Here is a 248626-nt window from a genome sequence, read left to right on the forward strand (position 1 = left end):
GCATAAACACCCAGGGAGACATCCACACATTCTGAGAATTCTTTTTAAGTGATCATGGTGATGAGTGAGGTGCACTTTTTCCTGTTACTAAGAGACAGGCTAAGAGTGCTGAGAAGGTCTCTCCTAGCAGGGTGGTAGTGGGGGCTGGAAATTGGATGGCAAGGGTCAGCCTGGGCTCTCCTCATTACCTTGGTGAGTAGAGCCAACTGGACTGAGTTCCTTCTGTTGTCCCTCGAGCCAAAGAAGGCTGTCTGTCATGTTTTGAATGAGAATGAACTCTGACTGACATAAATGAGGTTTCCGCACATAGGAGCCACATGGACTGGAGGCTTCCCTGCCTTTTCCTCTTTCCCATTCTGTGAAATACTTACCAACAAGCTCTGCTGACTATTCCATAATTTCAGGGAAATCTCTGCCTAACTTTGTCATCAAAGGCAACCTCCCTGGAAAAACTACAGTCTAAGAATGATGACTTCATAAATATTTATAGTGTAGGCAGGCATCACTCCAGCCCTGTTGGAGAATGGGCCCATTCAGCCTTCTGTAAGACGTGACACTTGGGTGAGTGACATCTGTCATCTAGATCAGCCCTGCACTCCGTCCCTCTAAAGCATGTTTATGGAGTGATTATGCCTTGACTATATTTAAGTCTGCTCCTCTCCTCTCAGCCCTCCTAAATCCCCAAAGAAGTGAAAAGCCAAGTTACTGATGTAGGGTAGACTTGAACCGAAATGACAAGGCACAGTCCCTTGAATGTGTACCACAGGAAGCATCTGAAGAACCGAGAGAGAATTAAAATGGAAACACTAGCTGCTAGTAGAGTATTCTTCCGTTAAGGTGGTTTGTTGGGTCTGCTGTCACAGGCGAGGGCTCTCTGCTGGGCCTAGAGGACAGGTGAGTGGCAAAAGCAGGTAAGTGCATAGAGAATTGTCTCCTCTCAGGCGCTGCCCCACACCAATTGAGCAGGCCTGCTTTCAGTTTCAGAGCTCTGAGGGCAGGTTTGGTGAGGACTTTGTGACCTTATTTGAGACAAAACCTCTAGTATAATTGGAGCCTTCTCTCAGTCCCACCTGGCCCTGGATTGGGGCTAGTGGCCGCCCACCACCCAGGTGGAGATATGGCCCCTAATCTACAGCTACAAATGCTCCGGTCTAAACATCTCCTGCCAGACACAGGCCTACTTTAGGGCCAGTATGTGCCTCCTGTCGGCTTGGTCATCTATTGTTTATCCTGGGTAGGACCAGGTCTTGGCACAGGGGGTGGGAAGCAGTGCCAGTTTTATTTTTAGAGACAGGAAAATGTCTGCTTTTTGGCAGCTGTTCTCTCTGGCACGCATGAGGGATGGTGTAAAAGGCTCAAGCGAGAGATTCCAGGCCTTAAATTCATGGCATATGACATAGGCATTTGCACTGTGAGTTTCTCAGCAGAAACCTGGTGCAGCCTGAGGTCTTCCACAGATAGCTCCGATCAGGGCAGAGCCGAAGCCCTGATGTCACACCTGGGCAGGGGGAAGGGGGACAGTCCTCAGGACCAACCCACAGACATCCACACCTGGGCAGGGGGACAGTCCTCAGGACCGACCCCATAAACATCCACAGTCTCTCTCGAGCATATCAGATGGTCTGAAAAAAATTCTTTTTGATTCTTATTTTTACCTTTGCCAATCAATCCAGAATCTAGTCCAAGTTGTTGGGAGAAGAAACACTCTGATACGCTGCAGCTGGCTTTCCCCAGACTCACTGACATTGTCACGATGGCTGTTAAAAGGCAGATAATTTCCACCAAGAAGCATATGGTCAGAATCAGAGACTGCATTTCTAAGTCTTAACGGGGAAAATTTTCCCAAATATGGCTCCCCCTTAGAACACATTTTTTGTGGGTTCTGTCATACCAGCTACTGACAATCTATCTGAAAGCATTTTATAAGCAGTGATGACATATTGTGCAAAGCAAAACCGGAAAGAAATAAAAGAAGAAAATTCAATTATATTTTCTTACCTTCTTTTCTCCCCAACCTCTGGGAAAAGGTTGTTCTCTAATTATAAAAATAAAATAAAGCCATGATCCCTCCCTGCTCTTACAGCACTGCATTCACTCCTCTTGCTGGAGTAGGTTCTCACTCCCTTCTCCGTAGCACAGTGGAGAGAAGACAATTCATTTGGATTTATTTTTTCTGAGTATTTCTATCCCATGTCTGGTGGTTTTCTGGAAGCTTCTGTGGTTAATAGTCATTTGCTGATTAGAATCCCATCATTGTAAAGAATCCTGCTATACCTTGAAGGACTGTGTGTATCTCTTGGTGTTCTGGAGTCTCATGAGAATGATGTGTGCCTGTTAATTTTGGAAGTTCATTTCCCTCATGACGAACAGCTTCTTTAAGTTGAGGGTTTGGGCTTTGTCTTGGAGTGGATGTTGGATGAGGAGGACGGAACCAGGAAGTTACATTGATCTGTGTTGTGAGGAACTGGCTGATCTAGGTCATAAGGCACTGAGCAGAGCAGCGAATGTGGACCTGGATGTAGGAAAGCTTTTTAAGTAGTTGTAGAGAAAAGGAGAAACCATAAGTCTTGGGAAGGATTTTTGTTAGTTTAGTTAAAAAAAGCTAAGGAAGATTTAAAATTCTTTACACATATACATGAATGTCTGAGTGTTTGCACACAGCGTTCAGGAGGGACTCAGAAGATGTCAAATTCTTTGGCACTGGAGTTACAGGGAGTTGTGGGCCACCATGATGTGGGTGCTGGGAACCGAATTCTAGTCCTTTGCATCCCCAGCTCCGAAAAAAAGGAAAAAAAAAAAAAGAAATCCACATCTCTAGTCATTTGCAAGAACACCAAGTGTTCTTAACCACTGAGCTCTCTCCAGGCCTCTGCCAATTTAAAACAAAAAGTCTCTGAATGCGCATTAAAATCCCCTCTTCCCTTTGGTGTTTCATGGAGGACAAAGACTTGAATTAGTTTATGAGGTAACCACGTATGGTGGATGTACATGTCTCTGTGAGACGGTTGTCTTGTGGTTTAATGTTGAGACTGACCTCCAAGGTGCTTTGGGTTAATGTGAATTGTACAGACAATAGTTACTTGTTTTACTTGTAAGCAAATCTCTCATTTTAGTGTACAGGCTGCTTTCTTTTGAGTCTTACTCTGTAGCCTAGGATGTCCTGAAGCTCTTGATCCTTCTCCACAGTCTTCTGAGTACTGGGGTGAGAGGTCTACACCAGTATTTTTTTAGTACAATGAGGACATGAATGGAAGTGGGTGTTCTAAGGTCTCACTGTAGCCTGGTTAGTATTTAGTGCCATTTAGTGTGGTCCTGCCTGGATGACTTTCTATACAGTGGTAAAACTTGTGTGTTTGTGTGTGTGCGTGTGCGTGTGTGTGTGTGTGTGTGTGTGTGAGTGTGTGTGTGCATGTGTGTGTGTGTGTGTGAGTGTGTGTGTGTGTGTGTGTGTGTGCGTGTGCCTGTGTCTGTGTGTTCTAGTCTTTGTAGGCCAAAGCAGAAATAAAATCTTAAGGACTGAACAGGCTGTCAATCAAGGTCAGACTTTGTTGACCTCTCTAGATGCCTACTCTTCTACAATGAGGAGTTCGTTCAACAGATCTTCTAGGTCCATGTTGCCATTTTTTTTTAATTATTTTACTGGGTTCCTATATCTACCTCCTATCCAGCCCCTATTGTACCCTAATCTCATCTGACTCCCCCAACACTAGGTAGAAGAAGAGAAGGTTAGAGTGGAAAGGGAGTATAGACCTCTTTAGGCTACTTCTGCTGATTAGGGGCATTGAGTACCCAGGGACAAGTCCAAACTTCAGCAGTCTAGCAATCCTGCAAGCCAGCCGATGCAACAGCAAATGCATTGGCAGGAACCAGCAGGAACCGGCAGGAACCGGCAGGAACTGGCAGGAACTAGCAGGAATCAACAGCAAGGGGAGCAGCAGCCACCACAGGCCCTCTGGCACTTATATCCTCTCCAGAGTCCCCAGAATTAAACTATCTGCAGTTGGCAAAGAACACACCTCTGCTAGTGCTCGAGGCAATCACAGTTGTGTGAAGCAGCCTCTTACACCGCACCAGGGAATAAAACAAAAACATATCCACATAACTGGGTTTTTAAAGGAACCAAATTCTTACTGCAGGCCCCTCCATTGCAAAGAGTGTGTGGGTGTGACACCATGACTCGGGTCAGGTCGGGCGGTCCTGTGGAAAAGTGAAATGTCTACCTGGTGTTCAGTCAATGACAGATCTCTGGGCCAATGGAACCAAAAGCTTCAAATAAGGAAGCTCAGTAGTCCACGAACACTGTTGGGGTAGCAAGAACATGGATGGCTTGGCTCTTACGGGGCTGAAGTCACCACATCAAACCTCTCTCTGCGTCGCCTTTCTGGAATATAAGATTCTTCCCCTCGTACTGGGAGAAATGTGTTCCAACTCGTTGCTTGTTTCTGAAAAAAAATATGACAGTGAGATTTTTCATATTTTTAGATTTTTAATTGTGTGTGGGTGATTATGCGGGAACCGTAGTGCTTGTGTGGGGGTCGGAGGACAACTTGTGAGAGTCGTTAGGGAAACTCTATCACATGAGGTTCTGGAATTGAGCTAAGGTGGTCATGCATGGTAACACGATTTTTACTTTGCTGAGCCGTCTCTCTGGCTTAAGGATGAGGGTTGGGTTTTCTTTTAACTTTTTATTGATTCTTTGGGACTTTCACATCATGCACCCAATCCTACTCATATCTGCCCTTTTCTCCATATCTGCCTTGACCCTTGCAACCCCCCCCCACACACACACATACAAGAGAAAATATAAACAAACAAACCACCTTACTGTGGACGCTGCCGTGTGTCAGTGTGTCCCATGGTCTACCCTTTTGTCCAAACAGCTTCTCTTGCAAATGTTCCTTGCAATGAGTGACTCACTGGTCTGGTTCAAGGCCTTTGGCTTCTGCTGCACTATCAATACTGAGTCCTTACCAGCGCTCCTCTCAGACATCCTGTTGTTACCCTGTGTCATGGAAATTCTATAACTTTGGATCTGCAGGACCAGCCCTTTACATGCTCAAGCAGTTCATAGATGGGGTAGGTGTTGGGGTGGCCAACACAAGGCCTGGATCTGGGCCTGGGTTGTAGCTGAGTTGGTCAGCCCTTCAGCTCTTCACAGCTCCTGTTACTGGGGCAAGCTCTCTAACACTGCCCCAGTGAGGAGAGGGGATAGCTCACCTGAGTGCCCAACCAGAGGGGAAGGGGCCCACTTTCCTGTCCTCACATCCTTGGGGCTAGCTCTAATGTGCTTCCCAGGCAAACTGTGGGGCCACTCTCCAAGTGCTGTAGCCAGCAAGTGACAAGGGTTGCAGCCAGCTCCTCTCCCTGCCTCAGGGGCAGCAGGGGGTGGGGCCATCTCTTCTACTGCCTTGCCACTGCATGGCCAGCCAGCTCTCCCATGCTCATGCCCTCAGGGGCAGCTCTCTCCTGACAGTCTTCACCATCCCCTCACCAGGGCCAGTTCTATTGTGCTGCCCATGTGAGGAATGGGATCAGCTCTCCTGAGTGCCTTAGCTGGTCAGGCATGCAAGGCCCAGGCAGTAGCAGTGTCAGGGATTGACTACCTCTGGGGTTAGGTGCCCAAAGAAATGGTGGTGGTGGTGGTGGTTGTCATTGTGTCTCCTCCTCCTCCTCCTCCTCCTCTTCCTCCTCCTCCTCCTCCTCTTCCTCCTCTTCCTCCTCTTCCTCCTCCTCTTCCTCCTCTTCCTCCTCCTCTTCCTCTTCTTCTTCCTCTTCCTCCTCCTCCTCTTCCTCCTCCTCCTCTCTTCTTCTTCTTCTTCTTCTTCTTCTTCTTCTTCTTCTTCTTCTTCTTCTTCTTCTTCTTCTTCTTCTTCTTCTTCTTCTTTCTTCTTCTTCTTCTTTCTTCTTCTTCTTCTTCTTCTCCCTCTCCTTCTCCCTCTCCTTCTTCCTCTCTCTCTCCCTCTCCCTCTTCCTCCTCATTGAGAGGTAGATTTCTGAAACAGTAAACCCCCCCCCTTGTTAAAAATTTAAGTTTTCATAAAATAGCATTTAGAAAAGCAGTTTTACCCCTAGAATACTGGTGACAAGGATCTCTCCAATATCATTACTGTGAAGTATTTCCTTCAGGCTCCTGAAAGTGTGACTTGCTCTGAATTCGATACTTTAAGGTGACACACATACGCTCAGCTTCTCAAAGCATGGTCTTCGAGGCACTGCCAGATGGTCCCTTCAGAATAAATGTGTTCCACATGATAATGTTTATATTTGTGTTTCTGGCATGAATTAATACCCTTCTTGTAATAGTTAATAAAAACCAGATTATTTCATTTCTGTCTCACGAAACACAGCACCTTCCCATTCTGTCTGGCGAAGGTTATTTTTCTCCTGTTGGTGAAGTGGCAGTCAGTGCAGGCTGTCTGGAGGATGAAGCTCTTTCTCTTCAGCCAGAGTGGCATGTAGCCAAGAATGATTTAAGATTCATTTCTCTCCATGAAGGCTGCCTTAGCTGCAGCAAGTGTGGCAAGAGGCCAGGGAGCCAACATGGACGTCTTTTAACTCTAAGACTTTTCTTCTACCTAATATTCTGGACACAGAGGCCATGTCCAGACTCTGGCTCTATTCATTCTGTTTGCAGAAAACAAGCACATTCCCAGAGAAGCCTCCACGTTTCCAGCCTGGAATTCTTATAATTGTAGCCATGGCAGGAGCGACTTCCTCTCCTTTGATCTATGTTTTGTCTTTCTCTGGACTGTAGCATGTAGGAGGAATGGTTCTGAGCTGCAGTTGTGCAGCCCTGCTCTGTTTCTTGAGATGTCTTTGGCTGATGAACACTGGTCCTGGTAAACAGTAAGTGTAGGGTTGGTTCAGAAAAGGCTTCCTTCCCTTCAAAAATGAGTTTAGCCCAAAGAGATGTGAAAATTTGGTGTAGGGTGTGGCTGGAGATTCTAAAGCCAGTAGGTGACTTTTTCCTCTGGGAAGGAATTCAAGGTAGGAAATAGGAAAAGGTTAGAAGGGGAGGAGAAAGTGGGGATTTGAGGCAAGGCTGGATATGCATGAGGCGGGGTTCTCTCACCATCAAACTTAATGCAAACAGTTTTCTCCTTAACAATCTCGGGTTGGGGATTTAGCTCAGTGGTAGAGCGCTTGCCTAGGAAGCGCAAGGCCCTGGGTTCAGTCCCCAGCTCCGAAAAAAAAAAAAAGAAAAGAAAAAGGAAAAAAACAAAACAAAACAAAAAAAACAATGCCTTCTCACCTCCAGCTTATTCTTTAAATGAACAGAGCCTGGCATGTTCCCGATCCGTCTCTGAAATGATGCCCCTGTAGGTCACCCAGGTGTAGCGTCATTGTAAAGAGCACGTGACTCAACTTCCCAGTTGTCATCCCTCTGCAAAGTGGCCCAGAATTCACTCTGTCCAGGGTCTCTGTGCATGAGTATGACTTTTATGGTTGTTTCTTCTAGTTCTCTAGAGTTGCTGCTTACCTGGAGTTGGAATCTTCCAAGGCCCCACCTTAGAGTCCTTTGTTGTCATGGCAACCGCTACAGGAGTGTTATCAATTATACTGTCTTCAGATATCATCTTTGAATCTACAGGCCTGATTGTGAACTTATTTATAAGCACTGGAGTAATTTTTTTTCCTAGAATGTCCCATAGAGAGAAGAATCTATTAGACATACTTAGTGAGGATGCAGAGGACCTCTAGGATGCCAAGAGTAAAAAGGCTTGCCTGGAGCAATAGCTTGGTAGTTAAGAGCACTGGCTCTTTTTCAGAGGACTCAGGTTCATTTCCCAGCACTCACATGACATCTCACAATCATCTATAACTCCAGTTCTAGAGAGTCAGCCCTTTCTTCTGACCTCCACAGGAACCAGGCATACATGTGGGACTTATACATACATGCAGACAAAAACCTCGTGCACATAAAATAAAATGCATCTAAAAAACAACCTTAGAAAGAGCGGGGAAGACTTGGATAAAGCTAAGTAGATGGCAAGTAAAATAATTAGGTCTCGGTAATGGATTTTCTAGAGAGAATATCTTATTTATTGTATGAATGCAACACCTGTCAATTAAAAATACCTGTGGCCTATATGGAAGGGTAGAGTAGAAGGTGGGATATCCAGGAGGCAGAAAGAATTCTGGGATAGAGCCAGGCACATGTGGGAGATTTGCCCAGGAAGATGTGTGAGCACAGGTAATCAGCCACGTGGCAGAATGTAGATTAGAATAAATGAGACAATTTAAGTTTTGATCTAGTCAGAAGAGCCTAGTAGCATGGCAAAGGTATCTATAAATATATTTTGAGTTGGGGACTTATTTCTGGGAGGATGGGGCTGGGAAAAGGACCAGACATAAGTTCTACAGACTTGCTGTCCAAAGAGAGGGAGGAAGGAAAGTGGAGGGGATATATGGCGGGGGTAAAGGAACTCAAGCTTTGGGCCTTGCCTGCCTTGGAAGATGAGTAGATCCTTGTGAGAGTTAAGGAATCCATGCTCAGTACCAGTATTATCAGCGCTTTTATCAACGCTGACTAGAGAGGTTTCAGTAGAAAGGGAGTAGAGTTCATTCCCCTTAACGCAGGACCCGAAGCCCTCACAAGCTGGCTTTGTTTGGTCCCATTGTAGCTTTCCCAGTACACAGACTCCACAAGGCAGTTTTCGCTTTGCCTTGGCTCAAGCTGTTCTTTCAATCTGGAACATTCTTCCCTCATTTCCTGCTCAGGAAAGCTCTCTTTATTCTTCAGTTTGCACTTTACTCGATCCTTAAAGAGCCTGTTCTCTCCCATGAACACGCACACTTCTGTGTTATAGGGATTCCATGTCAGGATGAGACCCAGCACTACCCAGAATTCATTGTCTTCATCATTACTCTCCCCTGATCTTCTCAGTCAAAGTTCCTGTCCTGGCCCTTTAGAATGTATAATACAGACTCACACATGTACATAGGTAAGAATTAATTGCTATCCAATATTCTCTCAGCATCTTTTGTGTCTTTTCCTTGGTGTTAGAATGCCGTTTTTCAGATACGCGCATCTTTTATTGGTTGGCAAGTCTTTAAGGCAGGAAATATATCTTCATGACCTCCATTTCTTCCTGGGTTGCCAGCACACAACTTTACACGTTTGTTGTTCATGAAATAACGAATGAAGAGTAGAGGAAGGAACAGGAGAGAAGTGGTGGTTAGGGTAGATTTGGCCTCACTTTGGAATATGGTCAACTGGGATGGAAACTTTGAATTCTATACATAGAATTCTCTAACACAAATCACGAATGTGCATATTTAGCCTCTTATGTACAGGCAGACAAGCCAAACTGTTAAGTCCTTCATCAGCAGGAAATTAGCATTCTGCTCATTGAAGACACACAGCCTCCTCGTGTAACAGACTCCTGCATATTTAGCCGTGCTACAGTATACCTATTGTCTGCTGCCCATAAAGAGATGGGGCCTTGACCGATAGCACAGCGGTGACCGACTGCTGTGCCAGTCTGTTTCATTGTAGGGAGGACAGAAAGGGGGTGGGGGTGTCTTGTGATTAATGAGATTTCTTTGACCCTTAATTATTCTTTTCATACGTTAGTCTCTTTCATCAACCTGCTTTTATTTTCAGCAGCACAGGGGACAAATGGAAAAAAAGAAACCCACTACCGTCTTCTCAGATGAGGCCTGGAAGAGCAGACTTGCTTACCTTCCTTCTGAATGCTCGCTCACAGACGCGCTAATTTATGTTTCTACCTAATGCTATGCATGTCCTCTGTGTACCCTTTGTATACATGCTCCAGGATACTGACCATCCCTCAGTCCATGTTTCTCCGATTCTCCTATGGTAAGAGGATTGCTAATTGTATCTCGAGTATTTGAAGTTTTAATCAGCTGTTTTCTGTGAACGTAGAGAGTGTCTGCTCAACCCAGATTTTTAGGGAATTATATGCTCAGAGAAAACAACTTGTGAGGATAATATTTTCATTCCAAACTGGGGTTTTACCTCCCGATTGCATTGTGTAACTCCCTTCAGAGTATGCTGGGACCTGTGAGAGCCACCACAAGCCTCTGCTTGAGTGTAAGACTAGACCTAGGCAACTGTGACCGTCTTCCTCTGAGCCATTGTCAGGCCTCTCTGAGGCCATCCAAGCAAGAAGCAGATTATATCCTTGACAAATCGTTTTTCTAAAGGAATTCTCTAGGACATTCTCATCTATGGAGCAAATGAAAAATAGACCCCAGAATAGGAATCCTAGATCAGTGGTAGCACTTGCCTACCTCTTGGGAGGCCATGAATTCCCCTCCCAAGACAGACAGACAGACAAACAAACCAAAAATCAAGCGAGTAAACAAACAAAATCCCAGATGAAAAGAGAGTCTAGAGCCCCCCCCCACGCCCACATGAACAGAGGGCTTTCCCATCCTTAGCATCACGACCCCACGCTGCCCTTGACTGACAGCTCCATCATGAGTGGGGTGAAAGAGGGAGGAACTTTAGGTTAACACAGCCAGTTGGGTGAGGAGCCAACATTTGTCTAGACCTAAAGTAACTGAAAGCACTTGGGACAAAAACAACGATTCCGTTGGCCATCTCTCATTCTCTGCTCTACAATCTCACCTATTGCAGGCTTTACTGTAGCAAGCAGAGGTAGCCAGGCATAGCTCGCCGTGCCTCACCTTGACTCAATAGCTGCTCTTAGAGGCCCACTCAGCCATCCCTTACTATAGGCAAGCCCATAAGCAAAAGGAGCGAGCACACTCTGTTGTTACCACAGACCCGTTTCCCTTCTATCCTTTGGGCTGGCAACTCTTACAAACCTTATGAGAGACGCCAGAAGGCTTATACTCCAGGTGTCTACAGGAACGATTGGCTACATGGACCCTTTGAGATTGGAAGCTTTCTCTAAGAGCTCTTTTAAAAAAAAAAATCAGAATCCAGAAAATATAGCTGTACAAAGCTAGATTACAGATGGGTAGTAGAGACAGATCAACAGTTGGGGAGCCTTAGAGAAAGGATAATAAACTTATCTAGATCAATAGATAATGGAGATGTAGGTAGATAAGTAGATCTAGAGAGAAGACAGCTATAGCAGGCTAATAAGTAAACAGGAGGATAACAGAGCGATCTGCTGGGCATGCATGAAGAGCATAAGCAGACATTCTGCTTTGAAGTGAGGTGTAAGGAGATGAATGGCTTCCTGGTCGTCTATAGCACGCATTGCAATAGTGATGGATCTTTAAGATTTGCAGTTGGGGGGTTGGGGATTTGGCTCAGTGGTAGAGCGCTTGCCTAGGAGGCGCAAGGTCCTGGGTTCGGTCCCCAGCCCCAGAAAAAAAAATGGGTCTCCTGTAACCCAGGCTGGCCTTAAATGTAAAAAAATGAAAAAGATTTGCAGTTGGAATAACATAGTTGAAGATGGAAGCCAGACGACGGCTGATTTTTTTTTCCTTTGGCTCTGAAAAAAACGCATCTTTCTGGGAGGGTTTGGAAAGAGCCTAAGAGACTTGACCCTAATATATGCATACATTCTGGTCTCACCTTCCCGTGAACACATGGGATGTGCCTGGGAACTAGTTTTCCTAATGTACCTGCGGTTCGTGGACTGAGAGTCTTGGGCAAGTGGGCAGGTCATAATATTTTCATCAAGCTGAAATTAAAATACCTTCAGGACGCCTGCTAGACATTCTTTTGTAGAAAGCATGAGAGCGCTCTTGGTAGGGAGTTCAGCTGTCCCACGAGTCACCAGAAGGAGCTAGAGCAGCAGGGTGGTGGGAAGTGAACGGGAACAGAGTTAGAGGGAAGAAGGTGGGAAGGGCGGGGTCTTGGTGTCCGCATATCTTGCTTCTAACTTCTTCAGCCAGATGAAGTAGGTACAGGTTGGTTGAGCTGTCTAAGCCATCCCCATGGTGACTCCAGCCGTCAAAGCATGATCCAAAGAGAACAATATCAGGCACCTCAATTGGGTAAGAAAATATTTTTAGCCCCCCTTTTTCATCCCTGAGTCCACAATAGCTTGAAAAAACAGAGGTGCTTTTTATTCCCTGGTTGTCTTGCAAGAATTCTGTCTTGCAATGGCCTTTTCTTGTTTTGAAAGAGTCAGAACTATGTGTTCTATGCAATCTTAGAGAACAACTATGGTTGGGGAGGAGTCTTAGAGAACAGTTAAGCAACTACTTCAACCTCTTCTGCATTGGGGGAGGAGTGTGTCATCAGAGGACCACCGAGGGCACTGGGTTCTGTTTTGGGATAAGGTCTCTCATTCATTGCCAATCTAGCTAGCGCCCTGAGCTTCTGGGCTATCCTGTATCCACCTTCTGTGGGAGCTCAGAGATCACAGACATGTATTACCACATCCACTTTATGTTCAGGGAATTGAAACCCAGCTTCTCACACTTGTCTGTCAAACACTTTAGCCAAGAACCATAGCCACAGCGTTCACCTCTTTTTCTAAGATGGTTGGTAAGTAATAATTGCATGAGTAATAAATGCATGTTTTTGGCCGAGCCAGGCTTCTGTCCCCTAGCTGTGTCTCCAGGTTGGAAGGCATGAATAACCAGACAGTTCCTGCTAACCAGGGTGGAAACCCATCTGACCTCAAGAGGTTCATTTTGAAATGTGAATTAAAGTAGAACCTCTACTCACATCCCATTGAAAACTGAGAACTAGTCCATCCGTAATCGTTTTAAACAAGGAATCCTAGGGAACAGGGCCATCGGCATTCCTCCTCCTGTACTTTCTGTCTACGTGAACATTGGATGTGTTGTTCAGTTTGCAAATCCAACTCTCTCAGGGTTAGGAATGGAAGACCTACCTCTTCAAAAAGAAGTAGCTGAGGTCTTGGTGGATAATGTGTGATCATTCGGGCTGTGAACAGGGGAAGCATGGGCTTCCTTAGGTGGCAGGTCACATGTCCCTAGACCCAGGCCATTTGCCTCCTTGGCTAATTGTGATGCTTCACAAAATGAAGTGCGTTTTTGAGGTCTCTTCCATTCTGAGGGAACTTAATGCAGTTGTGAACAAGTATCTGAAATGTTTGTAACGGTGTTTGAGGGGAGCCTGGGCCTCCGTGGGTACTGCTCCTTTACTTTGGGGTTTCACTCGCAGGTTCTGAGCAGTCCTTGGGAAAAGCACTGACAGTCTCTGCCTGCTGGAAGCGTCACTGGGTTCCTCAGTAGCCACCCTCTTCTGTGCACCTCCTCTTGGACGTCCCGTCCTTCCTCCCCATGGACTGAGAGCACTGAGGAGCCCGACAAAGTGTTCCTTTCCCTTCAAACTGGTCACACTATCCACCTACGCTCAGAACTGTGGTAGAAACCCCATCAAGCCGAAGCATCCTCACACGACCGTGCCCCAACCCGTGCCCCAGTAACCAGGGCCTCTGATTAAGGGTCAGGCATACTTTGGTGGTGGGCATGAAGCAAGCCACCAGACACAGATATGTCACAGAACTCATGGCCATGCGGTCAGGGTCACTTATTTTACAACATACTCAGAAGAGTGGCCGGCTTGGAGGTGGCCAGTCAGTGAAGGACACTATTCTCAGACCATTCCTTAAATTCACTGGAAGCCCATTTCCTTGGAAACGATTTCCAAACTGATGTTTTCTCTACATTGCAGGGTGTTCTCAATCACAGGGAAGATATACGGCAACTATTGTGTATAGGGAAAACAGAGCAAAACAAAACAACAACAACAAAAAAAAGGTGCAAGAAATGGGAAGGCACTTGTGCTGGGGATGCTAAGGATGGGGTGTGTTTACTCTAATATTTTCCAGAAAGGCTTAGCCCCCCCTTAACAAACCTGATACATGGGTCACTAAAAGGATGTCTGCACCCGTAAATAGTCATTGAGTAATAGTGAAGACGGAAATAGTGATTGGTTAATGATTTGTTTACACAATGGCTTCTTCTCTGGAATTACAATGAAAGACTATATCGGATCACTTTAAATGTTAGACTGAAAGTGGCTCCAATTTTTTTGAAATAAGAAAAGGACATTATATTTATAAGCATGCAAATTGTGAGTGAGCCAGACCAATTCTCATCTGCTGTTTTATATGTTTTTATCAATTGCCCTGGATTCCCAGGAAGGTCTGTCTCAGAGATGGAACTTCAAGATGAATTTAAAACATATTTTTAGTAGTATGGTTTTCACTTCCCACTCTGGGTCTCAGGTAATTTCTCGGGTACCTTCCCTTGATTGACAAACCGTGACTCCTTGCACTTGTACAGACTATATTTAGCTTGCAGAGTATACTATACTATTCCCCCTCATTAAAACCTCTTACTTGCTGAACTTCATTATGACAAATGAATTCATCTGTATTTCCACTCCCTTTGGCTATGAGGTCAATACAATGATGTCAGGCAGGAGAGGGTAAGGATGCAAAACACGGAAACATTCCTAAATAAACTCAGAAGGCAGCAGCCAGCTGCCAGGGTCCTGCAAGGTGCCTTATGCTTTTGGCTTTAATAGACATTAGCGACTTGCATGGTAGCCGTGGTAATAGCCTCGGCTGTTCAAGACTCCCACCCTGCAATGGTTATTGCTGGCACAGGACCCTTTACCGAACCTGGGACACAGTGGAAAGACAACAACAGAACAAAGGAAGATGAATGAAACGCTGAGCCTTCCCTAGGCAAGGATGGCAACCAAGAAAGAAAAAGAAGCCAGAGTATAGCCAACCTTTTGTCTTTTAATTAGAGTATATTATACTTCCAAACTCGATACACTAGAAATTGGCAATGCAACGTAAGATGCAGAGGAAAATACCAGTTACTGTCAAAATGACCCTGTACAGCCTTGTAATGCAAAAGCTTCTTACAATACAAATTTTCAGTAATGTACACAAACCTTGACGGTATGCTCATCTGAACTAATATGAGGAGTTAAAAAGAAAGAAAAGAAAGGATAGGATAGGAAAGTGCGCAGACCCCTACCTGCATCACTAAATGGAAAAGCCAAGCCAGCTCTCCTGGGGGAACGCATGGTGAGAACCCAAAGCTGCCAGGCGACTCTCGAAGGTGTCAGTGTTCTCGGGAAGGAGATCTACAGAACACATCCTTCCCTGGGCATCAACCGCAAACCAGATTTGGGGGCACATTTTATCTAGGTGGACTCTGAGAAAATGCTGTAGATTTTCTTCTTTATTAATAACAACAACAATAATATAAAAAGTCAAACAAACTGCAAACACACGTTTTCTCACTCAGAAAACCTTTTATAATTTACCAGAAAGATTGATGACTCTTTCCAAAGTGCTAAAAAAGTTGCCCAATTACATTAAGCATCACTAAGTCATTCAGATACAGGTTCAGTGGCAAGCGGTGCAATGCGTGGCATCTGAGTAGTAAACGTCTCCATCCGCCTCCCTCACTCGCTCATGTTCCCACCCGAAGACCTCTTATTGCACAAGTGGCATGCTGTAAAACCCAGGGTCCTCGTGACCAGGCACCCACTCAGGTTCCTAACCTGCTAGTGCATCTGAGGGTCACCTTTCTGCCAACCTCTGGGGTGGGGTGGGGAGACCACTGGGATCCCTTGTCTCTTATCACTGAACCTGCAGTTTTGAAAACACATTATTAGCCAAGTGGCACATTCTCCATTAAATGGGGATAAAGACATGAATTTAAAACAAAAACCAAAAGCAAATAAAACACAACAAACCCACCCATAAACCCAGTGACCTTGGGGCATATTGTCCAGAAGTGTCTATAGTGTCTTTTACTGAGATATTACGGGCTGAGTTGAACAGCGTGTTAAACAAGGCGGAGAGCAAAGTCTCTGCTGGAGAAGGACTGAGGCTCTGGGGCCTTTTTGGCCTAGCTGGTTGGTCTCCCTGCTTTGTGACATCTCTGTAGTGTAAACGGATTTGCCAGGGCTCTAACCAGGCTCCTCACCCTTGGCTGGATGACAGGTGGGGAGAGAAGCAGAGACCAGCTAGGCATGGGAGAGAGGAGCTGAGAGGGGAAGGGGAGCTGATGGTGTGGACTGTGCAGTCTCTGGCTTCCTGTCTGACTGCATTCACTTCAGGGAAGCGATCCTGACAAAAGGAAGAACATGGGGATGCTTTTATATCCGCCTGGTTAAAGTAACGAAAAGAAAGGTGGGTATTAGGGAGGAGAATGCAGTGTGGGAGAACAGCATCCCCCCTGACACCAGTTCTTCCGTTGATAAATAATAAGGAAACTTTCATATCGCACACTTCCCATTTTTATACAAAACACATTCCTTCCCCCTCTTTCAGCCTGTTGCATACTGGAAATTCTGCTGTTTTACAAATTCAAGCAGTGAACATATTCATTCGAAGATTTCTTTTCCTTTTTAAACCATCCATTCCTTTTTAAGATGAGCTAAGGGCTACTCGACTGAATCGCACCTTTTCTTTGCGCAATAAAGTGCTGCACAGAAACTGCCATTTTAATGACCATAAAATAAGCTTTAAATAAGTATAAAGTCAGCCTCCTAGCAGGTTCCATCTGCTAGGCGTTAACAAAATGGAATACAGGGTTACTAATACACGGAGGGCACACTCTAGCCAGAGGCTCTGCACACAGTGGGGCACCCTGGGGCATCAGCTGAGGCACAGGACCAAACAGCACCTTTTGTTCTGTCCTTCCTTGTACGACAAAGAGGTCACAGCTAAAATGTCAAACATACAGTCTACTCTTTCCATAAAAAGGTACATTTCCTTCTTTCTCTTTTACCTATTCCTTTTCCCCCAATGAGAAACAAAACTAGTGCAAGGCCAGCGCACTGTGCAAAGCTGCCGTTTCTTTTTAGTCTGAGCATTTACACCCAGAATCGATCCAAACCCCTTTAATCTCCTTGGCTGCATTTATCAACCATAAACATTTCCACGCATACAATTTTTTCCTACAAACGATAACTGAATAAACATATCACGCACACACATATGTTCTGCCCTTTAAAAAGGATGCACTCGTGTGTGTGTGTGTGTGTGTGTGTGTGTGTCTTCACGCGCGTGCTCCACCTGTGCACACACACAACACCCAGGTTTTGTGATGTCAGCTTCGAGGGAGCTTTGAGGCATTTCTTAAGAGATCTGTCGCCTGACTCTATCCATCTTCCTAAGTGGAGATCTGAACGCCAGGCTTTGCGCACTCTACTGGAATATTCTGGCACCATGTATCTCCTCCTCCACTGAGCACCAGCCCCTACCATTCTGTAGTCATCATATAGAGAAGGAAAGGCAGAGGTGGGGAGAAAGTAGTGCGTGAACAATCCAGATGGGCAGTCAGGACTGTTCATCACTGTCAAAGAGGCCAGTATAAAAAGAATGTGCAATAGAAATGTCATGGCGTATCACACCCACACCCCCCACACCCACAGACACACGCATGCACCCACACTCACAGATACACACACCTGCACACACACACACACACACACACACACACACACACACACCAAATGCATACGGACTTTTTCTTTCCCAGTCCACAAATGCCCACAAGACCCCACTCACCCAACAGAAAACCCAATGTACCAGTAGAGAAGCTTCCAAGTGCTCACTGCTATTAAGGACACTCTCTTTAGGGTTTAACATGACAAAATTCCTTTCAGAGAGAAGCACGGAGGAGGGCTGAGGTGGGAGTGATGGCTGGGGAGGCATGCCTCTGAAGGTAGACATAGGCAGCAGATCACCTCTCTGAAGACTGGATAAGCAGCTTTTAGGTCAATGCAATAGGTTTACATACAGAGCCAATTTTCTATTCCTTACTAAAGATATACAGTACACATGGTCCAGACCCCTGGGGCCTGAAGGCTTTGCAGCACATACACCTGCTGGGGTTGTGTTTTAAGTTTTGTGGGTTTTTGTCTTTTCCTGTCTCTGTCTCTTGGTTTTTGGTACAGAACGCGGCTGTCCTCAGACAGTCTCAGCTCTTTCTCTTAGTCCAAGATAGGCAAGGAAGGAGTGTTTGGGCGAGGGGATGCTGGGAGGCGCAGTCTGAGGTCGGGGAGGGTGGAATGTGAGATCCAGGTGGTTTCTGGGATACAACATTGTTAAGGGAATGAGATGGGCAACATCTGAGTTCCGGTATTTGTCAAGATGCAGCGGGGAGCCACTGAAGGCCAAGGCCTTGAGTGCCAGGTTGGGCTCTGAGCTGCTGCCGTGGGCTGCTGACAAGGCCACGGTCTGTAGAGCCTGAGAGGCAGACATGACTGACAGCGGGGACAAGAGACTCCGGCCACCCCCCACAACCAGGAGTGGGGCTCCAGGGCCAGCTGGCTCTCTGGAGGCTGGGCTCAGGCCTTTCCTGTCCTCCTCAGGGCCTTCTCCACTCTGGTGCTTCTTCACATGGCGGCTGAAGACGAAAGGGTGTGTGGTCTTGAACAGGCACTCTCCGCAGCTGAAGGTCTGGCGGGGGGCGTGCTTCAGCTTCTTGTGCAGGTTGAGATTGTCCTTGCGCTTGCAGCTATAGCTGCACTGGTCACAGTGGAAGGGCCGCTCCCCGGTATGCACGCGCACGTGCTCGATGAGCTTGTTGGCCGTCTTAGACAGGTAGCCGCACTGGTCACACTTGTAGTGGTTGCCCAGGCGATGCTCGCGGGTGTGCGTCTCCAGCTCCAGCTGGTTGGCCTTCACTGTCTGGCAGATCCGGCACTTGTACTCCATCTTGTAGTGGGTCTTGAGGTGGCACTCCATGGCAGCAGGGCGGTTGGTGGAATAAATGCAGAATGGGCACCTGCCAGGGGAAGCAACGGAGGGGAAGTTTAGCAAGGAGGGTCCACTGGGAACCCTGTGTCTCCCCTCCTCGCCAGCCTGCCCTGGGTCAGCCCTGCCACCTCTCAGATGGCCCTGCTTGGTTTCACTCTGGACAGTGCAGTCCAGGTTAACAGGGAGCTCTGGGCGGTCCCCTTAGCTGGTTTGGGGGCTCCAGGCTGCGACAGCCGAGGCCAGTCCTCTCAGAGGAACAGAGAGGATGTGGGGAGCAGGTAAAGCTGGTACTCCCGTCCTGCCCCCACCCAGCCCCTGGGGCCCTCTCCACCCCCTCCCCACTGGACATGGCAGAAGTCTGGGCTTCCTGACCTCCCCTCTAGATGGGAGCAACACAAAGAAGTGACTTTTCATGCACCACACCAAGCACACGCAGAGAGGCTGAGAGGTTTTAAAGAACAGCTTATAGGGAGAACTACCTCCAGCAAACAGACAGTCACAGGAGTCAGAGTCGTGCTTATCAAAGGGGTGTTAGGATGAAAAGACCTGTGCGTGTCCCTCTGTGTGCCAACAGTGTGCGTGAGTGCGTGTGTATATGTGTGTGCGCGTGCGCGCCAACCTCATGTGGACTCTCAGAATGTTATCTCCTTAAGTACCGGTTCTTCTTCATCAGGAGTGGGAGGTGAGGACCATGGGGGGGAGGGCCTGGGAGAAGGACGCCCATACAATGGCCCCTCTGCTCATGAGGAATGAGGAGGAAAGGGCCTGTCCTCCGGAGCCTGAAGACGTTCTTAGGACATAGTCATGTCATAGAAATACCAGTGATCCAAGTGGAACACGAATTCTCCAAGGGTAGGGCTTTCTGACATTGAGATTTCTTCTGCATTCTCTACTGTGCTCAAAAGAGCACTCTGGAAATACCGAGTCATGATCTGATCATCTTTACGGGTAACTGAGGTGGATTCAAAATGGTAGGCTGGCTCCCAGCTCTGGCGCCTGACTGGGCTCTGGGTGTTTCCTCTAGCACAAGGTCTGGGTATCTCTGGCTTGGGCTCTCCATTCTTTCCATCATGGATCACATACGCTGCCCCCAGCCCTGCCGCTGTCTGAGAGGCTGTGGAGAGTGGGGTGGGAGTGTTTACAGAAGCTGCCTGGCTTCACTTTTGGAAGCTGCAGGTTTGAGTTCGTGGCTGATAGGATAACTGTAGCATGTGTGCTCTTTCCAAAAAGAATGCAGATGCCTGAGTGGCTGCCTTAGCTCGGACTCAGCTCCTGCAAGGCAGGGCTGGCTCAGAAGGGGACTGTCCTCAGAGGGTGGAGAGATGTTCAGCAGAGCCCAACACAGTCAGGGGCGCCGTGCACTGGCTCCTCAGCACCAAGCTCGCCGTTAGCCTTGAACCTCAGCTCACAAGAGTGCACAGAGATAAAAGCCCATACCCAGGTCAAGTGCACACACAACCCCTACGCCAAGCTGGGCCTTACCTAGAGGAGTCTGACACTCACCACTGTCCTGAGCTACGGCAAAAGAAAAATAATAGTATAATCTTATTTGATCTGCATTATGAACAGGATATAGAGTACAAGCAGTCCCATCACAGAAAAGCACTTAGACATCGGCGGTCGGTCTGCCTCCCGCTAAGGGTGTTTCTGTGACCCTCAGCTCAATCTGTTACTGCACGGCTCGTCAAAGCACTGGGGCTTTTCTATGCTCCCGTTTTTATCTCAAAGACACTTTCTCAGGAAAACTGATTCTCTGATATTGCAAAAGAAACAAACGAAACTCACTGTATAGCCACAAGGCATTATCAGTAATTTTTTTTCAAAGTGTTCTTCTACTTGGTCATCCTAGGACAAACTTCACACAGGGGACATATGGTTAGCACCGCCAGGCGGTGTCTGACCCAGGGACAGCACTGAGGTTATCCTGTGGTCTCCCCGGTGCATCAGAGGCTCAGGCCTGCTTAGGGTTCCAAAGGGTGAGTGGCAAGGCCGCACGTGGCGTGGCTGTGACTGACCTACCACAAGGCAATGACACTGCTCCATCCACAGGGGGCGGGGCTCTTCTTTTTATAAAGAATACACACTTTTCCATAAGGAGGTGGAGGGACTTAAAATCAAAGTCCCTGATAAGCTTCTGCTAGGCATTTCCTATCTATTGGGTGAATGAATTATAAAGTCACCCTCTTGCCTGTGACCCACCCGCCAAGGGTACACCCAAGGGTAGATCCACATGAGATGGGATCAGCAGTCCTGCCATCCCCCAACTCTTCCCGTCTATTGTTTTTTTTTTTTCCCCCAGAGGATGCCCTGACCAGCCAACCCCGACTCCACCCCCAATATTTCTGTTCCAGATCCCTCTGGGCTCTCCGACTCTTACCCATTCAGGAGGCATTGTGAGTTTCAAGGGTAAAAATGTTTTAAAATGAAAGACCCATCCCCCACTTATATTAATAAAATAAAAAGGTGTCCCTTGATTCTTTTAACTACATGGCGATTTTAGATAAAATACCTTGACGATTGTATCTTTCTGTACCCAACTGTTTTATGCTTCTGCTTCTTTTACTAGATCCAAAATGTCTTGTGACAGGGATTCTGCCTCCAGAATCACCGTAAGATTAAATTCTGGTAGTTCTGGGACATACATTTATAAGGTGGAAATGCTATTTTATTCTTCACGAGTCCTTCAGCACCTATGTCAGGCTAGTGGCACAGTTTGCTTCGTAATAACTGATGGGTCTCACTTGAGGCCAGGGACCTTGTTGCAAATACTGCTAGAGGATGACGCTCCCTGTCTAGCTCTTTTGGGAAGGCGTCAGCATGTCTGCAGGAGACGAGAAACACGTGATGTTGCATGAACACCCTGGCCTCTTGTCTGATCAAACCACCAAGGTCCTACTTGGGGGCTGGGTGCCTCTAGTACTTAAGAGCTAAATATATGTCAGGCCATCTAAAAAATAAATGCAGTGACTTGCAGTGACAACTGTGAAATGCTACACACATGGGGATGCTAGTCTGGCTTCCATTACATTCAGATCCACTGCAGTAGAAGCCTGCTTTCTGCTGGCCAGACACTCTGTGCTCTTGCTTGCTGGGAGCCTGGAGCACTTGTGGAGTGGCTTTCCCTGCTAATAATGTCTGTTGACTCCCTTGAGGACAGCTAGGGTCCCAGCCAGCCAGAGGCAGCAGATCTTTCTGACTAACTGCCCTCATACTAAGCTCCCGCATTCCCCAAAACCTTCATGGGGGTCGGGGAGGGAGGGGAAGGGGTGCTTAATAACAACTCAATGAGTAACAACTCAGTGAATAACAACTCAGTAAGAGACGCTGTACTTGCTTTCCTTACTTGAGCCCACCGGTGGGGACAGTGTGGCATTTCTTATGCTCCAGCAGCTGTTCGGGGGTCTTCATGAACTTGTGGCACACATCACACTCAAACATCCGGGTGATGAGGTGGATTTGCAGATGGCGCTCAAACATATTCTTCGTCTTGCAGACAAAGTTGCAAAAAACACATTCGAACCCTGAAAGGACCGAAGCTGGGTGTAGGAGTGTGTGGGGAAGGACAGCAGGCAGCAGGTGGGGGCTGAGCTCCCCTTCCTTCCGACCCTGCACCTCTGCTGTCTAGGCACCATCCCTAATCGTCCACTAAACAGCTGAGCATTCAGCTTCAGAGTCCACGCCCCGCCCACTTCCCAGCCCAAATTGGATCAAGCCACGACCAAGGGCTTCTTTTCAGTAGTGAGCACCGTACTGCAGTTTGTTTTCCTCACCAAGGTTTATTCTCCAGACTAATTCACCTGGAGTGGTCAAGGTGAGCAGGCCACACCCAGCCCTCTCACCTTTCTCTGGCTTTTCTTCGTTGTTCAGTGAGGGCTGGCTCCCGGGTACCACAGAGATGACCAGCAAGTTGTTCCCACCCTTGTTTTTCTGGGAGCTGTCTGAGTCATCTTTGCCATTGGCTGAATCACTCAGAGTTGACAGTGAGGATGAGGAGGGGCTGTTTGATTCACTGGGGGTCTTCCTATCATCCCCTGGAAAACAAAAACACGCCAGGTCTGTTATCTGGGGAGAGCCCCTAGAATGATGGCAGGTGAGGAAGGCTGCCAGCAGCACCTGGAGCTTTAGCACTTCCTGCACACACACACCCCAAACATGCTGGGAAGCTGACTCTAGTGTAGCCCTGGGGAGGGCATGTGTGGCATGTTGAGCTCAGATCTCTGTGAACCTTTATTAAGGTCTTGGGCAGATCACACTCGTCCCTGAGCCCCATCCAGGGTCTGTGCAATGCTTTAGATGCGCGTCTCATAGTTGTTCTCCCAGACGTCTTAGGTCTGAGGCTGTAGGTCAGGATCCGAGGGACTTAGCATGTGTGGGGGTCTGGGTTCAGTCCACGGTGTGTGTACAACAAACACACCTCACAGGCACTATTGTCATTCCTACTCCACAGAGGGGCAAACTTGGCCCAGATGGTGTAACCTTTGAACCAAGTCTCAGTTGAGTCTGCTCATAAGCAGACACTGGACTCTCCTTCAGAGCCAGGCATAAAGAAGTTAACAAGTCATTCAACCTAGTGTCATGAGACTTTAGCATCTACGAAAGCCCCGGGTATCAGGGATTAGATCTAATATTGACACTGTGACAGCTACCGAACCAGAATGTATCAAAACAACAGTTTTACAACACTGGACATGAGGCAATGAAGACACTGGTCTCTGAGAGACAGGACAAAGGAGGGCCCCCCCAATGGTGTAGCTCTATGCTAAGATATGTCTTAGGAAGCAGGACAGGAAAAGGGACATAAGAAGAGCCTGATGTACTCTCCTCAGGAAGAGAAGCAGCCAAGGGTCTGCGGAGGTCACAATGGACAGACACTGCAGAACACAGGGCCAATGAAGGACAGGTACACAGAGAACAATACCCAGTCCTGCAGAGGTCAGGAGGACATGGGTCAGAGCAGGGTGTGAGCAGCTACTCACGCCCGGAGGGGGAAAGGCTACCTGAGAACACTGAGGCCAGTCCCACAGGGCTGGCACTGCAGAGGTCTGGTGTCAGTGCTGTTCCCAACAGCAAGGTCAGAACAACATACCATCCATAGGCATTAGGTAGGACACTGAGAAAGGACTTTGAAAAGGGAGCAATAGATAAATACCTAGCAATCCACAACTGCCTACCAAATCATAGGAGATGCCGAAATGTCAAGGCTTCCAAGTCCTATGTCCTAAATAAAGGTCACCAATACTAACAGGAAGAAAAGATACATAATTGAACAGCCAGCATAGTAACAACACAAAGATTATCAGATATGCAAAGAAACAAGAAAAACCAGCTCAAAGCAGGGCGGAGAATCAACCAATCAAAGCCAACCCAGAACAGGCAGAGTTTTATAGTTAGTAGTAGAGAACGTTGCAATTATAATTCAGATGTCCAAAAAGTTAGGCAAACACATGGAAGATATGGAGAGGGATCTAAATTACAAGTCTACAGATGGAAACACACAATGAGGCCCTCACGAGAGGGTTACAAAGCAGAAAGTTCTGGATGGTTTCATGTCAATTGACACAAGGTAAAGTCATCTGAGAGGAGGGAACTTCAACTAAGAAAATGTGTCTATGAAGTCGGGCTGCAGGCAAGCCTGAAGGGCATTTTCATAATTCGTGATTGATGGGGGAGGGTCCAGGCCATTATGGGTGGGGCCGTCCCTGGGCTGGTGGTTCCTGGGTGCTATAAGAAAGCAGGTTGAGCAAGCCACCAGGAACAAGCACCCTGCTTACTGCCTCAGCTCCTGCCTCCAGGTTCCTGCCCTGCTTGAGTTCCTGTCGTGACTTCCTTCTATGATGAACAGTGATGTGGAAGTGTAAGCCAAATAAATTCCTTCTTCCCCAACATGCTTTATGGTCATGGTATTTTTTGTTGCAGCAACAGAAACCATAACTAAGATCATGAATAAACCTCAAGTAAAAGCTACAGGAAAGGTCTGGAATAGAGCAGAACAGAGAACCGTCAAAGAGCCTCTGTGAGCTGAGAGCTGCTCCGGTGAGGTGCTCTAGGCAGCTTTATTTTTTTTTTAATTTTTTTATCTTTATTAACTTGAGTATTTCTTATTTACATTTTGATTGTTATTCCCTTTCCCAGTTTCCGGGCCAACATCCCCCTTCCACTTCCCCTCCCCTTCTCTACGGGTGTTCCCCTCCCCATCCTCCCCCCATTACCACCCTCCCCCAACAATCACGTTCACTGCAGGTTCAGTCTTGGCAGGACCAAGGGCTTCCCCTTCCACTGGTGCCCTTACTAGGCTATTCATTGCTACCTATGAGGTCAGAGTCCAGGGACAGTCCATGTATAGTCTTTAGGTAGTGGCTTAGTCCCTGGAAGCTCTGGTTGGTTGGAATTGTTGTTCATATGAGGTCTCGAGCCCCTTCAAGCTCTTCCAGTTCTTTCTCTGATTCCTTCAACGGGGGTCCCGTTCTCAGTTCAGTGGTTTGCTGCTGGCATTCGCCTCTGTATTTGCTGTATTCTGGCTGTGTCTCTCGGGAGAGATCTACATCCGGTTCCTGTGGCCTGCGCTTCTTTGCTTCATCCATCTTATCTAGTTTGAGGGCTGTATATGTATGGGCCACATGTAGGGCAGGCTCTGAATGGGTGTTCCTTCTGCTTCTGTTCTAAACTTCGTCCAGGCAGCTTTATATGAGACTGACTTGAGGTCCTGATTAGTTGGCCAAGGCGTAACTTCCTTTGCTGGTTTCCTTGAGACAGGGTCTGTGTATGTGACCCTGCCTGCCTGTTTTGGACTCATTCTGTACCTCAGGCTTGTCTTGAACAGAGCTCTGCCTGCTTCTGCATCCAGAGTACTAAGATAAGGCATTGCCACCAGGCCTAGCTATTAACAATATTTTCCTCTTCGTTTTTCAATATACAGTTTCTCAGTGTAGCTCTGGCTATTCTGGGACTTGCTCTGTAGACCAGGCTGGCCTTGAACTCAGAGATCTGCCTCCCTCTGCCTCCCTAGTGCTGCATCACCACCTGGCTGGCAGTATTTTTTAGATAATCAAGATGTTTCTAATTTGTGGGATACCATAAAACCCAGAATCTGAGACACTCAGTGAATGTCAAGCCCAAGAAACATGGAGAGTGAAGAATGAATAGCCATCACCCCACCACTCAGAAACAGAGGCAGGACTGTGAACTCAGTGTCACTTTGGGCTAGATAGTGAGACCCTGTCTAAAAAGAAGACACCCATGTCAAGAGACACAGGGACATCATCATTAAATTGCTTAAAACAGGCAAAGAAAGAAACAAAACAAACCCCCCAAAATGTAGAGCCTAGTGTGATGTCATGGTTATATCCCAGAACTCAGGAGGACAGAGAGACGGAGCTTGACCACCACAGTGGTTTACTCTCTAAAATAAAGTGAAATAGAAGAAAGAAGGAAAAGAGAAAAGAGAAAATTCCCAGGAGCATCCATAAACAGAGGCTTCCCACAGGAATGAGCCGTAGGAAAGACACCATCAATATCTTCAAAGAAATGGAAGACTGTCAGATTTCAGACCTGGTGAAAAGACACCATAAAAAGGAAGGATAAACAAGCAAAGCTGACACTGAACGTGATGGAGGAAACCATCACCTCCAGACTTGAACCTAAGACAAAGTAAAGAAGTCTGGATATGAGGAAAAGAGTGGCCGATGCCAGCAGGAGCCAGCGCGTCAGGTGGTGCTGGAAACCGTGAGTGAGCACAAGGGAAAGTCACGTCTTTGGAAGATGTTATGAAATAATCCAAGCATTGGTGCTTACCAATAAATGTTTAGAGCCCATCTGTGAGAGGAAGTCCCCCAAACCACCGTAAAGGCTAGGAGGGGAAGCCATTGTGGGCTTCTGCTGGGGAGTAATATGCTCACGAGGCTAGATGCTGGACTGCGTCAGTATGAAGCATGGAGATAGGCTTAAACACCTTCGTAGTAACTGAACTTATTAGTGCACAGATTTAGGTTAGGAGAACTGCAGCCAAAGTCAGACCTCTAAAAGCAGTAGCACACAGGAACCTCTCAGGGTCAAACTACTAACTTCTAACAGGGGTCAGCAAATGATAGCCCATGGACTCCTGCTAGCTTCCTGCTTTTGTCAGTCAGTTTTACTGAAACATGACTGTTTGCCTGTCCAGTGCCCAGGACTGTCAGTTCAGTGGATGGCCGAGCTGTGTCAAAGCTGTGTCCTGACACCGAGGTAGGTGGGTAGGGAAGGCAGAAGGTAGATCTGGAAGGATTTGGCAGGGTGAATATGTTCAAATCACACTGTATAAAGTTCTCTAAGAATTCATTAAGCATAATAAGAAGAACAGAAATCGCAAGGCCTGAAGCATTTATCACCTGGATGTATGGAAACTCTGGCCCACAGCAGCGAGACTTAAAAACAACATTATCTTTCCAACAGCAGCTGCTGGCTGAGATGCCTCTATTATATCAGATGGAAACTTCTTTAAGTGTGTCACTTGTGGCTTCTGCCTGCCCAGCTAGTCTGGGAGCTCTGTCAGCTCAGAGGGAACACGGTCTACCTTGTGCATCCGGTGGTACTTAGGAGGTGTGTCTGCTTTGCTTAATTGCAAACGTGAAGTTTCCATCGAGGACAGGTGAGGCCAAGCTACTGTGAGGGGTGGGGAGGACTGTGGGGGTGGTGGAGAGACATTCAGGGACACACTGGGGTGAAGGAGGTTTCATGAGTCAGTGTTTAACAGACAGGACAAAAGAAAGAGTACAGCAAAGCCACGTGGGAACCGGAGAGAGGCTGGCCCTTCCTTCCATTAGCCATTCCAGAAATACCGAATTTAATTTGTCTTCCACATGGGCCTCCCAGCTCACCTACTTCCCACAGTGCTGATGTGGTTACAGTCAGACAACCGACTGTAAAAATGGCACCTTCTCACTCTGCATAATGACTCTCTGTGGACCTCCAAGTCATAGCTGCTCAACTTACTGACAAAAGCGAACTTTTATTGCTGCTGGCACCAGCGAGCCACAGTGGTCAGAGAAGCAGGGCTCCTTCTTGGCCATGCACATTATCAGCACGGCTGTCAATGAGTCCCCTTCCTGGAGCCTTCCAGAGCCAGCGATGTCTGGGCTGACCCCATGCCCAGGACTGGCAGTAAGCAACATGAGCTCTTAGTTTGTAAGCACCACAAATGGGAGAGAGGAAGGGCAGTCACTCACAGTGTCCCTTAATGACTCTATGCTGGTGTCACTCCTACCATCCCTTCTGAGGGTGTAATTACTGGAGAAGTCAAAGTGTTATCATTATTAAATGGAAGAAGTGAACCAGAGCAGCAAGAGGCTTTAAATGAAAGGCAGGCACTTGCCAAACCTCAAGTTTCAGGAGAAGAGGGTAGTCTGACCAGACATACCATGTGTGTCATTGTGGAGCGCCCAAGAACCTTCAGAATTAGGGGGACAGTGCCCTGGTACAGCAAAACAGAAAGGGCCAAGGCCATACCAAGTGTCCTGCAGGCCTGTCAGAACAGCACGGAGAGAGACAGCAGGAGGTAGAGCAAGACCGGTTCTGGGTGGAGGGTCTGAATCCACATCCTATTCACTGACAGTGGAACACCCATCTCTCCGCTTCTCGCTGCCTTGTGATCACATTAGGGGTTACTGCTAGCTGAGAAGAGCGGGCAAAGCACAAGCCTGGGGCAGGAGAGCTTAGTGACTATTAAGTGTGGTGACGGCAGCTAGGACCAGGTGAGGAGCACGTGTGCAGCTCGCCGTGTCCAGCAGTATCTACGCTCTGCAGCAAGGTCTAGGTAGCCATGATCATGCCCAAGTGCATGCATGCCACTGTGGGGTGCAGGCAATGGGAAAGGACAGGACGGTTACCTGTGTGCTTGGTGCCAATGTGACTCTTCATCTCTGCTTCCTCCATGGTGACAAAGTCACAGGCCGTGCAGCAGATGGAAAACATCCACTGCTCCTTGTCCACATGGAGAGACATGTGGCTCACAAACTGAACATTGAGCTCCGTCTCAAATCCACACACGTGGCAACTAGAGCAAGGAAGAAAGGGCGAGAGAAGAGTGAGACAGGCCTCTCAATCTGTGCTGCTGGGCTACTCGGTGTGCGTGCCACAGAGTGTCCTGTGTGTTTCTCCATCAAAAGGAAAATTTCTGCCTGCTGGGATGCCTCCAGAGTAGTCACGGTGCCAAACAGATTAGGTGCCAGCACAATATAACAATCCCATACATGCTATAATGATGCTAAATAATCATAAAGTTAATTAAAAACTACAGATTCCAGATGCCGCACATGGCCTAACAGACTCCTTTGGGCTGAGACTCAGCAGTGTTGCCAGTCTTCGTGGTTGTCTGCCGACAGATCAGGCGGTGCTGCACAGCTCGGCCTCCCCAGGTTCCAGGACCCCTTGGGTGCGGTGAGGAGGCACACACTGTTTTGTGGCACTCTGAGCAAGAGGCAGGCACATCTGTGACACCTTCTAGGAGAAGCCACTCAGCCACCTAGATGTCTGGCAAGGGCAACTTGCCACCCATATCACTCAGGCATGATCTGACAGGATTTCCTACAGACTGTGGACAGACTACAGAGCAGAATGGAGTGTGTCACAATGGGCAAGCCAGGGACAGCACACAGGGCCTTCTGAGCAACCCATCTCAGATCATCTTTCTTGCCCTCTGCCTCTGACTCTTAGATCACAAGGTCCTCACCACAGAGCTGAGCATCTCAACAGTCAACCATCCACAGGGCCCTTTTCTGCAGCCCGCACTGCAGAACACCTCCCAACCGTTTCCCTTTCAGTTAACTCTGTAAGGGCTGCCTGAACTGGGCAGGAATCTGTGCCAAGTCGGGGTTCAGTGTACGCCAAGAGCATATTAAAACGAAGGTAGCACAAGGCTGAGGGGAGGGCCTGGCACTCAGGCAGGCAGCGTGGGAGCGTCAAGGGAAGGGGTCTGAGAAACTTGGGTGAGCTGCTGCAAGCCTGACTCACCTGTAGTAATAAGGGTGTTTCTTCCCATCACTGCCTTCCGAGGTGACAGCACTGACTATGTCCTCAGTGTCTGTACTCACGAGCTTCACAGAGTGCACGGTCAGGTGCTGGTTCAGGTTTGCACGGCACTTAGCAGCATAGGGGCACAAGTGGCATTTGTATTTTCTTTCCTCTGGGGGAGAAACCAAAACTGCTCTCAAAAAAGAAGAAAACAAATTCAAGAGCTCACTTAAAGGAATCAATGAAGGTCGGTCCAAATCTCCCTTCATGTGGGGGGGCAAAGGTCATGCCTTGAAATTGTACCTAGCATATCCCTAGCAGCCTGCCCCTGTATCAATGCTCAACTCAGAGATTTAAAAAAAAAAACAAAAACAAAACCTTCTCTAGGCAGGGGACAAAATCTCAAGGCTGAAGTGTGGGTTTCATGGTGTCCAAACCAAATCTGATTCAAGGTAGGGTCTGGAAGCCCAAAGCCGCATTACAGCAGAGACTGCGTGGCAGCCTGACCCAGGCTAGAGGGCCGCTCTCTGAGCGGTTTCCTTGGAGGTCTCTGTTTTTCCCTTGGATGCCTCACCCTTCATCCCTCATCACGACAAGGTGAGGTCCACGGGGCTAAAAGGACACTATGTGAGTGTACACGTGGAGTGCAAACGAGTGCACCTCCATGGCCACACTGCATCCTTCAAGGCAAGATGAATTTGCTGTGTGAGTGTGCACATGAGTGTGACCTTTGCCGTTCTTGGGTAGGTGCTGACCTGGAGAGAGCTGAGGAAATAAACACTGATAAAACTGGAGCCTAAGAGGTTCCATCATTTTCCCTCAGCTCCAGGCTTGGGCCGGCCAAGGAAGAAAAATTAATGAAATTAAAGGGGGAAAATGACTTGTATAAAATAATTTAATTGGAAATTTTCATTTTACATAAATAAAATTTAAAAATCTCAATTAATTTGTAATGGGAGCTGGCACACAGCTGACTGAGGTTTTAGGAGCACTTCCGGAGTGGCTCTGAATCCATGACTCATCAGACAGTAAGGAGCAGCCCTGCTTCCTACAGAGGCAGCAGCAGAAGCAGCTCAGCTCGCCCATGAGCTCTGGCCTTGCTTTGAAGACAGCATCGCACTCTCTTCACCAGGGGTAAGGAGTTCCCATCACAACACTGAGACACCAGGTTATTTTATGGCGCCCCTGCCCACCTGACAGCTGCAGGTCCAAGGCTGGGCCTCAAGTGTGGGGAGCGTGCTTTAGAATTCTTGCCTCTGCATTGAGAGAAAGGATCTGGGTTTCAGCACCAAGGCTCCACCTCCTCGAATAGAGTGTGGCTCCTCTCTCTACTCCATGAATAGAGAGTGGCCCCTCTCTCTACTCCATGAATGGGAGTGGCCCCTCTCTCTACTCCATGAATGGGAGTGGCCCCTCTCTCTACTCCATGAATGAGAGTGGCCCCTCTCTCTACTCCATGAATGGGAGTGGCCCCTCTCTCTACTCCATGAATGGGAGTGGCCCCTCTCTCTACTCCATGAACGGGAGTGGCCCCTCTCTATTCCATGAATGGAGAGTGTCATCTGTGAAGTTCCAGTAAGTCTGGGATTTCCTCTTCTCAGAAGGTAAGAACTTATCTGGGAGAAACTGCCCAATACCTTTATTAACAATATTTCCTTCATCAGTTTCCCAAATTGTCCTTTGTAATGAATTTTTCCATGTAATTTCCATGTAATTTCCATGTAATTTCCATGTAATTTTTCACTGGTAATTTTGCTTAGTTATCTATCAGCTAACTCTGCCAAAGAAAAATCATGCGTCCTTTTTTCTCCAAAAATTCCCTCCCTCTTTCTGAAACAGGGTCTCACTATATATAGCCCCAGCTGTCCTTACACCCAGGGATTCCCCTGCCTCTGCCTCCCAAGAACTGGGATTGAAGGCACCACCATGACTGCCTCCAATAGTTCTCCAGAGTCACCTGGGATTAGCTCTGCTGTTCTTTTCCTCAGAGTCTCAGCCCCCCCCCCGCCCCCCCCCCCCCCCGGAGCTGAGGACCGAACCCAGGGCCTTGCGCTTCCTAGGCAAGCGCTCTACCACTGAGCTAAATCCCCAACCCCTCAGCTTCCCTTTCTTAATCCAGAGGCAGGTGCTCTTCACTGACTCCTTGAGGTGACACACACACGCGCGTGCACACACATACACACACACATGCACACATACACAGTCACACATACACACTCACAGTCACATACCACACACACACGTACAGTCACACAGACACACACACACACACACCACACACACACACAGTCACACATACAGTCTCACACACACACACACCACACACACAGTCACACATACACACTCACACATACCCACACACACACACAGTCACACATACATATACCCACACACGCACACACACACACACACAGTCACACATACATATACCCACACACACACACACACACACACACACATACACATACACACACCACACACAGGCACAAACATACACACACACACACACACACACACACACACACCCCTTTACTTTTGTCTACTCCTTTTGTGCTGACTCGAGCTGTAGCTGTCTTAATTGTAGGAAAAAAAGTTCTCATTCCTTTAGATATCCGATACTTGTCTTTTCCTCTTCTTCCCTTTTTAAATTGATCCTAATTAAGTAGGGAATTTTATTCATCCTCCATTACTTGGTTACTTGAAATGTATTTAAGTATGCTTAAAAAATAAGGCCTTAAAATCCTCACTTCTTAAAAACGTTACCTATCTAATATATGATGAAAATTTGAATTTAGTGGATTTAAAAAGATAAAAAGGTCAAAATTAATCTTCCCCTATTAACACTCTGTCTCTGTGCTTTTATTTTTGCATAATTATAAAAAAAACCTTAACTTTGAACTTTCATATTTTTCCTTTTTTGGACCACGGTGTCCCTATGCACTCCATGCTGTGCTCAAATTAGTGATCTTCCTGCCTCAGTCTCCCAAATGCTGATATTACATGCATGTTTCAGTATACCTGACTTATATTGGTATACTTCCAATGTTAGACTTTCCAAACAGTTGGCTGTATTTTCTTTGTGGCTGGAGAATTAACCCTGGCCTCACATGGGCTCTCCCCCTGAGCCACACTCCAACTGTGTCTGCTGTCACCTGGGTCTGCGGCTTCCCGCTCCTACACACGCACAGGATGAAACCAGAGGAGCCTCTCTTAAGATCTTCCTGCAGCTTGGCTGTTGTTTACCCAAGCCTATCTCACACTTAGCATTCACACTGAAATCTAAATTAAATTCTTTCCTTAATGAAAAAGAAGTTGATACTAAGAAGGTGTGGTGCAGCCCCAGCGTCTGAGCCTTTCAAAGGATAGGAAACCATTCCTTACAGAGAAAGTTCGGGAGCTGACCTGGAGGTATTAAGAGCCGACCGGTCTCATTGGCCCCTCCCAGAACTCAATGAGGCTTTTCAATATAGAAAAGCTTTTCCACGGTCTCAGTGACCTGTGCCAGGCAGTGAGGCCTATAAAGGTCAGAATCACTTAAGTTCCCACTACTTCCTGTCACAATCTTTTAGAGAGACTCAACTTCTTGCTAGTTGAGAGGTCTGGAGGGGCTTATGGAAGGATGGGAGCTACGTCCATCCCCTACTTACCTGTGTGCAAGGAGAGGTGCCGAGACAATGTCTGCTGTCGGCCGAACACCTTCCCACACACGTCACAAGGGAAGAGCTGGTCACTGAACTTCCAGGACGGCAGTCCGTTTCCTGCCTCAAGGACGATCTTATCTGTCTCTGGGTCAAGAGAACAAGGTGCTGTGAGGGATACAGGGCAACAGGAATCCATGGCGTTTTAGTCAACCGAAGGTCTCATCAGAGGCATTCCCTCCCCGCAATGGGGCTAGGAACTGCCAACAAGAACCAGTGGCCATCCTCATGCTCATGTCCATGGCTGGAGTACTGGTGGGCCATACGGCACAGGGAGCCCAACAGCCGCTGGGTCTTCAGTGGTTCTCACTGCTGAAGGCTAGTGAGTGTGTGCACACGCATGCATGTGCATTTACACACACAGATAGACAGATAGATGATAGACAGACAGGCAGACAGACAGAGTACTCTGCTCATTAACTTTCTGGAAATGTAAACGCCTGCCTCAAAACAGCAGACAGAGCCCTGGAAACCGCAGATTCCACTGAGAATAAATGGTCTGAAAGAAAATATCCACTGCTCTTCATGAAGGAACGCTTTGCTCCTGAATTCTGGGTTGTTCAAGTGGTGCCCACCACACACTGCTCCTTGCACAAGAGTACGGATTGTGTTCTACACTCTTGTTTCATTTGGGAAAATGGGCGCTCCTCAAGCAATCCACACACATCCGTGGATGGGGTAAGCACACTTCCCTCCCTAACCCTAACCCTTTGTAGCTTAGAAAACTTTCATTTCTCATAGTCGTCTATAGAATTTCCTTTTATTTTCTGACCCCTGCCTCTTCTCAATGAACCTCAATGGACTACATAAATATCTCTTCTGCAGCCATTTAAGAAGACAGGTGACAGAGGGGACACCCAGAAGAGGGAAATGGACACTTCTAAGGGACAGATTGTTTGGGCCTCATTCTGAAGAATAAGACACTACAGTCAGTCAGTATTTTTCCTTGACCTGACTGAGGGGCTGTGAGTCTTCCTGAAGCTCAGTGCTACATTACACAATAGAGTTTCATTTGGGAAAAATTAAATATCACCAGGAACTCTTTATAAGATCCATGCAGAAGACAGTGCTCTGAGCGCAGGTCGCAGAACCCCTGCAGAACAAAGTGATTGATTTCCCACAATTAGGCCAAAACCATTTTCCAGATAGGAGCTTCCGCCTGTACTTGGACAAGTCAGCTGATCAATGCATAGCATATCTGAATGAGGATCTGTTGCCCAGCAATGTAGTCTGAGGGAAGAGACAAATAACGCAGACCTGGAACAGAGCAGGGGAGCCAGGAGGACAGAGATGATGGTTGCTGTGCCTCGCTTGCCAGCAATCCCAACACCCACGAACATACTGATCCATTGATCTGTGTTTGTTAAAATATATCTCTTGAGGCCTCAGGGAGAAGAAACTAAATGGCTGACTAAGTCTTTCTATAAAGCAAAGGGGTGGAACTTTGGGGAAGAAAAGGCGGGATGGTGAGGAGGGAAGTTCAGGTCAGGTGACATCTGAAGACAAGGACCACTCTTGGGTGACTGTCCTCAAGTCCGAGTGTGGTATTTTAAGTAGTTTCTTCTGAGTGTGCAATCAAACAGCACTTTCAGGAGAATAGCAGGTGGAGGTCAGGATGGTGCCCAATCTTCTAATACAGTCCCAATAAATGAATTAACTGTGTCACAGACCCAGCACAGAGGTGCAATTAAAAATGAAGATGTCTCTTAATAATTCTTTTGAGTATTAGTCATGTACTTGAGAGGCTGAAGCATCATAAAGAATTCAGCTTTGGAAAGCTTATGGAAGCACAGCCTTAGAAGGTCATGGCAGCTTTGAGGACTGGACAACTATGCAGAGAAAGCACGCGCAGGCACATGAGGCACCCAATATGCAGGAGCCCAGCCCTGAGACCTCGCTGTCTGCATGTATGGTACAGCTTTGTCTTCCTTTCCCACAGGGAAGCGAGGCGATGGGAACCTTAACCCAGAGCAGGACATGGCAGTGCCTCAGGGAACCTTAACCCAGAGCAGGACATGGCAGTGCCTCAGGCTGAGGCTGGGAAGGGGAAGGGGAAGGGGAAGGGGAGGGGGAGGGGGAGAGGAAGGGGAAGGGAAGGGGGAAGGGGAAGGAGAGGGGAAGAGAAAGAAATCCCTGAGCCTCTGTTTGCAAATCAGAGATGCAGCTCTCCAGAGGCCACACATTCTTCCGTGTGTCTTGCTACCACTGTCACTCGAATGCCACAAGAGACCTCAATTTCTGGTGTCCTCCCCACTCCACCTGTTAACACATCAGCCAATCTTACTTTAAAGATCTTTATGGAACCCTACTTAATATCTTAACCAAGTGATCGGATTTCCCTAAGATTCTTGCAAAACTTTTCACAAGCCCTCCAGTCCCTGCGTCTTTCCTGTCCATGTGTCTGTGTAACCTCAGCATTCACACGGCACCCACAGTGAGGGAATCAGAGATGACAGTGAGACAGGGATTAATGTATTGATTAGCACAATTAACTCAACAGCATAGCCATTAAGGTCAACTGGCAATCTAGAGTGAAAGAAAGGCCAGTGTCTGCTAAGTGTGTGTCTGGAAGGCTAATCTTAGTTGTCAATTGGACACACCAGGAAAGGGGCTGGGCTCAATGGAAGAGCTGGCTACATCACATTGGCTGGTCACCATGTCTGTGGGGCGTTTTCTTGATTACTGGTTGACAGGAGGGCCTAGCCCACTCCAAGTGGCACAATCCCTGGGTATATGGGCTTGGACTATACAAGAGAGCTAGCTGAACACTGAGAGCAAGCCAGTTAGCAATGCCCGGCTTCTGCCTCAAGCTCCTTTCTTCAATTTCTTGCTTTTGCTCCCCTTGATGATGGATTGTAACCTGTAAACCAAATAAACACTCCAACTCCCCAGGTTGTTTTTGGTCATGGTGTTTATCACAGCAATACAAAACAAATTAGAACAATGTTTTAACTCAACTTAAGAGATGTGCTTGTATGATTCTCTTAGGAGAAATGCTTGCAGTCCTAAATCAGACTTCAAAGATTTTATAATCTCCAACAGCACCAAATAAAATACCAGGTGGATTCTGGCTGAGGTGATTTCTCTAGCAGACATGGGTTACTGTTAACCTAACAGTCACCCACCCGCCAACCCCCATGGAGACAACTGCCGTAGGTCTTAGGTTAAAAAGGCATGGCCAGTGAAAAGGCTTTTGTTTTCCTGATGAAACAAAAGATACACCTGAGTGTTGCTTTCTATCTTTTCATGCCTTGCTAACCCTGGTGGTGGCAGTTATTTTGAACATGAAGACGAAGACTCAAGCCAAATTTCAAAGCAGGGAGGAATGGATGATGGGAAAAATCAGGGTCTGTGGGCATTGCTCTGTGGCCATGTGAATGCCAGGAGTCATCCACCATTGGATTTCTTTTTGGGTGAAGAAAATAAGATACTGGCTCTCCTCCTCCTCCTCTCTCTCCTCCCCCTTCCCCTCTCCCTGCACTCCCCCTCCTCCTCCTTTTATTACTCATGCCACTCTTAACTGAGACGCTCTCCCATGCTCACTGCCCGTCTGTAGCATCCCTGACGACCACTCTATCGTCACTCTCGACAGTGGCAAGTGTGAAGGTGGGTGATCACATTCCCATCTTAATTAACTTTGGTTCTGCTTAAAAAACCTCACAAACCTATTTTTTATAAGATTAGAAAGGAATTTGCTTTAATTTTTTTTCTGAGGCATAATATACACCCCAAATGGAAAAGTACACATACCAGTAACTGCATCTCAATTAGTTTTAAAGTCTCCAGATAGTTGAAATTATGGGTATTATTTAAAAACCTCTGGTTTCCTTCTTTATTCCCATATCCCCTGGTGCTTGCTTCACTATCTTAAGTGGCCACAGTTACTGCATAGTTACCATCTCCTTCCTTCCTTTTACAGCACAGCTCCAGCCTAATGGCACATTCGTTCTGACCCAGCAAAACATTTTATATACCCCAGATTGCTGCAGACTCCTGGTACACTGGAGTCGGAGTCTCTCTTCCTTAACTGCCCACCTATAGTTTTGCCTCGAACATTAATGAGGGCTTTTCTGTGTCTTTAATTAAGGTTTCTGCTTCGTTTGTGTGGAACTGAAGATGGAGCGCCAGCCCTCACACATGCCAAGCACATGTCAGGTAAGTACTTTTGTCCCTGTGGTGTGGCTGTGCAGTGTCAGTGAGGCACCCCCACCTCTTCCTACAGTGACTTGAAGCCTCATATTCATGATGATGAGGCCTCACTATGCCAGATGCAGTACAGCAGACTGCTCCTTAGACCCACTGACCCAAAGAGAGATGTCTGATTTGATGCAAAGGCATGGGATGATCAAAACTTAACTACCGTGTCTCCAAAACTGTCCAAGAGATAACTCACATAGTAGACAGGGTTGCAGAATATGGATCAAGCAGAGGACCCACAGAGCCTCAAACCCAACTCCTTCATTTACAAGAGAACCAAAGAATCCATTTAAGAAGGAACCTGAATTTTCATCTTGTTTAAGACTCTTAGAACAAAGAAAGCCACGGAGTGAGGCCACCTCATCAGTGGCTGAAGAGAACTAGACTCCCCCATATCTTATCCATGCTCCTCCGACGCACAAGAAACCAACATCAAATTCTGCAACAAAGGGATTTTCTCTTTCCTGTTCCTTGGTTGTGCATTTAATATTCCTGGTTATAAAAGGACAGATCCCAAATTGGCAACAGTTTAAATACTAGGGTTTCTTCTACCTCCTTTCTTGAAAGGGCTAGTCTAGGATATTCCAGGCACAAAGGTTGGAGGCCACAGTAAGTCCAAAATCAGTACCAAGGAGGGTCAACAAGACAGTCAGATGGGTGTATCCTAAAAGTCAAGCCTTCTCTTTGATGTCAAATATGCCATACCAAAGACTCCCTTAGGCCTTATGTTGCTATGTAGGGAGACTGATAATAAACACCAACATATTTAAGACATCACTCTTAAATATAAGTGAATGATGAGGGCTGGAGTTTGCCTCATCAAGTTCCTTGGCCTTCTGTCTGGGACATATCACATTTGTTGGTGTTTTCCCTGGGGGAGAGACACTATGTTCTCTGATGGACATATCCTCCCCAGCAACCATCACTCCACCTGCTTTCAGCAGGAGAAGTGCAGAGAGGAGGCTTCATTTGGACAAAGCTGGATAACATGAGTTTGATACATAAATAACTGCTCACACCAACCCCAGCCAGACTGGCGGCTCAGCACTGGAGAACAGACAGGGTCTGGGCCACCTGTGTTTTACATCCTGACACACGAAGTCTTGACTGGTTCTCCGTGTCCTCACGATGGCTTAACAGTTCTGAGTTATAACTCAAAAGTGGAATTGTGGGCTTCTTTGGATCCCTAGGTAGATGGAAACAGACCAGTCAGGCTGCCTTCTGGGAAGGCCATGTCACTTCTGCCTTACCCACCTGGCTCGCCCCTTTGGCCTCTGCTTAAATTGAGCTCCCACCTCTGCCAGGGATGTACCACTGTTCTGGTTTGCACCTCTTGGGGCTGATCATCATCAAGCAAGCCCCGGAAGCCTTGTGTGCTGGGAGATAATCGGACAGTGTCTTCATCTGAGAGCAAACGGCATCCATTCCTTCAGCTTGGAGGACTCATCTTGGAGCCTAGGACAGAGGCCATGATTCAAGGGTCTGGCTGGTGTCCATAGCATGTGCCTCCATGTCGTGAAACACTAATGTCTCTGAGCAAGACCTCATAGCTATTGCTCTTGCTGTCTCTACTGACCTATTCGGCTCCCTATGGCTGACCTCACTGTGGAGTCCACATGACCAAATTCTCCTGTAGAATCATTTCAAATACTCTGTCAAAAGTAGTATTTATGTATCTATCTGGTGATCAACACATCCATTCAACAAGCAACTAGGACAGCAGAGTTTAGCAATGGTTTGTCAACCTGTGGCCAACTGAACACATTGGGCGGTGATCCTAAAGCACGGCAGAGTTTCCTGCCTTGGTCTACTTTGGGCCTTTGGGGAAAACCAAGTGCTTAACAAACTTTTAATTTTGCTTAACTCCTTCTGGCATGTATGGTTTCTAGAAAGGTTGAAACCCAGCAGACAAGTCTCCAAAGATATCCAGGACACTTAACCATGGGGTAGAACTGGGGAGGGAGTGCTGTTTAACTCCACTAAATATTAGGATGCAGAGGGGCTGTCTGCCTTCATATCTGGCCTTTTCATTTGTATGGGTGCAATGGACCATGGACTCCGAGACCCCTCCCACCCGAGTGTACCTAGTATAGTACATGTGGTTAAGGAGGGCTCAACAGTCCTTAAACATCTTGGTTCAAACCTTGGTTCAAGCAGGAATCTTTCCACCTGAGAGAGCTCAGATGACTGGTGAGAGTCATCTGACAAGGGCTTGGAGTACAGAGAGCTCCCTGAACTGTGGTCAAGCTCCTGCACACTGCATGAAGCTAATATCAACGTCTCCTTAGAACAAGGGTTAGAACAATTGAGACTCAGCCAACAGCTACCCTTGAAGGATCAACCCAGGAAAGCTGGACGGGGTGGTTTGTCTTTCCTTGTTTAGTTTTTGAGATTGGGTCTCATCTGTTGGCCAGGCTGACTGGCACTCACTATGTAGTGGACACTGACCTCAAACGGCTCAGCTTCCTAAGTGCTGGGATTACAAACATGAACCACCACACCTCGTTAGGATGGATTGGTTGCTTAGTGCTGGGCTAACAGTTTCAATAAATACTGATTGGCTATAATCCATTAAACTGGGGAAGAACTTTGTGTTTTCCACACATGGTCCTCGATACAAGTCACTTCAAAGCAATGAAAGAATGCTCAAGCTTGATTCTCCGGCTAGCAGAAAATATCTGTGACCAAAAACTCCTAATTCCAAGGAAGCTTAGTGACATGGAGTTTGACCACTATGTGGGACAACTTCTCTAATGTCTAGACCGAGTCACCGCCTGTTGCTTTTATGTACCTTAATCATAAAGAAAGAAGTTCAAGAATGACAATGCTGATATAGACTCAGTAAGTGTTCACGGAATAAACAGGCCGGCCTCGTCGCTCCCCTCAGGCCTGTGGTGTTAAGTAGAAACCTAACTGTACACTAGCGCAGCAGCAAGCAACCGCTGGGTCAGTTCTCACGGAAAGTCGACAGGACTTCGGGTACTGTCGTTCTTCCTACGAATGGTACCAGGACTTAAATTCCTAGTAAATGCTCTCAGAGTGTCCCAACAATGAGGACATTTAAATCTTGGACAGGAAATCACCAAATCTGTGTCATTCCTTTCTTTTTTTGAAGGGAGTGGGAAGTTCACTCATCACTGAGTAGAATTTATTTATTTATTTACTTATTTATTTTTAGGGTGGCAGCATTATTCCTAGTTATAAACGCATACCTTCCTTCCCGACCAGGAAGTTAATGTGAGAAGTTAATGTGGAACCCAGTTCTGGTTGAGCCAGGCTGCTGGTGCAGGCCTGAAGATTCATCTAGGCTGATCACCTTAGTTCAACCTGATGCCACATGCTTAATTTTCCCCTTTCCTGGGTGGCAAGTGCCACTGTATTTCATGGCCTTGGCTCAAAATACAAGGGGGAGTCTTGAACTTTGTAGAGCGGATGTAGTCTTGAACCTATTGAGGGATGGAGTGCAGTCACAACAGGAAGCTCGGGGGTAAATATAGCTGTATTCTAAACGCATACCTTATTAGCAAGGAGTTCTAGGGGAGCTTAGAAATGATTGTCAGGGCCCTGCCATGATCAATACAAGTGAATGAAAAAAATCAGGGCCATTTCTTTTTAATCATCTTGGGATTGGGCAAGAGTGAGAAGTAGATTTTTGGCTCATGTGCCAGAGATGTAAATACCCAACAGCCTGGGATATTTTTAAGTAACACATAATCTACGTACGGTTCGAGTCCAAAGCTGCTAAGCAAAATGGGAAGTGCATATCTTTTTTGAAAAAATATCATCTTCCAATTTTAATTTTCAAATTGAAAAGGAAACCAAATAAAAATCACAAAAAGTCTTTGATGCAGTTGAATGTGGTGACCAACGCCTAGAACAAGAGTGGGTATGGCAGCTGCCTGCAGGCCTTGCACTGAGGAGGCTGAGACATGGGGATCCCTGGGACAAGCTAGCCAGAGTCAGGGTGCTCCGTCCTCATCAAGAGACCTCAGTAAACAAAGTAGGAAGTGACTTAAGAAGATGCTCAGTGCCAACCTTTGACCTCCAGACATATGCAAATACACAGGTGTGTGCATTTCCACAGACCTGGGGCTGGAGTAATGTAAGTTCAACGCCAGTCTGGGCTACTCTATACACAAAAATTCCAGTGCAACCAGTAGTTTGTTTACCAAACAAGACACTAGAAAAATCAAATAATCAATTGGAAATATGGATGATTTCTCTGGAGGAGGAAAATGCACTGTCTTATTTTTCACAGGGTTTCATGTAGTCCATCATGTTCTTAAATCTGCTATCAAACAGTTGAGGACGCCCCTGAGCTTCCGACCCTCCTGCCTCCTACGTACTGGGTTAAAGGTGCACATCATTGCACCTGGTTTCTGGGTTAAAGGTGCACATCATTACACCTGGTCTGTGGTGCTGGGGGTCCAGATCAGGCTTTCTGCGTGCTTGCAAGCACCTTCAGTCAACTGGGCTGCACCTCGCCACCCCCAGATGTAATGCACTCTGGTTAGGCACTCTGCCTGCATTATTCTTACATATCTTAACTACTTTTTGTCTCTATCCTTTTTCCTTTTATATAGATCTTAGAGGACAATAAACACTAGTGATTTGACAAAATTTCTCTAGGTGCAGGCAAGAGAGAAAGACTCATTGATGCATGGTATGTAAATTAATGTCAATAATTTTTCTACAGATGAGCTGATGAGTGGCTAACTTTCTGCACAGTAAGAGAAGCGCTTTACCTTGGGTAACAAAGGTTCAGCATCCTCTGGGGACTTCATCTCAATAGAATCTGTCTCATCTTCTATGCTAGGGAGCACTTGGAAAAAACATTATTCTCTAGTCACAGACAATTTATGGGATGTAAAAGCTAACTTCCTGACTGAAGTCTCGTGGTGAAACCCAGCTTATTTGGAACCTCCCATCTCCAACCCGTTTCTCAAGAGGCTGAAGTTCAGATTAATCACACCACATAGCAAGACAAAACATATTCAAAAGCAAAACACATTGGTATAACAAATTAGTCTTCAAACTGTTCACTGTACTCAGGATCATCGACTAGCTGGGGCAGGTATCACTATGGGCATCTTAGTTTCTGGTTGGGCATGTGCACATTTGTAACCTTAGTGGCGCCTGAACAAAGATTTTTGCATCTAATATTAATACAGAAACTCACAAATCCTTCTGGAGTTGGATCACTGCCATGTTCTTATTTCAGTGGGAATGTGTGGCTGCTTTGGCAACAGATGCATTTGTTTCTAGGTCCTGTTGGTGTCTCCTGGGTTGACAATGTGATCACATTCTAATCTTTACAGGAGATGATGTCAAGTCAAATTCCTACAGATAGCCCATCTTGTTTCCTATTTTAAAAAGCAACTGTCTAGCCAACTCCTGTGAAGGCCAGGAGAAGTACTTTCCTGTCAGCAAAGGGATCTGTGTGTTCAAAAGTGTACGTTCTTGTATGTGGGGTGTATATGTGTTCATGTGGATGTGTGTGCATGCATGGGTGTAGGTCGGAAGTTGATGTCTTATTTTAAATAGTTCTTATTAATCCCTTGAGTATTTCATTCTATTATGCTCACCCTCCTCCACATCTTATTTTTTGAGACGATGGAATCTCTCTCTGGACTGCATGGCTCACCTGTCTCTGTTCTGGGGATCTGAACCTGGGTCCTCACGCTGGCACAGTAGGCACTTTACCAATAGAGCCCTCTCCCCAGCCCCCAGTGCATGGAGCTGTTAAAGCAATCACATGCACAACAGAATAGAACACTGAATGATGTCATATCCCAAACACTAGCCTGGTTCTGGCAAGAAGCCAAGTAACCACGGGTTACACAGCAAGTTTGCAGAGGTGACTTTTTCCAAAGTGCAGGTTTAACTGAAAAGGCAAGAGATGTGATTCAGACTAGGTCTGCTAACCATGTGTGCTGCCCAAGGAGGGTGACCTTGCAGTCAGCTGCCCACGGAGAGTGACCAGGCTGTTTCTTCCCTCCTCCTACTGACTTCTATAAACACTGCTCTACCCCTCAGGCACCAGGATACAGACAGAAAGGTCCTTGTAAGCCACTGTCTGTTGTCCAAGGGACCAGGTCCTTAATCCTACCTGTTCTTTCTATGCCTGTGTCTTTCCTGCATCATTAGCTCAAAAAGACATCGATAAGGATGGAATTTTTCTTCTGCTTGGAGGAAGTGAAACTGTGACGTCTCTAATTTGTTAGGACTCTCACCTTGTCACAAAATGCTCACCATCTGAGCGAGTCTAGCAAGGATTCTGATCCAAGTCTATCCATGTAACAGCCACAGTAATGTCTGCAGAGGCAGTGGGATCTCTGAGTTTGAGGCTGGCCTGGTCTACAGATCAAGTTACAGGACAGCCAGCCAAGAGAAACCCTGTCCTGAAAAACCTAAATAAATAAAGAAAAGGAAAGGGAACCAGCAGGGACCACTATAATAGGTCACCATGGTTCTTCCTCATTGATTTTGAGGTTAAATGGATACAGATTCATCCTACTAAAGTTTATGTTGTGAATACAAATAAGGAAATTGTGGAGAAGGCGGGATAAGATTTTAAGACCTAACAATGATTGGGGGTGGCGGGGGGGTGGGGGGCTGACAACCTCTCTCAGGTTAATTTAGAGAATACTGCATTAGTTTTGGACCTGCTTGAGGAACTTTTTGAGAAGAAACCCAAGACAAAGTTTGTAGATTGAAGGACGGCCCTCATAAAACTCCGATCTACCACACAGCACGCTCATCTATCTCCAGAAAATCTACCCATCCTGCCTCTGCTATCCTGTGTGTTTTCACAGCAGTGAAAAGTAAGAACAGAACACATTTCAGGAGGTAAACCATCTTGCATCATCAATAAGGGTTTCCTCTGCACAGTATGTATGGGGTTTCCTCTGCACAGTATGTATGTATGGGGTTTCCTCTGCACAGTATGTATGTATGGGGTTTCCTCTGCACAGTATGTATGTATGGGGTTTCCTCTGCACAGTATGTATGTATGGGGTTTCCTCTGCACAGTATGTATGTATGGGGTTTCCTCTGCACAGTATGTATGTATGGGGTTTCCTCTGCACAGTATGTATGGGGTTTCCTCTGCACAGTATGTATGTATGGGGTTTCCTCTGCACAGTATGTATGTATGGGGTTTCCTCTGCACAGTATGTATGGGGTTTCCTCTGCACAGTATGTATGTATGGGGTTTCCTCTGCACAGTATGTATGGGGTTTTCTCTGCACAGTATGTATGGGGTTGCCACTTTAAAGACCCTGCTACATCTAACCCATTGCTATGAGAACTGAGGAGGCCAGGTTCTTGGCAGGGCAGGTGTGTGGTACATTCTGCTTAAGTCTCAGATACCAATGCTGCTTTTCTGTTGCTGTGAGAGACCACCATGGCCAAGGCAAGCTATAAAAGCAAGAGTTTACTTGGGTTTGTGGATAAGAGTCATTCATGGTGAGCAGGCACGGCAGCAGGCACAGGCGTGGCACTGGGAAGAGGACTGGGAGAGCTCAAGACAGAAAACAAGATGGGGGTGGCACAAGGATGAGGCTTTAATGTCAAAGCCCACCCCTAGTGACATACTCCTTCTAGTGACACTGCACCTCTAAACCTCCCTAAACACTGCCACCAACTGGAAACCTCTACTGGCCGATGGGGGACATTCTCATCAAAGCTACAGTACACCAAGAGAACGATTCTCACTGCCATTTGTACATCTTCAAAATAGCATTTTTTTCTTCTAGGAATTTTTCAATGTTTTCATTAAGCAGTGAAGAGAGAATGTCCTTGGCTGGTGAGATAGGTCAGGGAGTAATGGTGCTTGCTGTCGGGCCTGACAATCTGAGTTTGAACCCTGGGACCCACAAGAAAGAACTGAGTCTCGCAATGCCCTTGACCTCCACATGCATGCTGTGGCATGTGTGTACTGTCCCCCAAAATAAAGAAGTAGCTCTAGAGAGAGGTATCAATTATGAGTCTAAAGAACACTGCTAGATCAGGCCAGAAATTGCTGACATTTGGTCAGAAACAGACAAACACGAGGCCAGCCATTTGAAGTTGTCAAAGCAGCTGTTACCATTTGCAGGGAGTCTCCTCATGTCTACACGTGTGGTTCTGAGGGAAGAAGCTGGCATTCACAGGGTGGGACACCAGCACAAGTCCCCAGTCAGTACAATTCAGCATTAGCTTCAGTAGAATCAGATCTCCCTTTGGGTACTTTATTGGGAGCTGGACTGGTAGTAGCAGCCACCACATAAAAGTAATCCAAAGCAACCACACATATTTGAGACTCAAAAACCAAATGAAATTAATATGCATTTGTGTGCCTAGTAAGTTAAGGCTGAGCTGAGCTGATAGAAAATGCAAGCAGGAGACATGAGTCACCCCACAATAGACTGGCGGTGCTTGGTACAGCTAGCTCACTATGGGGGGCACTGCTTGAGCACATCCTGAGTTATCTCACTAATGCTCACAATCCCAGCTTCATCATTAGTAGAAATGTGCACACTCGAGGGTCCAGTCAGGGTCTGCTGCTCAGGTTAACCCAAACAGTGAAATAACAAGCCAGTGTAGACACTGTCACAGCCTGTGAACTCTCCCCTGGCCAAAGGCCAGCTGGAATTATTAATCAGGCTTTGAGTTCCTGACCTTGAATTAATCCAAACAAGCTCCTTCCCCGAAGCAAAGCTAGAGGCCCTCTCCCTCCCGGCTTTTCTAGTAAAGGAGCCCTTGAGTTTCAGCTTAGCCCATGGCTGTGACCACGGCCTGTCGGCATCTCTGAAGAGCCAGTCATGGCCAAGTGACCGAGTTCTAGGCAACCAGACTGCCAGAAGTTTTATGTGCACTGTCTAGGTCAAAGCCTCTTAAGCTGGGTCATGCCCTATGTGGGATAGGGACGCTGAATGATGGGGGCTGCAAAAGATATGGCAACAAGAAAAGGTTTCTGGACACATAACAAAGCAAAAATCCATTCAAATTCAAACCCATACCAAATGGTGACTCTGAGGTTTCCTTGCAGCAGCCCCTCCTGCTGGGCCACACAACTTCAGACATCATACCATGAAATGACACCTGCCTGCAACACCTCCACACACACTCCAGACAGACGGGCGGGTGGGTTTGTTTCCCCCATGCCCACTTTCCTGTTCTTACAGAAGCATGATAGTTTAATTCCACAAAAACAAAGATTTTTTTACTGTTCCCCTGGATTGCTCCTTAGTATGTAAATACGACATAATAACTACTGTATTACACGCATTAAACAGAGCGCACACCTCAGGAGTAAGCACTTTTGCTCACTTCCTTCAATGTTAAAAGTGTATGTGTGCCAGCGAATTGCTTCGTTATGGTTCTCCACGATTATTATCGGTGAGCACTTGATTTACTGTGCACTCATATACTACAGGTCATGTAAAAATTCCTTAGGCAAAAGGTATCACAAGTGGAAAAATGTACAAGGCCCTGCTTCAAATCACGTCCTTAAAAGGAAGGTTATTCCCTCAGCTTCTTCTTTTCCTTTTTTGTGTTTAGGATGTGCCTGTGTCGGGGGTGGGGGGAGCTGGAGCAGCCGCACCACACCATGAAGTGCAGATCAAAGATGGTGGAGTAACAGGAGGAGCTGGGGGATCCGGGAACGACTGCATCGGCCTGGGACTCTGTGCTGGCTGTACTTTATCTAAGCTATTGTTTCGGCATTTTTAATAGCCACTGAATCTTCGCTATGGCTCACACGGTCAGCATTTTAACCCTTTAAAGTTAGGTAGTTTCCCTGGAGCAGGATGCTCTGTGCTGAGACAAGCAGTCTCTGCTTCTTGAGATTCCATTGTGAGTTCATGAGCAAGACTTTGTCCTAGTCTATGGTGTTTAGGTCACAAACACACTAAATAGTATCACAATTGCCTGATTCTTTTATTTGTTCATTCATCTATCCACCCATCTACCTGTCTGTCTACCCAACTGCTGGTTTGTCAGTCTGAGATGGTTTTCTCTAGACCAGACTGGTCTTGAACTTGATACAATAGCTGAGGGTGACTTTGAACTTTTGAACTTCCTGCTTTTATGTTGCAGATACTGAGATTACAGACATGTGCCAACATACCTGGTTTATGTCATGCTGGAAATTACACACAGGACTTCCTACATACTAGGCAATCACTCTACCAAGCTGCAGCCATAGGCCCTGCCCAGCTGTTTTAAACAAAGTAGAGAATTGTGAGCAGAGCTCTCCATAGGTTAGAAGTGTAAGAATTTTCCAAAAGTACATACTTATATAGTAAGAGCCAGGTATGGGGCACCTACAACATGAGCCGCACCTAATTAGTAGTGTTTCTATCTTGTTGTGAGTTTTGGTTTTCAGTGTTCTCTGTATGCATATCTACCAGGGTTTAATGCAAATCCTCTCAACGCCATCACTACTGTAGTTTAGATTCTAAGAGCCCCTTGGATCTGCCTATCCCTGTCCCCCAATACTGAGGTTACAGGCACACATGGCCACGTCTTGCTCTCCTACCAAATGCTCTTATCCACGGAACCCTCTCCACCTCTTGCTTCTACGCCCCCTTATGTTCAGCAAGCACCCCACCTCTGAGCCACACCCCCGCCCCTTTGATACTTTGTTTTGAGGTAGTCTCTTGCTGTGGAAGTTCACACTGACAACAAACTTTGGATCATGCTGCCTCACCTGGAGTAGTTAGTGTTGTGGCTACCGGATGCCTGGGGCTAATCCTGGCTTCTACCTACAAGAGGCCAGTAATGCCTGCTCTGCAGTGGAGATGACCAAAAATGACCCCAGTCACCAAACATCCCATGAGGGCAAACTCATTCCCAGAAGCAGGCTGTCCATGGAGTGTCTGATAGGCTGTGGAGTTTGAGAAGGTAGACACAGTGACTGCTGAAATGCCAATGACTTCAATGGAGGTGGACAGGTGGGTCCTTAGTGCACTTTCAAAGACAGTGCTGCCCTGCGACCAGAAGCAAGGAGCTGGGGCAGATTCTCATTTTTTAAATTAAGGAGTTCACTGAGCTTTTCCTAAGGAAATTCACAGGGTGGCAAAGAAGTCACAGGTATAATTCTAAGCACATTCAGCCATTAGTCCAACTTCTTCTAGCCAAGGTTAAGATGGAGATAATTGCATGAATTAAAAAAAAAAAAGACCATAGGAACATAGGAACAGGATTCTTCTACAGAATCTGCACTGACAGTGAGAATTCGGCCCTTTCAATATTGAGACCTTTTTCTTACCCAATGCCCTTTTGCGTTTATGTGCTGCTATTAACAGCACGGCGTCCGTCTGCAGGTGGTTAGGTATTATAAATGAATCATAACCTCATTTGCAGATATTTAAATAGGTTAAGCTTTTAAGGCCACCAGTCAGGGTCTTGTAGCTTGACAATCCCGGAAGACTTAGCCTCGAATCTGTTTTAATGAATGGGAACCTGTCCACATTCCAGGAGATCAGCTAATTCAAGGCCAATGGTATCCTGAAAATCTGTTTCCTGTTAGAGAGCTGGAAGACGCATCCTGAAAAAGAACCAATCAAGCCCTGTCACCTGTCCTGAGATGAGACTCCTGAGCTAATGGGGGTAGGGGGGACTGTCAACCTGAATGCCTTTCAAGTCACTCCCCTTACCCCAGCCCCTCTGCCATAACAAATGACTGCCAATCAATGTGATGCTAATTCTATCCACATACTGAAGCAATGCTCTGGGGGCAGGATGGAATCCTCCTGTTTTAAGTGAGAAAACTCCTGAATCCAAATCTGTTGTCTCCTCTCTCTCAACTCACAAGCTTTAGAAGGCTTAGCAATCGCTACAGCCCATACTGCCAGTCAGCCCCAACTTTACTGTGTCAGCCCAAGCATCCTGCCACCCACAGGAAGGAGGGAGAGTACAGAGGAGACCTGTATTCATAGGAAGAGGAGGTCACCTGTGGCTTACCTAATGTGCTGATAAGAATGGATTGCGTACTACCACAGTCACCCATGCCCAAGGAGGGCTCAGCCAAAGACAAGCTCCAGGCATTGAGAATTCTGAGCGTTGTGAATGGGTAAATAAAACACACACACACACACACACACACACACACACACACACACACACACACACACACGAGAAACACTTCCTCTCCCCTGACCCCATAAGTTCATGTTATCATTACTTAAGATTTGAAAAGCAATTCTGAGACACTGACTGCTCTTCAGTGAAATTCCTTAGGATGTGAAACTCCATTATTTCCCCAATTGCCCTAAAGGCAAGAAGCAGAATTCTCAAGGGGCTACATCTGGGAAAGGGTCTCATTCCTTTTGTTTAGCCTGTGTTTGCTATAGTCAAGCTGGGAATTGCTGGTTCAGGACCCATTCAAACATGTCAGTGGGATGAAGTGGGAAGCCAGCAGTGTGTGCTAGCCCGGCCTGCTCAGATCGGCTAACTCTGACTCCTGGATGGGAACTGACAGGTGGAGACTTCAGGCTTCCTTACTGGTCCTTCCAGTGATGTTCAGTTACCTGGAGCTGACCCACTGGCACATCAGGAAACAAATGTACTGGGGCTCACAGATAAAGAGGAAATAAGAGAGCCCAGTGACGCTGTGTCGCATGGAACCCATCATCGGCCATGTAAACCAACACAAATCATGGAGCAGTGCTGTCCAGAGGGATTCAGAGTGCTATGGTTTCATCCTGAGAGTCGCAGAGCTCGTCACTGTTTGAGGAACATCAGTCACTTGCTCCAACCAGGCAATACCTTCTCTGCCTCCATTCTAACCAAATAGGAGTTTTTCTGCTTGAAAAGACTCCAGAATCAGTGTGTCTGAGGCCCAGGAATCCAAGAACTGAAAAGAGCGAGCAGTGATGTCATCTGATTTGAGCCGGTGAGGATTTCCAAAAGTCTGCTGGCAATCTTGTCTTGATTCCAAATCAAACAAAATGACTTAAATGTATTCAGTGTGTGGCACATACCAACATCGAGGTTGCCGCTTAGCCACATACACAAACAATCGGTTTGTCAGAGTGAATGCCTTCTTCCTCCACTTCATTTCTCTTCATGTTTGTGTAACTCTGAAGACCGGCCATCTTCCCTGCTAGAAATCTGCTCACTTTAGTTAAGAACTCTATTTCTTTCTCTCTTTCTTCCTCTTTATCTCTCTCTCTTTCTTCCTTCCTTTCTTTTTTTTTTTTAGACTTAAAGTATCTTAAATAGGAAATTTTATGTGATACATCTATTTTTTATGGTGATGACAGTAGTGTGTATGTGTGTGTCTGTGTGTGTTTCCATGTGGCAGTTGGAAGACAAGTTGTGGACTTGGTTCTCTTCATCCAACTTTACATAGGTCCCTTGACACAGGTTCCAAGGATCAGACTCAAATTGCCAGGCACACATCACAGGCACCTTTACCCACTGAGTCATCTTGCTGGCCCAGCAAATTCTATCTAAACTAGCAAAGCTTTCTTAGAGATTCTGACCAGTGTGTTAGAGGAAGTGGTGCACACACATGGATAGTGAAAATGGACCTGTTTTTCCTCTCTTCACCGTCTGCCTCTGTCTGGGAACTGTGAATTTTGCATCACCCTGGGAGGAAACTAATTCACACACTACCCAAGGGTTGAGACACCAGCCCCATAGCAAGTCAGCATGGAGGAACTGGCTGTGGCATCACGGAAACTTACTCTTGCTCTCCAATGCGTCCCGGCAAACCGCCTTTGAGTGCCGGGCTGAAGAATGGATCAGAGACGGGTCTAGTCTAGCCAGTTACCTGCTCTGCCCTGTTGGCTGAAGCACATTTAAACCACTTAATGAAATTATGCATTAAGCAAGTCTTGAAAAGCCTATGAAGAACTCACTTCTCAGCCACTATAAACATCACAACATTTTAATGTAGTTTTGACACAGGCTCTTGTGCGACTCAAGTTGGCCTTAACTCCAAATATCACTGATGATGACTCTGACTTTCTGGTCCCCTGCTTCCTCCTTCTAGAGCTGGGGAAACAGGTATGTACCACCACATCTGCTTATGCAGTGGTGGGGCTTCAATGCATGGCCTCTTGTGTGCTAGGCAAGCAAAAAGCCTCCTATGTCCCCAGATGCAAGATTTAAAGGGAGACTGAAATCTGAGGATCATGAAGGAAGGTGAGGGAAGAGCACAGTTAGCTGGGAAGCATCCTGAACCGAGCCCTTCACAGCAAGGGCTTCATGGTATAGTTTACTACAGTACTCATAGTAAACATTCTCACAGGCCAGGGTGTTAGTGGTTTGGTTCTTGGTAGTTTTCTAAGCTTGACAAACAAAACAACTTATCACTAAGCACTTCTCCCATGAACCAGGCACAGCTAAGCCCCTCACTATAGAAGATGCACACTCATGCAGCCCAACAGGGAGCTGCAACAGGTAGACAACAAACACTAGGGAAACTCCACTGCAAATACCCAGATGTTGTCTTGCCCGTTATAATTTGGTGTAACATCTAGGAAAGGACACCATTAGGGGTTTGGGTATGGTAGATCACCCCTTCTGTGGCAGTTCTGGATAAACACATACACACAAATGACTCCAGGCATGTTCGTAAAGCACTAGTTAACAGAGATTCACATTTTATTGGCCAAGTCAGACCTCTGTAGAGATAATCCAATGAATTCTATGAAGCCAAGTTCCTTTCTGATGAAGGCATTGACTTTTCTAAAAGCAATTCTAAACAATGGCTTTGTCTTCTCCTGAAATCTAATTGTTATAATTTTCTGAGCCCTCTAATGTTAACGGAATGATCTATGCATGCCTTTCTTAAACAGATTAAAGGGGGAAACATTCAAACTTCAACCAGCCTTAATAAAATGGAAAACCCTTTATAATTTAGTAATAAAGTTGAATAACATAAATATTGGGCAGTATTCTTTATCTGTAATTAGCTGATTACTAAAGTGCTGGTTGATTGTGTGTCAACTTGACACAAGCTACAGCCATCGGAGAGGAAGGAGCCTCAGTTGAGGAAATGCCTCCATGAGATCCACAATTAGTGATCAAGGGGGAGACCTCGCCCACTGTGGGTGGGGCCACTCCTGGGCTGATGGTCCTGAGTTCTATAAGGAAGCAGGGAGCAGGGGAGTGAGCAGCACCCTCCACAGCTTCTGCATCAGCTCCTGCCTCCAGGTTCCTGGCCTGACTTCCCTTGGTGATGAACAGCAATGTTGAAGTGTAAGCTGAAGAAACCCTTTCCTCCTCAACTTCATTTGTGGTCATGGCATTTCAATAGAAACTGTAACTAAGAAAAGGATTCCATCTATTACCAGAAAATGGCTCAGCCCACCTCCACTGCCTCTGTACAGGCAGGCCTCTATTCTTTTAGGGAACTTTATTTAGGCTTTAAAGATTAAACAAAGTCAGAAAAAAAAAAGAAAAGTGAGATCAAGCCAGTCTATTGCTGAAACGTTCCAACTGGCTCTGCACACCCGGGCAGAAGGCTGAGTCTCTGCACACCTGGGCAGAAGGCTGCGTCTCTGCACACCCGGGCAGAAGGCTATCTCTCTGCACACCCGGGCAGAAGGCTATCTCTCTGCACACCCGGGCAGAAGGCTATCTCTCTGCACACCTGGGCAGAAGGCTATCTCTCTGCACACCTGGGCAGAAGGCTATCTCTCTGCACACCTGGGCAGAAGGCTATCTCTCTGCACATCTGGGCAGAAGGCTGAGTCTCTGCACACCTGGGCAGAAGGCTATCTCTCTGCACACCTGGGCAGAAGGCTGAGTCTCTGCACACCTGGGCAGAAGGCTATCTCTCTGCACACCTGGGCAGAAGGCTATCTCTCTGCACACCTGGGCAGAAGGCTGAGTCTCTGCACACCTGGGCAGAAGGCTGAGTCTCTGCACACCTGGGCAGAAGGCTATCTCTCTGCACACCTGGGCAGAAGGCTGAGTCTCTGCACACCTGGGCAGAAGGCTATCTCTCTGCACACCTGGGCAGAAGGCTATCTCTCTGCACACCTGGGCAAAAAGCTGTCTCTGCACACCTGGGCAGAAGGCTGTCTCCCATTCCTCCCTCCAGTCTCACCTCCCAGTGTCTGACAGACTTTTTTTACTGTAACACTCTCCCACAAAGCAGATCCGAGCTTCACCTGGCTGCTGGAATGACACCTGCTTAAGGAATACCTACCCCCTTCCTTCTTCCTTCTTTCGCTTTGAAGACATCTGCCAGGATTTGGATAGGTCTCTCCAATTCACGTGCTGGTATTTGGAGGTGGGTCTCTGGGGGCGGGGGCTAATTAGGGTTAGGCTAAGGCCCTGTAGAGAGGGCAAACTTGTGCCTACATGGATCCTTTACCCCTATATTCTAGTCTCTTTAGTGCAAGAAGGTACTGTGCAGACCACGGAAAGAGAAACACGGACACCAACCCATTCACAAAACCTCTGACCTACAATCTGTCCTGCCTGCAAGATGTGCTGGGGCAGTGGTGGAGCAGAACTTGTGGAAGTGGTCAAACAACATCTGGTTTAACCTGAGGCCCATACCAAGAGAGGGAGCCCAGGCCTAGCACTGACTGGATGGCCAGCAGGAACCAGAGACCCAGGGTAGAACCAAACACAATGGGCAAAAGAAAAGACAATATCCAAAAACCAATGAGGTGATTCCTAATGATACTCTCTATACTCACAGCCACACACAGCCAGACAGTATGCAGAGAGTCTATACTGGAGGTCTCCATTGGGGCCCTCTCCTCAGAGCTTGGGAAGGAAGGAAGGAAAGGCTGCAGAATTCAGAGGGGGTGGAGGGCACTAGGAGAACATGGCCTATTGAATCCATTAAGCAGGGCTCACACAGGCTCACAGAGACTGGAACAGCAAGCATGAGACCTGCGGGGGTCTGCACCAGGTCCTGCATGTGTGTTGTGGTGTATATGTAGAAGGAGTGAATGAACTTTCTTCTCGTCCCAGTGTACACACATCTCAAAAGCTTCTCACAGTGCTCGTTAAATCTTCAAGGACGCTCAGATCCTTTTGTATTGAATTCATTTTATAGCATCTCATTATCTCCTGTCCCTGATGGAATGAAAACAGTCTGAGGAGCAGTCTATGGGCCCGGTCTGCAGCCACTGAGATCTTTTTTCTAAGTGACTTCTTGGATAGGAAATTAAACAGATGCAGAGAGATCTGAACGCTCACGGCACTTCTTTCTGTGACTACTGAAAACACTCTCCATCTGCAGCCCGCCTTTAATTAAACCTGAGTCAATGGTACTTAGGAGACCAACGGGGCAGTGTAAGAACACCACAGACGGACGCACTGAACATACTATTTTTGACAAGCAAGTTAGTGAAGATTGAGGTTCTTGTATAATAGCTGGTACCCTGAAGTAAATTTAATTAATCCATCTTGGAAGGTTAAACTTGTAAGGTTAAAAATAAGTACCCACCCTCGAATTGGCATCTTTCCTTGGGTGAGCTTGGTAAATCTCCAATCTGGTCCATGTGATTTTTGTCAGAGTTGTAGTTCATGAGTACTTCACAGCTCTTTTTAAATAACTTACGGGATGAGATGATGTCTAAAAAGCTTTACCAAAACTTGCTCATTGCTATACAAGGCATTTAGAGGCCTCTAGGAGAGACCCGCCCTGTCTGCGGCCAAAATCACTGTTACTCTCACAGCCTAGAATTCAGGGCAACACGAATCTTATCTTTCTTCTTCAACCTCTTATTCCCAGTAATATATTTACTTTTCTTTATAAACATGTTTTATAATCATAGAATTTCAAGGGCAAGTGGAGTAGGGTGAGGGGGCCACAGAAGTCACAGCTGCTGCTATCACCACCCAGAGACCAACTGCAACAGACATTCTGGTGTACCTCAGGCCCAATGGCTTTTCTTAAAAAAAAAAAAAAAATGTAATTACTATGAAGGGATGGAACCAAAGGCGAGTTAACGCACACAGGAGTGGTATTTTTAAAATACCACATTCTCCAGTGATAGAAAGTAACAGTTGGAAGATGGACTGTCGTACTTTAAAAATTAACATTTTTCAAAGAAATGAAAACCAATTTGACCAAAAATAGTGTCAAAAATAACCATCACATACTGAATATATTCCTACACATTAAAAGCATTCGTAAGAGTTATATTTCTTTACTTTTTAAAGTACACTTCTTCACTTTTCTCTTGGCAACTGCCCACATAGTATATGCAAAACTAATGACTGGTGTGAGTCATCTTGCTTCTTAAAGTCACCTTACTTCAAAATGGTCACTTAAACCACAGTGCCAACTGTTCCCTCTGCTGTACTCCAGCAAAGACTTGCAGCCAAGAACTGGATTTATCTTTTTCTTCAAACTTGCCCTCCGCAGACTGCTGCTGCTCTCTCCTTACACTGTTTTCTGGCTCCTTCTCTTTCTCTAAGCGACAGTTGCCCTGATAACGGGCATGAGGTGCCAGTCACCAGTCCTGAATTGCATGTCCGTAAGCTACTGAAGCACTGGCTGCTCTGGGTGAGGCAGTCCTGGGTACTAAGGGGGACCTCTCTGAAGCTGGATGAGCCATTCTGACCAGAAAGCCCCAAGGGCAAGCATGGAAAAGGTAAGTACCCAGAGACCGAGGAGCTCTGGAGAGGGCAGTGAGACCAACCAACATAGAACTCGGACTAAAATACTTCTTAGTCTAAAGTATTTTAACACCAGATGGATGTATTCTGTGATCATAATATCCCCTATGCACTATTAAAAAACAAACAAAATAAAATAATATTTTCATCCTGTCTAGCTCTAAACAGCTAACTAAATTGTGTTATCTTGGAACTATTTTTCTCCTGGGGTCAGGCATAATCTTTTGACAGAGACTTCCAGGTTTGGTGGCGTGCACCCAGTATGACAACATTTAAGACAAATATCCCTTTGCCCAAGAAGAAAACACTGTACTGAGATTTTTCTGGCCATGAGACTAATATATATTTATCATAAAAATGTAAGCCAGAAATGTAAAAGGTTCTTGCATTTCAACTCCACTGAGGCAAAGCCAGCATTTCCAATTCACCCTGCTTGGTGTCTTTATGTGTGTGCGAGTTTTCACAGAAGACGACGTCAGGTGACCCTGGAGTGTGTGCTGCACGTTTGCAGTCGCACTGCACGTGTGTCCAACTCTACATTGTCCTTTGCTTATTTTTTGAGACAGGATCTGTCACTGAACCTAGACGCCTTGCTTGGCTAGACAGCCTGTCCAGGGCAGCGCTCCTCTCGTGATGAGATAATAGGGACACAGCATTAAGCTTCTAAGTGGGTCCTGGGGATCCAAACTCAAGTCCTTGTGTGAGAGCAGCAAGCACTTGACCCGATGCGCCATCTCCCCAGCCCTGCTGTATGTTCCTGACCGACAGAAAACAATCTCATTTGACTCTGACCTCTAGTAACAGCTGAGGAGCTCACTGTGGAAAAACCTGCCCAGAATTATGGTTTTATTAAATGTTAGTAATTCATTTAATCTTGGGTTATTCACTATCACATATGTAAAAGCCAATTATCAAACAAACAAATCTCCCAAGAAGAGGAAGAGTGAACATACACTAAACAAGAACACTTCTCACTCAAGAGCCTCATCTTTGTGGTCTCTGATCAGTTTTCCTGTCTGTGGAGACATCACCTACGCACATACAAACAGATGGGCGCACACGGGGTACTGTTAAAAAACAAAAACAATATCAATAACAACCAAAGCCGAGTAGAACATGCTGCCTGCGGCCAGTTCTTATTTTCTTTGAAATCTAACAATACATGTTTTGAAATAAATTCCCTTAGCTGCTCATTCTCTTGAAATGGCTTGGCGTTTTCCTTTAGCTCCCTGCTTTGGTGCCCAGTCCCCAGCCTTCAGACACCCAGGTTGTTTCTGCCCTTCGTCCTGCCCACCTTCGGGTCTCACACATCCAAGTTACTTGCTTCAGCCTATCTGTAGCTTGACATCACAGAGTACAATGCTGGCCCCTAAGTTCACGAGCTTACACGGAGTACCTCATCTGCCACGTAGAAGTCACCTTTACCTCTCATTTCAAACCAGTGTGTCTCATTCAAACCTCGCCTCCCCTAAGTTCCACAGTGGGTCCAGACAGGAAAAGGGAAGGTAAAAAGCTAGGTAAGTCAGCATGCAGAAGCACACAGCCGTGCAGAAGTGGCCCAGTCCATGTGAACATATCTGACTTCAGTAACACCTGTCCCTGGAGGGGACAGAGAAGGGAAGAGAGACCATAAGCCCGGGAGACAGAACCTGGCAGCTTCAGGAGACTCACTCTCTTCAGGAGGAACAGACAACTGGGGAAAATGTTAGATGCGCCATGGGAAATATTTCCAAAGCAAGAAGAAAATGTCACAAACAATTTTTTAATAACTTAAAAGAAAAAAAAAGAAATTACCATTTCATGGGTTGTCCAAATTTTATAGAAATTCACCCTGAATTCAAATCTGTCTCACACACTTCTCTGTAAGTGTTTCTGAGAGGTTCTTCTATGATTGGCTGCTGTTCACACAAGAGCTGTTCTTCAATAAAGTGTTTTACATTAAAAATCTCACGGAATAAAAAAGTTAAAAAAAAAAACACTGTTAGCTTAAAGATGAGAACTTGAATTATTTATTTGAAACAATTCTAAACTTTTTAATATGGGACTTGATGACATAGTTTTATGACCGGAAAATTATAATCACAAAAAATAATAAACTTGGGGCATATCAAAATCTGTATTAGGGTTTCAAATTGTTTTTAGACAAATTCTCAGTATGTTGCCCAGGCTAGTCTAGAATTCTTAGGTTTAAGCAATGATGCTGCCTCAGCCTCTTGAGCTGCTGAAGCAGACCACCACACCTGGCTGCACTACTTCAAACCTCAGGCTTCTGTGCTGAGGTCTTACACTTCCGTCTCCCTGCCTGCCCCAGAGGTGCCCTCCAGCCTCACTACTGGAACTGGCTCTGCACCTCTGGTGAGAAAATGCACACAGAAGCCAGGGAACCCTACACTCCCATGATCTCGTCATCACCCTTAGATGGGGATCAACTACAGGGACAGAGGGCTTTCTCACATACCTATCTTTAAAGGGATCTATTTTAACCTGTGAAAAACAAAGAAACAAAAGCCAAAAAGCAAAGTGGATCTGTACCAAGTAAGGAGAGGTTTATTGAGAACTCTCTCTTAAATATTTGATACTACTGCTGCTGTACAATAATAATTAGTTTTTTCTTTTCTTTCTTTTTAGGGGGTGTAGTGGTGCTGGAAACAGAACCCAGACTCTCCCAGACTCCCTGGTTTAAGGGACAGGGTCTTACTATGCTGCCCTGAACTTGAGAAACCTTCCCGCTACCTCAGGCTCCTGAGTTTTTGAGTTGCCACACCGCCAATGACACTATTTCCCCAGCACTGTCCTCTCCCCCAGAGAGCTCTTGAGCGGCTACAATGGGCACTAGTATCTGGTGAGACAATGTCTACTCTAGTCTACTTTATGTCTAACAAGGAGCTTCTAAAGAAGCTTCCATGTGTGCTTTTAGATGTTTGCAATTCCTTCGTGTCTCCTCAGCCTTTCCAGCTGACTTTTCACACCCAGCCCCTCCATATGGTTCCCAAGGCCTTTCTGAGTCTACTGACACTTGTTTAGCCTACTGATGTGTTAGCTCAGGGAGTGGGGAAATAATGTTCTGAGAACACTTCCAACTGATAAGCCCCTGAGAAGACCCCCAGCTCACATATGTCCGGTAGAAGACTCTGATGTGCATCTGTCCACATGGCTTCCTAGTTTCCTAGCCAACTTTCTGTCTCTGTGACAAAATAGCTGAGACAGTCAACTTACAAGGAAAAGTTTGTTCTGACCTCAGAAGTTCTGTCCAGGGGGACGTGACCATTGAATCTGTACAAAGGCAGTTCACCACAGTGAGTGCGTACAGCAGAGGGAGCCACTCAACTAAAGGTGGCTAGAAGTGAAGAGACAGACACAGGATGTGATTTCCTGGAAGCCAGTAACCTCTACTAGCTCATGTCCCCAATGATCTAACCTCCTTCCACTAGTCCTGCCTCCTAATAGCACCAGAGGGCAGGGACCAAGCCTTTAACACACAGACTCTTGGGGAGGCATCTCAGATACCAACCATAAGAACAGGGACATTAATCTCTCGGGTCCACATCGGCAAGTTGTCTTGTAAAGCTGGTGTTATTGACTCTGCATCCTTATACTCCTAACAGAGTTTCCTGGTCTTTCTTCTAAAATATGAAAATAAATATACTCAAGTATTTGCCCAAAATCTGCTTCTAAGGGAAAGCCAAACTAAGGGTTTCTAAACCCAGGGTGCATTTGTGTGAGTAGTGACAATGTTGCTGCTAAGACTGGAGATATGTAAGGCCCCTTCCCTTTTCCTCTTCCACTTCTCTAGAAATGAGGTCTGGAGAAAGTACAGGGTGGGAGAAATTGTGTGCTTATTTAGCACCTCATCCATTTAAAGAGCCCCAGGGACCTTTATCAGGGATGTCCCAACTAATTACCTAGGGATGTTGTGTGGACCTAAAGTTAAAAGCAAAGGAGGGCCACCCTCTGCACGCAGGGTTAACACCTTTCTTTTCTGGATAACTGAGAACAGAAATTTTAACTAGCTTGATAAGTGAAGCAGGAAACGAGAGAGAGAGAGAGAGAGAGAGAGAGAGAGAGAGAGAGAGAGAGAGAGAGAATATGAATCAGTGTGTGGAGGGGGGAAGACCCATTGATGGCTCTATCTAGAGAAGGGCCAGGCTGTGGTGGGGGTTGCCTTTCCAACAGTGAGGCGGTCATTCGTCCTACAAATGGAAAACAGAATGGGTTTGTTTGACTGAAAAGAGATGATCTAGTTTGTGAAGAGACTGTCCCCCTTCTTTATTTTCAGCCCTGGGTACTGGAGGGCAGTTGCTGCCCTGAAAAGGAATAAATACAGAGAAGAAATTGTGTGACATCAGACTATGTATTTTTGAGAGCAAAGGAGTTGGAAGGACATAGTGTATATATAAAAAAGGCCTTGTAGATTGAATTAGGCAGTCCCAAACCCAGGCAGGGTCACTACGTTGCAATTTTCAAACAAATCCTATCCATTATCTACTAGACAGATTTAAGAATTTGGCTTTTATAGCTCTATTCATTCTCAAGCAATCTGAAGTCTTTGCAAAAGCAGAAACTTAGCTGAAGCCATAGTGTTCTGAATACTGCATCTGAGCATGTACGTATGCATTTGAACTGCTCAGAGGAAACACTGTGTCAGGCCACAGCCCTCAGAGGGTCATCTGTGCCTGAAAGGTCAAGTCCTCACACTGGGTTGTTAAGGGCTTCTGGATATTGTCATCTTCTACCAGGTACACACTTGAGAGTCACAGGCGGCTAACTGGACTAACTGTGGCATCAGATTACTCAAGCTATGCCCAGTCTTACCAGTGCAAGTACATGGGGTTGGCCAAAGTTTCATCTGCTGTGGCTTTGAACATACCTCAGGCAAGGTACTTAAACTGCATGTGAATTTTGTTTGAGAGAATTTACTGCCCCCTCCTCCCAAAGCCCTGTATTCTAGTGCATGGATACACAATTTTTCTCTTACAGAGACCAGTGATGTAACTCGGTAATTACTTAAGTGTCTGAGAAGGGCTAAGTCAGACACCAACTTAACAGAGACTAATGAAAGACCCTTCTCTGTGCATAGCACTGAATGGAGCCAACAGTTCTCTTCTGAATACATCTACGCTAACCCAGACCCTGGCAAGGGACAGCTGGGCTAGCCATGAGCACACAGCTTTTGCCCTCAGAAACATTAGGTTACGACAATCCATGGCTATAAAACTTTCTCCCTCTGAGAAACAGCCTCACCAGCCTTAGCTTATCTTGAAAGCACCCAGTGGAATGCTTCCTGTGGTGTGGGAATTTCCAGATGTGCAGTACAGCAGACAGGGGATGTGTTGACCTACATGAGCTCCCTTCAGCTCCTGCTTCAAACAGGAATGGCCTGGAAACTGGCAGGTTGTGTCTTAGTTACTTTTGTACTGCAGTGATTAAGACCATGACCAAAAGCAACTGGGAAGGAAAGGGTTCATTTTGCTTTACAGCCTGTAGGGCATCATCAGGGGCATCAGGGCAGGAACTGAAGCAGGAGTCATGGAGGAGCCTGCTTCTTGTTTTTGGTCCATGATAGCTCGACTTACTTTCTTATACCACTCTGGACCTTGTGTCCAGGGAGGGCACTGCCCACAGTGAGCTGGCTACTCTGCTATCAACCACAATCAAGAAAAACCCCACAGACCTGCCTACAAGCCAGTCTGATGGAGGCGTTTTCCCAGTTTAGGCTCTTCTTCCCAGCTGACTGTAGCTTGTGTCAAGTTGACAAGAACCAACCAGGGACAGGTGGTAAGGCTGAAGTCTATTGTCACTGTCCCTCCTCACTGTCAAGTCTGAGGTGAATGTGTACTTCCACTGACGGCCTTTCCATGTGCACACAGCACCGACATCTGAGTAAGCCAAGTGGCTGACAGATGTACACATGATGTCATAAACCCCATGAATTCTCACAGAACTCTACGTGCACGCAAGCAGCCTAAAAGATCTCTGCTCCTCCTAGTCACCACCACAACCCACCTTTGTGACTTTCAGGAATAAAGGTTCTGACTTCTACCTTCCCAGCAATCTGTGAGGGGAGAAAGCCCCCACCCACTCCTGCACCACAAGTAGACTCTGATTTCCCCTGGATCAGCTCCACTGAACAGAGAGAAACCGGGGTCAGCTAGTGCCACAATGCCCTTGACTTCGGCAGCACTCTGGGCTGAACAAGACCTAGAAGGATCCTGGAGACTGTCTAACTCCTTCCGACTGGAAACTGGACTAAGGATAACCCTAGTTTTCCTGAACCCCGGCCAAGAGCATTTCCTTCTGCCCTGCTGAGCAGACTGTCATAGTTCTGTGTACATGCTTTCTTTAATCAGAAACATAGGGCACAACTTCAGAAAACCACTTCCACAAACAGGAGAGGCATTCGAGTTTGTGGAAGCTGGAGTTCCAGTGGAGGGCTTGCCTAGCGTACAGAGGGAGGCTCCAGGCCCAGTCCCTGGCATCAGACAATAGTAGTAGTAGTGGAGCCAGCAGTGATAGTAGCAGCAATAGTGGAAGCGGTAACAAAGTAATTGCTTAAGTCCCAAATGGAAGACACACTTCAAATGATATGGCATTACTAGGCACTTAAAGCAAAGAGGGAAGACAGGGAATAGGATAAAACTAGAATTCTACCGACAACACCGAGAGCTCATGTATGTTCCTCAAAGTATCCTAATAAAGCCCTACATTTAGTTCTACTGGGAGCGGAGCATCCTTTAACATGTATGATGCTGACACTGGGGTGGGGGCCAGTATCAGGGAGGCAAGCTTTTCTGTTTCCAGGCTCCCACATGGCTACACATTTGGCTTTGAATTCTTGCGCTGACTCAGCAACTCCATCACAGGAATGAACTAGTGCGGCCTCTGCATCGCCTCGCACAGCAGGATATCCCCACTTCTGGGTGAGCTGCTCCCAGTTAGGTAAGAGGATACATGTCCCACACCTGGCAGAGGAGATCCTTGATATCCGTTTGTTTCTTTCTCTGTACAGAAAGAATCTGTTTCATCAAAAAGTTGTGTATCTTAAAAAAAAAGGGTTCTATTATTCTGTGTTCTGTGTTCTATCATTGCCTATGACTTGGTGGAACCTAAAAAGAATATACCCATTTGGGAAGACTGAAGGAAAGTCTTTGCTATACATCAAGTGCCATATAACTTAAAATGTGTCTTCTCAATCAACCATCTCAAGGGAATCCTTTAGATCTAAGCAGTAGCATGTTGGGCAAGGGTGACTTGTAGGTGGTACTGTCACACAATATATTTTTGAGTTTACAAAGTGTTCACAGCTTCCTGAGACTATGACAAAATATCTAAGCGAAACGTGTTATAGAGAAGATTTATTTTGTTCGAGTTTCAGTGATGCTGTCATTTGCTCCTATGGTGAGATAGAGAAAGCCTCACGGTGAGATACAGCTGCTCTCTTCATAGGAGTAGGGAGACAGGGAAGACTGGGGCAGGGTTCCAACCCCTCCCAAAGGCTACCTACAGTGACCTAATCCCTCCTTGTGGTATCCTGAAGTTCATACTGCCTCCCAAGAGTGCCATCAACTGGAAACTAATCTCCAGCACACGGTGCTTCCAGGGGCTTGGAGGAGCCAGAGCACAGCAGTGTAAGCACAGCCTTCTGTTCCCCTTCCCTTAGATGGGCAGGCAGGCAGCGAGCAGAGACGGATCCGGAATTGAATGGGACAGGCTCCGTCAATGACTCTCCTCTCTTCCTCTCATCTCTTCCTCCCTCTTTTTATTTGTCTATGTTGCTGTTTCTGTCTGTGTGGTGTAGCATGTGTGTGCCCTGTGTGTGTGCACATGTATGCAGGTATATAGGAATATGTGTACATACATGTGCATGTGGAGAACCTGGCATCCTGTATTTTCTTCTCTTGCTCCCCACAGTACTTTGTTTTGAGGTGGCTATGGCAACTATGATGGAGACGGTCTTCCCTGAGCCTAGAGCTCACTGATTGGCTAGAACGGCCACTCAGTGAGCTCTGGGGATCTGCTCCACATACCAGGATGGGGGTTACAGACCTGTGCCACCACGCCGGCTTTCATGTGGGTGTGGAAGATCAGAACTCAAGTCCGGGCTCATGTGTGAGCACATCGGTGACAGCCATTTCCCCAAAGCCAGCAGATGATATCTAAAACAATCTTTTCACTGAACAGCCAGTTCTGCCTGTCACACCAAGATAGGAAGAAAACGGCGTTACCCCACAGCTGACTCAGAAAGCATCCTTTTGGAAGGGCGCTAATGTTCTTTATTCTTTCCCTACAGATTTAGTACAAATAACAACAAAGTGGTGTTTTTACGGTGAGAGAGAATGGGGGAGGAATTTACAAATGTTTTACATCATCTAATTCCTGGCTCCATCTGAAATAACAAACAGAAGCACGAGAGACTCCAAACACTACGAATCAATCCCACAGAGACCCACATTTTCCTTCACACCCACTCTGGTTGTGTTTCTGGTTTCTGGCTCGATACAGAGCAAACCCTGCTGCAATTTCAAAATCATAATAACTCAAAATTGAAGACCACATTGTTTCCAGGCATTATTGAGACTTTTCCTTAATGGGCCCTGCTCACTGCAAGATGTTGAGAAAAACAGACACAGGTTCCACCATGATGGTCCTCCCTGAAAATGCCCTGCTTCAGACTTTCTTCAGTTAATGTATATCTTGCACAACCTAGGCCATTAGATATTAGACAAGTACACTGACACACACACCTGAGATTTCCGTCTCATGTTTCACAGGAAAGCTCCTTTACTACTCTGTACAAACACAGCAGAAGCCCTACCACCCAGTATAAATCCACACACAGCTTTAGGGGTCCCATGTCCCCATGCCACTGACAGAGAGTGACAATGACTTTTATCTCATGATCATTAAGGATGTCGATGTTACCTCAGTTGAAAATGTTCACAGCAAGTGAGAATGTCGGGTCTGGTTCTCAGGAAAGCCGCTTTAGAAATACTGGCAACAGCCACGGCCAAGGCATTGGGAGGCTCTGTGCTTCTTCTGTGTCTGAGATGGTGGCAGCTGTGAGCTGTGGATACCATCTGCTGATGCCTCGCTAACTGTACCAGTCTTCACAGTCCATATTTCCCTCCAACCTCACCCTGCTCTGCTGCCCCACTCAGGCCCCAAATGCACACACACAGAACTGGCCTCAGGTTCCCCTGGCACAGCTGTCCACTGACCTCACACTGGGCCCTAGCTGTTAAGTCCTACCTCCTCCCAATACCATGAAGCCGAGAACCAAGCCTTCTGCACACACAGGCCATTGAGGGCGTTTCAGATCCAAGACAGCAGTTTATAGTGATCTATCAAAGTTGACGGTTGAAACATCGCTGTGTATGCTGCAGGTGCTAGGGAGAGGGTAGATGCCACTGGCCACAGTGAGTCCATTCACCAACTGGGACTAAGAAAACCCAAAGGGCTGGCATAATCTTGCATTTCCTGTGGAAATAAATTTGCTAAGGAAATAAAGAGTTGAAATAATATTTTAATGGGGACATGCAAATGACCTAGAAGGAGATTTCTAAGAACCTTGAAGCTTTAAGTGATACTCTGACAAGTTACTTTGTACCTATCCGTACAACAAAGATAAAAAAGAAAGCCATCCCCACCCCTGGTCCCCATCAGCCCTCCTTACTCACCCCTGCCTCCCCATCAGCCCTCCTCACCCCTGCCTCTCCACCAGCCATCTCCTTCCTGGCTCCCTGTTTCTGCACGACTACCTGCAATCTCTGTACTATCCTTTTGATTGCAAAACTGAGCACTTTCCCAGATCGGTCAACTTTCTGGCCTGGCCTCTCCTGTCTCTATCCAAGCACTCATTAGTGATGCTGTCCTGGGACTGCATGAGCCCTCCCTGTGAAGCTACTTTGTAAAATCCCACCTTCCCCAGTGATTCTACTGCTCAAATGCCGGACAGGGTTTTCTAGAGGCACCCACAACTCACGCTAGATCTGTTAAGATCCCCAACTGAAATGTCAATCTCTTTGTTCCTAGCACTGGATTTAGTGGGCCCAGGTGTGGATTGGGACTATCTGTGCAGTACCCTTGGGTCCAGATGTATTTTAAGACTCACACCTTTTCTGCTTTCTGGATGGTGAGGTGGTGCACACCACTGTTTAAAGTCCAACAGAAGCGCTGGAGCAGAAGTCAATCACCTAATATTTCAGTAATAAAACACACCAACTCCCTCCTCGTCATATAAATTAGGTTCTCACTAAACCTAATGGGAGACAACTTAAAAATAGTTCACTCAAGGGGCTGGAGAGATGTCTCAGTAGTTAAGAGGATTGGCTGCTCTTCCAGAGGAACCTAGTTCAATTCCCAACACCCACAAGGTATTTCATAACTGTCTATAACTCTAGTTCCAAGGGATCCAATACGTCACACAGATATACATGCAGGCAAAACACCAATGTACATGAAATAAATATTAAAACAATAATTTAAAATAGTCCATTCAAAAACACTGGTGGGTGGCTCTGGCTGCCATCTCCTATTTTCAACCTGACTGGACTAAGAACCCTCTTCAGAGGAATGAGACAGTCGTGGGAAAGCAACCTGCAGCCAAGCTTGCTGACCTGGTTTGACCCCTGCGACCCGAATGTTGGAAGACAGAACTGAATCTTGCAGTCCGCCTTCTGACCTCCACATATGCTGGGACGCTTGAGGACATGTGGGCATTAGTAAGGTAGCCTGTGGGTGTGTCTGTCAGGCTTTTCCACAGAACATCAGCTGAGGAGGTGATGCCCACCTTGAATGTAGGTGCAGGCTCTCAAAGCTGAACTGAGAAGGGGAAGAGAAAGCTGATCTTTCAGACCAAGCACCTCCTAGCTCCTGGCCTTCTGCTCTACAACAGCTATCCTATCTGAACCATGAGCTAAACCTTCCTATACACTGCGTCCTGTCAGGTATTTGGTCACAGCAAAGAGATTCGTGAGGCTTCTGCTCTTTGGAGCCATAGGAAGGGAGCAGGGAGAGGGCACAAGGTTATAGTGGGCATTTGCACAGTCCAGACGTGAAGCAAGAGAGTTTCCCCTTGGAGTCTCTATACTGCAAAGTTTGGTCTTCTCCAGTTAGGGGTCACTGGGCTCTCTTGACAGTGCTGTCTTCAGATAAGGACCATGGCGTTTTAAATCTTCTCATTTTACTTCTATTTCCAGAACACCTTCCACACCAAAAGACCAAGTCCACCTTCTTCATTGACTTAGGTAATGGGAACACATGAGGATCCTTTGGTCCCTAGCTGCCTGTAGAGGGCTCTCTGTTCAACACCAGGCCGACTGCTCAGTACGAGGGTCAGTTTGCAGGTTTAAAATCCCAGTGATGTCCACTCCATCTCCCCTCAATGAGAGCTGCCTTTAAAGTGTGAGTTTATCTAACATGGAATGCAAGGCTGTCCCCACAGAAAGCGCCTGCGCACAGTGCACACTTAAACACCCACTGGCCTGGCTCCTCCCAGCCCCTCCCATAAGACCTTTTCTTAAACACAGCTCAGTCAGATGTGATGCCAGCAGACGGGGCCTCTGTGTGCATCATGGGATACGGGCAGTATGGGCCACAGCACTCTGGCACGCAATTCCCAGGCAGTTATTTTGACATTAGAAAGTCACAATCCATCAACTTAACAGCAGGGCAATAATTTTGGGGACCAGGATAATAGCTCTTCAAATGACATGGTAGGAAGCAAGCAAGCCAAGAGGCCCTGCCTGAGAAGAAAGACAGAAATCTAGGCAGGATTTCCTCAGTCCCGAGAACCAACCATTACATCATGACCGTATTTCCTTCAGGGGCTGGACAGAAATGCCCCTCACACAGAGCCAAAGAAAATGCTAGCCTTTGGTTGGCTGTGTGGAGACAAGAGATGGCTCTGCCTAACACTTTTAGGTTAAAGGACAGACTTTCCACTCCACGACACACACTGTGATGCTCACAGCAGCACTTAGAAGAAGCCACCAAACTCTTTGAGCACTGCGAGTTACTCGGCTCTTCTTGTTCTGTGAAACAGAGCTCCTGGGGTGTGGACAGCACTTAGACTAGACCCTGGAAAGAGTTACAGGGCCAATAACCCCGATTAAAACCCTTCATGCACACGTGCGCGCACACACGCACACACATGCACAGCCTCAGTCTTCCGTTCTGCTCTCAGGCTCAAACGCATGAGAACGGGTATCATGGAGTGCTGCTGAGTGTCAACATCCAGGAGAGAAGGGTGGTGGTGGGATGGGAGATGCCCCATAACAATCGTGAACACACACATATCACACATGCACTTACACACATACATCCTGAGGGGCAGGCGTGCCATGATAAAGGAACATACTTTCTCTTTGACTCTAAAAAAGAGAAGTAATGGACAGGTGGGGACTCATGTTGGTGGCTGAGATTGCGAGGTGTGGTTGGATGCAGTAAGTGCTCCGTCTAAGAAGAGAGATGGAATCCGGGAGGCAAGGTGTGCTGGCTGCACTAAGTCCCTTCCTGGACACAGCGGTGCTTGTGGAAGCCACCGGCTGCGGCTAATCCTTACCCAGCCTCCCCCATCTCTCACTGCCTTCCTGAAATACTGACAGCACATCAGACACATTATTTTCAGGTTATACCTTCTGTGTGCGTGCGTGCGTGCGTGCGTGCGTACATGCGAGTAGGCCAGAACTAAACACTGAGTATCTTCTTCAACCGCTCTGCACCTTAGGTTTTGACACAGGGTCTTCATGAAGCTGAGCTGTACCTGAGTAGGTTGTCTGCTCCGCACATCCCGGGGTCCTCTACCAGGGGTCTCTGCAGCCCTGTGACTATAGGTGAGCATGGGGCTCGGGATGTGTGTGAGCTGGCATGAGACCCGGGTCCTCATGAAGGTGTATCTAGAAATTTACTGATTGAGCCATCTCCCTGTCCTTATTCTCTATGTTAAAGAAAAAGAAATTCACTCCACGGACAAAATGTCTGCAAGGAAGGGATAAACAGATCTTAAAACGAAGACAAAGGCGTTACCACAGTCTGCATTTTATTTTAATGCACTTTTGTGGCAGTTTCAACGGCATCTCTCCCTTGGTTCTAAAACCCACCTCATAGGAGTGGCTGCAGTGTCTAAGCCACCAGCATCTGAAAACACACATTTCAGAAAAGCTCTTCTTACGCACCATGGAGGAAGCAACGTCAGCGGTGTCTTACCTGGAGCGGAGACTCTCCCATGCAGCACGGGTTCACCGGGCAGCAGATCTTTTGAATTGGAGGTGAATGGTGATTGTCTAAATGTATCTTCTGAAAAGAAAGGGCTGGGGTAAGGGAGGAAGGGCAAGGGTTAGTAAATTAAAGTTACTCAACACAACCAGAGCACCTGCTCCAAATGCACACACACATGCACACACGCACACACACAAAATATACATTGCATTTAGGTTTTTTCAATTATGTTTAAGCTATAGACTTAAATATGAGACTATGCTTGTAACAGGAAGAGAGCAGGTTGTCACAGGCAAGTGTCACATGGTCAGTTTTTATCCTCAGGGTCCACATATAAAACATTACCTTTATGGATAGATTTATTGTGTGCCTGCAGGCATGCGTGTGGAGACCAGAAGACAGTGTCAGATACAGTGAGGCTGATGAAGTTACAGATGGCCGAGAGCCATCTGACATGGGTGCTGAGACACAAACTTGTCCTCTGCAAGAGCAAGCATTAGCAACCACTGAGCCTCCCTCCAGCCCCAAAAACAGACATGAAACACAGCAAAGCTCACGTCCAGGGTCAGCTCAGTGGCTGGATGGACTTTCCCTTGTTCACATGATCTCTGGTTTGAAGGAAGATAACTGCTGGCTCAGAATCAGAAAGAATGTCTCTGCTTTCTCTGTAGATGGAACCACCTGCCTGTTCCATAACCTGTCACCTGACTCTCCCAGACACCAACAGCACATCCAGGAGGCACACGAGACTGGAGCCTAGGCCCATGAACTGCAGACCACAACTGGCTGGGCCCTCAGAAGCTTTAGCTCAAGCTGTAGCATGGCAGAAAAGAACAGGATCAAACTGGGCAGGACTGGGCCTCAAGTGACCCGGCTGGCAGCACCGTACAGTTATAGAACTCCTTCCAGGATCTTCCCCCACAGCATTGCCACAGTGAGCACGGGGGCTCTAACCCAGTGACCACATCCAACCCAGTGAAGTCTTAAGGCGAGACAAAATACTGCAGTCACAGGGGCTATATAGCATCCATCCGGGTCCTTCCCGGGAAATGGGCAGCCCTACTTATGTATCACAGAAAATCAACCAGAGGAACAAGGCCACGGGCAATAACAAGGTCTCCAGATGGGGCATGAGGTGGGCAGCAATGAAGCTCCTGGCTGGGCCTACCTCAGGCAAGTTGGAGGCTGGATAAACCTGAAGCTACAGCAGAAGCCCGTAAAGGGGGATGCTTTCCCTGGGCCCTACCCCTGCCTCCCAGTAGGGTCTGGGGTTGACCAGACCTTCCTGAAGGCAGGAGGACTGTAGCCTGAAGAAGCAGGACAAAGATCAGATCCCAGGGCATGGAAGCCCCAGAATCTTACACATGGTGAAGCCTTCTAAGGTTGGTCCTAGATGACGGTTACAGTGATTAAAACATATTAAAGAGACAGTATGCAGATAAAAGTGGAAGAGAATTGTTTTTAAAGGAACGTATACATCACTGGGTCATACAGTTCTACCTTAACTGTTTGGCCACACTGACCGACTCTGACTGGCCTGCTTTGTTTCTATATTGTGAATAGCGAGCGATCTAAATGGGCTTTAAAAGTGTCCAAGCTGTGGGTTACTCAGCAGATAAGAACCAATCACCATAAAAGCTGCAAGTCACACATCACGGTGGATGGGCACATGTACTCTAGAACTCGAGAGCTCACTACACTACTTAGCGGTTGTGTGACCTTGCAAAGTCCTTAACTTGTGTGGGCCTCCATTTCTTGTCTCTAGTTGGGACAGCAGTATCCACACACCACCGAGGAGCTGGGAGGACCAAACAGAAGAGTCAGTCTGGGACTGTGTTTTGCATAGTTTCAGTGCAGACAAGTGCTCAATATATGGGAACTATGGTTTGTTTGTTTCTTAATGTGTAGCCTGAAGGAGAATAAATTAATCAACTTTTCCACACAAGGTAACAAAAAGGGACGTTCCCTTTGTATAGAAGCCGTTATAACAAACAAAGGAAAAGCCATTTCTGATTTGGAAGTCTTAAGTTAACTGTGAGGATGAGGTTAATGCCTAGCCCTCGCATAAAGACTACTGAGGATCACAGGGCATGTACGGAGTTAGAGAGACTGCTGCTCACACAGGGGACATGAGGGTTCCTGATCCTAAGGCTGGGCTGGAGTGGTAGATTGTTTAGCATGCCCGAGCCTCTCTAGGCTCCATCCCTATCAAAACACACACACACACACACACACACACACACACACACACACACACACACACACACACTCGGGGGTGGGGGAGCCCGAGAGACCACACACATATGGCTTGGGGACAGCCACATGGAGAGAGATGAGTGCTCTCTAGTGCTAGGAGCATGGCTCTGACCTAGCAACAGACACACTGCAGTGTCTCCAGCAAGTGGGCGGCAGGGCAAGACTTGCGTTTCAATCACCGCCTAGCAGACAGCCTGGAGGGTCTGAGAGGAAAAGGTGATGTAGGTGGGCAGTGTTGCAAGCCTGCAGAGGGCCGTGCAGATGGACGAAGGGCTTTATAAAGGAAAGCAGGTGAAGACCACAGCACTGTTACAACAACCCCAAGGTTCCTAGAAGTGGGCACAGCTGTTCCACTCTGGAAAGAGCCTTCTAGGTTTTGCAGTTGTATGGAGCATGCCAGCCTGGGCAACATAGGAGTCTGCACCCTCCCCCAGCCCCGAAAAAAAAAAAAGTTTAAGAAGGTAAAAACAAACAAACAGGTAAAAAAAATGAAAAAACCTAAGGGGGCAAGAGAAAAAGCAAAAAGAAAAGATGGCAGCATTGGCTGTGCTGACAGGAAGGGAGGTAGGTGGGTGTAACTAGTACCCAGTGGATGCCGTGTCACCAGGAGTTTTCCTTTAACAGTGTCACTAGCCATCAGTGTGTTCGCTTTGACCCTGAATGCTGGCAGGCTACCTGGTTAATTCATCAAACGGTTCAGAAACACTCAGCACCGACATCAGGAGTGTGTGACTTTCCAACAGGACCAAGTCACCTGTTACTTGTCTGTTCTGTTAGTTAGGAAAGACATCTTCCAAACTTTTATCTCTTTGAATTTCCCTTCTGGATAAAAGTGGAATAGTTGCTGATGTGTATTTTCCCCTGAAGCAAATCTAAGAGCTCAGATAAGAAGTGGCAGTTCTGTCATCCAGAGGGGCCAATGCCAGACCTCAGATAGCACGGGCTACGGGGTCAACAGCACAGGCCTGCAAAAAGGAAGATTTACAATAAATAATAAAGCAGTCTATAAAAGATTATGGCTCTAAACAGTGATACATTTCGCTAAGTGCTGGGCTGTGGCACAAATATCTCCACCTTGCTGAGGGCCAGCAAGGGGCTTGTCTTCGTGCAGAACAGAAAGCTCGTGGGCTCATGGCCTCACCCCCGAGCCCAGCTGCACAGGACTTCCCACTCTGAGTGCAACGACAGAGCAAAACAAGGAGGAAAGGGAATGGAGGTGAGCAGACTAGGAGAGGCCTCGTGGGCTGGGCATGAGATCAGCCGTCAAATGCCTGCCTGCCTGCTGGAGACCGCAGGTCAGATCCAGCTGCATGCAGTCAGTGTGGCAGCAACCATCTGTGATCTCAGCACTGGGGAGGCAGAGACAGGTGGGGCACTAAAGCTCGCAGGCTGCTGCCCCTCACCAATGTAGCTCCACACACATTCAAGCACGTGCATATATACCCACAAGTGCACACATACCCACATACATAAACACACATACATGCCACACACACCTGTGCATACGAATAGACACGTGAATAAATAAAAGTAAACTTTTAAAAAGAGCATAACAAAGAGAGACCACAGTTGCTCCTCCAAAAAGATGGACACAATCTCAGCTCTGAATGAGGAACGACAGGGAACAGAAAGACTGGGCAGAGAGAAGGGTCTCTCATAATGAGTTCTTCCCCGTTACGGCTCTCTCTATGCTGAATGCTGCAGACTAGAGATGGCAGGCCCAGCCTGGGTGCAAAGCTCTTCGCAAGCCAGTGACTGTTTCTCCAGCTCACGCCATCTCATCCCACGGCTTCCTTCCATCTGGCAACACTGCCTTCCTCCCAACCACTCTGACCCATGAGATCCCACATTCTCTTCTATCTGTCCATTTATGTAGCCAGCATCCAGCCATCTTCTGTCTATCCACCCCTCGCATTGAAAAGACATTCTCTCTATTGTCTATCTGTCCATCCACCCATTGCCTTAGGTATTAATACACCGTGCTCACTCTATTTCCCTTCCTTACCAGAGCTGGAGATCCATCCCAAGGCCTTCCGTGCACATGCTAGGAAAGTGCCCCAGATATGCTGTGCTCACTAACTCCATCCATCCACTCAACCTCTCATCCATCCATACACTCACCCACCCATCCATCTGCCTGCCCACCCACCCATCTACTTGCCCATCCACCCACCCATCCATCTACTTGCCCATCCACCCATCCATCCACCCATCCACCCATCCATCCACCCATCCATCCATCCATCCACCCATCCATCCATCCATCCATCCATCCACCCACCCATCCATCCATCCACCCATCCACCCGCCCATCCATCCATCCATCCATCCACCCACCCATCCACCCGCCCATCCATCCACCCATCCATCCATCCACCCATCCATCCACCCATCCACCCACCCATCCATCCATCCACCCACCCATCCATCCACCCATCCACCCACCCACCCATCCATCCATCCACCCACCCATCCATCTACTTGCCCATCCATCCATCCATCCATCCATCCATCCATCATCCATCCATCCACCCATCCATCCATCCACCCATCCATCCACCCATCCACCCATCCATCCACCCATCCATCCATCATTCCATCCACCCATCCATCCATCCACCCGCCCATCCATCCATCCATCTATCCATCCATCCATCCATCCACCCATCCATCCATCCACCCATCCATCCATCCATCCACCCATCCATTCACCCACCCATCCATCTACTTGCCCATCCATCCATCCATCCATCCATCCATCCACCCATCCATCCACCCGCCCATCCATCCACCCATCCATCCATCCATCCATCCACCCATCCATCCATCCATCCACCCACCCATCCATCCATCCATCCACCCACCCATCCATCCATCATTCCATCCATCATCCACCTGCCCTCCCATCCATCCATTCATCCATCCATCCATCCATCCATCCATCCACCCATCCATCCATCCATCCATCCACCCACCCATCCATCCATCCACCCATCCACCCATCCATCCACCCATCCATCCATCCACCCATCCATCCACCCACCCATCCATCCATCCACCCATCCATCCATCATTCCATCCATCATCCACCTGCCCATCCATGTACCCACCCACCTACCTACCTGCCCATCCATCCATTCACCCACCCATCCACCCATCTATTGATTACCTTATTTATTGATATGCCATGCTTACTCATGCCCTGCTCCCCTTCTTTACTGTGCTGGGGATCTATCCCAGAGCCTCCCTCACACATGCTAGGCAAGCACTCTACCACTGAGCTACATTTTCAGATCAACATTATTTTTTGAAGATCTGAAACATTAAACATTCACTTCAAAGCATGAGTTTGCTACTGTAAAGTCTCTGCTCTTCAAATCCGTTAGTGCACACCCTCCAAGTTACACATACACTGGATTGACATTCTTGAGAAACAATCTTCAGTGTTCCCAAAAGGCACACAAGACAGATGAAAGACCACGGTTATCCCAAAGATGTTGTTATCCTAGTTCAAAGACTTTCTGACCACATGAAATGTGGCCATGACAAAAGGCAAGTGAACATGGGTAGCTCATGGAATTGCCATGTCTACATAAGGAAACCAGAAGAAACAAGAACTGTTTAGGAAGGTCCAAATGAAGACCACAGCTTGCTAGAATACCAGTTTTGTGTTTTTTTTTAGGCTCTGCAGGAACAAAATAGCTTTTCTTCCAAAAGCTTCCTAAATATATCTGAAAGATGAGATTATTTGAAGATAAGGCCCAGGGAAAGTATCAGACTCCTGTTAATGCCCCTCAAGGAGCTTAAGGGCAAGAGAGACATCCATTCTGTGATACTAGAACAATGCATAAGCATGCCCTTGACTGACGGTAACAAAACCACTGACACACCTGTTTGCTTTTCCACTAAAAAGGATCAAGTAACCCTGCAGGCTGTGTATTCTGGAATGCCTGCAATAGGGGTGCACTTCAGAGTTTCTTTGTACACACAGAGAGAGGGAGGTACCCTGGGGACAGAACCCAAATCTAGACAGGAAATCCACCTGTGTCCTGTATATCCTACATGGGAAGGTAGTCATCTACAATAATTTTAGTGCACTTGTGTTTTGATGATGACCTTTCTCACCTGGAGACAGACATGGAATTTTCCATTTGTGGTGCTGTGTTGGTACACAAAACTTTTGAGTTTTGAAACATTCCAGGTTTCAAAGTTAGGACTATCTAATTTGTATTTCATTTTCAACTTAACACTATTTCTCAAGACAGGGTCTCATATAGCCTGGTATCTCTGTGTATCTTCTGTGTAACTGAGGATGACCGTGACCTTCTGGTCCTCCTGCCTCCAGTTCAGGAGTACCAGGACTGCAGGCAAGCACCATCACACCCAGCCGTCGTGATACTGGGGCTGGAACCCGGAGCATCACGCATACTCGGCAGGCCCTCCACCCATGGAGATGTGCACAGTGAGATCTCGACTGACTTTCATGGTTACTGCAGTCTTATCTTAGGGAATGCATATGTTCTTCTCCTTAACTACCACACTCTTTAATGAATGCATTTGTTAACAATTTAGAATAAGAGATGATTAGTATATAAATATATGCATATACATAGACATATCATGTGCATGTTTGTTTTGTAACATATTCATGAGTGATGGAAGAGGAAAAAAAATCCTTAAATGAAAGAGAACATGGGTTTAGTGGGAGTGAGGGACTCCCGATATCTTCTTAGGACCTCAAACAGGGGGACCACTCCTCCTGGGAGAGCTCACCTATGTAGTCACTTATAAAAGAGCCCTGCAGGGCAGCCAGGAGAAAAACATCCAAGATTTAATGCTCTTTCCACCCTGACACTATGAGACTGATTTTTTTTTTTTACTCAAACCTAAAATTTAAGTATAACAGAGACACGTTGTGACCTCAGGATAGGGTCTAGAACCTGTCATCTACCGTGTTGGATACACTGTCAAAAACAGAGACTGAAGAGAGCAAGACGTGAGCCAATCTCTACATGGGCAAAGGTCGGGAGGACATTTGCCTTAAACCGGAGGCTGGCACTGCAGAGGGGGGCTCCAGGCCCATGGCTGACAGGAGCCATGGCCACACCGTCATCTCACTCACAGTACATACACCCCAGGTCCTGCTTCTGCTTTTGGAGGTGAAGAAGAAGCTATGGCTGGGACGGATCATCTAATAACAGAAACTTCTTCTTTTTTTTTTTTTTAAGTAATCATTTCTTTTTTTTTTAAACTTTTTTTTAAAGATTTATTTATTTATTTATTTATTATAAGTACACTGTAGCTGTCTTCAGATACACCAGAAGAGGGCATCGGATCTCTTTATAGATGGTTGTGAGCCACCATGTGGTTGCTGGGAATTGAACTCATTGGAAGAGCAGTTGGGTGCTCTTAACCGCTGAGCCATCTCTCCAGCCCATAACAGAAACTTCTAAACGACGAAGAACTAATGCTTGCTCACTTTATAAGGTGTGAAATGGCGTGGTGGGAGCATCCTTATTTTTTTTAAGGGATATACATTCTGACAAGCAGGGAGTGGAACAAGGAAGATGGCTCACCTGGGAGGGGCAGTCGGCACCATGCCTAAGGCTCTGAGTTCAATCCTTGGAGTCCACATGGCATAAGGTGAGAAATGAGTCCTGAAAGTTGCCCTCTGACCTCCACATGCATCCACTGTGATACACGCTCACTAACAAATTAATTAATCTAAAAGTTAAGTAGAAAGCACTGACTTCCCGAGTCTCTCTCACAGACCTGGCCTGCCTCCACCTCTCCACCCTGTCCCTCAGCCTGGTAGGACAGGAGACAATTTTAGCAAGTCAGTTTGGCCACTGATAACAAAGGCCTGAAAAATGTTAATGCTTTCTTTTCCTGTCTGTGACACGTGTGCAGGCCAGGAGGTGACTTTCGGTGTTTTCCTCCAGGGCTCTCGACCATATTTATTATTTTTTGAGGCAGCTAGCCCTTTGAGGCAGGCTAGCCCTCTGAACCTACACTTCAGAGTTGCAGCTGACCAGCACGCCCCAGGAGTCCACTTGGGTCCCCAACACTGGAGCTGCAGAGGGGTACTGCTCTTAGGAGTCACCAAGGTGGCATGAGAGGTATGGCTCGCACAGAGGCTCTCCTCCTCAGCCCATTCTCCTCTCCCAAGACCATTTGTAACACTAGTTACATTGGTAACAATGTGGAGGAGGGTGGGCTTCTGGATAGCCAATAACAGGGGCTGGTTATTGAAGGGTGAATGATACTACACAAATCACAAAAGAAAAACTGAATCACACCAACTAACTCAAGCACACTGTATAACAGTCTAGGTTAACTGAGATTATGAAGCTGTATGTATGGTGGGATCCTGTCTTCCTAAGAAAATGTGCTACATAAAAATAAATTCTGCAAATACACCCGTTGTCAACTTAGAAGTGGGCTCTCTGAGTAGAGGGCTTATCAGTGACCATGATTATTTAAGTGTGTATTTCTATACACTCCTGAAGTCGGGTACTTCAAGACTGTCCACTAACACTCTGCAGTTTGACTGTTTAGACTGTTGACTTTTAAAAAGACTTGGCCTTTCAAAACACGAGTATGGAGGGACAGTTGGGACAAACCACTGAAACAGTCAAACAGGAACAACCTGGCAACAGTGTAACCTTCAGCACAGGTTTCCTAAGTCTAGGGCTATGCAAGGAGGGGAGGCTGCAGCAAAACAAACAGAATATGGCGGTAGAAAAACCTGGCATTTCAGGGACACACACACACACACACACACACACACACACACACACACACACACACTGGTTCTACTTTCTTTGAAATGTACAGTGGCATCTAAGGGCGGGCCAGTACACAGACGCTAACTCCCAGTTCAGGGTCTAGTTCTGGCAGCTGAGCTGAGCTTCATCCACAAAGAGCCAAGAAACTTCACGGGGCAGGCAGGGAGCACAATGCAGGCCTTGTCAGGGCTGCTGAAGTGAAGAGGCCAGATCAGGGCAAACCAAGCCACCACAGACCAAGGAAGGGAACCCAGCACACCCGGATGCATGAAATGTCAGCTCCTAGACGGCCAGGTCTCCCAGGAGAATGTGACTTCACACAGAAACTAGGACAAGGGGCTTTCTGTGGAAAGCCACCCAGGGGGCTCTGTCCTCCCTGCAATGGTGCAGGGTCATGGCCATGCCATGGACCACATCCATGCAGCACGGATATGCCTGTGGTCTGCTGTCACTGGAGAGCGGTCCCACTGTGAAAGGTCACCTTCTGCTTATTTGTTGGACGTCTAGTAACAGCTCTGGAGACACTCCAGAGAAAATCCAGACAAGAGCAGGGCTGTGGCCAGCACCCAGACTGCACCTGCCCTTTGGTTCCGAGCTGTTGTCACAGACTCTGACTAACTCCTCCCTGAGTCTTCAGCCAGCCAGGAGGAAGAACACATTGGTGCATGGGAAAGGAAGAAAGGAGACCAGCGACCTCTTCAGATCCTGAAAGGAACTCTCGAGTCAACCCTTCAGAGACACACAATCCCCCCACCCCCCACCCCCACACATACTCTGCACAAAGTATTTCAAGAGGTTCATGTATCGATAATAACCTATTTTCAAGAATCAATTTCAATTTCTTTTGACAGATGAAGATTTAAAGATAACCTCATGGCTGCCGCAGGTGGCACTGCAACGGAAAGCCTCTCAAGTTAGTGTGTGTCCAAGGCTGTTGAGGCCACCTCGCAGGCTGTGCACAGCACAGAAGCACCATGTTAGGGGGTGGAAAATCAGCATCACGGACAACGAGAATCTAGATATTTCTTCGGACAGTATGCTAGAAGGTGACAGTATACAGGAAGAATAGCTTCAAAATTCATGGAGATAACCGTGTGGCCCCTCAAAAACATTGACATCACTAAAAAATAAAGATAAATTAGTGTCTTAATTAATTGGGACTCCATGAAGTTAATATTGATGCACTATTAAATGCTCTGGTGTTCTCTGTGTGTGTAATTTGAATGTCACAAACTATGAACAGTACATAAGATATAAACAGAGACTCAAAACTCACCAGTTTCATTTGCTGTTTCCTGTTTCTTTCTTAATTGCTTCTGTCTCACTCAGTGTCCCCAAGTAATTTTTCACTTCTAAAGTTATAACACCATCATTCTCTTAGGTTCTCCAAAGAAATGAGAGGGGAAATTGCACGAGCGGAGGCAGCACATGCCACTTTTTTACCAATCTGCGCAATTTCTATTACTGAGTCATAAATATTTAAGGGCACACATTGAAGCCGCCACACAGGAAAATGCTATATTGGACACTATCAAGTGAATGTGTCTTTTTAGTAAACAAGGTTTTCTGCCATTATCTAAATCACAGGAAAATAGCCTTCATTTGGAAATCTGATTTGGAAAATTGGGCAAATTAAATGTTGGTCTGCACGGCACAGTACGAGTCTGTCTGTCTGTCTGTCTCTGATTTCCACTTTCTGTCCAGGAATGGACACACCTGTAGCTGTTTTTGAACGAAATGAGACAGGTGTGTGCAGTCCTGACTTCCAGGCCTGCAATCTGACCCTGCCTCTACAGACACTGGATTATTAATGGGAGAAGAAGGTATAAACAATAAGACAGGGTCCTTCACAGGCACTGTTTGAAGTTCATGATGTCACACAACATTGAACTTGTCCAATTCACGTGCCGGGAGCTCTCGATGCTTACTCTAGGGCTCCATTTCCCTACTTCCACCTTACGCAGCATCTGGCTGGGTGATGGGCTGTGGCAGAAAATTCTGTTCTTCTTTTTATTACTAAACTTTGGGATTTGGTTATGGTATGGTGCCTGGTGGGTTTTCACCTAGTAAGTGACCATAATAGCACGTTATCTTCACCCTTTAGAAAGCAGGCCTGTGCTGGGAAAGGAACTAAAGGTATTAGGGTTCACTGAACCATCCATGGTCTGTCTGCTGTTCTCCTGAGTCTGGTAAGGACTCTCACCTCACTCAGTGTGCATCAGGAAGACAGCACTGGGCACACCCAGGACACTTTCTCAAAGGAGACCTCAGGCTTCTTTACACATGAGGTTTCTAGACCCTTACAGTTGACAGGATGGTGGTTTCAGAATTTGCAGGCTGCATTCAGTGCACGTGCCCTTCTAAGAACCCAGACAAGGGCAGAAGGGCAAGGGCAAGGCAGAACCACATGATCCACTCTTTCCAGCTGCTAAGTAAATTGATTTTTCTGCCTGGCTATCTGGTACAATTTTGTGGGTTATTTTTTGCCTTTACTTTTGGAAAGATGATTCTAATTTATACAGTGGATTCTAAGTTCTTAGGATTTGAAATTTTCTGAAAAAAGTGTGGCGGGTGGTAGGGGTAGGAGTTCTCAAACCAGTTCTCGCTGGGGATGTGGCTAACTTGTAGAGGGCTAGTTTAGCTCACCTGGGGCAACAGGTTCCAATAGCAGCACCACAACAAAATAAAAACAAAAGCAAACAAATCAGTTCTTAAAAAGATGTCTGACGGTGTCGGGAGATGGCTCAGTGGGTCGAGTGCTTGCACAAACTCAGGTTCCTGTTTCCAGTTCCCAAGTAAAAGCTGGGCCCAGTAAGCCAAGCTAGAGGCACAGCCTTTAATCACAGCACTGAGGAGGCAGAGGCAGGTAGATCTCTCTGAGTTCCAGGCCTGGACTACATTGTGAGTTCCAGGTCAGTAAAAGCTATACAGTAAGACCCTGTCCACAAACAAGCAAACAGGCAAACAAGAGCGGGATGTGATAGCACCTGGGCACAGTGCAGGCAGCTAAGCTAGATTGACTGGCGAGCTCCAGATTCAGTCAGAGACACTGTCTCAAAAGCTTAGGGTGGAGAATAATAGATGTAGAAACATGATGCCGTACATGCACACGTGATCAAGCCAACACACATGTACACACATATGCACACATGTGTACAATACACACACACTCTGATCCCTAGAATTTGTCTCAAGGTAACGTCTGCAGAGAGGTTTAGCAAAGGGAGGACAGAGACATGACCCAGGCTGCAAACTCATAGTCATTTAGATGCTGAGGGGCACTTCTCTGCTCCTGCCTGTCCCTGAAATCCTCCATCACAGAGGAGAACTCAGGACCAGGAACTTGCTAGGGATTAGCCTCAGCCTTTAGTTTCATCTAAACAGCCATCAAGAAACCCTGTCTCTTGTTTTCTGCTCTCCACATCTGACCTTTTGTACCAGTGGTGTGGATGAGGGGCAGTTCTGCAGCTGGAGGGATGGAAAACCTGACAGGGAGAGAGTGCAGGGCTCACAGCCCCAGGGCCTCTTGAGCACCAGGTGTCAGGCAGAGCTGGTGAGAATGGCAAGCCACAGTTTTCCCACAAGCCCGGTGGAAAGAACAAGCATAGAGACCACTAGTGATAAACAGCCATGGGGAGCTATGGCCTTATGTAGGACAGGAAGGCAGTGAGCAACCCAATCTCAGGAGCAGCAGACACTCCAAGTAGAGGAGCTTGGCCATCCATCAGCAAGAAAGAGGCAGGGAAAAGGCTGTATCTCCTACCATGTGGGCAGGTGAGCCCCCAGGGCTTCCTTCATAATTAAACTACCTAATAACTCTTAGAGGTGGAAACTCCAGTGGCCACCGTTCCAAACAGCCTCTTCCAGGAACTAAACACTAGAAACGGGGTAACTGAGTCAAGTGGAGTGCTGTACCCCTGTAATCTCAGCACTTGGGAGGCTGAGGCAGGAGGACTGAAAGTTCCCAGCCAAACTAAGCTACCTGGTGAAGGCCCTAACTAAACAAATATCCAACTGAGTTCTTACAAACACAACAGAGTCCTGAAGACGACTAGCTACCGTAAATCTATCTGAAGGATACTGCAATCACCTGAAAGAGAACCCACATCCTGACCTTGGATGTACAAAAGAAGGTCCTTTTAAAGCAATAAATAGTTAGAAGGGAGGGTCCAGAGAGCTGGCATCTTCTACTGTCCTTGGTGGAGACAATGCCTTGGACCAGCATGACTCTACTTCAAGCCGTGAGGTGATGGGTAAAAAGAAATCAATTTGTGGATTTGGCCAAGGTGTCTACACTCCCAGGATTTTGTGGAATTATAAACCTTGGGGTCTAATCCTGGTTTCTGAACACTGCGTCTGGTCTGGGCCCCCAGGAAGTGACTTGTCCACTGCTTCAGGCAGGTCTGAATAGGATTTTTCTTCCTTATAATAATCTCCCAGCAAGGGAAGAATTCACGATTGATTCATTTTTTGCTGAATGCTTAAAAATAAAAATCTTCCTAGCCTATAATCATGCTTCAGTTCCAGCCAACACAATTCAGATTAGAAGCATATTTCAGTCCTCTTCCCTCTTCCCATGTGAAAAGCATAACGGAACATGGGCTCACACACCTTTCTCCAATGTAAGCATTTATCGTCTACTCTGCATGGGCTCACACACCTTTCTCCAATGTAAGCATTTATCGTCTACTCTTAGAGATCTAGAAACTTCCATGGGAATGCTGTTCTGGGTCTCTTCATAATTAGTGAAAACCCTTCCCAATGGGAGCCTCCGGTAGGAAACATAGCTTTTGGGGTTCAATGAGCTAGCCCCATACCTGGAGGCAGCCTAGACTCTATAGAGCACACCATACTCCGGGACTCCCTGGGGGATTAAGCAGAACAAGACTAGCTAAAACTGCAACCTCCGTATACTTCTCCCTTCCCATAGGAAAGAAGCAGAAGCCGTTCCTTATGAAAGTGTCTTGAGAGAACCCCACCTCACACTCCACCATAGGCAGCCTAAGCTATCGATTTCTAGAACCCCACGGAATCAAGGTAAAATGAGTGTGTTATCATTAGTTTGTTGTGCCCCATGACTATGGATCAAACCCATTCCATCAGAGGTAATGACTCTGGGACACAGCTTGTGGACCACAGATTTAGGGTGACAAGCATGGAGGTGGCAAGCTAGCATTTGTGTAAGTTCAGATCTCTGGCTTGGGCATCTAAGGTCACAGACAAAATAGGCTTTCCACCCAGACTCATTCCCCCAGGCCACCTAGGGGCCATCATCATGAGACTAGTTGTCCGTCTGTGTGTTCAGAGATCGCCTGCCTGTCTTCTGTCCTACCACAAAGGTGCTTTCCCTATAACTGTGTAGCCCAGGGAGAAGCAGACGGGTTTAGTGCTCGTTTCTCTTATGTGATGGTTGTACATGCTCAGCCACATTAGCCTAGCTGCCTTGTAGCCCCGCTCCCATTGCTAGTGGCCCTGGCCAGCCGGGAACTCTGGTCCCAGCTACCCGGTAAAATCAAGACTCAACAAACTGTAACCCAACAATCAGATTTATATGTTAAAGTCTCAATCCACAATACATCCACACAATAAACTCATAACCAATTGACAAGGATATAAACCGCCCACCTAGATAAGATAAATTTGCCTACAGAAATCCATCCCAGCTACCTGGGCAATTCAGGACCACCCGGATCTGGGTCGTCCTTCTCCGTCTCCATCTTGATTCTCTTTCCTTCTCCTTTTCTACTGCCTTACAAAAGCTTTGTCCCTGCCTTATTTTTCACTGTCCAATCATGGCCTTGACCAAACTGGTGCCAGCCGTCACCTGCATATTGATATCTACCTATACTTCACCCTTTCTGTCTAATTAAAAATTTTTTTCTCTCAAATACAAGCTGAACACAACAATTATCATTTTGTAATTTAAAACTATAAAATATTCTTAACACCCAGTCCAACATTTTATCAGTTAAACAGAACATTTAATTATCTCTCATAGCCTACACAGGCTGCTTAACTTTGAGAATACATATTTAATTCGATAGTTATCAGATAGTATACAAGCCTTTCTGGTTACAGACTAAGGATTCCACAAGTGGTGAAACAACGTGTTAGGCAAGAATCCACTAAAAATTAAAGCTTTTCAGCCTGAGAAAGCTTTGTTTTCTAAGTGAAAGGGGCTCGATATGTTGAGTCACGTGAGGGCTCAAGTGTGGGAACCTTAAACAAAGGAACAGAGGGGAGCCGGCTCACAGACTCTAGGTCCCTGCTGTGAAAAGTAGTACAGAGTTTGTCCGTCCAAATCCTGGGGATTCTGAACTTGGTAGAAATAAATAAAAGTCTGTAACACCAGGCAGAGTGAATACAGACATATCTTATAGAGTTATTAATAAAGTCTGACGCTCCGGGTAGAGAGCTTAACAGATAGATGGATTTTGGGCTAAAATCTTAGTTGGACAAGTTGTCTAAGTATTGGTATTGGTATTAATAAAGGGTGATCAAATTGTTTTATGAATTAACCCGCTAACGCCATATGGCTCAACGGTGCCAGCTAGCAAGGGTTTGTGGTTAATTTTGACATTTACCATGGCAGGAGGCTCATATTCTCTCCATGTGGGGGCCACGGGAACTTTGGGTTAATTTCCTGGTGTGACAGACTAGAAAAGCCTTAAAAAGCTCATACACTATTGTTTACCTTACTTCTTTTTTTCTAAAATTGTTTTAATTTTCATAATGGGTGTGATTTTATGTCTTGTTATATTATTTCTCTGGGAGAGAGTGCAAGATACAAGCTTTTCTGGTTACAAACTAAAGAACATGGTATTTTGGGAGAAAGGTTTTTCTTTGTGTTTTTAAAAAGGGTGATTAGGCTTTGAATACCTTCCAGAGTTACACTGATTAGATTTGATAAAGGTAGAACTCCTGAGAAACTAAACTCAAGAAAATCAAACAAAAATATATCTTGGTTCTAAGCTCTTGTTTTGAGAATTATATATTGCAGAATGTATCTGCTTGGATTCCTGCTCTCGAGAACTTTCAGCCAGGTCCAGTCAGGACACACAACAGAGACCTCAACAACTGCTGGTGTGGCCAGCTTCCTCATCTCCCCGCCCCCCAGATATCTCAATGCCCATGTACAGTTTGAAGAGCCATTGAAGAGCCATAGCCCCAATTCCCTGGACTTTGGGGGGCTAAAGGTGGTTATCCTAAGGTTGTTTTTATGGGGAATTTAGAAATGGTCATAATTTAACAGGGAGGAATTAGCTAGAATTGATTTGCATAGCCATAATCTCATTTGGTAACTGAGCTAAAGTTGTATCTTTACATTGGTATAGAACTTATTTGTTACAAAAAATTTTAAAAGTACAAGGTTTGGAGCCTGTCCTTCTATTGATGCCATTACAAACTTCAGAGTTGATTAAACATAGGAATTGGGGGCCAAATAACAAATTTATGGATCTTAGTTCACCATTAGGGTGTTTTCAAAATATTCTCGATAGAAATAGCTGAGACTAGTTAACCAACAACAGTGCAGATTACCTCATAGGTAGATGGTTTTCAAAAACGTCAGAAATCCACAAAAATCTGACATTTAATGTTTTTTATCTGTTGTTGAGACATGTCTGCTCCTAACAACTCCTCTTTAGTGGATTCAAAGAAAGAAACTGAACATCTCCACCTCCAGGTGAGGTGATGTACTGTGGCCACTCCGCAAGCCCTGCCTGTTTCACTGACAGACTAACGCTGACCAAAAGGGACACCTTATGCAGAACGGCCGACTGACCATCTTTGCTGAGCCAGAATTACCAGCCCTTCCTTCTCAGAGGTCTGTCAGTTGACCTGGGCTAGAAGACTTGCTCTCACGTGTTACTAACAGGGGACTGCGCTAGTGGAGGTTTGTCTCTACAACCTGTATCAGTTCTGAAAGCCGTTAGGCTTCCTATGTTTAAAGATATCTAGTCATTCTCAGATTTCTGATGGAGTTGAGGACTAATTAGCCTCATAGCCTACTCAAGCTAATTAACTTTGAGAAAACGTAGCTGTCTAGATGATTTTCTAATGGTAATAGTTGTGCACAGCTTATATTTGATGAAAAGTTTTTTTAAATTAAACAAAAAGGGTGATGTGTAGGATGATGTCATTATATAGTGAGGCGGGTCCAGGATAAGGCGAAGTCTATCACTGGATGAGAAGGAAGGGTAAGCGGGGGGGGGGGGGGGGGGGGGAGTCTAGGAAGGAGAGAGCAGGAGGAGCAAGGAGATCCAGACGGAGTCTACAGAGGAGGATGGATCAGATTTAGGTGAACTTGATCGATTTTATCCTGTCCAGGTGGGTGGCTTATATCGTTATCAATTGGCAGTGAATTTACTGTGTAGCTGAATTGTGGATTGAGAATTTAACATATAAATCTAATTGCTAAATTACAAGTTTCTGGAACTTTGATTTTACTGGGCTAAAGAGGACAGTGTGCGAAAGAAATGGTTGAGAGGCAGTTGGAGCACGTGGATCTGGTTATGCTGCCCGTGGGGAGTGAGAGCACACAGGGAATGAGAGGTGTGTGTGTGTGTGTGTGTGTGTGTGTGTGTGTGTGTGTGTGCGCGCGCGCCAGGCATGGTAACTACCACTTAGGGGACCTCGCAGAGACAGTAGCTAAAAGGGAGACAACCAGGAGAGGGTGGCTTGCAGACCATGTGGCAGAGTAGCAGCCAGAGTGAGAGGATCTGGCTTCAGGGAACTGGTAACAAACGATCCTTTTTTACCGCAACAGCATTCAGTCTATACCTGATGGTACAGTGTGGTCAATTCATAGCACACCTAAAAGTAAATCATTCTTTTATCAGTTGTTTCAAGAATTGCAAGCACATGGCTTTAGAGATAGCTCAGCTTGCAAAATGCTTGCATTAAGGACCTGAGTTCAATCTTCCAGAACCTTGGGGGGTGGAGGAGGGGGGTCCAGAGAAATCCCTGGGGCTCACTTGCTAACCAGCCAAGCCTACTTGTTGAGCCCTAAGCCAATGAGAGACCTTGTCTCAAAAAACAAGGTGGATCCGTGCTTGAAGAATGACTGCAAGGTTGTCGCACAGCAAACACACACACACACACACACACACACACACACACACACACACACACACACACACAGATACATACATACAAAGAATCAAGACTATAAAGTGAGTCAACCTAAGAGTCAGATGAAACCAACGTTGTCTGCCTAGGAAAGGTTTCTGTCTGCACCAGTCTCCTGATCCTGATCCTGTGTCTGTCTCTACTCACGCCCCTCTGGCTCCTTCACACAGCTCCTGTCTTGCGCTAACTTGCGCAGAGTGGTCCCACACAGGGGAAAGTACGTCTTCCCTAAGCTCTCTTTCTGCAGATTTGTCGGGTGTTCCTTGCCCAGAGGAAAATGTTCTTGCCTACAATATAACTCAGATCCATTTTCCTGCTTTTCTTTTTAAAGACTTGGTCTCACTATGCTGTCTAACCTCTTAGGCACAAGCAATTCTTCTGCCTTAGCTCCTGGGAGTTAGGACTACAGAATACAGCAGGGTGCCCAGCTCTTGCAACTTAAAAAAAAAAAGTATTTATTTCATTGTTTATGGGGTGGGACATGTCAGAGCATCATGTGGAGGTCAGAGAACAACTTGGAAGAGTCAGCTCTCCTCTGTCATATGGGTTCTCGGGATGGAGCTCGGTGCCAGGCTTGGCAGCCGTCGGTGCCTTTACCTGCTGAGCTAGCGCGCGCGCGCGCTCTCTCTCTCTCTCTCTCTCTCTCTCTCTCTCTCTCTCTCTCTCTCTCAGCTTTTAAAAAGCACTATCTTCCTTCTGTTTAAAAATCCTTTCCTTTGGAAAATGCTTCAGGTAGCTTTAGTGGTAGCAGTAGTGAGCTAGGGCAGCAGGGACCGTAAGAGCCTTGGATCCTGAGCCCAGGCTCAGCCTCCACACGGTGCCTCCCACTCAATCTCTCAGGGTCAGATGCTTCTCAGAGCTGGCAGAGCACACGGCTCACCATGAAAGAGGTCTTGGCTTCAGAGCCAAGTCCCGAAAGGTAAGGGAGTAGATAAAAACAAACTCTTACAAAGGTGATACGAACATCTACTTCACAAAATTACTGTAAGAAGTGAAAAACAATGCCACCTGGGCAAGCTGATCCCTTCTTGTCAACGTCTAGGAAATATTAAAGTTTGTCTCTCTGCTTATCCCACTAGTCTGACTTGTTTTCACCAAATGAGAATTGTGGGAGAAAATGCTGGAAAGCCATAAGTCCTCTGAATCCACAGGGTATAGCGAACAGGCCCAGTGCATGAGAGAAGCAGGTCTGACGACCCCGCAGGGCACGAGGTGACACCGCACAGCAGTGGCCTACCTGGTGGTCGTCCGCATGGTGTTTTCTTTCGTGTGATTGTGTTCTTTGCTCACTTTTTCTGAAAGAAGACAGAATGATACAGGTAACTTGGGCTAAGCTTAGTCCACGCCCATCTTTTAGGCAGAAACATCCCATTTCTTTATCTTATTGGGAACTCGAAAGCATCTAGATCACATCCGCAGACCTGCTGCACCTAATCAAATGTTAAGTGATGTCTGATTGCTAGTAGGCCTGAGTCAGTGTGAGTGCATACCAGACACCCAAACAGACACCGACAGACAGCTGCACACGAATAGCTGCTTCTATCCATCTTTCCTTCTTGGTAATTCCTAGTTCCCTCAGTTAAGCCTTCACACTGCAGTTGTGGTTACCGTCCTGTCCCCAGCTCTGCTGACAGTCTGTGTTGTTAGGCCCCTTCAGAGAATGACCAGGGAGCTCTTGGTGCTGTCACGGACTGCTTATTCTAATAAATGTCACTAAGAACAGAACGAGGCCATCAGACAAGAGGTAAGCCCTCTCCTCATGCATCCTGGGGTCTGTTGCCACCGGCTGTCAGAAATTATTTAATTAGCTTTCAAGAACACCAAGTTGAACCATAGCCTCTCTGACCCAGGACAAATGTGAAGCCTCTACCCGGCCATCACAGCGTTCGACGGCTGACGGCTTCTAGGAAGCAGTTACAGAAAACCTGGCCAGTCCCACCAAGGGTTTCGGAATTTACAATCGGGTAAATAAAACTAACCTCGGGGACTTCTTGAGAAACAAAACAAAACAAAAGCAAGGTTTATAATCTTTCCTACCTGCCTTTGACTGCTCTGAAGCTAAGTCACCTGAGTTTCCCTTTTCTTCCTTCAGCAATGACAACAGGCGAGAATCCGACTGCCTGCCAGCATCCATGTGGACAGCATGCAATCTGGGGCCATCTAGGCTGTGGCTGTGCCAGGGTGAGACCTAGAGTCACACAGGCCTAGCTCATGCTTTCTTGGGCTCTTAAGTCACTATCTACACAGCCTTGCTTTGGGATGTGCCTCGGTCTTTGGGGGAAAGGAGGTCATGTATCAGAACTCCGAAAGCTTACTGAATTAATGACTCCCACCACTGTGGAGGGTCTCAGTGTCATCAGAGCCACACAGCTAAGGAGGTATCATCAGGCTAAGGAGAAACTGACCCACCAGGGTGGCCCATGGACCTGAGCTTCTTTCCTGGTCCATTTCTGAGGGGTAGGGGACAAGTGCCTTAAATAACAGGGACTTCTTGGCTGACGGATGTGCTTTATCAAATGTTAGTAATGAAGCCCCCGAGAAGGGGTATGCGTGCTCACCAAAATACAGTCTTGTGAGTACAAAACAGCATCAGCCTCACTCAAGGAATGACAGTACATTAAATTTGCTAGGAACAGAGGTGTGAGGCTTGGAAGAGCAGACAGAGGCACAACTCCGGTACCGGGACCCTTCAGAGCGCTGAGTACCTGCACATCTGGATTCTGAGCATTTGAAGGAAGAAAAGACTGATCTACACTAGCACCCTTAGACCACAACAACTGGAGACAGCTTTCAGGGCCCGCTTTTCACTTTTCTATTTATATTTCTTTTCAGCGAGATATAATAAAATTTCACTAATTCAGACAATACCATTTTTCTTGGAGGGCATGGACATTTATCTTTCCCACATTACAAAGAAAAGGCTGTTAATACTATCAGCACGAAACCTTCCCAGGAGTACGTGTCAAAGGGACCAGCAGAGAACTGTAGAGTTCTAGTTCTCAACTGTGTTAAAACCAGCTTACCGCGCGCGGGTGGGCGGGCTCAGTGGGTAAAGGGGCTTGCTGTCAAGCCTGATAATCAGAGTTCTAGCTCTGCAATCCACGTAGTGGAATAAAAGAAACAATTCCCAGGAACCTCTACCCTCCACATAAAATCCTAACAAGTTTTTTTAAGTGTGGTAGGAATCCGACTTGGCAACACTTCATTAACCACTAATGTGGTATGTAAAACAAACTCTTCCTAAACACCTACCACGTGGGTTACCTTTCCCTTCCTAAGAAGGGCTTTACTACCAATGCTTTCCAGTCAGCCACATTTCCCACAATTCACCTACCTGAGAGTTGAAAAAGAAGCTCAGAAGCCATCTTCACAGAGATGTCCTGGCTGAAGAGATTTCTCTCTGGGGGAACTCGACCTTCCGGAAGCTTCTGTAAGGGTTCGGTTTTTTCTCGCCCCATTAAAGTGCTGTAGCCAACGTTCCGGCTGGGTGATATGGAGGCTGGGGAGTCCTGGATATCCACCTCCATGGGCTCTTCTTTAACCGTCACGACCTGCGTCTCCTTGTAACTTTCCGCTGCAAGCAGGTGGGTGAGAGAAACCAGAACATGGCGGTTCTTCATTTGGAAGCAAACTATGCGCATGCTCCACCCTGAGACGCTTCCCCAGGCAACTGAGTTGCCAATCACAAAGAAAACTATCAACTTTGTGTTCAGGAGTCTAGAAGGGCAAGCACCACGGGACTTGAGCACACAGGGCGAAACCATAGGCGGCTTCCAGAAAAGGCAGGAAACTTGACACCCTGAGAGGTTAAGTGGCCTGCCAAAGGTCACAGAGAATAGCCTGGCTGCCTAGAACCGGGCTTCTTGGCTAGGGGTTTCCTGACCACCCCGGTGCGCACCTTCCTTTGTTCTGTGTTGATTCTAAACAGGATGTGGCCAGCAACTGTCAGGACTTGGTTTTGGAGCCCAAGTCAGTTTTAGCAAATCAGGTAAGATCTTATTAATATGATAATTTCTTCCCTGTCCTTAAAGACCTTATCATTTCTTTTTCTTTCTCTCTAAGGCATCTAAGTTAACAAAGCTTAAGTGAGGTCAATTCAATGGAGATATTTCTACCTTTCTGGAAGCTACTAACTCTCAAGTTAACTAAGCCCAGATGAACACCCAGGAAAACAGTAGTCTTACAACTGAGTCAGTCTCTGGACCCCAGCTGCTCTTCCCTCAGGGTTTCTAGAAGGTCCAACATGCATGTGGTTTGCAAGGCTGAGTGTCTGTTGTCATTCACTCCTTTGAGTTAAGGGCAGGATATGTTCGGAACAAGGTAGGATAGTTCATCCAGACATGAATTTGGGCCATTTAAAAACAAAGTCACATTTTCAAACCAGTAAATATTTATTAGTGACGGCTGAATACACAATACCCTAGAACACAAATCAAAGACGATTCAGGCAGTTAACCAAAAGGCAGATAGGCAGTAGGGCAAAGAATTGAACAGTGACCCCCAACAAGGTATGTGTGTACAACCTGTGAACTGTCCTATCTGGGGAAAAGCAGTTTTCAAGTGTGACTAAGAGTCTCAAGGTGAAGTCATTGTGGATAAGCCAGAGAGACCCTAGAGCCAATGACAAGGGTCCTTCTTAGAAAAGGACAAAGCAGAGTCAAGAAAAAGCCTGGATTTGCATTGCATCAGGCCAAGTAGCTGCTTAAAGGCAGACAAGGCAAAGGGAGGGTCCTCCTGCCATGGCTTTTGGAGGATGAGAAACTCCTGAACCAAGCTATGACCAGCAGCAGCAGCAGCAGCAGCAGCAGCAGCAGCGACAACGGTGACAACAACAAGAAGCCACAGTCTACAGCCTCTGCTGACTCCAGTCAGTCCAGTGATGGGGACGGGGACCATCACTGCTGTAAACTGACTGGTGGTCAAGAACCGATGCTTTCCTCTCATGCATGGCAGGGGCGAAAGTCAAAAGCAGGCACGCCGAGCACAGACTAGCAGTTAAAAACAAGCAAAGAGGAGAAGAGCACTTCACATTAAGCCATTAAAGTTAATCTGCTGCTACCAAACTGAGCTAGGTAACAGGAACGCCAAGTCCCCGATTCTGGTGAAAGCCAGCTCATTCTTTGGTCCACAGCGAACTTTGTGCAATAGCATACTTCACCTAGATTGTTCCCCCTTCCCCTTTTCCTGCCAAACTGTTTTCCCCTCTGTAAACTAAGCAGCTAGTAAAGTTAGTTCACTGACTCAGTTAGGTGTGAGACACAAGGAGAAAGTGGAAGAAAGAGGAATTGGGGGAGGGGCTGGAGAATGAGGAGGGGGGGGAGGAGGAGGAGGGACAAATGAAAAGAGTAGACAGCCTTTTCAGTTACAGATTCCTCCCTCTGATGAAAACCCATCAGCTGCTTTCTGGGAGCTGGCTCCCCATAGACATCCTAGCCTCAAGCCAAACCGTCTGCTCACATGAGTAATCACAGTACACGTTTCTTCCTCCATGTTCCCCCAAAGTACTCAAGATGTGGAAACTCAACAGTGGGGTCTGCGTCACATGTACACGGTGATGGCTCTGACCTTCACCCTCTAGAGCCTGAGGATAGGCACAGAGGGAACCAGGGCAAGTACAACGGGACCCATTGACTCAGGAAAGGAAAATCTCAGCACCACCGCGAAGCTGGAAGAGGTCCACAGTGTATCTGTCTCCTCCTCCACCCCCAGGTCCTCATCTTTGACCCTTGATTAAAAACCATGTGATTATCTGCACCACTCACTTGCATAAGACAATTAATTTTTGAGGTTGGCTGAGGTAGCTTCCGGTATGGTCTGCATGGAAATGCTCCCTGTTCTTTCCCATGACAGACAACCTTTGAAAGTGCACAAGACACTGACCTCTGAGTAGAGTCCTTAGCATCCTCGGTCTCCCTCATAGTCCCATATGTGCAGAGTGGGGTCCGGACCCAAAGCTCAAGTACAACATCACACAATCAGCCCTTCCTTTCCCCTGAAACTTTACCAAGACTTAAATTTGCCTTAAAAAAAAACAAACAAACATGTTCTGGGTGTTTTGCCTATATGTTGTAACTGTGTGTGCTGTGTGTGTGCCTAGTGGTGCCTGTGGAGGCCAGACAGTCCCTGAGCCCCTAAGACTGGCATGGTAGGAGCTAGGAGCTGCCACGTGGGTGCTGGGTTCTCTTCAAGAGCGGCAAGTGCTCCTACCTCCTGAGACATCTCTCCAGTGCCCACTCCATTCCTCATCCTTGCTGGCCTGATGTTCTCTGCTGGGGTCTCTAAGGCACTTGGGTACAGTAGCACTGCACACTGCCTTCAACAGCCACAGCGCCTCCTGGGCCTGAGAGGGTGGCTCAGTTGGCAAAACACCTGCTGTGGCAAGCACAAGGATAGGAGTTCAGATCCCCAGCACCCATGTAAGTCAGGCAGGGTGGCCTGTGTCTGTAACAACAGATGGGAGGAGCAGAGACAGCTGATTTAATGCATTCTAAAGTCATTGAGAGATCTCATCTGTCTCATAAAGCAGGTGGAAACAGGCAAGGAGGTCCACAGCTTTAATCCCAGCGTTCAGGAGGCAGAGACAAGCTGGTTTACAGAGCTAGCTCCAGGATGGCCAGAGCTACACAGAGAAACCTTGCCTAAAAACAAACAAAAGCAAACCAAAATAGATAAATACATATAAAACTTCATCCAAAGTAAGGAAGAAAAGGCTCCCCTTCTGACGCGGCAGGAGCCTGCCCCATGTTGATCGCAAGCCCAGGCAGGATGTCTGAGCAAACTAAGCTGGCCTAGGACCAGAGGTCAGGCCGACCTGGAAGCACAAAGAGCACATGGCTCCGTGGCCCAGCTCAGCTCCGATTTGCGTTGTGCGTCCTCATGGAACAAGAGTTGAACTGATCATTCCTACTGGTTCTCAGTGCTTACACTCACCAGGGGTGAACGTTCACTTCTAGGACCTAGGAACACAACAGCAATGGCCTTACACTCTAGTCCTCGGTTAATGGGACAAGTACTGATGTCTGTCCCAGGGCTGCTGAGAGGGGGCTGGGGCGCACTTGGCAGTAGAGTGCTTGCCTTGCTCTCTTACACCATGTAAAAATGACAGCTGTGGCCCTACCCAAAGTACCTCAGTACCTGTGTGGGTGGGGGACAGGTCGAGCCAAGGAGAGGCTCTGGCTCAAAAAACCCCAAAACCCTGGCATACCCTAAGGGACAACACCTGAGGTTGGCCTCTATCGTCCACATACATGCACACACATGAACACACACACACACACACTGCCACCAGACAGTGACATCAGTGTATGATCATTTACAGAAATGCTCTTTTGTGTCTCCAACAAATGAAGTGGCGTATACCTACTTTTCAAAATGGAAGAGAATTAAAAATAACCATTAAAGAAGGAGGTGTCCAGTTTGGGACTGGAAGTGTGGATGACGTATCCTCCGATGCCCGGCAGCAGGGGAAGGCACATTGGCTAAATCCACCACACCCTCCTTGGTAACAGAAGTGCAGAGGCTGACACTGTCCCGGTGGCATCCCACATGTGCTCTTTCTGAGGAGACGATAGTACAGGAAGTAAGATTAAAATACAGTGTGTAATGTGCCCAGGAGTGGTACTGCACTGTGTCCGGTGTGCTGGGTGTACTGTGTGGTCTGGCTTCGGGGCCCAAGGCGATAGAGGGCGCAAAACCAAAGCAACTCTCATTGTTAGCTCCCACTCTGTTATCTCCGAATCTGCTCTGTCCCCTTCGCTGGGTCAAAGTCAGGCAAGGCCTCTGTCCTGCTCATTTTCAGCTAAAACAAGAACCACAGCCCATTAAGTGACAAAGCTCTTTGGATCCCAAAACCAGAAGCTTAATTCCATGCACTGGGCAGCAGGGTGAACTTCCTCAGAGGGTGACTCTTGTCTCTGCCCTGACAGGGTCCTCAGCAGGACAGGGGCTGGAGGAACAGGAGAAGAGACCTGAGAAGCCGCAGGACGGTCCCTGACTGCCCTGCTGCACAGCAGTTTTGAGTCTGGGTCACCAGGGGTAAATATGCCCAGGGATTTACTTTCCTCTGAGAGTCAGGCTAGGACTTAGCCATAGTATCTCTCTTCCACCTACGACTCTCCATCTCCCTTTGTGCTGAGGCCTCCTTTACTCTGGGTAGCATTGAAGACAAAATTCAGTCTGGCCTCTAGTGGGGACTGGTTGAGGTGTGGGCCAGGGGAAACAGTCCCTTCTTTATAGGATTAAAGAGACAAAGTTTAGTGACTACACCCTTGCCAGATTCTGTCACCAGAGCAGCGGGCAGCCTGTTTCTCCCCTCGAGACATCAGAAACAAATGTCACCCACTAGGTCAGGTATAAATACTTCACTATCTCGTAAACCACTAGGTCAGGTATAAATACTTCACTATCTCGTAAACCACACCCTTTCATCTTAGAGAGGACAAACTTCTTCTACATATAGTTAGTAAGACAGAGGCACTGCAGTTCCCCTGCAACAAAAGAGTTAAAATCTGTCCATGAGGTGGTGAGGTGGTGCAGCCTGAAACCAAAGCCCTTGGGAGGCTGAGGCAAGAACTGATCCTGAGTTCAAGGCAGCCTAGGTGACAGAGTTCAGCCAACCAACCCTTCTTCCTTTGCTTCTTTTGAGACTGAGCCAGGGCCTCACGCATGCTCCGCCCACGCATGCTCCGCCCATGCATGCCCCGCCCACGCATGCCCCGCCCACACATTCTCCACTCATACATGCTCTGCCAGTGTTCCATCCCTGAGCTATATCCCAGTCTAGTTTACATTGCTTACTTTATTGTTACTACTATGTATGTATTCATCTGGAAATATTTAAGACGAGGTCTCATTAAGCTAAGTGAGAACTTGTTCTATAGTTGAGGAGCCTGGACCTTGTGAGTCTCCTGCCCCAGGTCCCCTGCAGTTTGATAACAGGCCTGCGTCAGCCGACCCACCTCTCAATTTTGTGGTTCAGATGGCTCACATGCTTCACTCTGGCTCAGATGGCTGAGTTTTCCTTTATTGAAGTGAGACACGTGAAACTTAAAAAAGACACTCTCGACCATAATGTTTTCGTTTGTTATGCTTGGCTGTGTGTATGTGTTTGAATGCCTGTGTCCGTGAGACTGAGTCTCTCATTGGTCCAGAGCTTACTAATTAGACTAGAATGGCTGCTCACCCACTAGGGATCTAACTGGCCTGTCTCACCAACTTCACGTTGTGAGTGCAAGTCTAGCTCTTTCGGTGGGAGCTGGAGAGAGAACTCATGTCCCCAGGCATTTTCCAAGACTGTGCAGTCTCTGCACTCCTCCCCAGGTTAGCCACTTTAAAATGTACACACGCACACCATCCATTCTACTCACACGACTGGGAAACCATCCCCACCACCCAGATCCACGTGAGAAAGTTCCCCAAGGGCCACTGGACTCAGTAGACATGAGCCGTATCCTCTCCCCAGCTCAGGGTTACAGTGCTAAGAGTTTAATAGTCAATCTGTAAAGCAAGGATTCTTCATGTTAGACTCCTGGCACTGAAGTCAAATCTTCTATTTAACATACAGAGACCATTGGGATGGTCTCCAGAGAAATAAATCTGGAAAAACTCATGCTGGATAAGGAAGTTATACAGAATAGCAAGTCCATGAGGGGCCAGCCACAGAGACTTTGCACAAAGTGTAGGAAGGTCAAAGGCCACCCGGGAGAGGGTAGAGACAACGAAAATGGGAACAGCCCTTAGACTTGATTGGGCCCAGCAAGAGATGCTGAGTACCTGAACTAAAGCCAAGTCCAGGAGAACACAGGCAAGCACAGTGGTACTCAGCTGTGGCCCAGCAATGAGGAGGCTGAGTCCTGAGTCCCAGGCCACAAGTCTCAGCCTCAGAAATCGATGGCTAAAAGAGTCACTGATATACTCCAGCAAGAAAATGGGGAGCAATAACAGTCGACAGAAGTAAGACTTTGAATTAAGAATGAAGAGACAGATGTAAGAGAAAAAAGGCACAGCCATTGGCTGGGGACCGGACAAGGGGCAGGAAAGATGTGTGCCTTTAAGCCCTGGATGGCAGTATTAACAGGATAAGGAAAATAGAAAATGGGTTGAGCCAGGGAGAAATACGGAGGAAGGTTTTCAGTCCTGCTTTGCCTGAGTCTGGAGGATGATGACTTTGGGAAGTGGATGGGGTGATGGCTTACGTGCAGGAAGAGAACACTCCTGACAGAGAGATAGGAAGTCAGCTGAGCCCATGGGACATGATGACATCAGCAAAGGCATCACAAGTAGAGAACAGAGCATGAGATAGAACTGTTACTCCTGGTTGTTAAGGAGGTTGTGACCCAAAAGCCAGAAGTACAGCGCACAAGGCTGTCCAGTGTGGCACAGTAGTTGGGTAGCCCCTAGAGACTTAGGGACAGCAAACTCTGCACCCCATTTCCCAGCTGGTCATCATCTGGGTCAGAGGGCAGGATACACCTAGATGGTGACTCCTGTTCTTTGCTACAGAAAGCCACAGCCTCGTCTCTCAGCCTTCCATCTGGCCTTCTGGATCCCACAGCTCCAGAACAGGCCCTGCCCTCCTGCCCTGGACTTCTGTATTCTTAGGTTCTGAAATATCTGAGAAAAAGGAAACTTGCTCAGATTGCAAACCCCCTGTTAGACGTCCCCATATCTTCCCCGGCTGGCAGTCTCCCTCTACACTGTTCTAAATATATGCAGCTTGCAGATACAGCGACCATGCAAACTCTTTCAGAGGTTTGCTCCCCACTGGACTGAGGTCTCAGGAGGACTTGGGCTTTCCCACACTTCCCATCCTATTAGTCATTACAGGGTAGTGTTAGCTGACACATTTGGTATACGACTACCACAAGTATCACCTGAAGCCAGGCATAGTCGAGGTGCACTACTAATCTCCCTTTCCCGAAGCCAGGGTTTGGCACTGACACATATGCACTGCAAACTTAAAGCATGGAGGGTGGATAGGCTGTGCTGAAATCATCACTACCGACACCTGTCCCTCTCTAGGCTGCACAGCGCGCCGTCACAACAGGGGCCGCAGAAAAAGAGACTTCATCTGGGCAGGTGGCTCTGTTGGTAACAGCCTTGCCTCACAAGCACCAGGACTTGGGTCTGACCCCCAGACTCTCATAAAAGAGCCAGTGTCACAAGCGCCGGAGTCAATCCCTGGGATTTGATGGACAGCCAGCCAGCAGACTTGCAAAGCCCCAGGTCAGTCCCAGGTCAGTGAAAGACAGGGTCTCAAAGAGCAAGGTGAATGGCACCTGAGCAACAACTGAGGTTGACGATTGGTCTCCATACACACTCACACGTGTGCACACATGCCCACACGTGCACACACACAGAGCTTCTGGAAGGGCTGGCCTCCATACACACTCACACATGTGCACACATGCCCACACGTGCACACACACAGAGCGTCTGGAAGGACTGGCCTCCATACACACTCACACGTGTGCACACATGCCCACACGTGCACACACACAGAGCTTCTGGAAGGGCTCGTCTCCATACACACTCACACGTGTGCACACATACCCACATGTGCACACACACAGAGCTTCTGGAAGGACTGGCCTCCATACACACACTCACACGTGTGCACACATACCCACATGTGCACACACACAGAGCTTCTGGAAGGGCTGGCCTCCATACATAAACTTACTCTTGGACACACACAGATACCTTCTGGAAGTGCTAGCCTCCATACATGCACTCACATGTATACACACACATACTCACATGTGTACACACACAGCCTCTAGAAGTACTGCCCAGAGTGCCACACTGAAACAATTCTTTCTAGTGAGGTACACCTTCAACTGGATTAGGTAAAATCAAACAAAACCACCACTCCTCACCACCACCACAAAATCCTTTTCAGCTCTAGCTTATCAGTCTCAAAGACACGAGGGTCTGGGTTGGGCACAGGACACCTTCCACACAGGAAATTGACTCCCACTATTGGGGGATCATAACTTAATTCCTTGTGAATTACCAGGCAATGAGAAGCACCAAGTGGAATCCAGGGTGAGCTCAGAAGGTAACACCTCCACACAGGGCCTGGTACAGGCTGGTACCTGATGCAGATGAACTGCCCTAGCCTCGCTTTCCTGCCCATGCTGAAACCCAGATGGCATAAGGACTTAGGCTGAATTTTTGGCTGCATGGAGAACCACTAAGCCCAGATCTATTGGAGCAGAGGCCAACAGATGACTGTGTAAGTGGGACTTCGCAGACAGAGTGGCTAATGGCTGTTCTTCCGTCTAGGAAGGAAGCAGAGCAGGATCGAAGCAGTGTGGCCCATGGCCCTGACTCTCCCTAGAGCTTCAGAAGAGTCGTGACGTCCTCCTGACAGGCTGCAGACTTGAGGCGTGGGTGCTTGGCTCCTGTTTTCCTTCCACCATCCCAGTGTCACTGCCACATGTGTGGGACAGCATGACTTCTTTAAAGGACTGCTTGGGTGCACCCTGGGTTTATACTTGTGAAGGCCAGCACATAGGGCCTCTCGCCAGGGTAAAGCTCTCTTTCACTGAAGAATAACATTCGGACGGGCCTGTCCATGACTGCAGTCAACCCCAGAAAGACCATGCGGCTTTGACCAGAACCTTCCTTCCCCTGGTGGACATACTGGCCACCTTTTCCAAGGGGGAAGAGAGGAATCTTTCTCCATGAAGGGAAGCAGGGGGAGAGAAGATTCTCTCCAGTTCTCATAAATACAGAAGAAACTTCTAGAACGATTACTTCCAACAGGAGGGATATGCAATGAACTTTAGCATACACCACACACACACACACACACACACACACACACACCTCTCAAAACAACTCAAGAGTAATAGTGATCAGGTAAATCAATGCTTTTGAGAAATGTAATAAAAAATCTGTGTCTAATTAAATAATTAATTCATTAATTAAACTTCTCTTTTCTAGAGTGAGACACTAATCTTCCTAGTAAAACAAACATTAAGAACTTTGTTAAAATGGTGGATGTTAAGTTTGTTTATCGTCTCCTCCCGCCCCACTCACACGTGCTCTTGGAGTCCTACAACCATTTCAGTGATATTTATCAGAACTGACTTCTGAACGTAGTCCTAAAGACTATGAGTTAGCTGTTGCACCCCGCCCTCTCATCACTAAGTATACCTGGAGACTGAGTAGGGCCCAGCAGCATGCACCCAAGGAATTAGCTGTGCACACAAGAACTCACAAGTCAATAGAGCTGAGTGGACAATTAAATTACTTTTTTTAAAGGAGTGCTCTGTTTTGTTAATTGTTCTGCGTTTGCAAGGAAAAACTATACCCTAGGAAAGTTTGGTCCAGGGGTTAGAGTGATGGCCCAGACTGCTCTTCCAGAGGACTTGGATTCAATCCCCAGCACCTACACAACAGCTCACAATCATCTGCAACTCCAGTTCCAGGGAAGTCAATGGCCTCTTCTGGATTCTGTGAGCACCAGCCACACACATGGTGCACAGACACACATGCAGGCAAAATACCAATACACGTAGATAGTAGTGACTACTACTACTACTACTACTACTACTACTACTACTACTACTACTAGTATTTTAGTCCAAACCTTAAAGGTAAGAAAACATTTAACCAGGGCTCTCCTGAAACAAGAAACAGACTAGTCTCTGTCAGCTCAAAGAACCATGGCTTTATTCTCCTGTGGACTAAGGTGGTCTTCAGTCACATTACTACACCAACCTCCCATCACTGACACAGGTCCCTGCCTGAGGTGCAACTGGGTACCACAGATGCTTTCAGATGGACTCCAACAGCACCCAAGGCAGCAGTGCAAGGGTGTGACTTGATTCTGGTGTCCACAGGACGGACTCTGTCCATCTAGCCCAGCAAATGCTACCAGTTTCACTTCTGTTCCAGTAACAATCAAGGATTACTATAGTAATTGATTGTTTGTTACTGGGGGACTCAGGGAGTGAGCTCTGCCAACCCAGGGGGAGACACAGAGTAACTGGGTGACCATCTACTGAACTCTGAGCATGGGGACAGTAACTCGAAGCCTGTCCCAGTCACCACCTTCTTTTCATCTCATTTAATCATTTCCCTAGGAATTAGCTGAAGAGGTGCATTTACACTGCACATGGGCTGTTTGGCAACACTCCAAATGATCTCATTTAAAAAATATTAAACTACTTTTCATCAATGTCCAGAATGTACTTTTTCTTGCCTCCCATTAAAAAGGCAAAAGAAAATGCAGCAGGGGTGTATGTGTGTTACCAAATGTACCCAACCTAACCTTAAAGCTATTAAAAATCATTATCCTTTGCCATTTGATAAATCTTAGTAATGTATCCTCCTCTTTGGGGATTAACGGGGCTTTGTGTGTCCAGGACATTGGTGTGATTGTATGTGTATGCCTATGCTCACATGTGAATGTAGATTTTAAACATGATTCCTGAAGATTCTAAGGAATTCTGGCTGCAATTAAAAAAAAATACCAAAAAAACAAGGCTACCTCTGTGATGTCTGACACAAATTGTCAGGAAAAGGACAAAAATTTTTATCCAAAGAGGTAAAGGATTGGGTGAGGTTTTATTTCAGTAACTAGGAGTTTCATCAAATTCTTCTTTCTACTTGTGTGTGCATGGACATGTGTGTGGAGGAGTGAGCCTGCTCACATGTGCACTTGGAGGTGGAGACCAGAGGCCAGGCAAGGCTCTTGTTCCAATGAAAGGAAAACAAAGAAACAAACCAGCCACTAAACCACCTTCAGAAGCTTTTGGCTGAGAAGCTAGTGAGCAAGCCTCGGGATCTGCTAGTTTCTGCTTCTCCAGGGTTAGAATTACAAGAAGTGTGTGCTACCATATATAAGGGCTGCTGTTCTGAGATAAGGTCTTACTGTGTAGCCCTGGTTGGCCCAGAACTTACTGTGGAGGCCAGGCTGACCTTTGATCTCACACAGATCTACCTGTCCCTGGGTGCTGAGATTAAAGGTGGCACCCCAGGTTCTGCCACATTAATTCTTTTCTTAAGCATGGGGATCAAACTCAGGTCCTGGTGATTGACAGGCAAGCATTTCCAGCCCACAAAGCTTACTTTTTCTTGGAAGTTTTCAGCAAAGTTTAGCATGTGCAAATCAGCTTAAAATTCTTTTCCTCGATGGTCTTAAAACTTCCAACATCCTTAGTCATCAGGGAAATGCAAACCAAAACAACCCTGAGAGTCCACCTCACACCTTAGTGAGAATGGCTAAGATCAAAAACTCAGGTGACAGCAGATGCTGGACAGCAGATGTGGAGAAAGAGGAACACTCCTCCAGTGTTGGTGGGATTGTGTCTTAGTGGGGGTTCTCTAGAGTCACAGAACTTATGGGTCCCTATATAGTAAGAGACTTGGTTGATGACTTACAGTCTGTAGTTGAACTCTCCAACAATGGTCAGCAGCAGCTGTGAGTGGAAGTCCAAGGATCTAGCAGTGGTTCAGACCCACAAGGCAGGAAGGCAGGCAAGAAAGAGAGACTCTTCCTTCTTCCAATGTTCTTATGTAAGTCTCCAGCAGAAGGTGTGTCCCAGATTAAAGGTGTATACCACCAAGCCTGAATCTGGGACTTGCTTTGTCCCAGGTAACCTTGAACTCAGAGATCTCCTTTGCCTTAAGCTCCTGGGATTCATAGCCACTTTGCCTCCAGATCTCCATACCAAGATCCAGGTCAGAAACTTGTATCTCCCAGCCTCAAGATCAGGATCACAGGTGAGCCTTCGAATTCTGGATTGTCGTTCACTCCAGATATAGTCAAGTTGACAACCAGGAGTAGCCACTACAGATTGAAAACTGGTACAACCACTCTGGAAATCAGTCTGGAGGTTCCTCAGAAAGTTGAACATTCCACTACCTGAGGACCCAGCTATATCACTCCTGGGCATATACCCAAAAGATGCCTTAACATACAACAAGGACACATGCTCCACTATGCTCATAGCAGCCTTATTTATAATAGTCAGAACTGGAAAGAACCCAGATGCCCTTCAACAGAGGAATGGATACAGAAAATGTGGTACATCTACACAATGGAGTACTACTCAGCTATCAAAAACAATGACTTCATGAAATTCAAAGGCAAATGGATAGAGCTAGAAAATATCATCCTGACATGGTATGCACTCACTGATAAGTGGATATTAGCCCAAAAGCTTGAATTACCCAAGATACAATCCACAGAACACATGAAGCTCACAAAGAAGGAAGGGTAAAGAGTGGATACTTCACTCCTTCTTAAAGGGGGGAACAAAAATATCCATAGGAGGAGATATGGAGAAAAAGTATGGAGCAGAGACTGAAGGAAAGACCATTCAGAGCCTGCCCCACCTGAGCCACATATCTACAGCCACCAAAACTACTGATGAAGCCAAGAAGTGCATGCTGATAGGAGCCTGCTATAGATGTCTCCTGAGAGCCTCTGCCAGAGCCTGACAAACACAGAGGTGAATGCTAGCAGCAAACTACTGAACTGAGAACAGGACCCCTGTTGGAGGAATTAGAGAAAGGTTTGAAGGAGCTGAAGGGGTTTGCAACCCCAAAAGAACAACAATGCCAACCAACCAGAGCTCCCAGGGACTAAACCACTACCCAATGGCTCAAGCTGCATATGTAGCAGAGGACGGCCTTGCTAGGCACCAATGGGAGGAGAGGCCCTTGGTCCTGCCAAGGCTGGACCCCCAGGGCAGAAGAATATCAAGGGATCAGGAAGGGGTAATTGTTGGGGAGGGAAGGGTGGTTAGGGAGGGGGAACACCCTTATAGAAAAAGGGGAGGGGAAAGGGATAGGGGGTTTATGTACAAGGAACAAGGAAAGAGAATAACATTTGAAATGTAAATAAAAAATATTAAAAAAAAAACTTCCAATTCATAGTGGAGTAATTACATACACTACTAACATGTAAAAATATGCTAACACTGTTAATATAAATAGTAACAAAGCCTGCCATGTGCATCCCCCTGCTGCGAAGCCTCAGTGGCCCAACAGATCGGTTAGCTGTGAACTACGACCCAGGATCCTGGGGTAGTTCATAGTGCATGCTGTGCCCACAGGGACTAGAACAAAAGGGGGATGGGTAGACAAACAGCAGAGGAGACAGGACAAGAATGACAGTGGGAAATCACCCTGCTCACACTCACTTTGTGCCTTTAATGTCCACAACTAGATTTGGAAAATAGAACGGACTCTCTAAATAGCTGGTTGAATGAATGAATGAATGAATGAATGAATGAATGAATGCATGCTATACACTTACTGTCCCTTTTATCCATGGTTTTGCTTTCCAGGGTTCGCTTTCCAAAGTTTAAGTTATTGTGGTCAAGAGGAAGACTAATCCCAAAGCACATGGTATTCTGAGAGAAGTAGAGACTCATGAGGGAGAGGGCCATGAGAGATATATAGACCACAACACAACCTTCGTAACAGTGTGTTGCTTCAATTGTTCCATTTTATCATTAGTCATTGTCCTTAATCTCTCTCTGAGCCCAATGTGCAATTTTAATTGATCGTAGATATGTACAGATTGTGACAGACAATAGGGTTTTGCTATTATCTGCAGCTTCACTGGGAGTCCACCGGGGTCCTGAGTCACAGCAGGCCCAGAAGATAAAGGGGCCCGACCATGAAAGAATCCATGAAAAGAAACGGGGAAACAATGATAAGCCTAGGAGCTTAAAGAGTGCGTTTCACTGAACCCCAAGAAACCTTTGCCTACTCTGCCGAAGTCCAACAGCACTTGTAGGGCCCCAGAGGCACCCCAGGGCTTAGTTCCCTGTGGAATGTATGGACAGTCTCGTAATGAATTCTGGCTCTGTTTCAACAATCTCTCCAAATGTTTTTTAAATCAAACCTTACAAGTGACTCATTTTCATTTCCTTTTTCTCTGGTTCCTGTGTCCTCTCTGTGTTCTCCCTGGTGCTGGGGCTGAAGGGTGGGAACAGCTATCCTGATTCAGGAGGGGGCCATCTAGGCCTAACATCAAACACCGGTTGCTCACAGAATCAACACAAGGTCTGGGAATGCCCAGAAAACACAAAGTCAGGCAGGAAGAGCTTTCTGGAAGGAGCAAGGCTTTTAGAAAGCAATAACCAGCAGCCTGCAAACGGGCAAACCCAGAACCCAACCGAGAACTGTGCTTTTAAAATCCAGTGTGCCCAGCACAAGATAGTTAGAGGAGTGCGCACTGGTTATTAAACAGACCCCTCCTTGTAGGCCAAGGGGGGCATCCTGCACATGTCTGAATGTGCAGACCAAATCGTGGTGACTTCACTGCCAAACGTCTCTTCTCTCTCCATTCTCAGTCCTTGGGCTGAACGCTGGTCCTCTGCCCTTCTGACTACTGGGGCTGTTAGTTACTTTTGGCCTCCTCCACGTGGTTCATAGGAAGCCTCTGCAAGGCCTTCCCATGAATGCACTCTCCCACAAAAGCAAGAGTTTCTGGAAGCCAAACCAAGAGTGTGCATATGTTCGGGCCAAGTCTGAATTTACCGGGATCTGACAGCATGGGTTGAAAGAAAGGAAACGGGTTCCTAACTCAGGCTTTAAACACTGGCCCTCACCGTGACCTGACTTCAAACCTGAAATAAACGGTGCCGGGTCAAGCATGTATTCTGTGGCCTCCCTCGCTTCTCTAGCTGCAGAGATAGGCTGCGGACACACAGAGCAAGCCACAGAAAACCAGGAAATGTACGGATTCCAGCTGTTAGAAACAAGGAAGTAAATCAACCCACAGCTCAAACCCTGGGCGATTTGTGTGGGGAAAACATACACAGGGGTGGGGTTAATAAGAGAATTATTACGAAGGAAGACAAAGGTCTCCTCAGAAGGAGCACCATAGTCCCCGCACTTTGACCAGGAGAAAACACCACTGTTAAATCATTTGTTGTCATAAAAAGCCACAGCAAGAATCATCTCTTCGTGAAGGTTCTTCTATCTTAGGCTATAGCTCCTCTGGACTCTGCCTGTACTAGCTTCCGGAGTGAGCATGCGCAAAGAAGGTCCTGCACAGACTCCAGGAGGACCCCTGCTGGGGGTGACTCAGCCACTTGGCAGAGGGCAGGCTCCTCGGCAATGAGAATTCCCCTTTTCTGGTAGGTCTGTGATGCCAGCAAGCACCCAGATGAGCATGGGATCCACAAGGTTTAATTACACATGCGGATTGTACCCTTCTTTGACATGAATCAGCTAAAGGGGAAAGGTTAACGTGCTGGTGAGAAAAAACTGCTGCAGAATGAGAATGGTCTTGTCTCATTGAGAAAATAAGGATTCTGCTCTACCTCCCCGATTTCTGTAGTAACAGGTAGGGAGAAGACTGGGGTGGGATAGGACTGGACCCAGGTCCCACTGCACCTCACAGGATGTCCTCTGAGAAAGAACCCCTGTAGTGTATTCAGGTATGACGAACACCACAATCAGAGACCTCAGATAACTAAGCTCTGTCTGCTTAGCGCTGTCACTGTAAGATAGCGTCTGCCTATGGCTTGTGTGTAAACTGTTGATGACACAGTTTGTTGGCCATAAGATGATGTCTGTAGTCAAATATCCTAGGAACATAAAGAAAACAGCATGCAAGCGGGCATTCATCCTACAAGCACACGTCATAAATACTCCGTTTACTATCCCATAAGAGGATCTGGAGCCGCCACCCAACCACCCAGCAGCCCCCCACCTCTACTGTGAAACTCTATCCCATCTTTCAGGATCCAGACTGCAGTCTGCCCCAGTACAGAGATGGCAAAACAGAAAGGCATCCAGCGTGAAGGCGTAGCCTATGAAATTCCATGTAAAGGGCTTGCCCGGCTTCTGGGAATGCCAGCCAATACAAATTTCCGTGACTTTATTAACATATGCAGCTATGCAAGAGGGAAATGATAATAAAACAAGAGCCCTTTTGAGTCTGGACTTTCTGAATCCAGGCTTCAGTGTGGGAGGCAGGAGGAAGCTGCTTAAGAAAGCATAAAGGGTGGCTGGAGGGAAAGGGCTACAAGGGGGAAAGGGATGAGCGATACAGGCCCTGGGGCTTGAGCTTGCAGAGCTCTTCATTCAGGGTGGGGTGCAACAGGCAGCAGCAGCCATTCAGGTACAGGAGTCTATGGGTTTGTAAGGCGCATGCAGAATTATAAAATAACAGAAGGGCTTTTCTGGCCAGAGGCTGAATGAAATTGACTGTCCAAGCAGGGTGCAGCCTCTCCCCTTTTAGCTGAGAGGGGCTAGCCTTCCAGGGCTGCAGACAGTGGCTTCTCACTCAGTCCTGCTTAAAGGGACAGAAGGATGATGGCACTATGCATCCACTGAGTTCAACAAGACCACTAGTGTCCAAAAAACCACATCTTTGCATAGGAGCACACTGGTTCTGTCCTATTAAAGTGACTTGTTCCTCATTTATATAAAATATAAATATGACATTCCATGTAGCTCCCTTTTTACTATTAAAAGTGTAATTCCTTATTTAGATTAGCCACCAGTTTGTGGACTATGAGTATACACACACACACACACACACACACACACACACAGGAAGGTGGAGTCATGAACTGGACATGGCCCTGCTTCGACTCGATGGGATGGTAGCCATGGAGGTCTTTCCTTTCTCTGAAGACAAGGGAAGGGGTAATTGGGGGAAAGAGGTTGTGAGGATGGAATTGGGAGGAGAAGAGGGAGGGGCTGTGATGAAGATGTAAAGAGAATAAAAATTTATTTATTCATCCATTAATTTAAATGAATGAAGAAAAGGTGGACAAGGCAGTGTCTGGGCATTAGTTATAAGCCCACCCCTGGATGCATCCGTTATAAATCATTTATAAAGCTGGCATACAAAAGTACTTGGTCATCATACAAAAAACTTAAAAAATAAAAAATAAAAATTAGAGGGGGGAGGGGAGAGGGGGGAAGAGAGAGGGAGGGGAGAGAGGTGTCAACTGGATAAGCATAATTCAAAAGTAGGTCTCAGAGGCTTAAATTAAATGGCATTTTGCTAATATGATGAAAATGGGTTTTCCTCTCAATATTAAAAAAACCAGCGTGTACTTAACTTTTAGAGTCACAGAGAAATAATGGTGCTCATAAGCAACAAAAGGAACAAAGCCTGAGCCCGACTCTATCAAATGTAGCACTTCCGTGTTGCAAATCAAAATAAGAAAGAAATAATGTAGCTTTCATCTCTGAGATATGGATTATGGCCAGAATACGAGAAGCTTTAATGAGCCAATTTTTTTTAAGTAACCCATGTAAAAAGTAGACAAAGAACTAGAATAGATGTTTCTTCAAAGACTTTCAAATGTTAAGTAGCATGTGGACCTCCATGAAATGCCACCCTTCACAGGGATTCCCAAATCTAAACCACAGTGAGATTGCTAGGTCGTAGCATCATGGTGGTTGTGACAAGAGAAGGATGGTAAGGAGTTTCCAGAAGGATCTGTTGGAACTGAAAGCTCATATACTACAAGGGATGCAGAATACTGTTGCTGCCCTGGAAAGAATTCTTAGCAGTTCTTCAAAATGTCAACCCAGCAAGTACACAGTGCCTAGGGATATACCCAAGAAGATTAAACCATAAGTCCATACAGAAACCGGAACAGGGACATTCATGGCAGCAATGACTGGAACACAAACCACCTCTCCACTAAAAGATAAAGAACACTGGATTGATACTGAGGAGCCATCGGGATGGGCCAACAGATCCCTGCCATCGAGGGTGACAACTTGAGTTCAATCCTCGGACTCACTTGGTTTCAAGAAGCAACTCCCACAAGCTGTCTCCTGACCTGCACTGCAGTGCTCCCCACTCCCAAAATAAGCAGCACGTTATTTAACAAAAAGAATCATCCACGTTACAACATGACTGAGGGACCGTGAAAACATGCTGCGAAGTCAGACATAAAGAACCACAAAGTCCGTGAGTTCGTTCATGCAAAGAGTCCCAAGTGAGCAAATCTATTAAAACTAACCACAGATTAGTCAGTGGTTGCCTAGGCTGAGGCAACGGAGGTGGGGACAGCGACTGCTGGCCAGTCACTGAGCCTCGGAGAGCCACTTGTCTGCACCCCTTCCCGGTGCTTGGATACCAGATGAGCACCAGAACGCCTTGCTGTGCTTCAGAATCATGACTTCACACCTCACTGAAGCAGCCATGTCCGCAGCCTTCAGGGAGCTCAGGCTGGCCAGAACCTTGGGATCCTTCTGCATCTTGCCTGTCTCCAGAGAGAAAACCTGGCTCAATAAAAATCTTTCTTTTATTGAGATAGTGTTTTAAAAAAAATCTGGACCCCTCTCTAAAGCTCAACCGGAAGTCTATGCATCTGCAGTGCAATGCGCAGTCAGTTAACCTTTGCCTGTGTTCGGAAAGACGCAAATAAAAAGTAGTTTCCAGTTTTAGTCTGATTGTGGCACTGTTGTTTTCATACCGTCAAGTACATCAGCAGCGTGAGTTTGAGAATGTGGAAAGCAGAAAGAATAAATCAAATAGACGAAATACCTTCCTATTAATAGCTCCAAATTACTTAGCAGTATTTTTACATTTTCTTATTTGTGCGTGTGTGGCTGCCTCGGCCGTGGTGCATGTGTATGTATCCGAGGTCAACCTGTGGGTTCTCTCCATCCTGCAGCTTCCTGGGACGGAACAAAAACTCTCTTTCTCAGCAGTCAGGCCCCTCAGCGTCCCGCCAGCCCTATGTAAAATTATGTAACTATGTAAGATTAGATTTAAAATGTTGTAGGACTGGGCGAGGTGGTACACACCTCTAATCCCAGCACTAAGTAGACAGAGGAAGGTGGATCTACATAAGTTCAAGGCCAGCCTGGTCCACATAGTGAATTCCAGGACAGCCAGGGCTATAAGCAGGGAGACTGTTTAAAAAAAAATTAATAAATATTTTTTAAGATATGTTTTAAAGGTTTCACATCTTCTCTAGTACTCAATTCAGCAACTTGTGAGTCTGATGAAGCCATTTTGTGATGGTAAAATGAAGAATAATTTTCATCCTCACAGATTATTACTGGTGCCCTGTATGATGTTCTAACTTGTATCTTACAAGTGATTCTAACACCCACATCTTAAAGGCTGATCCCCGAGTGGGGTGGGAACGAGGGGAAGGCTTCAGATCACTGGGGCTGTGCCCTCCAGGGTGACAGACCCTCTTTTACTTCTGACTGTGCTCTGCAGGAACACTCTTGCCGCAGCATGCTGCTGGCCAGCCCGCAGGCCCCCCAGCCATCAGGCTGATTACTCATGGACTAGAACCGCCCTCCAACTCTGAGCCAAAATAAACCTTTTTCCTTTGCAAGCTGATTGTGCCATTCATTTGTTATAGTGGAGGAGAGTTGACTGACCAAAGGCATGCTGTTTAACGCGTGTACATGTAAATACAATGTGCTCATGCGTGAAAAGCTCAGGAAGACAAAAAAGTCTAAGTAAAAGTTTACAGGGGGCTGGGGATTTAGCTCAGTGGTAGAGCGCTTACCTAGGAAGCGCAAGGCCCTGGGTTCGGTCCCAGCTCCGAAAAAAAAAGAACCAAAAAAAAAAAAAAAAAAAAGTTTACAGAAAAAAAAAATCACTCCTTCCAAAGGAAAAAGTAGCCCATAGAAGAGAAAATAGTTTTCTGCCTGAAATTTCTGATCTCTCTTAAGAAATTCTTCAGAACAGAGAAGTCTACAACCTGGTGTCTGATGCTTCTGAGGTGGTGTAGGGAGACTTTCTGTAAAACATGTCCAGAAATAACTCAGAAATGTAACCAATGGATGATAAGTAAGTAGTATTCTGGGAGGCTCGTGAGCACCATGATCTTGATCTGTCACAGAGATGCCCTTCTTTGAAAATGACGGTTCTAGACACTGTCATTTCATAATAAATTAAAGGCTCACCGTGGAAGAACTGGTTATTTTTCTAAAGGAAATGTGGACATTTAACTGAGCTTTGCTCCCCATCAGCTCCAACCTGAAGCATTCTTTTCAGATGAACCAAACTCTCTCACTTCTCTGGCCACTTCCCAGCACACTAGGCTAAGGTGGTCAGGCTCACTTGGAAGGCTTCTCAAAACACAGGCTGCTGGCCTCAGCTGCAGGGTTCCAGGGACTTTACTATCGAAACCCAGAGCAGATCTCGGAATATGAGTCTCCCATGTCTGAGTGGCTCTGAGAACTGGGGCTTCCACTGAGCCTCTACCAGAAAGCAGGGGAAACCAGTTCAAAGACATTTACAATCAGTGCTGAAATGAAGTTAGTAGACCTCTTCCTACACATCTAGAGTGTTGTGCATGACGCTGTATCTTCTTGATTTCTGTCCTTCCTTGTCCTGTCTACCCAAAGGCTCATTTCTGCACATTCTGCTGCCTCCCAGCAAGCAGCTTGACAGAGTAACAGGATAGACAGCAGACATATCTGCTAACAGGCCCTCCTTACCGCTAGACACACAAGTGTCCACTGCTATGTGTCACATAACAGATAGTCACAGGCATCCAGCTATTTCCTCATAGTGAGTTGCTTTCTTTTTGGTGATCAATTTACGAGGTCCAGCTGTCAGGCACTCCCCTTCCTAATTAACAGCTTGAAAGGGAATCTGAACCACATTAAAGGAGAAAACTCAGATTCTCCCAACCCAGAGGCCATGAAAGGTTTAGCTTGGTTCTAACACATGTGTGTCCTCCACCCCCCCCCCGGGAAACTAAGTGTCCACTTGGAAAGCACCCACCCTATGCAGGTCTCTTCACATAGGAACATCTTGTGTGATATGTGCCTGGGCCCTGGGCCAATTATTCAACCTTACAGAATGAACATGAGCTACGTTAAACATGGAAACAAGATACAGCCCAAATCATTGATTAGTTTCTTCTTGTTAACTCACTGAAAACCCACGTAAGAAAATTAGTCAGAAAAGAGAGAAAGAAAGTCCTTTTCCTTAGCTATTCTTCAGGTCAAACCAGAAACAAACACACAAAAAAGTACCTCCCATGCACCGTTGTTAACTATAATACTATCGACTTCCTCTCTCATCCCAGGGTTCATACTCCAGATTGTCAGTTACTCTAGTCAACCGTGTTCTCAAAATAGTAAATAATAATTCCACAACAAACTATTTATAGATTTGAACAACTTGTATTATAACACACTGTTGTAGCCAGGTAGGGCAGTGAACGCCTTTAATGCCAGCACTCTAGAGGCAGAGGGAGAGACAGATTTCTGTGAATTGCAGGCCAGCCTGGGCTACACAGTGAGTTCCAGGCCAGCCAGGGCTATACAGTGAGACCTGGTCTCAAAAAGCAACAAATAACAAAACTTCTGTATTTGTTAATCTCTTGCTGTGCAGAATCATAAATTAAACATTATCATTGCTAGAATATATGGGGGGAGGTCTTCTATAGGGTTCAGTGCTCTCTGACAATTCAGGCATCCACTAGCAGTCCCTGACTGAACTAGCTAGAAGAGATGTCTAGAGTTGTCACACAGGCTCTTTCTGACCAGGGGACTTTACAGAAAATGACAGAGACTGTAAATAGGATTGTACAAGTTGGGAAGACATGAGGACACCTGTGTACAAGGTTGCCTAGAACAAAACTGGAGGTAAACACCGCGCTAGCTATGCACCGAGGCTTTGGGAAACGAATCCTTACTCTCATCTGTGAGGCAATCTGAAGGCTCAGATAAGTCCCTTACTTGAGTATCTTTCAGGACACGAGTCTTGAAATCGTTAAAATGGTATCTTGAAGAAAGAGAACTTAAAATTTCTGCCTAGCATCCTTTTTGCAAGAGCCTTAACCCAGTGGTGACGGTCACTGTTTTGTTTTGTTTTGTGACGGGGCATCCCCACACAGTCCAGGCTGGACTCAAAGCTCACAGTTGTACCTCAGTCTTCCTCCACAGGAACTACAGGTATGTTCCTCTCCACAGGGCTTAATGTCCACTTCACTCCAAAGGAGGGGGAAGCCCTTCTTACCTCATGGCTTTGGAATGACAAGACACTTGTTTCTAACCCACTCACCTTGCTTAGGACTTAAAAAACAGTGTTCCTCTGACCACATATGTGGAGCACTGCAGACTTTCATTCCCTGAATGCATTTCATTGATGGTTTTTCCTACACTGGATCGGCAGAGGCTACATTTAGATAACCATAAAGAATAACAGTCATCTTAAGGGGATGCAACTTACTCTAATATTCCACTAGGAAATTCTCTAGCCTTAAATGTGTCTTACTGCAACTTTGTTAGGGTGACTTCACTTGCTCATGAAATTAAGGAAAACAATACTAGCTGGACAGTAGTGGTGCATGCCTTTAATCCCAGCATTCGGGAGGCAGAGGCAGATGGATCTCTGAGTTCAAGGACAGCCTGGTCTACAGAACCATGTTCCCAAACAGCCATGGCTACACAGAGAAACCCTCTCTTGGAAAACAAAAATAAAAACAAAAACAAAAAGCAATAAAAAGAAGTATTAATGCACTCAAAGAATATAGTCTAAAACACTACTGGAGAGAATAAAAATTTAGGAATTCTTGATGCCTGTGTCCTTGACCCAAGTCTTATCTATATAGAACTTTTTTTTTTCAAGATGAAAAAGAGAAAATAGCTACCAGTCTTTGTGCAAGTTTATTTCCCCATTATGAGGGATGATGGCTGTCCTTTGGAAACGGGACCATGCTGTCATTCAGCATTGAACCCCACTGCACACACACTCAGTAAAAGTCAACTAACACAACTTAAAAGGAGCCCTCATTGCACACAGATTTCATTAAATGCTCACAGTGGCATTTTGGGGGGGGGGAGGGTGTCATTATTATCTAGAAAATAATTTCCAATTTCAGCCCTTAAATCATATTACACCAAAGGATAAAGATAACATGCTTTCCTTAAAGAAACATCTGTCCAGAAATCTCACTCACTGCTCTCCTTGTCACCTCTATCAGTGTGCTACCAGCCTTCTCTGCTCTCTACAGCAGCTTATTCCAGCTACACGGTAAATTCTGTAATGGCAGCATCACTGGGCAGAATCCAGCATCGGGGAGGGCACCGGAATGAATGGGAACTAGGCGACTGTGTGGGAGAACTACCTCTGGGAGAACAAAGAGACTGAACAACATCAACAGAAGGATGACTACATTGCTGAGATATTCTGGCACAGGAGGGAGACGTGACACACTGAATTATATTGGCTCAAATATGACTGTTTCCCTTCCCAGCTTTGGGATCTTGCTAGACCTTCATCAGAGTAAGACACACCACTGCATCATCACTGCAAAGTCTGGGCAATGGAGTTACAATAAGATCACAGTTCTTGTTCTTCTATCAAGCTTCATTGCTAACAAATCATGTTCCCCTCTATTCCAGAATGCTTTGAATTAACATCAAAGACAAGAATTCTTAACCCCACCAAACGGCAGAGAGGGGAATTTCAACTGTTCTGATATGCTAACTGCAAGTAAATCACTATTAATTTCTTACCTTCCAACCTACTAGTCAACCAGGAACACCGTCAGAATTGCAGATGAAATTACAGATCACAGAGGCGTCCTGCTAAGACAGGACTTGCTTTCATTCCCCCAAGCACAGCAAGTTCCCAATGAAAAACTGCTTTGGATTCATATTAGCATTTCAAACACAGTTCCTAAAAATTACCTTCAGGAGTCAGTGAACTGAGTGCAGCTATGACTTGGCAGGTAGGGTTACCAATATAGCTTTTTCTCACGGTCTGAAAGTCAGACCCTGTCACCAAAAAAAAACACTGAATTTTCTGTCTGTTGTAGAGGACCAGGTAGAAACTTACACCAAAAATCCAAAATACACTAGCTTTAATTTACAGCACATTTTTTTCCTATATCCAACAATTTGAGATTACACCTAGATGTTAGTGGAGCACTGCGTTCACCTTAGGGAAGGTTACTGCTGGCACACTCCATCAGGTCGTTCTCTACTCTTATGCTTGCTCATGGCTACTTCGTTGGTATTTACTTTGAGTGTCACCTCAGCTTCTCACCAGGACAAGGAAAATATTTTAATGGTCTGAAAAGACTGTAGTATAAATGCACAGAAGCCATGGGATCCTCTCCTAAGAGAAGATATTTTAACCAATTAGAAGAAATCCTGTGAATATTATTAAAGTCACGGTCTCGATCATCTCCAATGCTGGTAATGTCTTCTAACCATTTCTAATAATATTCAGAAAAAGAAGGACGTATCTAAATAGGTACAGCACAAAAAGAAGCGAACATACTCACAAAGCTAACACAGGAACTGAAGCTAGTGTCTAGCTAGGTAGATAAAACGAACAAATTCATGCATATAACACAGAAACGGAAGCCGAGCGACCTGACCATTCCTTAAATTCACCTTTTTCACGCTATAGTTACCACCGGGTTAATTATAAGCCATGCAAGAAACGGCCCAGTTGGCTTGCACATGAAATGAGCAAAATGGAAATAGTTTTTAATATATTGGATACCTGAGAGTTTCATGAGAAGTTCTGAGGCAGCCTTGGCTGACATGTCCCGCCTTAACACATTCCCCTTGCCTTCCTGGGGTGTAAGTGGGTCCTCGGAGATGCTAGGGGTCGCCACTTCCGGTTCCGGGCTGAACGCGTAGCTGGAGCGAGGCAAAGGCATGCTTAGGGTCTCCTCTTCCTTGGGCTCCTCCTTCACTTTAAAATTAAGATTCATAGGCTCCTTCTGGTTTGCAGCTAAAAAAAAAATAAGAATAAGGAAGAAGAAAAGAAAGAAAGAAAGAAAGAAAGAGAGAAAGATATATATATATATATATATATATATTCATGTATATTCATTTCCCCTCTAACCTTGCCCCCACACTTCACCTTAAGAGCCAGAGGGGTCACAAAGAAAGTGAGGCCCTTAGCACATAGTGCACCCCGTGAGTCTTGGCCGCTCTCTGGGTATCAGCGTACACAAAACCTGGAGTGTTGTAAGAAGTGCTGTCTTTTCAAAGCACATGGGCATCTTCTCCATGGTTTCTCTAAATCATCTTCCCTGTGCACGCTGCTGCCTCCCTGGCCTCTTTGCGCCTTCTCCAGCTAATTCTATCATTAAACAACGTCTCGTAAAATTATTCTGCTGTCAAATATTGAAATAAAATCTAGAGTAAGCTGCTCTATCTAAACCCGAGCCCCTGTGGTGGGTGGAAAGGCGATAATGGAGAATCTGCCAAAAAGAAAAGCAGGACTAGAGATGCACTACTCTCTCCTCATTACCAGTGCACTCTACTGACCCATGCGCAGCGGCCATATGCTTTGTGTTGTCACCATGTAACCCTATGCCTGCTGCCTAGGTCATCGTCACATACAAAATAGGCTTTCGTCTTTCTTTTGTTTAAGAAAAAAATATTCTTGAACTATTTTTAATTTATACAAAAGTTGCAAGGATAGTTCTAAGAGCTTCCATGTGGACTTACTTCCCTGGAATTCCCTCAGGGTAACATCTTATCTATACCTAATCACCACATATTTGTTAGAACTAAGAAATCCATGTGGCTATGCTATGACCCTAACTCCAGATTTGTCCATTAATGTCCTTCTTGAAATTTTTTGAAGACATGAGGAGCCAGTATGGAGAGCATGATCAAAACAGAGCTAAGCAGTCTGTCATGGACGGTTCTATGGGCTGGTTACTCTGTGCCAGGCCTTTAGTCTGGGCACACCTCACGGCAAAGGTCACAGGTAAGAAGCAACTCACCTTTCTCACCATCCCTCCCACCCCTGCTTAAGACCCTCGTAGCACCAATGTTGGCTGTGCCACACAGGATGTGTTTGGGGTTTGTTTGTTTATTTTTTATTTCGAACCTGTATTCTTAGCAGCTCTTCTTAGAAGGAGCCTAGCCCATTCTGTCTTAACAAACTAGAACAAGAAAATTAGTCCCCAAGACAAACACCTATAATGAATGCCCTTTCCCATCTCTAAGGATGCTTACCGTAGAACATCTGTTTGAAGGGTATAGCCCAGGAGGGCTAGAGGAACATCTCCAGGTCTCACAATTACAACTATGCAGAGCTGGGACTAGAACTGAGGTCCCTGTGTCCCTGGCTTTCACCACACTGCTTCTCCACCTGGGGCCTTGTGTTGTAACAAAACCAAACTGTAAAGCCCTGGTTCAGATACCACTTGTTCAGTGAGGTCTACACTGTCTGTCCTGTTTAAGATGGCACCCCTCACCTGACCATAGTTCCCATCTTCCTTGCTTTCCTGTAATCTTTTTATTCCACCAAATACGAACACTCACCACTTAGTAATACAGACAGGGACAGAATTGCTCCCCTCCCCTAATCCCTTTGAATATTGAAGCTTCAACTTTCCAATGTGAGTTTATTTGCATTAGGGCTTTAAGGAGACACAAGTTAGATCAATGAAGCATGAACGCAGGGTCATAATCCAATGTCAGCGGTTCTAAGAACTATTTGACTCCTTCTCTACTTATAAAGAGAAACACCAGAGATGTCTCTACATGGGGGAAAGGCCAAGTAAGGGTGTGGAAAAGAAGCCATCTACAAGCTGAGCAGAGAGGCCTCAGGAGAAGTCAAACCTGCTGACAACTTGACATTGGGCTTTCAGCCACCAAAACTATAAGAAATAAGCATCTGTGGTGTAAGACACCCAGACTACAGCGCTCTGTTATGGCGGCCTTAACAGATAAATCAAGTATTATATAACGTGTTTCAACTTATTATGAAAGCTGTGACTAAACTGTTCTCCTGACTCCAGGGTCAGCTTCACGAAGACACTAACGTCTGTTTTTAAAGTTCATGTATGTCAAGAGCACACCACAGTGCCTGACACACTACAGGTCCTAGTCATACAGCCATAGCTATACTTTCCGAAGGGTAAAATGTGTCCACATGAAAGCAGCAATATTGACAATGTGCTAATAGCTCCATGGTCAACAAAAGTGAAGGACCCTGGCGTTCCTATCAGAAGCAACCAGCCGAGCTTTCCCTAGATGCATCATCAGGGTAAGGCTAGGGTGACAGAGCTTTGCGACCTACCTAGACCATGGGCTTTCTGGGCTACCTTGAAGACCCATGTGGAGCCTAGCATCACTAACGGGAAACTGAACCTTTGTGGACACTGCTGTCAAAACCTAAAGCGAAGGGAACAGTGTCAGTCTCCTGAGCATCTCGAAGGTAGGTCCCCCTCAACCCAGGTCCGCCTCCCTGACTGCTGACTCAGCTGCTGTCTCTCCTTACATCACCAACGCCAGCACAGCGCCAGCCCTTTCCCCACACCTTCCTTCCAGAACCTTCCTAAAACCTTCCCCAGTGGATCCTCTCAGTCTCAGCATCCTGACCCACATGGTTTTTCCATGTGTATCTCCCTATCCTCTCAGGAGGATAATTCAGAGTGGGTGGTTACAAACTTGGAAACTGCTTCCACGCTGTGCCTTTTATTCACAAACACATTTAACCTTCTAAGACGAGATTAGGAAAGGTAAAATATTGAGGAAAATTCCAGCTTCAGGGAGGGCAGCCACACTGAGCAGATGCTGGTGGAACACGTGAGTGCCTTCCAGGAAGGTTCGTCTAAAGACTTAAAAAAGAAGAAGAAATCTAGCATTGTCAGTGAGACCACACTTCACAGGCCTTCAACAAGACTGTTGGCGAGCAACAGGCCATCTCCACACTGCTGTCACATGGGCTTGCATGGCACTACCAACTCAGGTTTCATTCTGATGATATCAAGAATATGAGCACTGCAATGCATAGAGGAGGTATGATCACGGCTAGCAATACAACAGAAAGACATGTGGAAGATCCTTGTCTCATCAAGTTTCATTTCCTAGGTACTAGGGCTTAAATAGAAGTTGTGAAAATGAAAGTTGGCAGTCTGAACTTCTCCCTGTCAGTGATCAGAAGTGCATTTGCTGAGATAGTACACGAAGCCAGTTTTTTATAACTAATAGGACCAAATCATTGTCATCTTTCAAGTGATGATACTTTAAAAAGACATACATGTGCAGAGAAAATTAAAGATGCTTTCCTTGGTGGGACTGGGGCAGGATCATTAAAAAGAAAGCAAAGGTGTGCGAGTTCCTGTGCTGTCTACTTCGTTACTATTATGTACAAAGGTGCCCAGACCATAAAGGCTTTCAGCGCCTGCCCTGACTTCTCCTCTTGAGGTTGGAAGATGCTCGACTCCTTACACCTACCACGGCTCGCTCACCTTGCTAATTGATTCTAACTCATCAAGAGGTTGCCCATTGTTTGTTCCGAACCCTTTAGGAACTGAGCCATTCGTGTTCTAAGATCACAGCCGGCTGTAAGTCTGTGTACTTGATGGAGTGGGCAGTTGTTTAAAGGAGTCGGCAGTTCCTACAAGTGTGTGTCTACAACCAACTCAAGATAAAGATGAACGCAGGAATAAAATGAGCTTGGGCAAAATAATTCCAAAACCTAAATCCTCAACGGTGGGCATTGATGAGGTGCAAACGAATCTGTACAACAAAGCATCCTCGGTCCACACAGAAATACCTTCTAAGATTTGGTTCCCAAAGAAAAGCTTCATATAACTTATTTCAAGACCAATCTTCGGCAGGTGAAGTGGCTCAGTGAGCAAAGATGTTTGCCACCAGGCCTGATGGCCTGAGCTCAATCATGGGGACCCACATGATGATGGGGGAGAGAAGGAGTTCTCACAAGGTGTTCAGATGTTCTCTGACCTACACACACACACACACACACACACACACACACACACACACACACACACACACACACAGATCATTCTTTGTTTTTGTTTTTTTTGTTTTTGTTTTTGTTCTTTTTTTCGGAGCTGGGGACCGAACCCAGGGCCTTGCGCTTCCTAGGCAAGCGCTCTACCACTGAGCTAAATCCCCAACCCATTCTTTGGTTTAATAATGAGCACAACAAACATTTAAATAATTATAAGGAGAGTTAAGCTATCTTCAAGCACACAGGGAGAACATGAATATTTGCAAGTGAGGAAACGCTAGGTTAGTAAATGGCCTGCCACCCACAGATCAAGTACAGAGGCACTAAGCTCCAGGGCATACACTGAAGATGCAGAGCCCTGTCCTTCCTCACAGGCACTCAGCTTCCTTTAAGAAGAACATTGACCTAAGCAGAGGAGTGTGGGCCTTGGAGAATCAGTAATGGATTGGACTGCGCCCAGGATTATTAACGACAAAGGGACAGAGTGGCACTTCTTGAAAGCATGGGATCCCAGGACCGTTTGTGTGGACGGAAGAGGAAAAAGACAGTGGAACACAGTTGCGCTGGCCCCGTGCTGTTAGTCCCTACTGCTGAGGAAAGAAAGACACACGTGTACGTAAGATGAAGATGGATAGTGGCTTTCCAGTAGTCTGATGAATGCTAGCTGCTCTGTGAAGACGCCTGGCCACTGGGAATTACATTCACTAGCTCATCCTAAGCCAGAGCTAAAGGAGAACCTCATACACATGGTTTTCAAACAATGTTCCAAGGAACCCTAGGATTCACTTCATGGGTTCCATTCAATGTCTGTCTCAAACATAATTTCTGAGGTTCCTTTTGAATTCATGTAACTTGTGATTTTTAAAATGTGTATCTTGCCAGGATTACACATGAAATGTCAGGACACCAGAGACCACTAAGCTGAGGGCTTGTGTTGATGGATCAGTTTAGTTTTGGTAATGCAGTGTCTTCTGCTACTACATGACTATTAGATTTCTAGAAATACCTGATCATAAGGAAGTGGCTTGCTGATCTTTGCAAAACCCTAGGCCTGTGAGCACATGTCGTTGTAAAACTGTACAATCACAGTACAACCATAGTCTGTGTGATGCTCTAAGTCAGCTTCCCAATGTGAGCAGTTTGGGTGTCTGGACTGGATCATTGCTGGAGAAGGGGCCGCCAAGCACACTGCATCCCTAGTCTCTACTGACAAGGTGCCTGCAGCTCCTACCAGTTGTTAAAACAAAAATATTTCTCTAGACATTCCCAGCTGTGCCCTGAACATACCTGCCTTAAATTAAATGCCAGGGTAGGTTCTAGAACTCGTGCTTGGGTGTGGCTTTTGAATATGGCTAGCAGACAAAACAAGACAGAGATATGCAAAGATACATAAATGTGGCCGGATCTGTCTGGTATGAATCACAGGACACAGCCTGGGGAATACTGAGTGTTCCTCTAGATTAGCATTTCTGATAATGCCAGTGACACTTTGGGACTTAATACCATCCCCAGGACTCAGATGAAGAACCTAAGATCCAAAGACAGTAAGGACTTCCCGAATACTTGGTGGCTAATACAGAACCATGGGCAGCTCTGGTGTGGTTATCAGAGACGGATGATCCTTGTCTGTCACTTAAAATAAGGGATGAGAGCAGATGCTGAAGGCTTGCAAGTCCAGAAGGAGAAACTTTGTTATTGCAGCTTTTCTTGCAAGCATCCGAGTAATTAAAGGGATGGGTGGTTACAGGACAAATCGTTAAACAATGTGTCTGCACAGAGCTGTATTTCTTTTTAATGGTTTTGTTTTGTTTGGGGGACTGGGACCTCTATATACAGCCCAGGCTGGCCATGAAGTGAGATCCTCCTGCCTCAACCATCCAAATGCTTGCAACTCTGAGCCTTCCTACCTACCTAACAACACATACCTTGAAAGGTAACAGACAATGACATTGCTATAAAGACTATACTCGACCATAGTAACTCTTAATCTAACTGCTCAGGCCTTTAAATAAATGTAGCAAATGTAAACTGGCAAAATAGTTCTATTTTGATAAGAACCACTTCCAGGTGTTTTACATAGGGGCGGGGTTTAGTAGTTTTTGGTTTTTTTTTTTTTTTTAAGTAATTGAACATTTAAAATACAACAAAGAGAAAGCCACAGTGTTTCCACTCCCTTCTTTTACAATAAGAAAACATGGCTCAGAAAATGATAGGTTTTTAAAAGTCACAATTGTCAATGAAGGACTTGGAATTAAAGCTTAGTTCTCTGGACTGTACCCCAGCTTCCAGCAAGCATGCCCTGGGGGGGCACATCTGCACCTGTGAACAGACTTTGGACCTGGAACTTTTTAACTATTGAATATGCTTTAGGTGAGAAAAATAGACTTCTGAAAGCACAGGCATCGGTTTGATTCAATAACAAACAGCTGAATGCCACTTTTAAATATTAAACATACTTATGCGTGTGGAATTCTTAAAATATTACTTAAAAGTTTTCAAACCTTGTTCTGTATTCCTAAATCATTTTATAAGCAGTTTAGTGAAAATTTTAAAGTCTTGTATTTCTCATCAATCTCTGCAGGGGTTAATCCTGGGCCAGGATTCCGGATCAAGATACCCAGACCAAGTAAGTCTCAATGTTCCCCAGTGACAGTTACAGTTATGGACACGGAGCCAATGGGGTACAGAGAATGGTCAAAGGTAGCAATAGCAAATGGAGTCCCAAGCACGAATAACAAGCGTCTCTCTCTAACCCACACGTGAAGCCAGCATGTGAGGCTGGGTTTGGTGATACACACCTGTCATCCAGCACTCAGGGGGAACATAGACAAGGGAATCTGAATTCAAGGTCATCTTCAGCTATTCAGAGAACGGGAGACTAATTTGGGCTATGTGGGACCCTCAATAAAGCAAAACAAAACAAATCCCACATATAATGAGCAAAAGTAGCCATCTGCAATAATCGTTTTAACAGACAGGATGTCTTTCTTGTCAACAGCAGGAAGGACTGGGTCCTGGAAAATCACTCAAGCCTTGTGTAAATGGGAAAGAAAGCTGTATTTAAAATTTGTGCTATTAACACATTCAAAGAATGAAATGCCTTAACAGCCTTAGAGTCATCCACACAGACACTACAAGAAAGTAGCCCACAGGTTGGACCACACCCCTTACAGGTTGGACCACACCCCCTATAGGTTAGACCACACCCCCCTACAGGTTGAACCATACTCCCTACAGGTTGGACCACACCCCCTACAGGTTGGACCACACTCCCTACAGGTTAGACCACACCCCCTACAGGTTAGACCACACCCCCTACAGGTTGAACCACACCCCCTACAGGTTAGACCACACCCCCTACAGGTTGGACCACACCCCCTACAGGTTAGACCACACCCCCCTACAGGTTGAGCCATACTTCCTACAGGGTGGACCACACCCCCTACAGGTTAGACCACACTCCCTACAGGTTGGACCACACCCCCTACAGGTTAGACCACACCCAATAGGTTGGACCACACCCCCTACAGGTTGAACCACATCCTTCACATGGCCTTTTGGACTGAGGACCTACCCCAGGGCCACCACCTCTTAACTCCTGAACCTGCCATCTTAAATTAAAACGGAGACACAGTTTCAAGATCAGTTCATAAACGGATCTCAGTCACTACAAACCACCAAGAGAATCTAAAGAACTGGGGTTTGTGGCAGGCTAAGAAATGGTCAATGATGCCTGCTCTGAAAGCCCAGTTCCTTCCAAGAGGAAGAGGAAAAGGGATCTTGGGAACTTCATGGCTCAAGTGACCAGACTCCAGAACAATAGGAGAGAAGGCAAAGGCTGGACAGGACAAGAGTGTGTTTAGGAGTCCTCATGTTTCCCGAGAGCAATGGAGAGCTGGTTACTCAATAGAACTGGAACTAGACAGTTGTTCGGAGAGAGCTAGCCTAGCACAAAGCCCAACTGCCACAGAACTGGGCTTGGTGGTGCATGCCTGTAAGGCCAGCAGTCAGGAGTTGAGGCAAGGAAACATGAGTTCAGCATCATCCTTGGATATATGCAATGGCACCTCAACAGAAACAACAATGACAATGACAAAAGCCAGCTAAGCAGAGCCTAACCAGTGTAGAAAGTGCTGGAATCATCAGCTTTGCTTGGGAGAGCTGGGGCTGATGGGAAATAGAGGGGTGAGATGTCTACGAATGACATGAAGGCTATCCAGAAAGAAGGGACAGTATAGATACATTTCTGAAGACGCGAGGGAAGAAAAGAAGTAACCAGATTAGTGACTAAAAGCACACGCATTAGAAATGATGCCATGATTTGAAGCCAAGGAAAATAAACAGCGGGGCAGACAGAGGTCAAAAGACAGTTCACTTAACTGAGAAATAAAAATTAGGTAATAGCTAATTAAGTGGTCACAAGCCAAGCCTTTGTAGTGAGGCAGGGCTGACTCTTTGCTCGTGTTTCTTACAGCCAAGCCCTTCCAGTCTCAGCTTTCTCATCTATAGAATAGGTTCAGTGGCACTGCCCCTCTGCTGCCGCCGAGGGTTAAACGAGAAGTGGAACGAAGCGGTTGGCATAGGGCCCAGTTCCCAGAAAACACTTCTGATTAACGATGCTCTTACAGCAGCAGTGGAGTTAGTGACAGGGACAACAGGGACAGAAGCAGCGGCTTCCACCAGGACAGGAGTGGCGACTGGGTTCCGGCTTCATGGACACAGTGGTCTCTGATAAGTTTTCCCAGAGGTCTACCAAGCTAAAACATTATTCTAGGGCTGGTCACGTGGCCCATAGGTATAGGCACCTGCCAACAAGCCCGACATCCTGAATCCAATCCCAGGAACCCTCATGCCAGAAGGGGAGGAAACACCTAAATCCTGTAAACTGTCCTCTGACACACAGGCACACATGCACACACACGCACACACGCGCACATTCACAATAAATAAATAAAATGTAATGAGGGTTTTTTTGTTTTTGACCAGCACAGAACCAGATGCCCATGTGCACCACAGAAGGAAAAAGAAAATATCTGAGCTGCAGTCATGACCGTGATCCTCTATTATGATGTAACATGTTTGCACACTGACAGGGGAAGGCCTAGAGAAATGTAAGTTGGCTTTGCTGCTATCACTCTATCTGTGGAGCCTGAGACAGTAACACAACTTCTATGGCTGGGAGTGTGGCTTGGTGCTAGGGAGGTTGCCTAGCATGCATAAAGCCCTTGTTTCCATGCCCAGTAGCACACAAAAAATTAATCAAACTTTCAAAGATCCCTGCCGTACAATAGTCAGAAGGAGGCTCCGTGCTGGAGAAGCTGGCTAATCCTAGACACGTGAAATGGGCAGAAACAGAGCCAACTTCCTGTATGATTTTTTTCTTTACCTTGTAATTTGTGATATAGATTCCTCTGGGTGGGTAATGCTAGAAGGACATGCCTGGATTTGAATTCCAGTCTCTACTCATTAGCTGTGTGAGTGTGAATGAGACCTTTACCTTTCTCGGCCTCCTCATCCATAAAATGGAATGATGACAGCACTCTCACGTAAAGGGTTCTTATGAGGCTCCAAGAGCTAAACGCAGCAGAGTCAGCACCATGGATGCAGATAGAGCAGCAGTAGGCAGATTCCTCGGAGTCACCCTCTACACCAGCATGCACAACTCTAGGCTCTACTTGTTATAATCCTGCCTGATCCCCCTCAGTAGCAAGTCATTAAAAACAAGACACAGCTTCTCTCTGTCTCTCTCTGTTTCTCTCTCTCTCTCTCTCTCTCTCTCTCTCTCTCTCTCTGTGTGTCTCTCTCTCTGTCTCTCTCTCTCTGTGTCTCTCTCTCTGTCTCTCTCTCTCTCTGTCTCTCTCTCTGTCTCTCTCTCTCTGTCTCTCTCTCTCTCTGTCTCTCTCTGTCTCTGTCTCTGTCTCTCTCTCTCTCTCTCTCTCTCTCTCTCTCTCTCTCTCTCTCTTAGGAATCACCAAGCTCAATAAAATCCAGAGTTTCAAAACAACATTCAGACTGTCTACTCAAACACAGCCCTCCTGCAGCTGCTCACACGAGGAATTTAGTCACATGGCCTGAGAGTGCCAAGGCAGGACTGAACAGAACAGCTAAACCAAATCTCAAAGGCAGACTATCAAGTAGTCCAGTCAGGCAGCCAGGCCCCCATGGCGATGTGTGAGTCCCTGGCTACCGGCACGGAATCTCAGGGTGGGAATGGCACAAGGCTGGCATTTATATGGAAGAAGGCCCACTTGTTAAGATGCGGCTGAGAAGGCCATCAGAGGCACCAGGCAAAGGGGATGACTTAAATTGCTGGTCATCACCAGCTACCCTTCTCCAGTGGGGGTCTTAACATTTACACATAAGCCCGATTGTCACCTCCAAAGCATCAAAACAGTGAGCAATAGAGGGAGGTTTGGGGACAAAGGCCTCTGGGAAACAAGCTATGACACAGAAACTTTTGTGGACGTCTTTCGTGCCGGCGTGAAAACTATGGCTGAGACACCCATAAGCCAGAAACAACTAAGCAAGTGACTGTCTTTTCCAAAGCTGTCTCTGTGCAGCTGAAAGTGAGAGGGAACTTCGGAAGCCTACCTTCCCTACTTAAAATTATTTTGGTGTTGATTCTATGGAGCTAATAGGATGTGGGAGACAGCACAAAACTTTTTTGTCAGTTTCCAGATTAAAAATAGTCGAAATGACTTATATCTTTTATTTTGGAAAGCTGGGGACAAAAAAGCTATCCCTTGCCAACAAGTGAGGTGCCAAGTTTCTGTCAAGTAGCTGCTTGGTTATAATTTGGGGAGTTAGAATTAAATTTCTATCTTGAAAAATGGCATCTTGGAGAAAAAGACGACAGAGCACCATTACAGACAACTTGTAATGTGTTCCTTTAATGAGGCTGTTCTTTGTGCGAGTGTGTGTTCCTGTGTATATGTGTTGGGGGTGTGCACATGTACACATATAGTCCAGAAGTCAACCGTGAGCCTCATTTTTAGAAGCTGTCCGTCCACCTCGTTATTTAAGACAGCGCCTCTCATTGTAGCTAGGACTTGACAGTTGAGACAGCCTAGCCAGTGAACTTCAGTGTTCCAGCCCTCACTCTCCTTATCCGTGGTATTTCAAGTTTGTGCCACCATACCAGCTTTTTACATGGATGCTGGGGGTGAAACCCATGCCTTCATGCTTGCTCCATTGAACATTTCACTGAAAGAGCCATCTCCCCAGGCCCCTGGCTCCCAGCATCTGGAGGCTTCCAGTCTAACCTGGGGACTTTCAAACAGGACATCTCTGATGTCATGAGTCATCTGCGGGAAAATCAGAGCACTCAATGTATACGCCTCAGCCCGGCCTCCCCTTCATGTCAACCTTGGCCTGCAATGAGGTGTCTCTGACACAGCACCATGCTCTTTTCATGGACTTGGATCGACTGTAAAGAGAACTGGACCCAGAGACTCCGAAGCTGTGTGGAAAAACCCTGTCCCGAGGACCAGTTCAGGGTATTTGGTTTGTTTGTTTTGAGGACCGTTTGGCATTTTTGAACCGGAGTCTTGTGTAGTCCAGGTTGGTCTCTAATTCTGTAAGTAACTGAGGTGTAAACTTCTGAGCCTCCTGCCTCTCCCTCCTGCCCCCGTGCTGGAATCACAGGCGAGCATCACCCTTCCTGTCTCTGTAGTGCTGCAGATTGCACCCAGGACTCTGTACGGAGGCAACCAACTGTGCTACATCTACAGCCCCCAGGGGCCCACCTCCCATTTCATATCAGCTGACCTCTGCCCTGGATGCCTGTTAGAATCAGCAGAGGGATGTCAGAAAGATACCAAAGTCTGGGACCTATCCTAGACCAATTAATTAAACCCTCATTCTTTGGGCCCAGACATTTTATAAACATCTCCCTAGGTAGAGTCTAACTTCATATGGAGGCTAAAAACTGCTACTGGCCATGAGAGAAAGGCCCGGGGTCAGCTGGAGCAATGGCAGCTTCCTAAGCTGGGTCAGCACTCCTCTTTGGAAAACTCCCAGTCATGTGACCTGGGATAGGTCACCCTGTCATACAATGATTTGCATATGTCTTCTGGCTTCCGGGAAAGACCTGTGTAAACAGCAGAGCTCCAGCCCTGGAAAGCCTGGCTCCTGCCTCCAAACCCGGAGCAGAGTCTACGGAAGGCAGGTAGTTAGCCCTGTCTAGGGAGGGTCTTAGGTCCTCAAAGGACTAAGGAGTGTTAAGTGGGGATTTTATTTCATAGGCATGTAACTAGGAAACCTCTAAACTGGGGGAGGGTGGCAGTGGCTTTCAACCTTCCAATTGCTGTGACCCTTTGATGTAGTTCCTCATGGTAACCCCCAACCATAAACTATTTTCATTGCTATCTCGTGATTGCAATTTTGCTACTGTCATGGGTCATAATGTAAATATTTGTTTTCTGACGGTCTCAGGTGACCCCTGTGGAAGTGTCATTTGACCTTGAAAGGAGCTAACCCACAGGTTGAGTTAGAGTGTGTTTAAAACTGCACCCCACCCCATGACTGTGAATCTCTGCGGGCTCCATTCAGTCAGCTTCTGCTTGGTTTTAATCGAAGGAGCAAAAAGCACCAAGTGTTTTCTCTCTCTCCTCTGCAGACAAGTAGATGCCTCCACACTTGAATTTGTCACTGTGCTTGGTCCTTTGCAGACTCTGATCTGGCACAGAGACTCCCAGACTAGCTGCCCTCAAACAGCTGCACCCTATGGTACCAGCAGGTGCAAGGACAGAGCCCTAAGGGGGGAAAAAAAAACCAGTTCAAGAACAATGGCACCATTATGGTATTAAGGGACAGGGCCTGGGGCTAACCACTAGGTCACACCATTTGAGGTCAGGAAGAGGAGAAAACTCAGTTACAGCTCTCTGGGACTGTGTCCCTGGAAGAGAGTCACCTAGAGAGCCAGGTAGAGCACACAGCAGGCAGGCAGGGAGCAGCAGGGCCCAGCCAACCACACAGTTAGTTGGGGGTGGGGATCTTTGCAGAAAAACATATTCCTTTCCTTGTAACATAACTTCTCCTCCCGTGGGCAGCATAGCCACAGTCACCAAGTTTACATTTACATCCAAATATGCACACACAAAAAAATTACCGATGCATCTCACTCCCTGGTGACTTTATAACAGGTTGCTAGGTAACAGTGCATCCAAGTCAGGTTTCAGGACCTCTGGTAAGCCTCCACAAAATAGCTGCATGGGCCTTTTGCATAAACAGTGCGCCTTTGCTATCTGTTTTCTTATGCCGATTGATCAGTCGGTAGACTCTACCACGGCCAAACTGTAAGAAGCCTCTCCCCACCCCCTCCCCAGCCCCCACCTACAACTGCAAACAACAGACCCCAATATTTAAGGCTTTGGCACACAGTGCTTCTTCACCCCAGCCTACAAACGGCTTCTCCCTCTCTCTGCTTTTCGAAGCTCTGGCTCTGTGCTGCTGAGGTCTTCTCTCAAGCTCACTGAGACACGCTGGAGCTAATAATTACAGCCCAATGTCTGTGGGATGGGAGGAGCCCCGTGTCACACACCAGTGTTTTTAGCCCAAGATCGAGCCTGGCGGGCAGCAACCCCCTTCCAACTCCATCCTCTCTCTGCTCAGTCTCTAGATCTGAAAGGATCTGGACTCGGGCAAAGGGAGGGAATACACCTTAGTACATGCTATGCACCCCCACTCAGTTTGCTCTGGCCCACTAAGTAAGAAAGCATCCACCATGCTAAGTTATGCATTTGTCCTTCTCTGGAGACTGCATGTGGGAGACCAGAAAAGGGATCAGACACAGGTATCAGCTTGGGATTTTTCATTGTTTTGCTGTGATTTGGGGGGACAGGGTTTCATGTAGCCTTGCCTGGCCTCCTACCAGGATTGGAGGTGATCACCACCATGTCAGGGAACATTCTAAAGGATCCGGAAGGCCAAAGGGAAACACCTAATTCCCTCATATCCTGGAAAAAAATTAAATACAAATTTCAGAGTAGATCCTGTTTTCTATAAACCTCAGAGTAAAATCCTGTTTTCCTTGAGACTGAGATGAAAAAGGAGAGAGAAAGTGTGGGGCGGGAACCAGGGCAGATGGAGTAAATGCCCAACAGTCCAAGCAGTAGTTTACAACTGTCCTGGAGCTCCCTCTGCTCCTCCATCTCCCATCATTTCCTGGATGCCTCGTGTTTCTTTCATCCGTACCCTCTTCTGTCTCCCCTACTCATGTCTCCTACTGCTGAGGGGCAAAGATCAGGTCAGAAGGTACATTCCAAAGGACCGGACTGAAGTGTCACAGAGCAAAGGGACTTCAGAGTGAAGCGAGCCTCTCATTCACCTGGCAGTGACATTTAGTGAAATACTACGCATGGTCCATTTAAAGGAAGGCGGTGACCAATTATTCTCCGTTTAAAGGGTATTGTCAATCTCCAGAGAGCTGAAATGGCATTTGGAAATCATCCTGGGGACTGCCACCTTCACTGACAGACAGAACCCATTCTCAACCGACCTTTCTCCACCCTCTGCAATGCCTTTAAAATTTAAAATCGTATTTTCAAAAACAGCACAGGCCTACGTGTATTACTGCTCCAAGAGTAAGAAAAACATCTACCAGTGCTCCACCTCCGTGCAACATAGCGAGTTCATCAAGTCATTGAAAAGCAGAATACCCACAATGTGCCAGCAAATGGGAAACAATGTCTATTTGCAAGACATATTTCATAACTTATACATCAGCCTCTCTTCAAAGGGCATTAGGGCAGTTGGGAAAGGATGCTTGAAATTTTTTCTTAAATTCCACTTTAGTGGAGATGCTTGCAACGGTCAAGTTCACAGAGACAGAAGGTAAACAGTGGTTGGCAGGGGCAGGGTGTAGGGGTCGAGGAGAAAGCTGGCAGGGACTTTGTCGTGACGTGATATAGCTTGAGAGCAGGACATGTTTCCAGAGGTGGTTACATAACAATGTAAATGCTAATGCCAGTAAAATGTACACCTGAAAAAACATCTAACCCAGGATATCTTACGTATGTTACCCCAAGGCAGAAATCCTGAGAAACTCATGACAACATTTAACATTCGTTAAGTTAGAAAAGTCTACAATCCCTCATGGTAGATTCTGTATACGTTTTTAAAAGACAAAAACAACAACAAACCTTTGCAATTAAAACAGGTAAGAACCTGAGTACCAAGAAAAGGAGTCGCACTTCAGAGACACTGGCACAAAACAAGCAGAGGAACTAGGAAGCAAAAGACTCGAGCCTAACTTGCATCCCGAGTGCCCACTGAGTAAGAGCCCAAATCCAGGCAGGAGAAAGGGCAGCCCCTGTTGTTTCCAGACCCACACAGAAGTAATGCTTATTTCCAAAGGAGTACGAAAACAAATGTAAAAATAAAAAACTAAAAAAAAGGGAAAGACGGGGGAGAGGGAAGACGGGAAGGAAGGAAAAAGGAAATCCATGAAGTGTGAGTATTAGAGCTCGAGGACCGTTGGAAGCTTCTCGTCCTGCCATCCTACTGTACAGATGAGAACGGGGAGAACACAACCCTAAGCAAGTACCTGACAGCTTCATGAGAAAATCGGAGGCCATCTTAACCGAGATGTCCTGGCTGAACAATGCTGCCGCACTGTTGGGCACAAACTCGGAGGGGTCTTTCGGCTTTGTGTGGTTGGCGGACCTGTCGGCAGCATTCAGGGTAAAGGAGGTGGGCAGGCCGTTATCTTCCTTGGGCTCCTCCTTCACCAGCAAAGGTGCAACGCCAGCCCCACCCTGGCCAGTCCTCTCTGGCGTGTTAGACGTCATCACGGTCCCCACTAGCTCTGTCCCTCCTCCTTCCCTCTGCTGCCCCAGGCAGCCACTGTCACTGAGGTGGGGAGATCCCTTGACATCTGGGTCTAGGATCTCCTCCTTCACCTTGGCCTCTGTCCTCAGGAAGTGCTGATGACAGCGCATGTGTAGTTTCAGGCTGAAGTGGCGTGAGGATGTGAAAGGGCACAGCTGGCACTGAAAAGTCTCTCCCCGGTCCTGATGCTGATGAACCTGCCAGAGAAGCAAGAAGAGTAGGACTGGTCACCGTGCACTGATGGAAAATACCTCTCAGCATGGCCACACACTCATCAGTTCCCTCAGTTCATACAGGGCCAGGGGAGAAAAACGCCAGAGAGGCCATTCTTGGTGATGCACTGGATAAATGACATCAGTCCTGAAACACAGAGTGGGTCCTGACCCTCTTGGTGCTGCCCTGGGTAGGATTGTTCTAATGAGCTAATCAACAGATCTCACTTAATAGACCTTGGTAAGGAACTTATGCAACCAGTAGTTGGGGATCAAAGGACATAACCTTTCATCCCGTAACACACACACACACACACACACACACACACACACACACACACACACGTCTCCAGCGTGTTCCAGCTTCCCAGATGAGGAGATGGAACACCCTCATACCCCAAAAAAGTATCTTGAGCCCAGTTTCATAGGAAGAAAGAAAAACAAGAGAAAAACCTTGAGCAGGAGAAAACCAAGTTCAAATGTCACTATAGGGTCTAGAAGGTGTCCATTGTGAAGAGCAAGGACAGCCATTTACACCTAGCTCCAAACCTGCTTGGACCCAGAACCTGTAAAAATGGCAAGAAACTTTTCTCTCTTCCTGTCGCTATCAAATTTAGTGCTTGAAAAAGTGAGGAACTCGTTGGGCTGGCCTGAGCTAGGCTTTGAGCTGGCAGGTGTTCATGAACTTGTGACTTCCCCATTCATCCCGCCAACGTGCTTCAGGACTGACCTGCTACACCCTGCTATTTCAGGACTGGCCTCCCTCAGTAGGGACTGCCAATGGTGTAGATCTGCGCCAAATGATTGGGGGGAGTTGTGTGCTCTGAACAAATAAGAACGTAAGCCATTGGCACTCGAAACAAAACTCATGCTCCGTGGGTCAGGGGTGACCACGGTGGGATTTGAACCTGGGTCGAAGAGGAGTTAAATGCTCGCTTGTCCATCTTTACCACCTGGCCACTTTGCTCGTGTCTCCTTTCCAAGAGAATAAGTCTTACTGCAGCTGTTTATGCCTTCTGAATGGAATCCAAAAGCATTCTTCACCAGCCAAAACACACTTTAAATAATGTTAAGTGACCAACAAAAGCAAAGAAATTAAAAGTTAATCGGGAGATCCCGCTGCCACAGCACCCCACTGTGGTTTTCTGCAAAAAACAACAAAAGATATTCTGGGCCCTTTGAAGCCTGTGTTTCTCAACAGAAATAGCCATAAAAACTCAAATCCAGTTGTGACAGAGTCCTGCCTGCCCTGTTAAAAGGTTTCTCCTCTACCCCAATAGAGGGCGGAGGTGAGGAAACACCCCATCCATTCCTGTTGTTTGCCACATTAGAACCTCACTGGGCACTAACCCTTCCATTAGCTTTCTCACAGAAGCCAGAAGCTTCCCCACCAGCTCCTTGGCCTCGGTCACTCAGGAAGAGGCACCCTTGGAGGCCTCAGGACACAGTCTCAAGGGCTCCTGACAGGTATCAACACAGGCATACCCAGAGCCAGGAGGTAAAGGTCACTGGACAGGAAGCTTCATGTCCCTTTGCCTGGTGCCACAGGGTAGATTCCATTTCAGAAGTGTCCTCACGTCTAATGACCCCAGAGAGGAGCTAATCCAGGAACAGAAGCTTCAGAAGTCACTCTGGGAGAGGAAATGGGACAGACGAGCTCTGATTCCAAAATCAAAAGGTGATGGGGGTAGGGGCGCTCACGAAGAGAGGTACCATGTGCAAGATTTCTTGTGGCTCCTTTTCCACCTCAGTCTAGCCTTGTGCTTAGTTTTAGGAAATTTCAAATAAACTGAAAGGCAAAACCAGGTTCACATTGGCACTTGGAATTTTATTTGAGCTACACCTTCCCACTCAGAATGTGGCTTAGTGTGGACTTCAAGAAAAATATTGTGCCTACCACCCGGTGACTGTGTCACACTCCTCTCCTGACAAAAGAGGGCTTTTCTGTTGTAATTTTGATTCTCTTAAGCCAACACATGCTTTGACATCCCTCTTGGACCTCTAATGAGAAGAAATGCTTGCCCGAAGCTCGACAGACTCACTGGAGTCTCTCATGGTGTCACTGACGTGACATCAAGGCCATTTCTAGGGTAATAGATGTGGGACACTTGGGTTGACGTACTTTAAAACTTGGAGAAATTCTGGAGAATATCTAGACTCAACCTCCTTAGGTGGCCAGGCCAGGCAGCCAAGGGTCTCATGAGTGATCCCAGCTCTCTAAATGGCAGCCTGGGAAAGGCAGGACTCACATGTGACCTCTGGCCCAGTTCCTTTTATGACTTGATGTGTGTTCTCCATCTTCTCAGCTCTCTTTGCCTCTTCCACTCAGGCCGAGCTGTGGCTCTCACATGCGATTCTTGTATGCTTGCTCTCCAGGGCAAGTTGTACAGATCATGAAATGTAAGACAGCCCTGAGGAATCTGGAAGCACTTTCAAGTTCTTTATGTAGCTGGGCATAAAAAGCATTTGCACAATACCTTATGGAGGAAACGGAAACTTGCAAAAAAAATTGTACAGTGCCTAGGACCATGTGTAGGAACACAGTAAGTACTGAGCCCATGTGTAGGAACAGGGTAAGTACTGAGCCCATGTGTAGAAACACAGTAAGTACTGAGCCCATGTGTAGGAACACAGTAAGTACTGAGCCCATGTGTAGGAACAGGGTAAGTACTGAGCCCATGTGTAGGAACACAGTAAGTACTGAGCCCGTGTGTAGGAACACAGTAAGTACTGAGCCCATGTGTAGGAACACGGTATGTACTGAATTTGATGAACAAATAGAGTAAAAATCTCATGTTTTTCTGGCACAGACCAATATAATCAATACAGGAGATTATACATCCTGAAAATAACAGCCACTTCTGTTATAATAGCCAATTTGTATTGTTTTTCTGTATTCTCAGCACTAAGGATAGATCACAAAGGGAGAGGAACCATAACATTTATTTGGGGTAATTTCTTCTAGCATTCCATTCATTTCCCCGGAATGTAAATGTTAATGTAGTTTCAGATGGCTTTTGGATGACAATTACTGTATTAGCTGTATTTACTGATGGTTGCTTCTCCACACTGGGCACTGTATTAAGGCTCTATGTGATGATCTCATTAGCTCTTACCGGGTGAGGAGGACCATATGTTTGTTTTCTCCACTAGTGGTAACAGAGGTTTAGGGCTTCAACCATGGTACTAAATGCTCACAGTCCTAAAGCGCGGATTCTCACCAAGCTAAGATCATAAAGTCAGAGATTCTCACGAAGCTAAATCAGATCTTAACCTTTGATTAGAGTGATCCTACTTCTCAGATAAAATTCATTTTAGAAAAATCACCTCCATCTGCAGGCTCCAGTAATGGTAACAGAACACAGGTCTGCCTGAGACCGCACCATAGCATTCCCATGGGGAGACTGTTTGCCAATTTTTACAAAGTTAAATTATATTCAATTAAGGAAAAATGTTAGGGCTAACAGGAGGAGGAGAGCAGAGACAAGAAGGTATGCCTTTGATGAAATTAAACTTGCATAAGCTTCTCGCACTCCCCTTATCAAAAGCTCGAGTCACCGCTCGACAGGGCAGGACACCATGAGTCTGAATAAAGCAGCAGTTTCACACAACTGCTTTATTGTAGTAGTTATTGATTTGTTCTGAAAGCTCTCAGAATCCCACGACCCGCCTAGCCCGGGCCGCTCTCATCTGCAACACTGTCATGGCCGTCGCCTCTGTCATCAAGGCACTGGCTCATCTCCCTGTAGTGTCAGGGTCAGCAGTTCCTGCTATTGAAACCCAGCCTTTTCTCCATGGGTTTATAAATAGGTTGTTTTAAGTGACCCTGAGCTGAAACCAAGCTTACAAGGTGTCAGGGTAGATGCAAGTTTTCTGCTCACTGAAGCTTTAAACTCGCCAGACCTGATTTCTAAACACAGCCTGGGACACAGTCACTAACACAAGTTCTAGTTTTAAAAAAGACATTCCTTTTGAAGTCTCGATGCTGTGCGGGTATGACGGTTTACATAGGCGAGAGGTGACCAAGGATGAGGAGGGTTAAGGTAATAACCAAGTAGGCTTCATAAAATTCAGTCAACTGGAACGCCTACTTAAATGAATTCTGACGACGCAGGGCTGGCTGCTGACCCCAGGAGAAGAGGGCAAATGATAGAAAACAAATTACATCATAGATTTACTTTCTTGAGAGCAAACCTTCTAAGCCATTTTCTACAGTGAATAGAAAATTTGTACGACTGTCCTTTCTACAGCACCAGCCTGAATAGCATTTGCCCGTCAATGCAGAAAGGTCTAAATGCAGGATTTCACCCTAAGCAGACAGCCACTGACTTAACCTGGGGGAGAGACCCTTTCCACGTAATTCCATGCCTAAGCCACGCTGAAAGTTATCAATAAATATTGTTTTTCTCAATAAGATGCTAGGGATGCACTTTGCTACCGATACCCACTTAGCACTAAGGACAGGTCCTTCCCAGTAGGTGGAAAGGAAAACCGAAAGCCTAACTATTGCCTCCCAAGGCTGTTTGGCTAGCAAAGTGCTGGGAAGATTTCAGTCCAGTTCTTTGTCAAAGTCAAAATGTCAAGCTCTGTAAACTCACGAGTTTCTTCCCTAAGGCTGAAGCAAAATCTCAGTATAAAAGTATGCGGTTGGTGCCCATGTGTTTATATGTGATTGCATGTGTGCTAGAGCACATGTGCATGCGATTGTGCACACACGTGGAGAAGCCATAGACCAGTGTTAGGAAGCATCCTTGACTCCTCATGCACCTTACTCACTGAGCTTTTTAATCAAACTGGGGTGCTGCTATGGCCAGTCTTGGCTTGCTGACGGTGGAATTACAGGTCATGGACTATCCCTACCACCACCTACAAAGGTTTCTGCAAATTGGAACTTGCTAACCTATCAATGGTTAACTGCTGAGTCCCTCCCCAGACCTCATACTGTTCTTAATAGGACATTAAAAATGATATAAGCCAGGTAGTGGTGGTGCATACCTGTAATTCCAGCACTCAGGATGCAAAGGAAGGTGGATCTCTGAGTTTGAGGCCAGCCTGGTCTACAAAGTAAGTTCCAAATAGCCAAGGCTATGCAGAGAAAGTCTGTCTCATGAAACCAAAAAGGAGAAGAAGAGGAGAAGGAGACAAAGAAGATGATGCCCTGGGATGTTTGGTGTCACTCCAAATGCTAGAGCTTGAACACTCTCAGTCTTGGGGACCGGATCCTGAGACCCCCCTCCCCCATTCTACTCTCAAGCCAGGGCTAACTTCCTTGGGCCTGTTCCACCACAGTGCTCCCTGTCTGCCCAGAAGTCACCTGGTAGATGATAGGAAGACACCCAGCCATGTCTCTACAAACGGCTTACCTTCATGTGGGATTTGAGATTGTCCTTGCGAGCACACCGGAATGGACAGAGGGGACACTGATGACTTTTTAAGCCTGTGTGGATCACCATATGCCGCTTCCAGTAGCTCTTCCTTTTTATAACCAGACCACATATTGGACATTGGAATGGCTTCCCGCTTTCTTCTTCTGGGGCTTGGAAGAGGGAGGAAGAAAAGGGATATTATAAAAAGCACCAAATGTGTCTTGGGCACCACCCCTTTGGGGATTCTATGGTTATAACTATGGGGAGACTCTGAAGGCTGCTTTTCTTTAAGGAGAAACCCACATCCAGTTAGCTGCTTCCATTTGGGTTCCATCCGGCCACCACTGACCATCCTGGGACAGCCTTACTCCCCAAAGCTGCCGTGGACTGCAAGGCCTTCTGCAGAGCGGCTGAGTGTTGCTCCAAATGCACCCACAGGCAAGAAGCCAGGGTCTCTATCTGAATTCCCACTTGGAAATGAGGGAGAAATACAGGCGATTGCATGGGACAAGAGATAATGCACTGCTCCACACAGAAAACCAAACAACTAGAGGAAAGCTCACACACTGGTCTCCAGCGGAGACAGAGCTCAGCATCCCCACTGATGACTTGTTTAGCTGTGGCTCCTGCAGACAGAGGCTACTGCCAATTTAGCCATCAGGGGTCCTCAGGTCAGGGGTTTTTTCCTCTTATGTCTGTCCCTCTGCTTGCCTCTAACAATTGTGTACTGCCGTTCTCTGATCTGCACGAGGCCTGGCTGCCTGCTGTAGGAAGGGACACACCAGGCCACCACAAACGCTTCCAATTTTCAGGGAAGCAAACAAACCAACCGCTTTCCCTAAGCACAGCTCGGATTGCTGCCTCCTGCACCATCCTGACAAGGAAGTGCCTTGTTGGGATAGTGTTGCTGCATTTCTGACCCACCAGGTAACCTCTATAACTGGGGAGAACAGGGGATAAAAGTGAGTGCCATTGAAGGCTGTGTGTGTGTGTGTGTGTGTGTGTGTGTGAGAGAGAGAGAGAGAGAGAGAGAGAGAGTATGTGTGACTGTATGTGTGAGTGTGTGTGAGTGTGTGTATGTGAGTGTGTGTGTGAGTGTATGTGTTACTGTGTGTGTAAAGAGTGTGTGTTTGTGAGAGTGTGTGTGAGTGTGTGAGTGTGTGAGTAAGAGAGAGTGTGTGTGTGAAGAGTGTGTGTAAGAGAGTGTGTGTGTGTAAAAGAGTGTGTGTGTGAGAGAAAGTGTGTGTGAGAGAGTATATGTGAGTGTGTGTGAAGTGTGTGTGAGTGTGTGTGTGTGAATATGTGTGTGTATGTGAGTGTGTGTGAGTGTATGTGTTACTGTGTGTGTAAAGTGTGTGTGTGTGTTTGTGAGAGTGTGTGTGTGAGTGTGTGAGTAAGAGTGTGTGTGTGAAGAGTGTGTGTAAGAGAGTGTGTGTATGTAAAAGAGTGTGTGTGTGTGTGAGAGAAAGTGTGTGTGAGAGTATATGTGTGAGTGTGTGTGAAGTGTGTGTGAGTGTGTGTGTGTGTGAATATGTGTGTGTGTGTGTGTGTGTGTGTGTGTGTGTGTATGTGTGTGGCCCTGGGGTTGAACCTAGGCCTCTTCTGCCATTAAGATGCATCCCCAAATGTTTTTTACTTTTTATTTTATCTGAATCTCACCATTCTGGCTAGGACAATGACTGCCAGGGATTCCCCTGCCTCTGCTTCCCAGCAATGAGATTAGAGGTACACACTGTTGTGCCTGGCTTTTAAGTGCCGGGGATCCCTACTTGCGTCCTTGGTGCTTAAGACGTGAGCACTTTACAGACTGGGGCCCCTCTGTTCCTTGCAATTTATGACAAAAGAAATTGAGTCGTCTGTCCTGAGGAACCCCCGTGTTCTGTGAATGGTCTGCATCCACACAGTATGTTCGGCTTTTAGAAAAATTATTATGATTAGCTCTGGTTCTGATAATCTGCTAGTTCTAGGCTGGTTACAGTTGTATGGCAATAATTAATAGATGGAATATCAGAAGGCATGAGGCAGAGACCTCTGGCCTTGATGTGTACTCCCACACACTCCCCCGAACACACACACACACACACACACACACACACACACACACACAAACAAATGGAAGGTGTAAAGCTTATTTGGAACCCGTGTAACCTACACTCTGGTAAAAGACATTTCTGAGCTCAACGAGAGGTGGTGCCCCTTAATTCCCTATAGATGGGGTGGCTTTGTTAGATGGGACAGTGGAACTGTGTTAATCTTATTGTTGTAGATATAAAGGTCTGGGAATATTTACAAGCAAACAGATACATGCTTGGACTCGGGTTTGAAACATCAGAGCAAGCACAATTACATGAAGCTAACAACGAAATCCTGGTGTCCTTTTATTGCATGACAACTTTCTGAATTCACACTCTAGCACCCTCATCAGCAGCCCCAGTAGAACCGGAGGCTAAGAGGAAGGAGTTGGTGCGTTTGAGGAGTGGTGGTGAGGGGAAGGTTCCCTTTCCATCCTGTACTATTTGAATTTTTAAATACAAACATCACTTCTGTGATTTTTAAAGGAAACATTCCCAAGTGCATACTTGAAGATAATCTCATTATTTATTCATTGAGTCAACCCTGCTTCTACATGCCAAGAGCCACTTAAAAGGGATGGACCCAGAATGCCTTGGAAATAAGGGTGGGGGTGCTTTTTAAAAATGCAATTTTACTAATACAGGTATAAGCAATACTAGTTGATTTAATGAAGCAACTAGAAAAGGCGTCCTCTAACTGAAAATAAACCCTCGATGCTTCTGGTGTTCTGATTGGCAGCAGGTGTGGACAGCTAAGTGTTCCTTCTACCCTAAGAAAAACACCTTGGACAGGCCTTCAGCACTCACTCTGAAAGGTGGAAGCTTCCTTCCCTCTCTGTGTGGACTATCTGGGCCGATCTCATCCCATCCCCATGTGGCACCGCCTGTCCACCACCGGCTCCTCCACACTGACACCTTGGCCCTCAAAGCTGCATAGTGAACAACAGATTGCCAGGCACGGCCCGAATCGGGCTCCAGGTGAGACTGTTACACAACAGAGAGAGGGAATGATAATGATGTCTATGCTGGGTCACAAGAACATCAGTGGAAGATGGAGGACACGCACAAACAGGCTGTGGCAGGTCCCTAGCTTGCAGGAGTGTTTACACTACTAAAACCACAAACGGCTTTCACAGGACAAGCAGAGGAAGAAGGGACGAGAAGCTGAGACCTTGGGCCTAGCGGCAACTTTATGGCACACCTGAGGAAGGCACTACGTGAAAAACTAGCATGGCCAGAGTGCAGACTCCTCTCAACTTCCCTCATCTCCCGGTCATCTCCCCAGCTAGCATATCAATCAGCGATTCTTTATTTCAAGTGTACTGCATTGCCTTACACCAGATCCTTCTGGAATCATCCGTAAGTAGCCTTGGCAAACTCAGCTGATTCCAAAAATAAATAATGCATAAATGTAATAAAGCCTGCATATTAGCACTCCATATAAATCCATTTATTTCATCTTGAAACTATACTGCCGATAGTTTTAATTAGTACCGAAGTACACATGAATTGTGTACAAATTAGGGAGTCCTTGAATAGACAGACTAGCGAAATATAATGAGAAGACACTGACTGAAAAAATAAGCACACTCAAAACTGTTTGGAGCTGTGTGTGTGTGTGTGTGTGTGTGTGTATACGTGCGCATATGTATGTGTACGTGCATGTATGTATGTGTATGTGTGTATATGTGTGCATGTGTATGTGTGTATATGTGTGTATGTATGCATGTGTCTATGTATGTGTGTGTATGTGTCTATGTGTGTATGTGTCTATGTATGTGTGTGCATGTGTCTATGTATGTGTGTGCATGTGTGCATGTGTGTATGTGTCTATGCGTGTGTATGTGTGCATGTGTGTGTGTGTGTAGTCATGTGTGAGCAGGCTTGTGAAGGCTCCTTGGTGACTCTCCCCTGAACCTGGAACTAGCTCCTTCAATAGAGTGGCTGACCAGTAAATCTTTGGGACCCGACGGTCTCAGTCTCTCTGGCACGGGATTACTAAGGTACACACGTCTGTGTGTGTTCTGAGGATCAAACTCAGGTCTTTATGCTTGTGCAACAAGCTCTTTAACTAAACCACCTCCCCAGCTCTCTGGAAATGTTAAGCTACTGTGGAAGGGAAGGAAGGCAGAAGCCAAATGGGAAAGTCACCAGAATGCACTGACTGATTTTCCGACTCTGCCAGTGGTCAGTTCCTGGTGACATTTGCATTTCAATCTGTTCAAGGAGGAGATTTCACATCTTAGGACACATCCCATGCATACAGGACGCTGTTGATGACAGGAGATGGCTGGAAGAAGCAGTTCTTTCGTACACCGAACTGTTTGTGGTAACTTCAGTACAGCTTTAGCGCTGGGAAACACCGTCGCCTCCCTGGAAGGAAGCACACCTTCTGCAAAGCACCAAGATAGCAGTGTTCACTATCTTCCCTACTTTATGCCTGCCTGGTGAGCTAAATTCCACCTGATGCTAGCAGACCCAGTGGGACAGAGAACTGTTAACGTGCTCCGTGAGAGAAATCATGCTCCCTCTATAGACAATAGCAGTGAGACAGACAGACGGCAACCTAAGTCAATGGAAGCACTTCGGAGTGGTAGGTTTACTGTACGGAATGAGGATGGACGGTAGATGCGCCCTCCCCGGCAGAAAATCCACCCTCAGAGCAGATGCGAGTAACAGCCGTGAGTGTGCGGCTCAGAACCCAGCCTAACCCTGGAGCGGCGACAGGAGCCTTGAGGAAAGCAGGACCAGGAGCCCACTGTGCAGCTCAGCCTAGATGAGTTCCACACGGAAAGAAGATCAGCGGGGAAAGACGAGGAGGAAGGGGATGCTGCTGGGGCATCCTACCTGTGTCTCTCCTGAGCTCCAGACAGTGACTCAGTAAGCAGTGAGGCTATGTGAAAAGGGCGAAACGCCGACGGGGCCAGCGTGGACCAACAGTGCATGTCTCCCACACGGCAGACCCAGAGAAGCTCCGGGACCATTGGATGGATGAGCAGACACGAGCATGTGCATTTATACCCCAGCTGCCTCAGAAGCAGACTTGGAGCAGTTTATATGAAGCCCACATCCCTGGGGAAGTCCAATGATACGCCCTGAACTATCACTGAACAGGCTCTGCACAAGGCAGGGATGAGCTCACTGGAGCCCTGACAGGAGGCTTTGGAAAGAAATAAGCCATGTGTTTAATTTGCAAAAAGAGGAAATAAAAAAGGAAGAGATCTTAGTGACAATTCTAAATATCTCTGTCCCACACAATGAAACAAACCGAATACGCTTGGTACAGGGGTGGTGGGATGTTGAAGTTCAGTTATCTAGAGACAGAGCTGAGATCAGAGTGCACCCCTTAATTTCCAGTTTGGCGTTCTACCTGTTGTCAACTTAAATCCACAGAACAAAAAAAAGCAGACCCTCACAGAGCTAAATAATAATAACAATAATAAATCATGAATGGTTTTCTTTTCCCAGGTATTATTTTCAAAACTTCAAGTTTTTGTAGGCTTTGAAATCAAACATTTCTGGTTAGAGCCTACGATAGAATGTGCTGGAAATCAAGATAATTTGCAATTGAGTAAACGCGCACACAGCTCTTACCCTGTGCATAGATGTTGTATGTAGATGCCAGGGGACCCCGATGCGTGTGACTACTCCATATGCACTTGACTGGTGCATGTATGTGTAGGGTGGACCCTCCTTTCTAACAATATACAAGGGCTTTAAAGTCCACATAAAGGTTTCTGAAATCTCTTCGTTTGTCTGGGGTTGGTTTGTAAGATGGGGTCTCCTGTAGCTCCAGCCACCCACAGACTTGTTATACAGCTGAATAAGACATTGAACTTCTGGCTGTCCTGGGGCCTCTGGACTGATGCTGCTACAGGTAACCATCTGCACTCAGTTAGAGGGGGACCGGGGACGTAGGCAAGCACACTACCAACCCACCTACAGCCCCAGCAGACTCTAAATCTCTTGGTCTCTTCAATGCCATTTCAGTGGACGAGGGGCAGGGGTGAGAATAGCCTTGGCCAACAAGGTTGTTATGGTTAACATATGTGACATTATCAATGCGTGTCTTAAGACACGAGCATTGAGTCCAACCAAGCCTCATACCTCCAGCCATGCCACATTTAAGTCACTCTGAAAACCTCCGAGACCAGCAGCAGATTTGATTCCTGCTGGAAGGTCAGCTTCCTAGGCGAGCCCGTGTGTAAGTGTTCTGGATAAAGGCTCCAGCAGCTGTTAATCTAATGGGAGGGTGAGGAGAGGCCATCTTCTCTAGACTCTGTAAGCATCTGCAGTGACCTTAGTAACACCCCATAAAGACGAAAGGAAACATCAGCCCAGAAAACCCTTATGTGTTGACCCTGCAAATGGCCTCAGTTGTCAGTTTCTTGGGGCCAGGGTGCTCTGAAGTTGATATAAGTTTTACTTTGTACAAAGTGATGTTTTGGAGACCCTCTCTCTGAAACAACGCCCGTTATTTCTTTAACCAAGAGCCTGGCCCCCTGGGGCTCCCATTGGCTTTCTGCAAGAAACTTTGTCTTGAAAATCAAAACCATTTATTTTATTCTGAGCTGTAAGAGAACAGTGGCTTCAAAGAGAATTGAGTCAATGTGTGACATTTATCTTTATAGCAAACGGACATCATCTTTCCTCTAGCGTGTCCCCCTTCAGAGGAGCAGTGTAGCATGTGCTGAGGGCACAGGTCACATGAAAGAAGTCTCCCAGTCGAGTGTCATGTCTCTTTGGAGGGGCGGAAAGGCTACTGAGTGCCGGACTCTCAAGGAATTCAACACACCCTGACCTGGCAACAACAGAATCCTGCTCAAAAAAGAAGAATGAAGCCAGACCTGAAAGACACTATTTTTCACGATCTGGACTCCCTTGACCCAAAGAAGGACAAAGCAATGTCTGCTGTCTAAATTACGGAGACAAGATCAGCTTCTCTACCACATAGCTCTTTAGAACTCCAGAGACAATGTTATGATGCCCTTTTTGTAACATTTTGAGAAACAGCTTTAAAAAAAAATTCATGCTTGAAATCAGGATGGTAGGTGCTAGATGCTGGTGGCGCACACCTCTAATCCCGGCATCCTGGAGACAGAGGCAGGCAGATCTCTGTGAGGTCAAGGCTAGCTTAATCTACAGATCAAGTTCCAGGACAACCAGGGCTACACAGAGACCCTGTCTTGAAGAAAAAAAACCAAAAAGAAAAAGAAAAAAGAAAGAGAGAGAGGTGGGGGTGGGGGGAGAGAAAAATCAGTGTGAGATTTTATAGCCTGTTTGTGGAAATGAGGAACAGGCACGTTATTTGTTTGTTTGGTGTACTCTTTCTCCCCCACCCCGGGCTTCATGTAGCCCAGGCTAACCTCAAAGTCATTATGTGGCCAAGGATAACCTTGAACTTCTGATCCTTCTGCCTCTCCAAAATAAAGGTTATAAGTATGTGCCATTAGTCTATTGTTGGTTTATGATTTATTGGCAACCTGGGGGCTGTGGTTTGGTTTTGTGTGAATAGCATTGTGCGAATGTGAAAAGACCTGCACTAATGATTCGTGTGCACAAGTGTTCATGCATGCATGTATCTCTCTCTCTCTCTCTCTCTCTCTCTCTCTCTCTCTCTCTCTCTGTGTGTGTGTATGTGTGTGTGTGTGTGTGTGTGTTTGCTTGCTTCTTTGTTTGTAGATGTGGTCTTACTGGGTCCAGCCTGGTCTCAAATCTTCAGCCTTTGTGAGTGCTGGGGTGACAGGTCACTGTGCCTAACTTGTTTACAAAGTTTGTTGTTGTTATCATTGTTTCTTTTACACTTATCAGTGTGAGTGTGTGTGAGTGTGTGTGTGTGTTGCGTGTGTGTGTGTACATGTGTTACATATGCATGCTTTATGCGTGGAGGTCAAAGGACAGCTTTTAGGAGTCATGTCCAGGGATCAATCCAGGAGTCAGGTTTGGGGCAGGCACCTTTACCTACCTACAGAGCCACCGCTGACTCTACATAAGTCTCAACGTGATCACCATTGTGGCACCTGGTGCATTTGTAACTTAGATGGCCATATATACCAGACTGAGGTCAACTCTGATCACAAGCAACTTCACCAACGCAGCTGCGGATGACTGAGAGGTGCCAGGTCACACGCAGTGGTTCTACGTATAATGAAGAGAGAACGTGGTCTACTTCCTGTTCCAGTTTTTGCAGAATACCCACGAGAGACACTGGAAACCACCCCTGTCCCAGGCACAGGCATGTGTCACAAACACAGTTCTGGAGCAAAGCAGGACATGAAATGGCACTGTCATGTCGGCATGGCAGTGACTAAACCCCTCCCCCAGAGCATCTGACTGTGAGTGCCAGGGCTCTATGGGACAGTGATGTCTTGGAAAAGATCATCTTACATTGCCACACACACAGTCTTCCACATCTGAATAGATTTGAACAAAATGAAGCCTGTGCAGAAATGCTTGCACTCCGTCTGACAAGAAATTACAGGCGAATAGGATAGGTGAACAAAGCTTAAATTCCACAAAAAGCCCCGTAAGAAAAATACTAACATAAGGTGTGTGCTGTGATCAACTGCACAGAGCTTACACTGATTACACAAAAGTCCATTTGTGCTAGAGGCAGCGGGGGCCCCCTCTGTCCACTATTTCTAAAGCAGTGGTTTCCCCCTCTGCGTTCCCTGACGCCTTGCCCTCTGACAAGGATGCTTTGATCTCCCCCATTAAATGTATCTGGTACAGACCTAGTCTGAACTTGGGAAGGGGTGGGGGTGGGGAGGGTGCATGAAAGGGAGGGAGTATACTGCACGGCGCTCAGATTATTCATTACTTTTCAAAACCATGGCTATTTGTGAAGGCTTTGTGTGACGCACACATGAAAGCCTATTACGCTGCCCATTTTAAGTTATTTTGTTGTGCTCTTGCTTTTTGATTTCTGCTTCGTCTTGGATGGGAAGCTCCCCCACCCCACGCCAGTGAAAGGGCAAAGAGGAAGACAAGGCGGGCAGTTTCCAATCAGAGCAGCGCCGTGGCTGAACAAGATTCCATACCTGAATTGGAGGGCTTGGAGACTCTTCCCTTGGGAACCGGAAGTAGCAATAATTCCAAGGACTGAGGCTGTGCTGGCGGAGGTGGTGGGGGAGGGGGCGGGGTGACTTTTTCTGGCTTCTTCTCAGAAGGCGGCAGTGGTAGAGGGTCATCAGGCAATAAAGATGACTTCTCAGCCAGAAGGCTACCGGCGGCCCTGGCAGCCACTTCTTTGAGAAGGGCTGCGGAGGAGGTCATGGAGGCCAAAGACAGGAAAGAGCTGGCAGGAGGCGGGTGCTCCTGACCCGGAGTCAGACTTCTCTCACTCACTTTCTTAGACAGAGCCGCCAAGGTGGAGCTGGCCGACTGGGAGCTGAACGGGGAGGAAAAGGACTCAAACCTCAGGCTGTCCTCTGTCCGGGACAGAGACTTGTCCTGCAGAACGGCGTTGGCTGCGGCTTTCAGTTTGAGGATGGCGGAGTCGGGGGACAGGCCACAGGTGGTGGTTGAGTTCGGCAACCACTTACCTTGATTCCATATGAAACGGTTACTTGGGGTGTATTGGTCACTCTGATCCTGCTTCTCTGCCAGCTTCCTGGCCAGGACACTGAGTTGCTGGGCATGGTGGGACGGTGGGGAAAATGACAGACTGGGGCCAACATTCACGGGGGACTCCACCCTGCCATTGGCTGTGCCATCGAGTTTGAGGGACCCGGCCTCCAGCAGCCGCCGCAAGTTGCTGCTCAGAGGTTTATTGGAACTAGGTGGGTCATCGTCGCACACAGAGGACACTCCGGGTGAAAGGTGGCCTTGACACTGCAGTGAGTCTCGGAGAACCTCACCATCAAGTGCCACCAGTTCCAGCGTGTGGCTGCTGGGGGTGGCACTGCCCAGGGAGGTGTCGGGGGATGTGGACTGCTCTTGGATCCGGTCCTCCAGTGATAGCTTATAGTTCTCTTGGACTTCCCCATAGGATGCTTCTGATGGAGTCTCAGAGGAATTCCCATACCACTGTTCTCCTTCGCTGAAATCTCCCTCGGCCTCGTCCTGCCTACTAACATCTGGAGGGAATCAAGAAGACCAGGTTACTCCCAAAGAGAACGGCCAGTTCGTTTGCGACATTCAAAGGGGGTAAGAGGTTGGGGGTGGGGTGGGGTGATGACATGCACACTCTTCCCTTCCACCCCAGGACCATACCAAAGCCAGCAACACCGAGAGCTGACTCGAGGTAAACACACTAAACAGGCAAAGACTAAAGATAGCTCGTGTTGTGAGTCTTTCTTTTTAAGCAGTGATTTGGTAAGAGCTGAACCAGAGAAAGAGAAAAACATTACCAGAGAAGAAGAGGCTTGAAGAAAAGCCCAGTGCTGCTCATGAATAGAGGAACCAAAGTAAAGCCTACAACTAACTCCAGCAGTGGGTAGTGCAGAGCCGGAAGCTGTGGTGCCTGTCCTAACCCAGTGGCCTCGGGCATATCACCTAGGTGCTTTGAGGCTCCATGTCCTCCGGTGTAGGACGAAATTCAGTTTTTAATAAAGCTTCTCCAAGCATGTAAACACTCCCTGCCACACTCTGTTGGCCACTTATGAAGCTTAAGTTCCAGTAAGCATGTGATCATGTTTTGAAAACAGAAAAGTGCTCGGTAAAAATCAGACCTTGTTTGCCTTAGTGGCCTCTGGGGGGAGTGGGTTGTGTGTACAGCTCAGGTGCCAGCTTTCTGATTTCAGGTGCCAGCTTTCTGATTGATTTCAGGTGCCAGCTTTCTGATTTCAGGTGCCAGCTTTCTGGCCATGTACCTAAGGTAATGACTAGCAATTATTCCTTTGCACCACTACAAGTTCTCAGGAGTTATTTTCTATCTTTTAATATACAGATCTGCCGCCGCCGCTGCCGCCACAGCCCTCTTCCACTGCCAGTCAGGTGGACTCACATTCTAAGAACTGAGTGAGGGCCACCACATTTTCACCTTTGTGACCTTCATCTGGATGGCACTTTCCCAGAAAGGCTGAAGGCCAAATCCTACCCATCATCTTCCATGCCTAGTTTCAACAAAGTCTACCCATCACCCTTCATGCCTAGTTCCAAAGGCTCTTTTCTTCCAGTTGATCCACAGAATTAATCTCCCCTTCTTACCCATTCAACAAATAACTGTGGAGTGCTTAGCTGTGTGCCAGACATTATTCTAGACTGCTCTAAAGTGGACAACTGTTAACAAAATAATGACCCTGCCCTCTTGGAGCTTTCTCTTCATCAGAAAAGAGCTAACGTTAAACTATCCTTCATAGAAGATGCTGTGGGCAGGAGGGAAGGGCAAGCAATGGGAGACTGTAGCACATGACAAGGAGGACCGCAGGCGGGTTGCAATTTTAGAAAGGGTGGCAGGGTCCCTCACTGAGATGGTGTCTTTGAGTGGAGCCTGGGAGAGTGACCCAGGCATGCAGAGGGAGGAGCCAATGTGATAAAGGCCAGCATGTGTGCAGTGAGTGCTGGGTATGGAGCGTGGAAAGGAGGTCTAAGGTGGCAGTATCTGCTTGAGAGGACATTTGGGAAAGAGTGACAGTATGTTACATGCAGATCAGTAACATGCTGTGAACATGAAGCTAGCACAATTGGAAGCCACTGGAGGAAGCCACTATGGGCAGGGACCTCATAGGATGGACAGGGACCTCATAGGACATGGTTTATGATGCCAAAAGATTGATTGCTCTGGCTGCCTCATGGGAAAATGGCTGCAGTTATAAGAGGGAATCAGGAGACCACCACAGGGGCTGAAGAAACGGGAGGAATGGGCATGGCTTCCTTTAGATGACAGCTGGTGGGCAGATTCCAAGGGTGTTTTTTAACCTTTTGTTGAGAGTTGCCTCACATCCCTCTAAGGGACCTGTTGCCCTCTTCCCTTCTCAAAGCGTGCTCCTTGGAGGCAGGTTGTGCTCCCTTCTCTATACACCCCACTTTGAGCCACGCAGGGAGCCTGGTCCCCAGCAGAGTTCCATCAGTATTTGGAGACTGCCAAATTCCTCCTGGCGCTAGGCTCCAAACCATCCTGCACTGTTTGTTTTCAGAATTGTAACTACAGGAGGAGCTACAAGCGAACACATTGATCTTCCCATGCTGTTCAGAGAGGAGCTGCCACAGATGACAAATTCCCTCACTAGGTGATAGGTCTGCAACTCCTTCCCTGGCTCCCTTACTAAGTTATCGAGAAAATGTAAAATATCAAATGGAATTTGTTTTTAAAAAAAAAAACTGCTAAAATTGCATTTTCTCTGTAAAACCAAGTCTGGTTCCCCACCATTTGCCACATTCCCCCTTTTCAGTTGATTTCTGCATTTTTCATCTGTCCTAGAATCTCTGGTGACTCTGGACCCTCATTTCCCCAATGGCTTCCAGGAGTGGGGGTGACTCATTTGTTTGTTTTTTACCAAACCTCAAGCAGTCAGCATCAACCCCAACAGTTTTATGTGTCTTTTACTACCTGCCTAGAGTTCAGATTAAATATCTTATACTTCAAGATGACAACAACAACATCTCTACTAGAAGCGGCAAGAAAGGTGAAGGTTGGAGAATCGTTACAGTGAGAACCAGCTGACCTTCCTTGGATAGTTGTGCATATGACACCAGTGAACACCACAATGCACAGTCCGGAAGGCCATGCTTGGGCTCCGTGTCACACTGGCAGGGCACTAGGATACTCAAGACTGGCCCTGGGCCTGGGAATTAAGAGTGCTACTCCATGCACTAAATTCCTTAGGTAGTTGGGTCAACTTCTGCGTGCTATGACAAAAAAAGGAGGCAGAAAGGGAGTGGAGACACAATGTATAGAACAAAGGGTCCTCCCCTCAGGCTGATCATCTCCAGAAAGGGAGTGGATGGTCTTTATGTGGGATGGCCCCTTGCTGATTCCTGATTCAACTATGGAAGCGTAGATGGGGGTGTCTGGCAGAGCAGCCAGCCTCTAAGAACTTGGCAGAACCCATCCTGGAGGCTCTGTGGCAGGCTCACTAGACCTTAAAAAGGTCCATGAAGTGAGGGTTCTAAGGACCTAAAAGCTTACTGACAGGTGTCCTCTTTTGTCATTTTACTGAGATGAAAAAAACCACTAAAGATAACCAGCTAACTCGATACCATATGGCTACCTGCTACTAACAGCAGAACCAAGGACCCACAGCTCTGGATACCTGGCCCAGGGTTTCTCTACTACAAGACTCTCAAGTGAGACACACAGCTGAAATCTCCACAGAAGGCCAACCTCCCAATCTCACCAAAATATGACCCCAAACAATTGTTACAAGTGAGCAAAGATTTCACAGAGTGGTGTTTGCCACTACATGCCTGTGTGTGTTTCTCGGGCATCCAGTTGTGCATTCCAAGCAGACATAATCCCAGAGATCCATGTTCCCCTGAACTATCCAAAAACTGGGATTCAAAGGTCATAGCACTCGCTATGTTAATCGCTGTGATGGTTTAATCTTTGTTATTAACTTGATTGGATCTGGGATTAACTAAGAGATATATCTTGGAGGGGGTGGGTCTATGAGAGTGTTTCCTGAGAGAACTGACTGAGGGAAAAGCAGGGTTGGTTTTGCCTGCCTGTCTTCACCCTTGATGGTGATTGCACTGGCCTTGTGGTTGCTACAGCCGCCGCTGCCATCCTTGGCTGGTGATGGACCCTAACTTCTCAGCTTCTTAGTATGGACCAAAGACCCATGTTCTAGGAGATGCTCCACTACGTCTTTAGTTCCAGACAGGACTGCTGAGACATCCAGCCTTGTGCACTCAGCCTCTCCAGTATGACGATAGCCACTGCTGAACTACCCAGGAAGCATGGTGTAAGCCAGTCTAATAAGTCACCTCTGTGATGTACAATCATTCCCAGAGAACTCCAGGTACTAACAACACAATCACTTCCCTGAACGTGACGGTTCTGAAGTCTGAGCTCCTCAAACAACCCCAGAATCAGAACACATCCCCTCACATGGGCAAGAGCAGGAATCTGAGAGGAGACATGGCTCAAAGTATTCGAACATCCTTGAGGTCAAATGAAAAGTACAGAGTCCTCTAGAAAAATACATTAAGATACAGAAGGATGTAAAGAGAGTGGGGAAAATCAAAATCACCTTCTGTTAACAAGACGATGAAAGGTCTTCCCACAAATACAAATTATTTGTTATTATTTATTCTTTTATTTGTGGGCTCCCCTGGCTCCCATTGACTGCTGAGAAGCAGGGGTTCAGAGAGACTCGACCATGCCAGCTACCAGAACTCTTGTCCCTGTACATCATGAGGAAAGATTCTACTGGCAGGCAAGTCATGCTGTGCCACTGCAGTAGAAGAGGGACCTGCTGGGTGCCACAAGTGCAGGACATGGAAGTCCTGACTTTCACTTTTGAGAAGGCCTTGGCAGAAAGACACCACCATTTTCTTGTCTGTCAAGCAGTGTGAAATCTGCCCAGGAAGCAGCAGAGCTGCACAAGGTTCTCGCAAGTCTTCCTGCGGCTTTCACAGCTTTCCCAACCCAGGCATCCCAGGGAAGCCTCTAAACGGCCGATGCAAAGAACTCTAGTAAACACATTATTTTTAACCTCTAAAAAAATGAATTTTTTTCCATTGTTACTTCTCCAGCAATCTCTGTCTAGACTGTCAGGTTTGCACTGTTTCTTGTCAGATTTACACAACAATGTGTGTATACATGTGTGTGCGTGTCTGTATGGTCCCTCGAAAAATCAGAAAGTCAAAGAAAGAAGAAAATTAGGGCAATTGCGGAGGGGAAAGTATGGCAAACACATTTCTGTTCCTACACTGTGAGTACTTCTTTCTTGAGTAGAACAAACAAACTTCCACCACCTAACACATTTATTTATAATTTAGTTCTCAAGCAGCAATCGGGTAAGTCGATATCCAGAACTCTCTCTGTCCTCAGAAGAGAATGCCTCTGCACCGCACCGTCTCAAAGCCGGAAGATTTTCATTAGATGCATTTAATTGGGCTGACAGTCAGCTCAGGGCTTCCTCACTTAGAAGGACGAAGAGCGGGTGGACAGGCAACATATACAACATGCCTATTAATTTCCAGCCGTTCGAGTTATAGTGAAGCAAGGGCAGATAGAAACCTGTAAGCCCCATTTCTCAATCTACTTATACACCATACCTGCCAGTCGGCCACACACATGAATCCACCAGCCCCTTGGGACTACCAGAGGTTGGCTTGGGTCAATAGTGAATGTCTCTGTAACACTCCCACAGGCGTGTTCACCTGCTACCTACAAACTAGCTTGTTTCCCTCCTAAGATCATCCAAATCCCTTTATACCTAATATGCATCTGAGGTAAATATCTAGACCTGCTTTTCAAGGTTACACGCCTCAATTGGCATTAATTGTACCCGTAATACTTGCTGTAAATCAAACGCCAGCTTTTACATGAGACATTATACAAAAGTGGTATGTAGGGCTGAAGGAGCTGTACTACAAAAGCTGTTAGCAAAACCAATGCTAATGCTTATTTTTAGGGATTTTTAATTTGCTTGTGATTTTGTTTGTTTGAGGCAGGCTCTGAGGTATTCCAGGCTGACCTCAAGTTCGCTGTGATGGTTAGGGTTACTTGTCAACTTGACACAGCCCAGAATCACCTGTGAAGACGGTCTCAATAAGAATTTGTATACATAGAGTTGGTCCATGGGCATGGCTATTGATATGGGAGAATCAGCCCACTATGGGCACCATCATTCCCTAGGCAGAGGGTCCAGAACCCTGTGTGAGTATAGATGTCATGTTGAAAGCAAGTGAGCATGCATGTCTGTACTCCTTCTCTCTGATCTCGACTGTGAATGAAGCTGACAGCTGTTTCAAGCATGTGCACTGTGGCTTCCCTGCAGTCATGGGCTGAAACCTGGGACTATAAACTGAAATAAACCCTTTCTCCCCCAAACTGGTTTTGATCAGGGCATGTGATCACAGAAACACTGTGATCAAACTTGCTGTGTGGCCAAGAATGACCTTTTCCTGACTCCACTTTTTGGGTGCTGGGATTACAGAAGATTGTCATTGTACCCAGTCTGTGGTACTGATGATGTGGCTTCATGTGGGCTAAGAGTGGGGTGTACTGTACAAACAGCCCAACCCCCACTAATACAAACATATAAGAGAATGTTCTCAGAATTCACGTGCCCGAAAGTCAAGCCCTACAGTTTACGGGCCATGGTGGAGTGGAGACTGGACAAGCCTTTACGTCACAAGCTTGCCACCACCAAAAGGGATCCCCCCAACACGTGCTGATGGAAAGAGGGGGCAGTTAGTTTTATAGGTAGTGTTGAAAATTGTACCAGATGTTGAAAAACCATCCACACACAGAACCGTTCCTCTGCCAACAACCAAAATAAAACATGCCTTCCATAGATAAGGCTAATTCTCAGGTGGTGGTAGTATGTGTGGATAAATTAACCTGACGGGGTGGAAATGTCCAGATTCCGCATTCTTCCCATTTGAAAACCACACTACTATTGATTCGCCAAAGGTGTCACCTGATCCCCTCACACCCGCTAGCTTTGGATACCACGCCACTAGATGACAGATGTTGGGAGTTAGTTGCTCCATGGAGACCCCGCTCCATGCTCGAAGACAGTGATCGGGTGGTGGTGAACCGCGGGACTACAGAGCACAAAGAAGGCTTTTCTCTCGGGATGATTGTACCGCAGAAGGTGAGGCCACAACAGGGCTGGGGCCTGATAGGATTTTGCAAGGACCATCAGGGTACATTCTTGTTCAGCTTCAGATGATTCCTGGACCACATTTCACAAGAGGAAAAAAAAAAAAAAGAGGCTGCAGGATACCTAGAATTTCACCCTCCAGGAATAAAAGGTCTTTCCTCTTCTGATTGGTCTGCTGATGGACATGCTCCACTCCCTACGCCTATCACTGCAGCCAGAGGGCAGAACCTAGTGGGCTCAATGTGGGTCACAGAAGAAAGGCCCGGCAAGAGGTGCCAGGAAGACAAAAGCCACCCACCCACTCCGTGCCGGTTAATAAGTTTCTTCTGCAGCATCCAGAGCTGCTCTCCACCAGTTTTATGATGTGAGCACAAAACACATCTGTAGTTGGGCTGGCTTCATCTGCCAACGTCTCAGTTTTCCCTTTGTGGCCTGAGAGCCGGAGAATATTTCTGACTCCACTCGGCCCTGAAACGGGGAGGGGGCCTTGTAGGTCTTCAGGGCTTGGTGTTCTCTGTCTGAGATAAAGGCCCCACCAGTTCCCAGGACAAAGGTTCAGAGAAGACACAGCTGTCAGCCAGGGCAAGAGGAAAACTTAGGAACTGGCAGGGTGGTGGAACAACAAGATTCCTGACCCCAGTGCAGCCGAGAGGCAGCCTAGGAGAAGCCTGTACCTGAGACTGCAGAGGGGATCCTGGGCCGGACCAGTCATCACACACAGCACTGCCTGCAAATTATGATGCAAATCCCCTCGGTGGAAAGATGTAACAAAAATGAACACACCATTCCTTGCCTTTGAAGTGAATTCCAACCCAGTTAGTAGACCAGGTTCAATGTGCTCAGATAAAGAGCCTGGGGATATCCTCCCATGGCCATGCAACTAGACGGCTCCTCCATCAAAACACCCATCTCGACAGAAATGGCGCCCTTCTACCTCTCCAAGACAACGGCTTAGAGCGCCCACCAAACCTCCAGCCTCCTCTCGATGTTCTCATTCACTCATAGATTCTACTGGTTCTTTCTTCCCTACATGGGCCCTTGGCCCAAGACCCCCTTAGTGGACATCCCCCGGGACACAGTAACACTTTTGTTCTGGTTGGGAGTCTCACCCAGCAGCCGGAATAAAGCTCTCAAGACTGTCACATCCCGGTACTCCCAGCTTCAACCAAGGCCTCCACAAGGCTTCTTGTGCTCATCAGGATACAGTCCCAGACCTCAAAGCCCTATATGACCTCCATACCTGTCATTCCCAGCCGCTCACTCTGACTAAGGCTGTAAGCTGTGCCATCTGACCTTGTGACTGTTTATCTCTTTGTCAGAAAGCCTTTCTCTCCCAACTACTCACATGACCAATGTCCTCATGTCTCTCATGTCTTCAGGTAACCCCTCAAACAACAATGGGGAGAATAGGTCTTTGTTTCATTTGTAGCTGTGTCCCCATCTCTTGGAACAGTGCCAAGTACAAAGTAGGCCCTCAGTTATTACTTCTCAAAGGCATGAGCCGAAAGGAAGAATGGCTGTAAGATTGGAGAGGCTCTATCTATTGATAATAGAAACCGTCTTCAGAATAAGAATCTACAATACTGTAAAAACAGTGAGTCAAACACGGAACAAAGAAAAGAACCTACTTCATACACTCGCTTTCCACCCAAGTTCCCTTCCCAGGCAAGAGAAGACAGCCCCGCTGCCCCACCCCACCCACACAAGGTAACCAGGACTGATTGTGGAAGTCCCTCCTAGAAAGCCCAAAGATCTTTAATCAGTATTTTTACAAATCCTGCCTGCTACACAGAGCTCTATCTCTTTCTTTAATAATTCTGGTTGTTTCCCACAAGGCAACAAGAAAAACGGGTTCTCAAGATGCCACATGTGTCTGTAGAAACCCATCTGCTTGGAGAAACGAGAGCATAGGAAATGTTGGGTGTTGTGGTATCTGAACTGGAGGTCCCAGCACTTAGGCGGTAGAGGCAAGGGGCTCGAGTTCCAGGCCAGCCTGCTGCATGGACACTATGTCAAAGCAAAACAACTACATCGGAGAGCACAGTGTTGTGGGCTCAGTGATGGTGGCTTCAGGGCCACTGTTGTCAACCAGAGAGCAGACTGTTTCGGCTCCTGTGACCACCGCCCTCACGGACCAAAGCTAAAGAACAGACAAGCTTCCAGGCTTGGCCAATGTAACTTCAAAAACGATTTGTGAATTCAAAATCTGTCTTATGATTTTGGAAACCCAGTTCTAACAGCAAGACCCAGAGACAGGTCAGACAGACAGAGTCAGAGATCCTGCAGCTGACTGACAAAGCCAAGGCAGAAGCTCCCGAGTCCCCACCAGACCCACGTCCCATTTCAAAATCATGGAGCCTTTCTGTCATTTTTCAGTGAGTGGTGAATTCCAGAGCAAACCCTGGCACACACCAGGCTCCCAGTAAAGATCTATGAATGAATGAACGGAGCCCTTAAGATACACCTGCTCCACAGAATACACCTGGTGGTTGTCAGCAAACCACAGCTCCAGAAGCATATCGGCTGAGGCACGCTCTCTCATGAGTGACAAAACCAAGTTGAAAAGCAAAACTTCAGGGACACTGTGGCAAAAATAAAAATTTTCAGGTAATAAAAAAAATTACCGGAAGATCACCAAACGCACAGTATTTTTTAACATTTCATCTTAGTGGGATTTTAGAATGGGTACACTCGAAACAAAGTCGTTAGCAGGTCCAGATCATCGCTGTGTTCTAGTACACGGGTATGCTCAAGATTATGTTAACTAACTGGCTTCAGGCTCCTGTGGACTGGTGGAGGCTGGAGGTGGATGCATGGGTGTGTGCTCACACACCCATGCAGGCAGGTGCGGATGTATGTGTGTATGCTCACACACCCATGCATGCAGGTGTGTGTGCTCACATACCCATGCATGCAGGTGTGGATACATGTTTGTGTGCTCACACACCCATGCATGCAGGTGTGGAAGCCAATGACCATCTTCTCCCTTGCTAACCACCTCATTTCTGACACATGGCCTCTCTTACTACACTTGGGGCTCAGTGCTTTGGCTAAGCTGATATAGGCAAGTATATTCCAGGGACCCTCCTGCCTCTGCCCCACAGCACCCGGGCTACAAGCGTGCACCATTGTGGCTTTTATGTGGGCATTGAGGATCTAAAGTCAGTCCTCATGTTTGGGTGTTGCCCTCCCCATCCCCTACCTTTGGATTTCAAGTTATGATTCCTACTTCAATAGTCCTTTTGAAGACTTGGGGTCTCAACTGATCCAAGGCAGAGAGGTCCTTTCTTCTAAACTTGTAGTTATTGTCTTGGATAAGCAGAAGAATATCACTGGACTCATTAAAACTGTGTGCAGGGCTAACAAGATGACACAGGATACAAGAGCCTCTGCCACTGGGCCTGAGTTTGATCCTTGGGACAGACTTAGCAGAAGGAAAGAACTAACTCCTAAAAGTTGTCCTCTGATTTCTACAGACATGCCAAGGCACACTAATCCCCCACCACACACACAACACACACAATTAAAGTCACTGTAGTTAAAAAATTAAACTGTGTGCAAACTAGGGATAAATACCTGATGTCACAGGCTGAACTGTGTTCAAAAGCCTTTCAGACACCAAGCAACCCCAATACACACGAACAGGCCTCTTTACATGATCAAGATAAGGTGAAGGCATTAGGGTGACTCCCAGATCTAAGAGTTAATATTCCCTATAAACAGGAAGCTGTAAATAAGCTCTTACATGCCACAGAGCTTCCAGAAGACAGAACAGAATTATGAGGTAGCTCTTCAACGGCCTTCGGAATGCCATGCTGCCCTACTGACTCCCTGACCATGAATGAATATCTGACCTCCAGAACTGAAGTTGTTTAAAACACTAGTTTGGGCTGGTGAGAGGGCTCAGTGGATAAAGGAGCTTGCTGCCAAGCTGGACAATCTGAGTTTGATCCAAAGGGTGGAAGGAAAGAATTAAGTCCTGAAAATTGCCCTGACTTGTACGCACATGCCATGGGGCATATGTGTGCCCGTGACCCCCCCCCCCCACACACACACACGAGAGACAGACAGAGAGAGAGAGAGAGAGAGAGAGAGAGAGAGAGATTATTTTTAAAAGCTAAAAGTCAAGCCACCAGTCTATTATACCCAGAAAATGAACACTCTTAGGCTGTTCCCCTCTGGGTGCTGGAGAGGTGTGGCCCAGCACTTAAGGCCACTGGCTGCTCTTCCAGGGGACCAAAGTTTAGTTCCCAGCATTCAGGTGGCAGCTCATAACATCTAACTTCAGCTCCAGATATAGTGTTCGGGCGCCAGGCATGCATAAGGTGCACACTTATACACTTAGAAATAAATAAATCTTTTTCAAAAATGGACGTTCCTAGGAATTTTTCACATCTGAATTCGAAGCTGTGCCCTCAGCATCTCCATTTTGCCTCCTATTGGGGTGATAAAATCCCCTGACAAAAGCAACTCATGAAAGAAAATATTCATTTGACTCACAGGTCTAGGTTACGGTCCATCACTGTGGTGAGGTCAAGGTGTCAGGAACCCGAAACAGCTGTCACATTATGCCCACAGTCAAGGACAGAGGGCAATCAGAGCTCAGCCCCTCCCAAGCTCCCTTCAGTCCACAGTCCAGCACATGAAATGGTATCACCCACATCCAGATGGGGTCTCCCACCTCCATTAATACAAAAATGAAAATCCTTCCGGGGCAAGGCCACCAACCAACCTAATCCAGTGAGGTTAGATTATGTCAAGTTGACAATTAAAACAAACCCTCATGCTTAGTAATGTCACCTCTGCTAAGGTGGCTACTTTTGTCCAGAACTGACCTACTGAGGCTACAAGGTCAATGCTATGAACAGACTAACAGGTTCCCCCTACCCACATCCTCTACTTCCAAATATCATTCAAGTGAAGATTTTAGAAAAAGACTCTCTTGGGTGGCGCCTCCTGTTATCTGGTAAGCACCAACCAGCAGCAAGAGACAGGTACACTCAGCCTTACATACACACACCAGAGGGACGGTTTTAAAACACTGTGTGAAGTCACTTACCAATGGGCCAGTGCAGAAACCCAACGGCTCTGCTTAGTCCATAGATAGACTGTGTTCTCCTTTATCCTCTCATGCACCTCTCTCTGCACGAAAAGCATATAGACTCTGTCCCCTCAAGCAATCACACGTAATTCACTATGGTCACCATGTTGTCATCAGAGTCATCATCTGCTAGGGCTAACAAATGGGTCAATTACCTGCTTCCTTGACTTTTATTTCCTCTTGTATAAATGTTTTCATCCTAATATTACCAATACCTGTTTTAAGATGTGCAATAAATTACAAACTGACCGGAATCAGCAGGAAATTCCCTAATAGATCAAAAAAGAACTTAACCAGAGAAAAAGACCCCAATAACACAATCATGCACTCCATAGTCTGAGAAATCGCATCCCATAGAGAGCTAAATGGCTGTGCACTGAAATCAGCTTATGCATGAAATGATGGAGTTATTTGCGGTGTATCCCAACAGCAGAGGCCTGATGCACCTTATAAGGGAACATGCCCAAAGTCCTTCAGTCTGGGAAAGGAAAACATCACACTGCACATCTTTATTTCCTAAAAGTATTCTTACTACACCCATAAAGAGGGAAAGGGCCGTGGAAGGGAAACAACTTAGCAAGAGAAAAGAGATAAAATTGCTTCCTGCTTTGCATTTAGTGACACAAGATACAGACAAAAGATTCAGGAGAGGAGACAGCCTACCACCCACACCAGTCCCAAAAGATACTAGCACCATTGATTGTGGGAAAACACATTTCATTGGCTGGGCACAAAAACCCAGGATACCAGACAACAACAGATCACAAGGACACCTAATGCAAACTTAACGCTAAGCTATGAGGTAGGCCAACAATTTTAACCTTTACTCAGGCCAGGCTCAGAGCCAGGGCTTCTATCAAGCAATCAAATGTATTCTTAACTCGTGCTTTGCTCTTGTTTTCCCCACTCGCCTCCTGGCACACGCCCACGGAGTCAAGGATGAAAGGCCAGAAGCCCATAAAAATCAACAAAAACTACAACCAGCCAGCAACCTAAGGTGATTCCAAGGGCCAGGAAGTCCTGGAACACCTCTAGGTCCAACTGCTTTATCTGCCCGCCCTCTAGAGACTACTGGGGATGTTGGGTATAGTAGTCCACAACCTGAAGCAGGTGGGTCTCTGTGAGTTCAAGGCCATCCTAGTCTGCAAGGTGAGCTCCAGGACGGCTAGAGCTGCACAGTGAGATCGTCTCAAACAAAACAAAGGACTCCTTCCTGAGTGTGACTCCTGTCTTCTCTGGTCTCCCTCAAGAGGACCACTTGGGGTTTCCACTGAGACAGCTCTGCTGTACCCACCTGGTGGAAAGCCAGCACTGTTCTCCCTGACAGACACTGGCAATGATGCTCCAGGGGGGATATTTTCTGCTTCCCAACAAAGCTTGATGCTTCTGGAAATGTACCAAGGGGGACCCAAGATCAGTGAGGGAGATTGCTGCCTTTGACAAACTTCAACCACAGTGCAGATGTTCCGAAACCAAACCAGAGCATTCTTGTGTGTGTGTGTGTGTGTGTATGTGTGTGTGTGTGTGTGTATACGCGCGCGCGCACGCAGTGTGTGGCTGTGTGTATGCAGTGTGTGGCTGTGTGTATGTGTGTGTGGCTGTGTGGCTGTGTGTGTGTGTGTGTGTGTATACGCGCGCGCGCGCACGCAGTGTGTGGCTGTGTGTATGCAGTGTGTGGCTGTGTGTATGTGTGTGTGGCTGTGTGGCTGTGTGTGTGTATGCATGTGGTTTGTGGCTGTGTGTGTGTATACATGTGGTTTGTGGCTGTGTGTGTGTATGCATGTGGTTTGTGGCTCTGTGTGTGTGTGTGTGTGTGTGTGTGTGTGTGTGTGTGGCTGTGTGTGTGTGGCTGTGTGTGTGCAGTGTGTGGCTGTGTGTGTGTGTGTGGCTGTGTGTGTGGCTGTGTGTATGTGTGTGTGGCTGTGTGGCTGTGTGTGTGTATGCATGTGGTTTGTGGCTGTGTGTGTGTGTGTGTGTGTGTGTGGCTGTGTGTGTGTTGTGTGGCTGTATGTGTGTGCGCACACACGAATGCTCACACAGCCACACGATAACCACCCAGTCGATTCTTCTCTTTGTCACCTTGGAAAATCTATAAAACACCCCTGTTTTTCTTATGTGGATAACTACACCTCATCTTTTTGTCTCACAGAACTTAGAGCTGCCTGCAGCCCTCCAACTGCCCTGGCCAGGTATTATATAGGATTCTGATTGTCCTCCATGAATAACTGACTTTTGCAAAGGAGGCTGGAAAAGCACTGAGAAATGGACGTTGCTCTTCAGAGAGACAGGAGTTGAACGAAAGCCTTTGACATGAATACAGTCACCTGGTCTTACTTTGTTTTAAGCATGTATGTTGTAGAGTTTCCTCCTGTTCTGCTTGCTTTCTGGTTGAGGTGTTTATACATTAAGAGCAACATAAGTAGTACAGTAGGCAGGGTAGACATTCTTTCCGTATTCCATTTTCTGTTGTTGTTAGCTATGGTCATACAAACAGACTGTGGACTGTTGTCTGTATGCAGGCAAAGGCAGGCACAAGATAAGACAAGGCCTGTGACTGGGCAGTGAAAAAGTAAGGTGGGCACAGAGTTTTGGAGAGAGGAGGGAGAGACGATAAAGGAGAGGAGAACCAGGATGGAGGAGGAGAAAGATGACCCAGATCTGTGTGGCCTTGAAGAGCCACAGGTAGTTATGAATACTTCATAAGGGATAGATTTTTATAGGATAATTTGTCTTATCTAGGTGGGCAGTTTATATTAATATTACTTGGTTCAGAGTTTATTGTGTGGATGTTTTGTGGGGTGAGAATTTACTGATACAAATCTGATTGACAAATTACAAGCTTCTAGAGTTTTGATTTTACTGAGATACTGGGAGTTGTGACTACAACCAATGGGGCGGATGCTGGGAATGTGAGCAGAGTCCACAGTAAGAGAGGCGCAAGGGCGCAAGAGCAGCTGGCAGCAGCATGGGATGGAGATTGGGAGCTTAGCCAGTTGCGTTGAGACAATTTGCTGATTGAGATGAAAATATCCCACAAATGCCACATGGCCCAAGAGCGAGGGTTGATAGGTTCTTTTTTAAAAATTTACCACTATGACAGGCAGACAAAACAAAATGAAAACCATTTTCTCCCTGAGATGGTCCCACACACCTGAATATGTGGCCAAGAATGACCTTGAGCTTCTGATCCTCCTGCCTCTACCTCTTCAGTGCTGACCATACATGTTACATGCACATCCAAGCAGTCTTAACTACTAAGTTACATTCCTACCCTAAATAAACCCTTAAAACTACAAGCACCAGGCTACTGAGATGGCTCAGAGTGTAAAGGTGACCTTAATTCCCTCCCTACCCAAACTGGCCCTAAAGGTAAGAACAAGAAAACATCAGAGCAGAAGTAATCAACATTCAACAGACAATTTAAGATTTTCCTCAATAAATAAATTAATTAAATTAACCATACACACAACTTCAAGAAATGTCCAAGTTGGCACAAGCCCCCAAGAAGTTTTATATAGCTTCAAAGACATCCACAGAGTATGAAGGAGTGCCAGGGAGGGAACTCACACAAGTTCTGGACCATCAAATCCCAGTTTCTTATGCATCAGTCCCACTTGATCCATGCATGTTCCCCTCTCTACAGGATAGCTTGTGACTACCTGACATTTGCTGATGACTGGGAAGGCGGACCAGAATGACAGAAGCAAAGCACATGGCATTAACATAGCTCTTAGGAGGTTTCCTCTGGGCACCCAGGAATCTGGCTGGAGTGGACATCGTGTCTGAGAGCTGGGATGCTGCTGCTGTCTGCATTATGTCATGGTCATCTCAACCAAAGGAGACAGGAAACTGCTGGTTGTTAGAGACCATGAGCTCCAGACATCAAATGTGCCCAGTCATCAGGAAAAAAATCTCATAATTCTGGCACAGCTTGAGGGCAGAAAGGCAGGGACGGGCAACAGTGGAGAGAGACCTACACCTCAGAGTGTGCCAGTGGCTTCTAACCACAGGCATTCCCTCTCGCACACACACTGCAGTGGTCCTGTGCTGTGGGCCACGGCCTCTGCTCTCCCAACCCAGTTTCCTTCTGAGGCATATGATTTTCTCCAGGCCTCTCTAAGCCATGCTCAGGAGAATACACATGGCAGTATCCAGTACCTTCTTCCCAACCCAGCTTACGAAAACTGTCCTCAAAAAACATTCCAACACTTCTATATCTGCATTTGTGACTCTTCATTCTCTCCTTCCTTCCTTTCTTCCTCCTCTCTCCCTTCCGGCGCTCTCTCTCTCTCTCTCTCTCTCTCTCTCTCTCTCTCTCTCCCCCCCCCCCCCTCTGTTTTTTAAGACAGGATCTCTGTTTAGCCCTGGTTGTCCTTGAACTCACTCCGTAGACCAGGCTGACCTTGAACTCAGAGATCCATCTGCCTCTGCCTCCGGAGTGCTCAGATTAAGGCACACGCCATCACCGGGGCTTCTTTTCGAACAATTTCATGCACTAGTTTCTCTTTGACTCTCTTTGGGGGCGGGAGGAGGGAGGGGTGTCCCACACAGGGTTTCTCTTCGCAACAGGCCTAGATGTCCCAGAACTTGCATTGTAGGCCAGGCTGGTTGTAACTGGTTTTAACCTCCTGCCTTCATTAATTTATTATTACCCTCCTGCTGTAGACAGTTTTGTATTACATACAAAAACATGTAAAAGAAAACAAGAACGGAAATAAAACAACAACAACAAAAGGAACACATGCTCCAGGTTCATAAAAAGTTCAGCCACTATCGACAACAAGCACACAACAGTAAGTGAACCGGAAACACTTGCCTAATTCCGCCCGGCAACTGGTAACCACGGAGGACAGACACATGAAGGGCCTCTCTGATATCTGAAGGTAAAGGCAGACTTTACCAGGCGAAGCAGTTACTCGCTCACTCTAAAAATGGGGAAAATACGGGCAAGCAAAGCTGGCCGGCGCGTGAAGTACGGAAAGCAGAAGGGGTCATTCCGAGTACGTGAACCGGGTACAGGGGCTCAGACAATGCCTCATCAAACTCTAGAAGTTCAAACTTCTTTTTCGCGCTGATGCCTACAAGGACTTACGGCGTACCTGTGGTAGCAGCATGAAGGCTCATACACGCAGGAATAGCGGAAGTTGGAAGTTAAGTAAAAATATGTGGGGCCAACGCGTCCAATTCTCCGGGAGAAGAATGAGCGCACACACTACAGCAGCGGCAGGGGCTGGAGGCATGGTGACTTCTAGAACTACTGCGGAAATATCAGTGAGACTGTAGTGCGGGGACGAGAGAGTGCATCTGAGGTGCATCTGAATTGTGAGGACCACAGCCCGGGGAGGAAGACAGTGAAAGGAAACCAGATGTGTTCTCGGGTTCCAGACCTGGCCTAACTGAGCAACTATGAATCCTCTAAGGTAAGTGAACTGCATGGGCGGCGGCGCCACGACCAAAGACAACTTGGGGAGGAAAAGGTTTATTCAGCTTCCATATCCAGAGTCCGAATCCACTGAGGGGAACTAAGGAAGGATTCGGGAGCCGGAACTGAAGCAGAAGCCACTCAGGAGTGCTGCTTACTGAACCTCTCCTAAGTGCTTGCCTCATCTTGGTTTCTTTTTCCACCCAGGACCGCCTTCCCAGAGACAACATGACCCACAGTAGGCTGGGCCCTCCCCAATCTTCATGGATGAATCAAGAAAATGCTCCATTGGTCAGTCTACAGGAGGCATTTTCTCAGTCAAGTTTCCCTCTCCTCAAATGACTACAGCTTTTGACAAGTTGACAAAAAACCCTAACCAGGCAGGGCAGGTGATGATCAGAAGCATCCGCCTCCATCAGAGGAGCCAGGACGTCACTGGCTAAACCTGACGCATCTTCACACAACGGCAATGTTACATTTGTGTTTACAGAAGAAGAAAGGTCATTTAACTGTTGAGTTAACTTAGAACATAATTTAGTAAGACCTTTACTTACATACATACATACGTACATACATACATACATAGATTACATAGATAGGCAGACAGACAGTCAGACAGGACATGTCCAGGGACAGAAAACCCTGTGCTGTTTTCACTCAAGACTGTCTGGCAAAGTAGTAAAAAAAATATTCACTTTATCAAAAATCGATCCTGAAATAAATATCTTTTTGATGTTATAAGTAATGTAATATATGTAGTAATGGGTCTTTCTGTCTGTGCTGTAGTATGTGGCTATGCTAAGGAGTAGGGACACATAGTACTGTTTGCTTAGGAGCCCAACAAGCTGCCTTTTCACGGTGTATCACTTTTAATTGAAAGGATGACTGACAAATTACGGTCATTCAAATGTGGGCCTTTGGCAGACTGTTTCTTGGAAATGAACAGAGTCAAGTTGATACTTCAAGGAAAGGCTGACAGTATTTTTAGCCAGTGATAAGATTCATGCTTTCAAGTAACCATTAAAATTTTAGAAAACTTGTTTGCTACAGTATGAACTTGACAGATTCCCAATACCATACTTAAAGACTTTTTCCAGACAGCATTCCTGAGGATATAAATAATTGTTGCATTTACAATAAGATGTATCAACGTTTTATAGTTCTATATAACTCAGGGAGTTCATATTTCTGGAATGTCCAGTAGTGATGTTATGTGCGTGACAACCCAGTCAAAACACAAGACAGCTCAGTGGATTTAGGTAGAGCAGACATGAAAAGTTTGTTACGATGTTTTCATTCAGCACTGCAGGACCTTGGTGTGGTCCAGAGATGGTCATGTTGCTTGCAAAGGTGGTGCTGTGTCTGTATGACGGCAGCTCTTCCTCCCTAGCCTGATGCATAGAGTGAACCCATCAACAACCGAGGACCCAGTGGTCCTCTAGGAAGTCAGACACCTCGGACTGACAGAGGCATACAAAACACCACTTACTTCACACACTCTCTTTGGGAAAAATACATATTTTCATTATAAATGTGGTTTTTCTATAATTAGCATGTCCTGAGTTAGAGCTGTTATTCTTAGCAATAGAAATATTTAATATCTCTATTTTAATCTCTAAGATATACATAATTCTTTGGGGCCCTCATGAACTTCCTAAAGCTTGAGAACCAGCGTTTTTGCGATGCTCGCCCTGGGTCATATGATCTGTACCTGCAGCTCTGTAGAAGCGCTGCTCACACCACATCACCAGCATGGATTGTCTCAGCAAGGCAATAACAGAATGGAAATGCTGAGATGCAGAAGGGAAGCAGCCCGAACACTACCACATTTACCAATTTCACAAACAGGAAGAATGCAAATGAAATAATAAACTGAAATTAAGGTAAAAGGGACCGTTGTCGGGGTTCCTGATAAGAATACACCCAGACAGGATCAGCAGCACTGACATTTGTTAGACTGGATTTACCCACAGCCTTTTTCATGGTGCGTCATTACATATGTGTAAATTAGGCACGGCTCTTGTAAAAAGCACCACACTAGAACTTTGTTTCTCCACAGGTGTCCCATATCTACAGGTGCATGTACACGTGTGTAAACATGCATGGGGAAGCCAGAAGTTGGTGCCAAATGTCTTCTATTGCTCTGAGGCAGGGTTTCTCGCTGAAGGTGGAGCTCACCAATTTGGCCAATGTAGCTATCCAGCTTGCCCAGAAGGTCCCATCTCTACCCTGCAAGTGCTGGCATTGCAGGTAGGCCACACCTGCTCGGTTTGTATGTGGGTGCTGAGGATTTGAACTGTGGATCCTCATACTTGAATGGCAAGCACTTTATCCACTGAGCCATCCTTGTAGGCCCTGCAGTAGAACTTTCTGGCTAATTATGCCGCAGGTGAAAGGAGGCAAGAAAGGAGGCAGACCTTTACAGAAGCACAAGTCTCCAGGAGCTCCCCTAGGGCAGGGTTCCCTCCTTGATGCTATCAGTAATGGGATTCAAAGCCATTCATCCTAAAGGCTTTTTCAACAGAGATCTCTCTGCTTTAAAAGGCGACCTCCTTCACAAGCCCCATACCCTCCATTCCCATTTTTATCACAGGGAAGTCCACACTTCCCAGCCAATTTCTGAGCTACACACACACACACACACACACACACACACACCCCACATGGAGCCAGCACAATCTTAGGATTCAGTTCCCGCCGTCTTTGCCCTGCCTTCTGTCATTCCATTTGGACCCACTAATTCTGCAACATTAATTCTGCAACACCCTTCTTTTAGTGGCCCCTTATTATTCTGGGTTGGCTGCTGTCATTTCTTCTACTTAGAATGTCCTCTGTCCTCAGCATCTAAATGGCTGCTTCAGATGCTACACTGCCAGAGTCTTTTACCTGCCGCTCTTAGACTGTGTTCCCATAAATATCTACATATCAAAGTCATAAAAATATCGTCCCATACAAAGTCACAGAGTATTGCCCCATGGTTGTTAAAATGTCTACTCGTATGTGTCTGCTGACTGCATAAAGAACTGTGGCAGGGCGAATGTGTCCGAGTTCTGTGCTTACGTCCATGCCCCTAACATGAGGAGTAGTAGAACATGGGGACTTAGCTCCCACAGGATTTCAAGCTCCACATTGCTACCTTGTGCCAGCTACCATACATCCAAACTCCTAAAGACTAACAGCTCAGTTACTGAAAGAGGTGTCCCCAGGGAAAGAACAAGTTCCGGTTCTACACTGACAGTAGAAGGTCACCGGAGCAGCATCTCATTTATAGAACTCTTCTTCATGAACAAGATTATTTTAGGGTTTAGTACCTCTTGCCTCTGTGCCCCCAAACTAATAGAAATCTTTAGAAATCCACTCCTGACAGACAAGTTAAGCCGACTTCTCCATACACACAGGGTTTACTCAATGTTGGACAGTTTGGGGGGGGGGGGGAAGAGGTCTTGTTTTTGTCTACATATTGACTGACTCACTGATTTGAACTCATAATCCTCCTGCCTCAGCCTCTCAAGCCCTAGATCACAGGTGTATGTCATCGTTGCACCCATTGGAACAGGTTCTTTTGTTTGCTTTTGGTATTCAATACCACACACACACACACACACACACACACACACACACGCACTGTCTCTCTCTTTCTTTCCTTGTTGTTTTCCAAGACAGAGCCACTCTATGTAGCCCTGGCTGTCCTGAAACTGTCTCCTTAGTCCAAGCTGAACTTAGAGACCTGCCTGTCTCTGCCTCCCCAGTGCTGGGATCAAAGGTGCCTCCCACCATTGCTGAAAACTTTCCGTTCAAGAAAAGCCACAGTTACACAGATGACAACTCTGAGAACATAACCCCCGTCGCACCCAACAGTTCTTCATGTCTTCAGCTGTAGATGTCAGACATGATTTTGACCCGCCCCCACTCCTCTCTCTAGATAAGACATCACTCCAGACTGACTCAGTAATTAAGTCCTCAGATGATGACTTCGAGAGTCTACGACAATCTTTTTGCCTCCCTTCTGGTGAGTGCTTTATCATCACCTTTAAATCCGAGCATCCAATCTGGATTCAGTATTGCAGATGTGAATCCAGGCACTTACGAGAATGACGTAGCCACCCTGGTTTTGAAAGCAGCCCTTAAATCCCGAAAGGCAGCTCTGTGTGCAGAGCCATCCACATTTCAACCAGAGGCTGGGTTCTAAGTATTATTTCTTGATTATAGTGGAGATGGGAGCTGGGAGAAGGGAACATAACGCATTTTAAACATTTATATCTAGCGTTAATTAGTTATATTAAGTGTGTGCTGCTTTTTTCATTAGAAGCCAATATAAGGGGCAAGAGACACCGTTCGGCGGTTAGATGCACTTGTTGCTTTTGCAGAGGACCTAGATTCAGTCCCCAGGATACACAAGGAGCCTCACAACCAATCATCTGTAATTCCAGTGCCAGGGGAGCTGAGGTGTTCTTTTGACCTCTGTGGGTTACTCTCTGTGCAATCACACAGAGCACATACATACATGAGGGCAAAATATTCCAACATATTAAATAAAGCTCTAAAGTAATAGGTTGAAAGGGGTGGGGTTCAGTGGCAGAACACATGCTGGGGTGCACAAATCCTGGGTTCTACCTCCAGCACTAATCCCCCCAAAACCAATGCAGTTAATAAAAGTACATTCACACGTCTTCCCATCACTCTCCAAACCCCTGGACCGCCCTCGGCAATCCCTCCTGGCGGATTGTGAGTTCAAGGCCAGTCTGGACTATATAGCCAGCCAGTATCTCAAAAACAAAGACAAACACCCCTGACCCCACAAATGCCTGAGCCCCAGCTGTAACCAAGCAATCTAATTACCCAAACTCGGCTTTGGAGTGGTGAAGTCCCTCCTTCCCTATAATGTGATCCCTCTCGTCCTAAGGTCAGTAAGTTCTTAGTTGAAGTTCTTCTGGGTGGAGACATGAAACACAGTTCAGTAACACGTTTTGGAGTACATGTCTCCCTAACAGTGCTCCCTCCCACATACAGCTCTGGTTCCTGTTCTAAAGGCCTGCTGGACAGCTGGAGGAACCAAACCAGGGCAGAAGAGAAGTCTAGTTCTAGCCCACCCCAGAGGCAGCGCCCGCTCTAGGGAGCACAGGAGTCAGGCCCCCCCAATGCACTGCTTACTTCTTTGTTTAATGTCAAAAGCCTGTATCTAGAATCGTCAAGGAAAGAATATCATCAGTGACAGTTTTCAGAATCCATGCAAATCCAAGAACTCCATCATCTGAGCTGGGGCGAAGGTGCCAAGATGACTTAAACAGTGAGACCCAGGAAGGTGTCACAGCCCTCAGTCACTCTATACTCAGCAGTGTCCTGCCCATGTCAGTGCTGATGCTTGAGCTGCTAGGGGAAGCTGCTCTCCTCCACGTGCTTCATATGCAGATGGCCCCAGGGAACCAAAGGCATACCATAAACAAAATGTTAGCCTAGCATAGTATCAGTCCAAGATGGAATTAGGGAAGCAGCACAGAAGTTAACTCTCCCAAGGCCTCGGAGCCCATGAGAAGTCTGGGTGGGAAGAAGAGTGAGAAGACCGGTCTGTGGGTGGGGTAGACACTTGTGAATCTGTTCTTCTGACCAGCATCAATTCTTGTCCAGGTCTTTGTTTTCCAGCCTGAACAAGCTACAGCCAATTACTCAAGCCCTGGTTTTAACAGCTAACAAAGTATGGTCACTAACCTGTCTGGGCCCAGCATCTCATGTCCTGGTGGCTGGGATGACATCACCCCAGAGTGGGATAGTCCTGGCTAATTCAGGAATCCTCCACTCTGGTTCTTCACTCAGATGTCTGGGGAATTTAATTTTAAAAAGGTTACCTCTAAGCCAACTGAATTAAGTCTGGTGATGTTTGTGTCTTCAAGACACCCCCATCTGAGGCACAGTCACACATGAGAACTATTGAGCCACCCGGCAGTGATCAGAAACTGGAGGGCAAGCAAGATTTTCCAAGCATGCTATTCGAAATCCCTGAGCTCCTCAACTAGAATCAGAGCATAATTCAGGTGTGTGCATACCGTCAGCATGTACTATGTGCACAGTACATGCATAAAAAAAAACCCATGTATAGAAGCTTATGCAGTTCCCTTAGAACCTGTTTCAACCATGGATAAGTGAGGAAAACAAGACAGAACCGCTTGCTACTGTCAGAGCTAAAATGTGGCACTGCCAGGCCCTGAACCCCTGCCTCGCACTGCTTCTTGAACTCCACCCTGCAATATGGTTCTTGGAACCCTTTGACACAGTGCTCAATTAAAAGATCAGAAAATGCTTCAGAACACAGAACAGTCTCTCGTCCAAATGCCTTCAGGGATGGCGAGGGAAGAGCCTTGGGGGAGGTGGGCAGGTGTACGTGCATATGGGGACATGGTGGCCAAGTTGCAGGAATTGTGGCAGGCTGATGAACCCGTGCCCAGGAAAGGGGACAGCCCCACTGACTGCAGCAGATTGCAGCCATGTGGGGAGGTAGGCCAGTGCTGCTTGCTCTTCCAAGTGTTCAAAAGAAGCTGGAAGTGTGTGTGTGTGTGTGTGTGTGTGTGTGTGTGTGTGTGTGTGTGTGTAAAACCTCCAATTTCCAAAATTCTGTCTGAAGTAAACATTGTGCAGGGCAGAACACGCTACTATGACGCCTGTCTGTGACCTTTGACACGAACAACCATGCAACGGACACACACCCTTCAAGACTTTATTTAAGATCCGTGGGAATACGCTCCCTTAGACGGGCTCCCTGTGATTAGAAACAGCAGACTGTGTGTTCATAGACCCTGAACTATGACCCATATGACATATGGAAAACCCAGTGTCGATTTCCTCTCGGTCATTTTAATCCAGGCATTGCCTGTTGAATGAATGACTAACAGACCTTCATTAAACACCTCTCCTCCCCTCAGTTTCACTGGAGGTCACTGTAAGAGGATTCATTGTCCTTACCTCTGAGTAAAGACCTGTCATAATTCATATGGTTATTACACAACTTAGATATGATTTCTGCCAAATCACACACACAAAGGAACTCATTCCTTTAACGACAGCCTATTATAACATTGTTGGCCTGCAGAATAAGTGTTAGTCAAGCCCTACAATAATAGCTTCGTAAATGAACTTTACCATATTATATTGTTACTACTCACCCCACTAATGAGCTCTATGAAAAAAATAGAAATTAAAAACACTGAAACCATCATAAAGCTTGAGATCAGAATGCTAGTCTAATCATAACCTAAGCATACAAATACATTTTGTATACTTAAGTGTATGTTCCATTCTTTCTGTGTCAGGCACTAATTAGGCATGACTTTGTATATGCATACAATACTCACATGTATTTAAACAATCCTAATGCCCACTCTGAAGATATAGAAATGGATAACAGAGAAGGTAAGTCATTGGTCCAAGGTCACACAGCTTGCCAGTGGCAGAGCTGGGATCTGAACCGCCCCACACAAGAGGTTGCACATTTCACCACTACCCTGTCAACTTCAGAAGCACATGAGACCTTTGTTTTTACTTTACTTACATAGTAGACAGCAAAAGGAAAAGAGGCCAAGTCACTGGGGATATTTTCTCCATCTCATTACAAAAGAAGAGCTTTTTAAAATCCACCACCAGACTCCTTAACTTGAGAAAAATCTATCATCCTCCACAAGTACAGTAGCTGTTTCAAAGGCTCAGATAAAGTTGAGTACGACTGATCAATCGTGTAAAAGATCGTTTTCCCCTGGCCTTCCTGAGTCCCCTTTGAAGGCCAACTCCTTCAGAGCACTCCAAACAATTCACCCTGAGATCCACACCTCTCTCTCACCTTGCTTTTGCTCCCTCACACCCTGCTTCTAATGGGGTCTAACTTTTCTGACCTATGAAGGAATTAACAGAAAAAGGCTGAGTTTATCAGGGTTTGGTTTCACATGCTAGGCCTGTTGATCTATTCCTTTCTGGTAGAGAGAACTTGGCTGAGTTTGGTTTTCCTGAGCCAGCACTAGGAGCTGAACCAAGGACCTCATGCACGGCAGGCAAAGAGTCTACTACTGAGCCACATCTTTCAATGGCTGAGTTTTCTTTAAAATACAGGCAAAGACCACTTGGTCGTGTTAAAAACCACAGAGGCAGAACTTTGGTGAGAAAGGATGCTTTGTGTTTGTTTATTGTTGTTGTTATTTTTATTTTTATATTATATAGTATAGAATAGTTTATTCAGGGCATGGGGAGGGAGTTGAGAGGGTGGTAGAGACAGAGAGAGAAAGAAGAGAGACCGTTGTTTTTTTAATTATAAGGGACTGGACAGTCCTCTTTAGACATGTAGAGTCCTCTTGCATTTAATATAACCCTGGGTCTCCTCGAATTTATTTACTATAACCCTAGGTCACTATTTGAAAAGTAGAGTTGCTAATGGCCACATTCTGACCTCAGGTGGGTCTCACTGTGCATTTCACAAAGTTAGCCACAGTACAGTGTGTGTGTGTGTGTGTGTGTGTGTGTGTGTGTGTGTGTGTGCGCGCGCGCGCGCGCGCGCGCGGACGCCACAAATCTGACTCTTAGAATGTAAACAAACAGTAATATACACCATGTGACTTAAGATTAGCATCAAGCTAAAGTTGGATTTTAACCTATGAAGCTTGCTTGGGTCTGCATCCGTTCTATCCAAGTTGGGTCAGTGGAGGGCAACAAGAGCCATCAGACAGGCCCCCACTTTGGCACCTACTCATACACTGTCTTACAGTATCATAAAAAACATAATTTTCAGACAGAGGGTAGAAATACCAAACTTACACTTCAACAGACAGGAGATAGAGGCTAGGAACCTCAGCCTGCGAAGCAGTCTCAGCGTCTGCAAGGTCTGTGCTTTGCACATTATTTTCTTATGAAATATGACAGGAGACATCTCGGTTACTATGAACCATAAAGCGTTTTGTACACTTCGCCCTCGACAGTATGAATTACGCCTTCCAAAGGAGGAGGCAGGAAAGACAGGGTGGAAGGGGGCAAGAGCAACACTCACAAGGTTGGCCCCAAAATGGGATTTTAAAGGTACATGACCTGGGGTTGGGGATTTAGCTCAGCGGTAGAGCACTTGCCTAGTTAGCGCAAGGCCCTGGGTTCGGTCCCCAGCTCCGAAAAAAAAAAAAAAAGGTACATGACCAAGGCCAAAATAAGTAACAAAGTCAAAAGAATGCATGGGCCTGCACTCAAGTGTGCCCGAGCGCATGTACACACACACACACACACACACACACAAGCACGTGCACATACATATACATATATACATATACACACACACAAGCACGTGCACATACATATACATACATGCATACACACACACAAGCACATGCACATACATATACATACATACATATACACATATACACACATATGCATACACACACACACGTGCACACACACACCCCTCTTACCATAACTAGGCCCTGGATTTATTTTCAATAAGTAAAAACCAAAAATCTACTCCTTTACCACAAGGCCCACAGCCTAGTAAATTCTCATGCTAGAAATCCTTTAACATCCCCCAAAGTCCCATTCTGTAGGTCATACGTGCACTCACTATCTTGGTCTGCAGCCAATCTGATTAAATTACAGAAAAATTACTAATACATCATCAGAATAGGAAGATCAACACCAGCTTGTTCTGTTGCTTTTGCCTCTCGGATCCTAAAACTCCACTAGGGATCTGAAAATGAAGAATGGGGGAAGGCCTGCTTCAAATGAGGGATAAAGCATTATTAACCCCACTGCAGTAACATGGCGCCATTCGAGCCCTACTGATGGCCTTGGTGACCAGTCAGAGCCACTAAACAAATGTCACACAGTGCAGCAATGTGGGCGCCGCCATTCTTTCCAGCAGACCCTGGGCTATAGTCTGAATCTTTACATCCTATATTCCTATACTGGAACTTCATCCCGGTCTGATGGTATCAGGAGGAAGGGCTCACCAGGGTGAGTAGGTCACAGGGCAGAACCATGATGAAAGACGCCCCAGGCAACTTAGTCACCCCCTCCACTGTGTGAGTACACATGAAGACAGCGCGGTCAGAAGAGAGATGGGAGTCTTTACCACATAGCGCCGAATCTGTGGTCATCTTGACTTTGAACTTTTCAACCTCAATGGCTATGAGAAAAAAGGAAATGCGTTGTCTAATAAAGCACCTGGCCAAAAGCATCTTGTTACAGCAATCTCAATTAACTGGGACACTGGCTCATCCAGTTGACAAGTGACTGAACAGAGCTGGTAGCACAAGAGGACAGAACTTTTCCCATGTTCTGAAACTTCATGTGTGCAGACACAACCTAAGTCCAAAGTTCTGGGATTACCAAGTAAACTGCTTTGGCAGCCCCGGCCAGCGCCACCTATTTCTAATACAGCTTTTTCTACAAATCCGTGTGGACAGTAGTTAATAAGACTCTTTAAACAACTTTTTAAAACAGCTTTGACCCCAGGGACCGGCCTGGGTATCCCAGCACACACTCTCCTTGGAGCACACAACTGTCGGTCTGAGTTTTGCATATCTCCCCAAGTGGAGATCGTCTCAAAAGCTCCCTCGAACCCCTCTGACAGAGACCATTCAAAGATCCTCCACTACGAAATGTGCAGCGGCACTCAGGCGAGCAGAAAGCTGTCCAATTTAGACTTCTGCAGCATGATTTATTAACACTTTGTGGAGAGACTTGTCAACTCACACCAGCTGTGTCGTCTTGAGAGCGAGATGGCAGCACAGATAAATTAAAAATCAATTTTTTTATTAGAAACTATTTTGAAGCATTAGAGGGGATGTGATTTTTGAACTGTCTTCTGTATTTTCACAGGAAGCCGTTGCGATCATCCCTTATGGTCCCAGGGATGCATGATGCTCTTTTTGGGAGCAGGTACCAGTGATCCCCAAAATCATTACATTTATCAGAATCATTAGACCTGCCTGACAAGCTCTGTAAAGTCTGCTACTTCAGGCTGAATGTTTTCCCATGGGTTAGTCAGGACATAGTGCTTGGTCACTGCAAAAATTAGTAAGAAATAAAAGCAGAACACACACACACACACACAGGTGGGGATGGGGGGGGGTCATGAAAGCATAAACAAAGAATCCAGTCGCTGTCTGGTCAATCTGGTCAGTTTGCTTCCTGGTTTTGCTGGAGAGAAGAGTTTGCTAACGTTTTGTTAATGAACGTTAACCTGCTCTAACCTGCTCTGATCTGACCCATGGCTGAGTGAGAACACTGGACTGAGAAACGACCGTCTTACTAACTTTTCCTCGTGCTTCCTCTGGGGAGTAGGTATCAGGCAAATTCCCACTGATAACTTTAATAGAATCCAAACCCATATGCGCATATGGCTGAATTGATGCTAATGGTGAAATTTTAAAGTGCTGATTGCCATGGGTTACGGGCATACAGATACAGTAAATGCATTAAACCAACCTTCCTGAACCCATCCCTCTTAGCCTCATGATCCCAAACACAGTGCTTGAACGGCCCAGGCCTGCCACAGAGCCCCAGAGTCAGCCTCCCTTTCTGAGGCTGACAGACCCTTCTTAGGTTACCCTCTTTGGGATCCTGATGAAGACAAGTGCCTGCTTCAGCTCAAAGAACCTCTAGGCTGGACTTTATTAATGAAAGAACTTTTGTGAAAGAGCCACCAACAGCAGTCGAGTCACATGTTTAAGTCCCAAAATGAAAATTACTGCATTAAGCCAAGAAACAGAGGCCTTAATTTTGAATAATAATTTTAAACCTACCTTTCAAGGTTTAACTTCCTTGGTTGGGTGGGACTTCCGAAAGATACTACAGACCCTCTTATGACATGTAAATAGGACTACTTTATCTTCGCAGGACATTCTACCTTTTTCTAGTATAGATGAGACGTCCCATGTAGCACAAATACAACACACATGTGCGGGCACACGCGGGCGCACACACACACACACACACACACACACACACACACACACACACATACTCCCCTCCTCCCCTTACTTTTGAGGCCCAGGAGGAAATGACTATAGAATTTTAAATCAGAAACCCAAAGCTAAGGTTAGTAGTGTCAGGTTAAAGGCTCGCCCATCTCCAAAGCTAATTCGGTTCTGAACAGTCCCAGGGGTGTCTAGCTGAACAGAAGGAGCTAGGAAACCCTAGCAGGCCGGAGCCCAGCCTGGGGAATTGCTAGTACTGTGTGCCAGGAGCCAAGGCTCACCCCAGACTTGGTATCAGATAATACCAAGTGCTCGCCTGGATTTCCAGGACTAATCCACTCTAGGGTGGACTATCCAGGTTCCCCAGTGTCTGTACTGTGGGAAGACAGTGGGCTTTGCAGGGCCAGACTGTTCCTAGATAGTATTGTCTAATGTAAGAAATAGACTCCACTCATAGACAACATCTGTATGTGGTAACGGTGTCCCATTGCTAGGAGTGCAAGGGCCAAGGTTGCTGATGAAAATGGAAAGTATTTCAACTGTTCTACAAATTCAAACAGTAAGAGAGAGTGTGTGTCTGTGTGTGTGTGAGTATGAGTGTGTGTGTGCGCACATGCTGCACTTCTTAATGTTTACAGGTTCTATCAATTCTTAAATCAACACATCAATAGTGGCTTTAATAACTTCTGCATTTACTCAAAAAGGTCCTTTTGCCTTATAAGCAATTTAAATTTCCCCAGTTCATTCATTAAACCACCTCCTTGCCTAACCTAAAAAAACATCACTGTGGGGGCGGGGGGGGGGGGATAGCGATTTTTAGGATTGTCTCTAATACTAACAGGCACCTTTAATCCAAAGACTCGACTGTATTTTAACCTTGATACAGCAGAGTTCTCCCAGGGAAGGAGCCCTTTCCCACACAGGAATTAAAAAAAAAAAAATAGTTCAGTATTGAAAACTAGACCATAAATCTACAACTCTATTCTGTACTAAACGGAAATTAACATTCATTTCCCCCCAAATCAGTATGCCTTATGTTTGTATATCATTTTCAAGTCTCTAGGATCCTCACTGAGCTCTTAGCTAGCCCTGGGTTACTATGACTGACTTGGAAAATACCCCATTTGCCCAGAAATTGCTCTTAGTCAAAATGTAAATTGCTTATAAAACATGTGTAAACCTCGCTTAGAAAAGGCAGCACAAATGCACACAAAAAATCCATTCAATGCAAAAAGAGGTGGAAACGCTTTACAAATTAAGGCATCCCTTAAAAAGAAGGGGGGAGGGGTGAAGGCAGGAACGTTTACTGTGCTTCCAAAAGTAAATTGCTTCTTACTTAGGTTAAAGTGGCTTAATGTGACTGCAAGAGGGAGGCGATTTTTTTTTTTTAAAGTAGATAACAGTATTCAATCTCAGGACAAGTAGGGAGCCCACTCTCAAAATAAAACTTCATCAACAGGCAGCAACCCGCGGGAGAGGCCCACCAGACACCGGAGCTAAAATGGAGCCTGAATTTCCTCTCAGACAGAGGGTAGTCGCAGGAGGTCAGGGTCAAGGTCACCGGCAGGGCAGGCTGCAGCTGCCCGACTGCACTGCACACCACGGGAGGGGCGGCGTTCCAGTCGTCTCAGCCGAAACTGATAAATCCCTTCTCTCCCACCCTCCCTCTAACCCCGCCAACATTTTTTTTTTAAAGCAGGGGGAGAAGAGAAGAAAGGGAAATGACCAAGTAACCTCACCGCCCTGGTTTTCGCATACAAGCTCATCAGCTGCCAAAGTTGCCATCTAAGGGCAAGTTCGCAGAGAACACTGAAGCCCATTTTGTGCGAGCAGGGCAAGCCTCCCGCGGTGGCGCCCGCCCGGGACACCAGCCTCCCCCCCCTCGCTGCCCACGCGCGTCCGAGCAAGAGGGAAGCCCGGCCCGGCCATGTGCACGCACACTTCCACCAACTGCTGCGAGTTTTCTGTGAATCGCAGCGCGGAGCCTCCCGCCTTGCCCGCCCCGACTGCGCCGCCTTCTCCTCCTCCTCCTCGCACAAAATTTTCCTACACTCGCAGCCGCCTGCGAGTGATTTTATGTGCATATATATTACATATGTGATATTATCCTCAGAACCTCTAGCGGGCAGGCGAAGAAAGGACTGCACCGGGGCATTTTTTTTTTTTTCTTTCTCTCTCCCCAAAGGAAGGGGAAAAAAGCACAACCCTAGCCCTGTGAGTCGACTCCTTGCATACCGGGAAGGGGGAAGAAAAGAGGAATGTTTGCGGAGCAGACTGCCCGTGCGTGCCCTTGCTCGTCACTCCCGGTGCCACCGCGCCCGCCCGGGCCGCAGCAGCCCCGTGGCCCCTTCGCGTGGGCACCGCCGCGGAGATTTCGCGAGGGGGAGATCGATCGCGCTCGCCCGTCTGCGGCGGAAACACACACGCTCACATACAACCGAGACACCATAACCTTAACCCTTCCCCCACCCTCCGTGAACTTCAGGTGACCGACCACGTCGGCCTGACACCCGCGCGGGCGGGCCGGCGCTCCGGCTCCGCTCCTGCCCCCAGCCCGGGTTTTGCAGGATCGGGCTCCGAGCAGCGCCAAGCCGCCCAGGAGAGGGGAGTGGAGCAGGGGGGGCGGAAGGGGGGGAAGAGGAGAAACTGACCCTCCGTCTCCCCCGACCCCTCCCTCCGGCGCCTCCCGCGTCCCCTCCTCCCGCCACCCCGCCCCACGCCTTCTCCCCTGCCCCCTCTCCCCTGCATTCAAGGAGCCCAGCGGCCCCGGGGGGGATATTTTTAGTTGCTTCTTTCTCCTTCACTTTTAGCTTCAGCAGCATCTCGGAACACTCCGAGCGGAGAGAGCTTGGTGGGGGGGCGAGGGGGGAGCCCGAGAGGGAGTGGGGGAAAAGTTAAGAGTCTCGCAAAGAAAAGCGGGAGGGCGGCGCGGAGGGACCCGAGGCGCGGGTGGAGGAGGGGACGGGGACCCGGCCGCTCAGCCCGGCGCGAGTCTCCAGTTGGCGTGTGTGGCTAGGGCCAGGAGGACTGGGATGCACTTTAGTCGCGGACTCTGCTCCGGCTGGCCGGGGAGGGGGGTCTGCGAGCCCGCGTCGCCCCGGCTCCGTCTGCTCCGCCTGACCCCGCATTTTATTGCGGCCGGGAGCCCTGCTCCGCCCTCCCCTGGGCTCTGCAGGGACCTCGCGCGCCGCGCGCCGCCCTGGCTGCCTCGCCTCAGCCTCGGCGCGGCTCCCGCACCCCACATCCGCTCGGCTGCCCGGCCTCGCCCCCCGATCGGCCGCCCGCGCCCCCCGGCGCCCCCACACCCTCCTCGACCGCCCCTGGCTCCCCCTCCGCCGCCGCCTCCACCTCCGCCTCCAGCTCTAGCCGCCCGCGGCTCCGGGGCCGACCCACCCCGGCGCAACCTTTAGCCGGAGACCGACCTCTCCGGTCCCCAGCCCGGCGGGCGGCCGCAAGCCCTCGCCCTGACACCCCCCAATCGCCATGTCACGGCCTCGGCCCGGCGCGCGCCCCAACCCCGCACACCCGTGCACCGGGATCCACACGGAATTTCTTATTTTTTTTCAAGATTGCAACCTCTCCCACCTCCCCCCACCCGCGACAAAAACCCGGCATCCACACTACTCCCCTCCTCCCTCCTCTCGCCCCCTCCCCCGCAACCCGGAGTGAGGAGGGGGAGGGAAAGGGGGGAAAAGCCCGATCTCAAGGAAAAAAAAAGAGGGGGGCGAGCGAAAGAAAGAAAAAGAGAGAGAGAGAGAATAGAAAGGGCACGGGGCTGATCATCACCAACATGGCTGCCTCGGCATAGACCTAAACGAGGAGTAACCCTGGCTGTGTCTTTGTCAGTTTCACCTCTGTAACCCTAAACTAATGCAGAAAACAACGGCGGAGGCTGCGGAGGGGAAAGAGGAGAGGGAGGGCGAGAAAATGGCACGAGAGGAGGTGGAGAAGGGATGACTTACGTGAGGGAAGGCGCTTGGGCTGCTCCTGCTTCCTCCTGGGCATTTTCCCCCTTTTCTCACATTCTCCTCCTTGGTTAATGTGAGATCAAATAAACCCCCGTGGGGGCAGACAGGCAGACACTGGCAGGAGCGGGGAGGTAGTTGGGGGGCGGGCAGGGGGAAACCCCTTCTCTCCGGTGTGTGCAATGGGTTGAAGCTTGTTTCCTGGAGCCAGAAGAGGGGTTTTCTTCTTTTCTTTCCTTTCTTTCTTTCTTTTTTTTTTTTTCCTTTTTTTAAAAAAATTTTTTTTTGGTCGTGCACCTGGCTTGTCCCCGAGCGTAATATTCTTCAATGGAAACGGATCTAATAGGTGTGAGTGTGTGTGTGTCCTGTGCTCGCGTGTGATGGGAGGTATAAATAAATGAGCGCCGGTGCGGCGGTGTCTATGGCCGCGCGCTGTGTCTCCGAGCCCCTAACACTAATGTCGGGATCAAAGGGCAGCGGCGGCGGCAGCACAGCTCGCAGCTCGCTCTCTCGCTCTCCTCTCGCGCTCTCTCTCTCTGTCACACACACACTCACACACACACACACACACACACACACACACACAGAGGCACAGACTGAGGGAAAGAGCGAGAGCTAGACACACACGCGCGCGCGCACACCACACACACACACACACACACACACACACACACACACACACACACACACACACACACACACTCAGCAAAGAGGAAGGTGCCCTAAGGCTCTCAGGGCGGACTCAGCCTCGCATTTACAACTGCTCTGTCTGGAAAGAATGGGGGGCGCGCGTGCGGGGGTGGGATGGACTTCTTCGAATTTATCCCGCTAGTCGCCCAATCAAGGGGGGGTGGAAAAGTTACCCCCCCCCCGCTCTTGAAACATTATTTTACAGATTTTTTTTTTAAGGAAATAGGTTGCACTAACCACTTTCTTTTGTGTATTAAACTACGTTTGGTTCTGTATAAAATTCCCCAGGCTTTTGTAACTGAAAGATTGACTCTCTCGCCCCATCACCTTGAGTCTGGAGGATAACAGACTCTCGCACACGATCTTGAAACAGCCAATGAAAATAAATCTTTAAAAATAAAATAAAATAAAAATAAAAGATAGCATAGTGTAGGATCAGCGGATGGGTGGAATGGATGCACTAGTTTGGAGGGTCTGGTGGAGTTAACACTTGAAAATTCAGCCTAAACAAAAATTACAGGTCCTTAAGAAAGAGGGAAACTAAGATTAGGTCACCCGGAGGGTTGACTTGACTGCCAAGATATTCCTACAGTGCACACAGTGATCCTGACTTCTGTAATTCACTTTTCCCCACTCCTGCAACCCAGGTAGCTGAGGCTTACCCCCAAGCCGTTCTAGTGTGCAGTTTGAGCTCCTACAACAGTTTTCATTAAGCCACACACTTTCATTACTTCAGAAATCTCACATCCTGCTTCAAAGAGCCACATAAAGAGGAAAAACAGAAAAGGATGCGTCTCCTCACAAAAGATACTCGGCAAAGGGAACAGTTCTCTCTCTCTCTCTGACTGTAAGCCATGTGGATAGAAGTTCACTGGGAGGTTGTTAATGATTTAAAACTCCAAAATCTGCTACTATAATTGAAGTAAAAAAAAATGGCCTGAAGAAGAGCTGTTTCATAAAACTCTTTGTGAGGGGAAACTTTGAACTTGGTGGAATACATTATATGTCATGAGTCAGAGCTAAAAAGAAAAAGGTGCATTATTTAAACTACATCTTCCCATTTGAGCTTAAAAAAACCTCGACTCATCAACCTATTATGTTAAATATTTTCCTACCAATTTTTAAATAGGTATTTTCATCGAAGAAGGCGGAGCATAGTGAAGACACAGAAGTTTAAAATGGCATTCTATCAGGTGACATGAGTGACTGATGAGACTTAGAAGTCTCCAGTGGTGTTAAGGACAGACACTTGGGGGGTTTGGTTACGTTTCCTTTTTAAATGACAATAGCTTTATACAGTTTTCACTAGGAAATTGTAAAGGAGACTGTGTCTCCCAAAAGATGGCTTTCATAGTGAATTCTCAAGATGAACCCCTTCTTGTTGATGCCTACCAACATATTTGTCACCTCAAGATTGTGATGTTACTTGAAGCAGGCTTAAGTGCCGGCCGAAACAAGTGCCACATAAAACAATTAAGTTCAAACTGGAACATTAACCTGAAACCAATTCCAAAAAGAAAATGTTTTTAAATGGTAGTTAAAATCAGACATGGTGACCAATGCCTTTGATCCTAGCACTGAGGAGGCAGAGGCAGGCAGGTCCTGGTCTAAGGCCAACTTGGTCTAAATAGCAAACTCCAGACTAGTCAGGACTACAAGTGAGACTCTGTTTCAAAACAAACAAACAAACAAACAAACAAACACACAACAAAGGAAAAGAGGCAATTAAATGTCCCTGCGCTATGATTTGAAATAGCCTGTCTTTTCACTCAGATCAAGTCCTGTTTGCCAGGCTGTACCTCAGGCTTGAAGTTCGTCTGTCTGTTCCAGGCAGACTGCTGTGGGCTTGTCACACCTGAGGAGTGGTAAGGACATTGATCACGACACCGACCACAGCTTCCTCAGAACTTTTACCTAGGATATCAGGATCTCGGCTCCAAATGGACACAGCACCACCTTTTCCTGAAACTGCAATGGCCGTTCACAGTACTTAGTACACTGTAATTGAAAACACACTTTGGCCCTTCCTCCAAGCTGAGTACATTTCCTGCCACTTTTTAAAGGCATGCTGGCAAAAGCTGTCGACTTTTAATTATATAGGTATTCCATCGACAGCCAAAAGCATTTTAAATGGAATTTATCCATACCTCTACCTTTTTCCAAAAATTGTTTGAGGTAATACAAACAGTGGGAAATAGAGACAAACAGGCTATTCTGGTTAAATCTCATGTTGGTGTCTGAATGGCAGGCAACACGGTTTAAGGTCAATTTAACTACCCTTCATTGCTAGAATGCTAGACCAATCTAAATGTTAGGACGATAAATACTGGAGATCTCCACGACAAAACTCAAAATCCAAATTTGATAATACCCAAAAATTTGGGTGCATATACCCAGGAACTATCAGTTTGGATTCTTATCCAGCAGTAACATTAGACACAAATGTGTTTGAATCACTAGGCTTTTAAGACCATGTATTTCTTAAAAAGCACAGGACTCTCCCCAGCCCATCTCCATCAACTGTCAAATGTGAGGTCTATTTAAGTTCTTTAGAACTAAAGGTGTGCATTCCGAGATGGTTCCGAAATGCTGGCTCAAATGCCATTTAAGGCCAAGAACTGCTAAAGGTGGGTAGACAGTGGGTCCGCAATTCGTAGAATGCATAGGGTCTCCAGGGTTAAAGGCATTTTTATAATGAAAACGACTTGACAGGGACAGACATTTACTGACATGCCCAATGGCCCAAGACCTGTCTTTGACACTCGCTCGGTGGAACGAGAAAACCAACTTTCAGCAACATGTTCTCTGACCTCCACATGTGTACGGCCATGACGTGGGCAACATCCCTCCCAGTAACATTAATTAATGATGTTTTTAAAGGTTTTGTAATGATATTAAGGTGTTCTCTTCTCCACGATGGCAGTGGTACTGAGGCTAAGAAGGTGGGGGTAAAATGGTGATGCACTGGCACAGATCGAGGCAGGGTGCCACACTTCCCATTAGTCATTCTGTTTGTCATTGCATGCCCTCAGGGAAAGCACAAAGGAAGACTCGCTTAAGGACATCCTTGATGGAGCAGTAAAAATGGTGAGCCTTACTAACTCTGATCCCCGGGACAGGACTTTTCCTTGTGACCCACTAACGAATACAGAGGCCGAAACTGAAGTACGTCAGTTGTCTGGAGGAAAAAATCACTCCTGAGATTGTTTGAAATAGTCTTCATTTTTTTGTGGGGCGTTATCTTTACTTGAAAAGAATGATTGGCAGAAAAACTTGGTATTTCTCAAAAAATAAAATTAAATTAAAAAAAAAGAATGAGATGAGTTTTTAACTTCAAGGAAACGGGGCAGAGTATTTTCCTAGCAGTGGAAGCATTTGTACTTACAAGTAAAAATTCACATAACTTGTTTGTTGCCGTGAACTTCAACGACTTCCTAACACCTCGCTTGTATGTGATCCATGGTGACATTAATAAATGTGATTTTTTTTTAAAAGTAGTGTCGACACTTTGAAAGGTCTGCCTAACTCAATTTAACTGACATATTGCAAATATTCAACACATAATGTTACTAAGTTGTGCTATCGTAGAAGACTCACTCAGAGTGAAACCCAAGTCAATGGATTTTAGTGCAATTATTTGACGAGATTATTAATATATTTCTCCCTTTTCTAACAACATATCTGTGTGAGGCTGTCTTCATGTAAATATTACTCTCCTTTTCTTTAGATTTTTTTTACTTTTATTTTATTTTTATTGTAAATTTTGTGTGTGTGTGTGTGTGTGTGTGTGTGTGTGTGTGTGTGTGTGTGTTTCTAGGCATGCGTACATGTACATGTAATGCCTGTGGAGACCAGAAGAGGGCGCTAGATGCCCTGTTAGAGAGATATAGAGTAATAAATTGTTGGGATCAACCTGAAGTGGGTGCTAGGAATCAAACTTATGTCCTCTGCCAGAGCAGTATGAGGTCTTAACTACTGGACCATCTTTACATAAATCTCCACCCCTTTAACTTATGTGTTTTACATTTTTAAAATAAATACATTGAAGCTGGGTGTGGTGGTGCAGACTTTTAATCCCACCACTCAGAAAGCAACAGGCTGATCTCTGGGTCTGAGACCAGCCTGATATGCATAAAGCATTCCAGGCCAACCAGAGCTCCACAGCGAGACTCTGCCTCAAAAAAAAAGTATATAAATAAATACAAATGATAATAAAATAAATTTTATTTTATTTTTAATTTAATAAAATTAAATTATTAAATTGAATTTTTAAAAAAAGATTTATTTATTTTATTTATATGTGAGTACACTGTAGTTGGTCTTCATACACTTCAGAGGAGAGCATCCCAATACAGATGGTTGTGAGCCACCATGTGGTTGCTGGGAATTGAACTCAGGACCTCTGGAAGAGCAGTCAGTGCTCTTAACCGCTGAGCCATCTCTCCAGCCCCAAACTGAAATTTTTGAAAATTAAAAATTTTAATTAAAATATAATGTAATTTAATTTAATGGGGCGAGGCCATACAGTGTCTCCTGCATGCTATACAAATAGTCTGCCCGTGACTCACGTCCTCACCCTCTTTTCATGAACACCTTTAACCAGAACAGTATTTGATAACAGCCAGAATGCAGATGCAGCTAGATGACCGAGGCTGTGCTGCACTGAGCCAGACCCTACAGAGGTTTACTGAGATGTATTACACTAATTGATGTCCACCGATGCCCCTCTCGTCACAAAACATTTTGAAAATCATAGGTTTTTCACAAAGTGTGTAATATACTGGTTTTATTAATTATAAATCATCAATCAATCATTTTTTCTAAATACTGGGGGTGGAAGGGGGCAAGTAGACGTGGTAAACAGGGAGTGAGAGACAAAATGGGAGAGTCAATCAAAACGACATCCATCAGTGTCCCAGGAAACTTTACCCTAGATGTGAGTTTTAAAAAGAGGAGAAAAGAAGAAGAGCAGAGAGATCAACTCTGGTGTATTTGACTAAAAGAGGTGAGAAGTGTACGACAGACATTTCTACAGTAAACGGTCATTTGAAATAAACTTCCCGTTTTTTTTCAGACTAAATAAATAAGCAAATCGCACCATAACTATCCATTTACTAACACGTTCCCGTTCGGCTATTGAGATGGTCGTTTCCAAGCTGTTTAGTAAGTATTACTCACAGCGTTTTTTAAGAGTGCCTGTTACTCTTGCGGAGGGCTTGGGTTCAGTTCCCAGAGCCCACATGGCTGTTCATAACCAGCTGCACGCAGGTACTTGTGGGGGATCTGATGCCCTCTGCTGCCCTCAGACATGCATGCAGGTAAAACACCAATACTCACGAAAGAACATGAGGAAATATAAAAAATTTAAAATATCTATTGATCAAACGTAAAATACATAATTCCCCGTAAAAGTTCATAAAAGCAGGGAAAATACAATTTCAACGTTTAGAACGGTTTTTAGTAAGTAACACAGCAAATATCAACAGATACAATGAAACTAAAACTCAGACTTTTACTTTGCTTCCAAAGAGTCTGGTAACCTGTGCTCTGGAAATCAAGGTGCGATTAAAGAGAAAAAGAAAGGCTTGTATAGGGGTTGTAGTTCACATCCTATGAGCCAAGCACAAGCTCCTGACCTACTTTGCCCCTGGAGCAGAGACACGGTCTGTGAACCCCATAAGTGGTTTCTCTGATACCTTCCTTTGGAGATGCAGGGAGCTGACCAGAATGTTCCACAAACCTCATGGAAACAGGCTTTTCCGTCGTTGAGAGAATCCCTACCCCAAATGCAGGACTCCAGCCTGTTCCGGCTTCAGAGCTTTGAGGAATGTCCCAGCGGTAAGAGCTTCTCTCTTTCCCAGCACCTCAGCTATCTGCAGCAGGACTTGAGATAGAACACTCTTTGCCCTAAAAAGTGTAGCGAGTCTGACATTTTAAATAATGAACATCCCTCAGAGCAGAGCTCTAAGTTTGGCGCCTCTCCTGGCCTGGGCCTCACATGCCGTAAATCAGTATCTGGTGACGATGACCAGCCTTCTTTTTAAGAGCAGAGAGACGTTTTTGTTCTAATCTGTGCTTAGGGAGTGGGGATAGGCTGGGGCTAGCAAAGTTTGTTAGGGTTTAGATAAGCTGTATTTTCAGAAGTAATGGAAGGGGCCAGGGGTCTATCTTAGTGGTAGGGAGCCTGTCTTGTATGTACGAGGCCACGGCAAAGTTAACGGTTAATAGTGATGGCAATGATGATGATGATGAAGACGATGAGGACAATAATAAATAAGCTGTTGTGAGTGTATGTGAGTGTGTTTGTGTGCAGCTCCATAACCCGACAGAGGAAACCATTTCCAGGTGTCTGAATTTTTAAATCTAAACACACAGTCTAAGACCCTTGCTTAAGGGGCTGGGGATTTAGCTCAGTGATAGAGCGCTTACCTAGGAAGCACAAGGCCCTGGGTTCGGTCCCCAGCTCCGAAAAAAAGAACCAAAAAAAAAAAAAAAAAAGACCCTTGCTTAAATGGTTCTTCAACTTACCATCTTGGGAACACACCCAAGTATAGAGTCATAGTCATCTTCAGCGAATTTCGGACTTCTGTGCTCCATTCCCCTCCCTAGGTCCATCCCACCCTCTGACACTTGGGACCCTCGGGCCATCTTGTGTTTCTGATAATTGGAACACCAGTTTGAAACAGACTCTTACCCACAAGTTCTAGCAATGTTGCTGCCTTTAGGCCCTTGTGATCGGGATGGGTAAAAATTCTCCTTGGAAGTTGCTCTCCATTTTCAGGTGCTTTAAACTGATTTGCCCAGTTCCCCACAAAACCACTACACATCCCTGTTACTGACCATTGAACCTCGGGCCTTCAGGGTGCCTGGCGAAAGCTCGAACCACCGAGCTGCATTCCAGGCCCGTCTGACTCTTTCATTGTTGCTGTTGTTATTTTGAAGCAGGGTCCCACTAAATAGCTCTGTGTGTCCAGGAACTCACTCTGTAGACCAGGCTGACCTTGAACTCACAGAGATTCTCTTCCTCCCGAGTGCTGGAATTAAAGTCAGGAACTACTACATGTGGCTTGTCTAATTTACTTCTCAGCCTAGTGACCCAGGCACCTTGTGCCCAGCCTCAAATAACACTGTTGCCTCTTTGCAACCCCCACTCCCTTGCATTGCAGATTCTCATGCAGCCCCCCTCATGCAACCATGCATGAGTGCTAACTGTGGTTCCCTGTCTTTATTGTGCCTCTTTCCCTCTGTCAAACTGGCTCCCCCTCCTTTCTGCCCACTATGGACACCTTGGACACCCTGACAAAGTTGTTATGCACTAAGAAACTTCATCTGTAGAAAATAGCGCACACTCAGAAAACTACTACATATAGTCTGCTGTGATAAAATATCATGACAAAGGCAACTTATTAAAATGGAACTTTTAATTTGGGTCTTACAGTTTCTGAGGGCTAAAGTCCACGATGGCAGAGAAAATCTGTGACAGCAAGAATAGCCCAGAGCTTTCATCTTGATTGGCAGGTTGAAGGCGGAGAAAATGAGACAGACTAGGAATGGCAGGGTCTCTTGAAACCCCTGAACCCACCCTGCTCCACTCCCCAGTGACACAACAAGACCACACCTCCTAATCCTTCCTAAACACTTCTACCAACTAAGGACCAAGCATTCAAACATACGAGCCCATGGTGGCCATTTTCATTCAAATCACCACACATATTTTACATGTTTTGTAATTATTATTAAATATTAAGTATCACATATTTTGGTGATCAACAAGTGAAATGGAAATGAGATCTAGGCAAAAAGCTTTTTGTGTTTTCCCTCATGTCTTAGTTTGCTATTGCTGAGATAAATACCAAGACCAAAAGCAACTTCAGAAGAACATAGGCTTACATGTTCCAATCACACTCCAACACAAAAGGAAACCAGGGCAAGGAAATCGGAAGCAGGAACTGGAGCGGAAGCCATGGAGGAACATGGATATGGAGAAAATGCTTGCTCAACCTGCTTTCGTATACAACTCAGGCTGCCTGCCCAAGGGCGGTACCACCTACAGTGGGCTGGGCCCTCTAAATCAATCATCAGTCAAGAAGAAAGAAACAAAGAATAAAAAAACAAAACAATCATCAGAACCAACATTACACTATCTTCCCTGATGTGGTATTTGTTATCTACAGTTACCTCTCCTGGAAGTTTGGTTATTCTTGGCCCCTGGGAAGTACTACTATGAGGGGGTGAGAACTTTTTGGAATAGGTGTGGCCTGTTGGAGGATGTGCTCCTAGTGTGCATTTCCACCTGCTGTGGGAGACAGTCTTCTCCTGGCTGCCCTTGGATCAAGATGCAGAACTCTCAGCTCCTTCTCCAGCACTATGTCTGCCTGGACACTGCCATGCTACTGCCATGACGATAATGCACTGAACCCCTGAACCTGCAAGCCAACCCCAATTAAACGTTAAGAGTTCCCTGGGTCATGGTTGTTGTGGTTTGCCCTGGGGTTATCTGTATTTTGATGCTAATTCCGCTGCCCCAAGGAAAGCCGTCTAGTCACATACTCAGGACTCAGATGACTTCACCAGAACCTTCTCCCCATTGAATTTGTAAAATACAGGTGGGGCCCAGTACAGGATAAAACAAGGCCTGTCATTGGACTAGAAGGAAGGATGGGCGGGAGAGAAGTTTGAGGGAAGAGGAGAGAGGAGGAGATGAGAGAGCAACCTCGGGACAACATGGAAGCTGATGTTAAGATTCCCTGCTGCACCTTTACAGGCTGTTATGAATGTTCTTAAGGGATGGATGTGTACCGGGCTTTGTGTGTTTAGGTGGGCAACTATACCTTATCAATTGGATCAGAGGTTATTGTGTTGGTCTTTTTTGTAGCAATTTAAGTGTAAGAGAATGTGCGGCGGCTAGAGACACTGGGCTGCCTCAGAACTGGGATGTGTGTTTCTGGCAAGATATCTAGCAGTTATCTTGGGGCACTGTGGAGCAGGAAAAAAGCCTGATTTGTTTTTTATATTTTTACAACACATGGTGTCTCTTCACAGCAATGAAACCCAAACAAAGACCCTCTAGCTCCAGACTCCCACTGTAGGTGGTGCCACCCCTGGGCAGCTGGCCTGGGTTGTATAAGAAAACCAACTGAGAAAGCCATGGAGAAAATGACAGTTAGCAGTATTCCTCTATGGCCTCAGCTTCAGGTCCTGCTTCAACCTCTGCCCATTTTTATTCTCAATTTGATTTTTATCTTATATAGCCAAATACCTCATGGGAGGGAGGATCAACTACTTTGAAGCATCGTTGTGGCAGCCGAGTTTACCTATGCCCTTTATTAGGCTAGAGGGCCTCAAATATAAACGATGTATGTATGGTGTGTATGTCTCAGTCAGGGTTCCACTGCTGTGAACAGATACCATGACCACGGCAACTCTTTTAAGGGCAGCATTCAATTGGGGCTGGCTTGCAGGTTCTAAGGTTTAGTCCATTATCATCATGGCAGGAAGCATGGCAGCATCCAGACAGGCATGGCACAGGAAGAACTGAGAGTTCTATATCTTGTTCCAAAGGCCAACAGGAGAATGCTGTCCTCCCAACATGGCTAGGAGGAGGGTATCAAAGCCCACACCCACTTCCTCCAACAAGGCCACACCCACTCCTACAAGGCCACACCTCCCAATGGTGCCACTCCCTGGGCCAAGCATATTTAAACTACCACCATATATACATATATACATACACACATATGAGGAAGGATCAAAATTACACACACACACACACACACACACACACACACACACACACTCATGCTACCGTGAGAGCTAACTACTTTGTGGGCAGAAGGAATCTTGCAGATCACTGGGTTTGGAGCTGGTATTTTGTAAGTGAAGAACCCAATAGAGTAGAGTGCTGGGAGAAGCTGCTAGCTGAGGTCAGGCTAACGAAGGCTCCACACTGCCAGGAAAAGGGAGCTTGGACGTAAAACAATGTAAAAGTGTTGCTGTGCATCCTGATGTAGCCATAAACAAACTTAAGGAATTAAGTGTTTTCTAAGACCATGGGAAGGGATGCAGAGAAGACATTACCACCTCCGGGCAGAAGCCCATTTTTTCAAACTAGAATGTTTATACCACCATGAAAAGTGTTTAAGAAGCCTGTACTAATTGGTAGGCAAAGGCAGACAGATCTCTGTGAATTTGAGGCCAACTTGGTCTACATGGTGAATTCTAGGGCAGCCAGGGCTATATAAAGAGACCCTGTTTCAGATCTGTAGATAGATAGATAGATAGATAGATAGATAGATAGATAGATAGATAGATAGATAGATAGATAGGAAGGACAGATTAAACAAAACAAACAACTTACTATTACCACAACCAAAAAAGCCCACATTCAAATCCCAATTCAACATCAGCCAAAAGTACTCTTATGACTGAGCACTGGTCTTGGAAAGTTTTAGGACAGGTCACAGGCTCGCTCCAAGGGGGCAAGCTTATTACTTAAAAACCAGGAACCACAAATTTCCCTGCTCAGCCCACCTCCCGATGACAGTCCCTCCAGCCATTGTCACTTCCCAGGGATGGATGCTGTAGCAATGACAGGTTTCGAAGCCTCTGTTTCCTCCATGCTGCATTCAGGAGTCCCTAGCTGAGGGCCAACAGGACAAGTGGAATTTCACAAAAGGTCTAGGACAATAAAAAGAGTCCTGTGAATTGCTTAAAACAACAGGAAGGAGCAGATTGGATAAGCTACAATACACATCCTTGTCTTGGGTCTGAAGCACAACTGGTTCCGCAAGTGTCCTTTCAGCAAACACTGGCCCCTGAGCAGTGAGCTGAGGTAGAGGCATGACAGCCGACCTGTGTGCCTGCCTACAGGAACTTCCTTGTTTCTTGTGGAAAAGGCTCCTTTGGTCCAGCAGTGGCTGCCATGTAGATCTTGTTAAAGACGTCCCAAGAAACAGACAACAGGCATCACAGGAATTTCTTCGTTTCCAAAGGTCATGCCTCTAGAAGCGTGTGCCCAAGATTCAAGCTCTGTTCGTGTCAAATCGTTTATTGTTTTAGGAAAAAGGTTAGTTTGGTAACTTCTTTTTTCTTCCTTTCTTTTTATTTTGAAAAACAAACGAACACACAAGCAAATGAACATATTCCAACTCCTTGGAGAGTTACCTGCCTCTTGAGACATCTGGGAAGCAAGTGTTTCAGTTCAGCAGCGCTTGTGTCTGAGGGTTGACATAGTTCTCTACAAATTTGTCCTCGTGTCCACTACCATAAGCATTTCATTGTTCACTTTATGGCTGGGGAAACTGAGGCATGACTTAGACAGGGCTATACAATTAAATCATTAGGGAATGGCATAATTTGTTAACCACGTGACTGACATTCTCTTACAGTCCTAGTTGTTCTCTTAAATCAATCAGGCACAGGAACAGAGCAACCAGTCTTATGCCCTAAAGGTCAAGAGACTCCAGCTTTTGTTTCATAAGAAAGGAATAATCTGGATCTTCCAGTACTCTCCCCAGGAAATATTGCTCCCAGTTTCCTGAAGGGCAAGCATGAACTCCCAGGTAGATCACGTTAAGGAAAGTTAAGTCATCTCCAAGAGTAACCAGGATGCAAACATTCGGAAACAGACAGCACCTATGCCTGCTTGAGGTAGCCTCGGGCTAGTTTTTCCACATTTGTTCCTTGATTGCTATCCCCTCCTCTGCCCATTCCCTGCTGCAGAATCTGACCTCTTACAAAAAGCGCACCACCCACACCCACCCACACTCTGCAGCGCCCTGATGTACTTTGGGGTCTAGGCAACAGGCACAGGTAAGAGGAAGAGAGTGGGAGGGGAGAGGGCAGGGCTAGCTCTTCCGAAGCCTCTCTCAGCTTGCTGCCTGCTGGCTGCAGTTTTGCTCCTGTGCAAACGCAGCCTCTTAGCCTTTCATTAGCTGCTTCTGATTTTAGACTACAGGTATGCTATTTCTTGCTTGCTCCTTCAGCCCTGAGGTGGCCATGGCTTGCCACTGTCACTAGTGTCTGCATGCTCTACTAGCTGTGGTTTTCCTTAGTCATTTGGTCCTACATACAGGCCAGGCCGGCCTGAGATTCGCCACAGATCAGAGGCTAATGTTACGTTCTGATCCTTCTGCTTTTACCCCTTACATACTGAGATTGTAGGTGTATACCACCACGTCAGTTTCAAACAGTTCTTTCATGGAAGATTTCTCAAGTGTGGTCTGGGAAATGGCTCAGCTAGGAAAATGGTTTTCATGTAAACATGAGGACCTGAGTTTATATCCCTGGCACTTATATAAAACATTGAATGTGCTAGAAAATGTCTGTGATCTCATCACAAGGGAGGAAGAGACAGGCAGATCTCTGGAGTTCACTGGTCAGTCAGTCTACCCCAATCAGGGAGAGACCTTTTCTCAAAAACACAAGTTGGAGAGTGACAGACACCTGATGTCAATCTCTGGACATGATCACACACACACAAACATACACACACACACACACACACACACACACACACACACACACAAACACACACACACACACACACACACAGAGAGAGAGAGAGAGAGAGAGAGAGAGAGAGAGAGAGAGAGAGAGAACCATACAAAAATAAAGACTTTCATTTGAAGGATGAATTCTACTCTCTCCCTGAACCCAGACTGAGAGAGAGAAGGAGGGAGGGAGGAAGAGAGGGAGGGAGGGAGGGAGAGAGAGAGAGAGAGAGAGAGAGAGAGAGAGAGAGAGAGAGAATAAAGTCTTCTTATTTAAAGGATGAATTCTACTCTTCCTGACCCCAGACTGATGGAAGTACTTTCCATTCATTCACCAAATAGTCAATGAAAGCCTACTGTGTGCTAGGCACCCATGGACCACTGGGAACAGTAGAGATATTGACTCTAGGAAATGAGTCCCAGGAAATGAGGCTATGGGAGAGGTAATATTGGGCCCTGGCTAAACCAACCATCTCATCAGCAGATGCCCAGAGGAAGGCATGTCAGGGAGTCTGTTGCTCAAAGCGAAATCGTGGTGTCCTGGGATCTAAGACCATCTTGGCTCTGTAGAAATTCAAGGTGACCTTATCTAAACTTCTGTGAGTAACACTCCTCTCTAGACTGGACCCAGATATTTCCTTTGCCCCACCCCAATGCCTCCCTTTAGCTTTTTCATTCCCATTTCCTGTTCTTGTCCCTAAATACCTGGACTATTGACACTTTTTGTGAAATTGATTCATTTATATCTCTGTATATTTGTATGTGTGCCTTGGTACACATGAGGAGGTCAGAGGACAACTTGTGAGGGTTGGTTATCTCTTTTACCACATGAGTCCCTGGGATCAAATTCAGGCTGTGAGGTTTGGCAGCAGTTACCGTTACCCACTAAGCCATCTTGCCAGCCCAGTCCTGATGGTTTTACACCCAGAAAGACTCGCTATGGTAGGTATCCCTCCCAAACCTGCTCTCTGCTGAGGGACTGGCTGCATGGCCATCTTTAATTTAAAACTTGTGTCCTACCTCTATTTCCCAAGGCCTCCTCATGCTTTTATTATCCCAAAATAATAGTCAACAAGATAAGTGTTCATTTTTTTATTTTTTAAGTTTTAAACAGTGAAGCTTGTGTGATTGCTATAACTTAATTAAAAACCAGCAATAAGCCAATTAACTAATAATGCCAGTGTCCTCAGTAGTACAAATAGCTTATTTTTATGCAATTCCAATAAGAATGCATATGGATTACCCAAAAGACTAGGGCAAATATGATTATCTTTCTGGGGATGCTCTTTTTGTTCATATATTTGTTGAGGAAAGGTCGAGCAATTTTAACTTTCAAAACATTTACACAAAAATTTTATCAAGATATATATGGATATACCATACACCCTTAGATAATGGTAGAAATATGCTTATCCTGTATTGGGTTGGGTGTTAATCATCTTTCCCGACAAAATACCCGAGCGTCCAGATCACACTGGTCAGCTGCTGTTTGGCATCTGTAAAATGCATGGCAGAGTAAAGCCCTACACAACATGTTCAGGGGGCAAAGATGAGAGAAGGGGCGGTGGCCTCCTTTGGGGCCATGCCCGGGATGACCTATGGACCTCTCACTCCCCAACAGCACCAACATGGGCAGAAGCCCTTACCCGGTGAGGTGCAGATGACAGCAGGTGACTTAGCCTGATCCCTAAGCACAGTAATGCTCCTGCTCCTGGTGGCTGGAATGAGGCCCAAGCTCTTTGTGAACCTCAGGTCAAAGGGCAAGGTTCAAAGAACTTTTTCCTGGGAACAGATTCCAGCTCCAGATCCCCAGGGGATGGGCTCTCATCTGCTCTGGCTACGTAAGGAGACATTGAAGCACACTGGTTCTGCCGTTGGGATCCTCATGCTGTGGCCATGGCTGTGACCTACCACAGCGGGAGTTTTAGGCATCATGACATTTACATGGATAAGGTTTTCGGTTAGGAAACATTTGTTGATGGCCTCAGGATTTCTAACTTCCTGCCCTCTACTGTTGTGCCTGAAATAAAATAAATGCCCTAGAATTACTTGGCACTTGTCTGTCACAAATCATAGCGAATACTTCTTTGGCTTTTACTCTTAAGAAAAATAATGTGGAATGCCTCTTCTTTTGAGACATTGCTTTACCTCTGTCCAACATGAGCAGAGAGGTTTGAGGCGAGAGGGGAAGAAAATAACTCATATTTTATAAACTATGATTCTCTCTACATCACAAAGTTAGTCTTTACACACAAATTAAAATAACACAAAATCTATAGAAGCAACTTTAAATAATGTGTAACTGAAGCCAGGGCTGGGTTCCCACCCTCAGGAAGACTAAAGTTGTGTAAAGAGTCTGGTTGCCTCATGAGCTTTGAATGAATGGCTTTAATCACACACTGCTTTAAGTACCTGTGTGACTGATGCTTGCTGTGCTGCGAGATTTCATTCTACACATCACAGACACCCTTGGGAACAGCAGCAGCAGCAGCAACGGTGTTAGATGCAGTTACACAGAATTAGCCCACACCGCTTAGACGGGGGTATATGATGTGGACAAAGACTCTTGCTTCCTGTTGTCATGGAAAAACATACCTAAGGACAAGTCTTCGTCATGTTTGGAAAAACGATCATGGTAACAGCTACCTTACACTTCGATAGCTACTTTTGTTTAATGATTAACAGGAGAAAAATTAGCTCGGTAACCGAACACATGAGCATAGCAAATAGTATCACAATATCTTCCCACTTTACATGTCTTGATCAAAGAACTTGCACCTTATTGAAGGCTTTTCGTCTGTTTTTTCCTCAGGAAATCTCTTGACTCTACTCTTGATTTGTAATTTAACAGTTTGTCTAAATGGACATCTTGGGCTGGGGTGGTCAGGATCATCTGCATGATCATGTCACACATTTGAACAAGTCACACCGTGACCAGGATCCGGTCATTTTTATGTCTTTCCATGCTTCAAGGGAAACAAGAAATCTGAATTTAAATGGGAAGTTGTCAGGTTTGTGGGATAAACACACAAAACAAAACCGTATCTATAGGTTGGTCTGTGGTGGTTTGTTCACGGTTTCTCCTTGAGATGCACACAAATCATTGTCATTTATACATAGCTCTTGTCTGGCATACACAAAAGCAAACAATAGACAAACAAGGTCTTTGAATGACTTAGCAGCAAACATCCACACTCTCATTCCTGGCGGTGAACTTACTAGAGAGATCCTATCGTGAGACTACGCTACCTTAGGGTCCTTGAAAATACAGCATTTCCCTTCACCCTGTTAAGTTGGCCATTACATGTTAGAAGTTCAAAGAGGGTATGGAACTGATAGGATTCTTACCAACGAGTGGTGTGGATGTTAAATGGCACTGTGCTACGAGCCCTCAAAAAATTAAACAGGTCAAGGGGTTGGGGATTTAGCTCAGTGGTAGAGCGCTTGCCTAGCAATCGCAAGGCCCTGGGTTCGGTCCCCAGCTCTGGAAAAAAAAGAAAAAAAAATTAAACAGGTCAAATTACTGTGTGATTCAGGAATTCCAGTTTTGCGTATAGATATAAAGAACTGAAAGCAGACACATTCAAGCCTGATATTTGTAGACCCCCGTTCACTATGGCCTAATTCACCGTCACCCAAAGGCAGAAACGGGGCTGAGAAGATAGCTCCAGAGAAAAGCATTTGCTGCCAATCCTCACCATCTGAGTTTGATTCCCGGAACCTGATTGGTGGAAGGAGACAAGTAGCTAACCTCTGACCTTTGCATAGACTGTGGTGCTGACTTGAGCTCCCCACCCTTGCTTTCCTGCTCCCTCTGTCTGTGTCTGTCTCTGTGTGTGTGTGTGTGTGTGTGTGTCTGTGTCTGTGTCTGTGTCTGTGTCTCTCCTTCTCTCTCCTTCCCTCCCTCTCCCATTTCTCTCCTCTCTAAATAAATGTAATTTTAAAACAAAGTTAGCAAGGCACTGACACTGTGCAAACCAAAGCCAGACTGAGTCCCAGCAAGGATCAGGGGGTTGGCCGTGAATCCATGAATCCTGTTGTCCGTAGCCTAGGAGCTGTTGGCAATTCTTAGCCTCTGAGAAAAGAAAGTCAGGTTTCTGTAAGAGTGTAGCGCTCTGGTAAGTTGACCAGGCTCCTGAGGAAGGTCATCTATCCAAGAACATGTGGGCAGCAAAAACGGGCCTTGATGGGAGAAAAGAGACAAAGGGTTGGGTGGGAAGAGAAGCACAGTGGATCCCTAGGGGAGAGAAAGTGAATATGAACAAAATTCATTGTATGAAATTCTCAACAACAACAACAAAAGACCCCTGGAGCTCAGTGGTATGCCCCATTCGCTTAGGCAGAGACAGGTGGATTGCTATGAGTTCCAGGTCAGCTTGGGTGACAAAGTGAGACTGTAGACATAAGAAAACTGTAGTAACAATTAAATGCCCACCTATGGAGAAGTGTGCAAATAAGAAGAGGCAGGGTAGGGTGGAGCTTAGTGTAATAGGTGTGACGCTCTGGGTTCAATCCCCAGGACCACAAACAAATGAAGGAATGCCACGAACAGGAAGGAAGGACATTCTGTCATGCATTACAGCATGGACGGCAAAGACCCGGTGCTAAATGAAGTGAAGGGTGCAGGAAACAAATATTGTCTGGTCCCAATTATGTGAGATTCTCTGACTAGTCAAGTTGACAGAGCTAGGAAATAGGATAGAAAAATGGGAGCCAAGAAAGATGGAGAACTAGTAGTTCTCTAATGGAGGTAGAGTTTCCATTTGGGAAAACGGAAACTTCTAGCGACGACATGTGTGTAGCGATGTGAACATACTTCATTCATGTCACAGACTATACATTTAAAAGTATCTAAAACATTAATGTTTCTGTCATGGTCTGTTGAGCATAAAAACAATAGAAAAAGAGCCAAGCTTCCCCACCCTCTGTGCTCTGAAGCCCTTGAGTGTAGGTTTGCTGTTACATGCCTATCCTCCAGACACTGCCAAGCAGCCCAGGACTTCCCAGCCTGCCCTCCCTCATCTTTCCTGCTCTCCTGCTAAAGCCTATCCACTCTCTCTCTCTGAGCGTACTCAGGCCAGACTCAGGGCACAAGCAAAGGGCAGGAATCAGGTGTTCCTGCTCTAAATACTAGACCCTCTGGGAAGCTGCACTTAACCACACAGCTTGGGTGTGTCAGTCTTCATCAGAATTGCTTTGGGGTCCTCCCACATTGTAAGTAGTGGTTCTCCTTGGGGCTCTCCCAGGTTACAGGGAGGAGTCCTGCCATCTTTAGTCTGGCTCACTATTCGTCATATTGTAGAAAACAGCTGAAATAACTACGTAATAAAGAGATGAGGTTTATTTGGCTTCCAAGTTTTGGAAGCATCAGGCTGCTTTGTCCTGGGTCTGTGGCAAGGCACAATATCAAGGTAGAAGGGTGTGGTGGAAGAAAACTGTTGCTCTTGCAGTCAAGATACAACAGGAAAGAAAGAAAGAAAAGATCGGGAGCCCACGATCCTCCAGGGGTCCCATCCCCATTAGCCTAACTTCTGCCAATGGATACCACTGTGTAGAGCACCGTAGCACTGGAAGCACCATACCGGGGATTGGGTCTTTAACACAAGAACCTTTGCAGGGTCCAGATCCCAATGTTATTTAGAAATAACAGAGAACTTTAAAGGAATGGAATGAGGAAAGGCAATATCCAGGACTGTTCTTCTGTGATCAGCCTTCAAAGTGGGTCCATTCAACACTTCACTTTCTGTTTGGATTTGAGTTCCACAGAAAACTAGTTTATAGTTGAAAAACTCCCAAACTTCACTCTCTGATTCAGTCATGAGCTTTTCCACTTGGAAGCACAACAGAAATCAGAGGCTTTTATGTTAACTTAATGTAAGCAACAGCCATCTGAGAGGAAGGAATCTCAATTTAAAAACTGCCTTCATGATATCAGGCTGCACGCAAGTCTGTAGGGCCTTGACGGGGGAGGGTCCAGCCTGTTGTGTGTGCTGCCATCCCTGGGACGACGATCCTGGGTTCTCTATGAAAGGCTGAGCAAGCCACAAGGAGCAAACCAGTCAGCAGCACCCCCCATGGCCTCTGCATCAGCTCCTGCCTCCAGGTTCCTGCCCTGTGTGAGTTCCTGTCCTGACTCCTTCAGTGGTGAGCTGTGACATGAAACGTAATGCAAACGAACCCTTTCCTTCCCAGTGACTCGCCCTCCCTCAGTCATGGCGTTTCGTTATACAATAGTAACCCTAACTAAGACAGATGCTAAAGCAGATGTCAGGAGATGGCTCAGATTAGGTCAAGTGCCTGCTGTGTAAACATGAGGAATTGATTTTGAATACACAGCATCCATGTGAAAGCCCGATGTAGTGGCATATGTCGGCAACCCGAGTGCTGTGGTGTGAGTCAGAGATACTTAGATCTCTGGAGCTGCTTGGCCAGCCAGTCCAGACAAATCGAATACCCTGTCTTAAAAAAAACCAGAGCAATTGAAGCCATCTGATGTTAGGCTCTGGCCTAATATGAAGATTTGTGTAGCACGCAGATATGTCTAGACATTGGCACCCATACATGAACACCACACACACACACACACACACACACACACACACACACACACACGGAAAGATGCTAAAACAACAGGAAATTTAACTCTCATGCCTCCTCTGGCATAATTCTTTCTGAAAAGTAAATGCCTCTTCATAATGTTGTCTCACAGAGTTTCAAGTCTAAACCGGGGGTCCTGTGTCATTAGTGGGACTTGTCTTTCCCTTAGGTATCATTAAAACCAATTGTTCTTCTTCCTCTAACCGCCCCCAGGCTGAAAACGCAGGGCTCTCTTACATTAATTTTCATTTAGTATTTGTTCACACTGAAGAATAGAATAAAAGGAGACTTCCTAAAGTTGTTCTGGCAAAATCCTCGAGCCCTTTGACCTCACAGCTTTAAGGCATCCTGACTTATTTCCTTCTTGGGGTGCAGAGGAGGGTGGGCCATGCTTCCTCAATCAAACTAGCTTTACAGAGGACCTCGAGGCTGGGAATATCATTCCCAGCTTGGTGGCTTGGCCTCCAGTCCCACCAGGTCATGTTAAATACTCATGTGCTCCATGAGAATGGGAGATGGCCTCAATTGTCTCCCCAAGATGTAGGACAGCAAAGAGGCCACGCAGCAAGTGGCCAGGCTCTCCCTATTAGCTGCTTTAAACATCATGGATGTTAGTACATGGGCAGCCATGAGCGCCGTCATAAACACTGTGAGTTCACAACTCAGTGCAACAAACCCTTCCTGAAAGATTGGCTGTGGGCTGAGAGATTCCTGATTGTGCTGGGTATGGGCACATGGGTGGCAGGCCAGTAAGAAAGGTCATTTACGTCCATTCACAGGCCGAAGTGTCATTTCTTATTACTGGCCATCGTGACAACACTCTGTCTTTTTATGGTGTCTGAATATTTCAAGGGGCTTTGACAAAAAGCTGATCTTGAGATTTAGGGGACCATTGGTATCCACAAGAAGCTACTTACTTTAACTGCCAAAGAATGAAGAAGTCAGCGGAAGTCCTTTTTGGAGGTAGCCAGTGCTGTCCAGTCCCACTGTGGACTTCATGGTGTTGGAGCCTCGGAGCAGCTCAGGTCTCTCCGTTGCTTCTGTTACTCAGCTCCCAGCTCTTGTGAAGAGCTGAGGTCCTGGGCTGCACTGCTGCCCTTATTGACTGTTGTCCTTTCTACCCAGACTCTCCTGCTCACTTTTACTTTTCTTCCAGCAAACCCAGCCTTTTCCTACTTCAAACATCCTGGACTGCATTCTGAATTGGGCAGGCATAGTCTCAGTCAAAAATTAAATTTATGCCTTATGACTATATTAGTTAAAAAAAAGCAAATGTATAAATATCACATATTAAAACATTTCCTTTGGCCTGAAAATTACCTTCTCTGGTCATAGAAGAAATAAAAATATTTGTGAGTCCCTAATATATGATAGGCCCTGGTTTTCAGTCCTTGATGGAGAAGTTTGCTCTCTTGGGATCTTTGCAGATATTTCTCTGCTTTGGGGGCCCTAATACCAGACCGCTGTGCAGGGCAGTACCTGGCTCAGTGCATGCATCTGCCAATACCATATCAAAGGCAGACCACACCCAACTTCAACCAGTCATATCTACCTTCTTGTCACCATCTGTAACTTGATGACTTTTCTGTGGGAAATGTGAGATGCAGTACCAACAAGAAACTGAAGGAACCATTCTGCCCCAAGCCTATCTTACGGAACCAATGAGTTGTGATTGAGGTTGTTCACAGGAGCTTGAGGCCCAGAGGCAGCTGCCTTCTCAAAAGTCCCTACCCAGCATGGCGGTGGCATGGGGGAGTTGTATCCATAGAGCTCCCTGCACAGCCTCCAGGCTGGTCTACAGAACGGTCCCCTCTCCCTGGAAAAGTTTCCTGCTCTTATGACCATAGGGCCTGTGACTCTGGTGACTTTCTGAGCTCCCTCCAACAAGGGCAGTTCAACTTGAAGGAAATAGATATACAATAACCTGTCAGACAATTCATGTGTGTTTTCCTTTGACCAACCTCTCCTGCTAGAATAAAAATTCTGTGATGAATTATTCTGTCTCCAGGGTCCACAGAGGACCAAATATGCGGTAGATACCTGAACATTTGTGACCTGATATTCTCCTGTATCTCAAAATCTTCATCTTTCAATATGTAAACAAGATTAGAAGTGACAATAAAGAGGAAGGACAGACTTCCTGGTTCTGATGTCAAATTTCATGGAAGGTCTTCTTTTAAAACTGAGAAAAGCTTTTGGTTCTATGCAAGATCACATGCAATTAGCAAGAATGCCCTTAGGAAAGTGGACAGTCCTTACCAGGGAGTATTTGTGTGACAGTACAAGACGGAAATCATATTTTCCCATATTACAAAGAGAATTTATGAATGTAGCAGGCATCCTATAAACAGGGGTTTGGGATGGAGATGCAGGCACATAGGACTCTTCAGTTGTGGGGTGCCTGGCTTTCTGTTGCTGTAATGAATACTGGAGGCAATCATCTTTGGATGTTCTAGGCACTGCTCTAGGCCTGCAGTGTGCACTATGGTGGTGGCACAGCATAGTGATGACATCACTCTTGGGGTGGGAGTGCGGGGTGGGGGGAGGGGGAGGATGAGGGTGAAAACAGGGTCACAGTCTCCTTCAAAGGCTGCCCCAGTGTCCTGATCTCATTAGGCTCCTCCTCTTAAAGACTCCACCACTTACAATAGAGTCTACCTGGGGACTAAGCATTCACGCGAACCTTTGAGAATGTTCCAGATTCAAACTATAGCATGTTGCAAAGTTCTCTCTTGAGGAAAAATGACTTAATGGCTCTTTGGGAAGCTCCGGCCTTGGAGTGCTCTGAGCCTTCCTTCCTGTATTCAGGGCTCTAGAAACAGCTTTGGGGCTTGGTTTGCTGCCTCTCCTCAGTAGCCGCTTCTCCTGAGGAGGATCTCATCTACTATCCGCTGCAGCAAATATCCCAACTCTAACCCATCGGTCCCCTCAGGTTCAGCACAGAAAGACAGAGATGCTCATTCCCAGAAGAGTCTGCTGGGTCTCTCTGTATCTCAGCTCTGTGATGCAGCAGGGTACTTTACCCTGGGCCAGCCACAGTGTCACAGAGCCCTGTGCCCTATCACAGTGCCCTGCCCATCACAGGCTTGGGTGAAGATGTCCCTGAGTTGTGAGAATCAAGAATGAGTGGACTGGGCAGTTTCGGGAAGGAGGGTGTTTGGACACTGGTTTGCCAAAAAACATATGTCCACTACGCTTGGCTCAAGAAAGACTGTGATGGATTAGTTTGGTGTTATTGCCATGGACTCCAGCTAAGAGGTTGCAGGGAAGTGTGACAAATATTGGGTACCTTAGGGAAAACTCGAATGGTCCATCCTGGAGCCTGAGCACTGGTGTGGGTGTTCTTTCGCTCATGAAAGGAAGGCATGTATTCCCAAAGGAATCAGTTATTAGGAGGGGATGGCTTCCCCATGGCTGTTCTGCTGGGTTATCTTAAGCAAGTCATTTCTGTGTCTTGGACAGGCTGGACAGTGGCCAGATGTCTTTCTGGCCACACTCAAGTATTGGGCAAGAGAACGTAGCAGGGGTCCTCTCTTCTCCCTTGTTGTATTCTTATGTGTTCACATGGGCATTCGCATGTGTGCATGTGGGTTCATGTGAACACAGGATCCAGGGGGTGGCATCAGGTTCCTTCCTTGGTTGTTCTTTACCTTGTATTGTTTTCCTTTTTTCCATTCAGTCTCCTGGCCCTCTCTGCCAACACGTGATCTCCGCCCCTCCTCCCTTCCCCCTCCCCATTCTCTCTTCCACCCAGTTCCCCTCCTCCATCCACCCCCATGACTATTTTATTTCCCCTTCTGAGTATGACTCAAGCGTCCCCCATTAGCCCTCCTTGTCATTTAGGTTCTTTGAGTGAGTCTGTGGACTGGGGTGTGATTGTACTTCATGGGTAATATCTACTTATCAGCGAGTACATACCACGTGTTTCAGGGCCCGGGTTACCTCACTCAGGATGATATTTTCTAGTTCCATCCATTTACCTGCAAATTTCATGATGTCCTTTTTAAAAAAAAAAAAAAAAGCTGAGTAGTGCTCCACTGTGTAAACGAGACACATTTTTCTTTATCCATTCTCTCGTTGAGGGATATCTGGGTTGTTTCCGGTTGGGGCTGTTACAAATAAAGCCGCTATGAACATAGTGGAGCAAGTGTCTTTGTGGCCTGGTGGGGTATCTTTTGGGCACATGCCCAGGAGTGGTATAACTAGGTATTGAGGTAGAACTGTTTCCAGTTTTCTGAGAAACTGGCAGATCGATTTCCAGAGTGGTTGTACAAGTTTGCATTTCCAGGCAGCAATGGAGGAGTGTTCCTTTCTCCACATCCTTGCCAGCATCTGCTGTTGCTTAAGTTCTCGATACTAGCCATTCTGATTGGTGTGAGGTGGAATCCCAGAGTCATTTTGATTTACATTTCCCCGATGACTAAAGATTTTGAACATTTCTGTAAGTTGTTCTCAGCCATTTTAGATTCCTCTACTGAGAATTCTCTGTTTAGCACCATACCCCATTTTTAAATTATGTTATTTGTTTTGTTAATGTCTAACTTCTTGAGTTCTTTATATATTTTGGATATTAGTCCTCTGTCAGATGTAGGGTAAGTGAAGATCCTTTCCCAATCTGTAAGCAACCATTTTGTTCTATTGATGGTATCCTTTGCCTTACAGAAGCTTTTCAGTTTCACGAGGTCCCATTTATTAATTTTTGATCTTAGGGCCTGAGCCATTGGTTTTCTGTTCAGGAACTTGTCTCCTGTACCAATGAGTTCAAGGGTATTTCCCACTTTCTGTTCTATGAGATTTAGTGTATCCAGTTTTATGCTGAGGCCCCCAATTCACTTGAACTTGAGTTTTGTGCAGGGTGATAAATATGGATCTATTTGCATTCTTCTACACAAAGACATCCAATTAGACCAGCACCATTTGTTGAAGACACTTTCTTTTTTCCATTGTGTGGTTTTGTCTTCTTTGATTTGATCCCATTGAAACCTCTCTGGTTTTTGCTGATACCATGTAGTTTTTGTTACTATTGCTCTGTCATGCAGCTTGAAATCTGGGATGGTAAAACCCCCAGAAGTTCTTTTATTGTGCAGGACTGTTTTAGCTATCCTGGGATTTTTGTTTTTCCAAATGAATTTGAGAATTATTCTTGTCATACAGGTCTTTCACATGCTTGGTTAGAGTTACACATATACACACACTCTTCTGAAGAAGTCATCCATGGACCAAAATTCAAATTTGGGGTACCAAGTGTGATTGTGTTCTGAGGGGGAAGGGTTTTTCTCATGATCTTTGCTTCCTAGTCCTGGTGAGTTTTGAGCTGTGCTCTGGATTGCTTTTGAAAGCTAGAGTCCAGAAATGCTACCCACCGTTTTGAGTCTCTTTTGGGGCTCATCTCTATGGAGAAAGTGCCTTCTGGTCCTACCAGGTGCCACTTGTCCATCCTGTGATGTTGACTCATTTCTTCTGTCATCTTTCCATCCTAGTAGCCAGGGTGGAAACAATAAGTTCCAGTCACTGGTTTATGATGGGAAGTACAAGTCCTCTGGCGTTGCTAATGTCAGAAGGTTGACTGCATCTTTCCTCTACTCCTCCCTCACCTGATGTCCTACCTGCATTGCTGTCTTTTTGCATCTAGGCACCAATCCAATAGCTTAGCTTCCTGTTTACACTGGTTGTAATGACTATTCCTGGTTGTCAACTTGACGATATCTGGAATGAACCACTATCCAGAATTGGAAGGCTCACCTGTGATCTTGAGGCTGGGAGATACAAGTTTCTGACCTGGATTTTGGCATGGAGGTCTTGAGGCAAAGTGGCTATGAATCCCAGGAAACTAGGGCAAGGAGATCTCTGAGTTCAAGGTCATCTGGACAAACCAAGTCCCAGATCCAGGAGTAGTGGTACACACCTTAAATCTGGGCCACACTTTCTGCTGGAAACCTACAAGGACATTGGGAGAAGAAGACTCTCTTCTTTGTCTCCTTGCCTTGTGGGACTGAGTAACTATAAGATCCTTGGACTTTCATTCACAGTTGCTGCTGGCCATTGTTGGGGAGTTGGACTACAGACTTTAAGTCATCATAACAAATTCCCTTACTATATAGAGACTACCCATGAGTTCTGTGATTCTAGAGACTCCTGACTAATAAACTGGTCATTGCCTTTACCCTAGATTCTGGTGGTTGCCCTCTTCTTCTAGAGACGCCATTCCTTCCTTACAAGATTCAAGTTGTGTGTACTTGTTTAAATTGAGTCATTTTGAGCAGTTGGATGACACAGTGGGTAAAGGCACTGGTTGCACGAACCTGACAATGTGAGTTCGATCCCTGGAACCCACGTAAAGGTGAAAGGAGAGAACTGACTTGGCAGTGTTGTGCCCTGACCACCACATGGGAGTGCCCTGACTCTCCCCACCCCAAAGGAGAATGAAACACAAAACTAAGTGTATGCATGCATGCGTGCGTGCGTGCGTGCGTGCGTGCGTGTGTGTGTGTGTGTGTGTGTGTAAGAAGTCTACACACATGCATTTGCACACATTCAGTTGTTTACATGGAGCATGTGTGGAGGTAAGAGGATGACTTAGTTTAGTTTTTGAAATGATTTTTTACTTTGCACTGTGCTCATCTGAGTATATATGATCTTCCCCACGTGACAGTGAGCAATTTGAGAGTAGGGACATTTATTGTCCATCCTTGCATACCAGCACCTACTATGTGGCTCCCGACTTTAGTAAGGACTCAACAAGTATGTGTGGAGGGACTTGGTGACACAAAGTGATAAAAGGTGGGGTGGACGGCAGCCTTGATAGGCGTAGGCAGAGCTGAGGGTCAGTGTTTTCTTAGAGCTCTGGCCATTGCTTTGTTCAGGACTGGGGATGCTAAAAGCCAGGCAGCACAGGGAAAGCCGGCCACCCTACAATGCTCAGTCAGGTCATCGCTCCCGGGATGGTTCATCCACGATGCCACCCCTGGCGGGAGGTGACCCAACTTCTCAACCTTGGGAGGGCAGTGACACTGAGCATCGAAGCATCCTCCAACCCAGCTGGGGAAGTATTTCTGTGTGTGGGAAGTTCCCACATAGTGATTACCAGGAGGTGTCAGCCCCGGGTTCAGGGCTTGGAACTGCAGGTTCCACCGAGTCCTCTACTGTGCAAGCACTGCTGGCACGCTTCACCCCGAAAGTCAAAAGGGGGAACTATTTTAAATTTTCATTTCTTTTTTTTAAATTTTTTTTATCTTTATTAACTTGAGTATTTCTTATTTACATTTCTATTGTTATTCCTCTTCCCGGTTTCCGGGCCAACATCCCTTAACCCCTCCCCCTCCCCTTCTTTATGGGTGTTCCCCTCCCCATCCTCCCCCCATTGCCGCCCTCCCCCAACAATCATGTTCACTGCGGGTTCAGTCTTGGCAGGACCAAGGGCTTCCCCTTCCACTGGTGCTCTTACTAGGATATTCATTGCTACCTATGAGGTCAGAGTCCAGGGTCAGTCCATGTATAGTCTTTGGGTAGTGGCTTAGTCCCTGGAAGCTCTGGTTGCTTGGCATTGTTGTTCATAAGGGGTCTCGAGCCCCTTCAAGCTCTTCTAGTCCTTTCTCTGATTCCTTCAACGGGGGGTCCTGTTCTCAGTTCAGTGGTTTGCTGCTGGCATACGCCTCTGTGTTTGCTGTATTCTGGCTGTGTCTCTCGGGAGCGATCTATATCCGGCTCCTGTCGGCCTGCACTTCTTTGCTTCATCCATCTTGTCTAATTGGGTGGCTGTATATGTATGGGCCACATGTGGGGCAGGCTCTGAATGGGTGTTCCTTCTGCCTCTGTTCTAAACTTTGCCTCTCTCTTCCCTGCCAAGGGTATTCTTGTTCCCCTTTTAAAGAAGGAGTGAAGCATTCGCATTTTGGTCATCCTTCTTGAGTTTCATGTGTTCTGTTCATCTAGGACAATTCAAGCATTTGGGCTAATAGACACTTATCAACGAGTGCATACCATGTGTGTTTTTCTGTGATTGGGTTAGCTCACTCAGGATGATATTTTCCAGTTCCAACCATTTGCCTATGAATTTCATAAAGTCATTGTTTTTGATAGCTGAGTAATATTCCATTGTGTAGATGTACCACATTTTCTATATCCATTCCTCTGTTGAAGGGCATCTGGGTTCTTCCCAGCTTCTGGCTATTATAAATAAGGCTGCTATGAACATAGTGAAGCATCCAGGCTGCCCACTCTCTCCCTACTTATTCAATATAGTTCTTGAAGTTCTAGCCAGAGCAATCAGACAACAAAAGGAGGTCAAGGGGATACAGATTAGAAAAGAAGAAGTTAAAATATCACTATTTGCAGATGATATGATAGTATATTTAAGTGATCCCTAAAGTTCCACCAGAGAATACTAAAGCTGATAAACAACTTCAGCAAAGTGGCTGGGTATAAAATTAACTCAAATAAATCAGTAGCCTTCCTCTACACAAAAGAGAAACACGCCGAGAAAGCAATTAGGGAAACAACACCTTCATAATAGTCCCAAATAATATAAAATACCTCGGTATGACTCTAACCAAGCAAGTGAAAGATCTGTATGATAAGAACTTCAAGCCTCTGAAGAAAGAAATTGAAGAAGACCTCAGAAGATGGAAAGATCTCCCATGCTCATGGATTGGCAGGATTAATATAGTAAAAATGGCCATTTTACCAAAGGCAATCTACAGATTATATGCAATCCCCATCAAAATACCAATCCAATTCTTCAGAGAGTTAGGCAGAACAATTTGCAAATTCATCTGGAATAACAAAAAACCCAGGATAGCTAAAACTGTCCTCAACAATAAAAGGACTTCTAGGGGAATCACTATCCCTGAACTCAAGCAGTATTACAGAGCAATAGTGATAAAAACTGCATGGTATTGGTACAGAGACAGACCAGTGGAATAGAATTCAAGAGCCAGAAATGAACCCACACACCTATGGTCACTTGATTTTTGACAAAGGAGCCAAAACCATCCAATGGAAAAAAGATAGCATTTTCAGCAAATGGTGCTGGTTCAACTGGAGGTCAACATGTAGAAGAATGCATCAATCCATACTTATCACCCTGCACAAAGCTTAAGTCCAAGTGGATCAAGGACCTCCACATCAAACCAGATATACTCAAACTAATAGAAGAAAAAGTGGGGAAGCATCTCAAGCACATGGGCACTGAAGAAAATTTCCTGAACAAGACACCAATGACTTATGCTCTAAGATCCAGAATCGACAAATGGGATCTCATAAAACTGCAAAACTTCTGTAAGGAAAGGACACTGTGGTTAGGACAAAATGGCAAACAACAGATTGGGAAAAGATCTTTACCAATCCTACAACAGATAGAGGGCTTATATCCAAAATATACAAAGAACTCAAGAAGTTAGACCGCAGGGAGACAAATAACCCTATTAAAAATGGGGTTCAGAGCTAAACAAACAATTCACAGCTGAGGAATGCCGAATGGCTGAGAAACACCTAAAGAAATGTTCAACATCTTTAGTCATAAGGGAAATGCAAATCAAAACAACCCTGAGATTTCACATCACACCAGTGAGAATGGCTAAGATCAAAAACTCAGGTGACAGCAAATGCTGGCGAGGATGCGGAGAAAGAGGAACACTCCTCCTTTGTTGGTGGGATTGCAGACTGGTACAACCATTCTGGAAATCAGTCTGTTGGTTCCTCAGAAAATTGGACATTGAACTACCTGAGGACCCAGCTACACCTCTTTTGGGTATATATCCAAAAGATGCCCCAACATATAACAAGGGGGAACTATTTACATCTGTTTCATAGGTGGATTGTGAGGGTTTAGAGGAAATTATGAGAGAACATTTTAAAATTTCAAAATGTAATTTTTTAAAAAATTTATCGTGTCTTAGTCCCTTCAGAATGCCGTCGCAAAATACCTTATGCTGGGGCATTTATAAACAACGTGAGTTTATCGTTCACACTTCTGGGCACTGGGAAGTCTTAGACCAAGTTGCCAGCAGAGGTTAAGACTGAGCTAGGGTTTCACTGTTTTCTAGGTGGCGGCTCTGCTGTGTTCTCACATGGAGAGACGGCAAGCCAGCCCCCTTCACTTGTGCCGGGCATGAAGCTCATTCATGTGGCCAAGCCACATCTCTTAAAACTATCAGTCACACTGGGTGTCAGGCTTCAAAAGATGAACAAGCAGCTTGCTTCTGTTTCACAGTTAAAGTTTAGAAGGAGAAGAACAGGGTGACTGGTTAGGGCTGTAGGGGAACGCACCTTGACAAAGGTGGAAGGGACAGGCTTGAGCATGGGAGTGGCTACCATGATACTTGAAATAGTGCAAGAGAAAGGGAGGCTTGAGGAAGAGGTGAAGTACACAGAAGGCAGGATTAGATGAGGACCACTGATGCTTAATTGCTTCAAATTCCTCAGGAAAATAAAAGATAGTGCCATTCACTAGAAGCTTGTGTTGAGAGAACTCCCAGAACCAAAGACTACTAAGGAGTCTGGAAGCACTAATGTGGTGAGCTGCCAGGTAGTTCTCTCTCTCTCTCTCTCTCTCTCTCTCTCTCTCTCTCTCTCTCTCTCTCTCTCCTCTCTCTCTCTCTCTCTCCTCTCTCTCTCTCTCCTCTCTCTCTCCTCTCTCTCTCCTCTCTCTCCTCTCTCTCTCCTCTCTCTCTCTCCCTCTCTCTCTCCTCTCTCTCTCTCCCTCTCTCTCTCCCTCTCTCTCTCCTCTCTCTCTCCTCTCTCTCTCTCTCTCTCTTTCTCCTCTCTCTCTCTCTCCTCTCTCTCTCTCCTCTCTCTCCTCTCTCTCCTCTCTCTCTCCCTCTCTCTCTCCCTCTCTCTCTCCTCTCTCTCTCCTCTCTCTCTCTCCTCTCTCTCTCTCCTCTCTCTCTCTCTCTCTCTCTCTCTCTCTCTCTCTCTCTCTCCTCTCTCTCTCCTCTCTCTCTCCTCTCTCTCTCTCCCTCTCTCTCTCTCTCCTCTCTCTCTCCTCTCTCTCCTCTCTCTCCTCTCTCTCTCCTCTCTCTCTCTCCTCTCTCTCTCCTCTCTCTCTCCCTCTCTCTCTCTCCTCTCTCTCTCCTCTCTCTCTCCTCTCTCTCTCCTCTCTCTCTCCCTCTCTCTCCCTCTCTCTCTCTCCTCTCTCTCTCTCTCTCTCTCTCTCTCTCTCTCTTCTCTCTCTCTCTCTCTCCTCTCTCTCTCTCTCTCTCTCTGTGGTGTGGTGTGGTATGGTGTGTTCAGGCTGTCTGTAGGTGGGTCAGGAACAGATGTGAGGGGCTGAACAGGTATGTGGAGCCTCAGCTGATGGAAGAAACCCATTTTCTCTCCTTGTCTCCCTGCCTTCAGCCTTCTCCGTCTTCTTTCCTCAAACTGACCATAAAGCAGGCAGTCTAAAACATTAGTCTTATTACTCATGTTTATTGAGTTCAATATTGCTTTAAAAGCTCCAGAGTTGATGATTCCTTTGCCTTTTCATCTTTCAAAAAAGAAATTCTTAGTAAAAGTGTTTTCATTTCCACATGGTAGATAATTATTTTTTAGCGGCTCCTCTATGACTCTTGCAGGAGGAACGCTCCCTACCCCTAGGCCGTTCCTATAATGTGTAAAATATGTGACTTTAATGGCTCTCCTTGCCTCATCGTTTATTACATTGGGTGCCACATTTGATTTTTATTTCCCATGACACTTTCTGGTGAGGCAAAAAAATCTCTCTTTTTGACCATCTTTCTCGTGGTGCTAAAGGCATCTAATAGCTGGAGCCCTCAGGAGTTTGGCCTCTCCTACACCAGTGCTGTCTTGTGAAGAGGGTTTAGGCATGACAGCTGCCTCACCCTCCTTCTCCAGCACTGGGTACGCATTGAGTGGTTGTGATTATTCTCATCAATAATGGATTTCTTTAAATTATTGCTCCGGTCCTCACACTGTAATTTAATTTGTTCCCATTCTGATGACCAGGCCCTCGCCACTTCTTTATTTATTATGAATACTTGACTCAAGCATCTTTTTTTTCATGCTTCCGGGAATAATCAGGACAGCATCTCTATCCTTGGCCTGCAACAAGTGAAGGATTAACCTGCTGCCGTTTCTCCATTTATTGATGTCTGAGCCAAGAGATCATTTCTAAAGTTGAGTTTGAGTATTTGACTTTGCTATTTGGCGTTAATTTACGACATGTCTAACTGACTTATTACCTATCTGCTGGCCTAGAATTGTTTTGTTTTGCAAAAAGGGAAAGCGGCATTATAAAAGTATTGAACGGTCCTAGACCTTAAAAAGCTATCTGTATGTTATTCTGGGTAACTAAATATCAGTCATAAAGTCAAGCTGCTATCTGGTATTATTATTTATATGTAAATAGATCCTTCCAACCAGGCAAATCTGGCTGTTGATTTCTTTGAGCTATTGGAATATTTGTTGAATTCCACATTAATACAGGGAATAATTCAAGACATTCATTATATGGATTTTTGAACTGTCCAAACCAGTTATGTAGAAATATTTATTCAGTTTAATCCATGGTTCTCCATCGAGATAACATTAACAGGAAACTTACTTAGCATCAGAGTGAAGACTCTGGGCGAGGCCGTTTCCTCACTGCAACGTGTTTAGTCTACTATGTCCATAAACCTCCCAGGGCTTTGCAGATTCATTTGTTGATGACGTCATTGTGCTGCGACCTCTCCCCGTGTTTACCTGCCACAGTCCTCCAGATGTCAAATAATCCTGACTCCGAGGGACTTCCTGTTTGTTCCCTTCCTTCCATCACTCCATGCTTCCTTAACTTGTAATGGCCACCAGTGTAGGTCTCTGCCTCTCCAGATCGCTACTCTCTGGAACTTTGCTATGATCTGGACAGCACCCCACCTCCAAGGCCAGTTCTGTCTTCTCTTCTTGGACTCTGTCTCCTGTCCTGGTTCTCATTCTCTTTTCTGGAAGAATCTTATCTATCCCTGGGCTTCCATGGCCATTGGTGCATTTAAGACACTACTGAATTTGTCTTCTGTATCTCTTGACCCTCTTCTAAGGTCCAGAAAAATGTCTCTTGCTACGTAATAATAAAATTAGCATTCACAGGGAAGCTACTGTAGAGAATGCAGTGTTTTAAGTGTCCCAAGCACGTGAATTCATTTATAACCCTCTGGGGTAGTTTTTTAATTTTTGTTCGGCTGGCTGGTTTTTGTTTGTTATTTCCAGACTGGGCTTCTCTGTGCAGTCCTGGATGTTCTGGCACTTGCTTAGTAGACCAGGCTGGCCCTGGACTTTAAGAGCTCTGCCTGCCTCTCCTCTAGTGCTGGGATTAGAGGCCTGAGCCACTACTGGCCAACTGGTTATTTTCAAGTACTAGATTTCACTCAATCTCAGTTGATGTGATCCAGCAATCCTACTTCAAAGCATGGACTATAACAGGTATTTGCACACACACGCTCACAGCAGCACAATGCACAATAACTAAAAGGCAAAAGCCACCCAATAAGTGACTGGCAATGAGGCCTGCACATACGTGGTCTGCACATAGAGCGGAATGTCATTCAATCTTAAGAAGAAGACACATGTTATATAACATGAATGAGCCCTGAAGATAAGCTAAGGGAAATAAGGCAGTTACATCACAATAAATATTACATAATCTCAGCTTTATGCGCTCTCTAAATAGTTCTAAAGGCTACAAGGACAGAATCAGGAGCTACTCTTTAGTGGACACAGAGTTCTCCTCAGGATGACGGGAAGTCCTGGAGACAGAGAGCTGTAACAGTTGTTAGCGAGTGGGCATACTTTAAGCTACTGATTGCACACTGAAATTTGTTAGGAGGATAAATGTTGGAGCCTAGAAAGATGGTTTATCAGCTAAGAACACTGCTCTTCCAGAAGACCTTGGTTTGAGTCACAGCATTCAAGTGACAGTTCATGACAGACTATGAGTTCAGTTCCAGGGACCCAATGCCCTTTCTACCCTCAGAGGGCAGCACACACAGATGTGGCACATAGACATCAGGCAGGTAAAACACCTATACATACAAAGTAAAAATAAGTATCTTAAAACGGAGATGTGTTGTGAGACATGTACAGTAATGGAAATGAAAATTAGCAAGATCCCAGGGATATATTACAAACAGAAAGTAATAAAATAAATTTAATGTATCATAAGATATATTATCACTGGGCCCTAGAATGCTAGGTGGTTGAGAGGGCTGCAGCTCTTTCAGAGGATCCAGTTTTGACTCCCATCACCCATGCTTGGGGCTCAAAACTACCTGTAAACTCCAGCCCCAGGGACCTACTTTTCCTGGCTTCCACAGGTACCCGGATTCAGATGCACATAACCACATACAGATACACATGTGTATACAAAATTAAAAATAAATCTTTATAATCATGCAAACGTATCATCCTCTGCACTGCTAGGAAAAAGAAAGAAGGACATTAAGAAACGGCATTGATTTATTCATGAACCCACGCACATAAAACCCGGATTCTCTGGCGAATTGTTTGGAGTTCATGGAAGACTATACAGATGACATTTAATCATTTCTATTTCCTTCTCTCCTCTAAGCTCCTCTGAGCATCTCCCTCTAACCCAAGAGAAATATTCCTTCCTTCAAGTCTCTGTAAGACAATCTGGTGTGCCCATCATTTTCTCTCTCCAAAAAAACTTATGCTTTGATCATGCCATGTACTTTACCCAGTAAAAATGCCAAATTATAGGAGCTAGAGATGCAGCTCAGTTGGTAAAATGCATTCTAGCACTCAGAAAGCCCTGGACGGGTATCAAATAAACTGGGTGTGGTAGCGTACACCTGCCCTCAATCCTAGGACTCCCGAGGAGGCAGGAGGATCAGACATTTGAGACTATCCTTATCATAGTAAGTGTGAGGTTAGCCTGGGATACATGAGATCCTGTCCTCCACTGTAAAAACTTATGGCCAGCTGGACGTGGTGGCACATGTCTTTAAGTGCAGCCCTTAGGAGGTAGAGGCAGGTGGATCTTTGTGAGTTCAGTACACAGTGAGCTCCAGGACAGCCAGTGCTACACAGTGAGACCCTGTCTCAAAACACAAACACAAAAATGAAAGCAAAGCCCTCTGATCACAGGGGTGCCTGAGGAGACATAAACATCTATGTTTGCTATGGTATGCGTGACGGCAGTCTGACCAATGGCAGTTGACCAACAGTGTTACAGTGTAGCTCTTAAAGCGTCCATCTGCACCAGCATGAAGTGAACACATTTTCCTGATTTCTTTTGCTAAGTAAAGTTGGACATTATGAAACAAACCGATTCAGAATGTCTCCCAACAAAAAGGCAATGATACCAGAAAGATTAGAACATCAAGAAGAGGGAAAAAACCATGTTCAGCAATAGGTATGAATGTATGTGTGTATTTATGTATATATGCATAGTTTAGCATTCTATATATAAAATAAACAATATAATAGATAATAGGTCATATGTCATATATCATATATTATATACGGATAAAATTATACATTATATTTATATGTAATATATGTATATATATTAGACTTTTCTCCTTGAGTTTTCTAAATTACATTTCCTGGATAAGGCCAAAATAGTAGCGTTGTCTGGTGTATATAAATCTATGCAGAGGAAATACCCAAGACAATTATATTAAACAAAGGACACAAATCTAAATAAAGATGAGGTTGATATACTCATTGAAATTGGTAAAATGGTGGCACCAGTAAACTGAGGAGTTAATATACTATGTGACAACTAAAATAACCACTAAAAATCTACATAGTCACATTCCAAAACTTCTAAAAATGTAAAACATGTTCAATTAACCCATAGAATGGCAATAAGAAAAACAGAAAGAAACAATAATATAAAAATACCAGAAAGAACCAGCAGAAAATAATAACAAAAACTAAAGTGAGGGGCTGGAGAGATGGCTCAGCCCATAAGAGCACTGACTGCTCTAGAGAGGACCTGAGTTCAGTTCTCAGCACCATATCTATCAGGGGCCTCACAAGCTCCTATAACTCAGGCTCTAGGGGAGCTGACACCCTTTTTGGCTCTCATGAGCATCTGTACTTGTAGTAAAAAAAAAAAAGAAGAAGAAGAAGAAGGAAAAAAACTCATTAAACCGACTCTACACCGGCGGTCTTCCCACCCGCGGCAGCGGCCTTGCCTGGTTCCCTTGGCCAGATGCTGCTAAGCCGCTCTGATCTTCCCAGACAGACCATCACCTCTGTGCTAGCCTGCAGAAAGCCAGGTATTGCTCGCTCAAATTCCCTTAGCCCCATAAAATGGTAGCACTAAAGACTTGTAACAATCAGATTTATAGCGGTAAATCTCCAATCCCAAAGCACAAAGAACACAAAACTCAATTGATATAAATATAAGCTACACACCTACATTGGACAAACATACCCTACGTCATTTTATTGTCCATCTATGGAATCCCTAGCTTCTTGTGGCTTCTCCAGACCACGTGGGTCAGCTCGTTCTTCCGGTTCCTTGTTTCTCATCTCTCTCGCTGTCTCCGCCTTTCCCCTGTCTAAAACTTTCCTCTCTGCCTTTCCTTCCACTGCCCAATCACAGGCTCTAGCCTTATCTTTTGATTAAGATTTCACCTGACCTCTCCTGAGTACGGGCGCCAGTCTGAAGGGAGCAGAAAAACAAGTGCTCAACGAGCACAAACTCACACACAGACATTCACATATCATTACAACTAAAATAAAACCCTTAAAAAGCAAAATAAAATGGAAGCCGATTTTAACACACAAGTAGTTATGTTAAATGTATACAGCCTAAATTTAACAACTAAAAGAAGGAAGTTGGCAAAATAAAATAAAATAAAATAAATGACTCAACTTCTCGTGTTCTATGAGAAATGTAGTTTAAATATTAAATGGAGTAGAAAGTAGGAATATACAAATACAAATCATTCAAATATCAGTAAAAAGGAAGAGTTACATTAAAATTGGAAAATTCAATTTCATCCAAAGTAAATTACCCATACAGGAAGCAATGGTGTGTAATGTTAAAAGTACCAACTCCCTCTCCAAACATGTTTTCCAGAAAATGGAATTTTAAAAAGGACCTCCTACCAAGTCATTTTCTGAAGCTCAACTTTTCCTGATATCAAAATATAAAAGACACCAAAAAGGAAAAGAAAAACCTTTAGATAGATATTTTTCATTAATATAGATTTAAAATCTTTAACAAAATAGTAGCAAATAGAATTTAGCAGCTCATAAGAATTATGTGCCATTACTAAGTATGATTTATTTTATGAATCTGAGGCTGGTTCAGTATTCGAAAGACAATCAGAGCAATCCATTCCACTAACAGCCTGAAGAGAAGGCTCACATAAACATATCAATTAGAGAAGAAGCGCTTGGCACAATTCAACACTTCTTGATGATAACTGATCTCAACAAGAAGAATAGACTAGACTGGACCAGACCAGAATAGAATGAAAGTTTCTCAACTTTATAAAAGGTCATCTACAAGAAAAACCCTAGCATCTAGAGAGATAGCTTAGCATTTAAGAGCATTTGCTAGTCTTCCAGAGGATCTGAAATGGGTTCTAGCACCCAGGTTTAATGCTTTACAATTGTCTATAATTCCAGTGTCAGACAATCCAATATCTTCTTCTGGCCTTTGAAGTCATACACACAAAGGTGGCAAACACACACACACACACACACACACACACACACACACACACACACACACACGTGGGACTAAGAACAAACAAACCTGAGCTAACATTGTATAAAATGCTAAAACATTGCATACCTTCTCCTGAGGCAGGGGACAAAGCACTAGGTTTTCCTTCCACCATGCTCGACCAACATAGTATTGGAATGTGGGACTGGTAAGAAAGCAAGAAAAGGAAATAAGGTTTTGAAAGGAAGGAACAAGAGCATCTCCATTTTCAGAGAACAGGATTGTGTAGATAGAAAGCTCTCAAGAATGTTTAAAACCGGGCTGGAGAGATGGCTCAGTGGTTAAGAGCACCCGACTATTCTTCCAGAGGTCCTGAGTTCAATTCCCAGCAACCACATGGTGGCTCACAACCATCTGTAAAGAGATCTGATGCCCTCTTCTGGTGTCTGAACACAGTGACAGTGTACTTATATATAATAAATGAATAAATCTTAAAAAAAAAGTTTAAAACCCACATAGAAATAAGAGGCAATTTTACAAAGACTGCAGGATATAAGATAAATATACAAAAGCCAGCTGCATCTATCTGTTGGCAACAGACACATGGGCACTGAAATTAAATGTGTGATATCACTTATAATTTTAAAAACAAAAAAATGGATACATAGGTATAGATCTAACAAACATGAATAAGACATTGGTGGCATCAATTAATATTTGAAAAAAACCCCAGTGAATGGAAAAACCTACTATGGTCAAGGGCCACATGGCTTTAGTTCAATATTTATCAAACTCATAGAGAAACTTTTTAATAAACTATAAAAAAAAAACCTTTTTCTGGAAAGGCAAGAAACTGGGATAGCTAGAACAATTTTGGAAAGGGAGAAAATGGAAAGAAACCAATTTCCAACTCTGTAGTTATAACAAAGAAGACAGCAGCATAGGGGGTGAGGTCACTGTGTAAAGGATGGGACAGAATGGAGAACCGTAAATAGAGCCACAAGAGCCCACCAAACTGATCTGTGCTACTTCTAAAGATAGGATGTCACTGTGAGTCTCAGGCTGGCTTTGAACACCCGATTCTTCTGCCTCAGCCTCCCAAGTGTTGAGAAACAGGTTGTCTTGGCTAGGGTTTTACTGCTGTGACCAAATGGAACTCATAAGGATAACATTTAATTGGGACTGAATTACAAGGTCAGAGGTTCAGTCTAGCACCATCAAGGTGGGAGCATGGTAGGGTCCAGGCAGATGTGGGGCTGGAGGAGCTGAGAGTTGCACCTCTAGTTTGGAAGGCTGGCTTCCAGCCAAGTAGGATGAAGGTCTTAAAGCCCATGCCCACAATGACACTCCTACTCACACAAGGCCACACCTACTCCAAGAAGGCCACACCTCCTAATAGTACCACTCCCTGGGCTGAGCATATACAAACCACCACACGGGTGTATACACTACAGCTTCAGATGATGGATGACTAGAATGCAAAGCATCCAGTGAATAAAGGAAAGCCTTTTCTGTGGACACTGCTGCAGCAAGCAGACATGCGAGAGCAAAACACACCCTAACTTAGCCCCAAATCTTATGTATAAATTACTTCAAAGGGGATCACAGACTTAAATGTGAAATGCAAAACTTGTAAGACTTACAAATACACTTAGGGTAGAAATCTTTAGGATTTAGCGGCGGGAAAGAAGTATTTGACTCAGTCAATAGCATAATCTGTGAAAGTGAAAAAAATTGATTTCATTAAAATTTAAGCTCTCCCCCTCACTTCTGAATAACCTTGTTAAAGAGATTGAAAGGCAAGCTATAGACTGGGAGAAAATATCTGCAACCAGATACCACAGAAGATGACTGTGCTGAGAACTTTCAGAACATTACAGGAAAATGTTAAACAAAAGGAAAAGAAAACACAAACTATCTATCTTTAAAAGCTGGACAAAAGAAATAAAGAGATAGTTTATAAAAGAAACCACCAGTACATAAAAGATGTTAAAGGTCACACCGGCCCCTAGGGAAAGGAAGTGCTTGCCTGCGCTGCAATGGCAGTACAAAGTTAGCACAATGGCTACTGTTTTAGAAAGTAGCAACAGCCCATGCTGGTGACGCTTCAGTGAAATTAAATCTCTCCTAGTCAATGGCTGCGTTTCTGGGCATTACGCCCTGGAAAATCAGCACTTATACAAAAACTGTATATAAAACTGTGGATGGAAATATCAGTTTTAGACACCAACTGAAACCAACATAGATGTCCATTAACTGGTAAATAAACAGTCTACCCACACTGTAAATTACACTCTGACCCACAAGAGTGGAAGGAGCGAAGACCTGGTAAATGCTCCACCTGGAGAGATCGCAGATGAATGACACGGAGAGAAAAAGCTCACCCCAAAGTTGCAGAGTGCAGAATTCTAGAATTGGTGGGATTTTAGCAATGGAGGACAGGTTTTGGTTGCCAGGGCTGAAGAAAGTGCTGGGAACACAAAGCGTTGGGTGTAGCTGTGAAAGCCTACTCATGAGGAACTGTGTGCCAACAGAAATGATCTAAATATCAGTTCACCAACATCAATAGCCTAGTAAGGACGTATAGAGTTCATCTCTGTTATTTCTTAAAACTCTGTGTACATGGGGTTGGGGATTTAGCTCAGTGGTAGAGCCTAGGAAGCGCAAGGCCCTGGGTTCAGTCCCCAACTCCGGAAAAAAGAACCAAAAAAAAAAAAAAAAAAACTCTGTGTACATATAGAAAAAAATATAAATTCATCAAACAAATGTATATCTTATAGCTGATAGATTAGAGAAGCACTCTGTGTCTCTCTTATACACACACACACACACACACACACACACACACACACACACTGTGTAGCCTGTAGAACACATCTTCCTGGTCTGCTCAGAGCTCATTGCCATGGTTTTTTCAATATGTCCACCAGGCATTCCCTGAATTTTCCTGTTCTCTCTCCCCTTCCTTATTTCCCTTTCCATTCTCCTCTTTGCTTCTCCCTCTTCCTGAAAAATTTGGTCCAAAGGCTGAGAGATGAGACAGAACAGGTGTTCTGAACCTGAGGTAGGGAATGATGTGACTGGGAAGACTATTCATTCTCTGAAGGGCATTCAGGCCCATAGCAGGGTGACAAGGTGTTCATGTTGGGGAAGACAGTGAAGTGCTCAGAAAATGTTAGGGATGGACAAGGAGGCCCCCTACTGAGGGAATTTACAGTGGAGGAGAATGGACTTGTGGGAAGTTAGAATCCACACTGGTATTGGTTTGGAATTGGTGGTATTAGTACAAACTCATGGTTTTCGAGGTACACCATTTAGAATAAATGAAGTTAAGTGTGTGCATTTGTAAGCTGGGAGATGGGTCAGTTGGTAAAATGCCTCCTGTACAAAAGTGGGAGCTTGAGTTTGACTCTCAGAGCTCATTTTCAAAAAGCCAGGTGTGATGGCACAAACTTGGAATCCTTCAAAGGGGAGACAGTGATAACTGTGTCCCTGTGCCCACTGGCCAGCCATTCTACCATACCTGCAGAACTCCAGGCCAGCAAGAGAACCTGCCTCAAAAAGCAAAGTACACATTGCTTGGGTTTGACCTCTGACTTCTATATGTATTTCACATGTGTCCACCTGCACATGTGTGCATTTGCACACATATAGACACATGACAAAACAAACATGCATTTGCGAGTGTGGTTACGTGTGTGCACACATATATACATAAATACCTTCTCAAGCTCTGCCACCGAGAGCTCAGGTAAGAATCATCGAAGTCACGGGAGTACACTTAAGTCTCAGGATTTGGCTTCCTAACATCATTCCACTGGTGCTCTTTGGAGAAATGGCTAATCTCAGAGCTGGTAAGAAAAGTACAGGGTGATCCGGTGTCTCACTAATGCCAAAATTGAGGAAATGCTAAGAGAATGACAGAAAAATTTTATAGGAACTCAAGAATCAACTCAAACATGTTCTGATGGCTAGATCTAGGAGTTTACGTATATAACTAAATACGGCTAGGAACACATTACAACCAATTAATGACAGAAGTTCCACATCCATTCTGAAATAAGCTAATGAACAAACCGAAAGACTGATGAGGGGTGACGGATTTGCTTATCAATAACACAAGGAAAAAGAATAACTTGAAGCTGAGGAAAACTGTCAGGCGGCTCTTTAATCAAGAGATCAAAGCCAACATCACCAGTAATGAGAGGAACTGAATTGTGTGCCACCTGATAAGAAGCCAGCAAGAGAACGTCGTGTGGCTTTTTTGATTTCCCACAAAGGTGCATAACCTGGATCTCATAACGAGCAAGCATCAGACAGATTCAATTTGAGAGTCAGGTAACAAAATATCTGCCCTGTACTTTCCAGAAGTCGGAGGTGTGAAAAACTGCTGCTGACTGAAGGGAGCCCAGGAGATCTGACAGTGATCACAGCACACAGTTCAGAACTGACTCTCACTAGGCAAGTGGGAGGGAGCATTTGGCAAAATGTATCTGAACTGTGGGGATTTGAAGGTGGTTTTCTATCTATTCAACGGCCCGACTTTGTGGCTTTCTTTTGGTGATGGGAATCAATGTTACCATCTGTTTTAGCTAGGGTTTTATTGCTGTGAACAGACACCATGACCAAGGGAGCTCCTATGAATGAAAACATTTTATTGGGGTTGGCTTACAGTTTTAGAGGTTCAGTCCATTATCCTCATGGTGGGAGCATCCGGGCAGACATGGTGCTGGAGAAGGAGCTTTCTACACCCGATTAGAAGGCAGCCAGGAGGAGATTGTCCTCCACTCTGCACTGGGCAGAATTTGAGGACTAGGAAACCTCAAAGCCCTCCTACACAGAGACACTTCTTCCAACGAGGCCACACCTCGTAATAGTGCCACTTCCCATGGGCCCAGCATATTCCAACTACCACACTATCTGTAGAGAATAGCTATTGAGGAATTGAGAAATAATGGGATATAAGGCCAGAAACTTATTTAGATATGGGCAGGTGGGTTTACAAAAACAACACAAAAACATGCGTTGAAGGGCCTTGTTGTTTCTTGAATGAGAAATGTCCTTGTGAGGTCCTTGGATGTTGGTGCTGTTTGGAGAGGTTGTGAAGCCTTTAGGAGGTGGAGCCTTGCTAAAGGGGTGCATCACTGGGGTTAGCTTTGGGGTTAGCTTTTAGCCTGGCTTCACTTCCCATTCTCTCTGTGGCTGTCTGCTTCCTGTGTGCCTAGGAAATGCGATAGCCATCTTCCTCCTCCTGCTGCTGACCGTCTGCATCACGATGGACTCCATCCCTCCATTTCCAAGATGGACATACTTTGCATTTTCCACGCATCAATCCTGAAGACTTTTATGATGTCTCTCTGAACAGGGCTCCGTTCACAGCACCAGAATAAGGCCAGCGGCGGGACCTTGAGCTTTCTGCTTATGTGCCGTTCAGCTCTGTAAGTTCTCACAAGAACCAGGAGTAACCCAAGTTCTACAGAGACAAAGACATCCAAGGAGACCATTGCCTCCTCCAAGTCCTTCCCTAGGTCGGACTTACTTCTCAGTTAGAGTGCTTTGAGTTTCCAAAGGTAAACCCCGGAACCTTCCTTAGCATGAGATCCCAAATGACACATATTTTAGAGGAAAATTTGGAAGAGCATGGGGAAGGCTTTGAAAACCTTTCTTAATGAATCATTTTGGCAAGGTAAGGATACTAAATGATTGGCTCAAAAATGTGTATTTTGCTGTCTTATACTTTTCAGTTATTTGATGAGTAGAGTATAAGCAGGCCCTTAAGTCTGTTGTGGCTGACTCTCCATCTGACCATAGACCTTTGGACACAAAGGCATGATGTCTTTGGTCAGCAAAGACATCATCTATGTTACAGTAATTTAATAGCCTTTTGTTTTGCGAGTAAGCATCAGCCTCCAGCCCAAACACAAATGAAGAAGAGGGCATGGCCATTCTCTACGAATAAATACGGTTAGGACATTAATCTCGTTGAATTTTTGGTTATGTTGAGGGAATTCTAGTTATGGCCTCTCACTATGTATTTCAGAAGGTTTTAGAAATTAATAAACAAACAGATGAACAGAGATGAGGAAACAACCGCAGTCCTCAGGGGCTGGATTCCCTGGGTGCGTCCATAGTTCTCTTTGCCCTAAAAGGGACTCATTAGGACTCTAAAAGTCTGTGACCTCGAGGGTGGCAACTGGAAGCAAAAACACATGTGTCTCGTTGAGATCATTTTTCTGTACTTTGGAGAGCAATTTCTGTGGGTCCAATTCTTGAATCCCCAACTCAAAGCATGTCTTCGAATCTTCAGTGTGGTGGCAGAGAAGGAGGCGGGGCACTTAGGAGATGGCTCAGTCAATAAAATGCCTGCTAGAAACCGGAGCACTCAGTTCCGATCTCCAACCTGCAGAAGAGGAGTGGGAAAAGAGTCTCAGAACCATAGGACACCAAAGAAACAAGGCCGTCCATAGCCACTTGATCAAAACTCATGTGATCTCACCGAGACCGGAGCAGCATGAACGGGGCTGCCAAGGCACCAGATAGGATCCTAAAGTCCAAAGGCAATGGGATCATGTGTCCCCAGGAGTCTCACTGGGGAAACAAACAACCCTTAGGGGTAGATGCCCAGATGGTCAACAGAAAATGAACTAAGTGGCAGTTCTGGAGGTTCCGTGTCTCCTGATGATATGTCAGGGCTGTTCCTTTAAAACAATTATCTCGGGTCTCTCTGGTCCGCCTCAGGGTCCTGTGCCATGAGCTCCATGCAGTTTAACAAGGGCCCATTCCATTGGCAGGGGCCAAGATCCAGCTCCTGTCCAAATGTGACCCCCAAAAGGAAGCTGAACTCTGAAGCTGGTTAGAGGGACTCAAAGGCCTCTCCATCGGTTCTGACTTCCAGAAGGGCTGAAAGATGTGGTTATCCCAGACACAACACAAACAAGCTGCCACCCAGCGGGCTCTGCGTGCCTAAGATCAACTGTTCCGCGCAGTGCTGGCAGCAGTGGGGAAACTCCAATTTCCTCAAAGCTATGCTCAACCATGGCATGAACCCTGTGGACCTGTTTGAAGCCGACGACCTGTGAGAAAGAGAGGGGGAAGGGGAGGGAAAAGGGGAGAATAAAGAGGGGAGAGGGGAGAGGGGAGAGAGGAGAAGGGAGAGGGGAGAGAGGAGAAGGGAGAGGGGAGAGGGAGACTTCTGGAACTTGCTTCAATTCTCCTGCCTCAGCTTCTGGAGGGCTGGGATGACAGACGTGTGTTATCTATGCTCCCTTCTCACCCACCATGCTTCGCTTCCTTCCCAGGATTGACCCACAAGGCAGGGAACGTGGGAGTCCTTGAAGGGATAGCCAGGCTGTGGATTTCTCAGTGGGCTGTAGGAGACACTGACCCCCACAGATGGAAATGAGTTGGAAAGAGTTTCCATTTTCTCATCTCTTCTGCCTCGGTTTGTGGTTTATGAAACCGTAGAAATTGTAGGCAGTTCCAGTGAAAGAAAACAAGGGGTTTGTGTTTTATTTGTTTTTCCCAAAATATGGGGGAGCACCTGGCTTAAAATACTGCAGGCATCATGGGGATTGTGTTTGCTATACCAAGGCTCTCAGACCTCACCCTCCCAACCCCTGAGGGGAAAGTGAGGGCTGGAACTGAGGCAAGCCAGACAGGAGGAACACACCTGCCGTCCTCCGTTCCTCTGGGGTTTGTAGGTCCCAGCTCTTGGTGTGCAGGTCTTGTTTAGCAGGTCCTGCAAAAGTGCTGTGTGTGACCTACAGGGGCTCTTCCTGCACTGCCAGATAATATAAAACTCCTAGTGTGGACCAAAAACAACAACAAAAACCCTCCATTTCTAAGAAATAAATTATCTCATTTTTTTAAAATTTGATTTTATTTATGCACACCCCTCCCCCAAACTTTACACTACAGGTCTTTTGGCTTTCAGTTTAGTGTTTTTGTGGGACTCCTGAGTAAGCAAAGAGAGGTTCTCTGTTTATTCTGTCTTTTCTTGGGCTCTTTTCCTTTTATTTCTTTGTTTTGTCTAATTCTGGTGTGTGAGTTTTCGTTTTATCTTTATTTCATTGTATTATTCCCACCTAGAAGCCTGTTTTCTTTCTAATGAGAGACAGAAAGTGGGTCCAGATAAGGGGAGGTGCGGAGGAACTGGGGGTGGGGGGAGCAGAATGGGGAGAACAGTAATCAGGATATGCTATGCGAGGAAGAAACATTTTCAATAAATAAGTTAATTGGGTTGAGATTTGGAGTTTAAGTGGAAATACAGTAAGTCTGTCTGTCTATGCTGTTCCTTAAAATACCATACTAATTTGTGACTTGGGGAAAAAATCTAGATAGTTCTATCAGGTAGCACGAATTGTCCCTGCGTCTCTGGCTCCCACAGAAGACAGCAGACTCCGGGTCGTGACATAGAGCACTGCCTGCCAGGATGTCAGGGAGGCTTCCCACTGCCCACCTCAGTTTTCAGTCAACTCCTAATGAAGGGAGATTCTCTTCTCATTGCTGGACCTTGTTCTTCCCTGGAAGTGAGAAAGCAGCTAGCATTAGTACACACACTCCTGGTGTCCTCCAGTCATCTGATAACCAAAGGACAGAAGGTGACTCCACAGGTCTCCTGGGAACCACGATGAAGCGATGGAGTAAAGTTGAAACACTCTGGAACTCACTCGCGGTTCAATATGTCTGTTCATATGCACAGCCCTCAACTTCATATTCCATGGAGTATGGGCTGGGGGCAGCTGGATGAAATGAAAGGGTACACAGACAAATAGGCAATGTCCCCAAAGCAATGAGCCACATTTCTCTACTCTTAGTTTTGGAAAAGGCAAATATGCTACGCTTTCCTGCTAAGAGTGAGGCATTGAGTGTTTCCTGTATGGTGGGTACAGGAAGGGGCTGAGGAGGACTGTAGTGTTTAGCCTGAAAAAGTAATTAAATGTCTATATTTAATGCCATGACTTTGTTACAATATAAAATTGTAAAAGACAACATTACATTTTTCTTAACTGTACATCCATAATTAAATCCAAATAAAGGTTTATTAGAGCACAAAATTATAGGGCGCTTTCTTTTTAATTTATTATATTTGTTGCCTATTTGATTTAATCATTGTTCAATCTAACATCATACACATCAATGTAAAAACAGATTTTTTGTTTATGAAAATTCTTATTTTCTAGATTATTTTGATGAATGCTTTCTTGGGCTTTATGTTTAGCTGAGAAAGATCAACGAAGTTCTGCAGAACGCTTCTTGAACTTGAAGTTGCATGTGATTATGTTTACAGGACTGGCTTTCTCTTCGGTTCAACACATTAAGCACTATTGTTTCAACAGCCTTGCTGTGTCAAACTGTTGTTTCTGGCATTTCATATAAGCACAAGGTCGAGCAGAATAGAAAACATCAAATAAATTTCTCAGCAGGAATTCCAGCTTCCCTCCACTATAAGTTCATACTTTTGATTTCTAGGAAGAAACAAAAATCTTCTAGGGGGATAAGATTATTTGAATTTGGCTCTCGTGGCTTATAGAGCATTGAATGTATAGTATTGCATATCTTAGTGGAGAATCTGTACAGTAGATGCTACCTACGAATCTTGGATGGTACAGAAAGAATAATCCTAAAATGAAATATATTTTGATTCTTGTACTTGTGCATCCTGAGTCCCTCCTTAGATAATACTCCTCTAGGAATATGAATCCCGATGACATCTTATTTCTGCACTTCCCATTGTTTCAATCGTTCTAAACTTTGATATAGGAATGTCTTTTAAAGTGTTTAGTCATCGTCGTGCATAAAACAATGTGCAGCACTTTGACATTGTTTGCCTTTGTGTGGTTGGGAAAAAAGGGGGAAATAAATTGTTTGTATAGTGCTGAAAATGGAGGTTGGGATTAAATTGACCTAAGGTTAATGATAGGATGAAGGTCAACTGTCAAGTAGCAAGAAAATGGTATCGCCTTAGCAATAATTAATGTTGAGCAATGACTAGAGTTCAGATTATTGTAATGAGAGATGATATGGTGTTGTGGCTGTTCAGAGGTCAGTGTTACTTGGCTTCCTATAGTTCGGGGGTAAACAAGGAGAACTTTCTAGTAAAAACAATGTAACTTGATACAATGAGCTTTCTGTGACACACAGTTCACAGGAGGCATTGTTAGTGTGTATACAAAGTTTATAAAATATGTAACAGTCAATGTTTAAGGACACCCGCCCCTGAATGGACATGCGGGGGGGGGGGGGATGAGCAGGGAGGTGTTTATTTAACGGTAGAAAACAGAACAAAATTATAGTTTTCAGACTTGCATATGCTGGCTATTATCCTGCAATTCTAATGAGTCTGTTTTTAAATCCCTCATTTTCTGAATGGCACCATTCTTCCCATAATATATCCCCAGTTGTCCTTGCCCTGATAATGTATTACACCAATATATCATTAAAGCAACAGATATATTAGAGTCATACATTATCAGAGCAAAGCACTCAAGGGGTGATGTATTTCATGAATGATGGCTCCATCTTGGGCAGTGCAGGTACAGTAGCAGAATCAGTTTAATGAGAAGAAAGAGCCCAGGTTGCAGCCCTGGAATTGACTAACCTGGTAAAAAGTGACCTCAAGTGTACTGTGGATTCTGGTTTCTACTGGACCATTGTATGTGCTGAGTTTTGATTTCAAAAAATAGTGGCAGGAAAGTCTTCCGTGGGAGAGGATGCGGTATTTTTTTCTGGTAAGGAAAGTTCTTGGAGGACAGTCTTGAGTCTCTCAGGTCAGACATACAACATCTCCTGAGACAGGCTGTCAACTGTGTTTGGTTTCCTGACCCATTCCCCACATCCAAGCACTAGTTTTCCTTCAACTCTGCCAAGTTCCCTAATCTTGGACAATCTTGGACAGGTGCTTTCCAAATCATGATCAATAAATGAATAGGACCAGCCCTAAAGATGCTCAGTACTTCCAGAAAAACAGAGCTGCACAGTCGGAGACAAAACCAGTCAGTTTCCCCACAAAGGGCGTCTGTCAGCTCTGCCCTGCTGCTCTTGAAGAGTAGATAGGAGATTCCAGTCTTCTCAGATTTCAGAAAGGATGGGCGCTGTCTGTCGCCATCTTCACTCTGTCAATGCTCAATTTAGGACTTCAGGCTGGGGGAGGGGAGGGCCTCGAGAATACCTGTGGGTATACTGACTTTATACCAGATATGCCTGTGACTTGTGTCGGTATCCTGGCCTCTCTACTGTTGCTGTGATCAGATACATAGCACATTCACATTTGGAAGGATTATACTCCTTTGAACACTCCCAAGTCCTTCCAACTCTTTGCCAGAAGGACCTCCCGTTCAACGCCCCCCCAGCCCCCATCTCGCCTTCCATTGGATGGCGGCCTTTCATGCTCTCTCTAGGTGTTGTTGGCTGCAGATTTTCATTTCTCAGAAGAAAAAAATCTTCTAGGGGGATAAGATTATCTGAATTTTGCTCTCATGGCTTATAGAACACTGAAAACTGCTGTTCGCTCTCATTCTCTGCCATCATTCCTATGTACTCTGGAAGCCCAGGAATGAAGCTGTCTATAATCAGAGTGGGTCCTCTCACACTGGTGAATGTAATTAAGAAAATCCAGGGCTGGAGAAATGACTCATTGGTTAAAATCACTTGCCCCTCTTAAAAAGGGCCTGAGTTCAGTTTCTAAGACCCATATGGAGGCTTGAAAATATCTATAAATAGATTTTAGAGGACCCAACACTTTTCTGACCTTTGAAGCCACCAGACATGCAGCTGGTGCATGTACATACATGCAGACAAAATATTGATATTATTTAAAAATAAAACATTAAGAAAGAAAGAGCAATTTGCAAATTCATTTGGAATAACAAAAAACCCAGAATATCGAAAACTATCCTCAACAATAAAAGAACTTCTGGGGGAATCACCATCCCTGACCTCAAGCAGTATTACAGAGCAATAGTGATTAAAAACTGCATGGTATTGGTACAGAGACAGGCAGATAGACCAGTGGAATAGAATTGAAGACCCAGAAATGAACACACACACCTAGAACCACACACCTTGACAAAGGAGCCAAAACCATCCAATGGTAGAAAGAGCATTTTCAACAAATGGTGCTGTTGGTTAAACTGGAGGTCAGCATGAAGAATGCAGATCGATCCATTCTTATCACCATATACAAAGCTTAAGTCCAAGTGGATCAAGGACCTCCACATCAAAACAGATACACTCAAACTAATGGAAGAAAAAGTGGGGAAAAGTCTCGAATACATGGGCACTGGGGAAAATTCCCTGAACAAAACACCAATGGCTTATGCTCTAAGATCAAGAATCGACAAATGGGATCTCATAAAACTGCAAAGCTTCTGTAAGGGAAAAGACACTGTCATTAGGACAAAACGGCAACCAACAGATGGGAAAAGACTTTTACCAATCCTACATCTGATAGAGGGATAATATCCAAAATATACAAAGAACTCAAGAAGTTAGAAGATAAAAAATGCATGCTGAAAGGGGCCGGATATAGCTCTCTCCTGAGAGATACATCCAGAGCATGTCCAATACAGAGGTCAATGCTAGCAGCAAACCACTGAACTGAGAACAGGACCCCTTTGGGGGGAATTAGAGGAAGGATTGAAAGAGTTGAAGGAGCTTGCAACCCCATAAAAACAACAATGCCAACCAACCAGAGCTTCCAGGGACTAAATCACTACTGAAAGACTAACCCATGGAGTGATCCAGGGCTCCAACTGCATATGTAGCAAAGAATAGACTTGTTGGGGCACCAGTGGAAGGGGAAGCCCTTGGTCCTGCCAAGGCTGGACCCCCAATGCAGGGGAATATTGGGGGGCAGTAAGGTGAATGGATGGGAGAATACCGGTATGGGGGAGGTGGAGGGGATGGGGGAGCTTATGGACAGGAAACTGTGAAAGGGAATGACATTTGAAATGTAAATAAAGACATATATCTAATAAAAAAGATTAGAATCTAAGCAGTAAAATCATAAAAATAAATGCTAAATGGGTTAGAAAGAAAGAAAAAGAAAGAAAGAAAGAAAGAAAGAAAGAAAGAAAGAAAGAAAGAGAGAAAGAAAGAACAAGAGAAAGAAACACAAGCCCCTTATGGACCTGTCCACAGGTCAGTCTCGCCTAAACCGTACCTCACCAGGACACTCTTTTCAGGTGATTATGGACTGAGTCAGGTTACAATAAAAACTAACCATGCCAGTTAGTGTGGGGATCTTTATAGCAAAACCCCAGCTGTATCGTAACTCTTTCTAGGTAAAAATCACGTTTCTTGTTCCTTGCCACTTGGGGCACCTAGGCATGACCTATAAAAAAAAATCCAAGGAAAGGAACAGGATATTTATAATAACTTAAAGGTAAGCTGGCAAGGAACTGCAACTGACAAAAAGAATTCCATTAATCATGGTGCTGGAGTGGAGAGCGGTTGTGGTCTACGTAGCAACTTCTTGCATTTGAACAACGTCTTCAAGAAAGGTTTATTCATTTACAGTCATGATTCAGAGTATACTCACAGCCGTGAACTTATCCTGTCCTTTCACCTCCCTCTTTTCCTTCCTTCTTCTCCCCTCTTCCTTCTCCCTCCCTCCCTTTACCCATCCCTCTCTTCCTGCCTTCCTCTCTCCACCCTTCTGTCCCCAGAAAAAAAAAAAAAGCAATCTCTTTCTACTGGGAGCCCAGAGCCAGCAGCAGCCACCACAGAGAGAGCATGAAAGGCTGGCATCCTCTGGAAGGTGAGGGGGGGGGGGTGTGGGGTATAGAACAGAAGGGTTTTCTGGCAAATATTTGGAGGGATTTGGGTGTGTTCAAAGGAGGGGTATAATCCTTCTAAATGTGATTTTCACAGTAATTTTTGGGAGTATTTGTCACATGGGTTTTTCTTAGATTCTTCTTGGTTGGAGATGTTTGTTAACTAACAGACCATTTTCTAAGTGGATGACTCAGAGAGGTGGATCTATTCCTTAAGGGACTGAGCACCTTTTAAGAGATTGACAGATATTCCTGGCGGGAGATGGAGAGAACTGGCTTGAGTCTTTCTGCTTTCTTTCTTTGTTTGAAAATGCGTTCCAAAGCAACATGCACGTGTATTAATTGTATGCAAAAAAAGAGGGCAAATTCTGGGTCAGATTTGTGGCAAAGGAGTAAGGAGCTCATTCAGCAGATACAGAAGCAGGACTGAGGGTAAAGGTTCTTACCTCACAGATGGACTTGAGTCCTCTTGTATGCGTTGATCGGCAGCCGTGCCATGTAATACTGAATGTTAGGAAGAAAAATTCAGTGTTACTACTAATATTTGTTTTACCAGAACAGATTGAGTCTCAACAATAGTATCCAGTCTCTGAGGTGCTGTGGGTTAATCCATTAATTTTAAGAATCTCATAAAGTGCACCCATTGAAAAGTAAGAAGCACATATCCACCAGTGAAAAATTTAACAATCATAGCAGAATAACACACACACACACACACACACACACACACCACACACACGAGCTTAGCCACACCATCTGTTACTACGAACCAGTCCATGGAAGAAAAGACAAATATTTTAAATTGAAGCTACAAGTAAAACACATCTATCAGATCTCTTATTAAGTGGCTCTTGACATTTAAGAACCCGATCTACGTGGTTCTGTACCAAGAGGGACGTCTACACACCTTCTTCATTTTCTGAGTTGAGTATCTAGGAGTCACGTGTGAGTCAAGTCACTATACAGCGATAGGGGAGTCACTTAAGACAGAACAAGTTCACATGGGAAGCTTTAGGATCCTTTCGTATCATCGTGGTTTGAATCTGGAAAACGGACGAATTATCAAGATCTTTGAGACAGGAGCATCCAGGGACTGGCATATGTCACTGGGGCTTTGTGTGACTCTGCCTCCTTGGAAGGGTTTGACAACACACAGTTGAAGGCCTTGTTGGTTTTCATTTTCTTTGTCTATAAAGTATGTAAGTCTACTTACACAAATTTATTTAAGAATAATCACAGAGATTCAACAAATGGGACATTTGTTTGACTGTTAACCAGAATAGCTGGGTTTTTCCAACAATGCAATGCTCAAAACTAGAAAATTATTTCAGTCTACCATGAAATAAACAGTGGACACCTATGTATATTTCTGAAAACAATCATAGAAAACAGTGAGGCCACTGTATGAAAAGTCCGTGCTCTGCAGCAGCGGTATCCAATTGTTCCTCTCTGGTTAATAAAACACACGCGTGTGAACACACGGGCAGAGTCCGGAAGCTCTGTTCATGCACAGAGCTCAGATGCACGCTCTGACATTGGCCGTGATTGAGTTTGTGTGGCAGTTGTATGAACTTGGCGTTTGCTTATTTGCGGCACTTTCATGTTCTAAACGGAACCAATTCAAACTTACTTTAATGCACTAGAATGGGAAGGCGGGCTAGGACGGTGGAGAAGGAGGAAGAGCAAACCTGAGTAGGATTATTTTCCTCCACGTGGTCTATTTTATTGGTGTTACGTGAAATTGGTAAATCACTGTTAAAGTATTGACAGGTTCATTTTATATTCAGAATCTGAGACACTGATTCTCTGCCAACTCGATAAGCTTCAGTAGGAGCGACATCCTCGTAGAGCAGGTGAGGAGTCTGGCTCTGCACTGACTCTGCTCACAGGGCGGGGCTGCCTTACCTACCATCATCCTTTGTGAGGGCACAAGGAGCCACGACGTGGGTGTGTGGGAACAGCAGTGTACGCGCTGATGGCGTCTCACGGTTCTTTAACATTTGGTGCCGCTAGAATTTAAAATCTTCCTTATATCCTACCTACAATGCTGTAGCAAGGTCACCCAGGAGTTCATCAAGGGGAGAGCTGTGAAACAGTCAGGGAACTCGGGGGCTCGGTAACGGAACTTAGGCGCGCTAAATCTCGAGCGAGAAGGCCGAATAGCCACCGTGACTCTCTGCGCTTTTAATTTAAGAGAGAGCACTTCAAAACATTAGAGGGAATGCAGGGAAAATAAAAACCGTCCTTAAGCAAATACATGCTTCATTTGCAGATTCATGCGCTCTCCGATTGCACCCCCTTCTGCCCACACTATATTTAGTCCCGTGGGGGAAGGTAGGCTGGAATTGTGCACCTTCTGAGTTTTACAGTATGGTTTAGCCAGGACACACGTTCTGTAGGAAATGTGACCTTCACATCAGGTGGACATGGCATGGGTAAAGGTGGGAATGGGCAAGCGACATGGTGACAGAAAAATGCCTGAAGGGAAGTTGAAATGAGTGTCTGGCATACAGGGTTTTGGAAGCCTCCTTAGATTTCTCCTCAGAGGAGCAGAGGAGTTGGAGGTCACTGTAGGTGGGGCTTGAGAGGTGACTGGAAAGGGGCAAGGGAGAATTAAAATGAATGAAGGAATCAGTACAAGGCTATAGGAAACAGGTGTATTCGTATTGCATGTCAGATACCAACAAAGAGGCATTGTTTCTTCTTGATAGAAAGAGAAAACCAGAGACCCTCAAAAAATAATGTCTGGAAAACTTTATTATCAATACATCAATTTGGGTTTCTCTCTTGACTATTACTGAATTAAAATTTAATTACAGAAGTAATGTATACTTCAAACCAGGCCTGGTAGCATATACCTTTTAATCTTAGCACTCAGGAGACAGAGACAAGGTTAGTTTGGTCTATACAGCAGATTCCAGGCCAGCCAGGACCATGTAATGAGAAAAGAAGAGAAAAGGAGAGGAGAAGAGAGGAGATTGTAGTGTATGATTTAAAGAACAAGAAATAAATTCAGATAATGTGGAGATGGGAACTGAGGGTGTAGGACAGTGGTAGAATGTGTGTGTGTGTGTGTGTGTGTGTGTGTGTGTGTGTGTGTGTGTGCATGTATACATATATACACATACACAAAGAGAGAGGGTATTTAAAAGAGAAAATGATTGGGTTGTTTTCTTGATTTAAATTTTCAGTTCTTTATATATTCTAGATATTAATCCTCTGTTGAAAGTACAGCTGGCGAAGGTTTTTTCTTACCTCTTTACTCCATTGAGAGTTTCCTTTCCCAAACAGAAATGTGTTACTTTTTGGGAGTTTCTATTTTAAAATGCTGGCCTTATTTCCTGCCCTCCTGGGTGTCACCTGCGTGACACGTGGAAGGACATATGTTACTGTCTCCTCTAGTACTTTCACAACATCTGATACTTTTAAAAGTAGTTCTTGCGCAGAAAATCCAAATGAACCTGAAAAAAAAAATGCCAGGAATTAGTAATGACATTATAGCAGTTCGTGTCGCTGAAGATCAGAAGGTTGGTATGTGCTGTGGATTTGGTGTCCTGAGGTTAGGTATACTGTCTATTTCAAAGTAACCCTTGCAAACGATGGAATATAACTGGACAGGTAGAAGAAATTCTGCATATGGATGACTAATTGGTCTGGTACCACTTTTTGTTTGCTTATTGCCTTCCATTCAAGCCTTTGTTGAAAAACAGGTGACCAGTTTTCCAAGCTCGTTTGTTCAGTTACTCTGTCCCTCCTTTCACTGTCTTGATTATAATAGTTTTATATTAAATTAAAAATATAGCACTCTCTCAACTTTGACTTTGTGGAGAACATTGGCTTGACCACTCTTCAGTGGCTTCTTTGTATCAATTTGATGACATCCAGGACACTGCTGGGATTTTAACAGATTATAGTCCATCTATTACCAAGACTGTTATGTTGACTACATTGGGTCTCCTCATCCATGAATGCAGAATAGCTCTTATCTAACTCTGCTCTGATTTTTTTTGTCAGACTTGTTTTTTATTTTACTCATAAAGATGTGTGTATTTTGTTAGACTTATTTATTTTGAACATGCACGAACAAATGGCAAATGTGATTTTAGTTGAAAATAGATTCTTTATCATAAACCATTCTGATCATCGTTTCTCCGCCCCCAACTCCTCCTTACCTCCCACCCCCAAATTCATATTCCTTTTTCTCTTTCACACACAAGGAAACAAACACACATTGAAACAAACAAGTGAATAACGAACTAATAAATAAACAATATTGAATTAAAAACCAACAAACCAGAATAGGATAAAACAAACAGAAAAAAAGCCAAAGAAAAAGCACAAGAGATACAAATAAATTCAGAGACACGCAAACTTTATGCACACACAGAATCCCATAAAAACATAAAATCAGGAACCATAATGTATAAACAAAAGACCTGTAAGGTTTAAGAAACAAAACACAGTGACACAAAATAACCCCCAGGCAAAGCATTATCAGACCAAACAAAGAAACAAACAAACAAACCCAAACAATCACTCCAAAATGACCACTGAGCTTTTCTGTGTTGTCCGTCTACTGCCCAGGCTGGCCCCTAAGTGTGCTTTATATACCCAGCAAGACTACTTGCTTTGTTTGTGAGTAATTACTAACTGCAGATAGCTTTTGGCTTAGAGATGAGGGCCTTTGTCCATTTCCTCTCTAGCACTGGGCTCTCATCTGGCTTAGACCTGTGCAGGACCAGAACTTGCTGTCACAGTCCGAGTTCTTGTGCATACTGCTTCCGTTACATCTAGAAGGCTCGTTTCCTTGGTTCCTCCATCCCCACCGGCTCTTCACAATTTTATCTGTTTCATCTTCTGCTGAGTTCTCTGAACCCTAAGGAGAGGGGTTTGACAGATACATACCATTTAGGACTGAGTGTTCCAAGATCTCTCTTTCCCTCCCCACCCCCTTCTGCACATTGCCCAGTTGCGGGTATCTCTGTTTGTTCCCATCTGCTGTGAAGGGGTGAGGAAGACTCTTACCTGTGAGCATATCAGAATGTCATTAGGACTCATTTTATTGCTATGTTGCTGTAGTAGAATCATAGTATTTGGCTTTCCCCTAAGTCTACTGCCTGTCTGCTCTCAGATTGTTGGCCACCAAAACAGTATCAGGCATGGGTTCTGTCTCATGGAGTGGGCTTTAAATCCAACCAGACTGTCGTTGGTTATTCTCACAGCTTTTGTGTCCCTGTTGTGGCAGCAGATCTTGCAGACAGCTCATCATTGTAGATGAAAGTTTGTAGTTGGATTAAAGGGATGAGGGCTCTAGGTTGACACCAGTTTGACTTCTCCATGTTCAATGAGTTACATAGGTATTGTCTCCATCCATTCACGGAGAGCAACCAAAAGCCTTGGCGATAGCCTGGGCTGTTTGGGGGTTTCCACAGGGCTGTTTTGGCATTGCAATAACTTAATTAAGTGCAACCCATTCCCAGCACTGGAGATTAAATTTGGTGGTGACAGTTGTCTAGTTGGGGCTTTCTCTCCTCTGTAATTTGGTAATTTCATTTAGGCAAATGTGTTTTGACTTCATGTTTTGCTTAACTGTTTCTTATATATAAGAAAGCAGTGAACACTAGATATAAACCTTCTGACTGTAGGGTACAATTTATTATAATTTATTAGTTCTTGGGATTCTCTAGTTTTCCAGTTCATTTGGATTTCTTGTCTAAATAATTATGTCATCTATAATTATTTTTTCTTTACCAAACTGTCTACCTTGATTTCATTTTCTTGTTTTATTTGACCAGGAAGAATTTCCAGGACAATGATAAAGGACAGCGATGAGAAAGGATGTCTTCCCTTGCTACCCATCTTAGCAGTAAAACCTTCTCCCCAGTATTATGCTAGCTGTTGAATATTTGTACCTATTAGAGGGATTTTCTAATATTCTAAAATGTGTTCGAGGGTTTCCTTTTGCCAGATGCTTTTTCCTATATACACTGATATGATAATGTAATTATTATAGAAGTGAAGGATTTGTCAATATGGATTCCTCAGTTGTAACAAGTGTATCATCGTTAGCCTGTTGATAGGATGGATTGTAGCAATTGATTTTCAAACGGTGAACGAGCCTTTCAGAGCTGGGGTGAATCTCGTTTGATTATGATATGTAATTCATTTCAGACATTATTGCATTGTCTTTCCTGATATTTTGTTGGGGATTTTTGCATCCATGCTTATGAAGAACATTGCTTTACAGATTTCTTTTCTGGTAACATTTTTGTCTGAACTCAGAGTGACTTAAATATTCAGAAAATTGGAGATCTCAGATGTGATTTTTAAAACTAAGTGCTGCAAAGGAACTTTGGGCTATCCCATAGCCCAGGCAGAATCAACTCAATTAGACTGTGCTTGAAACTGGTGTCAGCTGGTCTTCCTGCCTCCTTGGTCCTTAGAACTGCCTGGGTTCCCAGGCTGGTGTGTCAGGGCCCCGATGACCCTACAGCTCCTCAGGGCCCCTAATAACCTGTTGCTCTGACTCAGGCACCTAACGTGAGCTAGTGCTGTCCCGTGTTGTGCCACACAGGCACAGTACACAGAAAGAGCAGATTTATGACATTGTGACAAACCAAGATGGCCTTGCAACCTCAGCCTGGTTCTAGCTGTCTTGGGAGGTGAAGTGACCAATCCCTGCCCACCTACACCCACATGTGAAGGAATCTCGCCTTCATTTTATGCTTTCTGACGTACACATTTAGCTTGTTCTTGATCTGTACTGTATCATATAAATAATTATCTATTTCAAAAATAATTGTAATAAAAGTAGATCTATGCAGGTGACCTGGGTAAGAGAGATCTATTTTATCCACTGAATATGAAGAACTATTAAAGAGGACAAGAGAGATACAAAAACTATATTCTTTAGAACATTTAAAAATTTTTATTTTTGTTATTTATTTGTGAGTAGACGTAAATATGCATGTGTATGTGCATGTATGTGTGTGCATGTATATGCGTGCATGTGTGTGTCCACATCAGTGTAAAGTAAGGAGCACCTCAGAGCTTCCCTGATCGTAGCAGGACAGGTGGATGTCATCCCGCACACAGCGGTCATTGGTAAAAAGTCCCCAGGGGGACTTCCAGGCAGTTCACCTCACTGTGAGCTTGTGGACAGTGTGGCTCCTGTGGCAGTGTGACTCCTCCAGGAAAGGTCTTCAGGCACTAGAAAGGGTTCCCTGAACTCATAAGGATACCAAGGACAGCAATCAGATAAACTTGTTCTAGACTAGGGCTCAGATGCCCGAGAGCTGATAATCTCTGGTTTAGCCAGTTCCCTTGGTTCTTGGAGCAATTTGGAGATGAGTCATAAAAACCAAGGCAACAGCATTTGGCATCTAGAAGAAATAGGACTCAAACTTCACTGTTGAATTACTTAGGGTTTTCTCAGTCATGGAATTGTTTCCTGTTTAGATATCAACAGTTACTATAGCTTGTCAGACATCTGACTGTTCTGAAGGCTTGTAGTAGGTGTTAGGTATCTGAGGGAGTATAGAGCTCAAACACAGAAAGGCAGTGCTTCAACCTCTACCTCTCTACCCACTGTCTTCTATGACTGTGTTCAACTACGTTCAACGCAGCACCCTGCACAGACACCTTCTCTCCCTCTCCTAGCTCTACCTCCCACTTTTTGACATGGCTTCACTATATGACACAGGTTAGCTTCAAACCCCTCATCCTGCTGCCTCAGCTCCCTGAGTATTTCCTGGGTTTGTGGGTGAGCACCATGCTTGGCTTCACAGACTACTTAATGAGCTCGAGTGCCCTTTCTCTGTGCTTTGGTAGTTTCCACACTTTTTCCAGGATGCAGGTTACCCCATCATAATAAGACATAAACTATGCCTTGTCTGTGGCTCTCCCTGTCCCTGGGGATCGTTGTCTGATTTGGTCCACGAGGGCAATGGGACCAGAGATGACAAATGGGAGGCGTGTGTGTGTGTGTGTGTGTGTGTGTGTAGGGGGTGTATAGCAGCCCTGTAAGTTCTGTGAATGATCACACCTGGACCAGCTGCAGAGTCTGATCAACTTTATATATAATTTGTGAGGACGGCAGGTAGGAATACCCAGGATGGGCAAAGACCATTGGCTGAGGACTTAGGGTACCAAAAATGCCTCATTAGCATGGGGAAGCATTTCAGGAATCTCAGGTGCTAGCTGAATGGGTTCTAGGTCTGACATTCCTGAGGGTAGAGGGTTTTGAATTCCCCAGAGGAGATGCCCAGCTAATGAAGAGAGGCCTCCATATTGCACTGGGCCCAGAGGCACTGGTCAATGGTAGGCTGGGACCTTAAAACTAGCAGAGTTTCCCCACATGCAGCGCCATAAGAATGCCTGAAATGGCAGGTGCTGAAGTTCGGCAGCCATCTCCAGCACCCCACTCACTACCATAGGCTGTCAGGGAGAGACACTTGTAGTGGGAGTTTGAGGACAGAGGATGAATATTTTGGTGCAGCATAGAGGGAGGAAACCTTAAATAGTGGTAATTGTAGCTCTCACACGGGAAGTGCTTCGGTGACAGTTGCTCTGGGGTATTTCACATTGGTCAGGTACCACCTCAGCTTGCAGCCCTACCATGCTCACTGTCTCTCCCTCTGCTCCTCTCCCATCCCAGATCTTCTTACCACATAAAACATGGTAGCCAGTTGAACTCCCAATCTCCTGAAGGCCCGGCTCTGCACTTGCTTTTGAATACCCTTGCTGTCTCACTGAGGAGAGACGTCATCCACCCTCGACCACACTTGGCAGGAGTTTTGAAATTCATTTTTCTTGTGCTTCTGCAGATCAATTTTTTTGACAGGGTTTGTTGCACCCTATAATCTGTGGACCGGGTGTGGGATGCGGGGTGGAGTGGTTTTCATTCTTGTTACAGATGGAGAAAAATGAGATGATTTATCTCAGAAAAGAAAAAGCCAAAAAAAAAAAAAAAAACAGTTTAATAGTCTTCAAATAAAAATTCTCTTAGTACCCTGAGAGAGGTGGCTCAAAGAAGCACAAACTTAAGAAGGACTTTGGAATGGACACCTGATTTTGTTCATTTTTTAATGAGTTTGTATCTACGTGCTCTTTGAAAATATAGATCAGCTCTCGACCCCATATGAACAACAATGCCAGCCAACCAGGGCTTCCAGGGACTAAACCACTACTCAAAGACTATACATGGACTGACCCTGGGCTCCAACTGCACATGTAGCAGAGGATGGCCTCGCTGGGCACCGATAGAAGGAGAAGCCCTTCGTCCTGCCAAGGTTGGACCTCCAGTGTAGGGGAATGTGGTGTGTGTGTGTGGGGGGGTAGGGGTGGGAGTGAGGGGGGGTGGATGGGAAGGGGGAACACCCTTATAGAAGAAGGGGAGGGGAAGAGGATAGGGGGCTTATGGACAGGAAACCGGGAAAGGGAATAACATTTGAAATGTAAATAAAGAAATATCCAATTAAAAAAATACTGGGAAAGTCAGACATGGGTTGGTGCTAGATAATGTGTCTGGTGGCAGGAGAAGCCCATGTAGGCCTTTCCAATGCCACAGTGTAGGTAATGAAAAAAACTAACTATCCACGAAGTCAAACTACATCAGCGCGTTCTTCAATCCCTGGAAAACCTGGGGAGAGAGGTGAAGACAGATAACCGAGAACTGAGGCAGAGCAGGCACAAGGGAACTGTTTTATCACAGTGCAAACTTCCTGGGAAAGGATTTCTATCCCTTTGACTCAGGAGAATGACATCATGAGGTCCTTCCGCACCAGCTTGTGAGCATCTCACGTCTCTCAGCTGAAACCCTGTGTCCAGAAGCTGCTAATACAAACTACACGCAGAGAGCACACTTCAGCCAAGGACGGCGTTCGTTGGAAGAGCTTCCACAGAGCTTCTGAGAACTAAACAGAGACAAGTTACGTGCTGGAGCGCATCTCTCAGCAGCTCCCATATGTCGTTTCCTGAGTAGGCACGGCGTGAACACACAAGCAGAACAAGAGTTCGGAAAGGAGGAGCATCTTGGTCACCTCCCGTTGCTTCAGTACCGACTCCAGCAGTTTAGAAACAATAGTTGGTTTGATTGATTGCCGTGGAAAAGTCCGAGCTTGCAGTGCCTGTGCGGGCTCCGCATCGGCTGGGGCTTTTGTTGTATGATGACGTGGCAGATGGGTTGACACGGCCAGACTGGGGAACTGCTCGCTCGAGTCTCTTCCTCTTACGAAACAACTCATACCACCCTGGAGCCTCCCTTTCATGGGCACGTCTAAGCTTAATGTTGTCCCAAATGGCCTCCGATTTAGAGTATTCAATTTCCAACACTCAAATTCTAGGGACATGCCCAAACCACCTCAGAGGACCGATCGGCTGTCTATGAAAAGTTGTGCAGCTGGATTCCCTCAAGCATCCGGGTGCTCCTGCTCCGTGCATCTGGCAGGGAAGGAAGAACCAAGCTAAATGGTCACTGGACTCAGTCAGGACAGCTCAGCATGTGCTGTAGCTCTGCTCAGTGAGAAGATTTGGTAGATTTTTGGAAGAATGAAGGAGTGGCAGTCAGAGTCCCGAGGGCCCTGCCACTTCAAGCGTTCACGGTGCTTCAGAGGCGTTCATAAGTGCATAGCTGGAAAGGAGAATATGACCTCGTTCACATTCACAGAGACATTAAACCTTCACATCTGCAGGACTGAAACCCATGGCCTTTGCTTCTCAGGGTTAGACTTAGATATCAAATTAATCACAAATGCAGATGGTACCAGGGTTTAATTTGGTAGATGAACAGTCAACTGAAGAATCGGGCTAGACAGGGGCACTGGGACCAAGAGAAAGAATTTTCCCCACCCTCTCTCCTGGTTATTATGCCCACAACTTAGTTGCTTTTCCTTTAGGAGTGATCAGCACATGTGTGCTCAGGTATCTTTAAAACTCAAATAAGTAAGGCCAGCAGCAATCACTCCCAGGTCCACTCTGTACCAGTTAGATGCTCCACATTATCATTAAGAGTCCCAGAGGCCTTACAAGGTTGTTGTGGACGTTTTAAATGGAAAACAATAGCCAGCGTTGATTTGGGGGGTGGGGTTAGAGAGCAGACCCACTGACTGTCATAAATGAGGCTCATATAGATAGATAATGTCACCGACTTGATGAGAGTTGATCTCGTCCATATAGCTCACACCACTCAAACACACGATGCGGACCTGGATAGCTAGAGTGCCTACTAATTAACCATACAGTGACTGTGGCAAAGCTCAACTCCCAAAGCCAGCCAGACCAGCCCAGGAAAACTGAAACTCAGTGAGAGCTCATGTTGAGAAGGAATGACGAGGCATTTGTTAGGAGCCACGAAGGCTTAGTGTTATCTGGTGAATGGCCAGTGACATCTGCCCTCACCCTTTGCCCAGGTAAAGCTTGGTGAGAACAGATCCAGTCCAGGAACCAGTTAGAGGTTCTCAGCGCTGAGAGCTTGAGATTCAGGGTGAGTTTGCCCTCAGCTTTTGACGTGCAACCTGGAGCTAGGGAAAGGTCAACATTACACGCTCGCCCAGATGCACCTTATGGGGCTTGTGGGAAAAGCAATCAGAGGCAGCTTTGTGTGGACTGAAGAACCCAGGGCCCCAAAGTGAAGATGGCCAAGTGCGTGTTCGAAGTCTGTCAACCTTCTCTGCTCTGTGGAGGTGCGGAGTGCAGTCGGTGGCCTGTCTTGCAGTTAGTCACTTTCACCGTGGAGAAAATAGAATATGGGGCAGCTCCTAATCTCTCTCTGAAATACTATGGCATTAGGTGGTGCAGGCCATCTCACCCGAAAGCCTGAGAAGGGAAGGTAGTAGGAGAACAAAAGGTCAAGCATGACTTCCAGATTGCTTGACTAAGGTGACTTCTTTCTTTCCATTGTCTTTTGATGACCTCTTCACCCTGCCCTGGAACCCATGAAGTCAGAATAGAATGTTCTGACCTGGGGCGGTGCTTAGCAAGCCTCTAAAGTAGGCATGGAATTCGAACTTGGCCCGCTTGCCCTTGGCTTTCTCCCTGCACTACCTTAAGTGGAATATTATTCCTTTAGGTGTGTTATTATCCTCAATCAGATTACTATGTTCAGCACAGTGAGTCAGTGCATCCTGACTCTAGGCAATATATATTAATTGCGCTTCTCAGCTCCTGGAGGGAGGCCTGTTTTCCTCCCGGAAACCAAGTCCCTTAGCAGGGTACATCCTAGTAGCTGTCAACAGCATGCTTTCTCATGCTGTCCCCGGTTATGTCATCTAAGAGTAAAGCCAAAGTTAGGAGTGGGGACACAGAGAAAGAACAGAATCAGAAGTACTAGGTGAACAGACCCATTAGGTGTTCAAGCGTCCAACAAGGACCTCAGGTCATCACAGCAGCCTGTTTTAGGCCCCACCACTCAGAATGGATGAGCAAAGAGGCCCTCGAGTACGTGTGCTGCAGAACCCCTGGGCACCCACTGGGAGAGTTAGAAAAGCAGGCACCCAGCCCTCGAGCTCAGGCTCTAGACTGTTTGATCTGCGGACCAAGGTGTGTTTAGTAAGGCAGCAATGACATCACCAAGGAGCCTAGTAGGACGACAATAACGAAGACATCCTTTGTGTTTTTCCCTCACTTTCTGTTTTCTCTCCTTTCGTTGTCTCCCACCATTTTCTTAGGAAGAACAGGGGTTCCTCTCTTTCTTCTCTCTTTTCAGCTTCTCAGCCCAAGCTCAGTATAACTTTCAAAGCTGTTGTTTTCCCTCCTGGTGCACTCACAACCCTTGGTGGGTGCGACACATGAAGTTACCCCTCCAGACTGTTTCCATGAAACAGAACTGGAACCAAGGTCTCAAAGCCAGGTAGACTTCCTGTGCCTGAGTTCCGGTTGCTCAGGGAAGCTGAGTGAGCCTCAGTTTCCACATCTGTCAAAGGGGGGGGCAGTCTCTATTGGAGAGGTCAGAATGAGGGTTAAGCATGTTAACAGAAGCGCAGTGCTCAGAATGTGTGCTGGCCATGAGGACAGGGTCTAATGGGTGGATAAGAGTGCTCAGGGAAAAATAAGAAACTTCAGAGTACAGCTCATGTTCTGTACTCTGAACCAGTCATTTCGCTCCATCCATGTTTCCTCTGTAGTCTCTCGACAGATCTAGAGCTCTGCTTCCGTTTTCTCTGTGTGAGCTGAACTCGATTCAGAATTGTCTCCTGTTTCCACCTTATTTTTGCTGACCAGCAGGCACCCCCTATGCCATGAGGACGCGTCTCGGTCTCGTCTTTACCCTGCTCATATTAATGTTCATTTGCTTGTGCCCATGTGATGTATAAGCTAAACAACCACCCTGGTGTTGTATAACTCCAGCCAGGAGGTATACAGAGAAAAACGCTGGGCTAGCATTGAGGCAAAAAGCCGTCGTCACAGCACTCAGTCCGGCTCCTCCCACACCCACTCTGTAATCGCGGAACTGTATTTAGGCGCACATTTAGGTAATTGCATGTTTAAATGACTCGCCTCCCTACATCACAAGGTAGTGAGTGTCTGGCCCATGTTCTGCACCTCAGAGCTCAGAAAACTGGAACACTTACCTGTGGCTGTGAAAGGGCAGTTTGCTGACAAAGTGAGGCTGTTAATGCAAGTCAAATCAAGTATAGCATAAGTCAGACTGAGTTTTAAAAATATGTAGAGCTTGTTAAGTTTACAAACTTCTTTCTATTTTTTTTTCAATACTGGAGGTTGGACCCAGAGCCCACTCATGCTAAGCAGATACTCTACCCTGTTTTTTGTTTGTTTTAAATTTTGAGACATGGTCTCTGTAAATTCCCCTGGGTGCCTTTGAACCCACTTTGTAGCCCGGGGATATCTTAGAACTGCAATCCCCCTGCCTTAGGCTCTTGAGTTACAGACTTGTGCCACGAAGTCCTGCTCGACTGTGAACGGGAGAAGGAGGAGTGCCAATGATAGTAAATATAGTTAGTTCTCATAGATGGAATTCTCAGAAACTTTGCAATTTTAAATTAAAAAGTTTTAAATGCCAAAAATTAAAAAAAATGAAGTTTAAAAATGAATCACAGTGTTTATAAATAATTGAGTTATTAGCACTATTTTAGTTTTTGTTAACCTATTTATTTTTTATTTAATTATTTTGTGTGTGTATGGATGTTTTATGTGCATAGATGTATGTGTACCCTGTGTGTGCCTGGCACCTGCAAAGGCCAGAAGAGGACGTCAGATCCCCTAGAGCTGGAGTTACAGACACTTGTGAGCCATGGTGTGGGTGTTGAGAATAGAACTCTGGAGGAATAGACAGTGCTCTAATCACTGAGCCATCTCTATGGCACATTAGGATGACTTTATTTTATTTTATTTTTTTGTTATATATAAGTACACCACTGTAGCTGTCTTCACACATACACACTAGAAGAGGGCATCAGATCTTATTACAGATGGTTGTGAGCCACCATGTGGTTGCTGGGATTTGAACTCAGGACCTCTGGAAGAACAGTCAATGCTCTTAACCACTGAGCCATCTCTCCAGCCCCAGGATTACTTTAAATATCAAGGTTGTTATTGTTAGGTTTCAAACTCAGGACAAATGACTGAGGCGCCTATTTAACATATCAAAGCAGACTGGCCACTAGGTTCTCCCAGCATCCCTCAGTCCCTAGCTGTTACTGTGTATGGCTGGCATTCCGTGCCCTCTACCTTAAAATCCCCAGCCCATTCCCTATATAATCCAGACACTTTTGTTACCCACCTCCTTTGTACTTTTGGCCTCTCCTGGCTGCAGCATATTGTTCCCCTCTCCCTTTCCTTCTCCCACATGACCCAGTTTAGTCTGGTCAAGTCCACTCTGGCCCCTCCCAGATGTCTCTACCTCTACCTCTGCCTGTGCTCTCCCACACACAAACAATAATAAACTTTCTCCTCTACCCTACCTAGGAGCAGACATGTCCTTTCCTTTCTATTTCTTTTCTTTATTTAGTCATTATAAACATTAAAATCCATACATCTGTAGCTAATATATATGGTATATGTCCAATCATCTAATATATTTTATATATATACTCATATACATATGAGTAGTATGAGGATAATTTATTGGGGAATATGCAAGAATGAGTTGAGATGGTGTTTCACTGGTTTGACTTTGTGAAGAAGAGAGCACCAGTCAATGGCCTGGTGGATCTGGCATGAGAATCATCATGACTGCCATGACATATGGAGTAGTGTACTTCGCAGTGTGATCACAAGGCCTATGGAGCTTCTAGACATCTTCTCCAACCTTCTCTATGAGCCTTTGTCAGGCATCTCAGAGCTGTGAGCACAGACAGCAGCTGTAACTCTCCTCATGTTCTCATGGCCAGCAATGAGGAGCATCCATCCACTGGTGTCATCAGAATGCAAGAGAGTGCTGACAGAACAGTGAGTGGCCTTCCAGTCCCACATTGTGAGAGCATGGGAAGGAGCCTGTGTTTATGAGGTCGGCAGTAAGTCACAGTTATCACAGGGAGCGTGAGTATCCGTGAGAGGCTCTGTGTTGAAGCATGTCCCACCAATGACGGTTCTGAGGGATGTCATGAAACACTTAGAGGCGGCTAGCGAAGGAGGTCATGCCCTTTGGGAGCCGTATTGGATCTGGGCCTGGTTGCTTTGTCACTGTGTGGCACAAGAAGTTTACATTCACAGAATGTTGTCAGCCTGAACAAGACCCTTCTGGGTCTCCAGCAAGGTTTGACCCCTGCTGAGCCCTGCCCTTGCATGTGGAAGCCTTTTGTCCCCAACTGGGAACAGTCTGGCCAGGTACTTCTCACCTGAGTCAGAATTAGGCTGGCCTTCCTGGTTATTTCCCTAATTTATTCAGGCCACATAGTCGGTCCTTTGTTACCGAAGTCTCAGCCAGGGTTCCCCACTGTGCTTGACAGATACCTGCTAAGTGGTGTTCTTTAGGATATATAGTTTGGTCAATAAAGAAACCAGAAGCTCTCTTCCTCTTCTGACTTGACACGAATAACCTGTGTGTGTGTGTGTGTGTGTGTTTCTTTCATCCCACAGGCTTTCGCCTGATTCTCGGTACCGTGTCGGTGCTGGCGCCGACAATGCCCTTCATGGATTGTAGGCTGTCTGTCCCTTTCTTCCTGGGTGTCACCAGTGGCTCTGTTCACCACACAGCCCTCTCCATAACAGTCTGCCTCAACACTAGCCAGAAAGCAACAGAGATAAGTAACAGGGAGTGGATCTCAGAAACCATGGGTCAAAAGAAACTTTCTTCATGTTCAGTCACCTCTGGCACTTTGTCACAGCAACAGGAAACAGATTGACTGATTATCCTGAAGTGTCATCGAATTGAGGAGGATTAGATTTTTTTTTTTTAATGAACCAATCATTAACACTTACTATGATCCTTAACAGTGGTTTCTAAATGCTGTTTGCTTTGCGAGTAACCATAAATAAAACACCGAGTAGCAATCTCCAAGTGTCTATTTTTCCACTTTGTTCTAAGCAGGCGTTGCTATATTAATGCATTTTATATATCAAACACACACAAAATAGATACATTGAAAAGCTGAACTAAATTGGAATAAACTAATGATGGTCCATTAGTTTATTCATGATGCTCATCTTTTCCTAAGAATGCTATCATAACCAGAGTAATAGAACTG

At 45.9% G+C, this 248626-nt stretch overlaps 1 protein-coding gene and 1 long non-coding RNA gene across 17 annotated transcripts; both read right to left on the minus strand.

The window, feature by feature from the left end:
* Positions 1-14655: 14655 nt before the first annotated feature.
* Positions 14656-181546, minus strand: Zfp827 (zinc finger protein 827). 13 transcript variants are annotated; one of them, NM_001400944.1, is made up of 15 exons: positions 180805-181269; positions 146704-147741; positions 137589-137761; positions 131730-132210; positions 115958-116191; positions 90848-91087; positions 88751-88808; positions 69329-69432; positions 33293-33430; positions 29646-29835; positions 28523-28689; positions 22502-22693; positions 22006-22183; positions 20145-20177; positions 14656-18690 (listed from the first exon to the last, which is right to left on the minus strand). In NM_001400944.1, the coding sequence occupies exons 1-14, from the start codon at positions 180845-180847 to the stop codon at positions 20162-20164; spliced, it is 3252 nt and encodes a 1083-aa protein (NP_001387873.1). In that variant the 5' UTR covers positions 180848-181269; the 3' UTR covers positions 14656-18690; positions 20145-20161. The 13 variants fall into 13 exon arrangements, with proteins under 13 accessions (NP_001387873.1, XP_063133950.1, XP_038954094.1 ...); XM_039098168.2 differs by lacking the exon at positions 180805-181269 and adding an exon at positions 178582-179527 and having other exon boundaries at positions 18575-18690; XM_039098170.2 differs by lacking the exon at positions 180805-181269 and adding an exon at positions 178582-179527 and having other exon boundaries at positions 18589-18690; positions 21997-22183.
* A 41297-nt stretch (positions 181547-222843) lies between these two features.
* LOC120098577 (uncharacterized) lies at positions 222844-234267 on the minus strand. 4 transcript variants are annotated; one of them, XR_010060465.1, is made up of 4 exons: positions 233672-234267; positions 232430-232487; positions 226667-226730; positions 222844-224608 (listed from the first exon to the last, which is right to left on the minus strand). It is a non-coding gene; the product is annotated as an uncharacterized LOC120098577 (long non-coding RNA). The 4 variants fall into 4 exon arrangements; XR_005496914.2 differs by having other exon boundaries at positions 232891-234267; XR_005496917.2 differs by lacking the exon at positions 226667-226730.
* Between the last annotated feature and the right edge of the window lie 14359 nt (positions 234268-248626).

Source organism: Rattus norvegicus, chromosome 19 (assembly GCF_036323735.1).
Source record: "Rattus norvegicus strain BN/NHsdMcwi chromosome 19, GRCr8, whole genome shotgun sequence".
Taxonomy (NCBI): Eukaryota; Metazoa; Chordata; class Mammalia; order Rodentia; family Muridae; genus Rattus; species Rattus norvegicus.

Excerpts from the sequence above, each read along its gene's own strand:
- Zfp827 (XM_039098166.2), bottom strand. The coding sequence starts at position 178,627 with ATGGCAACTTTGGCAGCTGATGAGCTTGTATGCGAAAACCAGGGCG. Across the intron at positions 33,431-69,328 it reads TGGGAGAGTCTCCGCTCCAG|AGACAGATAAGATCGTCCTT; the intron begins GTAAGACACCGC and ends CTCTTGACCCAG. Across the intron at positions 22,184-22,501 it reads CGAAGAAAAGCCAGAGAAAG|GGTTCGAATGTGTTTTTTGC; the intron begins GTGAGAGGGCTG and ends CGGTCCTTTCAG.